Here is a 276373-nt window from a genome sequence, read left to right as displayed (position 1 = left end):
GGCTTTGTCTTGCGTAGAGGTTAATCACCTCTTTGGTCTCCACGTCGGGTGGTCTACCCCCGAGCAGGAGGTGTGAAGGGCCAGCCATTCGTCTTTGTCTGCGACACCCACCAAGGGAGTGGCAGGGCTGTGGCAACTTCCTGGGAGTCAAATGTATAAAAGGATTTTCTCTTGTGGTCTCTGGGCACTTCTGTTCCTTTCCATTGGGAGCTGGGGGATCTCCCCTCAGTTTCTGGGCCTTTGCCTCCCTTTTTCTCCTGGACCAGACGACCTCTCTGTAGCTTGGTTCATGGCTTCTCTATCTTTGGCTTCTTAATCTTTCTCTATCTTTTTCTCCTTTCTTTTATTTTTGGTTTTTCTGTAACATTGGTACCTTTTTTACATACAATATTTACATGTGACTGCAATAGTAATTTACTGGTGTTTGAACCTGGGTCTTCCGGTTCATAGGTGAGTTTGTTAGTGATTGATTGTGAAACAAGCACAGCACATGGTGCCATAACGAAATGTGTCCTCTGCATTTAAACCATCACCCTCAGTGAGTAGTGGGCAGCCATGTCAGGCGCCCGGGGAGCGGCACCTTGGCGGTTTGGAAAATAAAAATTTTCTGTGCCACGGTCTGTGGGCACAAGTTTAGGACATTTATTTAAGATTTCTAAAGCTGACCCCTCAGAATCTAACTCGGCTAATATGATTCTTTAAAAAAATTATTTTGTCATTTTCTCTGCACCTTGTGAACATACATCTATCACCATGCATCTTCCCCAGCCCTTGTAATTGTTCTGTTACCATACCTTGTTCTGTCTGTTATCTTTCAGGATTCGGAGAAAATGAGTTCGGCAGATTACAATCTCGTGTCTATGTGCAAGAGCAGCAATAATTCCAAAATTAAAATAAAGCTTGATTAGCTGAGTCTCCATCATGAGGTGTGTATCTTTTTTAGAGATGTAAATAAATTTAGAATAAATTACTTTAAAGAACTTGTGCACAGTTCATGGAACTTTAATCTCTATATACTACTCTTTGTTAAGTCTGTAGATCATTGAACCAGCACTGTCTTACTAATGTTAATTATGATGAATCCGCTTGAAGAAAACGTATTTAAGAGAACCAAATATACTTTGTCTTAAATTTAAAGCAAGGGATCATTAACACAGTACAAAATGGAGTGTCAATATATCAGATTAAACCTATTTTAACCTAAGTCAATGAAGAGTGTCACGACGGTGATCTGACGGGGGAAGGAAGCGCAGAGTTGGGACATTCTGGGAAAGAGATTTTATTACAAATAATAAATGAACAAGGCGTGATGGCCGAAAAACGGGGAATAAAGGGGAAAAACAGAAACAAACCCGCAGGCATGTGCCGATTGCCAGAACTCTAAACACAAACAGGTTCACAAACGAAAGTCAAGTTCATGACCGAGCCCACAAAACGGTCGGAGCCGCCAAAGGCCAGAACCACGGTGCTTCTTATCCGCCGTCAGAATTGGCTTCAGCTGTAGACAGCACCTGGAGCCAAATACTGACACTGTTAAAAGTCAGTGTAAAGTTCTGCAGTTACGCAGTGAAGATCACCCGAATATGTAATATGTTTTCGTTGTGACATACAGACGTCTTTCTGGTACATCCCATCTCTTTCCCTTGACAAGGTTTGGTTATAGAATGGTTATAGGAGAGAATTGCTGAGAATATTATTTTCCATCAGACCTCATAATGACAATCTGGGAGATTTTAAATGAGAGACATATGGACAATGTAATTAAAAAGATAACATGAATACATTAATTTGAATTTTAACAAGTAGTGATAAGTTACAGTAATGGCTCTAATGTTGATCAGAGTAATGTGATGTTGATTCTAGCTCTGGTCTGTTTTCGATCTTGAACAGCCTTGGTCTTGGTCTCACCTTAGTGTGTCTTGGTCTCGGTCTTAGTAGTTTCAAGTCTCTGCAGTGTCTAAGTCTTGGTTTACATTTACATTTACATTTATGGCATTTATCAGGCGGCCTTGACTACAACACTAGTCATACCTTTGGAGAGGTGGAGAAATTTTTATAGTGTTATTGATATTATTGATCATTTTAAATGCCAGTAGATTTAATTTACATCTAACTTTCTTAAATGTTTCCTGCATATCCCTCCTATAGTGTATATAGTTCATAGTGTAGTATCATAAGGAAAACTTATTGAAATGTGAGCTCTGTCAAAATAAATCCAGCCTCCAAGAGGTGGGTTTAGTAAAGCATCTGTTTTCATTATATGTAGAAACTAGAAACCAAAATTCCAGAGGAAATTTTGATGGGCCTGTCCGGGCGTTTTTCGTAGGAGTGCTGGCATAACCTCCTGAGCTGTGAAATCAGACGGTGTTATTAAAGAATTAAAGAATTATTATATTATTAAAAGAAAAGGCTGTCACGTGGCGTTTAGAACATGTTGAAAAGATAGCATGTTAGCATGTTAATGTTAGCATGCTAACATCAAAAATGCTAACAGGGCGTGACCAAGGTGTGTCACATTAAATTTGGTGTTGTTTGGAGAATTGTTTAAAAATTAGGATGCTAATGCTAGCATGCTAACATCAAAAACAGGGTGTGGCCAAGATGCATCATGTTAAATTTGGTGACATTTGGAGAAAGTCGAAAAATTAGCATGTTAGCTCAAGACGTAAGGACAGGGCGTCCCTAATAAAGTGGCCGAAAGAAATGGGCATCCCCATTAAAGTGGCCTAGGGACAGGGCGTCCCTAATAAAGTGGCGAAGGACCTGGCGTCCTTAATAAAGTGGCCGGAAGACCGGGTATCCCTAATAACGTGTCTGACGGACAAGGGGTCCCTAATAAAGTGTCAGAAGGACCGGGCGTCCCTAATATAGTGGCCGAAGGACAGGGCGTCCCTAATAAAGCGGCTGAAGGACAGGGCGTCCCTAATAAAGTGGCCGAAAGACCGGGCGTCCCTAATAAAGTGCCAGAAGGGCCGGGTGTCCTAATAAAGCGGCAGAAAGACCGGGCGTCCCTAATAAAGCGGCCGAAGGACTGGGCGTCCCTAATAAAGCGGCCGAAGGACAGTATGTCTCTAATAAAGTTGCTGAAGTTGCCCATTGGTGGCACCGACTCATATGTCAGATAGTAGGACAGATTTTCGGGTCGCTAGCTTCAGCGGTTAGCCTCAGGGAGCCAAAAACGTGTTCCCAGCACATAATAATAACGTGTCCAAAGGCCAAGGGGTCCCTAATAAAGTGTCAGAAGGACCGGGCGTCCCTTATAAAGTTGCTGAAGGACAGGGAGTCCCTAATAAAGTGGCCGAAGGACAGGGCGTCCCTAATAAAGCGGCTGAAGGACAGGGCGTCCCTAATAAAGCGGCTGAAGGACAGGGCGTCCCTTATAAAGTTGCTGAAGGACAGGGCGTCCCTAATATAGTGGCCGAAGGACAGGGCGTCCCTAATAAAGTTGCTAAAGTTGCCCGTTGGTGGCACCGACTCGTCCCATATGTCAGATAGTAGGACAGATTTTCGGGTCGCTAGCTTCAGCGGTTAGCCTCAGGGAGCCAAAAACGTGTTCCCAGCACATAATAATAACGTGTCCAAAGGCCAAGGGGTCCCTAATAAAGTGTCAGAAGGACCGGGCGTCCCTTATAAAGTTGCTGAAGGACAGGGCGTCCCTAATAAAGTGGCCGAAGGACAGGGCGTCCCTAATAAAGCGGCTGAAGGACAGGGCGTCCCTAATAAAGCGGCTGAAGGACAGGGCGTCCCTTATAAAGTTGCTGAAGGACAGGGCGTCCCTAATATAGTGGCCGAAGGACAGGGCGTCCCTAATAAAGTTGCTAAAGTTGCCCGTTGGTGGCACCGACTCGTCCCATATGTCAGATAGTAGGACAGATTTTCGGGTCGCTAGCTTCAGCGGTTAGCCTCAGGGAGCCAAAAACGTGTTCCCAGCACATAATAATAACGTGTCCAAAGGCCAAGGGGTCCCTAATAAAGTGTCAGAAGGACCGGGCGTCCCTTATAAAGTTGCTGAAGGACAGGGCGTCCCTAATAAAGTGGCCGAAGGACAGGGCGTCCCTAATAAAGCGGCTGAAGGACAGGGCGTCCCTAATAAAGCGGCTGAAGGACAGGGCGTCCCTTATAAAGTTGCTGAAGGACAGGGCGTCCCTAATATAGTGGCCGAAGGACAGGGCGTCCCTAATAAAGTTGCTAAAGTTGCCCGTTGGTGGCACCGACTCGTCCCATATGTCAGATAGTAGGACAGATTTTCGGGTCGCTAGCTTCAGCGGTTAGCCTCAGGGAGCCAAAAACGTGTTCCCAGCACAATAGTAAATGGTCTGTCATACTGACAGGCCCAAATAATAACAAAATGGAGATACCAATAATAACCATAATTAGAGCTCTGAAGAAAGTAAATACACAAAATGCAGTAAATACATTAAATACAAGATGATGCAACACTCGGTTAAGTACAAAAAACATGCTCAGCATTTAACATTTTGTTGAAGACATTTGAAATCAGACTCTGACTACACAATGTTGCACTTCTGGCTCGTACCATGTTAAGTTCACTTCAGGCAAGTTCCAGACAGCTATTTGACATCACCTATTATTATCCACTTATACTCTACCCTAAACCCTCCCCCTCTCGTCTAAAGGAGGCTCACCCTATCTTCACAATAGCAGTCTATGAAAACTGCGGCGTTACTTTGAATATCACGGACAGCGCATCAAAAAGCAAAAATGTGCTTTGATAAACTGTTGTAATCTATGTAACCTCCTTTTTAATAGATTGGTAATTTGAAGTGTTTCAGCTAGGACACATTTTTAGCCTCTCCTGTAGCTGTTCAGCTCGGTAAGAGGAAGTGGTCTCTGAATCACCCGTTCATGATCTTCCTGCTTTATCTGGAAAGTGGCACAGCACTCGAGCAGCAAATGCATATCCTTCAGGCAGTAAGTATCATTTACTCTCCTTCTCCTGGTTATGCATGTTACACATGTGTTTACGAGCAGAAATAAACTGTATGTAATCTGCCTTGTTTGTGATCACATCTTTTTCTTAATCTAGCTCAGCATGTACTTTGTGGGCCTGTTCATCCTTTTTGGAATGGCTTTGCTGTGTGCCCCAGGTATTACGGTTTAGTGCATATCTGTGTTTTAGCCACTGAGGTACAACTAAGAATTCTGCTTTTGAGTATGCTGATGCACAATGATGCCGCAGATGACATCTTCATCAGCTTTATATCTCCCTTGTATGGCCTGCATGTACCACAAGATTGTAGACAAGTTAATTTAAAACGGAAAGAATCACAAGTTGCGACATAGGAAGTGAATAGTGGCAGGATGACTAGTGTCTAGTCTCCGTAAAAATATGACCGTGTCATAAACCACGTCAGTGTTATTTTGTAGCTGAGGATCCTCACCCCCTGCAAATTATATTTTTATTATTTTAACATAACACCAGAACAACCTGAGTAGTAGAGACCATTTTTACAAATGTGAGGGGTGGTGTGTTTGTGTGTTAGAATCAACCATTTCTTTAACAACTGTGTGTGTGTGTGTGTGTGTGTGTGTGTGTGTGTGTGTATTTTCAGGTGTTGTGGGTCAGTACGGATGGGGCATGTTTTACAACTCTAAAGGCATCTGTGCCATGAAGGGCACAGCAGTGGTCATGACCTGTTCTTATGTACATCCCAGGAACTACAGAATTCTTTCAGTTTTCTGGTTCACTCCCAAACAAAAAGAGAATTGGTTTGATAAAGATGAACCCGAAGACCTGCTCCTCGACTCAGATTATGCAGGGCGTGTGGTGTACATTAAAACGGATTACCTCAAATTGACCATAACAGACGTGAGAGAAAGGGACTCTGGCAAATACTACTGTATGGTGGTTTCTGACAAAGGGAATTTCTCCGACTCCTCTGGACTCGCCCTAAAAGTGACAGGTAAACACATGCAGTGTATTATGAAAAAGCATTCAGAAACACAGGGTTCTTACAGACGTTCTTACCTTTCATATTTTTTCATAAGTTCCTGAAGTGAAAGTTGATCCGTATCCATGGAACCTAGACGTTAAATCAATAAAACTCAACTGCAGCATCTCCTGCAGTTTTAAGACCTTCAAATGGTACAAGAATGGACAATATTTCACACAGACATACATCCCAGACAACCCTGTGATAGAAATACAGAGGAATGAAGACGAAGGTAGTTATGCCTGTGCGGTAGCTGCCCAAGACGGTCTCCTTTCATCTGCACGGTGTGAGTATACATCTATTCAGTCTACAGTGAGTGTTACAGTAAGTATTAAATCTAATGTGTGGAATCAGGCTCTCTTGCAAATCTTATGTTATACAAACACACAAATCTGCCTTATATTTTATTATTAGACTCTTTGCAGTGTTCATAGTTTTATAACCATAAAGTGAAGTCTGTGTCACTGCTGTGTCATGAATGGTCCCACACCTTTTATTTGCTCTTTCTGTGTTTCAGGTGTTTTTACTGAACAATGCTGGGGTGTTACTCATGCTGCTATGAGGGTCTGTGCATTGAAGGGCTCATCCATCGACCTCTCTTGTACTTACACATTTCCCCCGAACCATACATTAAATTCTTCTCTATGGTATATTCAGTGGGATAAATCAGCAAATGTTAAAGACCTGCGCCTGCATGAGGAGTATCTTGGTCGTGTGGATTATCTAGGTACAAAAGTAAGGGAGAGTATTATGAGAATAACGGATGTAAAGGACAGTGACACAAATGAATATCGATTTAGTATTTTAACACATGAAGGAGGAAGCTTTCATTCCAAACCAGGAGTCATTCTTAATGTTACAGGTATGATAAAATCACTTGTAATAACACAATCGAAAGTATGCGAAGATATATGAAGTCCCTTTTTAGTTTAATATTCTGAAAATGATACGTACATTCCTGTTCACTTGACTTTCAGAACTGGAGGTGAAGGTGTCTCCTGATTCTGTAAGGGAGGGACAGAGAGTAACTCTGACCTGCAGCGCCACCTGCACTCTGAGTAACAACCCCACCTACATCTGGTACAAGAACCGACAGCCTGTGTCAGACAAACACACGACCCGAGACAACCGGCTGTACCTGAACTCGTGCAGCAGGGAGGATGAAGGCAGCTACTCCTGTGCTGTAAGAGGACATGAGGGCCGTCCTTCACCTGAAGTCCCTCTCAGATTTGCATGTAAGTTGCAGAAGCTGGACCGCTACCTGAAATGTTTTCTAGAATATTTAATCAAACAGCAAAACAGTGATGTACATATCAAAATGTTCTAATTCTGAGCAGCACATACTTTGCATGTAATTTACACCCCTGTGCTGGTCCTTTCAGATTACCCAAAGAGAACTTTGGTGTTAATCAGTCACTTTATGAAGTCAGTGACTCTAACCTGCACCAGTGATGTCAGCCCACCAGTACACACCTACACCTGGTATAAGCTGAACGGTGCTGAAACATCACAGGTAGGATCAGGACAGAATTACAGCCTCACTAACATCAGCAGTGAGAGCAATGCACAGTATTTCTGTGAAGCAAAGAATGACGTGGGAGCCCGGAATTCCACTGCTGTGTCAATTACAGGAACAAGTAAGAGGACATAATTCTTTCAGATTTAACATTTGTTTAACCTTTGGTCAGTACCAGAAACAGGTTGGTATTTCACAGTGTTCAACAATAATTTGACAATATCGCTGTGTTTACAGATACAAAAACATATACAGCAATTATATATGGATCGATAGGAACCATAACAGTTTTGGCTGCTGTGCTGGTTACTGGTGTTCTCTGGATGCGGTGAGAGCATTTCTAATCTAATTTCTAATTTTGCATTCAGTTAATAATTAGTTTTCTAATTTTTTTTATAGAAAGAGGACATCTTGTGAGCCTAGAGGAACCAATGGTCTGTGGAAGGCAGTGTCCAATGCACAACAGTAACTTACATCTGAACATCATCGCAGACAGCTACACTGGGCTTTCACCTAGACTCAAAACACCACTTTTTTACTTTGGATAACAAAGCATCATCAATCTGTTTTTTTGTCAAATATACATTTTTGAGTCTTTAACAAAACAAAAATCTGTAAGTAATAAATGGAACAGTGAACATAGTCTTTGCTTAGTAGGGTGAACTGGATGTATTTGTGAATGGCTTCCCTGTCTTTGTATTGATTTTCATGAACTTAAAAGTAAATGAAAAAAACAGGTAAATGATACATGATCAGGTAAACTTTGGGTAAGAGATGCAACTTCATTTAAAATGGCCAGACTTGCCAATATTTTGTTTTATGGTTAAAATATATGTTGTTTGCTAGGATGCAGATGTTTATAAGGAGCACACAGATGGAGGAACATGAAATTGCCAGGTAATAAAATGTAGTTATGCAATTGTATTTATTTTAGGTTTTTCTACAGTTTTTTTATTCTACAGCGTTGTTTTGTTTCTGAGTTGCCATTGTGCATGTTCTATATAAATAAATTAACTGTTCAACTGTATGTTCTTGGTGCACTTAATTTTATATGCATGAATGTATCTGTATGTACAGTCCCTGACAAAAGTCTAGTCTCTAATCAATTTTGTAGAAACCCCTGCTATTAAACTGACTTTTAATTAATCAATTGGTGTTAAAAATAGCTTATATGAAAAGCTAAACCCTACCAAATGACGTTTAATGCATTTCAAATAGTTTTACTGACATTTATAATTTAATCAAGACAGAAAAGTCAAATTTTGACAACACAAAATAGAAATTGAACATATTTACTGCAAATCAGCAAATTAAGTAGTGGTACTGTGAGATCCAATTTTAGTATCTTGTATGACTTCCATGAGCTTGAAGGACTGCATCCATGCGGTTTGGCAAAGATTCATACAATTTATTGATGAAGTCATCAGGAATAGCAAAGAAAGCAGTCTTGCATGCCTCCCAGAGTTCACCAATATTCTTTGGTTTCGTCTTCCATGCTTCCTCTTTCATCCTACCCCACACATGCTCAATGATGTTCATGTCTGGTGACTGGGCTGGCCAATCCTGGAGCATCTTGATCTTCTTCGCCTTGAGGAACTTTGATGTGGAGATAGAAGTATGTGATGGCGCACCATCCTGCTGCAGAATTTGGCCTCTTTTATGGTTGGGAATATATGAGGTAGCTAAGATTTCTTGGTATTTCAGACTATTGATGTTGCCTTCCACCCTGCAGATCTCTTGCACACCCCCATACTGGATGTAACTCCAGACCACTCCAGACCAACAACTTCACTGTTTTTTGGGTGAATTTTTGCAAAGACATAAATGTTGTTGCTGTGTCATATGAGCTTCACCTGTGACTAATAAGGGATCAATCAGGTGTCAGAGACTGGAGACGTTTTGGACAAGCTCAGGTCAGGCAGACCCCCACAAGACAACTGCTCGAGAGGTGACTTGTGAACACCTTCTGGTTTTGACTGTCTGCCTGATCTTCAGTACCATTTTGTCTCCCCTCTGAATCTTTGCTTGATTGAAATAGATGAAGTTACATTAATGCACTCCATGCAGCATCTGTTGTTTTGCTTTAACACAGTTTGGAGAAACCTGTGAAAAACAACACCTAGTGCACCAAAACACAATCGAGTGAATAAGGACATGGCAAATCTTTCTATACATTATTATCTACAATTCTTACAATATTTTCAACACAAACCTTGAGTTTCCATATGGTTGGTGTGGTATTGTGTATTTTTGTGTGGTTATAGTTATGGACTGTGTGTGGATGTTTTCATCAGGTGAGGAATCTGTAAAGTCCCTCAATGGGAATTTCCTGTTCTAGGTTGTTCTTTTTACTTCTTGGACCAATAAATGTATTAGTATAATTTGTTACAGTTAAATAATGAGCACGCTATTCTAAAAAAATATTTCTCATTTTAGATTTGTCCAACATCCATCACACTACCTGGTTTGAGAGCAAAGCATTAATCATGCCAGCAGATGGCATGTATGTCTAAATGAATCTGGACATTTCATGTTTTGCCTTGTCTTGTGTTCCTGAGTTCCTGATTGTGTGCACCTGTTGTCACAGGTATAAATGTATCCTTGCTGTGTCCAGCCCTTGTTTGGTCATTCGTCTTTTACCCCATTTCATGTGTGCTTTATTTATTATTAAATCCCTGTGTTCATGAGCTGCGCAGCTGCATCCTTGTCCATGCTCTCGCATTCCTGACACTCCCAACGCATTCAGTTCTACTCTTGTATTTAATTTGTCAGGTTATGTTTATTGCACTGTTAAGTATCATTATCAAAGATGATCAGATGAAATGAAAGTAAAAACGGCATTTACTTTATTTGTGTTTGCTTCTCCAAGATTGAATGGAAGGACTGTGTCCAACAATCACTGGGAAGGGAGTGGTTTGTGAATCAGGGTTTCTGTATATTTCTGTCAGTTCCTCCTGATTTCCTGTACTTTTATTATATATCCAGTCAGTACATCATCTCCATTAAGTTTAATGACTGGTCAACAGTCTGGATTTTTGGAGTGGTGATTCTATCTGTCTCAGGTGTGATGCAACATAAATCTGTTTAATTTTGGTTGACAAATTTTGTATTCTGCATTACAGAATTTTATTAATTGTGAAAATTGAGACTGGGGTCTGTTCATTGTTCTTATTTGAAGAACTTCATTGTTCTTATTTGACTTTCTAGTCCTGAAGGTGTCGTAATGCAGTCTTTACTAAATTGTCTTTCTTCTGTATCTTCACACAAATGATGACTGCTTTTTAAATTTGAATGTATTTCTTAGAAAAAGGTTACAACTGTTGCATTATGTTGTAATCGTTTGGTACTAGGAAAAATTAAGAATAAAGTGTGTTATGTATAAGTGCATGTTCTGTTTGTAAGCTTTTGTGATCCTTTAATAGTTAATTAATCAATATTTCAATCTGAAATCAAATAAAACCATTTTCTGAAAAATGTCACATTTCATTTATTTAAAAAAAGTAACAAGCAGATCCAGTGTTCTCACATTTGGACATACTTAGTTGCAGTATTTGCATAGGTGAAATCACCACAGCAGGGAACATGGCCAGCGTCAAAGCAAAGAAAGGAAAAATATTATTATTAATAATATTGTTAATATTATTATAACTGAAGTCTATATTGTCAGATAACCAGGAGATATAGACATAACACAGATATATCGAGATTATCTGTACACATACACTATATATATACATAGAAGGTAAAAATAAAATAACACAGCCCAAATCAATATACACAGCTAAGACGCCACTACAACAACATGACAGCAAGTCACAGCATGATTGCCAGATGACCAGTTCAGAGCACTAATAAACAGAAAACTCTGATCTCCTGATGGATTTCAGGAGTTGGCAGTACTCATCAGCCTTGGGGAGGAGCAAAGCAGAAAAGAAGCTTGTCCCAATACGTGACCATGACCCGGCATGTAACAGTGAAAGCACTGAATAGTCTGAATAGACACTGAAATGATTAGTTATTAAAAAGCGGTAGTAATGCAGAATTAACTTCCTGGAAATGAGCAGGAAGATGCTCTAAATGCCACAGTTTAGAGCTGAGCTCAATCAAATAGGAATGAGCACAGACAGTTCTGAAACACGGGATTTTTTTTTTTCACACTGCAGACATCAATTAAGATACCATTTTAGACAAACCAGTATTAGTACACTTCATATTGTATAGGGTATCAGTCAAAACAAGATTTTATGGACAATTACGGATGTGGTTTGTGAAGGATGTGCCAACTGTATGTTGAGTCAGATGTTCCACGAATGAGATATTACTTCTTTTTTTTTGGCAGACTTTGGCAGTTGTTTATATAAATTGTCTAATTCAGACTTAAATGACATTACACTGAATTAGAGTTATATGGAAAGCACAGAAGCGAAGAGAAACTCACAAGGCTAGCAGATCAAATCGACTACTGTCTTGATCCGGACCGGCAGAGGTTACTCCGGATCCGGAGTTTCATGTTCGTCTCGTGTAATGTTCCCTGATCGTGTTCACCTGGTGTATATTTATATAATTGTAAAAAGCGATCCTGTTCGTGTCTGTTCGCCATCGGGTCATTGCGTGTTGATGTTCTGTCTCGTGTAGTTTGTATTAAACCCCCGTCGTGTGAAATCGTGCATATACGTCCTCCTTCCACGCCATGTCCAACCCAACCATGACAACTACAGTAAAAGCTAAATCTGAAAAGATAATCTTCACAGTGTCTGTTCCTGTGGGCCACGGCTAGGCTGTTCTAGAGTGGAGTGGTGAAGAACTGCAATCTTGATGATGTTGTAATGCGGCCCTTACGTTCTATTTCATAGCAAGGGAAGTGGTCAGTGAACATAAATATGTTTCCGCTTTTGCGCAACTTCTGTTAGTTAGACTTAAGTGCTGCATTTCACACATTCCACACAACCTTTTAGTCAGTCAGTAAGTCAGCTAAATTTTTTTGTGTTGTTGAAAGTCATTTGCATTTTTTCTAATTCTCAGATTTGCAAAAAATGTGCTTACTTCCAGTGTGGATCACTTTTGTGGTGATGCTTTCAGGTATGATGCAGTTACTTTTTTGTTTGACTCATGAAGATTAGTAGGAGATTAGTTTAGTAGGATGAAGATTAGTAGGAGATTAGTTTATATAGTAAGAATTAAAACAGCTCTAAAACATGAAGGCCCTGTTTTCTTTCAGGCTTAAATTATATTGCTGTGTGTATTATTTTTAACAATTTCACAAGGTATATCTAGAATTTCAAGGTTGTGTTTTAATATAAATAAGCTAGTGTAATGGGAGGTGCATGTAAACAAACTTGTATGAAGGAAGAAGACATATGTAAATATTTAGATATTTGGTGCTTTTAAGTGCATATTGAGACATATTGCTTAATTCTTGGCACACAAGCTAAAGTCTTTTGTGAATCCGAAGCTTCCACTAGAGATGAAAGTTATTGTTCAAGCTATTGTTCATCACATTTCAAATTCATCATATTTCACAAGAAATTAGTACATATATTAATAAATTGATTTTCTGAATAACACAATTACATAACATTTGATATTTTCTAATTATTATTTAAAAGTCTCTAGATAATAAACCATTTACCCTCAGAATCCTGGTTGATTTTGTTGATTCATAAGAAATTGTTTACCACCTTAACCCACTACAATCTTATTTAGTGATGTAGAGTGAGAGAAGTCACTGAAAATATTTTATGCAACAAAAGTCAAAATAACTTCTCACACACTAAAGTGCTTCTAATAAAACAGTGAAAACAATGAGGAGGCTCTGGACATTAGAAATTCATCAGCACAATAAAAATCTGTGTTACTGACGACTTCCTGTTGGTTTCTTGCTCTATGTCCCTTTTCCAGGTGCTCTGGGTCAGTATGATTGGAAACTGGACTACCAGATCTCACCCAGATGTGCTTTAAAGACAAGATCAGCAGTCCTGACCTGTTCCTATAGACATCCCACTGACCAGCAAGTAGTTTCAGTGTTCTGGTACAACCCAACAAAGAAAGATAAATGGTTTAAGAAGGATGAACCTGAAGATCTGGTCCTAGACTCAGAATATGCTGGCCGTGTGATGTACAGTACAAAAGAAAAACAATTAATACTGACTATAACAGACCTGAGAGAAAGGGACTCTGGAAAATATCACTGCATGATCATGTCAGACAAGAGGACTTATACTGACTCAAATGGAGATATTCTACATGTTTCAGGTAATCAGGAAATCACATTTGTACTTGAAATATTTCAGATTTTAATGTCAAATATCAATACATTGTATTTCAGATGTATATATGAAAAGTGACCCTGTAACATGGAATACAGAAGATCAGTCAGCAACACTCACCTGTAACACCATCTGTAGCACTAATAAGCTATTCAACTGGTACAAGAACGGACAATATATGAAACAGTCTGAAGACTCAGTAGAGTTGTCTGGAAAATCTGACGAAGCTTCATATTTCTGTTCTGTGGCATCCTTTGATGATATTCGTTCTACTGCACAGTGTAAGTGTACAATGTGAAACTTCTAGAATTTCCTGCAATTCTTAACTCTAAACTCTAAAATGTACAGAATATTTTCTCACAATATTCATAAAGTGAAATATAATCATTTAAAATTTAATAAGTGCATGTTGATCAAGATTTGTTGGAACTGAATGTTTCAGGTGTTCTTACTGAACGATGCTGGACTACTGTTTATGCTGATATGCGGGTCTGTGCATTGAGGGGCTCGTCGGTGGATCTGTCCTGTACTTATACATATCCCAGTAATTACATCATCCAACCTGGATTCTGGTTCATCGAATGGGACAATAACAATGATTTTGTAAGCCTGTTACAAAATGAACAGTATAAAGATCGTGCAAGTTATTTGGGGAATAAAGAGAAAGAGGCGATTCTGAGAATAACAAATCTGATAGATAGTGACTCCAGACAATATCGCTTCAGACTTTTAACAGAAACGAAAAATTACAACGGTAAACCTGGAGTTCAACTTAATGTAACAGGTGAGACTGCATTGCTGATACACATATAAGAATAACCCCAAGAGCCTTCATTTACTGTATTTAAAAGATTCATTTATTTAAAAACCATTATTTCATGCTAAGGTCTGCAGGTGAAGGTGTCTCCTGGTTCTGTAAGGGAGGGACAGAGAGTAACTCTGACCTGCAGCACCACCTGCACTCTGAGTAACAACCCCACCTACATCTGGTACAAGAACCGACAGCCTGTGTCAGACAAACACACGACCCGAGACAACCGGCTGTACCTGAACTCATGCAGCAGGGAGGATGCAGGCAGCTACTCCTGTGCTGTAAGAGGACATGAGGGCCGTCCTTCACCTGAAGTCCCTCTCAGAGTTGAATGTAAATCCTCATTTATTTACTTATAATATACATAGATTATTACATATAAAATGCTTTACATCTGCTATTTTAATGTAATTTAAATTCATGGTGTTTCTGCATTCATTTGTCAAATGTAATCAGAGCTCCATCTAAGTAAAGGGTATTGACAAATAATAACACAAAATAATTATGATCTTTCATGTCTTTTTTGGGGGGGGAACAACCATAAACAACTCAACATTTGGTTAGTTGGATTTGTTACAATTTCCTCCCCAGCAAATCTATCAATCGTGGTTGTCTACCGTCCTCCTGGATCCCTTGGAGTTCAAACCCCACTTACCACCATTTATTCCCTGAGCAGGGTCCATGGAGGCTGTCCCTGGAACTACTGGTCATAAGTTGCTCCTGACAAGTGTGTCTGCTAATTACCAAAAATGTACATTTTTGCAGGTCCTCCACAAAACACTTTAGTGTTAATCATCTCTTCTCCCGGGACCAGTTCAGCAACCCTTTTATGTACCAGTGATGCCAGCCCACCTGTACACAACTACACCTGGTATAAGCTGCATGGAGCTGAAACATCACAGATAGGATCAGGACAGAATTACAGCATCACTAACATCAGCACTGAGGACAACGCACAGTATTTCTGTGAAGCAAAGAATGACGTGGGAGCACGGAATTCCACTGCTGTATCATTGACAGGACCAGGTAAACTGTCATGAAAATCAACATTATGATACATAAGAATAATGTAAGTGGCATTACTATAGCATTGTTTTATTACTAATCCACTCTGCATAGGTTGTACGTGTTGACTGGTAATTAGTGTGATGATAATTAGCATATAATGTAATGATAATATTACTGAGGTCTTTTTTGAAACATTTTGAAAGCACCTTACTCTCATTCATTCTAAATAAGATTGGGCTAATTTCTGTGCATCTTTGTATACCTAATTTCATACAGATTGCTTGTGTTGTGTAAAAATGTAAAATGTATATTATTAAATGTCTTTGTGTTTATTATTAAGGCATATTAACCAACAATCTTATTTTGTTCTAGGGGAACATTGGAAGAACATTGGTTTATATGTTGGGCTTACAGTTTTGGTAGTTGTGGCAGCGTCTTGTGCTCTTCTATGGATAATGCGGTGAGTAACTAAGAACATTATCTGCATTATATCAGTCAAAACACAACTTAACTTTAATGACATTAAAATTCTCCTTTTTTGTATACCAGCAAGAAAAAAAGGAACAAAGATGGAGATCTACTGAGCCCAAAGAACACAAATATGGTGAGTGTATATGTTTGTTCTGATATTGTGTCTTAAATAAAACCTGTTAATAATTATATATTATTAGAGGGAAGGTGTGCAAGGTTTTGAATACTATATGAAATGATTGTTGCTTCATTTAAAAATATTTCCATATAGTCTTGAAATCTGAATATCAATTATTAGATTTATAAGCTGTTATTGATTCCTTTATTCCAATTAGGATCACTGCATAAACACAGCCATCGACATGACCCCTGAGCCAGTTCAGAAGAATGACACAGCCAATGAAGACATCATTCAGTACTCTAGCATACGAGTCAATGCTTTACCTGAGCCACATATTAATTCTTCTACTCAGGTTCTTTACTCAACTCTGAAAATTTGACCAATTTTTTGTTGCGATCAAGTAAATTTAACTTTTGCTGCACAACACTGTATGTTGGCTACAATACACTATACATGCACTTGGTACTAGAACATAAAGGTGGATCAAGGTGAAACTAATTGCACTAAAATGTACAAACCATTCAGAATTTATTATTGTTCTCTAATATTAATTAAAAATATGCAAAGTAACATGAAATTCAGTGTGGTTTGCTATGGGATTTGTATCGCCTGTACTTGTATCGCCTGTACGGCGATGGGTCAGGAATCCCCTGGAGGTGGCCGTGTCTCTGGAGAACAGGGGGGATGGCGGATCCATACCAGTGAGCCAAGCAGCATGGCTGTGAGTCCAGCAGTGTGAGAGTGTTACGTCCCATTGTGATGTACTGTCTGTGTCAGAGTGAGGCTGTTAAAGATGGCATGTGTCTGTTGAGAAGAAAAGAGGGAGAAGGGGCAAAATACGCCAGACACCTGCCCTGTTTACAGTAGTACTGTGCTTCCTCGTAGCCTGACTGCATTTGTGTCTTTGTGTCAAGACTTCAATTGTACTATTTTTTGCTTCATTAAATAAAATGGATAAAACAATTGTGGCATTTCCCTCCCTTTTTCCTGATTGTTTATGTTCCTGACCTTGACCAAGACGTAACAGACAGGATGCGTGGTGTGTAACAAGGTGTGCCTGTACGTTGTTCCCTGCCACCACCAGGGAGGCGGTCCCGGACCCTCCAGCAACCCACCCGGACCCTCCAGGGTGGTGCCATCTGGGCACGTACAGGCCCTGCCCCTACATGTCCCGGCTGGTGTCCCCAGCCTCTCTCCCTGCACTACGCAGAGAGGCAGTCCCAGACCCTCCAGCGACCGCTTAGCCACCTACAGAGTGGTGCCTTTTGGCGACGTGCAGCCCCTGGCTCAAAAATAAAAAAATTCTAAATTCAAATTTCTATTTGTCACATACATAGTCAGTGAATGATATGCTGTGAAATGCTTTTTGCGACTGATACAGACATCAGTATTGCAAATGTTGAAAGTATACAATGAAGACCAATATGCAAATATTGCAAACATAACCAAATATTACACTTTTACGTCTTTAACATAAAATATGTGTAACAGGTAGGTTGAAGATGTGCAAATGAGTGAAAGACAATGTAGATTAAAAAAAAATTGTGCAGAGATTGTGCAAAGAGAAAAAAGCGCAAAGATTTTGTGCAAAGTGATTTTGTGCAAAGAGTCCAGAGAGATTGAAAGTGAAAGTGCTGGAGTTCTATGTAGTGTTGTTGTTGAGAATGAATGCTTCTGTTTAAGGCTCAGCCCCTTCTGCGTCCGTTGGGATAAGCAGGCCCTCTTCCTGCCCATCCCGGCTGGATCCTCATGCCACCCAGGGGGCTCTGTGGTGTTTCGCCCCTCTAGAGAAGGATCCAGGCCCTTGCCTGACCCACCCTGTTCACTGGCAACCCGAGGATCAAGCACAGTTGCTGTACTGTACTATGCTACCCCAAATAAAACTTTGGCGCAGTCGGGTCAAGGGACTTCGTCCCTGGGGTTCTGTTCCACTGCATGGTAACCATCTGGTGGACTCAAAGAGGGGAAGCGGGGGTAACCTACGGACACAAAACATACACACAGACAAACAAAAGAGAAGGTCATCTGGCTCTGTAACAGGGCTCTTTGGGACCTCCCCTGGAGGTGAGGAGGGGAGAGCAGGATGCAGGACCCTCAAGCCCTCACCCGCCACTGGAGGCTGAGTGTGTCTCTGCAGGTGGTTGGGGGTGAGTGTTGGGTGGAGGCAGCAGTGGGCAGCTCCTTCAGCACACCTGCAGCTGGTGGGGGTGCTGGTGCTGCGCTACCGACCTGCTGGAGAACGCCTGGGTAGAGGGGTGTGAAGTCCAGGATTGAAACTGGAGGGATGAGTTCCCAGTGAGGCAGGCTTGGCAGCGCAGTTGCTGGTTGGCGACTCCCTGTCGCCCTGTTCCACCAGCTTACCCCCACATCACCATCTTCCTCCTTGCTGCTCACCTCTTCACAGACCCGGAAAGGAAGTGCTCGGTGGGTGGCGCACACAATGTGCCATTCACCCACCAATCAGCCATGTCTTCACTGACGCCTTCCAGGTCTGTGATCTCCCAGTCCACTTTGGTGTTGGCAAGGATCCTGCAGAGGTCCACAGTGGTCAGCATGTGCACAGTGGGGTACGCAATCCTTGTGCCGTCATCCCACGCGTCTCCCTAGCTGCTGACCACAGAACGTCCCGACCACACTCACCACGAATGAAGGATCTCTCCTCCTTTGTCTTCCTCTTTTAATAAACATACCAGGGAAACAATAAAGGAACAAACAGAAACGAACAATTGCCAGGAACTGAAAACATACATAAAGTAAATGACAGAGTCCACATCAATGTCGCAGCATTGACCTGCCTGCTGCATTCCAGTTTTATGAGAGTCCCAATCCATTAAGCCCAATTGGTGCCAAGTGCAATACATTAGGACTCCATAATCAGTTGCATGGACACCTGCTGTGACGGCCCTATGGCCCGGGCCATCACAGTTACACTACTATTTCATTTTTAAAATGGTCATTTGAAACTGAAATAAATTGAATTTCCAAAGTAATCTTTCCATCATCATTTTACAATTTGATTATTGTAGCATTGTAATCATTACAATTCCATAACAAAAAATAATAAAAAATATAAAAACTTTTACAGATGTCATGCAAAGTTTGTTTTATGTGGATTTTTTTAAGATTCTGCTTGTTACAGCAATGTTTAGGGGGTGTTTAAATCACTTAAAGTGAAGCTGCACTGAGCAATAATGGACATCAGACATGGTCACACATGCAGAAATGGAGATGTCTTGTTAAGTTCTGCTTTAGCACCACCTACTTCATTCCCACTGTGGTAACCACATACCAAAATGTTTGACAGACATTCCAGTGCCTAGAATGAAGAAGTCATATGACCGTGCAGCAGTCTCAAACACTGAAGCAAGAGATGGTGAAATGACAACGACACTGTTGAAAAACATTTTTTCAGCCCTACTGTCACACATTTGCCCACATTTTGGCACCATATATCATTTGATATGTATTAAAACTCAAATCTTAAAACTCATTTGTAGCACTTTTCATATAGTTTTTCACTCCATCAATTACAGATGCTTTGAGCATTATAATAAAATAAGTATATAATACAAATATTTTAGATAATAAGTAGTTGACAGTGATATAATTTTATCATGTACATCATGTGATATATTACATCACATTTATACTTACGAGTCGAGATTCTGCATGTTACAATATGCGACATGGATAAATTTGTACAGGTTTAGTTTAAATGCAAGCAGCTGTGCGCTGGATTGAGACCTGGTGAGGGGTGAAGAAACCTGGTGTCTTGTTTGAAAAATTCTAATGAAATTGAAGAAGCACTGTGTACATTTTCATAGCGGGGTCTGTAAGAGTTTGAACATCACAAGACCAAAGAAAGCCAACATATAAGACAATGTACTCATTGTACTCACAGATATGTCAATTTATTTCATTCGTATGATGCTCATCTAAACTCACATGTGGCAAGAAACAGGTCCTGACAATATAGCGATCACACTTGAAGGTAGTTAAAATGTAGAAAAGTTGAATTAACCCTAAGCATGGAGAACAGCCAGAAGAACAGAGAATTGTTTGAGGAACCTTTTGGGACCTTTTGGATTAATGATACATGGAAATCTCAAGGTTACATCTCCAGAGATCTTCATGGAAGGGAACTGCTGATTCCCTGAGTTTTCCCAGATACATGAAGTGCCACATTTGACTTTGAACCTTTTCTATTCAGATTTGTTTTTGTATGTTATGATTGCTCATCATGGAGCAGCCCACTGATCAGAAGTTGGGACAGTGGACATAATACACATTTATAATTTGTATTAATGTTTGAACTTGTAACTACATATTTACTCCATTATTTGGGTGAGAAAAAAGATATTTCAATTTCTTGGAAACATTCATATGAAAATGAACAACTCATGTGACCTGCTCTGCCTTTTTCTTATCAGCTCAAAAGTCATTCTTCCTGGGCAGTGAACATTTTTTAAAGTATCGATGAGCACAAACACAAAAAAAAAAACAATCAAAGCTCTGAGCATCTGAGTGCAGATCCGTGGTGCACTTCAACTTCTCATCCTGAATTTCTTTGTCCAGTTTCTATATTTCATATGTTCTCATAATCTGAATGTGGTCCATTCTCACTGCAAGGGTTCCTTACATTCTGAGAGAAACAATCACAGGAGAAGGTTTAAATTATATAACCTTACAAAATTATAAATATAACAATTAAAATGCTCAGTACAACATAACACAGAAATTAATGGATGGGTGGATGGATGTGAGGGCACATGCGGCACAGGAACATTTGGTTATTAACCAAAGAAGTACACATAAATAGGCCCGAGGGCCAGATATGTTGGTCACAATGTTACCCAACACAGAAGTTCAACAAGGACTAAAGACAGAAAGCAGGTTCATATAATGGGGAACAGTTGAGGTTAATCTTAAAACAGACATAAATATGTCACCATCTGGTGGCCCAGAGGCGCAGGATGTGACAGGACAGATGCCTTGGTTATAATGAACGACTTACAAACAGGGTGTCATACTCTGGGGATCTGGTCCTGAGGTTTAATGCTGTGTATGGACCATTTGGGTCATCAATGGCATGCTACAAAAAAAGTGTAAAAAAAAACTATTGACGCTTAGGAATAGGACAGAAATATATATATGGGCTCAACTTCTCACCTGCCTGTCTTCACCTGGGTTATTTTCATATAACCTTGAGGTGCAGTTGTTCATCCTATATTAAATATACACAACAACAATTAACTTCATTAATTAAATATTTGCATAGAAAAATGTATAACACAGATGTAAATTCATCCTAGCCACAGACACAATGATAGTGATGGACAGTAATTTTTTTTAAATGGAGACGAATGGTTGTTGCGGCACTCAAACACAATGTACCTTCTTTTAGGCACCGAGAGTCTAAATCAGGCATGACTAGACATAATTTTGAAATGCAAATTAATTGCAAAAACATTGAATTAATTGAAAAATAACCAATAAAATATAATAATAATAATATCCCAAGGGATATGGATCTAACCTCACAATCTGCAGAATGACCAGAACCAGGATGAAAACAACCACAACAGCTGCAACCACTGCAATAAGGATTAAATGTACAGATGCTGTTTAGAGAGAGAGAGAGAGAGAGAGAGAGAGAGAGAGAGAGAGAGGAAGGGGGGGGGGGGTTGTTTAGTCTTTTGGTTTAATTAATCATAATAATCATAATTAACTTCAGATGTAAAGTCATGCTTTCCACATAGTATAGTCCATGGTTCAGACTAACCCAGCCCAATACAATACATGTTGCTTCCAAGAAAAACACTTGCAGATTTTTGTGACATACCCTGTGTCTATTAAAGACGTTCCCTTTTTTGTGCAACACACATTAAACTGTATAGTACATCCAAGTGAATTTCATATTAATAACCCGAAAACGGAAACACAACAGAACAAACCTCATCGTCTACTGCCACCCAGCGGCCAAGTACGGAATTGCAAGTAAGAGCTGTCTCTGTATTACTATTTACTATGATCTTCATGCAAAAGGTGAGGTTGAAATAAATCATGCCAACCTATGAAAGAATGTTTATTTAATTGCTTTAATGCAGGAGATACCTTTTGTTGTGTGCACCATGGTGCACTGCTTCCACGTTTGAGTCAGAATATTAAGGACAGAGTTTTACTGCATAAAACGCGGAGTGTTTCTCAACGTTGGCAGGTAGAAACGCACCTATTCCTCTGTGGAGACTCCGGCTCAGCGTGGATACATCTCACAAGTTGTTCAGAATCATTTATTTGCAGTAATAATCACTCACTAACGGCGATGGGTTAAATGCTACTATCAATTCACTGTAATTATATATTTTACAGTGATGATGATCATCATTTGGATCTATATATACATTTTTACATACGGGGCGAATGTAAAAAGTAAAAACATGAACATAAACTCTTACACACAATAACGCGATTTCGGGAGCGCGTCTCTACAGCTTCCTTCTGCACAAAGCCGCTCAAATGCAATAAAGAAATGTAAAAACGGCGTTTTTGTCAGAAGAGTGGAGACTGTAGCGGGATACTGAGCAGGTGAGTGACAGCTCATGTCGCGTCACAGCCGCGCAGGTGTAGTTCTGCCTCAAAAAGCAGCTAAAGCTGAATTTAAAGAAAAAGCGGTCGATGTAGGAGACGAAGTAGTCTGACGAGTAATTGTGGAAAGGAAAATGTGTCTGAAGCAAGATTCTGACGCGGTGCTCCTGCGCCACAGACGGAACCAGGCCGGGTTCTAAAGCTGGTGAAGTGCCAATGTAAATTCTAACCAGTTAAGTCAGTATTATAATAAATAAATTATGATTGTGCTTACCTTCTTCATACAGGAGTGGGGTTGTACAAGTGGTTGGAAACTCAGTTATTGTCTCTGCAACGGGTCAAATTGTATAGGTTAATGCCTACAAAACTACAGTCCCTGACAAAAGTCTTGTCACTTATCAATTTGTAGAAACACCTGCTATTAACCTGTGAGCAAATTAAATAGTGGTGCTGTGAGATCCAAATGTAATATCTTCCACAAGCTTGAAGTACTGCATCCATGCGGTTAGTTCATTATCACTGGCTTTTTGAGTCAAAACATGTCTCTAATGACTTCTATGGTCTTCTGTTGACATGAAGCACATCTCAAAGTGCTATTATATTCTTTGTTAGAAGGTTCTTAACAACTGAAAATATAATCAGCTTGATTCTGCTCACCTTCATAAGGTAGTGGGGTTGAGTAAGTGGGTGACATCTGGGTTGTTGTCACTGAAATTGGACAAATTGTACAGGTTAAGAACAGCTGCATGTGACCTTTTTTATTTACAGTTTTGTTAAATGTCTCTCATTCCTTTAAATAGGCTGATATTCTATCTAACACAAAATTTCAGATTTGTTTCTCATTCTCAGCTTATTCTTTTTCAGATTGTATTCACATATGCCAGAAGAAAATAGTGTATCTTGTATTGTGTATTGTGAATGGAACACACTTCACTTGATTTTATGTTGACTCCATCAAAGTACAAAAAATCATTTATTTGCAGTAATAATCACTCACTAACGGCGATGGGTTAAATGCTACTATCAATTCACTGTAATTATATATTTTACAGTGATGATCATCATCATTTGGATCTATATATACATTTTTATATACGGGGTGAATGTAAAAAGTAAAATCATGAACATATTTGCAGTTAGACAACTTGGGGGTTAAGGAAGCGGCCCCGTAATCGGAAGGTTTGCCGGTTCGAATCCCGATCCGCTGAGGTGCCACTGAGCAAAGCACCGCCTCCACACACTGCTCCCTGGGCGCCTGTCATGGCTGCCCCTGCTCACCAATGGTGATGGTTAAATGCAGAGGACACATTTCGTTGTGTCACCGTGTGCAGTGCTGCAGTGACACTCACTTCTCTTTCACTTAATAAACAAGACATGCAGCTAGACATTTTATTGTTGTTGCTGTTACTGGTGAAGTGCCAATTTAAACTCTAACCAGTTAAGTCAGTATTATAATAAATAAATTATGATTGTGCTTACCTTCTTCATACAGGAGTGGGGTTGTATAAGTGGTTGGAAACTCAGTTATTGTCTCTGCAACAGGTCAAATTGACAGTCAAATTTTGGCAAGATAACAGTTTTGTCGCCTATACAGAAATTGAACAAATTTACTGCAAATACAAAAATATGTCAGAAAATTAAATAGTGGTTCTGTGAGATCCAAATGTAATATCTTGTATGGTTTCCATGCTTGAAGGACTGCATCCATGCGGTTTGGCAAGGATTCAAATAATTTATCATCATGAATAGCAAAGAAAGCAGTCTTGCATGACTCCCAGAGTTCATCGATATTCTTTGGTTTCGTCTTCAATGCTTCCTCTTTCATCCTACACCACACATCGGATCCATGCGGGCTCCAATGGATCTCCTGCAATATTTGCGGCGACTGTGGTGTAATTTAACAGAAGATTCATCTGAAAAATCCACCTTCTGCCACTTTTCCAGCGTCCATCCTTTTAGCAGACTGTGGACCTTGGCAAATGCCACACGGTTTTTCAATTGTCTTTAGTTTAGTGCTGGCTTCTGGGCACTGATTCCACCATGGAGGCCATTTCAAGACAGAATCCGACAAACTGTTCTGGTTAACACAGGGACTTCAGGTGACCAGGTCTCGTGGAGCTCTATTGCAGTGGAACATAGATTTTCGAGCCAACAAACGGTCCTCTCGAGCAGTTTTTTTTATCCTCTGTACTTGACGCTGAGACACATTGAAGGTGTCTGCCACATCAGCAGTGGATCTTCAGCCTCTTGATAATCAACACTTTAGTCTCAGGGTGAATCTTAGGCATGTTTGCAGAGGTCTAGTTGCAGTTGATGTGAAGGTCTAGTGTACTGGGCTTCTTTTTATACACACAAGACACCTGATTGATCCGTTATTAGTCACAAGTGAAGCTCATATGACACGGCGACAACACTTATGTCTTTGCAAAAATTGACTCAATGGGTGTTAAAAAGCTCTGAATATTAGAATACTTTTTGACAGTTTCGTTTTGCACTGAAACATTATTATAAAAGCTGTTGGGAACAAATGAATCATTTCTTGTAAAAAATCTTGATTCAAAATATATTTCAGCGGCTTGTCAGGACTATACTACATTTTAAATTGAGTCAGTTTTGTAAAGAAAATAAATGTTTATTTCTAGTAAATTCTTTGGACAGTTCCACATAAATAAATATATATGTACCTGTATACTTTTCTTTGTAGAAGATTAGTTCATTATCACTGGCTTTTTGAGTCAAAACATATCTGTAATGACTTCTATGGTCTTCTGTTGACATGAAGCACATCTTAAAGTGCTATTATATTCTTTGTTAGAAGGTTCTTAACAACTGAAAATTCAATCAGCTTGATTCTGCTCACCTTCATAAGGAAGTGGGGTTGAGTAAGCGGGTGACATCTGAGTTGTTGTCACTGAAATTGTGGGTTAAGAACAGCTGCATGTGACCTTTTTTATTTACAGTTTTGTTAAATGTCTCTCATTTTTTAAATAGGCTGATATTCTATCTAGCACAAAATAGTGTATCTTGTATTGTGTATTGTGAATGGAACACACTTCACTTGATTTTATGTTGACTCCATCAAAGTACAAAAATCAATATAACCCTCATTTGATTTGTATGTCATGATCCTGTAAAAAAAACGCATGAAGACCATGTGGTGTTGGAGAAGAGAATAGAGTGTGTAGAAAAAACTCTTTCTCCCTCCACACAGAGCACTGTATTTAACCACTCCAATTTGATGCTACCTGGCAGAAAGAGGCATGGCACAACAGAGGTTAAAAATGAACAGTTTCTAATTTATTAACACCGGTAAATAATTATTGTAGTTACATGTGAATATTGAATGTAAAAAGGTACCAAGGTTATAGAGAAAGTAAACATGAGAAGAAAGAGTAAAGAGGGAGAAGAGAAAGAGAAGGGAAGATAAAAGTCCCAGAAGCCTTCCGGCTTCTGAGGGAAAACCCCCCTGAGCAAGATAGCTCAGAGCCCCCTTTTCCACAGGTGCGCAGACTTTTATACCCCTGGCCTACAGGAAGTTGTCACTGGCCTACAGGAAGTTGTCACTGGCCTACAGGAAGTTGTCACTGACCAATCAGAACCTGTTGTTTCTGATGTCACGCCCCCGGTGCCTCCCATTTGGTGAAGACAAAGAGGGTGGGCGGTCCTGACGGCTGATACTTCGCACGTTGACGTCGGACAAAAGACATGTAAAAACCGGGGTGTCGAATCTTCACCCACAACCGTCGACACAGGAATGTTACACTTCCCCCTGCAGACATCTGTTAGGCAAGACAAAGCAGGCTCCCGCGATGTCCATTCTTACAGACGGCCGGTTGATCCCCTGGGGCACTCGAGTATTCAGGGTCCATGGGGATCACAATTGGGTCATGATTGTGTATCTGCTTGCTTCCTGGTCAGTCGGGAATTCAAATGTAGCCGATAGTTGTGGTTCTGTGTCCTTTGTGATCCTCAGGCGTCTGAGGTCACCCTTGTAGGGAAACCTGCCTTCTTGACATAGATCAAACACAGCAGCATACATAGAATATTCAACTTGATCCAGGGCTTTTCACACTTGGTTGGGTTCTTTGTCTGGAGTGTGATGAGGTTTGCATACAGATTGTGCATGTAGAAAAACAGTGTTCATCGTACATTAAAACCAAACCAGAAAAACAAATGACAACAATGATCAGATACTGTAATGCAAAAAACATGTAAATATAGTGGGAGGCTTAAAATGATATCAGGGAATTCATAACTCCGCAGATTTGCACTGGCTTATCAAGTCTAATCAACAACAGTGGCCGGAAAAATAAATACAAATAAATAAATAAAAAAGTCCCGCTTGTTGCCATGTGATTGGAGAATTACACCTTTATTAGGGAATTCATAACTCTGCGAATTTGCATCGGCTAACGAAGTTCAATCAACAACAGTGGCCGGAAAAATAAACACAAATAAAATCCCGCTTGTTGCCATGTGATTAGAGAATTACACCTTTATCACTAAAAGCTATTATTTGAAATTATGGCATTGTTGAGGTGTTCAGAGAGAGAAACAGTTTCACATAAATTTAAATTCTGATCCTAAACATGTTGATCATACTGAACATGAATTTAAAATAAAAACAATGAATTTTAACAGTGCAATTTCCAATCCCTGATCAGTTATTATCAAATTGTTCACCGTGGGACATGGTTTATGATGTTCAATGTAATACCAGTAATCTAAAATGTCACAAATCCTGGTTATTACTGGTTACAGTTTGGTTTGTGGGTTCATCTATTGTGCCAGCCATATCTACATGCCACATTGTAAGTGATACAGTAATTAGTCTATGTTCATTTTATACCTTGTCGGAGTGGATCTGGATTTAGAAATGCCTCGGTTTCTACGGTCCCGGGCTTTTAGGATAAATTAAAGCACATAGATTTTTATTTTTTTTTATTTAAATTAAAGCACATAGATTCTATTCCTCCCTATGCAGTAAAATTCAGATAAAAGAGACTTACGGTCACAGATCCACATCCGAGCAAAGGTATCACGTCGGGATCACCATTTGTAAAAAAAACGCATGAAGACCATGTGGTGTTGGAGAAGAGAATAGAGTGTGTAGAAAAAACTCTTTCTCCCTCCACACAAAGCACTGTATTCAACCACTCCAATTTGATGCTACCTGGCAGAAAGAGGCATGGCACAACAGAGGTTAAAAATGAACAGTTTCTAATTTATTAACACCGGTAAATAATTATTGTAGTTACATGTGAATATTGAATGTAAAAAGGTACCAAGGTTATAGAGAAAGTAAACATGAGAAGAAAGAGTAAAGAGGGAGAAGAGAAAGAGAAGGGAAGATAAAAGTCCCAGAAGCCTTCCGGCTTCTGAGGGAAAACCCCCCTGAGCAAGATAGCTCAGAGCCCCCTTTTCCACAGGTGCGCAGACTTTTATACCCCTGGCCTACAGGAAGTTGTCACTGGCCTACAGGAAGTTGTCACTGGCCTACAGGAAGTTGTCACTGACCAATCAGAACCTGTTGTTTCTGATGTCACGCCCCCGGTGCCTCCCATTTGGTGAAGACAAAGAGGGTGGGCGGTCCTGACGGCTGATACTTCGCACGTTGACGTCGGACAAAAGACATGTAAAAACCGGGGTGTCGAATCTTCACCCACAACCGTCGACACAGGAATGTTACACTTCCCCCTGCAGACATCTGTTATGCAAGACAAAGCAGGCTCCCGCAATGTCCATTCTTACAATCCGAACCTGCAGGGGCTACTCTGGGTCCGGGATTCGGGCCGGACTTTCATGTTCGTCCTGTGTTATTATTAGAGGTGGGCATAGATACATTTTCTTAATCTAGATTAATCTCACTGTAATATTGGAATTCATCTAGATTAATCTAGAGTAAACAAAATTAATCTAGACTAATCTAGAGTAAGAAAAATTAATCCAGATCACTCTAGATTCTACATTAATTTACATTAATCTACATTAATCTAGATTAAAATGGCTCATTTGAATTCTGCCGAAGGCATTCAGAATATGTGTGCTACCCAAATAATGACTACAAGTAAGTCTTTGAGAACGGGTTTCTCAAGGCAGGTGGTGCATTAGACCAGGGGCTCATCTCCTGTTTCCAAAATGCATCACAAACTGCTTGAGAAAGCTGTTCTACTATGATAATTGGTGATGAAAATAAATTATGTTCAATAAGATGTACTTGTGTTTACCAACTGTTTATTCAGTTAAAAGGCTGCATCCATGTTAGCACGTCACGTTTGATGTGGTCATTTCACAGTTCGAAGACTCGTTCTCGCCCCCTACAGTGCAATTCGGCTAGGTATACATCCACACTAAAATATCAAGGTGAAAGTCATCATAGTGTAGCGGTTCTTCTTCTGCGTTGTGTAACTTTTTGATTTAGTTTCTTAAACCACAAATGATGAGCTGACACCCAAGAGATTTTCTGTGCAAAGTGTATTCTGTACATAAAGCAAGGTCGCGTCAGAACATCGCGTCACACATCGCGTCTTTCTGCACCTCTCTCTCTCACAACTCATGCCATGTGTCCAAGAGAACTGAACATTAACATAAAGCATTCACAATTTACAATACTGCATTCCTGTACAAAAAGCAAGGTCATGTCAGAACATAGCGTCAGAACATCGCGTCTTTCTGCACCTCTCTCTACAATATACAGTATTAAAAGAACATAAAAAAATATTCACAAAATAACACACATGCAAAATATTCCTAATGTGTACATAAATTAAAATGAAAGAAATAACTTTTTGCACACAAACCCCACGCACCTCTCACAGCTCACGCCATGTGTCCAAGAGACCTGAACCGGGTCTCAAAAACAAAATAAAAGTCTTAAGAAAATAAGAAAATAAAAGACACAAGAAAGAAGAAATATACTTATAAATCTAGTGTAACCATTTAACTCCAGCACAATAGCTTGCGTAGTATAGACCCAGCTCCCAACCCAACTTTGTGAATAGATTAACGGCGATATTTTTTTTATCGCCCGATAAGAGTCTCACGTTAACGCAGCACGTTAAGGCCGATAGCGGACCACCACTAGTTATTATGTTTCCTGATTGTTCTTGCCGGTGTATGATTGTATAAAGCTGCCCTGTTTGTGTCTGTACGATGACGGGTGGTTGTTACTTGATGTCTCCCCTGTCCTGTTCACCAGGTATTAAATCCCTGTCTCATGACGTTGTGCGTATGAGTCCTTCTTCCTTGCCAAGTCCAGCCATCGTTCCAGATCTACTGCCTCGCCATGTCAAACCATCGTGACATTGTAGCAATAACCAGCAATGGCATTCATATGTCAGCTCAGTTTCAGTTGGTTGTGCATAAAATAAAAACTACAGTCAACACAATACTACTCACCTTGTTCAGATGTAATTTCTCTTGCATAAGTGAATGATGGTGGGTAAGATGCTGCTGAAAATTGACACAAAAAAAATCAGCTGTATGACTTTGAACTGACTTATACTGAATAATCTATATACTAACTGAAATATGGCAGCAACTGCATCCCATGATTTTGCTCTAGTAGTTGCAACTTTGGTTAGGATCCAGCAGTTAGGGATAGTGAGGGAAGTGCAGAAAAACATCCAGCAAGTGCTCAGAGCCTCCAAGAATAATACCTTTAAAGCACTGTGTTAAACTGGGTCAATTTTAGAGTAATAATAGTAAAGAACAACGTAACAAAACTTACATTCAACTCTGAGAGGGACTTCAGGTGAAGCACAGGAGTAGCTGCCTGCATCCTCCCTGCTGCACGAGTTCAGGTACAGCCGGTTGTCTCGGGTCGTGTGTTTGTCTGACACAGGCTGTCCGTTCTTGTACCAGATGTAGGTGGGGTTGTTACTCAGAGTGCAGGTGGTGCTGCAGGTCAGAGTTACTCTCTGTCCCTCCCTTACAGAACCAGGAGACACCTCCAGGTTTGGCCTGTCTGATTGAAATAAATAAGATATGAATTTAATAACTGTATAAAACTGTACCTTTATTATAGCTGTGTGAACAATTACCTGTGACAGACACGTTAACTCCGGGAAGGACGGGAGTCCAAGCATTTGTGTTTTTAAATGCAAGGTAATAAATTCCTGAATCCCCTTCCATCAGACCTTTTACTTGGAAAGTACACTCTGGTCCACTCACGAAGGCACGGCTTGTGTAGCGTGGGTCTTGAAACAGATCCACTTGTCCATTGAACCACCTTGATTCTGAAGAACAAGCCTGCCCTTGAATGTGACGGCACTGGAGAAGTATTGTGGATCCCGACAAAGCACAGATCAATGTTTTTGGGTAAGTCACGCCACATTGCTGACCCTGAATATCTAAAAATAAAGATTTTTTAGTTTAGTAATTCTTTTTTATTTGTCTGCAGATATGTATTTGCATTAAACAAGAATTTTAATAAAGTAGCTCCTGTTTGAGGAGAGTACCTGGAAAAGACAAAAGGCCAACAAGGACTGCAAGACAGATTTGTCCTCCAGATAAACTCATGGATGCTTCACTCTGCGATTACAAATATTAAAAACTATTTTAAGATTCAGTCACAAACAGTTGCTTTTGCCTCAGATTGCAGGCTGCCATTGTTCCCTAGAAACCATCCGACTGGGTTCACCTTGGTGGCTTGTTGATTCTTGACCTGTTTGTGAATAATACCATCTGTTCTAAATACTTCTGCATGCAAACACACAGGAAAAAGAAGCCAAAATGTACTTAAACGTTTCAGGGATTTTAGAGGGCAATAGAGGCTGTGACAGGTGCCCTGGATGAAATTATTAAGTAAAAGTATAAATCTAAAAATCCTCTTGAGTAAAAGTAAAAATGACTTGATATAGAATTTACCTAGTTACTTTCAATTACTTGATGTAAAAAATGACTAGTCATCCATTCAATACAACACTAGTTGTTTTATTCAACTTTTAGGCTGTATAATGTACAAGTTACGTTCAGACCACCCCAGAAAACATTTTAAAAGCACAGTTGGCCACAAAAGTACCAAATCCTGAATTGTATGGTTCGACATTACAATAAAAAAGTGAAAATAAAGTATTAAAAACTGAAAATGTTCAACAATACCTTATTACTAAACTTTCTACAGCAAACATAAGCACACTGACTGGTGATATAAAAAATTAATTAATGCACCCTGCCCCACAGAATACTACAGTGTTAGACTGTTGTTTAGTTTGAGCAATGTAATGTATGGAATACACAGGCATAAAGCATATACAGTTCATCTGGAAAGTATTCACAGCACATCACTTTATTCACATTTTGTTATGTTGCAGGCTTATTCCAAAATGGATTAAATTACTTTTTTTTCTCAGAATTCTACACACAACACCCCATAATGACAACATAAATAAAGTTTACTTTAGGTTTTGGAAAATTTATTAAACATGAAAAAACTGAGAAAGCACATGTATGAGATTTGAGAACGGACATAATTTGCAAATACACACACTTGTCTACAGCTGATGTTGATGCCAGATCACAATCCAAGTCAAATGAAGTCAAAAGAATTGTCTGTTGACCTCAGAGACAGGATTGTCTCAATGCACAAATCTGGGGAAGGTTACATAAAAATATCTGCTGCTTTTGAAGATCTCAATGAGCACACTGGCCTCCATCATCTGTAAGTGGACCAAAACCACCAGGACTTCCTAGAGGGTGGTAGTAGCCAACAACCCTGAGCACACAGCCCAGATATTAAAGGATTAGCTTAAGGACCACTCTGAATGTTCTTGAGTGGCCCAGCCAGAGCCCAGACTTGAATCTGGTTTAACGTCTCTGGAGAAGTCTTAAAATGGATGTGCACCGGCGCTTCCCATCCAACCTGATGGAGCTTGAGAGGTGCTGCAAAGAGGAAAGGGCCAAACTGGTCCCTGCTGGTTTTCTACTTGGCTGGGAATTAACCGGCTCTAGGACCCGGAGGAGATTCCTTGTTTCATAGTGAGGCGCTACTGTCCGCGGTCTGAGAAATATTCAGACGGATTTTTTTTTCTTCTGCATTTGAATTTTTTTTCTCAGTAACAAGTTGTATTAAACAACTTAATATGACAAATTACATAAACTATTCAATTAAAGTAATGTGAATAAATGTAATTCTTTACTTTCCACAAATGGCATGTGTATCCCCAGGGGCTGGATTGATCAGGTTCAGGCCTTAATGGAGTAATTTATGAGTAAGACAGTGTTATTCATTGTTTGTGATTTGTGTGTTTGCATCCTCAGTTCTTGTAATCCTGGCACATACCAATGGAATTTTTTGTGTGGAATTGCAGACATTGCACACAAAGATTTAGAAATAAAGAATTAATAATTTACTCAAAAGTCAAATTTCTTAAGGTCTTATACATTTTATAATGCAATATTACACATTTTCATAAATAAAATAGCATTTAACACTTACTTTTCCAAGCAATTGTCTGTCTGTCTAAGTGGCAGGAACTTTCTGATAAGATCAGAGCAGCTTTACTTCTGTGTCTGTTGCGGTTTGATGATGAAATTCTGGTTCCTCTCTGTTTCCTGTTGGTCACAGTGAAAAAATTGGCCTCATTCAATTGGTATAAGTGTTTCACAACCTTATTGATTACTTTTGATTTGAATGATTTCATTCGTCGTTGCAGGGTGTATAATTATGAAACAGCAAATGTATCATTAAAAATTCCTTGGGTAAAATTTCTTGTCCCACTATAATAGTTATACATCACACAGTGAAGTCTCTGGTTACACGTGTAAAGATCAGAGAAACAAGGGGTCAACCTTGGTACACTCAAGATATGGGGTTCGGTAGATCAGGGAATCTTGATCAATGCACAAGTTATGATTAATTCTACCCCCAAATACACAGAAGTAAGTAAACATTTGTGGCAATAATGATATATATTTTGGAAAATTTTACCTGCAGCAAGCTAATGTGAAGGAAATGAAATTCATAGGACATGAAAGTGTCAGTGTTAGCAGGATTGTAGAAAACATGGAACCTTTGGCTGTTATGCTTTGTACGGATGACTTCTGGTGTGTGATGCATGCAACAGAAGGACGTTGGGTAATGTATGTAAGAGGGCTCATGTGGGTAAGAACATATGTTGTGGTTGGCACAATTTGTGTTTTGTCCAACAGGTCAATCTCACATTAGAACTGGAATGGATAAAGCAGGCTGATGTTAAGATTTCAGAATGGCCACCCCAAATCCCCAAATTTCTAAACAATGCTTAAAAGCCAGTTCATTTGAATAACCTGTCAATTCTGCCAAAAAGAGTGATTAAACAACCAGCCAGAATTATGCCAGAATTGTGACTAATTATTTCAAAAGTGTCTGCACAGTCACAGCGGAGCCCATTGACAGCGAACACACCTGAGTTTCCGGCACCTTTTATAAGTGTGCTTGCAGTTCTGGTATTGAACCCTGAATCGCTCTGACAAAGGGAGGCATGTTAGTGCTCAAGTGCTCTTGTATTCTTTTCGAAGTCTTGGTTATGGTCAGAGACAGTAAGCCTCAAGGGTCTTGTGAGTGTGAAATATTCTGTTGCAGTGAGTCCTGTGAAGCAGTTTTACTTCCCTTTGCCGTTTCCTCACTCATGTATGTTGCTTTAGGAACTTCTGCAGCTGCTGTACAGTACAGGCCAAAAGTTTGGACACACCTTCTCATTCAATGTGTTGTCTTTATTTTCAGGACTGTAGCATCTGCCTATGGAGCTAATATTATGACAAAACTATTTGAATGTGAATTGTGTACATTTGAATTATCAAAACTGAATATTATATGGGATTTAAAATAGCTTTGAATTTGAAATTATTTTACTTGAATATTAAACATTTGAAAATTAACACAACTGGTTTTTTTTAAGGCAGAGTTTTATAGACATGTATTTTCAAACAAGGAATGTTTTGTTCTGAATTCTAAGACTGCAGATATCCAGTTTTTTAAAAATACAACTTAAAGTTTTCAAGATGAAGAAAAAATTCGGAATATCAAATTCAATTTTCAAAAATTCAAATGCAGAGATTCAGATCGTACAGAAAGTAGGTCAGAGGTCATCCACAGGGAGGCGTAGATGATCTCCGAAAAGTCGAACGAAGCATTTTGGCCAATTACAGAGCTGCTTTTCTGAGTAGTTTTCTGGCGCGAGCGTGCGGCTCAGGAGGTCACCGTTCTTCTGCCTGATCATGAATCGCCCAGAGGTAAGTGATTTTTAAGCATTTATGGTTTAGATTTATATATTGTGTTAGCGTCCCCAGCATGTGAAAGTTGTCTCAGAGTCAATGCTACAAACACGTAGCATACGAAGCAACGCCAAATCATGTCGGAAGCTGGCACGTTTCAACTGGGAATCGGTAGCGCGCGACGCTGCGGTTATGACTGCCGTAAAATAAGTAGTTTCAATGGTTACCCGCTAAATTGCCTGCTAAATTGTCGTAAATGTGGGGGTAAACTAAATTTTCTTGTATTAAACTAGAATAATTAACATAATTTTTTCAATGCACAGAGACAGTAGTTTTGTTTAAATACAAATCAATCTTTTTTTTTCAAGATTTTTTGTCCAAAGAAAAGTGAGGACGAACTTCGTGTCTGACTGTCGTGAATGATCTGGTGGACGTCTTCAGTTCACGCAGCTGCAGGTGCCCGCCACTTTCTTTTGCATTACAAATGCATTACACGGTGCTATTTGTACATATTACACTCCTTTTGAATGTTCTAAATGTTTCGGTGTGTTTATATTGTGTAACGTTGCAGCCTAAGAGAGACGGCAGGAGGCGAGCCAATGCTAGCAGAGCTAACTAGCAAGCTAAGTCAGCTAATAGCATTACCGTTTAAAATAGGATTTTAAACGGTAATTTGTGCAAATGTAATTTTTTTTAACAGATTACATGGACTTTACATAGGTATATGAACACGGAGGTGTGTAAATTAAATTATTTTACAAATAATGTGGTCTATGATGTTTAATTGAATTTTCACCTTCCATTTCACATTATCATTTAATGTGACTTATTTTCTTATTTCTTAAAGAGTTTTATTTTGTTTTTGAGACCTGGTTCAGGTCTCTTGGACACATGGCGTGAGCTGTGAGAGGTGCATGGGGTTTGTGTGCAAAAAGTTATTTCTTTCATTTTAATTTATGTACACATTAGGAATATTTTGCATGTGTGTTATTTTGTGAATATTTTTTTATGTTATTTTAATACTGTATATTGTAGAGAGTGGTGCAGAAAGACGTGATGTTCTGACGCGACCTTGCTTTATGTACAGAATACACTTTGCACAGAAACGAAATCAAAAAGTTACACAACGCAGAAGAAGAACCGCTACACTATGATGACTTTCACCTTGATATTTTAGTGTGGATGTATACCTAACCGAATTGCACTGTAGGGGGCGAGAACGAGTCTTCGAACTGTGAAATGACCACATCAAACGTGACGTGGTAACATGGATGCAGCTATTTAACTGAATAAACAGTTGGTAAACACAAGTACATTTTATTGAACATAATTTATTTTCATCACCAATTATCATAGTAGAACAGCTTTCTCAAGCAGTTTGTGATGCATTTTGGAAACAGGAGATGAGCCCCTGGTCTAATGCGCTACCTGTCTTGAGAAACCCGCTCTCAAAGACTTACTTTTAGTCTTTATTTGAGTAGCACACATATTCTGAATGCCTTCGGCAGAATTCAAATGAGCCATTTTAATCTAGATTAATCTAGATTAATTTCCTTACTCTAGATTAATCTAGATTAATCTCACTGTAATCTTGGAATTAATCTAGATTAAGAAAATTAATCTATGCCCACCTCTAATCTGAACATGAATGAATATATAGCTAAATGTATGAATTAGCCATTGTGAAATTAAAGGTAATGTATAGTGAATCTTAAAAGATGGCGTGTTGTGACAAAAACACAGACTTCTATTGTCTGACTGGATTTTGTCGGGGCTGGTCCAGTTACGTGTATTTTTCTGCACCCGCCCTTGAATTCCAGGTCACGATTTGATTGTACAATGGCTCGCACGAGCAGTCACCGCCCGCGCTTCTGATTAGATGTCGATTCTGTCTGTCAGCCTCGGCTTGAGTCTGACCGGGGTGACGTTCGGCCTTCAACCCTCCGAAGATCTGGTAGGTTAAGGCAGCTTATGTTAGGCAGGTTCAGGACCGGATTTACAATTTTGCTGGGGTGTTTGTGGCCTCAGGTACACGTTCGGTGGAGAGGAGTTGTGTAAGCTGGGGTGGTTGGCAGTATTCAGCGTTTCAGCATTTCTTACACCCCCTAGACTTAGGAATGTGACAGTACATGTGTGATAGGATGGTTGTGTGTTCAAGAAGCCTATCCACCCAGTCTCTCGCTCTCGACTTCCTTCTTGTACAAATGGAGATGCGTTTTCTCAGCGACCCAACTGTGCTCGTGCACTAATGGTGAACACACACACACACAGTTTCTCACTTATATCTATTTACTGCATTTACGATGACTACTTCCTTGAAATCCTAGATGATATGGAGGTATTGCCTTTTTCATGTCCCAGTTGGACTAAATGAGTGTCTTGTGAGTTCCAGACTGTTTCATTCTTTACTGTCTGTTTCTTTTGAATCCTCTGTAGATTCTGACTCTACATCTTTTTCCTCCTGGTCTGTAGCCTGTGATTCGCTGTCGGCGACGTGGGATTTTCCGTATTTGATGAAGCAGATACCTCTCTGGAAGAGTGTGAATGAGGCCTATAAAGAAATTCCATCAGAAGAGCCAGACCTGGGCTGGGGAGCCCAGAAAAAAAAGATATTGTACATTATGTAAATAAATTGTTCATTCTTCTACATTATTGGACATGAATGAGTTTTATATGGGTGTCAATACATAGATATGTTTATGAGAATAAAACACGTCTGAGCATCTTATGTGGTTTCAGTTTCCCTATTTTAAAAGTTAATACAAATTGTGTTTATAGCCTAATAGAACAGTTGTCTTTTACACTGTAAAATCTAATTAGTTGACCTTCCTTAAAAGTATGCAAACTCGTTGCCTCAAAAAAATTTAGCAAAGTAATCTTAAGATTAGTGAGTTACAAAAGCTTCTTTATTTTAAGTGTGCAGTACTAAATCAAGTAGTACAACTAAATCAAGTAGTACAAAAAAGTTCATGTAACTTAATAGCTATGCTTAGTGTTAACTTATTAAATTATTATTAAATACATACAACTTCACTCATTTTTCAAGTTCACTTAAATTGAATGGCTCCTTGTTGCAGCGGCCCAGGTTTGGGTCCAATCTCTCTCTCTCTCTCTCATTTCTAATCTATTTTAGCAGTTACTATCTAATAATGACCAAAATGGCACAAGAATATACTTTAAAAGAACACTCACTGGGTCTATTCAGGTACATTACAACATTTATTGAAAAAAAAAAAAAACTGCATCAGTGACCGATCTAAGCTGAACAATAAACATTTGATTATTACTTTTGATTCCAACCCTCCAATATACTACTAAATAACATTACAATAAACAACAAAATTACTTTTCCCCATCCTCTTGTCATAATTGAGATCATAAACAAGCCAGTTCAGTTGCATGAAAGCATCAAACTTTCTCTGATAAGAGGAGAACATTAAAAGTATCTGATGGCTCTTTATTAGTCTAACAGCCGATGGCTCTTTACTGTTCTAACCCAGACTGTTCTTCAGATTTAGCAGTTTTGGTGGGAGGTTTTTCTTTCCCAGTCTAAGCATCACGGTCTGAATGAAGTTGAGTGTATTTGCCATGCATTTTGGGTAATCCAAATGCAAAGCATAGGTAAGCCCAAATAACAGACAAACTGCCTGAGGCAAGTTTTTAATATGATCCATCGCGATATGGCAGTGGAGTGCACTTTTCATAACCATTTAATAAAATACTAGTTATTCAGTACAAAATCCTTTGTATGAAACGTCATGTCAGTATTAAAAATGCCACTGTGAGGTAAATTCATATTGCATTTAAGTTACATTATATTGACTGAAGGCACTGGTACTTCTGCGCACATGTGATGCCTCAGAATGCTCAGAATATGCCATACTGTTCAACCAATAAATCATCTTTAAAAGAGTCTATCTCCGCCCCTGTGATGCCGCACAGGAGGATATGAATTCAGACTTTCAGAAAGGATATGACGTCAGACTTTCATATACTGCGCAAAGAAAGGAGTACAACAGATGACACCTGAAATAACAGCTCTTGAGGATGTTCACAGACTGAACATAAAGAACGTTGAATGAGTTTCGTACTGATTTCTGTAATTCTAGTAGTTCTATAGACACAGTTCAGTTCGGTGCTGAATTATTTTTGGATGTGAAGAGAAATGTGTCTGGTTTTTGGTCTGCTGATCATGTTAGCTGTGGCTCCTCAAGGTAAATATTGGTTCCTGCTATATGTGTGTGACAGCAGAATTGCTAATTGTTGATTTGCACATATTAATTCTATGCTTATTTCATAGTAGTGGCATTGTAACCGCAATGATAAATAAATCATAATCATATTGCATGCTTTTTTTGTTGTTTCAGAACATTGCCTCTGCTTTACAGTAAAATCTGGTCATTTTACCTTCAGGTCACGAGTCTGTCTGTCAAGTAAAGCAGGATGCTGTGTGTTACGGAGCTGTTGGAGAGCCTGTGTATCTGCAGCTGCCTGCTGCTCCACAAGAATTAGCGTTTTATAAATCACAGCTGTTGTTTAAACTAAAAAAAGGCAAAAAACAGTCCATCTCGCAACAATGGCAGTTTATAGATGTGAACAGGACCCTGCTTGTCAAGTCTGCAGAGAAGAGTGACTCTGGAACATATAGAACTGAGATCTTCAACAATTCAGGGGTAGAAATGGAGAACCTAAAGATGTACATATTTATCGAAGGTACGCATTTATCCTCACCCCTGTGGCTACTGTAAAATAATCAAGTTTTATGTTGTGTAGCATCAGACATCCACCTGAATCCATTAATTGTTAGCAATGTATTTAACTTATCTCACATCTTCTGATGTTATGTAGATGCATAGCACAATAGAAGTTACTGAAATGGGTCATTGCTACATGACCAGAATAAGTGAGAAGAACAAATAATCAGAGGGTTGGAGAGAAGAAAGACCCAAGGAGAAGAGAGAAGGAGCCACACGGGTCCAGGGGAGGAGGACTAAAACCCCCTGAGCATCTCATCTGTAGATCACTCTACAAGATCAATTTGATTGTCTTTTGACATTAGTGTGGAACCTGAAGACCTGATGATGGCCACCTGACGATACTCCTGGTCTGGGACCTTTTGAGGAATGTTCTGTCTTAACAATGGTTTGGCCACTTGAAGAATTTAAACTCCACTAATCTAAACCAACGAAGAGGCAGCAGAGCCCCAGAAAGCTAGAAATAAAAAAAGCCACAAAATACTTTACATTGAGAAACGAGAAAATGTACAGATGTTCTATTTTGGTTACATTCCCACATGGAGACAATGACCAATAAACCCTGCAGGTCAAAAATGATTGTCCAGTCAGATGAATCGAGTCAGCAGGAGAGAGGAGCAGAGGACGAGGATCAAGAGATTGTGGAGCTACCATTGCATTTATTCTCTATTCAGAGATTCAGTATTTAAAACATCGGGGAGGGTCAGAATTTCTTCATCAGGGAGGGTCCAGTTAGCATGATAACTTTTTTAACCAAAATTCAATATCAGAATGTTGGTAAGGGTATGAATTTGGATCCAAATGTTAACTTAAACCATATTGCCACTTCAGCTCCTGTGTCTTCAGTAAATCTGTCTGTCAGCTGTTTGTCCTCTGGAGAGAGGAAGGTGACCTGTTCCTCCAATGGGGACAGTCATCATTACACTTGGACTATGGATGGGAGCCCACTGTGAGAAGCACCACACAATAACAACACACTCCTACTGAATGGGATGGTAACTGGACTTCTCTCCTGCAATGTGGCAAACAATGTGAGCAGTGGCCAGAGCAAGCATCAAATGACCACGTCAGGGTGAGTTCCGTCTCCATGCTCTTCTCTGTACTTCGTATTGGGCGTTTCTTTCCTCATGTGTCAGGGCTATTCTGGCTCAACCCAACAGTTGGTCCACACTCAACCATCTACAAACTATTGACAAATTTGGTGAAATATTTTCACACAGGCTTGAGATTTTATGTCAGTAAAGCCTGGTTGGACAACCTTTGGCTTGATTGGCCTGGTCACCTGAAAAAAATCATATTTCCACACATGGAAGACTTTGGCCCAAATATAGTATGTGTTTATTTAGCTTGTGTGCCTATTCCATTTTGACCTACAGGCCATATCACTGTCAGAGTTGTAAGATATTGTGGTCTATTTATTGTCCCATACCATAAAATTATGAAGAGGTGATCACTACAGGTCACCAAACATCATGCATTTCCATTCGGGTTCATCCAGTATAGCCAGAGGTTAACAAAAGTATCGGCAAATCTAAATATTTGTTGAGTTTATCTAGAAAGACCCATTGTAATTTTGTAATTTTAAGGGACTACGGCCGTAACTCCAAAGGAAGGACAGTCTCACTTAACTACTCCGGCCACAACGACGGCCTTATCCTCTGGTGATACAATTCTCAAAATACTCAAGTGGATTCAGAGTAAGATGTTCTTTATTGCCTTAATGTGTCATTTGCATAAATTAAATTTTGGGCTTGAAGCAAACAGAATGAGAAAAAAAACTTTTCCACTCATGATAATCCACAGCTCAGAAAGAGTTCTCATCCAAAAGGTCCTCAAGAGATGCAGGACTAATAAATGCATGAAATTATTTTAAAATTATATTTAAAGTCTTATTTTTTCATATTTTACAATTTATACGTTGTTTTCAAAGGTCACGTTTTGATCATGTCTGTCTCTCACAGGGGTTGTCCTGCTTTGCGTGGTCATGTCTGTAGAACTCTGCTGCCAATACAGGAGGAGGAGGAAGGCAGGCGAGAGAGAGATGCTGCACCACTGACTGAGAATTCACTATTTCATGGTCGCCACAAACGTGGTAATATCTCATGGTCATGGTGAAACAGGAAAGCGATTCCTTCAAACTGCTTTTACAACTTAAGAAGCACAGAATGGTGACTAAGTAGCTATTTCACATTGGTGACAGTATGAAGTTAGTCTCAGATGTGAACAGCCGCGTAAAATAAACCAGTTTTCATTCTCCTGATGATTTTATTGGGCACAGCTAGAAGGATCATGCTTCAATCAATCAATCAATATTTATTTATATGCCGCTTTTTACAATGTACACTCTCACAGAGCGCCTAACAAATAGAACAGTGCTCAAGGCCCCAGATGAGCAAGCCAGAGGCAACAGTGGCAACTTCCCTCTAACAGGAACAAAACCTTGAGAAGAAACCAAGACTCAGCAAATGAAACCCATCCTCTTCTGGTCAGTACTGAATTACATGCTATAAATGGAATACATCCAGGAAATAATGGAATATGAAGGTTATTGCAGTCCACTTGTGTATTATGAAGTAGCATCCAGGTAATGTGTTAGCGTCCCAGCAGATGGGGTTAGATGGGCCACCAGAGGGCTAAGCAGGACAGTCTATGGAGGTGGGATATGTCATGTGATCACTCAGAAACCAGCTAACCAACTGGAACCAGGACCAGGATTTAAATAGTGATACCGAACAGTCCTCGAATATTATAAACAAATGCTCTATTTTCAGCACTGGCCCAGCACACTACACTGCAAAGGATGGCTGATGCCACTACAAGGGTCATCAAAGGTCTTCAGGAGTGGCCCCTGTACTCCAAAAGACCTGAGCCTCTGCAGCAGGTACAGCCTGCTCTGCCCTTTTTTATAGAGTGCATTTGTTTTGTGAATCCAATCATGTTTCCAATTAATCAAGTCTAGATCATATGAATGTGTGAACTACTTTATGTGCATCACAAATGGAGAAGCATCTTAACTCCACAAATGTTTCTTAGGTGGAAATAATATTTTAAATATTATTTTGAATATTTTCAAACTATAGGCTAGGCACTTCTTCTAAATGCTACATTAGTGGTGTAGATGCTGAGTTATAATGGAACACTCTGGGCATAATGTCTAAACGTAATGTGACATAATGTAAATAGTTGTAATAAGGTCATTCATGTATTCATGTACAGTCATATCTGCGGCATACATACTACATCCTGCTATTAATAAATGTGTGTGAGTACTGAACGAAAGATGCTGATGTCATGGCTGCTGCTACTTTGCTGGACCACCAGAGAGGAGTGGAGACCATGAAGAAGACATAGACCGGCCAAGATGTATACATGGACAACATGAACTCATTGTTGATTCATGTCACGTAGTTGTAAGCCATTCCTGGATTTGATACTTGTGATGCTGACCTGTTTGACACCAACCTTGACAGCTGCGGGATCGGGGTGCCACCAGTGCAGAGCTTGCTCAGGAATAGCTGGTGGCAGGTGTGGGTGCATCTGTACACACAGTAAAGCAAAGACTTTTGGAGGATAGCCTGGTGTGGCGAATAAGCCACTTCTCTCCAAGAAAAACATCAAGGACAGACTGATATTCTGCAAAAAGTACAGGGATTGGACTGCTGAGGACTGGGGTAAAGTCATTTTGATGAAGCCCCTTTACGATTGTTTGGGGCATCTAGAAAAATGATTGTCCAGAGAAGAAATGGTGAGCGCTATCATCAGTCCTGTCTCGTGCCAACAGTAACGCATCCTGAGACCATTCATGTGTGGGGCTGCTTCTCATCCAAGGGAGAGGACTCACTCACAATTTTTGCCTAAAAACACAGCCATGAATAAAGAAATGGTACCAAAACATCCCCCAACCATCCAAGAACAATTTGGTGAAGAACAATGCCTCTTCCAGCATGATGGAGCACCGTGCCATAAGTCAAAAGTGAGAACTAATTGGCTCAGGGAACAAAACATTGAAATTTGGGGTCCATGGCCAGGAAACTCCGAGGACGTTAATATAATTGAGACATTGTGGTCAATTCAAACTTGTGGACAAACAAAAACCCACAATTTCTGACAAACTCCAAAATATTGACGCTGTGCATAAACTTGATGTACTTGTGAATAAAACCCTTTCAAAATTATAAAATGGTTGTAATACATCAGCGCTCCTTCCACAAGCACTCTACCACGTTCCTGTGTACCGTGGCACATGGATATTCCATCACTGGAATCACAGGACATTTTTTACCACGGGCTCAAGGTGGTGTGATCATCATCATCATCATCATCGCCTGCACATGTCTGCCCCAGTCAGCCCCTGCAATACTTTACCTTACCACATTTCACTGTGTGCACTGGGTGCTGTGCTGTGTCACATGTAACAACTAATCACTTTCACCTTTATGTATGTTCTCACGTTGGGTCCAATTCTGGTGTCACGCCCTCAGCCTGTCTGCCACGTTCAGAGTCACCAGTCTTCGGAATAATGTCACACCCACACCCTTATTCTTCCTCTGACTGCTTCTAATATTCAGATAGCACTTGCACTGGTACCCTGCACCACCACACTATGTAAGAACTCACCTGTGAGCACTGTGATCTAGTCCATCACTAACTGGACTAGTTTATGTTGATTTGTGATTTAGAAAAACTAAATTATTTTAAATAAAGGCGCTCAAAGCACCAGAAAAGGTAGCATCAGAAACATCAGCATCAGTGAGGTATCAGTCACCAACATTTCAACTTAATAAGATCACCAGTAGACATTTAATAAAGAACAAAGACATTTATTTACAGAAAGTTCTGAGGTCTGTGCTCATCATGCATTTCTTCTTATCTTCTTCCTTTAAGCTTGTGGTATCTACTTTTGCCTTTTGGTGTCTTTCCCTTCTTGGAGGTTTTTAAGGAATCCTTGTTGCCTCCACAGTCTGCATCAAATGTCTCAGCATCGTAGCATTGCGACCTCTATGAAGTGGCCCATGACCTCGAATAGGGGGAGGATATTCTTCTCGTCGACCGCTTCCATAGGGAAAGTTGCCTTTGAAACGTTTTGGAGGATGTCTGTCATAGAGAGGAGGACAACATTGCATTTGGTTGCCGGAAGGGTTACTGCAACTCTTGTAGAAAGTGTCAGACCGTTCTCTGTACTTCCTTTCCTGTTCCTGATAGCTCTCCTTCTCAAAGCAAATCCGCTCTCCTCCAAACTGTGGGCCAGGTGCTGGTTTCCTGTGAATGGGTGAGCGGCTGCGGAAACGGTAAGGCTTGGAGTCGCTGTAAAACGGTGCACCGTGTGAAGAACCATTAAATGGCAGCCTGGACCTACAAAAACACATTTCAAATAAAAGTTAATAGAACTTTCAAATGTTATCTTTAAAGGTCTGTTAATAAGACAGCAGTACATCAATTATTTCTGAGTCTGTTGTATTAATGTGTAGAATTCTTTTGGCAATTAGAATCTAAATCCACTCACTCTTCCTTCAACCATCTTTGCTGCCTGTTGATGTTCTTTGACAAAACAGGATGTGTTGCCAATGGTGGGATTAGGTTGGAAATTGAAAGCTGTGCACCAATTTGTACCCCTGAACCAGGTGATGAGGGTCTGGAAGCCTGCTGAGGGGGTGCAGGAGGCAAAGAGGTGGACTGTGTGGTCTGCAGTGGAGCATTATCTGTCGTAGTTTGGGGAGTATTAGCCTTAATTGGTAGGATAGGCTGCTGCAAATGTGGTTGAGATTGTTGAGCTGCAGCCTGGGGATAATTTGCGGCAACAGCCTCTCTGATGACTTTAATGTAGCCAGTCTCTTTTTGGTAATTATTAATAACCTGGGTAAACAAAGCAAACAAAGCAAAATTAAAACTTCTTGCCAAATTGTAAAGGTAGTAATGACAACAGAGATATAAATGTCCCTTACCTGGCGCAGATCTATGTTGGCAACTAGACCATCTGGAAACACATCAGTCTGGTTGCAAGTGGGACACATAAGGTCCTCAGACTCTAACAATGATGTGCGAATACCTACAATAAAAAATTAAATTAATGGAGACTAGGATCAACAACTTAATGAAACAAATCTCATGAAAAACATCTTATTAAAACTCACACTCATCACAGTAGCTGTTTCCACAGCAGGGAGTAACTGCTGCATCATTCATGAAGTCCTTGCAGATGGGACACAGTAGCTCATCAGGTACAGGATCCTTTTCTTCTGAGGAGCAAGACGACTGCTCCTGGGGAAGGAAAGGAGGTTTCTCCTTCTTCTTAATAGCATAGGACTCTCTATGAGGGAAGAACAATATTGGATTAGATTTATAGTTTCCACTTATGACATTTAGCAGACACCCTTATCTAGACTGACAATCAGTAGTTAGAGGGACAGCCCCCCTTGAACAACTCTTAAGTGTCTTGCTCAGGAACACAATGGTAGTGAGTCGGGTTTGAACCTGCGTTACTTACTAGGTCATTACCACCCTGTTAATGCAGCCATCTTTAATACACCTGAGTTATGTAAAACACAGCACAGTTTTCACTTACGCATTAATTATGGGGATGGCATAAACTCCGGTGTTTGTCAGCATGGCTCCCTTCACGCTCGTATCAGCAACTTCCATCATGAAGCTGCGTGGTATCCCGGCGCTTCTTTTAATCCTCTGAGAAGCGTCAAAGTTTTTGTCCTGCAAGACGCAAATAAATGCTTAGTTCTGAGACTGGACTGGTACAACGTATGAATGTTAAAAAGAAAAGTACAGCTCACATACTCCAATTGTAGGACAGTTGCGTATGTAGTGGCCAGTTTCCCCACATCGAAAGCAAATATAGTTTGGTGGGGGTTGTCCAGCAAGCTTGTCCATGTACCTGTTAAAATAGAAAATAATCATGTTAAACCTATTATTCCTATAAATGCAGGTATTAATGAGCTTCCAAGAAAGAACACTTACTGACTGTAGCACTGACTAGATTGAAACATCACAGCTTTAATCTTGTCTTCTTCGGATGCATTTACTTCTGCGAGATTGGAAATCTGTATGAAAAGAAAGTTTTCATGTTCAAATTTATTTATTAAGCACTTTAAAACAACACAGTTCACCAAAATGCTGTATACAGACAAAAGAAAAGACAGTTGTCTCAATTGAAAAAAGCTGGTTTTGACAACTGAGTTGATCTGTGCATCGAATGTCAATTTGCTGTCCAGTCTAACACCAACATTTTTTGCTGCATGTGTCAAGTGTTGCCTTAAAGAACCTAAGTCAATGTTAACTCTATCACTTGCTCCACACAACATGACCTCTGTCATGTTTTTTAAATTTAAATAAAAAATAAAAAAAATCAGTGACACCCATGCTTTAATTTCTGAGATACACTCCAGCAACAAATTTTCATGCACATTTGTTGAAAAAAAAAATACAAAAAACTAACAAAGCCTGATCCTGTAAAGAGCAGCTGGTTGCCTTTAATATATTGAGTTCATCCAGCCGAAGGACTGGAGAGATTTAGTGGGAACCCTATTATCCAGTCACCACCGACGAAAACCAACACCATAAAAATACGACGAGGACGATAGGTGTTCATAAGTAGATTTTCTGTCTGCACTATTGATGTTTCTTCTGATGGATGATTGTCTCACTAACTCACTTTGCCCCTAACTAGTCCCTAACTTTAAAATGACCACTAAACTGATGCTGATTCACGGTACGACCCTGGTTAACCCCTGATTGTTTGACTACTCCTCTGAAGTCTGGAGACACTCTGAACATATTCAGCATTTGTCATAGTAAGAGTAATATTAATAACACGTCATTATGTACAGCAAGATTAAATAAGAGATTGGAGTTTCAATATGAAATACACATTTTAACCTTTTTACACTAGGTGTCTTATAAATGTCTTAAAACATTTATAACATGACTGCTGTACAGTCATATACATTAATCAAGGTAAAAATGAGTGGTTGTTACATACCGCCATTAATGATCCACTTGAAGGTGCAGGACGATCACTACAAGACAAAAATCTTTGCTTGGTAGACTTGACTCCTTTAGCGGGAATACGTCTAATGATGACCGAGGAGTTTTTGGGTATGAGGGCGTCGTCATCTGTGTATTCTAGAACAGGAAAGCAGAAAAGGATTACCATAACCATGCAACCAGAACCACCATAATCTAATGATCTGATACAGTTTATCAGCATTTAAATTATTGTAGTTTTCATGTACACTTTTACTGATAAATGCTTATTTGTTGACATTACAACAAGCTGAGTAATTACATCAAAGAAAATTAACAAGTGTGATTACAGAATGAGTCAAATTCATCATTTATTTAAAAACATGCAGAGCTCTTCACTTTTCTATGTACGTTTTTATGAAATTAACAAGTGCAGTGAGAATAGTGCCCTAAAATACACTTATGACTGGATAACATATATAGATAAAAATGTTTAGAGGGTCAAAATGAATTACGTTTATAACTGTAGGAAGCATGCCGCTGAATGGGCTAAACTCTTTCAGGTATCAGGCCATCTAATGCTAACATGATCAGGGTCTTTAAATAACCTGTCTAGTTATTAATACGTGTTTAATAAAACCACTGTGTGCTTTGTTTTATACATTGTACAACTAACCTTCATTTGTCTCGGCGTTGCTGATCTGTAAATCAGAGCGAGTCGCATTTATATGTTCTTGTCTCATGATCTGCCGCTTCAGATCACTCATCATTATGTGATGAGCATTAAACAGAACCATATTATGGTCGAGTTTGGAAAAAAACTTGTAATGAATAGAGAACATGTTTTAAAATTTTAAAAACGACTCTGTCTTATTTCTCCCGTAATATTAAAACAACTAGTTTTATGTTAAAACTCGATCTGAAGATGAGTGCGCTAGCAGTCCCTATTTAAAGTCTTTTAGGGTGGGCGTGGTTATGTCCTGATTGGCTAAAAACAAAACGGGCGTGGTTTTAAAAAAAGACAAATCGTTAAACAAATCGGTTTCCATGACAACTATCTGGTCAATCAGCAAGAGTTATCTTAAGTCCATTAGAGTCCTCGGGGTTTCATTTTTTTGCGTGTTATTCTGTATAAACACGGCGAGTTCAGCAGAAACAGCTCCGCTCCTCAAACGCCACATATGAGCGCAGATTAAAGCCGTGTGCGTGGCGGGGTCAGCGCAATTACGGAGGGACGCGGCAAGTTCTAGGGCTGCCACCCGTCCTTTAAAATACAGAATCGTCCCGTATTTCAGAATGAAATTGCGCGTCCCGTTTTGAATATTTTTTTAAAGCAGTAAATCATGTAAATCATCCCACATTCACTTTATGAAGACGCCTCCTTTCCTACTTTTGATTGGATGACATCTGACGTCATCGTTAGTTTGATTGGTCGGTTTAACTGTCCGGTGAGGAGGGCGGGTCTTTTAAGTCGAGTCTGCAAAGTTTTGGCAGAGAGGAATATTAAAAAAATGGCACATGCTTCTCCAGGTAAAACCCCGCGTCTTAAAGTTTCAGAGCTTAAACGCAAGCGTCTGCAAATTAGCGCAGAGAGTGGAAGGAAACAAATACTTGGCTGCAGAGTATTGGCGGGAATTCTTTTCATGGTGGCCTGACAGACGTGCGACAACATGCCTCCGGATTAATAGCTAAATAATGTTAAAAATGTGACCCAGTAATGTACTGTTTTCTAAATGAAAGAAAGAACAGTCTGTGAAAATAATAAAAATATATGTATTTAATATTAACTGAGTAAAACCATGTCAACAACTGAAATCACAGTGAAATGAATGGCTAAAATCAAACTTTATCTCAGAATTATATTTGGCCGGGTTTTCACACACTGGGTCACAAATTGTAATTTGTAAAAATTCTGTAAATACAATGTAAGTGGATCACATTCCAATGTAATATTATGATTTTTTGTTAAGGTTAAGTCAGACACATAATTCATTTATTACATGTAACATTACATTTAATACATTAATAAACAACATAATGCCCATGTAAAGAAAATAAACTAGTAAATTGCAACTTTCCATATTTTAAAATTAGAAATAGGCTATATAAAAGCTACAAGGCTAATGTTTGTAGCTAGTTTATGTTTGTGCTGTTTCCATGTTTGGATCGGTGTTAAATTGTAAAAGAAGTTTGAAGGAATTTGACAGCGCCACAGTCCCAAAAGCAACGTCCCAATAGAAAAGAGGCCTTTAAGAGCAGTAAAGAGAACCTAACCGTACACTCAAGAACACAATCAAGAACCCTCGACAGACTTTCACACATTTTTATAGTTCAAAGTGCTACATTCACTATAAACAAAGATAAACCAGTTTTTTGGGCTGCTATGTTCCACAAATAGCTTTCAAACAAGCCATATCTAATATGCAACCTGCATAAAACAAAGGAACTGAAGCATTATCAGCAGAACCAAACATCACTTTCAACCAACATTTAATGTGTATAGATTGTAAAATTTAAATTCTGTTGTCATTCATGTGTCACACAAGGGAGAGAAGGAAGGTTGATATATTGCATGTGCAGGAGACCAGATGGAATGGAAGTAAGGTCATGTGTATTAAAAGATGTTCAAATAGTTTAACCACATGGTGAATGGCAGGAGAACTGCAGGTAGATGTCATGCTCTGGAGGTGAAAAGAGTGTCAGACAAAGTGGTGAGTTTAAAGTTGAAATTGAAGGGGTGCTGATGAATGTTGCTACAGAGGGGACTGTCCCTGTAACTATTGATTGTAAGTTGCTCTGGATAAGGACGTCTCATAAATGCTGTAAATGTAAATGTAAGTGGAGAGGAAAAAACCTAGAGAGGTGCTTGGTGTGAAGTCTGGACCGAGGAAAGAGGACATCTGGTGGTGGACTCAGCAGAGGGACAGAGCTGGTAAAGATGTGCAGCAGGACCTGCACTGTATCTTCATGGGAGAAGGCCTAGTAGGAGATTCATAGATTTGGAAGAGGAAGATGAATGAAACAGGCAAACAGAGATGGTTGATCTGCTGTGGCGACCCCTAACAGGAGCAGCCAAAAAACAGAAGGATGTAAGGCATAACATTAAAAAACATTTTAAAAAAAGAATAAAAAGAAAACACATTGTTAATGTCTTTGAACGCTCAGAAATACCTGTTTAATGAGAGTGTGAGGTGGTGTGTTGGGTTGCCGCTGGGGTTACCACTTTTAATACAAAAAAACAAGGGACGCATACTGCAGCAAGGGCCACATGCCACGAGGGCCAAGACCACAGTGATCACAGGCCCAAAGGCATGCCAGTGGTGGTAAATTGCAACTTAAAATATGTTTTCAGGAAAGTATGAATACTTGGACATTAAACTAAACTGTTTTTTTTTATTGAAATGCTGTCAGTCTTTCTCTTTTACAACTCAACAGACTTCTCTAATGATAATCGTAGCTGAACATTTACATTTACAGCATTTATCAGACGCCCTTATCCAGAGCGACTTACAATCAGTAGTTACAGGGACAGTCTCCCTGGAGCAACTTAGGGTTAAGTGTCTTGCTCAGGGACACAATGGTAGTAAATGGGATTCGAACCCGGGTCTTCTGGTTCATAGGCGAGTGTGTTACCCACTAGGCTACTACCACCCTACTATCACCGACTTTTCGGAGATCATCTACGCCTTCCTGTGGATGACCTCTGATCTACTTTCTGTACGATCTGAATTTCTGCGTTTGAATTTTAGAAAATTGAATTTGATATTCTTGACCCCACCGCATCAGGACTCTTTTGCAGAAACAAAGACCAATGCAAGTAACGTTTATAACTATTTAGATGTGTGTTTAAGCTTGAACCCCTTTTAAGGTGAACCTTGATTCTCTGACGATTCTCATTAGGCTGTGGTTAATTGATGTGAAATACTGCCATTCTCTTTTCATCACTTTCCTTTATCCTGTACGTATATGTTTGTTTAATTTGTTGTATGTTAGCTATAGCCTCATTTATTAAATTCCTTATTTTTTACAATTGTTTGTTCTGTGTGTTGCTCACGATCTGGAGTCACTGAATGTTGATCCTTTAAGCTACATGCTAAATTTCTGCTAGCACTTCAGAGTGGGAAAGCCATCCTTCCTTGACCAGGAAATAACCTTTCCTAGAATTGATAAATAATTATATTATCTGCTCGGTGGACGGACAGATCAAGTAATTTTAACATTAATTCTGCTACAGTTAATCCTAAAATCTAATCTAAATGTTTATTATTAATTATAACCAGTTATAATTAATTATAAATATTTTCACAATAAAGAACATGAATGAGAAGGTGTGTCCAAACTTTTGGCCTGTACTGTATATGTGACACGTTTTGGGTTATAGGTCAGGTTGGGGGTTGAGCTGCTTTGCCGTCCATACGGATATGCAGAAAAAAGAAATTCAAGCTGTAACTCGTTTTAGAAAATAACCATTCTGGGTCCCCCATTTTGGAGAAAAACGTTCTTGTGTGGATGGGGCCTCAGTCTGTATGTATAATTCTGACCTTGTTTGAGTTGTTCGTTTATGTCCATTCCTTCCTGTCACACGTTCCTCACAAACTGTTTGGAAAGTCTTAGAACTTGTATATAAATGATAGGATGTTTCAGACAGTGCATTAAACTGAGTTAGTTAAAAAAAAAAGTTTTTTTAGTTATTATTTTTGGTAAAGATGCCATTTGATTTATACATTGTGTTTATCAGTTTATGTACATTTGTGATGTGATGTATGTGATGCAATCCAGTCAAATGTATCCACCAATCTATCAAACAGTCATCATACAATCACTTATTTAAATATTTAATTCATTTATTCATCAGAATATAATCAATTATTGTTTAGTAATCAGTACAGGGCAGCGGTGGCCTAAAGATTAAGGAAGCAGCCCTGTAATCAGAATTTGCCGGTTCAAATCCCGATCCGCCTACGTGCCACTGACAAAGCACCGTCCCCACACACTGGTCCCCGGGCGCCTGTCATGGCTGCCCACTGCTCACCAAGGGTGATGGTTCAATGCAGAGGACACATTTCATTGTGTCATCGTGTGCTGTGTTTCACGATGACAATCACTTCACTGTGTTACCCACTAGGCTACTACCACGTTTATCAATGAGGTAGTGCATTTAAAATGTCATATTTCATTAATTCATTGTTTATTACAGTGTATTTAAACCCATAGTTTCACAAAACAGTACATTTACATATAGCAGTCCTCAAATCAGAAAACAAACAAGATTAAGTAATTGATTTTAATAGATTTTTATTAAGTAGTTTTCCCATACCACAGTACTTGAACAGGTAATAAAAGTAAAAAATTAAAGATCAGAATGCCGCATTCAATCAACAGTGATTTTAGTCTAGAGTAACCAAAGTCTTTTTTTCCTGTCCTCTGCTGGCACTTTATCAAACCAGTCTCATGCCCAGCTCTCTGATGTTCGGTTTCGTGGGCCGTGAGGGAACTGGATCTCGTGGTCCAGCTGGGGCATATGAAGCAAATGCTGGGCATCCTCATCCAGAGTTTCCATCTTGCCAATAAAGTCATAGTTGATCTGGCATGGATGGCGCAAGCGGTACACCTTGCGCCAGTGTTCGTTAAATTGCTCGTCCTGTTCCGTTTCTGGGTCTAGTAAGTACTGCACAAAGTTGGCAAATGAAGGCTGAAGCCCAGCCTCAAACGCCTCGTGAGCTGTAGCTGGTGGCCTGGTCACATCAGCTGGTGGCCAAGTCCTCATTTGGTTGGCCAAATTTGTTCCGGAAATCAGACATCAGGTGAACTAAAGGATACCGAACAAACAGGAATTTTGTGTATTTTTGCAGCTTGATGCGCATCAAGTGGTGGGAGATGCGTCCATAACGATGCCAGAACTTGTTGAGGGTGAGGTGCAGTGTGGCGTTGTGGATGATGTCCGATGGGACAGGTAAGGTAACCCATTAGACGTGGACACAAGACTCTGGCTAAGAATGATCATGATGTGTTTCCAGTTAGTGCATGCAACCGTGGGCACGTAGCAGTAAATGATGCCATGACGATCATCAACTATTAGGTGGTTCAAGGACTTGTTCTTCATATGGAACCAGGGGGTGGATAGTCGACAGTACCCTGCTCAGGGATTTCCCCGATTTTGGTTTTGTCGTCTCATGGGTTTGTGTGAAGTGTTGTGGTTTACATTTAGAAGGACCCATTTCCTTCATTTTATGATGTGGAGGGACTAAGTGTCTGGCAGAACCAGACTGTGGTAAATTGTGGTCCTTCACCAATGAAGGTCCAGGTCCTGCCCATCTCAGCCCCAAGCTTTCTACAGTCCCAGACAAAAGTCTTGTCGCTTATCTATTTTGTAGGAACACCTGCTATTAAACTGACTTTTAATTAATCAATTGGAATAGCTCATCATTTAATCAAGACAGAAAAGTCAAATTCTGGCAAGACAAAAGTTTTGTCGCCTATACAGAAATGGATTAAATTTACTGCAAATACAAAAATATGTCAGCAAATTAAGTAGTGGTGCTGTGAGATCCAAATTTAATATCTTGTATGACTTCCATGAGCTTGAAGGACTGCATCCATGCGGTTTGGCAAAGATTCATACAATTTATTGATGAAGTCATTAGGAATAGCAAAGAAAGCAGTCTTGCATGCCTCCCAGAGTTCATCAATATTCTTTGGTTTCGTCTTCCATGCTTCCTTTTTCATCCTAACCCACACATGCTCAATGATGTTCATGTCTGGTGACTGGGCTGGCCAATCTTGGAGCATCTTGATCTTCTTCGCCTTGAGGAACTTTGATGTGGAGATGGAAGTATGTGATGGAGCACCATCCTGCTGCAGAATTTGGCCTCTTTTATGGTTGGGAATATAAAATGTTGCTAAGATTTCTTGGTATTTCAGACTATTGATGTTGCCTTCCACCCTGCAGATCTCTCGCACACCCCCATACTGGATGTAACCCCAGACCATGATTTTTCCGCCACCAAACTTCACTGTTTTCTGGATGAATCTCAGATCCATGCGGGCTCCAGTAGGTCTCTTGCAATATTTGCGGAGACTGTGGTGTAATTCAACAGAAGATTCATCTGAAAAATCCACCTTCTGCCACTTTTCCAGAGTCCATCCTTTTAGCAGACTGTGGGCCTTGGCAAAGGCCACACGGTTTTGTCTTTTGACGGTCAATTCTCTTTTGTTTAGTGGTGGCTTCTGGGCACTGATTCGACCATGGAGGCAATTTCGAGACAGAATCCGACAAACTGTTCTGGTTGACACAGGGACTTCAGGTGACCAGGTCTCGTGGAGCTCTGTTGCAGTGGAACATGGGCTGGCCTTGGATTTTCGAGCCAACAAACGGTCCTCTCGAGCAGTTGTCTTGCGGGGTCTGCCTGACCTGGGCTTGTCAAAAACGTCTCCAGTCTCTTCAAATCTTTTTTTTATCCTCTGTACTTGACGCTGAGACACATTGAAGGTGTCTGCCACATCAGCAGTGGATCTGGTCTTCAGCCTCTTGATAATCAACACTTTAGTCTCAGGGTGAATCTTAGGCATGTTTGCAGAGGTCTAGTTGCAGTTGATGTGAAGGTCTAGTGTACTGGGCTTCTTTTTATACACACAAGACACCTGATTGATCCGTTATTAGTCACAAGTGAAGCTCATATGACACGGCGACAACACTTATGTCTTTGCAAAAATTGACTCAATGGGTGTTAAAAAGCTCTGAATATTAGAATACTTTTTGACAGTTTCGTTTTGCACTGAAACATTATTACAAAAGCTGTTGGGAATAAAACGGGCCATTTCTTGTACAAAAATCTTGATTCTAAATATATTTCAGCAGCACTTGAGGTCAATTTGTACAGGACTGTAGATTTAAGTGAATGGTCTGTTTGTGTGTCAGATGGCAAGAAAATGGCAACAGCAGCATACAGGTGGGAACTGGCCACACCCACATCTTCCCAGTAGATGGAATGCAGAACCCAAGAAGAGGCAAATCTGGCACAACCTCAGGAAACCGATGTGCCCTCCAGACAGAAGCCTCTCTGGACTTTATAAATCTCAGGTCAGGTTTTCTACCATGAAGTCACAATGTGGCAACGTCTGCAGGAGCCTGAAATGAGAATTAAAGCAGAGAGTTAGAGGTTTTGCCAGCAGCTTGTGAGTCAGTGTTATTGCACCAGAGTACTTTTTTAATGCATAGCTGTAGGCACAGTATACTGTGTCCAATAATTTATTGGATTTAGTGAGAAAATACACAGCGTTCCAAATTGTTATGCAAATTGTATTTAAGTGTCAAAGATGAAATATTTCGTTTTTCACAATTCTCACAGTTGCGTTGGCTCACTGGAATCAATCTCGGAAACCTGTGATGATTGTTTGCCAGGTGAGCCCAATTAATGGAAACATTACTGAAGAAGGATGCTCCCCATTATCAAGCAGACCATTTTTCAATCAATACGGGAAAGAAAAGAGATCCCTCCATTACTGAAAAGCATGAAATAGCCTCTGACTGACCCCTTTTCTTTCACGGTGCAAAAAGAAGAAGAGTAACATTGAAACTGCAAGCAGCGTTGAACAGGCCCTCGTCCGCTCACTCACCGCAAGATGACTACTAACCATAACTAATCATAACATCAGACCACCTGTCCTGTCTCTCTGCCTCTGAGCCCTTTTCAGTGTGGTGAATACATGAATACAGACTACCTGTTCCATCTGGCGCTGTCAGGGACACAAATAAAAATTTGAGAATAAAAAAATATTTCTTCATGTAAGCACACGCCCATGGGGCAACAGGTGACGGCACGTAAGAACACGATCATTAGAACACGGCTGCCCATAGCAAAAACGTGTGTGCTCATATGTTCAAAGATTCACAAAACGAATCAATTGTGGGGAATATGAAATAAAACCGTGTGTGGTGTTTCTTCAGCAAGACGACGCCGAATATGGCCCAGAATATGGCCTGTGAAATTTGAGGATGTTTGGTTCATGTTTACCGCCCTAAAATATATTTTTTTTATTCACAACTTACATGTAATTTTGTTGCCTTGCCATTTCAAGACTTTTGAGTTATCAAAAAAAGCTTCTCAATTTTAACTTCTTGTCCTCATACTGGCCAAATTTGGAGCACATTCAACAAGCCATCTAGGACCCTTGTTTCGTTTGCCATGGATAGGTAAATTAAACAATCAATATTACTTCCTGTTGTATGGATTTAATTCATGTGCTTGGGCCCTAATAATAATAATCTTTAGGGATAAAATAGGGCCTCGGCAAAGCATATTATGTTGTAGTAGGAATAATAGTAATAAGTAACTTTCCTATGAGGCCACTGTGTAATTAGACCTAATTTGCCTTTACCTGCTAATGCAGAACCATCTCAAGGATGATCTGGGGAAACAGGAGGCACCCAAACTCAACTTTGAACTTTATGACAAAGGCTGTGAAACTTATGTACATGTGCATTTTTTATGTAAAAATTATGTTAAAAAAATCATTTTGGAATAAGGCTGTAACATAGCTGTAACATAACAAAATGTGGAAAAAGTGACGTGCTGTGATTACTTTCTGGATGTACTGTATTTCTCGTAGTGCTTAGGTGTTAAAACATAAGTTATGGATGTTTCCAGAAGAATCCTTCCAGCACCTGACATCACAAAATTGTGTAGTATAATTTAATATTGTAATCAACACACAATCAGCATTTACGGTGCAAGACTTGTTGATGAAAGATTTGTTGGTGGTTAGAAATGCATCGAATACAGAAAATATCCAGCCAGCAGCTGTAATGTGGTCAGAAGCAGTCCACTGATGAAGAAATAGAAACTTTATACGGCAACTGCTTGGTTGTCATCTGTTGCTATAGCAACGTGTGAGTGTCTAAAATTGTACTACGACTACAATATAATTATAGACCGGGCCAAAACAAATTCACAGAAGGTAAGAATTCTCACAGTGAAAACTGTCAGACTCCAGCTTGTTTTTTTCATGATTGTGGAAGGGGGCCTAAGGTCTAAGAGCATGAAGTTTACTTTGTGATGACTCTATAACTGAAGCATTCATTCACTTTTAACACAATGTTTGTACAAGTAGTGGGAGGACCTTGGACCTCTGCCTCTGGGTTTGTGGCTAGAATCATATTCTGAAACATCTTCAGAATATTAAAGCACAGCAGGTCTTTCATGTGACCTGCATGTCTTTCAGTTGTCTTGCGGGGTCTGCCTGACCTGGGCTTGTCAAAAACGTCTCCAGTCTCTTCAAATCTTTTTTTTATCCTCTGCTCTTGACGCTGAGACACATTGAAGGTGTCTGCCACATCAGCAGTGGATCTGGTCTTCAGCCTCTTGATAATCAACACTTTAGTCTCAGGGTGAATCTTAGGCGTGTTTGCAGAGGTCTAGTTGCAGTTGATGTGAAGGTCTAGTGTACTGGGCTTCTTTTTATACACACAAGACACCTGATTGATCCGTTATTAGTAGGGCTGCACGATTTGGGGAAAAAGACATATTGCAATTATGGAGATCAATATTGCGATATGCGATTGCGATATGATAAAGGACACTTGCTTGTATAACAATGAAAAGTCGCATACAAATTACTAATAGTGAAATGTTTAATTTCGAAGTGAAACATACAAACTACTTATAACAACTTGAAATGCCCAGTGCTTTCATACAATATTCTACAAAAATTAAATAATCACAAAAAACTCTTTACATTACTGTCGAACAACAAACCCTGGTAAGGCTAAACAACTGTTTTGATTATATTTGGCCATTATAAAATCCCGTATTATAGTTCTAACGTTTAACCAAAACGTTGTTTGGAGGCTGACTTGAACACAGGGATGCATAGCTTTGCTAGCTTAGCTAAGGTTAAGATGTGTAAACTGAGGTGAATTTCTTTAGGAAACCTTCAAAGTTTGAGAAAAGTTAACTAAACAGCTAAGAACAGTCTAAATAGTTAATCCCTACGTTTAGCCAAAACGTTGTTTGGAGGCTGACTTGAACACAGGAATGCATAGCTTCGCTAGCTTAGCCTAGCTTAGCTAAGGTTAAGACTTATAAAATGAGATTTTCTAATGGCCAAATATATTCAAAACAATTGTCCAGCCTTACCTATGAAATGTAATCCCCGGGATCTGGTTTGGAGCGTACAGCGGTTTGTACAGCCCCAAGCAGCACAAGAGTGAGGTATTTTTATGCACTTCTCTTCATAGCAGAGCCTATCGCAATATGGCCGCGACGTTGACATACGATGCAGCTCATCATGCGGCGTCTACCCATATGTCTATGCGAGTCACGAATCTGAGGCCTCCATTGAACCAAACACGTCACATCCGACTGAAGTGAGACTTCAGCTCGCAAACTTTAAGAGAATGAGAGAATGGATGGGATATGTTGCCGATTCAATCCATGTACTAATCATTCAAATCGCAGCTTTTTGCGTTCATGTAATCGCACAGACTGACATCGCGATTACGATTAGATTAATCGTGTAGCACTAATTATTAGTCACAAGTGAAGCTCATAAGACACAGCGACAACACTTATGTCTTTGCAAAAATTGACTCAATGGGCTTTACAGGGGTCTCCTCAGACCCCTTGTGAGACCATATGCTGGTGTGGTTGGCCCTGGGTTCCTCCTAATGTAAGACAATGCTAGACCTCACGTGGCTGCAGTGTGTCAGCAGTTCCTGCAAGACTAAGGTATTGATGCTATGGACTGACCCACCCGTTCCCCAGACCTGAATCCACGTTGCACCACAGACTGTCCAGGAGTTGGTGGATGATTTAGTCCAGGTCAGGAGACCATTCGCCACCTCATCAGGATCATGCCCGGGCGTTGTAGGGAGGTCATACACACTACTGAGCATCATTTTGACTTGTTTTAAAGACATTAAAGTTGGATCAGCCTGTAGTGTGTTTTCCCACTTTAATTTTGAGTGTGACTCCAAATCCAGACCTCCATGGGTTAATAAATTTGATTGATATTTTTTGGTGATTTGGTTGGTGATTTCAGCAAATTCAACTACGTAATGCATTTAATAAGAATATTTAATTCATTCAAATCTAAGGTGTCTTATTTTTGTGACTCCTATTTTTTGAGCAGTGTAGTTCAGCTTCTGATGAATAAATATGCTGCAGCCCAAATTCTTTGCAACGCCCGTTTTCTGTTGGATCGCATAAATCTCCGAGTAAACGGATCTCCTGTAACACCAGTCAGGTGAGGGTGAAACAGCAGTGACGTCATGGATCCCCTGGACGGCGGACAACCGCGTTAAACGGAGATCTATAACGACTGCATACGTCAATTGCGGAACCATGTAAGGCAGAGAGCACAGCGGCTCTGCGGCGGGCTCACCCTCCGGCTGTGACCGTCGCCGCCGCGTCCGAGTCTCCGGTCTCCTGCTCCAGCGAACCCCCGCCGAGCGCGGAGACGGTGTTGCCAGCATCCATCTTTCAACTGTGGTAACCACGATTCGTTGAAACAATTTACAAACATATAAACAACAGTACAACACAAAAGGTAATTTCGTAAGGTTAAACATTCAATTTGAAAATATCAAAAATAGCACAAAAACGTTTTGCATGAATATACACACAGAGACGAAACAGCAAAACAAACAAACAGAAACGTGTCTCTTCCCAGTTAGGTATATATTGTCTACGTATAATAAGCGGACGTGGCAACAATGTTCAGAACAGTTTTGGACAAACGTCTCGCGAGAATTGAGACGGCACCGCGCGCCTCGCCCCTTACGAAACCGAAGCATCGGTTTTTCTGAAGATCTGCCAGAATGGAGAACCGTTCAGCATGTTTCTGGGGGGGTCGCTAAAGAATAGTGTGTGTGAATGAAGGTCAGAACAAAGAGCCCAGTACTCCAGGCGACTCGTCCACATTCCACGTATGATGGAACCTGCCCAGTCAGGTATATTACAAGAGACTAAACACAGAAGCGCTGTTTATTTATTCCTTATGTTGTTTTTCTGTTAGTTTCATGTGTTATCTTACCATTGTCCATTGAGCCAGGGTCTCTGTCCATGCAGTTCAGAACTGGAGCCCTGTCCTGGTACAACACACCAAGAAGACATGCTGGAATTCTGATTGGGGAAATTCACAGTCTTGCACTCTGGTTCTGCATGAATTTAATATTTCAAGCATGAAATAACTAGGCGACAGAGTTTTACAGATGATGAGAGTGATGTGATTGTCATTGTGAAACTCAACAAAGCATTTAACCACCTGAATCATTGGTAGGCAGCCATGAAAGGTGCCCGGGAGCAGTGCGTAAAAAAAAAGGGGGCGGTACTTTGCTCAGTGGCACCTTGGCAGTTCAGTATTCGAACCCACAACCTTCTAGACTACTCGTCCACTTCCTTACCCTCTAGGCCACCACTGCACCAAATGATGCATCAAACTTGCAGACGGTAAAACTCTCAAATTATACATGATAATTATAAGCAGAGGTACGCGCTCTGCATTGTGCACTTCCACCGTAGTCCTGACGTTGACCTCACAGAACATCAGCGATTTAGCTGAAAGAATAACAGATCATGAACTGTTATAGTTACATACTATAATGAAGACAAGACCTGATTTATACTTTTATTATGAGCAAACGTTTAAAATTGATCATTGATTTAAGATGAACACAATATTTTAATTTTAGTATTTTGGTTTCAGAGAGTGGTTCCATGGAGTCCAAGCAATCTGAAGCCAATCATGATTTCAGATGAGATGATGCAAAAAAGGGTTTTGTACAGGAGGAAAAAGCTTTTATGTCCTTTTACATTTTTTCGACCCTTTGGGAGATGTGGTCATGATCTTGGTCTTTGGTGGTCGTCCTCTCCTTCCTCCACCATGTCCCTGCCGATACGAGACTGGCAGGTTGTTAGGCACAGGTGGGTCACGTCCAGAAGGACAGTCAGGAGAGAGATGCTGCATGGAGTCTGACCAGGAGGGTGATGGTGGGTTGGCACCTGAGGTGAACCCCTGGGGAAGGGTGTAAGGAAGTGAGACACGTAGTGAACATGTGACGGGTGTTTGATGGAAGACACTGTCGGTGTTGGCTGATGGGTTGCTTTTGGGGTCATTATGTGTATCTGAGAGATGCGAAGATGAATCAGGATGGATGTGATTTGACAGTGAAGAAGAACGTTCTGGTGGTGTGAGCACCGCTAGAACGGGTCTGGGTAAAGTGCCTGCCATGGACCTCGAAGGTCCCATATCCATCTCTAGTCGAGCTTGCTGCACTGCGAGCAGGCCAGACAGCACTTCCCGGACATCCTTCAGCGCCTCTAAGCAGGACCGCTGAATGTCCAGGCTGGCCTGCTGAATGTGCAGGGTCTGCGCCAGGAGCCGGTTGTTCTCCCGTTGCCTGTCGAGAATGGCCTGCACGCGTTCTGGTGTCAGCTGTGCCGAGGGAGAGGGAATCGCTTGTTCTGGCTGCAGTGTTTCAGGTGGGGATGGAACAGCTGCTTCTCTGTCTGAGCTATCAGAGTCATCGTCTTCACCCTCCACTGAGCCATGAGAAGTCCCAGGACCTTGGTGAAAAGAAAAAAAAAAAATCTATGTTTTTGCAGCAGTGAATGTGAGGGCTTGACTCAGGATGAACTCTTTTGTGTATCTCTCTCTCTCTCTCATTATATACATACACACATACAGGGAAAATACATATTTCATCCCCTGCTGATTTACAAAGAAATGCTCAGTCCATAATTTCAATGGTACGTTCACGGTATAATCTAATAAAGCAACAGAGAGAACGATAACATAAAAAATAAAAAATAATGCATTAGTTATACATTAATTAGCATTTTCATGATTGAAACATCATAAAAATCCGTCGATGAGGAAGATTTCTGCCTCCCAGTTGTATTTGCTGGCGGTAAGGAGCTTCTGGACTAGTTACCGGCGTAAAACACCAAGTCAGGGCCCGGGTTCAAACTTTAGCACCGCTAAACGGTGACACCCCAACTTCTGATTGTGGTGAAAGGGCCAGTGTATGTATTTTTAACACACTAACCAGGGGCGCTGCTGATCACTCCTGGGCCCGGGACGGACAGCTTCATTTTGGCGGCGATCTTCTCCTCCAGCTCGGTGAGCTCTGCTGAGGCCGAGTCGCCCGTGCCGACAGCAGACGCCCAGGCGGGGGCGAGTTTGCCCTTCAGCTGGTTCTTGAACGCGTGCCACTTCTTCCGCAGCTCTTCCGCATCCCGAGGCCGCGCCCCCGCTGTGGCGTTTAGCTTCGCAGCAATGTTTGTCCAAAAAAACATGCGACTGCCTCTGGGTAGCAGGTAACTCCGCTCGCCAAACAGCACATCCCAGTGGTTCAGCACCTCAGTGTACAGCACCTCCTCCTCTTCTTTGGTGAAACGCCTGCTGTGTGCTTAAGTTTATAGGGAGAAAATGGGAGGAAAGTGAGATCTTTACCCTAAACACACACACGCACACACATACATACACCGATACATAAAAAAGAAACACATGGGAATATCTGATTTGATGCTGCAACATGGACAACATTACTGTAATGTTTCAGCGGTATAGTGGATACAGGAAAGTAAAAACCTCACCAGGATCAGGAGGGCGGGACATTAGGCATAGGGCGGGATCACCAGGGTGGGGGGATTGTATATTTGTGTTATTTAAATAAATAGATTTGGTATAATGCACAAATGTACTGTATGTTAGCTGAACAATTCACACCTACTGGTTTTTAATTCAAATTCAAATTTTATTTGTCACATACACAGTCATACACGGTATGATGTGCAGTGAAATGCTTTCTGCAACTGCTACAGACCACAGTATTGCAAATGTTGCAAGTAAACAGTGAACCAATATGCAAATATTGCAAACATAACCAAGTATTACACTTTTACGTCTTTAACATAAAATATGTGTAACTGGTAGGGTGAAGGTGTGCAAATGAGTTACAGTTTTTTTACAATGTTTAAGAAAGAAGAAAGAGCCATAAAAGAAAGAGCAGTAAGGGCAAAGTGATTATGTGCAAAGTGGTTTTGTGCAAAGTGGTTTTGTGCAAAGTGGTTTGTGCAAAAGAGTCCGGAGTGATTGGAGGTGAAAGTGCTGGAGTTCTATGTACTCTTGATGTTGAGAGCTTGGACAGCCTGCGGGAAGAAGCTCCTCCTCATTCTCTCTGTGTTGGACTTCAGGGAGCGAAAGCGCTTCCCTGATCGCAGCAGAGAGAAGAGTCCATTGTTGGGGTGGGTGAGGTCCTTCACTATCTTCCTGGCCCTGGTGCAGCACCGTTTGCTGTAGATAGATTGAAGGTCAGGGAGCTTGGTACGGATGATTCGTTCGGCTGATCGAACCACCCTCTGTAGGGCTCGCCTGTCCTTCATGGTGCTGTTCCCGAACCAGGTTGAGATGTTTCCCGTCAGGATGCTCTCTATGGTGCAGGAGTAGAAGTTCCTGAGCACCTTGGAGGGCAGTCTGAAGTCTCTCAGGCGTCTGAGGTGGTAGAGACGCTGCCGGGCCTTTTTCACCACGGTGTTGATGTGACAGGACCATGACAGGTCCTACGTGATGTTAACACCGAGGTAACGGAAGCTGTCCACTCTCTCCACTGGGCTCCTGTTGATGACAGGGGTCTGGTAGTTCCTCTCCTGCTTTGTACTGAAGTCCACTATTAGCTCCTTAGTCTTGCTGACGTTCAGGTGGAGATTGTTCCTCTGGCACCAGTTCGCCAGATTTCCAACCTCCTCCAGGTAGGCCGTCTCGTCGTTGTCAGAGATCAGGCCCACCACGACAGTGTCGTCAGCAAACTTGATGATGGTGGTGGAGTTAGTAGTGGCTGTACAGTCATGGGTGTACAGGGAGTACAGCAGGGGGCTCAAAACACAGCCCTGGGGGGCTCCAGTGCTGAGGGTGATGGAGGTTGAGACATGTCCACCCATCCTTACTGCCTGTGGTCTCCCGGTTAGGAAGTTGGAGATCCACTGACAGAGAGATGAGCTGAGTCCCAGGTGCTCCAGCTTGGTGGTGAGTGTGGAAGGGATTATTGTGTTAAATGCTGAACTGTAGTCAATGAAGAGCATTTTAACATAATTTCCCTTCTGAGTGTCCAGGTGGGTGAGTGCAGTATGGAGGAGATGTGATATGGCATCATCTGTGGACCGGTTGGGACGATACGCAAACTGTAGTGGGTAGAGTGTATCTGGTAGTGAAGAAATGATGAAGTCTCTGACCAGCCGTTCAAAGATCTTCATCACTACTGAGGTGAGGGCTACAGGGCGGTAGTCGTTGAGGGAGGCAGGATGGGTTTTCTTGGGGACCGGAACAATGATGGACTCCTTGAAGCATGTGGGGATCACCGACTGAGATAGAGAGAGGTTGAATATCTCTGTAAACACAGGTGCTAGCTGGTCCGCGCAGGCTCTGAGGATTCTCCCCGAGATGCCGTCTGGTCCTGCTGCCTTCCTGGTGTTCACTCTCTTGAAGGCTCTCCTCACATCATGCTCGGTGATGACGAACGCGTTCTCGGTGCTGGCAGTGTCCTCCCGTCTGCAGCTCTTGGAGCCACTAGCCGTAGCATTGCTAGCGCCTTTAGCTGCAGCCTCGAAGCGAGCATAGAACGTATTTAGCTCGTCTGCCAGAGACACGTCCGCGTTCGTCGTACCGGATGTTGGTGCTTTATAGTCCGTTATTGTCCGTAGTCCCCGCCACAGGCTCCTAGAGTCACTCTGTTCGAGCTGTGACTCCAGTTTCTTCCCGTAGCGCTGCTTCGCCTCCTTCACCGCTTTCCTGACGCTGTATGACGCAGCCTCCCCTTAGCTGGTAATATATATAGTTTATAGTATATAGTTTCATATACATTGCTATTTTAAGGCAGATTTAAACCAGCCACTGGGGATGCATATGGTGCATCCCAATCCCCCGGTAAATGGTGAGGGTTGCGTCAGGAAGGGCATCCGGCGGACAGCCAGATCAGTTGATCTGCTGTGGCTATCCCTAACAGGAGCAGCCGAAGGAAGGAGGAGGGGGGGGTTCGTTTGTTTTAGAGTCCGTTTTAAAATGATTTTATAGGGTTTTAAATCACTGAACGGCTCGGCTCCAGCCTATTTGTCAGACCTTCTCCGTTCCTACACTCCACCAGGTACTCTCAGGTCTATAGTCTATAGTCAATAGTCTCAGAGACTATTGTCTGTTCCTCGGTCACATTACAAGCTGAGATGCCACAGGGCGTTTGCAGTGGCCGCCCCACGTCTAGAGAATGACCTACCAAAAAAACCTCACTTTTACACCCTGGCTTTTAACCCTGCATGATGAAGTGCTTATACAGTGTTCTTAGACAGTGTTTTATGTGGCTTCTTATCCAGTCCTTGCTTAACTCTTTTAATGTGCTGTCTTAAATATTCTCTGTTCCATTCAAATTGCTGCATGTTTTATTTTATTCTGTTTTTCTTTTGTTCTTCATTTTTGTCCATGTCTGTTTTGTTCCTGGTAATTTAACATTTATTTTAATGTACAGCATTTTGGTCGGCTCCTTTGTTGTGTTAAAGTGCTTTATAAATAAATATGGTTGTTGGGACAGATTTATTAATTAAACTGACAAACCTGACAAATATCCGTTTCTTACACCATTTGTGAACAAAACAGATAGAAAAGCCATACATGGAAATTCGAATAAAAAGAAGACATTTACCAGAGCCAGCGCCACTGAAGTCCAGCCCAGATCCATCCTTCTTCATCTTTGAGGCAATCTGCTCCTCAAACTGGTTAAGCTCCGGTAGGGTTAAGTCTCTTGGACAACTGGACGACAGGATGGGATCCACTTTGGCCTTCAGCTGTTTTTTAAGGGCATGCCACTTCTTGCGGACATCCTCCCCATCTCTCACTGCCACTCCCGACGTTGAACTGACCTTGGCTGCGATGCCATTCCAAATGGAAGCTCGTCCTCCCCTACGCAGGAGGTAACTGCGCTCCCCGAACAGTTCCTCCCAGTGGTTCAGCACCTCCACGTACAGGATCTCTTCCTCCTCGCGGGTGAAACGCTTGTTGTAGACTGAGTGTGGGGAACAGAAAGAAAAGTCAGCACTCTTCGTAAACTATTAAACGCGTAAATGATCTATCATTTTATTTCATGCCAGTCTGTGTTGAAATGTACTTTTTCCAGATGGTCTCTCAGTTTCTTGGACAGCCGCTGGTAAATGTTTGGTCAGGTCACCTAAAACCAGAAGAGAAACGCAAACTTTATAAATGCACGATACAGTACATTGACTGTAAATGTAGAGGTCCATGTAGAGGTGGTGGAAAATAGTCATATTCCAATGGGAAATTTATTGATCCACTCAAAGACATTCTCTGCAGTCCCACTTTTCTTCTCAAAATAAGGTGCCAGTCAGAAAAAAGACAGAAAAAAGATTTTAAGGACAAAATATAATGAAGAGTGTCTTTTCAGCAAGTGGCTTTTTATTGACTAAACTAATGTTTAAATACGAACCATCAGTCAACTTGCCGCCTTCTTGATTAGATACTGCTCCTCTCATTTTGGAGGCCACTGCCTCTTCCAAGTCGGTGAGGTCGGGTACCGGAGTTTCTCCCCAGTCAGCATTGTTGGTTGCCTCAATAACGGCGAGTTTGGCCACCAGCTGATTCTTCAGAGTGTTCCACTTTTTGCGTACGTCATCGCCTTCCCGGGATGTGAACGTGGCCCCTAACGTGGCTGCGATGTTGTTCCAGACCGAAGCCCGACTGCCCCGGGGCACCGCGTGTCTCCGGTCACCAAACAGTTCATACCAGTGTTTCAGAACTTCCTGGTACAGAGCGCTTTCCTCCTCCCTGGTGAAGCGCTTTTTGTAGGCTAGAGCAAGAGGTTAGAAAAGAGCACGTTGTGATATGGCAAGAAAATCTATCACGATATACTGAAACTGAAGACACCACAGATAATAAACGGTTTAAAATACAAACATCATGGTTAACCATGACTATCACTGCCCTCCTCGGCTCCGTTTTCAGCCAATACCAATAATAGCTATCAGAACTTGGTCCTCGAGTTAAATAAAAGCCCACCCGAACTAAAATCTTTATCTAATCAGATTCGTGCCTAAATAATTGAACATCAAGCAAAAATAAAGAAAAAAAAAAATTACTGACGCGAGAAATGATATGAAAAGTAAACCTTATTAGTCATTTAAAACATAAAATTTATTTTAGTTTAAACATTTCTTTTTTAACTTCTTTGACCACATACATTTTCTCTTTTACTTCCTTTCCCTTTCTTGTTTGCACTGCTTGCTTTCCTCTGGTGTGGGCAGGGCTTCTAGCTATCGGTCAGCAATTTGAGTGACAGCTTTCATAACTTTCACATCACGTTTTTCTTGCAGCACAACATGTTTAATTTTTGCTTAATATTAGAAATGTTTCGTTCAATAATTTTGCTCCATAAATTACATAATAATGCGTAGATCGCGTATTCCAGCATAACACAATACGTCCAGCACTAGCAGATGCAACATATACTTACAATTTATTAATGAGGTGGTAGTAGCCTAGCGGGTAACACACTCACCTATGAACCAGAAGACCCAGGTTCAAATCCCACTTACTACCACTGTGTCCCTGAGCAAGGCACTTAACCCTGAGTTACTCCAGGGGGGGGGACTGTCCCTGTAACTACTGATTGTGAGTCGCTCTGGATCAGGGTGTCTGATAAATACTGTAAATGTAAATGTAATGATGAACAAGGACTATGGACGCTTCTTCATCCCTTCATCCCCCAAACTCACGCTTCTAGCAATGAACAATGTCTGGGGCACAGAGCTGTCACTCAAATACTTTCATATTATGTTTTTATTGCATCACAACATGTTTAATTTTTGCTTCATATTAGAAGAGTTTTGTTCAATAATTCTGGTGCAAATCTAAATGCGTAATCCACACATACATACATTATCTCTCTCACATTCTGTCATGTTCACACTTCTCTCCAGTGCACGATGCACACGCTACTGTCTCGTGTGCATGCTCTAGTTTCTGGGATATTTTATTTAATTTGTGGGAATCAGGGAGCCACTATCACTATCTGCCTGGACCAACAATTACATTTTCTTTTTTTTTGTGGGGATGTTTAGAATTGCTTAACATGTTAAAGATTCTGAGTTGCGTCAATGGTTTTTATGGCCAAAAAATATATTAATCTAAGAAATGCAAATTGAACATTAAAACAGTGAACTGCTTTAAAAAATATTACCTAAAAATCCACAACATTCAAATTAAAACACTTGACGTTAAATGATTAGAGCATGTATTAGACTTGGAAATCTAGAGGTCGATCTGCCTGTATTTATGGACTTCTGTAATAAACACGAGGTCAAATTTGGTCACCCTGACTGTCTAACATTTTATATAGAAATATATTCTCTAAAAGATGAATTTGACAATGTAATGTGATGAGTGTGAGCAAAGACACGAATTAAGGCCCCGCCCCCCGCGTGACCGTGGGCAGGGCGGGTCATCTGCACACCGTTCCCATTCCGATACGGCGCAAAAGTGAGCCGTGAGGGCCGCACCCACTCTGCGCGGCGTGCAGGCGTCTCGGCAGTTGCGCCACCCGTGGAGCTAAGGCACGTTCGAACTGACCGGTCCGCGCGCTGTCCAGGGAGCATTCCTCCTCTTCCTCCCCCGGATCCTGCGCTCCCTGCTCGGCCTTGACGTCCAGCTCCAGCTCCTGCGGCTCCGACTTGCACTCCGGCTCTTCCTGCAAGGAAAACCGCGTTCAAACACCCAAAAGCTCCGCGACCAGACGGAAACGCGTCGTTACTCACTCCGTCCATCGCAGCCTGGAAGGCGCGGGAAGGCGGCGGGCTTTTTCCCGGACACGGGTTGGGGCGTGTTCGCTCTGAAGTACGAACACGCCCCGAGCAGAGGCCGTTCTGCCAAGCGCATTAAAGAAAAGTTACGAAGACGACATTCAAACCGTTTCATTCCGCGTGGTTCTCATTACGTCCTTCTAAAGTAAAAAAAAAAAGTATTCAAACATTCTATTAACAAAGAGAGTGAGAGTCGGGGCTCTCAGGTTTTGAAGTTTGTTTAAACAGATCGCACGGACATATTTTGTTGTTTTAGTAAAACAGAAAAAAACCAAATAACAACAGAAAACACCTAAACAAAAACGCATAAAATATTCTGCAGAGCTCCGCCCCCTCACTCACGTTCTCTTCTGGAACCTTCGTATTCCCGGGAATACCGTAATGACGCTAGTAACACTGGAAAACGCTGCTTCTCGCTTCTCTGCATTCAGAAACCGCTGGAATTTTTTGTACATGTAATTTAAAGGAGTTTTGTTAATGTTTAGTTTTTCTATTTTCTTTTTTTTTTTTAGCTAAAAAAGCGTTGGATTTTTACAATTTAATTGAACAATTTTAATAAACGATTGAAGCGTTACGGTAATTTAGGAGCGAGAAATACAACGTGTGGCGTCTGAGCGTGAACTAGAGTGTGTGTTCTGGATTTACAGAAAAATGACTTTCTTTTTGATCTATAATCTATGTTGGAGACAAGGAACTAGATACTTTGCTTTTTTTGTAGGTGGGTTATTTTTTCTGCCACCCAGAAGATGAAATATATGGGGCAGTGTTGGCCTAGTGGGTAAGGAAGCCAGGCGATGGAAGAAGCCCTGGTGTAGAACCATGGGCACCTGCACTTGGCCTCTGCTGTTTATGATGCAACTCGAGCACACCTTGATTCCTCGGCTCGTTCCGTATTGTTAATGTGTCCAGTCCATGCGGGCCTCATTACACTACACTGTACCTCATCTGACCATTTTTTTAATGTAAGCTTTACTTGCACCCCCATGGCTTTTTACCTAATTTCATACATTCCAACCTGTAATTGAAATGTTTTAAAATCTTATTTCATGTGATAGATCTGCACAAAATAGCCTGTGAAGTTGGTAAATGTAAAATGTTCAGTGGCCACCAACTGCTTTCAGAGTCACATATGTTACATCCCGGTGGCGTCGGGCCATAAGTTTCCACCTTTGTGTGTGTCTAGAGATCTTCGACGTGTATTTGGTTGTGTAGATTAGGTTTCTCTGTGTGATTTTTACCTCCCTCCCTTTGTTAGGCCTCTGTAGTGTGTGTTTAGTTGTGATGAATGTCTTGTTGGTTACTTGTATATCGCTTCGCTTCACTGTAAATAAATGCACTTTTGTACAGTTTGTTAGCTGTCGTGTGTCTCTCTACCCTTTTCCTAAACCCATCCTTGTCACGTTCCTCTACACCGCTAGACGAGGACGTGACGCATAACTGGTGAAATGAAGCCCACCGAGTGAAAGACCCTAGAGGCGTCAACACCACTAAGTAAGAGGCAGCAACCTGTGAAGACCATGGAGCATACCAAACAAGTCAGGTTTGGGTTATGAAAAAAAATAATTTTAACTATTCCTCAGAGTACATCAAATCCATCATCTCAAATGGAAAGAACATGAGACCACAACAAACATGCTGCCCCCAAAAGGGGCAGTGGTGGCCTAGCGGTTAAGGAAGCGGCCCCGTAATCAGAAGGTTGCCGGTTCGAATCCCGATCCACCAAGGTTCCACTGAGGTGCCAGTGAGCAAAGCACCGTCCCCACACACTGCTCCCCGGGCGCCTGTCATGGCTGCCCACTGCTCACTCAGGGTGATGGGTTAAATGCAGAGGACAAATTTCACTGTGTGCTCTGTGTGCTGTGCTGCTGTGTATCTTTCACTTCCCCCTAAAGTGAACAGACTGGGCAAGAGGGCGTTAACCTGAGAAGCAGCCCAGAGACCAAAGGAAACCCTGAACAAGTTCCACGGGAGTATCTGTCCATAGATCACCATTATTTTCCAGCACTGCCTTAACTCTCTTGGGACTGGTGTTCACTAGAGCTTCCCAGTCTGCCACTGGAATCTTCTTCCTCTCCACCATGATCACATTACAGAGCTGGTGGATGTTAGAGACCTTGCGCTCCTCCACCTCATTTTTGAAGATGCCCCACAGATGCTCAGTAGGGTTTAGGTCTGGAGACATGCTTGGTCAGTCCAGCTCCTTCACTCTCAGTTTCTTTAGACGGGGTTATCTTGGAGGCGTGTCTGTAAATTGCCATGTTGGAATGCTGCCCTGCTGCCAGGTTTCTGAGGGGAGGGTGTTGTGCTCTGCTTCAGTATGTCACAGTACATTTTGGACGTCGGGTGGCAGCAGCCCAGTGATCCAGGTTCAAATCCCACTTACTAACAATATGTCCCTGAACGAGATATTTAACCCTGAGTTGCTCTGGGCGGACTGTCCCTGTAACTACCTTAAACATAAGGCGCTCTGGTCTGATTAATGCCGTAAATGTAAATCATGCTCAGCCCTAAAACCATAACACTACAGCTTGACGCCATTTGAAAGTCCTTAGTCTTCAGAAAGGACTTTTGCCGGCTTCCTTGTTGGTAATCTTTAGAAGAGGCTTCCTCTTCACAATGGTCTGAGCCTGACAGACTGAGCAGAGAATGCTGGCAGCACTCATATGTCTATTTTGTGTTTCCAGATTGTATAGTGTACATTTTATACTTTATTGTTCTATAGTTTTTATTCTGTTCTATTGTTTTTTCCTTTTCGCTGCTCTTACCTTTGTTCTATCCAGTTTCTGCCGTGACAATGCAAACTTCCCACTTGTGGGATTAATAAAGGTTTATGTTATCTTATCTTTAAAAAGATGACCTCTGGATATGACTTCTTTGGTGGACTTGTCCTGCTAAACCGCTGTATGAACTTGGCCACCATGCTGCAGCTCAGTTTCAGGCTGTTATAAGTCTTTTTTTCAGATCCTCAGAAAGTTCTGTGCCACGAGGCACCATGTTGAAGTACAGTGACCACTATGAGAGAGTGACAACACCAAGTTTAACACACCTTGCCCCCCTTTCACACCTGACACCTTGTAACACTTATGAGGCACATGGCTTTTTCACTTAGTACTTAGTACTTAGAACCTTGGTACTCACTTTTGTTGCCAGAGGACAGCAAATATACAGTTTACAAAGTGTCACATCCTCAGTGTCCTAAGGAAAGATACAATAAAATATTTACAAAAATGCAAGGTGTGTACTCAATTTGGTGAGATACTAGTACATGCTAACAGTTCTAAAGGGTGGCTTCTCAGCAGATACAGGAGACGTTACAGTAAAATACCAGAAACATGTTAAACATAATAACAATAGCTTCTCTTGTCTGTGTTAAGTCCTGCAATATTCAGTTACAAACATATTCCTCTAGCAGAAATGTGAATATAAAGAATTAAGCGGCTTCTGAACTTACTTCAAAATTTGACCCAGAATAAACCATGATGGCTGCAGATGGTAATCATAATATATCAAAGTGTATAAACCTACCTTTTCACATTCTAATTGATACTTAATTTAAATAAATGAACAGATTAAACAACTGAATGAACATTTAGCTGCCGAATCAGGATTTTTTTTTTCAAATGCAGTCTTTTATTCAGTGCTGAGTGACCAGTGAAAGCTTGTCATTAATAAATAAAATACAAATTAATTACAAAAAAATACACATCTGGTTGATAATGGGAAAAGAGCTATAGATTAAAAAAAATCTTGTTCTTTGTGTTTGCAACATCTCTTTCTGGACTGAGATAATGGTCTATGATAGGAGCACTACAGAACTACACTGACTTGGCACCAATACTAGACTACAGTAAAAAGTTCATTTGTACAAAAATTCATTCTAAAAATACACATTTTTTACATACAGTATTGCTAACCTAAAGAGAAAAAAATCTTGAACACATTTGCCTGACAAACAGTCTGTTCTCTTTTGTCTTTCTGTTAACACCAAGCCAAATGAACACACACGTTTTTGTCTTTGAAGTGATACCCATATGGCTTTGGAAGTGCGCTGAATTTGGGCAGAGTACTACAGGTTCACAACGCCCCCTTGTGGTTCCTTCTTCCTTGTAGTAAGACCAGTGGTCTGGATTGGTGAAAGTTTTAAAACTTCTCTTCGCACAACAGCTGAATGTTGCTGACACCATCGACATGCTATTAACACGGTCCTCGTGGTGTCACCTACAGTAGCAGTGGTGAAAGCAAAACAGAAACGTTTCTGATGTCACACACATAAAAAAACGATGAAAGCATCCACATTTAACCTAGAAAATAAAGGCAACTCCCAGACTTTCCTTCATCATTAGGGGTGGACATGAGAAATCATTGGCATTGTCCATATCCATGCCACAATCTTTATTTAATTTTATTATATAAATACAGTTCCTATTTTCTTCACTGAAGTTGAAAACAGAAGGGTCATGTGAACGTTGAGACCCCTCTAACCCGCATCAGCCACATTCCTACATCCTCTGTCTCTGATCCTTCACGAAGTCCACGATGCAGCGGCGTGGCTCTGACAACTTCCCCCCCCCCCTTGCCTAAAAGCACATCCGCATCAGACGAAGGAAGAGAACCCAGTGACGGGGGTGCGCGTGCCCGAGGCCGGCTGTCCAGCAGGGGTGTATACGCCTCCCACGCTGTGCTGGGTCACGACTGTCTGGTAGTAGTTGTCGCCGTCGCCAGCAGAGCACTCGTCGAAGCCGAACGGCTGCACTCCAGCCTTCACGCCTTTCGGCTGCCTCTTCCAGGAGTTGTAGTAGGTGGGGTCACTCATGTAGTGGTTGACAAAGGAGTGCTTCGGCTGCTCGTCCTCGTAGTCACTGTCCGTCGCCTGAGGGTGAGGAGTTTCAGAGGGGCGGGGGGGTAGACATTATTCAGTAGTGTAGCTTTTTAACACTAAAGCATCATCTTCATTATGTAATAGTACATCATTTAATAAGTAAAAGCACGGTGGTGCTTTGTACCATGTACTATGCAGTACATGGTACTTGCATGTAATTAGAAAAACTGTGATAATAATTAATGGTTGTGAACCATTAACCTACTGTAAATCTGTGCTGACATACTTTAGTTTTTTGGAGTGAAAAAGTCATAATAATACAGAATAATTTTCTCTAAAATAGATGTGCATGGGGCTTGTTTGGTAGTTAACTGCTTGGAATCTTGTAGAGGAGAAACAAATGAGTCTTTTTTGTTGATATGAACATGAACATGGTCTTTAATTGTTTTCATATATATTTTTCAAATAGATTTTTAAAATGGATGGAGCCAATTGCAATGACTGACACCTCTCGCCCTACCTGCTCATTCTTGATCATTTATACCCAGTATGTACCACAAGCAGCACAGGGAGCCAGAGATCTAATCTAGTGTGCAAAATATGTGCCACAATACACACACACAACTGCCCAAACTGTCTGCTGTGATTTGGGTTCCTCAAACAGGCAGTTTCTACCAAAGCAGTTAATAATGCAAACACAAAAATGCTCAATCTGGCAACACTGACTGCAAGATCCCATCTCCTCCTCTTTTTCCCTTTCTTATAATAAAAACTTCATATACGTGATCTCTAACCATTCCTTAACTGCATCTGCTACCCAAGCAAACATGCATATCACTTTAATTAAAGAATTTGAATTGAAGGAACCCATCCAATGTTTTTGAATCTAACGTTCATTAGTAGCTCCAAAACGTGCAGGATTTGAGTTAAATGAATCTGCTCTCTTGGAATATGTTAACTGTTGAAGGTGTCAGTGCAAGCCGCTACCTCTGACTCTGACAGTTCTGCTGGTTTTTCTGTCAGGGTGGTGCTTTCACTGAGTACTGCCCCATTGTAGTTATTACACAGATCTTCATCAGAGTAATGGAGCCCTCCAGGGCTTGGTCTTGGGGGTGACCTGTAGACAAAGTCATACATTTTTTATCTCAAACGTCAATAGCTGTGCTCTACTGACCTCAATGAGTTTCATTTTACAAAAACGGATTCAAGTGTCTTGAGAAACTCTACCCTTTCCACCCCAAAATCCCCCCAATGGTCTGAGAACACAACTCTATGAGTGTTTTTGTCACTTTCTACATTTAAAACAAACAGAAAAAAGAAGCACTTCTTTTTTTATCTATCACATTTTTCACCTGGTTCCATTCTTCTTTAGGAAGGAGCTCTTCACATTTAGATGTCTGCTGTTGAGCTCCAGGGCGGTGAAGCCCCCATTGTCCAGGGTGATGGACTCCTCCACTGTTGAGATGTGTTTTCCTGCAAGAAGCAGGAAATGAGATTGTAAATGTTGATGCTGACGCATTTATTAGATCCTCTGCAAATTCAAACACCAGACGGGAAAAAATAGAGACAAGAGTCCAGCCTCTGTCAGCCATACAAATTCAGACAGGAAGGTGCACGCATTGCGGAAAGTGCACGACGATGACGATTTCAGCCTGCTGCGACTGCACCTGTCGGGCCTACACAGCCTGAAGGAACTGGTATAGGTTGAGTCCAGACATATGAGTTGTGCTTTGTCAGACAACACTGCCCAAAATTAGTAGAAAATTGTTCTATAAATGAAAGTCAATTGAAAACTATGTTAATTGTTAAATGCACACATTGCGGGACGGGGACCCACCTGTGCCACAACTTTTGTACTTCCTGTTCTGTCCATGCAACAGCAGGCCGAAGACAACCAGCAGGATCAGGATAAGGCTACACAGCGCCATCACGACAAGGAACCACAATTCCTCATAGAACGGTGTCTCTGTGAGTGCTGAGGAAACAACAACCGATTTGAAGCAAATCAATGATCGGGACAAATTCTGCAATATAGTAAATGCTATGAAGAATTCACTAACAATTTGGAAAACCAATTCTTCTGTAATGGAAATGCTATTTAATTTAAAATGACGGTCTCTTAAGTGGAGGTGCAGACTCACAATGTGACCAGAAGATGGCAGAAGCGACTAAACAAAATTATGATTCTGTCTGCATGAGCTACAGAGAGCAGTTTGCATCCTAATATATTAACGTGAATCAGCTAATCAGTGTCTTCAGAAGACATTAATTACACACAAGCTGTTTGCTCACCTAGTAGGATACAAACAGAAGAGCTTGAACTCCACTGCTTCCACGTCCCACAAAGCTAAGCTGTGTTTAATTTCATCACCAGCCCAAGTGTGTTTTTTGAAAATATAGTAATAGGAAACAGGGATATGCATATATTAACGGTGCTAGGTACAGTTATTTCATGACTACATTTGGGATATAGAAGTCGTTCTTAATTTCTCAAGGACTTCATGAACTTTTGTGCCAATAGAAATGCTATTTTAGGTGTAAGCTCACACCTCTGCAAATCAGTTTCTGCAGGAGACTGTCAAGGACTGAGGCTGAGGTACATTAAACCAGGGACCATAGGTTTTGAGTGTTAGTAGGGCTGTTCTGGCGCCCCTAATAAAGGTACTCTCTGACTGGAGAACAGTCACCAACCTTCCCTTCACCACTGACTGACCAATCACTAGAGCTTGTTTGTCCAAAGAAACCCTGATTTGATGGTTTGGTAGGATGCTGTGTTTACATTTTGTTTCTTTGCTGATTCTTGGATACCTGACATGATGGCGGATGGTGGGCTGGGGTCTCCGTAGCCTAAGCGGTTGATGGCGATGACACGGAACTCGTAGCTGACGCCTGCCCGCAGCCGTTCCAGGTGGATGGTGTAAGATGTACTGCTGGGGGTCAGGTGCTTAACAAACGTATCCCACAATCCTTCATCTGCACATTGAGAGATGATAGAGGGGGTCATTTGTCAAGCTAAACAAATATATGACACTTCAAAAAACATTAATTTGTTTAACTGTACTTAATAAAAGATAAATATTCATGATGATATTGCATAAATTATTCATATAATTTGAAAAATGTTGACATGAAGAGACATGATAATTATATTTATGATGGCTCACATGCAACATTTATTTATTAATGTAAAAAGTAGTTTGCTAATTGGATAATTACACTTTGTCCAATCGCTGAAGGAAACCAGAGATGTAGAAATAAACACAAAGAAAGAGAGGGGCAACAAAAACACATTCACAGGAACAGGTAGTCTTACCTGAAGGACGAGCCTCGATGACATATCCAGTGATAGGCCCCGCCCCCTCACTACCCTTTGACCAGTGCAGTGTTACGGCTGAGGTGGACTTTGTGATTGACATGCCTACAGGTGTCCCAGGAGCCCCTGCAAGGGAGGGAAGAGGCAGTTAGTGTTAATACTGTAAAATTAAATTCCCCAAAACCATGTTCAGTTCAGCATTTAGCCCCGTTTCACAGCCGCAATCACAGCTAGCAGGTTCAACCAGCCGATGAACAAGAATGAGTATTAATTAGAAATTCTAGCACTGCTGGAAAAGTCATTACCCTTGTGCAGGCTTTATCATGCCCTGGCTAATAGAAATCAACAATTATATCAACAATTACATCACCCTGGCACATTTACAGCCGCCGTATTTTACCTTGCACTGCTATAGTGCTGTGCTAACATTAAAAAAAGGGTCTGGGTATGAACTGCTTCTTTATGTAATATATTTATTATCTTATTACAGATATCTCATAATTTTATAGTTGTCTTGCAGTGAGGTCATTTGCGATATAAAGAAATAAATATAGAAAATTGGCCCCCTTTGTCAACAATATTAAATTAGTAGCTTTCAGCTCCATGGTTGAAGTTTTATTGAGAGTGAACTGAGCTTTTGCCATTTATCACGTATAAGGACAGAACAGCCTTCTTCTCCTCACCCTCCACGGGTCCTGCTGTGACGTTGGCATCCAGCTCGGGGCTGTAGCTGATGGTCCTGGCCTGCACACGGAAGCTGTACACCACACCTCTGCTAAGGTCCCGAACCTTCAGCCAGCGCTGCCAGTTTCCCTGAATCTCCACTGTCACCACCTTGCTCACGCCTGCCAATCACATGACGCCAGAGAGCAAAGGTCGAACCTTAGCTGCCAATCAGTGGCATTGTTCATTTTCACTTCATCACCGGAGAGGGATGGCGACAGGGTGGCAGTCCACTTCCACTCTTTTCTGTCCTCACTCACCATGTACAGGAGCAGTGGGTTGGTAGACGACCTTGTAGCCCTCCACCACACCATTGGGCTGTAAGGGTGCACCCCAAGACACGTTCAGGGCACTGCCTGTCACCTCCGAAAACGCAAGGAAACTGGGCGCGCTGGGAGCTGGACAGAGGAAATATCAAAATCTGTTTTTAAATCCTTGTATGAACACAATTTAAACACAATTAAAATAAAACAGCAGAAACATGTAGCTTTATTTTCAAAAGAAGAACTCCATTGGGTCTTCCAGATGCACTGGACAGATGATGGCACAAAAACAAAACTTAAAAGAAAAACTTTTATCTCTCTTAGCTTTGGGGAAAAGGACTTAAAATTCACTTTATTTTGTCTCTTCCCCGTAGATTTAAATCCTTTGAAACTGCATCTGAAACACTACTGTTCCTATTTCATAAGCAAACACAATGAATAAGGCAGGCGATCTGACAAAGCCGTGGTGAAGGCGGGTGGGTGTGGCCAGACTCACCAGCCTGGAGTGTGCGTCCTTTCCTGGGGACGCTCTGGGGTCCGTCTCCTGCTGCGTTGAACGCGGAGAGCTTGATCAAGTAGCTGGTGTAGGCCGTGAGGTTCTTCAGCCGAACGGACGTGTCCGGAACAAAGAGAACCTTCACCTTCTCCGTCTCGTTTTGCTTGTCCTTCTCCCAGTAGTAGATCTGAGAAGGTAATGATGTGTTATACACATTGTACACCACTGCTCCCCACTGTCATCTCCTGCTGTCGGTGGAAAATGAACCCTGGGAGTAGAAAACAGTGGAAAGTAGAAAACTAGCATGTGGAGGGATTTAATTTGCTGCTCCTATAATAATAATAATAATAAGAAGAAGAAGAATATTGTTCTTAAGGGTCTGATGCGGTAGACTGATTTTCATTCGGGTGCAGGTGGGGTCTCTGTATTCATTCGTAGTGGCTCTGAGCTTTATTTAACGTCAGTGTTGGAAAACAGGTCAGGTAAGGTTTTATCAAGTGTGAGCAGGCTATGCAGGGCCTTGCAACTCCAAACCTGACATGACTGGGCCTCAGGACAAAGAAATTTGAGGAACGCTGACCACGTATTTTGACTCGATTATATCATGGTCAGAATTAAGGCAATTTTTGCTGCAGGAGCTCTATTAAGTGATCTGACCAGATGAATTAACCTTCACCTTCTATGTGTCATTTAGGAAAATCTCTAACAATGCCATAAAAATGCTAACACGCAGACTCACTGTTTTAATCAAGAGATACGCATTCAGCATACTGATGACTGTTCACATGCTCTCACAAGTACACATCCAAAACCAAACCAGACATATTGGAACATATTGTTTTAAACAATAAATTATGTCAGATTAATTTACTACTTTAACTCTAAACACTAAAACTAATGACAAAAGACAGACATGGACAGAGAAATGGACAGATGTGTGTGTGACAGAGAGAGGGTATGAGGGACACTGTAATAAATGTCATTCAGACAAATGTATGGAAGAAGAAGGCTTGATGGGGACATTGGAGACACAGATGTTAGATCAGACGATGCTGAAACATTTGGGGAGGTACCTTGTATCCCTGGATGTTCCCATTTTGCGTCTCTAGGGGTGGAGGCTCCCACAGCACATCCAACTGAGAGGAGGAGACGATGTTTACCTCCACACTCTGAGGAGCAACAGATGGAGCTGGAAAAGCAAACAGCTTGAATAAAATACACATATTCAAAACAGAAGCTTTAACAAAATTACAGACAGACCGCTGTTAAATAGTTCCAATAGAACATCTTCTGGGTTTTTGGATGAAGAAAGGTCTGTGAACAGAGGAAACCATGAACACCTCCAGCAGGTTCATAATGGGTTGAGTTTAATGCTGATAACGTGGTTGTACCAACTTTAACACCGATGCAGGTGCCTCGTGTGCAAAGTGAAATTCAGCAGCATTAAATCACAGCCCATAATTCTGTCTCATCACAGTGCAACGTTGCATAAGCAGAGTGGCCAGCACCATTTGCCCTCTGGTTCAAACTGAATTCCGGTTTCAGTAATTTAATTAGCTCCTGTATGCGCTTTTCATAACGCCCTACATATCAGATGTGCTGCACTTAGTGATCAGTGTCCTCATTACACACACACACACACACACACACACACACACACACACACACACACACACACAGCCTGATGAGACTAAATTAAATGGAGAAATGCTCACCTGCTTCACCTACAAATACTTCCACAGGGGAACTGGGCGGGCTCTCGCCGATCACATTGTAGGCCGCCATGACGATCTCATACCGCTTGTACTTCCCCAATTCTAATAGCAAACAAGTAAGACAGGAACGTTGAGAGACAAGGAGAGGACAAGACATTACATACATACAAGGTCAATGGTTTTCTGTATTTATTTTGAGGCTTCCGTTTCTTGTATTATAAAGTTGATATCATTGGTTATTCATATTTCATATTGATTATAAAACCAGGTCATTTGGGATAAACCTCGTCCTGAAAGGCAGATCTGAAGAGGCTCCTGTTTCTAATATTTATTAAGTCTAAATACACACATACAGTCATGTATCTATGCTCTCTGCTCTTCTTCCAGTCCTGTTCCCTGTCACAGTTTTCTGTACCATGTCTAAGTCGTGTTCCCAGTCAGACCTCTACTCCAAGTCTGAGTGCTATTTCTGGTCAGTGTCTTTGTTCCCAGTCTGTGTCTAACCCAGTTGGAGTCCTCCCCTCAGGTCTGTGTTCGGTTCCATTGTCTGTGTGTGCATCCTGTGACACAGCCGGATTCCCTGTGTCTCATCCCCGAGTCTGTGTGTCTGCCTTCCCCACTCCCTGTTTCTCACTGACCTTTTTCCTAAAGCACTAGCCCTGTTTGTCATATGTCTTGCTTGCATTTGGTTTCCGGTCCCAGTTCCATTTCCCGTTGTTCTGTTCTACATCTGGGCCTACAAAGTGGGGCAGTGGTGGCCCCGTGGCTAAGGACAATGAGCCATAATCCCAAGGTTGCAGGTTTAAATCCCAAACTGCCAAGGTTTCCCTTGGGTCCTTCAGCGAGGTACCATCACCATACACTGCTCCCTCAGGGGATGGGTTAAAAGCAGAGGACACATTTCACCGTGTGCACTGGATGCCGTCCTGTGGTGTGTCACATGTGACAATTAATCGCTTTCACACCTGGATCTCAGTCCTTGTCCGTGTTGTGACAGTAAGCATGGGCTTAAGGATTAAAACATATGAATGTTTGTAGTTAAGCAGGTATAAGTCTTGACTTCTTCCAAAGAAGCTACTTGTATGACCCTATTATGAGGGGGATGTGGGCATATAATATATTTATGTACTCAATACATAATTTATGTATTGAGTACATGTACTCAATACATATGTACTCAATGTACATATGTACTTATGTACTCAAACACGAAACTCATTTTGATGCTTAGTAAAAATACGTCATTAATCTTTAAACAAATAAAAAGTACTACTAATTGAGCAACTCGCTCATCAACTATTGCCTGCTGACTATTCAAGACTGCAGGATAACACTTATATGGATAATAAACACACAAACCCGATCCATTTAAAGTTGTCACCTACACGTATTCATATTTCCACCGCCATCAGCTCATTACCAGCACGGCAGACCTGATTACTGCTAATTACGTCCTGCGCCAATCAGCCACCACTGCTGCATGATTATTACAAAAAGGCCCCAGAGAGAGTGACACTGGGATCTGATACTCTGGACAATGGGATTTGAGGAGGCTGAGTGGGAAGCACTGAAGGTGCATGTGAGATCTTCACCGAGTCTCTGCTGCTACTGCAGACAGCATTTATCTGCCAGAGATGGAAAGATGGAGGGAGGGAAAGGAGGCAGAAGGTCAAAGATTTTTGGTGGAAAGTAAAGGTGGGTGAAGCACACACACACACACACACACACAGAGGAAGTGTTAATTTGCCAGAGAAGTCAAGGAGTTAAAGGGAGGGAGCTGCAGAAAAGAAAGAGGGAACATGACCGCATCTGGGAGTTTAACACCCTCCCCAAACCCCCTCAGGCATGAAAAAGAACTTTGTTAACACTTCAAAGATAACACACACACACATTAAACAGTGGCTGCAATTAAAATAACATTAAATAAAAAACACTTACGCGTGAGCTCAAATTCTGTTAGCGAAGCACTGCTTACTGTCTTGAAAGTGCTCTTGGCTGGAAGACGAGAAAAACACGAAGGATGAGAAGTGAGAAAGATTACACGTGAGAGACACCATTACAAAGAGGGCTGGTGGAGTGCTATCTTATGAAGGAATAATTGGCCAGTATTGTTAAAAAAAAGTCACATTGTTTAAATGTGGAGTGTTTAAAACACTGGCACATTTAACTCATGGCATGTCGCTCTATAAATGGATGTGTGAATGCTGGAGTGAAGGCTGTTTTTTTTCAGCGATTAGTGTCACTTCGATCCACGTTGATGGGAGCCAAAGAGTAAAAAAAAAAAAAAAAGGACAAAAAGTTGTTTAGGAGCCGAGTGGAAATCTGCTAGATGTGTGTAAGACACTGTGATCTTCTGTTCCTGGATCATAAAACCTGTGTGTGCACGTGTGGTCACCTGATTTAGAAACAAGCATGAATCTAAGTGCAGCTGAGTCTGACTCTCCATTTGTGTTATAAAATCTGAGACCGCTGATGAAAATGTTGCCATTTCTTCTCTACAGCTGATGAGCTTAGCGGAAGTTTTACATGCATTTGTGAATATATGTGGATAACTTGATCTGTTTCTCTTTTGTATGTACTTGGACCATATGGAGTTTGTACAACCGGTTCCCTCATCATAATCTGAGAGTGACACTTGGAGATGTGCAGTGTAATCTGACTTCATGATTATTTATTTTTAAAATCTTCAAAAATGTATTTTGGTGTTCAAAGAAAAATCCCAGAATTTGGACCTGTTTTATGCATGTATATACTGTATGTCTGTATACATTTAAAACTGCTGACCTGTGGCCTCAGCCCTGGCTGCAGTCTGATTGGCTGAGGCTTTTGCCTCTGTCTGTGTAGTGTTCTGTTGGAGGTCTTTGTAGTAAATACGATATCCGACCAAAACACCATTAATGGTGGTGTCCTGTGGTGGCTGCAAAACAAAATCAGGAATTTAGTTTAATGAGAATAAAATAGAAATGCACATTCTGAATATCATTTAAATATTTACTTCCTTATCTTAAACATAGAATAAACATAGAATATATAATAGATTTGAACAATTAGACTTGTTTTTCAAGTAAACAATGAGAATAGGGTAGTAGTGGCCTAGCGGGCCAAACCCCACTTACTACCATTGTGTCCCCAAGCAAGACGCTTAACCCTGAGTGTCTCCAGTGGGACTGTCCCTGTAACTACTGATTTTAAGTCATTCTGGATAAGGGCGTCTGGTAAAAGCTGTAAATGTAAACAGAACCTTCATAATACAAACCTTAATAATGCAATAATGCAAACATTTACTTTATTCGGTGTGCAATTTAAAAAGTGAGCAATAATAAACTTTGGCAGCTACTGCTATTATGCTACGTTATGCATTATTCTTTGATGTTATGCATTATTCTTTGAATTCTTCTGATAACTCAAGGTCCTTCTTTTACTCATATGTTTCATTCATTATAACTTTGGGGACAGCGTGGGAACAATGAATAAATATGGCCAACTCATGCCTAAAAACATGCCTACTTATTGTAAATACCTTCACTCACTCACTCACTCACTCACTCACTCCACTCGTTGTTCCATTCCATCAGGGCCATGGGACATTGGGCTCAGGGTGTCACACACAGACCCTACTTTCACACACCCATAGCTATGGACAATTCACTTAGCAAGTATGCTTTTTTGGATGGCATGAGGAAACATGCAAGGAGCATGCAAACTCCACATACACCAGGTATAAGCCAGGATTCAAACTCACAACCTTGGTGGCATGAGGTCATGTCGCTTACTGATGCACCACTGTGCAACCATTATTGGAAATGAGAAGATAAAAAAAAACACGAGGGTTCTTTGTTAAAGTTAAAGTCAGAGGTACCTGCCACTGGATCAGCACGGATGTGGTGGTGGATGGCTTAACAGTGAGAATGACTGGAGCTTCATCAGGAACTACACAAACGAGAAAAGACAATAAATATAATTTTTTAGTATAGTGTAAAAAAAAAATCTAATTATAATATTTTAATTTTGTTAGAAGAACCCTTAGGGTCACTATTTTATAAAAATGATGTGTCTCACCATCCTGTAACGTGGTGACCGCCTCAGTCTCTTTGCTGTATGCACTGTCGCCAACATCATTCGTGGCCATCATTCTCATCTTGTATGATGTGTAGGGCTTCAGTCTGAGGACACACACACACACACACACACACACACACACACAATTTTGTGTGATTTGTTTCTATATTTATGAACACATTTTCTTCACATTGATATATAAAAACACTTGCACATTCGGCAATTAATTAAAGCGAAAAGTACATGTGCACGCTCACACATGCACAGACCACATACAGAGAGCAGGCTCAGGGCAGAGTCGAACTTTCTCAGTACCTTTTTTATTTTTATTGTTTTTATTTAATAATTTTTTGCGAGACTTTGATGAAAGCATGGAAGGGGTAACAGCGGGGAGTTTTGGGTGTCAGAGGAATTCCACTGCACATCAAAGCTGGTCATTGGAGAGATGGTGACAGGAAGTGCCTCTGTGTGTTCATATGAGATGATGGGGGACAAAGTGCTTGTATGTACCTATAGCCATAGGCAACAACACTTCTGTGGGCAGAGATGTTTTCAGAAAGATACACAAGCATGCCGGTTCTCAGCAATTAAGAAAAAGGGGAATGGGGAAAAAAAAAAGAAAATCCAGCATTAAGATGTTTTTAGCCTCACACCTTTATTTGAACCTCCACCTACACAAAAAAAAACACTAAAAAGAGACAACATAATATTTGAAAAAAATTCAAACAAACCCCTAAGCCCTTGTGAGGCTCAAACTCCCTCAACAGGAATAATTACAGCGATTCATTTTTGAATATTAACATTGGATTTTAATAATCCCAACAATCATAACAACCTTAAAACTGGAATCATGAAAATACTTATAAAAATAGACAAAAAGTAAAACTCATGTCACGTCATGTCACGTTGGAGCAAAAATTTACATTTACATTTACAGCATTTATAAGACGTCCTTATCCAATCAGTAGTTACAGGGACAATCCCCCCCTGGAGACTCGCTCAGGGACACAATGGTAGTAAGTGGAATTTAAACTTTGGTCTTCTGGTTCATAGGCGAGTGAGTTACCCACTAGGCTACTACCACCCAGGCGCAGAAACTGAATATTGTGGAACCAAGGATTTACTATAAAAGGCAACAAAACAGGCACGACGGACGGTCTGCCGCCATCTCTTTCCTTTTAATACGACCCTGATCATGGACGTCTAATCAGCAGCAGCTGTCCATGATAAGAGCCCTGGTCTCACGCTGAGCGGTGCTGACTGGGAGACCAGCAGCTCAGCAGAGTTTAACATTTTTTTCATTAAATCCTGGGTTGGGCTTTGAAGAAACTGACTACATTATAAAATAATGTAGTCAGGATACATTCTGTTGAAATTCAAGTGTAAAAACGTCTATACATTACTTCACTTTAAAAAAGGAGAAAAAAAGGGGGGGCAATGGTGGCTTAGTGGTTAAAGAAGCGGCCCCGTAATCAGAAGGTTACCGGTCTGCCAAGGTGCCACTGAGGTGCCACCGAGCAAAGAACCGTCCCCACACACTGTTCCCCAGTTGCCTGTCATGGCTGCCCACTGCTCACCAAGGGTGCCTCTGTAAATGATCACATAACCTTCATGCAGGTGGGCTTTATGACTGATTAAATGTGACTGTCACTGCCAAAATACCCAACAAGTATTTTGCTCTAGGGCTGAATGATAAAAAAAAAAATCAAATTTATTCGTGTTTATGCACTTACTATGTATGTTCTAAAAATCTAAATATGGACTGCGCTATAACTAGAATACCACTAGTTGAGAGCAAGTGGTATGTTGGCCATAGCACATTGTTAAGTCACATGCTCAGCGGCTGCACATAGATACAGCAAAATCAAAGAACTATAATTCTATTATGTTTCTCAGTAAGGATTTTTCCCTTTATTGCTTGGATAGCCAGAAATAAATGGACACATTTGAGGTTGTGCTCCACCATGAGGTATCAGCTCTGGTCTCTCACAATGTGGCACTCCCTGTCATGAATGATTGCTTACATTTGGTATGAATACCAATTTTCTTGTATAATTAATGGCAGTTTGAGGTATTTTAATGCAAATTGAAAAAAAATGTCCTTTGCTTAATCCATCATCAGACATGTCACATTGGCCATAATTCTGGCACATTACAGTAAGAATAGCTCAGGTCTCCCCGTGTGTGTGAATGTGTGTGTACATGTTTGGTCATACCTGTTCACCTCCCAGGCAGTAGCACTGTGGTTAATGGAGGCAGTGTGTGTGATCCACTCTCCATCAGGCAATTGTCTTGTCTGCAGCGTGAAGTAACGAACGGGGGAGGAACCATCGCCTCCTGGCAACCAACTGAGCTGCAGCTTTCTTGACCCTACTTCCTTCTGAGGAACCAATAGCCTACGAGGAGGCTGAGGACGCTCTGTCAGAGAGAGTTAGACAGGAGGATTTACATTTTATAACGCAAACACAAATCAACTAACTTTGCTCTGTACTCACATTGTATTCACATTCTGAAAACCTAGTGAAATGTCAGTCAGAGACCAACTAGAGTTCCATTACAAAGTCTTGGGATTTATCGAGGATGCATCTGGTGGTGACTTGTGTGGTCTCAAATATCCCAGAATGTATTTCATACAAGAAGTGGGTGTGACATATCATTTATAATATAATTAAATCCTTAAACACTGCCTGTCCAAAAAAGCCCACCTGGATTTAACAAAACAAATAGGTATCCCTTTGGATACCTACAGCATGGATGATTAAGTTTCAGATATTTAACCCTAACTGATGCAGTGAACATCCCGCAGTTGTAAAAAAGATGTTAATAAAATTAATAACCGTGATTAAGACATTCATTTTGACAGCCCTAGAATAAAGTAAAAAAGTAATAAATGGGTGGAAACTGACACAGATAAAACTATAAAACTATAAAAATATTTGGGCTTCAACAGCAAGGAGGTCAAAAGCAGAACGAATACACCCTCCTGTTTGGAAATCCCAAATTCACAAGAACGCGAGTCTAAAATGCATAGCGAGAACCCCTCCTGTGAGAAACCCTAAAATTACGGTCACAAAAAATAAACCGAGCATTTGGGAATGGTCATGCACAGCAGCCATTGGTAACATTTCTGTCGCTGTTCCTCAGCAATAAAGGCAGCACACGGCCCCACAGGACCCACAGAGCTCACAAGACTTGCTGTAGTTCTCTAGTTGTCCACACCAGGAGGCTGCTACTTTAAAGCCGCAAGCTCAGGTCCTGCAGAGTCCCCGATAGGCTGCAGCTTGCAGCTCCTTTTGTTCGCAGCACATTTCTCTGCTGGAAATGTCCGGTCCTGCTCAAGGCACCGGGACCCTCACGGCGAACACCGCAGAGTTACTGTCTGTTTTGCCCTCAGTTTGTTGAATAAACTTCATGCTTTAAAATCCCAGAAATAGAAAACATGGCAGAAGTGTCTGGCCCTTTTTCCACCAGGAGGGAATGTTTTCCTGGCTGGAAAGTTGTGCCGAGCCGAGATCTTTGGTTTGTTTCTGGGGTTTTATCAGTTCGAATTTTTGTAAATTAACGTTCATTTAAGATGATGTACAGCCTTTTCCATAACCCCTGGTACTTCTGCGGCCACATTTCACCCTTCCTAAGGCCACATGGGTAGGTCATCCTGAAGTTCCCGATGCCTTATATATCATACAATGATCAGGTTTACTTTTTTTAACACAAAAAAGTAGACAGAATCGAGCTTGGAGGAATATAGTTTTGTTATAATGCTGAACATCAACCATCACTTTAGATGGTGGTAGCTCTTTATAACTTGCAGACCTTTCTCATTCGCAGTGGGGGTCAGGTCTGGCTGTCCATATACAACTCAAGGGCAGCAGCCCCTTGTCCAAACTGTCACTTCTTGCTGCAAGTGATATTCTACAATGGCACAGCAGGAGATTCTCTAAAAGTCAACAGGTCAGGCCGCTAGTGCCCGGGGCGCTGCCAGTGTCCAGTCCCGTCACAGCTCCTGGTAACACAGTGACTGTCCAAGGCCTTCATTCTGCTCCTCAGGCACCAGCACAGCCCTGGCTGCCCCTTCACAGCACGCCTGGGCATTTCAGATGTCTCCTTATGTCTTTGTTAGATTAAAAAACCATCCAATTGGAGTAAATGTCATGCTTGTCTGCATGTAATGCAGAATTATGCCTAGAAGAACTCACAATTAGAGGCAATAAAGACATAAGAATGGACTATGCAATAACAGGAAATGTCTTAACAGAAAAGATGTAGCGGAAGGTTAAAAACCTACATGGTGATATTTAGCTGACCTTAAACGTGTGAAAATGTGTGACACTGTGTGTGTGATATATATTGTGGACATGCATGTGGGGAAGACAGAGAGAAAGGGCAGAAGAAGGAGGTTGCTCTTCTTAATAGTTTAATCTATGTCTATTATCAATCTTACCTCTCTTTTATTCCTGGCCTTCACAATCTGCCCTTCTGTCTTTCAGCGATGTTATATCACACGGTTAATTGTTAAATTGTGACACTGTCTGCCCCACAGCGCTCAACTCAAACCCAGTGTGCTCTACATGATAGAGACACAACTGACTGACCTTTCATTGTAATGCCAGAGAGAGAGAGAGAAAGAGATGGAGCAATTTCAACATGCCAAACGTTCACATTGACCTTTCACTTTGAATCTGACAACAGGAGAGAAGTGACATGATTTTTTTTTAAGAAAGAAAAAAGGTCATGGAGAGGGGCAGGAGCAAAAGAGAACATTGGAATAAGGAGAGTGAAGGATAGAGGAGGATAAAAATGAGGTGAAATTATGGTTTGAGACGAGTGTGGTGGAAAGAATGATAAGAGAGGGCAAAAGTGAACTTCATAAGCCTGTGGTATCTGCAATTGTCCATTCAATTACTCTGCGCATGACGCCCCTTTATTCTCCACGCGCCGTAAGGAGACAGAGAGAAGAAACAGAATATAAAAGAGAAGCTATGAGAGAGAGACAGAGACTCCTTATTCCTCTCATAAAGACCACAGATAGAGAGATGAGCCGATTAAACTGAGAATCTGAAGCTGTTTTTCTAACAGTCACACAGGGACATTGTGTGTGTGCGTGTACTTTTAAATGCACATTCTGTATTCTTATATCTTATATCTCAGTGAGGTCCAGAAAAAAAGACGCATGTGCTGATCCTCACAAAGAAAACTTTAATTAAAAAAAAAAAAGAAACAACAGGATTTGCCTTTAATGAATGAGATGAAGTTTAAGGGTAGGGTTTAGAAAAGTAAGACGTGACATAAGGTACCTGAAGATGTGTGTTTGTGTCTGGATGCGCATCTGTCTGGGTATCTTACCTCTCTTCTCAGTTGTTATGACGACCGCCTCTTCAGCCTGGCCCCACCCCTGCTGTGTTCTGGACACGATGCGGAACACGTATGCCGACTCTGGGCTCAGGCCGGTCACTGTAAATTGACGTGCATTTGAGCCGACTTCAACGGTGGTGAACTTGTTCGGGTCTCCAGTGTCCAGACGATATGCTATTTGGTAGCCTGTGAGAAATGCGAGATAAAACCAATAATTTGTGAAGATAGCAACCCAATTAATGCATTACATATAAGCTGCTTTCGGAGTGAGCAGTCACCTTGGGAGATCACCCGAGACCTTGTTTCATGTGTTACTGTCTGAATGTAAAGTGGTGTGTATTGTCCGACTGCAAGCTTATTTAAATGTGGCATTCAGGAATGTCATGTGAGTAAGTGTATAGAATTTGTGTTTACATGGCTTTTTTAAAATGGTGGGGTGCAGGGGTTTAGACCCTTTTATTTATATTGTGCTTTATACAGTATACATTGGCACAAAGCACCTCAGATTAGAACCATACTTAAGGCCCCTAGTGAGCAAGTTAGTGGCCTGAAAAGGGAGAAACCTTGAGAGGAAGCAAGGCTCCGAAAGGGGAACCCATCCTCCTCCGGCCAGCACTGGATTCACCTGGTTTGTTCATGTCAGGTTACAGATGTAGTGCAGTGTGAGCTGTATCCAGGGAATGCACCCTGCCCTGAAGCATCAGTAAATGTGTAATATAAAGTTCTGTAGGCCTGCTGGGCATACTCACTGTTTTATAGTTGTCAGCTGTATAATGCAGTACTGCTGACTAGAATGATCTGTAGACTCATATTCTGAGATAGTTGTACTACATTGTGCAGAATCTCATGGACTCAATGGAGCACATGTTAGTAGATGGCAATGTGTTGAAGTGGTCACATGATTTTCTGGGATGCTGGTGAGCTCAGTGTTTGGGACCAAGGCGCTTGTAAAAGCCTTTAATCCTTAATCCTCACTGAGCGCTACATGCTGGCTCAGGCGTGGTCCTGTCGGTGCAGATTAGGATGACGCGCCCTTGCATGTGCTTGTGTGTACTGGCATAAATGGAGCTAATAAAGCTCGCTCTTTCTCACTGTCTTGTCGTGCATGTCCCCCCCGCTCATATCATTCTTTCATTAAGTGTACACCCCTCCCCAAAGTTTTTCCCGCCAGGGTCCCCAGATAATGGATTAGAATTTCTGTCCTGGACCTTTCAGTTGTACTGACTGGAGAACTGTTGTCACTGGCTTGTCATTTGAAAAAAAGATATTATTACATATTACGGGCCCTATTTTCAAAATTCTATGATATATGTAGCACATGGGGCTTGTTCTCTAATGTCAAGTCAACTGCATCTTTATGAAAAAAAAAAACAAGAAATTACTGCTTTGTAATTATCAGCGTCTTGAGGAGTGTCTTTTTGTTTGTCGTGTGATTATACCCAGACAACAAACTATAATATGTCCCAAAATGGAACAAAACAGTTTAATGGGCAATCACCACGAGTAGCTTAATCCTCTATCAAAATAATCATCGTTTAAGAACTCAGAAGGAAAACTAGTCAATCTGACATTCCTGAAGATGTGTTCCAGTGTGTTTTATAACTGTCTGTTAAAAGTGTGTACATCCCAGTACAACCCAGTAAAGTTCATCTTGTTGATTGGTTGCCTCCTGTCACTCCAGACTGCGCACTTGAGTACAAAAAAGCTGGCCTGCGTATGCCATTTCTCCTGTGTATGGAATCCACTGAAAATAACCGAAATGGAAGTTAAGTAAGGTTTACTCTGTCTTTTGTTCTCTCCCTAAGACACAGGCCACTTCCATCTAGAACTTTTATCGCCACGGTGCCCCGACCCGTGTGCTGCTGCTGTTGTTGTTGTTTCTTCATTGGCTGGTTTCCACGGCGAGGGCATTAAGGCATGTAATTGGCCGGACCGACCGACGCCCTTTTCACTTGCAGTTTCATTACGGCAGCCGATCACCTCAGCAACCGCTGATCCCTGACTGAGCCGGGGACAGGCCACCGGTCATTCACGAGAAGCCAGAGAGATTCAGACAAACGGGCGGCAAACTGTGGAGGTCAACCTCAGAAAACAGAAAAAGAGTCTGTCGTCTCCACTGCATGCCAGAAAACCCTAAACGCCAGATCTGACCCCAGTTTCCTATCGTGGCCCAACTGCATCATTTTGGCTTCTGATTGGACCGTGCGCATCAATAAAATTGCATGACTCAAATCATGTAAATGAAGGTTTCAAGCTTGATTCCAGAAGGCTTCTCCTGCCACCAGGCCCCTTCATCAATACGATCAGTGCAGCGTTGTGTCGAGTGTGTGTGGCTGCTCCATAACACTGTGTTTAAATGAAAAGTCTGTCTTATCATTCTGGTGTCACAATGAGAGGTGAACTGAGCATATTACCACAGCACAGTAATGACCCAATTATAACAGCAGGGACACAGCAAGAGAGGGAGAGAGAGGGAGGGGACCAGAGAAGAGAGACAGAGATGGACAGAGTGATAGGGGTTTGAAAGAAGGAGGAATCCAGTAGCAATACTCCGTTATCCTATAAAGCCAACGATAGACATTAACACTCAAAGTCCATTACAAAAGGACAATAAAAGCATTGGAGTTAAAGGGAAATGTATTTCCAAGCCAATCTGCTGGTGCTAATGTGCCTGATGTGCACACACACACACATACACACACACATTAAATGCACATTGCAGAAGAAATGGTGTCATTGCTAATGCTGCTGCTCAACACATTCTCATATGAAACAGTCATTAAAGTGCAACATTAGGAGAACAAAAAGTGGCTTGTACATTAAATCAGACACCAGGTAAAGTTCTATTTTATTTTTCAAGGTAACTGGAAACTGAACACCCTGCAACTGATGCACTCGCTGACCATATGTGAACACACTGTTGTGTTCATATCATTACTTCTCATAATCATATCATAACCAGGGCTATTGTTGGTCCTGCAGTGATTCGCCTCACAGCGCCAGACGTCTCCAGTAAACCAGATGACTCTGAGTAAACTGGTGAATGTTGTGTTCTCTGGCCAGATATCTGTAAATATTTCAGCGTTTGTGCAGGGACGGCCCTGATTAAAGTGAATGAGAACAGATAGATCAGTGTAATGTAGGCTGATCTGATTAGCCAATAGGCCCGGCGGCCGTTACAAAGGCTGCTCATGTTAATAACCAACATTAAATGCCAGTTCTCTGAGACGCTTCTGCTGAATTTTAGAGCAGATGCCTCCTCTGATCTTCTGTGCTCTGGGTGCAGTTCTAAAAACAGAGGATGCTATTTTCAAACTGTCACTAAGTGCAGAGCTACGTGTTAAGCGTGCAGATTGTTCGATAGGTAAGGTGACCTGAGAATTCTAATAAATAAAACTGCTTGGAAGAAGTGCCTTAACATGTGGTGCTACGCTTAGCAGCAGCTAAAAATGATGCCTCTAAATTCTTATTTTTTTTCATTAAAGGTCCCCTATTATGAACATTTTACTTTGTGATATTATTTAACATTAATACGATTTCCACTAGCCTGTCTATATTCCTGCAGTGGCTAGAAATGGTGATATGTATAAATTGTGTTTTGGTCATTCTAATTTGCCATTCAGAGCAGATGGTCTGATGTGGAATTTGTCCCTTTATGTCGTCATAAGGGGAAAGGTTTCCTCCCATTTCTCAAGCTTTTTCCGGCAGAGAGACCCCTCCCCTTACAAGTAAGTCCACCAACCATCAAGGCTTCCAAAACCTGCGAAGCATCACAGTTGCTTGGTGATCAGATGTAAAAATGAGCACAAATTAATTTTTTTAGTTCCATCAAACAAGACTCTGAAGATCCAGTGGGCTAATAAATAATTTTTCTGAAAAACGACAAAACAACTTCCTGGCCAAATCTCACTGTGTGACTGGATCAAACTGTAATTCTGCACCACGGCTGACTTCAGATACAGGGGACCTTTAAATGTAATAATATACAATATTTATTGTAAACCCGGTTCCCTCAAACTACAACAATATTTGCCTCGATATCATGTTATGCAGTGGTCTCTGTGACTGTAAATAAGAATGAATCTGTTTATGGCACTGACTCCAGAACAAATGGAAATGAAAAATCAGAGGGAGAGAGGCTGGGGTATAATACAGAATTGGTGGCTTCGGATGTAGTCGAGTGAATATCTTTCAATCTGTCACCTCATTCTGTATAATCTCACAATGTAATCTCAAATCTGTGCTGTGGGTGTGTTTCAGGCTGAAGTTGTTTAGTCACGGCCCGCACTCATTTTGATAAACAGAAAAACCCACCAGAACACTCTGGTCGCTAATGCAGACCAGACTAATCCACTCACCGGGCCATCAGACGTGAGCAGCGGTTTACAGATTTATCATTGCGGCAGCAGTGACAGACTACATCCGAAGCCACCAATTCTGTATTATACCCCAGCCTCTCTCCCTCTGTCTGCCATCCAATCCTCCTTTCCGTTTTTTTCTCTCTCTTTTATTCTTGCCTCTCTTCCTCTCATCTGCTCTTCACTTCTCTTCCTGTCGGTTCATCACTCTGTTCACAGTTCCTACTTGACGATGTGACTGAGCCCTACAGCGCCGAGCTTCACTGCTAGAATTTTCCTTTCTGCAACAGACTGAGTGAAGAAAGAAATCTAGTCCATACAGGAGATGAGAGGACAGGAGTGTTCGCAGGGTGTATTGAGCTGAAAAAAAGTTTTTGACATCATACCATGCACATCCACCAACCAGTCATAACATTATGACCACCGGCCTAATATTGAACATGTTCCCCCTTCTGTTCCCTTTAGGCATGGACTCCATTAGACTTCTGGTACCAAGCAAATGGTCACCAAATGGTCCTGATCAAAGTTGCTCAAATCCTTTTCACTCGCCCATTTTTTGCTTCCAACACATCAACTTGAAAACCAAAATGTTCACTAGTTGCCTAATGGACCATTTCACCTGTCAGTGGACATAATGCTATGCTAATCAGAGTCCATGCAATGCTGCTGAAAGTACCAGACAAAATGGACAGGAAGACAGATGCACACACACTTACCCAGAATAATGCCATTAGGTTCTGTGGGTGGCTGCCACACCACCCTCACAGAGTTCAGATGCACTTCAGGAAACACCAACCTAACCGGAGCTCCCGGGACTGAGAGGGAGAGAGAAGGGGAGAAGAAAATAGTGGTCAATCCATTGACTGCAGTCTGAAAGTCAATCAGCCAAACCAGTAAATAAATACGGTGCCTATTGACATTGAACATCCTGCAAAGTGCAGTGGGGTTTATAGGTCAGCTCTACATCGAAAATCTATGCTCAATAAAAAAGTACACTAAAACAGGAGTACTTTGGAGTACTCCGGATACGTGTGCCAGGCCGGGGCTTTTGTGGTGTCAATGTTGTCTGCTTGAAATGCCTAATTGTGTTCACCTTATGAAAATTGAAGTGATTGTCATTGTGAAACACAGCAGAGCACACAGTGAAGGAACGAAATGTGTCCTCTGCTTTTAACCATCAGCCTTGGTGAGCAGTGGGCAGCCATGACAGGCGTCCAGGGAGCAGTGTGATGGGACGGTGCTTTGCTCAGTGGCACATTCTGAGGCCGCTTCCTTACCCACTAGGCCTCCACTGCCCCACCGCTGCATTTACACAAGTAGTCCTTTTGTATCTAGTCCTTGCCGGGTCATTGTTTGTGTCTGTATGTTGTTTTGCTTGCCTTTTGTTCCAAGTAAAATCCCCTGTTTCCGTGAAGTCATGCGTATGCGTCCTGTGTTCCTTCCTGCCATGCCGACAAGGATTTGACTGGACAAAAGTCCTTCATTAAAGATCTCCTTCAGTCTAGGACTAGGCCAAATCCTATATGCTTTGTTATTGCCACTGCACTGAAATCATGCATGTATCAGCCATGAGAATATCAGCCATAAATGATGGAGCCAGCTCTGTTAAGTGCCTCTGATCCCATCTGATAATTTAGTGTAACCTGTACTTAACAGTAGCCACACCTCCACTCTGACCACTGAGCGGAATTGAAATATCACACAATATCTCTTACACTGCACAGCCTGGACTGATTTGTATATTGATCCACAACCCCCCCCCCCCCCCCCCCCTCTCTCTTTGACACACACACAAGACTGTATTTAAGTGAGAACTTGATACTACCAATAATGCAGTCACCATAAAACCCCTCCAGATGGTCCAAAATGTGGCAGCCCGCCTCATCTTCAATCAGCCGAAACACACCCATGTCCCACCTCTTCTCACCTCTCTCCACTGGCTCCCGGTAGCTGCTCGCATTGAGTTTAAATCCTTGATGCTCGCCTATAGGGCTGTAAATTGAAGTGCACCCTCTTATATCAACACACTATTAGTTAGCTACACTCCTGCACGCCCTCTCAGATCTGCAAACAAAATGAGACTGAAAATTCCCTCTTCACGGGGTCTCCAATCCCAATCGACTCTATTCTACTTTGTTGTCCCTGGCTGGTGGAATAACTTGCCCTGCTCCATTCGAATAGCCGAGACTACCACCACCTTTAAGAAGCAGTTGAAAATCCACTTGTTTAAAAAGTATTTCAAATGAGTCTAACACACGCACACTCACTCACTCACAAAAAAAAATGTCTAGAACTTAACAATTCCCTAGAATGTTCTATTCTTGACATGTTAGGCCTTATCAGGGCTCTTAGTTTTGTAATTCAAAATCTATGAAAACTGAATGAGAATTGCTGGTGTCTTCATCTTGTAAGTTGCTTTGGATAAAAGCGTCTGCCAAGTAAAGTAAAGTAAAGTAAAGTAAAGTAAAGTAAAGTAAAGTAATGCTGATCTGGTATTTGAATGTTAGAGCTTTATCTGAGCATGTGTTCGTGTCTGTACTGCAACTCTAAAAGACGGGCATCGCTTGTCTGAGGACATCACTCCTCTGTTTCCCAGTCCTGTCCCCTCCTTGCATGACTGCTGTGTGCTTTACAGTAGCCACCTGTCAGACAGACGCATCATTAAGCACTATGGGACAGACAGATGTTCTGCCAGCTTTTCCTTCTTTAGCAAAACGAAGGAGAAATAACCCATCATCCCTTTCGCAAGGGGTGTGCACGAGCCGGAGGAAAGGCGGCGGGTTTGTTATAATTACACACCTCAGGGATGCATTTTTCAGAACAACAGGGAACAAAGAACGACTGAAAGACTTCAGAGAAAGAAAGCGATCTGCTATCACTGTAGCCACTGGAGATGGAAAAAAATCACCAGACTTTGCATCCAAGTGCAATTTCACCCATCCCATTTCCTTCCAAAGAGGAGAAACTGAATGAAGGGCCGGCTCGAGGGAACACACAGAGGCACTGCCTGTCGCTCAGTGACATCAGCAAAATATTCTCATAAATCATGGGTACCTACAATGACACAGGATCTCAACCCATTCATTACAGCAGACACCGCAAATAATGACAGCCTGTTTGTTTTCATTGTATTTTAGAGCAATTTCATTTTTGGAATTAATTTCACTTCCTACTGACTGTAATTGTTATTCTTGGATAATTTCAGTGTTGGCAGGTTCTGCTTCGTAATAAGCATTTCGTAATTACTGCAATTTGAGACTAAAGGAGGGAGAAAGGCAGGAATACATATGAGAAGCAATACAACTGAAGACACAATTGCCAGGAATAAAAATGAAAAAACGTGTCTGTCATAAATCACCTTCACAATTACAATTTCACCTGTAAACCATTATACCAATAATTACAAATCACAATTATTTCAAATTACCATATAATTTATACAGTACATTTTCAGATTCTGTATAATGCATACATGTTCCAATAAGATATAATTACTTGTAGTTTGAAATTACTATGAAATTACTAAGGAAGAAATCTCAAAAACACAAAATAATAATTATTAATAATTCTTAAAAAGTGAAAGTGGCAAAAATTGTATTGTTGGGTTGTCTCTCTAGACGCTCTAGTCTATATTGTTTTGCTGCTCAGAGAACAGTAAGAATACAGAACTTTTTGTCGCTTTCACATACATTTATTGTCATTGTTTAAAGACAACAAGGAAATTCTGTAATAAATGTTTTAGGTAAAACTATATTCTATCAGCGTTTGACATAAGTGTTTTTTGTTGCATCTTAGATAACATTGCTTTTCACTGCTTTGTACTGGTGTCTAAGACTTATGCAAAATACTGTAAATCATTAAATTAAGGTTACTGTAATTCAACCCTTTTTATGTGCACTTGCAAATGCATTATTCTAATACATGATTTTATGGTTTTTATGACTTGCTATAACAGGTGTTGAATCATAATGATTAGTGAAAACATACAATAATGAAAATGAAGAGGTCAGTGAATTCATTTTTATTGAGGTGAATTTGAGTGCATTGATTTATCATACAAATATCTTTGTGTGCATGAGTGTGCATGTGTGTTCGTCTGAGAGTGTGTTCATAACTGTATGTGTGAGAATATTATAAAGTGAATGTGTGTGTGCAGACTAGTGAATCAAGACACCCTGGGGCACCAGATGGGAAACAAGGCCCGTCGAACAACTGGGACCATCTACAAAAGAATAGAACACACACAACTTGCCACCCCTAGATAACTGAGAGTGTGTATGGATGTGAGTTTAACACTAGGTTTGACTCTCAACACACAAACACGCATACCGTCATCTTTGGTTCTCTCCAATGTAGGGGGGAAGCTCGGCTGCCCGTCTCCAATGCGAGTGAAGGCCAGAACCTGCAGCTCATACAGTATGAACTTACTAAGGCCCTGTAGGAGAACGGACTGGGTCAGGTTCCCTCGCACCACCTGCACTTGTGGAACCTGTTCAGAACCTTTTTCTTTAAATAGAACCTGCAATTACACACACACACACACACACACACACACACACACACACACAAACCTGTATTAAACCAGATCGTCCTTATACACCATAATAACACCTGTATGTACAATCATTTATACAACCACCACTCACCAAGACACTTGTGTGTATGTGTGAATCAGTTATCTGAATGCTTTTGCTTTAACAAAGTACATCACACAAACACTCAAATGCATTTGGAGGGGTGGGAACCTTATGGGCACAAGCGACATTTTAGGTGAAAATGAAAAAGAGTCAATAAACAAAAGCTAACCGAACACATAAAGAGTTGGTGCCAAAAGTTTTATATATGTAGAAATATGTAATAAACACAGTTATACGTATTTTAAGAAATGAAATATGTACTGTATGTCACACTCCTCGACATTCACACACACACACACACACGCACACACACATTTGGTCAGCAGTCGGTCAGAGTCCAACACTGTAATATTACAGAATACTACATTATTCGCACCATTCACAACCAGCTCCTACAGCTGCTATGTGCACACACATACACACACACACACACACACACACTGACACACACAAATTTTCAGACTCCTTTCACCCGTTGTGAAATACATCTGAACTCTGTCTGAATGATTATGCATTACAGAATGAGTAATTGCATTACTTGTAATTATTCTACAGACCAGTGGAGTTTTGATCGATTCCACACAGGAACAGAGGTCTGAAAATCTCAGCGCTGCACTGACCGCATTGAACTGTTCCCCCATTTTATCACATTCAGGCTTCCTCAGGTGAACCCAGGTGAACAATTCTCACAAACATGCACACACACACACACACACACACACACACACACACACCTTGTATCCCAGAATATGTCCGTTCTTCTGCTCCTCAGGCACACTGACCCAAGTGACCAGGATGCGGGTGGAGCTCACCGCCTCTGCGCTAACATTTTCTGGAGCGCCAGAAGGTACTGAAACAGAGAAAAACACTGAACCGTCAGACACACTGATTTGTTTAGACTCAGATGATTCTCTGAAGAGGGCTGCTCTCACACACCAGCTTGTTAACATGAAGTGTTTTCTGTATGTGGTTAGAGCTCTTTTGTAAGACGAGGTCACTGATGATCAGAGACTTGCTTCATAATCAGATAAAATTGGTGTCCTCTCTTCTCACTTTCAACTGGTTCTAATCAGTCTGCCGCTTTGGCTGCCTTCCAGCGCCTGTGCTGCTTTACGTCTCCCTCTGTCACATGCTGTCATACTCTTCTATCTGTCTGATACACTCAACTAAGCCAGTGATCTTTCTGCCTCATACATTCATCCATATCATGTTCCACCGATCTGTTGCTATCATTTATGCCAGTCTCTCATCAGTCTATTACAGTAACTGCCCCCACCTGGAATAAAATGACTGGTTCATTACAACAGACATTAATATGTTCTTTAATCTGTTGTGTAATCTATTATTACATGTGTACCATCTCAATTCGTAAATGTCAGGACATACTAAGGACATCACTGAACATCATTAAATTGAGTGAAGAAGTGTCCAATGCATTATAAAACCTGGAAGGATGTGGTTGGAAAACAATATTGGATGGCGGCGACCATACATATCGCAATCAATTCATGGAAAAGTAGACAGGTGTAATACACAGCCCTGTGGTAAAAGTAAAAGCATTTCTTAATGCACTACACAATGAGAGGGCTGCATCTAATCAACTGTTAGTGAGGCTTAAAATGCTTCAATCTGCTAGTAAGTACAAAGATTGAGTTTAGATTCTCCCTGTTCCAGGGTAATGGGTGCATCAAGGTTAAAACGGAAGTGCATGAAGCGATGCTCCCATCAGGCAAATTCCCGAATGTACAAGCCTGTCTAGGCAGTGTTATGATCTATGTGTGTTTTAGTTTATCAGTTTTGGGTTCAGCAGCAGCCTGACTGCCTGTATATACAGAATGAAAATGATTTATTATCAATGGATCAGGCTGTAATGTAAAGGTTGGGATGTGCTGGGATGTCCTTTACCCAATGGTTCAACTCTTCCATCTTCTAGACAAATTCTTGGTGAAAAATTCACTAAACACGCTCTGAAATTAATGTTGTTATTTAACATAACAATGTCACGGCAAATGCATGATGCAAATGTATGCAGTGTTCTATCTGTCTGTCTAAAATAGAGTCTAAGCAAGTGCTCAATAACTTTATTTTTTATATCCATGGTTAAGGTTCTAACACTTGGTTATGGTTACATCTACCAAAGTCAGTGTTCCGTCTAGGTCATTACTGTTCCTGTCTGGTCAGAGTTCTAACAGATAGGCTCAGTGTGTTCTCAGGCTGCATCAGTACCAGTAGCTGTGGAAGACATCCACATGTCTCTATCGCTTTCTTTCTCTCACCAGACTCTCTCGTCCTGCCCTTGATGCTGTCGCTCCATGGTCCAGGTCCAATAGCGTTATATGCCTGAACCCTTAGCTGGTACTCGGTCCATGCCTGCACCCCCTCCACAGTCGTCTCACGGGCCAGGCGATCGCTGACCATGTGAAACTGCAGCTGCCCGCGGCCGTCGGTCCTTTCCACAAGCACCCGGTAACCCACCGTCTCTGGGATACCATTATATTGGGCTTCTGGCAATGGCTGGTAATGAAAATCACAATAGACATGCATATATATTTACATCACAAATAAAGTCTTTCAGGAATAACTAAGGAAGTGTATGATGTAGAGGCTGGGACCTTTACTGTAGAAACACTCCTCTTTTCAGAACCATAGACAGACTTTTCTAAGCAGTAGCCTCAAGGATATATCTTTGTGGTGCCCAGTGTAAAAAGATGAAGGTTGTACGCCTTTTCACTTCCTCTCAAAGGGTGGTTTGAGGGCATCAGAAACCAAACCCACACCAATACGCCTTGTCAGATAAAAGTATTGACAGACTGAACAAATTTTGTTAAAAGGAGGACATGTGTACACCATGTGTAGTTGACAACTTATAGACCAAAGCAACAGGAAAGTTGTGATCTTCAGAAAAAAAAAGGAAAATCAATAAACAAACCAAAGAAATAGTTATTTACTGGCAACCTAGGTTACTACAGATGATCAATTCATTTAGAATCAAATTCAATCAGCACTACATGAACATTGCTTCTTTTCCATGCACCCCAGCCAATTAGACCTCAGAATGCAGAAATGTACAAATCCTGATGAAAAAAAAATCCAATTATGCAAATCTAAACATGTGTTTAGACAAAATATTCTGTATTCTGCATTTGCAGTGTAAATCAGCGCTCTTGTTTGTGTATATTCATCGGTATTCTTACCACCCATCGTAGTAACAGGCTGCTCTCAGAGGCTGTGCGAACGCTGAGGCTTCTGGGAGCGACATCTGGAGCAGCTTGAAGAGTCTGGATGACCCGAGATGCCACGCTCACCGGTCCAGAGCCTACAACGTTCACCTGCCTTATCCTGAACCTGCGCACACATACACACAGGTAAACCCAAACACGCGCACAGACAACGAATCACAAACTGAAGCCACAATTCCAAAGCAGGATTACAATTGCTCAAAATCAGCCAATCAGCATTTCGACTGTGCAGTTTGAAGGACGGATCTTAACACACTGAGAATCAACAACAAGCACAGCGATACACACACAGTCTCACTCAAACATAACATACACAGAAATAATCAAAGATTAATTAGTAGTAGAGAGGAGGAGATGGACAGTTTTCATTAATAAATGAGAACTAATAAATTCTAGATTAATACATTAAATAACATTCATGGATTAAATACATAATAATAATAAAAAAATGAAATACCTGCATGGTTCTGCTTTCTATCTCACCTGACACCTAAAGAAAAGTATACTGATAGTGTACTAGTGTATATGGGTGTGTGTTTGGGTTTTGAATTCTGAAGATGAGAAAGATGCTCCTCTGTTTATAAACTACCTTTAAGAACAGTTCTTAAAATCAGTGGAATATCCAAGTTAAAAGATGTGAAACAGACACACACACACACACACACACACACTAAAACACACAATCGTTTTACTGACTACAGAGAACAAAAATTCAGAAGACGTTCGGCAAAGATGGGGGGAATTGGGGATGGAGATGGGAGTGTAGTCTGGGCTGCGTAAAGAACATGTCATTCAGCAAAAAAAAAAAAAATCCACTGCTATTCAGTCCTTCTGAGTGAGATGGAAATTTGTGTGTGTGCAGTCGTGGCCAAAGGTTTTGAGAATGACTCAAATACTGGTTTTCACAAAGTTTGCTGCTTCCGTTTTTATTATGGCAATTTGCATATACTCAAGAATGGTATGAAGAGTGAGCAGATGAATTGCCACATCCCTCTTTGCCATGAAAATGAACATAATCCACAAAAAAGCATTTCCACTGCATTTCAGCTCTGCCACAAAAGGACCTGCTGAGATCATTTTGGTGATCCTCTTGTTAACAAAAGTGAGAATGTTGACCAGCACAAGGCTGGAGATCATTCTGTCATGCTGATTGAGTTAGAACGAGACTGGATGCTTTAAAAGGAGGGTGATGCCATAAGGCCAAAGTGATAACTATGGCTTGAGGAACAAAATATTGACATTTTGGGTCCATGGCCAGGAAACTCCCTCGACCTTAAATCCAATAGTGAACTTGTGTTCAATCCTCAAGTGGCGGGTGGACAAACAAAAACCCACAAATTCTGACAAACTCCAAGCACTGATTATGAAGGAATGGGTTAACATCAGTCAGGATTTGGCCCAGAATTTGACTGACAGCATGTCAATTGCAGAAGTCTTGAAAAAAGGGGCCAACACTGCCAAAACTTGATGCATTTGTCAATAAAACACTTTACAAGCATTTTATAAATGTCAATTATTCCTCAGTACACCACATAAACAACTGACAAAACTTTGTGAAAAACAGTATTTGTGTCGTTTTCAAAACTGTTGGCCACAACTGTATGTATGTGTGTGTGTGTGTGTGTGTGTGTGTGTGTGTGAGAGTGTCTGTGAAAAATACAGACAGACAAGTATGGAACTGACAGACAGTCAATTCCAGTTGAGCCTCCATTTTTCTGTTTGGGAGAACAAAAGAGGTTGTAGGGGTCAAACGCGAAACATGGAGCAGGCAAGTACCCTACAGGACCCTTCATATGTGACAGCTCTAAACTCCTGACATTTTCTCAGTTCTGCAGGTTTTTTAGCTGAAGTCGGTGGGAGACAGAAATGGATGAAATAGAGGGACAGGCAGATAAATAAGTGGAGACAGTGTGAGTTCCTCACCTGTACTGTGTAAAAGGAACAAGGTCAGGGATCTCCAGTGTGTCCGTGTGTGGATTGTTCATCCTCTCATAAAGAACCTTCCAGGCCTCCTCCTCTCCTATGCTGCACACCTGTGGAGGACACGCAGCCCGGAGACATGAACGAGACCCATCCAATCAAGAACAAGCCACAAACTAAGATCTGGTCCACATAAGCTGGGTTTCCATCACCTTCAACAGCCCAACAATGCTTGACGGAGAAGCAGAGAAAGGATAAAAAATAGTTTCCTTATTGTAACAAGACTTCCAGTAGTTTAGAGTAAAAACATAACTTTCTGGTGTATCCCAAACATTGAATCAAGCTGAGTAACGTTACGTATGTGTGGATAGAGATAAGTTTTTGGAGTAATTGAGGAGTAAGTGATGAGTAAGATGAGATTCACACACTCACACACCTGGCCCTCCACAATCCACTTGGAAATGGTTGTTTTTCCATCACTGCCAGGACGGAACTTTAGTGTGGCTGAACGTGGGCTGATGTTGGAGATGACCAGATTAGATGGAGCTCCGGGGAGTTCTGAATCAGAGAGAGAAAGAATAAACAAACACCTGTATAATAAATATTCAAATTAAGAGATTATGACCTTTAATAACTGTATTACTGAATTTATAGTCGCACTTATACACAAAAAACAAAAACACACCAGCACACAAACTAATCTCCTAATAGCAGAACAATTCCAAGTTTATGGAGGAGTTCATTCTGGCTGCTACTCTTCCTAAATCAGGAACACACACACACACACACACACACACACACACACACACACAGACATCACAAGATTGTGTGTAAACCTGGCGGGAGTCCTGAAGAGATGGTTGCTGCAGTTACAGCTCCAATGCCGGCGTCAGTGATGGCCGCCACCTCCAGAGAGTAGGTGGTGATGGAGGTGAGGCCTGTCAATTTATAATCCAGACTGGAGTTGGCCAATGTACGAGACTCACGAGTATCGTTCTGGCCAAGCACCACCCACGACAACATGTATCCTACAGGAAGAGAGAATAACACACAACTCTCACACAATGTAAATATGACGCAATGTAAATATGACGCATATTTGACAGCAGATCTATATGAGACATGGTATTGCATTTAATCCCACGATATGGGCTGGAATATGATAAATCCATGGTATAACATTTTTATACATACATACAAAGTTTAGAGACATTTTATAATAATTATAAATCGTTGTTTTCCATGACAAAAAAATATTAATTTAGATAACATATAACGAAGTAGATAGAAAAATAAGTTAATTAAATTCATTTTAAACAATAACAGTTTTTTTCTTTTTGGTGGACCTTGGAGATTCAAAAATAATAAGTCTAACTAGATAAAAGTGAATTTCATATTGCAGGAATACAGGAAGCATCTTTTCAATTTACTATTTTTATGTTTTCGCACTGTTTCTTTGAGTTCATTAAAACTTTTTCTTTTCAAACCTTCTCACCTTGATGTAGCATGACAGAATGCAAGAGGTACAGATGACAAAAATTGCATAAGTGTCAAAGACCAGGGAAACTGTGTGTACTGTGGTGTGGATCACGATCTCTGCGACTTCAATGCACCGTGCCTGACAACTGCGAGCCTCCACCCTTCAGGGTCGCCACCATTTCCGGCTTTGAGCCCCGCCTTCCGGCTCTCCAGTTCCAGCCAGGCTGACTGTGGTCAACCCCTATACCCACACTCCTCAGCAGGCCAGCAACTGACAGTCTGTTCTGCTGGAATCCCCCATGAGATGGCTGCCTCCCAGCTGGAGCTCCTCCCTCATACCCTTGTCCTGCATTAATGCTGTTTCTTTTCAGTATGTTTCCTCACTCTGTTTATGTTCATTTATTAAGGCCACTTTTTCTTTTCAAATATTTGAGCATTTGCGCCTCTCCCTTCTCACCCGGTCGTGGCATGACAGCCTGTGATGTTTTCTACGGCCGATCAGCTTGCACACTGCAATTTTATTTATGATAATTGCTACTAATGTGTAATCGACCACGGTATTACCAGCCTGACTGTAATTAAAACCGTTTTGCTTCAGCTTCACATCCGGATGTTTAAAATAATGAGTCACTACTACGTCCTTCAGTGCAGAGGAGGAAGTGATTACAACATGGCATCGTGCATGTAACGTTCTTCCAGCACAGCAGATACATTCTCTATACATGCATGTATCAAGGTGGTAGTAGCCTAGTGTGTAATTCACTCACCCAGGTTCAAATCCCACTTACACACATTTTGCCCCTGAGTGTCTCCAGGGGGGACTGTCCCTGTAACTACTCGCTCTGGAGATGGGCGTCTGGTAAATGATGTAAATGTAAATGTAAGGTGTGTGTGTCTGTGTGCTGTTACCTGTGATGATACCATTCCTGTCAATGGGTTCTTGCCAGCTGACACGCAGTGATGTGTCCAGGATCTCAGTGAAGCTTAAATGACCTACAGGACCTGGTTCTATACAACACAGAATGACAGAAATATCAATATTGAAGAATCATATCATATCTTACATGTACAAATATGTTACAAATATAATTAGATTATGGTGTATGTCAAATGACCGGCTCATTACCTACAAGAATCTTTCTTTTCATATATGAGTTGTGGATTCAACCATAAAAATCTCCAGCAAAACTGCTTACAGAAGCACTATATACTGTCCTTGTTTGAGACTAAAAAGAGCGATATTCCGCATTTAGCATCAGCCTTATACCCAAGTGGTCTGTATCTGAGAGAAATAAATAAATGAATCAGGAACATCAGTTTTCCATTTTCCCCCATGCCATCAAGTGCAAACTTCAACACCAACAGGAAACCCACTATGACTGTACCTCAGCAGGAGTACAAAAATCACCAAGTGGATTAAAGAGTTAAGTCTTAATAAAGAATTATTCACTGACTTTTACTGCTATAGTGTGATCCTTCTGATACAACTCTCAGCTGCAAACCTAAACTTCCAAGGTAAGGCTTAAAGCTTGAGATTGGCCACAGAGTCTGCCCACCCGTATCTGCACTACAAGCTACTTTGGCCAATCACTCAGGTCGTTCATTTTCAGCTTTGGCTCATATTCAACCAGAGCTCATTTCTCAGACACACACACGCACACACACACACACACACACACACACACACACACACACACACACTGCTGTCAACTGATGAAAATTATACTGTGTCTTTCTGCAAGGTTACATAGACAATGTGGAATCAATAGTGTCCTGCTGCTCGTTGACTAATACTGGCCATCATGCAGCGGTAATTGCGGTCTGGTAACGATTGGCTCTCGCTGTGCCTGTGGCCTATTGTGTACATATAATGAACAGCTTTGTAACATATGGACTATGAAGCATGTTAATCAATGCCACCCTTAAAACCCTTCAAAAAAGACACACAGATAAGTGAAACATGACATGTTAAGAAAGAACAGCCGCTTCTGTGCCATGAGGATGAAATGTCAGACTGATGACTGATGCGGTTTTGTGTGCTGATAGCCCCATTAATTCCAGAAGAAATCAGGCTGCTGAAAATATCAAAGGTTGTTTAGAGAAAATGGATTCCATTCGGTGCTCAGAGTATACATCTGCAGACAGAGTTGAGTGTGTATCTGTGAGATCATGAGTGTATGTAAATTTTTTGACGGTCTGAACGTGTGTTATATCTGTGCAAGTGTTCATCCTGACAAATTTCAATTTAGCTTTATATAATTATAGTTGTTTTTGGAAACTTGTCTTAATCTTAGTTTTAGTCTAGTCTTTGCATCAAGCTGTAATTTTAGTCTTAGTCACGTCCAGACTCATTTTAGTCTGGTCAAGTTTTAGTCAACGAGAACAGATGACATTTTAGTCTCTTTTTTTTTTAAGGCAATTCTATTTAACCCAGTCAATATAGTAAAAGTAACTAGTAGAACAGACAAAAACAGCATTTTTTTAGTCAAACCCATTTCATAATTAAAACAAGGTTATCTTTTGAAACTGCGTAAAAAGATCGCTTTATCATTTACTCCCAACCATCTGCTAAACCATCACAAGTATCTTACAATCTAATTAATGCCATGATTGTGTATTGTGGAAGTGATATCATCTCTGTGATGGGACATACAGGAAACAGAAACTGTAATATAGTAATGTGATTTAACTAGAGGAAATAATGTCTAATCTTCTTTTCGTAAATGAAAATGAAGACACATTTTAGTATATTAGTTATTGTGTTAACCATTTTAGTCAAATTTTTATTAATCAATAACATACATGATATATTCCATTATAGTTATCACATTACTAGCACGTTTAATCTCGTCTTCATCACGTCAAAAAGGTTTGTTGACAAGGATTTTTCGTCATAAATTTTCTTGATGAAAACAACACTATATACAACATATGTATAGATCAAAACACTCAGCCCTGAGGTATCCTGGGTAAACATAATTAATTGGCATTTCATTATATGCAGAAATAACAATTAACTTCAGTTTGATTAACCTTTGATACAAAAAAAGAAAAATCTTTCAAACGTGTGTAACTCACTGTCTGCGTGTGTCTGCACCAGCTCAGGGTTGCTGGCTGGTCCATCTCCCGGTGTGGTAAAGCAGAGCACAGCTGTCTGGTACCACGTGAATTTCTTCAGACCACTCATGTAACCATGGTGACGTGCTCCGTGGAATTCTGGTGCTATGGTCACTACGGTTACATCCTCCGGTGAGTGTTCAGGCCAGGCCTGGAGCTGAAGAGCAGAAATTATGGAACAAAGCCAAGTCTTCATAATCCACCAAAGAGACAAGATGACAGGATGATAGATGTCTGTATAGTAGATCTTGGCCTTTCAGAACTGTAGTAATTGTCGTGGTTCTCCAGCCCTTCCTGTAACCTTTAATGGTTTTACAGATTAGCTATTGGCCTAATATGATTAATTTGCATAGATTTCATTAAATCGTTCAAATAATATTTAGCTAATGAATGAAATTTTGAACATAACTAAAAACTGGGAAATAAACAATTTCTACTGTTCCAGAGTGAAACCGTTACAATTAAAACTTTTCAAATATAACTGACAAATAAAAAATAACTGGGGGAGAAGGCCAGAAGTGATTTACTTGCTCACAACACTTGTATCTAACTCTGTGCCAGCAGATCCGCCAGTCCTCCAGGTTTAGTCTGTTATAACAGTTGGAACTATTGTGTCTATTAGTCTTCCTTATGTTCACTGTGTAGACTACGTATATTAGTATGCAGTAAATGCAAAGTAGGTTGGGTGTGCAGGGAGTTGTAGAATAAGTATAGTGTGTCCCTGGCACCATGGACTTACAGTAGGAGGGCATGTCTATGTTATGATTGGTTTGTGGGTGTTTGTGAAGCCAGACACCAGGCCTGATGTGAGACATGACATGCTACCCACTCGCATACACAAAACCCACGCGCACACTGGACCTGGCTGTCAATAAAATGCATGCATCGTCATGGATATCATGCCAACGTCAACCAATGGAGCAGCATGGTCCGTGGGAGCTTGCACGCCAGCAACTTTATTGAAATGAAGGTGTGCCGGCTGGTGGCGCGTGTTTGTAAATTCGCTGGCGTGTGTCCATATAAAGGGAAATGACTGCAGTCTCTCGCCTTGACTCACAATTCAACATGCGCCACAGGAGGGGTGAGAACGCAGGCGCGTCGGAGCGAAAGAGAGGGAGGTAGAGAGGACGTGAAAACCGACAGAGGGAGGGCGTGAGGGTGAGAGCAGGAAAGATGGAAATAGAGATGGGGCGAGAAATACACCAAGAGGGAGGAAGGAAGAGGGATAAAGAAAGAAGGAGTGTCAAACAAAAAGAGACCAGCAAACACGTTCCTGAAACAAAATGAGACGAGGCAGGTGGAGATACAGCATGGAATGGGGGGGTGGAGGTTGTAAGGGAGGGCTGTTTGCTCCCCCACCAGTCTCCTGCCAAGGTCTCCCCACACCGGACAACACTGCAGTCTGCATGCTTATTCATTTTGAGACTGACATGATGAATGTGGACACAGATTAAATCCTATGAAGACACGCTCAGAGGGAAATACAAGAAAGGTGGAATTTTTTTCGAAATTTCAGTGGAGAGTGATCTGTGTTTGCTGTTGTTCATTTCACCCAGTTGTCCAGACACAGATTCTGAGTCCAAGTATACTCCAGATATTTTACTGCATTAATAAAATGAGATTAATATTGTAATCTTCTAATGTCTCTGTGACATTACCTTGTACCCTTGATTGATACCATTGATGAACTGCTGCGGTGGTGGGTTCCACGTGAACTTGATTGTGGTGGAGTTGAGTGCTATGGCTTCTACGTCCTGGGGCGGTGCTGTGGGCACTGCAGCGAAAACAGGAAGTGAACTCATCATTGCATAGCAGTGCATGGCTTACCACCTATTAGCTCAGCTGTTTTGGACATACATTTAAATATAATACTCTGCAATACTGTTGCACAAAAAATGCTATTGACTGAAAATGCTTACAAAGTTTATTTTCAACAAAATGCAATAAATCAAAAGAAGATAAATCTAAATGAACCTCCCCAATGCTACACTGTTGCCTGCAGACACTAATTATTGTACCAATCTCCAGACCTCTGAGGAACAAGCTGCCTTTTGCTAAACGAAAAAAAATAGATTCATCAGTACAGAGAAGCTGCTGCTGCTTAGGCAACTGTTTTAAAATACTCAGCGACTGTGCTGTTCTGACCTCGAGGGGAAGTTCATTCCACCACCGAGGGGCCAAGACAAAAAAAAGTCTAGACAAGTGTCTTCCTTGTACCTTCAGCGGTGGAGGGACGAGCAGTACTGGAGGGTTTGTGAGTGCGAGGTGCAGTATGAGGTATAATAAGGGCTCTGAGGTAGGATTGTGAAACCCCATGTTTGGTTTTGTAGGCCAATCTGAATCTTATGTGTGCAGCTACTGGGAGCCAGTGGAGGGAGCGTAGCAGAGGGGAGGTGTGGCAGAATTTGGGAAGGTTCAAGATCAGTCGTGCTGCTGCATTTTGTATTAGTTGTAGAGGTCGGACAGTACATAGAGGTAGACCAGCTATAAGGGAGTTACAGTAATCCAGTCGTGAGATTAATAAGGACTGAACCAGTATCTGGGAGGCCTGTGTTGATAGATAAAAACACATCTGCCTGATATTGTAGAGAAAGAATCTACATGAGCAAGAAAAATTGGTGATGTGAGTTGTAGAAGGAGAGGTCTGAGAGTTGTTCAGGTAGATAACAAGACCCTGAAGAAGTGAAGAATATGTTGAAATGAATATTAGTTTCTTTTTGGTGAGATTGAGTTTTAGATGATGGACTGCCATGCAAGATGAAATGCCAGTTTGACATGCAGATTTTTTTTTTACAAGCGGAGGAAATTATCTCACAAGTGATGTAGAGGGAGAAAAGGAGAGGACCGACTACTGAGCCCTGAGGGACACCAGTGATGAGTCTGCGTGAAGCAAATGTGGATCCTTTCCAAGTCACTTGGTGAGACTGCTCATCAAGGTAGGAAGCAAACCATTTCAATGGTGAGCCCCGAATTCCTAGTCTCTTCATAAGACCACTGGAGAGGAATAGGGGAGACTTTGCCTCTCTTGGGCTGTAATGCTGAAAAACACCTGTGCATTTGACCTAATGAAACCTCTCAGCTGAATAATATAATAAATCAGAAGTGGAATATCAATAATGCAACAGCACTCAGCTCCCCAGCAAATTGTTACATCAGTGCAGTAACTCAGTCCAACCTGTTAACATACATTCCAGATACACAGGAACTCAATTACTATTTTTTTTATAGCCACGCTGCATGCATCTCAAAAAACTGAGTGCAAAACCTTTCTTTTACACACACAGACCTCTATCTCTAATAATAACTCTCCCAGTGTCCAAGGCACATTAAACAGGTTATTGAGAGCTTGCGGTCCGTGGCTCACATCATTTTGGCCTCAGCACTGTATTGCATATGTTAAAAGCTAAAAACTGCACTTTGGCTATCACCACCTCCCAGTGAGATGGGCTGGCCGAGTGTGAGTGCCACTGCGTGTGATAATATTTCCATAAAAACGCTACGGCAACCGTGCCTAACAGGCTTATTTGCCTGCTTTAAGGCCAGGCCTGACCAGCTGAGCACAGAACGCAGAGTAGATAAGGCAGCAAGAGGTTTGTGGCTCCAACTGCACTGTCTGAATGTCCTGAAAGGTCAGTGGGCAGCTAAAAAATTATTCAATGAGTTCTGCTAGCTTTAAATTACACACTCTTTCTCTGACAGCTATGTACACTGAGATGTCAAAAATGATGTCACTGACAAAAAATATGCATCATACATTATAATTGGGACATGATATGAAGGAAAATTAAAGCTGAATTACACAATACTGTGGATTTCGATGATATAAAAAATAATATAATATAAACAATGCAAATATGTTCTGTAGAATACATGGTATGGTACACATGTATGTAGTCAACAATGTAATCAGATTCTCGCAGTGCATCAAGACCTTGGCTTGCAAATTCAGCACTACTTAAATGACTATGAATAACACACGATGTGTCTATAGCAGTTATGGTACTACACACAAGCTAATGACCTGTGTTAAAATAGCTTTATACCTCTGTCTGATGGTGGTACACCAGCCCTGCCCCGCCCTGGCCTGGGATAAGAACATTCTACTGTGGAGACTCAGTGGTGCTGAGACACTTTTCAAGCTTTTAATGAGGCCAAATTTATAGCAACAATTTATTGGCAGGCCTGCCCTGGATGTTTAGTAGGTCTTGAAGGACACTCTTCATAAACACAACCATCCATTACCAAAGGTAAAACAATTTCAATATTGATATAGACCCTTTTCATACATTGACATATACATTTGGAGTTTGGTGGCAGTATTGTAGGAGCTCATTAATATAGAAAGTAATAAATAAGCAGTCTGCCAGTCTTTTAATAACATCCTGTGTACTTCCCTCCCTGTCAGACGCGGAGAAGATGAGCACCATCCTCACGCGTCTGATTGGGTCAGCATGAGGCTAGGACGCAGCCCTATGGCAGCAGGGAGAGACGGACAGAATGAGTTTTCTGAACTTCCTGGAGAGACTGAGGCCGGAGATTGATCGGCCTGAGCCAGAGCCAGAGCCTCAACAGGTCCTCCGGTAGCCGGTGAGGAGGACTGGCCAGGAATGGGCCTGGGTCTGTCTCCAGAGGGCCGGTGTGCCATAGAGCCCCCAGGTAGGCATGAGGACCCAGCTGGGACAGTCAGGAAGAGGGTATGCTTGTCCCAACGGATGCAGAAAGGGCTAGTCGGATGGGCTGGCAAAGCTCCCACCTTGGCATCTGGGACGTACAGCGAGAGGGGCTGTATGTGCCCAGAAGGCATTATCCAGGTATTCCAGAAGGCACCAGACAGGGGAGCCAGCCCAAGGGTCCGGGGCCGCCATGCGGGACCACGTCGAGGAGCCAGCCCCCCGACTGCTGGGTCTCCGAGGATGTAGCCCTTGGAGGGGTGGGGGGGGTGGGGGGTGGGGGGGTGGGGTGGGGGGGGGGGGGGCTCTGTCAGGATTGACTGCACCTGGACGCATCACATGTGCCCAATCCGGACAGCGGGTAAAAGTCTGTGACTCCGCCCCTTCTGCAGCGGCCACATTTTCGTGGATTCGGTCATGAACTTGACTTTTGTTTATGAACCTATTTGTCTTTTGAGTTTTGGCAATAGGCACACGCCTGCAGGCCGCGTTTATTTATTATTTGTAATAAAATCCCTTTCCCAGAATGTCCCGACTCTGCGCTTCCCTCCCGACGTGACACCCTATCCCTCTAATCCCTACTCACCCAGTCCTTTTTTTTTAATCATCATTATTTCTGTCAGCCAGAAACTCAGGTAGATTATCAGCACTTTTCTGATATTCATCTACATTTGAAACAATCTCTTACACATCACGGCAGAAATGTCATTGTATTTGTTCCTTTATTATGAATCAGTATACTGTGTATCATGTGCATGCTCAACAGACCCAAATGCAAGGCCAGAGGTCTCATTTATAAAAGATGTGTATGCCTCTTCCTATGCATATGTTGCTATCTATAAAAACAAACGGCAGAATGTGTGCATATTTACACAAACTCTGACCCATGCGTGCGAACATTTGGTGGGGAAAATGCGATTGCGGGTGAAGAGTGCGAGCAAAAACCTGAGTGCCATTAGTACATTTAGAATAATTCCTTGTGCTGGTGAGTAATACGCGTATATTTAATGGCACTTTTTCAGTCACATATTTATATTTATATTATGAATATAAGTAAAACATATTGAAATTAAATCAACACTTTTAATATATGCACACCAGCTGTTGGAATTAAAATGGATTTACGCTCACATGATCCTGACAAACATGGTTCCACGATGGCTTGGTTCAACACATGGAACACAGCAGTGTAGGGAGCAGACTGCAGGCTAGCTGGCTTCTTGGTAAGGTTATAAGAACATTGCGTAATTTCTAACTATTCATTGTTCATTTTATTTTTATAAATCCCAGGTGACAGCACTGGCTCCCCGGATCATTTTCCCACCCCCAGAGCGCAGAGGAAAATTGTTTAATGATGTTGCTCATGCTCGTGGTGCACCGTTGCAGAGCATGCGATCGGCCTGCTGAAATACAGATGCCGATGTTTAGACGCATGTTTAGGCGGATCAGGTGGCCACTTGTTCTTTGCATACATAATTGTCATCTTTTCATCGCACGTACACTTTTAGTATGAGTTCTACACAACGTGCTACACATGAGAACTGTAAAAAAGACCATGTGGTGTGGGGTGAGAACAGAGTAGAGTGTGTAGAAAAACTCTTTCTCCTTCCACACAAAGCACTGTATTCAACCACTCCAATTTGTTACCTGGCAGAAAGAGGCATGGCACAATAGAAGTTAAAAATGTACAGTTTCTAATTTATTAAATAATTATTGTAGTTACATGTGAATATTGAATGTAAAAAGGTACCAAGGTTACAGAGAAAATAAAAATGAGAAGAAAGAGTAAAGAGGGAGAAGAGAAAGGAAAAGCCATGAGAAAAAATGGGAGAAGAGAAAGACTCAGAAACCTTCCGGCTTCCGATGGAAAAGCCCTTGAGCAAGAGAGCTCAGAGCCCCTTTTCCACATGTGAACAGACCTTTATACCCCTGGCCTACAGGAAGTTGTCACTGGCCTACAGGAAGTTGTCACTGGCCTACAGGAAGTTGTCACTGACCAATTAGAACCTGTTGTTTCTGATGTCACGCCCCCGGTGCCTCCCATTTGGGGAAGACAAAGAGGGTGGGCGGTCCTGACGACTGACACTTCACACGTTACCGTCAGACCAAAGGCATGTAAAACAGGGGTGCCGAATCTTCACCCACAACCGTCGACGACAAATGGCATATAAAACAGGGGTGCCGAATCTTCACCCCTGCAGACATCTGTTGATGTCCATTCTTACAGGACCCTGAATAGGTTTTAAGGCACACTGATGCAATATAGTGCTGTGCTTTAAACTGGTATTTTCATTAATGGCCATCAGTAAATGAAGTAATTCAAGTCTAGTCACCCCAGCCATTGGATGTTAGTAGTTTCTTAAGCCGATTCACCAGTGGAAATGAATTTGAGCAGCTGAAGTGTAATATTCATATCATGGAGAAAAAGTAACGCACAATAAGCAGAAAGATGACTGCTCTTTGCTCCGTTGGCTGGGAGTCTGTAAATTTGTTTCCTCTCTAAAATCATCATTTAACGAGCCAATCAGAGCAGCAGTAAAAAACACTAATGGCCTTTATGGTTTCCATGGAAGCAGTTTGATGTTTTTACGACTCAGTGAGGGGAGAGTGCTGGTCAGGCTGCAGTGAATCACGGTGAGAGATGGACCCGGTGGACCGGTGACCCTACTGCCTACTGGATCCATAAACACTGCGCTTTGTCAACATAATGAGAGTCTCATGAAAGCAAGATGGCTGACTTTTCCACATTTTTCTCCTTCTCCTTTGGTCTCCTCATGTTTTCTTTGTGTGTTGTGATGGAAAATATACCATTCCATTTAGCTTCTGTTCAAATAATAAAGCTTAACGGGTCAAAGGCAATCCATGCTGAGCCACCTGTCCTCCTGTGTTTTTGTGTCCAGGGATGTTTAGAATATCCATATGGGAATATAACATTACTCATCTGATACATGCATAATACCATGTCAGATATATTGCATTACGAAGAATCTGCCAATTCCAGCCATATTGCTCTGATATTGTGTTGACTATCATGTAGCATGATCTGGGTATTATGAGGAGAGCTGCTGACAATAATGGTAAAAAATGTAAAATAAATGATGGACTGCACTGATTATGACACTATCATTATACGTATCAGTATGGTGACGTAACTATCATTATGGAATCATGTATGACTGTGTTCCCAAGAAATCAGCAGAATGACTCATGACTTAATATCTACTGGTATAAATGCTCAGTGTGAGATTTAATGGAGGTGTGTGAGTGTTTTGGCACATGAGGTAAAAACCTGCCATGAAATGCTTCACACTGCTCATATTTCACACAAACACTTCACAGCAGAGCAGAGAATGATGACTGCAAATCGCTGAGACAGAAGCCACAGGGGTCTGAAAAGTGCCTTAACTTTATCACTCCCACATAATAAATAAATACAAATACAAATGTTGAGCAAACTTCTTGTCCGTCACCAGAGTCAATAGCAGCACAGCGTGAACTGCAGTTTTGGTGGGGGGATAACTGCTTGCATGGGCGTTAGCAGGCTGTGACACACAGAGCCGCAGTGTGCACCTCTCCCACACAGCCCCCTTTATTTGTCATAAATAAGTATTTTATTCTGAGTTGTGTGTGGAAGCCATTGCACTATGTGCACGGGGAGAATGACAGGGGAGCTAGTGGCCTAGTGGGTAACGCCTTCAACATCTACCAGAAAACCATAAAGTGACAGGTTCGAACCCCCACTTACTACCATTTGTGTCCCTGAGTGTCTCCAAAGGGACTGTCCCTGTAACTACTGCTCTCTTCAGCCTTGGTTGAGCCATCTCATTTACTAGTTCATCAAACCTGTCTGAACCTGGAATTTTTATGTTTCTGTACAGAGACATCTGTAAATGGATATGCATTAAAAAGCAATACAGCATTTTGGTGAATCTGCTCCATAGTCATTTGTTTTCATTCATCAGTAGCCTAAAATGAGAAACACCCCAGACTTTATAAAACAATAATTTTACTTCTGTTCACGCTGGATGAAATGTGCACCAACATGAGGAGAAAATGCACACACGCAAAATAGGGACCCAGAATTGAGCTGTGTGGAAAAAAAAGAAATAATTTCAACCCAAAAGATTAATTTGCTATCAGAATCAGTAAACAGTGACAGGTGCCATTAAATATTATTTTCTTCCTGTCCAACCACTACTGAGTACCTGTGTGAGCATGTTTCTGGGCATCTGTGAGTGTGTGAGTTTCTCACCTCCCTGCAGTGTGTACTCCGTCACCGATTGGCTATACGCCCCAAGGCCAGCAGCGGTGTACGCCGCCACCTGAATCTCGTACTGAGTCCAGACGATCAGCTCTGATATGAGGCAGTAATTCAGCTCCGCACTGGTGATGTTCTTCAGCTGGAATTCTCCTGGGAGTCCAGCCAGGCGATATCTGCAACACACACACACACAGTATTAGTATTACAAACATAAATATGCACACACTAACAAACATATATCGACAAACACACACAGACTGTCAGAGGAATCTCCATAAAGGTAACCACATAGTCAATCTGGATGCTGCCTGCAGTGCAGAGAGCAGCAGCTCATGTATTAGAGGCAGGGGATAAATTGGGCTGGGGCTGCTCAGTGGACACTCAGACATGCACATCTTCAATCAGTGCCAGACTGAAGAAATCCTGCTTTTGTGGAGCGCCCCGCCAGAAGGACCCAGTATGCAGCAACTGGCTGCCCAGAGTAACGAAAGATGACGGACAAGATTAGGCTGATTGCTGAAACTATGTCACCGGAGTTGGACAGAGTACACTGAAAAAGTAGCGATGGCTGAATACTATGGAGACAATTCACGTATAAACGTCAGACCATACGCAGAATATATTTCTTAATACGGCAACAAATGTAACAAGATTCACAAATATAATTTATGACTTACAAATAAGTGTAACACCATTCACCTATTTTCTCAACTAAAAAAATATTACGTTATGCACAAATGTCAGTGCAGTTAAATTTATTTACAAACCAATAAACCTGCATTTCCGAACTGCCGTTTGTACATATTTTTGTGGATTTCTTAAACAAATATGTTTTTTTTCAGAAGTTTAAAGCCAATCACATCAACTGATGTAATGTTGCGCTACTTGGAAAGAATTGCTATGAGTGTCTTTCACCAGACCTTTTTATATCGCATGTGTTCACGTCTGTATGTGCAGGGTGACCGGAATTTAATGTGACCCGACACAAGTTAACCAGCAGGTGAATGTGCAGCAGGAATCTCCCACATCAGCGCAGCCTGACAAGTCGAACTTCCCGAATGCTGCTGCAGTTTAGACCGTGTCTCGAATCTGTATACTGAATGACTTTTGTCATTTGTTTAGTTGAACGTAGTTGTATGTCTGAAAATTAGTCAGAATTATTAGTCAGGAAAATGATCATCCTGGTCCAGTTGTTACGGATCAGCTTGTGACCTGCATGTGCGCGAGTCTGTGTTTCCTGCAGATGTTGATGACAGATACGAAGCATTTATTATTGCTGTTTCTGAAACAACGTTCCTGGCTGGGGTTAAATAAATGAATAAATAAAAAAACAAAACAAATACGATTCCACTCTGGATTCAGGACACAACATAAAATGCAGCAGCACTCGGGAAGCTGCGACGTATTCAAGTTTTGAAATCTATGTGAAACTTTTGTAATACTGCAGTGAGTAGTGAATTTGTCAATCACTTTTATCAGCATCAACATGAACACAATGTCAGCATGCATATTATATATTATTGAATGTCATTATCATTCGTGCATTTAAGTGGTCACGTTATGTTCACAAATGTCAGTCAGGTTTATGACTGATTGAAGGTGACGTCTTGGCAAATACACTACAGCACACAGCTGGGATACCGACATCAACATTAATAAAATATCATCATGAACATTAGCATTTTTTTAACCGACTGACATGACATAAAATAAATCAATTGGATGTTTATACAAGTTATATTCATCAGAATACCCTTGATCTCCTACCTGAGGACGTAACCCCGGAGAACCCCATTGAGTTGAGGCTCAGGTGGAGGCTGCCACTGAACCATGATGCTCTGGTTGGTGCGTCCACTGGCCACAATGTTTTTTGGTGGGGCGCTGGGGGCCTCCTCACGGAGCATTAGTCTGAGGGAACAAAAAAAAAAAAAACACATTTTAATAATGGCCAAAATGAACATGGCTGTCATATCTCATGTTCACCAAAAGACCGCAGTTCAAAATAATTCTGTATTTGTCCCAGTGTTTTTTTTAAAGACATTTTGTATTTAGTCATGTAAGTGCTTCATATAGTCCAGTATAAGATGAATAAGACACTGACTGCTATTTATAGTTAAAAAAATTTACATTTACGCCCTTTTCCAGAGCGACTTACAATGAGTACTTACAGGGACACTTAAGGTTAAGTGTCTTGCTCAGGGACACATTGGTAGTAAGCGGGATTTGAACCTGGGTCTTCTGGTTTATAGGCAAGTGTGTTACCCACTAGGCTAATACCACCCAACCCCAAAACAACGGTCCACACCATCCACTAACTAAGCATTATCCACAAATCCATACATTTCCAGTTCTTTCCACAACCATGCAGTTAGGATATATAAGGTTACATCAGAGAAACATTTTTCCTAAAGTTATTCTATTCTAGAACAGCATGTGGTTGAAGAATATTTAAGAATTTGTAACAATAGGTTCAACCTCAGTTCTAGTCACCAGGAGAAAAATAAGGTGAAAAGCTGTGAATGTCAGCAGAGTTCTGGAACATAAACAAAGGAAAACTTTTGCTGTGGAAAGGAGCAAGGAGAAAAGGAGAAATTGGGGTTGAAAATATGTCTATTTTCAACTAAATTATAATGAATGAAATGAAATGAAAAAAGAAAGAATTAAAAGAAAGAAAGAAAGAAAAAATGACATGCAGTGGGTTTGGAAAGTATTGAGCTCCCCTTACATTTTTCACTCTTTGTTATATTGCAGCCAAAATTTTTTTTTCCTCATTAATGTACACACAGCACCCCATATTGGCAGAAATACACAGAATTGTTGACATTTTAGCAAATTGATTAACAAAGAAATATCACATGATCTTAAGTATTCAGACCCTTTGCTGTGACACTCATATGAGGAAAAACATAAGTAAAATAAAAGAGTAAAAGATTTAAGGGGGTCTGAATACTTTCCACACCCACTGTAAATGTCAGGCACCTATATATGTAGATCCTTGTTCATTCAGCATGATGATATGATGATACTTAATACACAGACATCTGACCTTTTAAAGTATAATATGGTTTCATAAATTTGAATAAATTTGATTCTAGTGACTTGGAAGGCCATAACTTAAATACTTCATCAATTTACATGGCACCTTTATAAAAAAAATCTGACACATAAAATGCAGAGGGTTCTCAGATTTCTGGACTGGCTATAAATCAGACTGTTGTAGCACATTATCACGAGCACGGTCTGGATGTTATCAGAACGTTACAGTGTAAGCATTCTCAAAGAGCGTTCCAGAACAATGAGTGCGCATTTCCTCTCAGAGTCACTTAGTGCATGAACCAGCTGGGGTGGTTTGTACCATCTGGCCCGATAATGATGCTTTTCAAGGTCAATGCCCCTGCTTCCCAAACAGAAAACCTGTGAGTGTGCTAGTGCCATTGCTATTTCACACCGACTCCAACAGAACACATGGCAGATTAAGAAGACTACCTCAGAAGAAACTCTGGCTTGTAATACCTGGCAAAGGGCACCATGAGTGAAAACTCGTGTTAGGAGTGATGAACTCGTGTTCATCATCACACAGGTTTATAAAGGGGTGTAAATGTCAAGCCGAGTGCTTCCTATTCATTTCTATATTTAAATATGTGAGACTCCGAGTCAGATACGTGAAGACCTGAAGTGTAGTGTTGCGGTACTTTTTCTCTTGATAATGGCTCCTATCTGATAGAAGGTGCTAATTGGCAAATGCAAGTGATGCCCCTCAAATATATTTGTTGGCATTTTCAACCTTTGCTCAGTCATGAGGTTAAACCTGTAAACCTGTAAGGGATCACTGGTGTACATTCCCTTCCAAGTATTTATTCCATGTTCATACATTATTAATAACTGAGTAATGGTGATGGTCACATGAGTGTACTCAAGCAAATGGGTACACAACCATGTAAACTGTGTTATTCGCCCACAAACGCATACACAAGTTATAAACTGAGCGTTTGCACTCAAGGACATTATATATAGTCGCCCTCTGACATATCAGACGGGAGCAGAGTTGAAAAAGTAAACTAAGCTTGTGAGTATATTGTGTGTGTGCATCGTGTGTTAGAGTGTCAACAATCTCTAACAGACATATTGTACCCAGTCTCCAGGCTAGCTCAGTGCTTGGTGACAAAACTCGACAAAGTAATCAGAGTCGAACACATCAGTGCGTTGACTGGATGGGGTTTGTAGCATAAAGGAATGAATCCACCTAGTGTGCTGGCTGAAATGCCACACAATACAATATTCACACAATACTGTTTAAAACACTTTATAAAGTAGAGACTTTTACAGTTTTCCATGGTCTGATCTCCTGCATGTGCCCCCAGTGCACTGAGGATTTGGGATTGTAGTCATGACATTACATTCCGGCATAACCCCATGTGCACAGATGTGCCGTTTCTACTCAGAAACCACACCAACAAAAGCACCAACATTTTGAAGACAAATGCATAACAACTGTGTTTACGAGAGAAGCAGAATGTCGGGCAGAAAGGTCAGAGGCACTTACATGGAGACCTAGAAAGAATCCTACACACAAGGCCTGAACATTCACAAATCTGGGTTTTATCAGAAGGAAAAACTATACCTTGAAAGAGGAAGGAAAATGAGGAGGAAAGAACATTCAAACATTAGACAAAAGCACATTATTTTTGTCCTGCAGAAGACATGGCGCTTCTGTATTTCAGACAGTGGGAAGAATAGTCCAGAAGTGTCTGCAGACTGGAAGACAATATGTTTTCTTTTTTTTTCTTATGCCAGTTCACTGACAGCATCCATGTTGCTCTAAAAGAACATGCCACGCAAAATCAATACCTAAAGATGTGATTTCCTCCATGAAGATAATTAGGAGGATTTGTGTGGCCATTTTCTGGGGCCTGTGGTGCTGAAAATGAGCTGCTGGATTGGTGATTTGTGCTTCCAGCGATTTCGAACTTGGTCATGAACAGTGCAGACGTGAGAAGATGGGGAGATTAGGAGTGAAGTGATCAGTGGGAAATTGTTCCATATGTTCAGACATTTCAGGCTGAGAGTGTTGACAGAATTATTGCTCCTAAGTGTTAAAGTTTTGTGGGCTTTGCCTCAAATTATTCTTTCAATTGGAAAAAAAAATCCATGTCATGGAGAAGCTTCCCTGTGACAGTCTAGACCTCAGTTTAATTGGTTCAAATTGGAAACTGCTCACTGATGGCCCCTTGAGCTGCTCCTCAAAGGCAAATAGGGCAAAATTGGTAGGCCTGGGAAAGTTTGGAGGAACAAACCTAATTATACCCAATGAAAGCTTTCAAAAGAAAAAGTGATAACTTAGGCCCACAACCACTTTCTCTTCAAGAGTACAACTATGGGTCTATCTATCTATCACCACATTAACTCAGTAACAAAAAAATAATGGTGAGTATCTGCTGAAGTGCAAACCATGCTAGCTATTTTAATTAACCTCTCAAAACTCACATCACATAAAATTGTAATTTGCAGAAAGAATTGCCCCTGGTGACTTGGTAGCATAACATGGTACACATACAGTTATGTTTAAGATTGATGATATCGACATTGTATAAAATGTTATTATGGCACATGGTCCAAGAGCACTGTAGAATATAAAGTGATACCGTGCTGTTGTATGCGTGTTTGAAATGGAACAGCCTTGTTGCACGTCAGTGTGTTTCGTGGTGGCCATCCCATAGCCCGGGTAAATAGCGAGGGTTGTGTCAGGAAGGGCATCTGCTGCTGCTAGTTAAAAAGTCAATCTGTCCAATCGCTTGGTGCCTTCTCTGTCCTTTACTGTCACCAGAAGCACACGTGTACTCAAGACAAGTCTGCCTGTATCATATAAAACACCATTAATCTGTCTTTGCAACAAATGGTTTATTGGCACAAACTATGCATGCACAAATAATGTCCTGAATAATATCCAGACATATTTATCAATGTGCCAAAATTAGACAAAAATCCAATAAAACTTTTGTGACCAGGACTCTCACATCTGCCCTGCCCTGGGTGAGTCCCCACGCTGTACGCAGTGTCCCGGGATGAGCTCCCGCAGCCGTGGCCCTGAGTAGGACTAGGCGGTTATGGAAAGTGAGAGAGTGAGACGATGAAAGGACTCTCACATTCAGAAGCGTGGCAGCTGCCAGTGTCTGAGGGCGAGGTCTCTTTCTGAGTCCGGTGTGGAAACATCGCAGCCGTGACCCTCCGTGGCGGCTGTCACCTCTCCCTCCCTCACCTGCCACTCAGCTTGGCCGGAAGTCTCTTCTTGTAGCTGTCACCATTGTCACTACCTGCCACTTCTACACATCCAGGAACTCTACCAGGAACCCACCACTTCATAAACTGTGTGTGTAAATTGTGGGATCAGAAATTATTCAGACATGGCTCACAACAACTCCCCTAAATATTTCACACTGTGTAAGGATCTTGAAGAAGTTTCCAGAAGGACAAGCTCATTTGAAAATGCAGAGGCGGTTTCTCAAGATAAAATGTGAAATTTATGTAGATGTGATTCCCTTGAAACGTTAATCTCTGGCTGTAAGGAGATGCTAATTAGCCATGGGGAGGGGAAGGTTATCATTGGGTCTGTTCATCAGGAGCAGGCATAAGCGAGGGCAGCCCCACCGAGGACCTCAGCCCCTGGACTCTAATGGCCAGAGAGAATTCAACTAAGTATTAAAATACTCACTCACACACATGCACAATAGTAGTGACATATTATTTAACATTATATATATTAGTTTTGTATTTAATGCAGTCCCTTTGCCCGCATGAAAATGTGCTGGAAGAGACTGAATAAAATGTATTTCCAAAAATAGCAGTGAATCTATGCTGCGTGCTGCCTACTTTTTTTTGATAAAGCTCATGCATTAGATTACATTACACTTACAGTGTGTGTTCTTACATTACACTTCAAAAACCACTCAGTACGTATCTCCAATGTTTTCTTGTAATATATTTTTAAAGACCAGTGCATCATTTTTATTGAATTTTTTTTTTTTGAACTTCTGGGCTGTAATGCACATTCATACAAATTGCACACATAACCATGCCCAAACAGACTACTGAAAGTGAAGTAATTGTCATTGTGATACACAGCACACGGTGACACAACAAAATGTGTCCTCTGCTTTTAACCATCACCCTTGGTGAGCAGTGGGCAACCATGACAGGTGCCCGGGGAGCAGTGTGTGGGGACGGTGCTTTGCTCAGTGGCACCTCAGTGGCACCTTGGTGGATCGGGATTCGAACCGGCAACCTTATGATTATGCGGCCGCATCCTTAACCGCTAGGCCACCATGTCAGTCTCCATCTGATTCCATCTACGGAAAGTATTCAGACCCCCGTAAAATCACTCTTTGTTATATTATATATATATATTGGCTGCAAAATAAAAAAAGAGAAACAAATTTAAGGGGTTCTGAATACTTTCCGTACCCACTGTATGTGCCTATTTAATGAGATTTCAGTCATATAGAGCTGTCTGATGCTACCGTATCTGATTTAAATAGAACACTTTCCGAAATACAGGACACACAGTGGTCACACTTTGGTGTCAAAGGCAGCCAGGACCACACAAGTCCATCAGTCACAGCTGGTCTGTCAGGACAACACTACATGCCGGACAGTGAAATAAAGCACAGCAGCACATTCTCCATCTGTCTCATTATATTTGGACATGTGGAGATGTGTTTTTTATCCCCTTCTTTTAATTCCGGAAGACTGGAATGTTGAAAATATATGCAAAAAATCAGACAAGAAGCATGCTGTTAAAAGACAGAAAGACACTCACAGAGATAAATATAAAAACACACTAATGAACACAATCACAACTGTACTCTGTACATACTATCGTATACAATAACCCTTTTTTCCCCATCTACATCTCAGACAAAATCACACACACACGCACACACACATTTGCGTGAACCTTCGCATTCACATTGTCACTGGGTTGATGGTATGTGGTCTATAAAGTATACATGCTCTATGCAACAGGGACAGCCTACATATTGAACAATAAAGACAAGTAATTGTAGAGCTAAATAGATAAATAACTAGAAAAACTGTGTAATAAACAAACTATCCTATCTCTATACCATATAAAAAATAAAATGTAGACATAAAATGTATAAATGCTAACCAAGAAAGGACACACATACACACTTTCACTTTCAACAGGCATCTTACAGACTTTCCCCCCAGACGTACATGCTCAGGGAATAGAGGAAGTGAAATGAAAAGTTTTTAATTTTTTATGTCATTTTTAAATATTTTATTTTGGTGATTAAGCCAACTGCATTAATTGGTGCTAAGGAGGACTTAGCCAGCACAACGCTCAAAATATAATTAGCATTCACTTCATCAATATTGGATTTATTATTTCTTACAAACTCAAACCCCTGTTTCCCTCTTAATCCTCCCATCCACACTCTGCTCAAATATCTAAGTAATATAAAATATTGTATCAAATATCTAGGAAGTGGTGGTCTAGCGAGTAAGGAAGTGAACCCGTAATCAAAAAGTTGTGGGTTCAAATCCTGAGTCGCCAAGGTGCCACTGAGGTGCCACTGGTCAAAGCACCGTCCCCACACACACTGCTCCCCGGGCGCCTGTCATGGCTGCCCACTGCTCACTAAGGGGGATGGTTAAAAGCAAAGGACACATTTCACTGTGTGCACTGTGGTGCGTCACATGTGACAACTAATCACTTTCCCTTTACTTTTTATCTATGTAATTTATTTAATTAGTTTCCTTCAATATTCAACCTGCCAGTGCATATGAACATGAGTCATGAAAGTGCACGTACACATATGCACCTTTAAAACAAACCTTTACTTTACTTTAATTTACCTTAAGACAATCCTCTTAACATCACAATTTATATTGCATTTGGGAAGCTTTACTGTGGTTTTATTGATTTAATTTAAATAAATAAAACCATTTAATAAACCAAACATTTAATGACTAAATTAATTTTATTTAGTTTATTTAACACTTATGCACCTTGTATCTCTATCTGCAGATAAATTGCCACAAAAGCTGGTTAATTGATTGATTGATTTCATAATAACATCTTACAGTCATATTACTGTATGAGCATGTATGTTAATGCAGCACACTAGTCCCGGGACTGAACCTGTCCAATGACAACTGCTTTTTTCTTTTACAAAATTATTTATAATATCAAACTGAGTGAATCAATATATTCAGCTGCATGTGCATTTACATGCGATTTATAAGAATTCTGTGGCATTTCATCTGCTCACTCAAGGATTTGCAAATAGCATCTGTCTTAAGTGGCATAAAGGTTTATAAATACATTTTATTCAATTAATCTAAGACAGATATTCCCCTTAGACAGACAAACTAAACATACAATGACAAGAAATATTAGTTGGATGAATAAACTGGTCTTCTTGTGATATTAATGTGTAATATTGTAAACTTTTTGGGTCTCTGTAACCTTGTACTTCAGACGAACTCACACAGGCACATAGAGACCTGAAGGGAAAATCCTGGAGAGGTTAAAGGTCAGTTAGATCTCTTTGACTCTGGTATTTCCAGACCAGGTTTTTTTTCCCTTAAGCTTAGGTTCACACTCAAATTCTCTACAACAGTCTCTGTGAATCAAAACGTTGTTCCCCGTTTTCAGTAGCCGTCTGCATCAATGATTGCAGGCTTTGGCAGCAGGTTCTGGAACGCTCCGTGTGCGTATGAAGAGTGTTGTGGAACGTTGTCGATGGGAGCAGAGAGATTTCAAGTTTCCTGCCTCTGGTACTGGATCTCGTCAGGATTACAGGGCTGTGAGCCAGTTCAAATGCCTATATGTCAATTTGGCAAACAGGAGCCGGACGATCTGGCCAGGTATGTCAGGTGGTCTGGATCCAGCACACACACCCACACGTCCAACCGTCCACCCACTACAAACACCAACAAGTCTCTCACACACACATACATTTCTGAGTCGGATGACAGAGGTTGCCTTAGACTTTTAGTAAATTTAGTAAGACTTTTAACAGCATGTCCTTTTCTTTAAGCGTTAAGAACATGTATTTAAAAGGACAAGTGGTGAAAAACAGGAACTGAGACACTTCACACACCCATAATGTAGAGAATGAATGTTTTTACCTACATGCTGTAATCCCTCAGCAGTACCATGGCCAGCTCCTCCTTTATAGTTGGTGACCTCAATTTATTTATCAATGGTATTAATAGTGTTGATTGAATAGTGGCCTATCGTGAGATCTTTACAATGCAGTGCTGTCAAAGGGTTTAACTATAAACCTGTCCAAATGATGAGACATTTTCAAATAAATTGCAGACTTTACACTTATTAGTCACGCAACATTATTTGCATACAGCTAATGCAGATGCACTTTCAGTTTCAACTGAAAGTCTGAGGTCTGAACTGGTTTTGTGATGGTGTAGGCAGTTCACTTATGCAGGGTTTGAAATGTCACAGCTCCCAATTGTGTATTTAAGTATGACTGTATATATGTGGTAGATATCAGAGCAGAGGTGGAACAATGAACACACAACAGGGTGAAGCACATTAAAAGTGAAATGTTCCCAGCTTTAGCAGGCAGTGTAAAAGAGAAGGAGCCTTCAAATTATTTTCATTGTTGAAGTCTTCTACACTGAAGGATGCGTGAGTGTGTATGTGCTGTGTGGTTATTTATGTTTGTAAATGTGAGCTAACACACTTGAAACAAGACTTATGGGTCATATATGCAGACAGATTATTCAGAATTCACAGGTTGAAATTACAATTAACTGTTCGAGTCATGACATTGATAATGAGTGTAGGTGGACAAATGTGTGGTAGTAGCCTAGTGGGTAACACTGAACACTCGCAGAAGATCCAGGTTCCAACCCCACTTACTACCATTTTGTCCCTAAGCAAGACACTTAAAGCTGAGGGTCTACTGATAGTAAATTGTTCTGGATTAAAGTGTCTGATAAATTGAAGCCTTTTGTGTGTAATTGCGTACCTGTTGGTTTCTGCACTGTACTGGCCGTGGCCAACTTGGTTGATTGCACACACTCTGAACTGGTAGGTGCGCGCTGGAGTCAAACCACTGACCAGGATCTCGGACAGCGCTGGACTCACCTCCGGCAGGTAGACTTTCCATGGGGAATCTGACAGAAACACAAGGCGAGGTTTTTTACATTATTTACAGTTATTGCACACTAAACAGAAATAACAGAAAAACTAATTTCAACTTCTACACCACACACACACCTGAAAAGTTACCCCCGTATCTGGTGTGTAATTGAATGCGAATGGTTTCGCATTTCAGGTGTTTCTGCTGTAACCTAAAGTATTCCACTTTGTGTTTGAGTGTGAAGTGGATCGAAGAGATACTCCAATGGAGCTCAAGACTTTACAAGAGGAGGTTGGGAGGCAGAGAGGAGGGGAGGAAGACAGAATGAGTGTCAGAAAGAGAGAGCGAAAGAGGGGGGAGACGTGCTAAGGGTCTCTAACAGGTGAGGCCCTCAGGATACCAAGACAAACTTTTCCAAAAGCACTTAGCAATCAAGTAAAGGAGCTACATAGAAACACACACTAACAACGACCAAGTGCAACCTCCACACCTATCCTAAAGTACAGTACAGTTCACCGGGGAGCCAGCCTGAGGGTCCATGGCCGCCTTGCAGGACCACGCCAGAGAGCCAGTCTGAGGGTCCGGGGCCGTGTTGCGGAACGGTTATGGCAACCGCCACGCGCCTGCGGGTTTTGTTCTATTCTCCCCTTTATTCCCCGTTTTCGGCCATTGCGCCTTCTTTATTTATTACTTGTAATAAAATCCCTTTGCCAGAATGTCCCGACTGTGCGCTTCCTTCCCCCGTCAGCTTGCCGGCATGGCAGTACATAACTCAACATGTGTTCATTCATAGTTTTGATGCCTTCAGTGAGAATCTACCAATGTAAATGGTCATGAAAATAAAGAAAACACATTGAATGAGAAGGTGTGTCCAAACCTTTGGTCTGAACTGTACATCAATCATTACGACTATCCAGCTTATATTGTGTAGGCCCCCTTTGGCTGCCATGGACTCCACTCTAAAAGGATGCTGTGGTATTTGTTTCCAACTGTAAGGTGGTTCCATCATGATTGGACCTGTTTTTCCAGCACCATCCCACACTGAGATCTGGAAGGCAACTCAACACCACAATTTCTTTGTGTTCCTCAAATCATTTTTGAACCACTCATGCAGTGTGATGCATTATCCTGCTAAAAGCGGCCAATGTGTGTCTTCATGGAACAGTGTCTTCATGGAACACAGGTTTAGGTAGGTGTTACATGTCATCACATGCAGGACCAGCACACTACCTCCCATGGTACATCCTGGTGCTGCGTCTTCCTCAGCTGTCCACATGATGTACTAGGACACCTTCATCTGTTGTTGTATGGTACAGTTCTGATGCTCATGTTCCCACTGTAGGAACCTTTTATTATAATTCTTTTTCGTTCATTTGATCTTTTGTAAAAATATAGTCTATTTTGTAGAGGGTACCACACTCACACACGTCCAGACAACCGAGTGAGGTGGCACCTCTTCGGGAACGCCACATATCCGCAGCGGACGGAGGTGAACAGAGCTGGCCACTGGCCATGCCGTAGCTGGGAAGCTGTGTTCTGGCTCTCATCGCCAGTGTTACTGTGTGTTGAGTCATCAGCAGATGAACATGCGCCCCGGTGTTAACACTTCACAAGAGTTTCATCAGTTAACACACTAGAAGGGTGAGAGTGCAGAAGTCAGCATGCATCACTGATCAAAGCAGAAAGAGAGCGAAATAGAAGGATGGAGATGGGGAAAGTATGTTTTTTGGGGGAAAGAACATTTTACTGAAAAAGTCAACTAAAAGTAAAAGTAAGAAAGAAGTTAAAATGGCAGTGAGCTGCAGGTCACAGTCCAGGCAGCTAGCAATATTCTTGGATTTATGCGCCCAAGTCAAGTGCTATTATCACTACATGAATGAAAGAAATAAAAGAAATGAAAATGAAAGTAAATTAAACAATGTATAAAATATTTTGATGATGATGATGAGAACTCTTTATTGCTGTTGTTGCAATACACCATGTCACTAGCAAAAAGACCATAAATTTACACAAACATCACATTATAGGGGGTAGATAGGTCAGGAAGACAGGAGATTTAGGAAGAATGGAGAAAAACAGAATTACTTGGGGAGAGAGGAGGGGAATAAAAAAGCCCCCCCAGACTGTACTACAGGGGGGAATAAATTGTAGGAACTGAAAATTCACTGACATTCTAAATTAGAACTCATTATGACATTGTCCCAACATTTGCTGATACACTCAACTAGTCTCAAGAAGGCAAGTTTTATTGTTTTCTAAGATTTTCTAATTATCACTTAATCGTTTAAAAGTGACAAGACTTTTAACAAGAACTAGTGGAACCCAGCATTGCATTGATGACTAATTGCTGCTGGTAATTGTTTATGTAGATATTCATTTACAACATTATCAATTTGATGTTATTTTGTTTCACTGATGTTTTGTTCAGATACAATGCAGAGAGATCGAGAGGATTCTTGGGCTGTGTTTGTATAGTGCTCATATGTAAGTGTGTTAGATAACATCTGTGTGTGTGTGTGTGTGTGTGTGTTTAGTTAAACTGACTTTGTGAAGGTCTTGTGTCTGTGTGTGACCAGACTGTGTGTGTTAAGTTTGGTCTTCACTGACAGAAAAAAGTATTTCCTCTTTCAACAGCAGCCCACACCATGTTAATAGTTTGAAGGTTTTTTCCTGTTATTTCTGATTGATAATAGACTGGTCAAAATGTAAGAATATGAATAACAGTTACTTTATATTAAATGTGCATTGTTCTAAAAAAAGACTATCAATTACACTGTGGCCAAATTAGCATGGTAATTATGCTCATTATGCTGCATCTAGAAAACAACTAGAGTGAAAAGCACTTTCACCAGAGGAGGCACAAAGTGAGCATCAACTGAAGAGACATTCAACAACATCTAGTCAAAAGAAGGGATGGATATGTATTAGCCTATTTAGCCATAAACTGTCCAGCACTGAAGGTGCGAAGCCCTATTATGTTTGCAATTATTATTATTATCATTATTATTGTTGTTATTACTGTCCTTCTTGCAGACTTTGGCATTTTCCTGGGGCTTCCTATGCACAAAAATCTTATTTTTTGCCCCACACATCACAATTCACGCAAAGCTTGTACTCAGACAGGTTTTGATCTGGACATGGCCATGGATGCTCAACAGCGCCACCCAATGCGTAACCCCTTCTGGTGCACACACACTTTCAGGTATCCTCATTCAATTGATTATGCATGTACAATCTCATTAAGATAAATTTATAATACACTCACACCAAGTAGCTCCGCCCAACAGGAAGTGAGATAATCTGGATAGGTTCATTTTCTCCTACAATGGAATTTGAAACAAGGATCCTTGACCTTTGTCCGATTCACTCCAAATTGATCTTGAATATAGAACTTCAACATGCCAAATTGTGACATACTTTGACATACTTTGTATCCTGTGGGAATACAATTTAACCTACATACCCTAAATTTGGTCAGCATGTTTGTCATACAATCTGAATCATATTGCCAATTCACAGCCATTGCTAAAATTCATTACAAAATGGATTTTATTTTATATGTGTTTTTTCACGTCCCAGCTAACATCCAATAAACACAAAAATGACTCTGCAACAACACGTGGTTTTATTCTGTATTCCCTGCAATGGATTCATGGTGTGAAACTTGTGCAAAAATTTCAGCTGGCAGCAACCGTGTTATAATGATCATGTTCAGCCATCGGCTGTCACATTGTGGGACCGCGCTTACAGGGAGGAATATTTTTTTATTTCGAAAGTAGGGGTCACATCCCTACGGCGATGTATTAGGGCTACCATAGATAAAAGGGAAAAAAAATCTTATTTTGTGCCATATAATGCAGAATTATTATTTGGAAACCATACAATTTCTGGACTTTTTTTACACATTCTCACAGTTGAGGAAAAAAAACATATCTCTACATTCTTTATAAATGGGACAACCTACACTTCCAAGTATTTTTCAAATACTTATTTTTATCTCTGCTGCCCAATGCTGAGGTGTTAAATTCATCTGTTACTGAGCCGCGCTTCTATGGCAGCGCCAGGATGTTAATAAAGGCGCCACCGTGTCAACAAAGGGGCCAGGTATTTCTCCTTACCAGTTTTACCTGCCACTGCTGACAGTGGACACATTGAAAAAGGGGAGCGAAGGACATGGGATCGAAGAGCTGAGTGAGTTGGCCTGAGCAAGGATTCCACGTTGGCACTGATTAAATGGAACGGGAATGACCTGTGACCTCTCATGAAGTGTTTATATTGAAGTTTTGATGCCGTGAACAGTTGTCTCGCCCATGATGTTATTCCATGTCTAAAGTTTTATTTACATATTTTTATCTTGCATGTTATATTGGTGGAGAGGCATTAAATCCACCTGTCTGAAAGTTGAGTCATGGCAACTGGACAAATTCACCTGGATGACTGAGAATCTTCACAGACATTAAATCCACCTGTTGTGTTCTATGTACCTATGAGGACAGGAGGACAAATTACTCACTGTGTACTATGTATATGGATGACAATGAAACAGGAGCATCATGGCAGAGAGAGAGTGCCCTCCCGCAAAAACAAAAATATGAAATGCATTACAGATGAATGTATTCTTGTTTAGTAAAAGTGCAAAATAATAATGTTGCTTGACAGTGTTGATGTGTGGTGGTTAATTCACCTGTTACCAAGTCAGGCTGCTCTGATCTGAATGAGGCTACTGCAGGGGTCTGTGTGTGTGTGTCTGTGTGTGTGAGGCTTGTAAAAACCACTCCAGGCTAAAAGGGGCGGGGTTTAGCTTACTCGCTGAGTGTGCTGCAGAGAGAGAGAGAGGGGGGGTCTCTCTCACAGGAGCAGAGGAATCACAGGATGGCTAATAGTTTCAATACAGAATTTGGTAAAAATCTTTCTGCACACATTCATTTCACAATAACATCAAAGGGCATTGCACCATGTTTGCGAGGGCCCGTTAATCACCGCTTGTGATATGTATTTGTATCTGTCTGTTAGTCCTGGGTTGGATTCTGTCTGATACTCACTGTTTTCTGAAAGCTCTACAATGTAGTACAGCAGAGGGCTGTTGCCATCAAACGGACGAACCCAGGAAAGATGAACCGTGCGGCTGTCCGTCTCATTCAGACTGGCCTGTAGGTTACGGGGGGAGTGAGGGAGCTCACTGAAAAAGAAAGAAAAAAAGAATCAGAGGAAGATCACGACCATGTCTTCAACCACTGAACTCATCCTAATAATAAACATGTAACATTAATCTACTCATCTTCAGCAGAAAGAGCTAATCTCATCGCTAATAGAGCCCTAGCACTCATCCTGACAGCAGTGCCACCATCACCACACACACCAGGTGACTGAGCGGAGCATGAATCAGCAGGTTCCTGCTGTAGGGAGGCCTGGAACATTGTGTTTCCTGAAGGTCTAACACTAAACACGTGCAGAAAACAAAACGTGTTCAAGACTGTACATGCCTCTCCCTCTGTCACACACACAATCCTGACACCTCTCTTTCCCCCCTATTTGCCAGACAAATTTCACACATTTTAAGCACATACATATGTTAAACTGGGCTCTCTAATCTCTTTTGTCACTTTCTCTTCGTCCATCCTTCCATCCAGGGAGGATTCCACCTATCTTGTCCTCATTTCTTTTCTCCATCTCACCGCTCCGTGAGCTCGCTGTGAGATACTGGGTGCATACAGATGCCTGGTGGGCTCACATCTGGAGCTTGTGGGCAAAACTCTGCCTCCTCCGGTGTGAAACATGTGGCTGCGTTGGTGGGAGGGCCGTCATTACATCATTGAGCGGCTGCGCTCTTCGCTGTGAGCGCCGTGTGCTTCTCTTAATTATGAGCTCATTAGGCTTTCGGTGATTGTGATCCTGCCCAGTTTTCTCCACCAATGCGCTCATACGCCTACACACACTCTCCTACTCGCGCTCTGCTGTGCTTTATTATGCTTGTCGTGGCCTCTGCCAGCTGTTTCACATCTGGTACCATGGACAGCACCAGATCCCAGACCCATCTAGGGCAGTAGAAGGAGGGTAAAGCGTCAATGACAATGGAGCCTCATATGTTTCTCTTGCTTTTCTCGAGTAGATTAGGGATGACAACAGTCCTCTGGCCCCTTCAACACCGTACAAAAGGATGATTTTTTACCAATATATCAATGGTTCGGTCTACTGGTAAAAAATGATGCCATTAAAAACTTACTTATTATGAACATTTCAGACTCAAACTTTATATAAAATTTTAAATGATATTTCACCTCAAACATTTTGTGTGTTCTGGGTTTCAAAGTGACTTTTTAAAAAAATGTATTTGTTCACCCAGCTCATTCTTTTCTATGATCTAAACAAGCAGCTTTATTAACAAAAAAGATGAAAAGATTGTAAGAGATTGAAGTATGAAAGAGTAAAAACATTTAATTAAAATAATAATTATTTCACAGCCTCAGTCTGACAATCTACTGGAGGTCTATATTACAATTCATTTAAGGCAAATTAATGAAGCAAGTAATTCTTTATAAGCTCCAGTTCTTGTTTTCAATTTTAAAATCTGCAGCTCTGATCCCACATTCAGTACAGCGATTGTTCAGAGTTCAGAGCCAATCAGAGTAAATTTGAACCGTGCTTGCATTAGATTCAGCCAGTTAGCGCTGTTACCTGGTGCTAAAATGGCACAATCTCATGCACCGAGCTACAGCAGCAGTAATCAGTGCACTAGGTGGATCGGAGCTGTGTATGTTGATGAGCCATGGGTTGTATGGTACTGATTCTACCCTATATTATTACACATGTCCACTGAATTATTTTTGTTCCAATGAATGCATTATTTTTCTGTAGCCCATTTACTTTACACCTCTGATTCTATACTTCACACTGTTGTAATTTGTACTCTACTCTACTGCAAATATTTCACACTTTTTGTTGCAATTGTTGGAGCTGGAGAGGTGAATTTAGACAAAGGAGAGAAAAGGTTTTTTTGCAGACCTCTAAAATGCTGTGTGATGCTTTGAAAGTCAGGTGGAACCGTGGCTAATTGTGCATTAGATGCTGTTTCACGTCTGTTGACCAAAGAACAAATAGGGTAAAACCGTCTAATGTGGACCCAACTCAAAAGCCAAATACCCTCCCTGAGATTCATTAGCTTCCATTAGTGCTCAGCCATGAACGGCTGTGTTTGACAAGGGAGCGTACCGGTCTTTTTGTCACCATTACAAAAGGTTAAAGGCGGCATCATTATTCAAAGCTGTCCAAGACTCACACTTAGTCCCTGTTTGTTCAAGAATCTCATTAGGGGTGAAAAAGTTGACAGAAGAACATGTACAGACATAGAGAAAAGATTCAGCCCTGAATTAATTAAATCTTAATGTTACAAAAGTGATTTTAGGGAGACACGGGTTCAAGCAAAGTGCAGCATGCAACACTGTATTCAAGTGCAATTCATAAAAGCACATCACACAAATTTATTTGGTAGTAGGAGAGAGAGAGAAAAAGAGAAAGAGATAGACAGATAGACAGACTAACAAGAGTGGCTTTGCTCTTTACAGCAATGGCAAATGCTAGAATATCAGAAGATAAGGTTTATTAGTTTAAAAGTTGATTCCACAAAAAAAAAAAAAATATCAAGTATTAAATCAAGGATTCACAACAGTATTTTTAGATACATTAGATAGTCAGATATATTCAATTTCAGGTCTGTTTAGGTTCTGTCTGCACTATTTATGAACTGAGTCCATTGTGTCCTTGTAACTGGCAAAAACTGACAAGTCACTGACAAAAACATGCATCAAGCAAAATCCCCAAATTTGCCACACCATGGCTAATTCACTTCAGCAACTGGCATATGAGCAGCAACATTACTAAAACATCAGCCTGAATATTTGTTTTTATTAATTTGACCTTCACATTTGCGATTGAGTGCACAGAAACAATCTAGCGTTCGTCTGTAATGCAATAGATGTATTTGTTGTTTACTCACATGACTTCCAGGCGTGCGGATCTAGAGTCGTTGCCAGCTTGTGAGATCACTGTGCAGGTGTAGTCCCCAATGTCACCTGACCATGTCTGGCTGATGTGCAGGGCCCCATTTTTCACAGAAACTCGCCCCACTGAGCTCTGGATCACCTGCTTTGGTCCCTTTCTCCACACAAAGCTGAGGAGAGTAATGTTATGAAGTTATGCTTGTCTTATTTCAATATCCTCACAAAAGATTTTTCCTCTGTTTTATTGATTCATTTTGTGTATTATCTCACCTGACATTTACTCTGGGGTCAAAGGTTGCACCACATTCCATCACCGCTGTAGTCCCCTTAATGACCCGCTGGTCTTCTGGCACTCGGGAAATAAAGGTGCGACCTGGATGAAGGAGGGATTATCATCATTCTGATTGAACAGTACAGGGAATGTAATTGAGTTGAATTTAAAAGCAGCAACACAACAGACAACATACAGACACACGCGCACAAACCCACACAAACACACAGAAGCTTTTCACTAATTGAAAGGGCCACAAGAACAGGCTTTGCACAAGGGAGAATGTTGGATTCGGTTCTTTCAATTAAAACAGAATAGAGTGAAGCTGTGAACACCATTATTCACACTCACACACACAAACACTACCACACACACACACACACACATTAGTCTCATTAGAGCTGAAAGCTGCATGGGTTTGAAAGAGAATTTTCTAGAAGTCAGATGACATGGTTCTCTGGACACCTCCAGACTGAAGCCGCTGGCTGTTGCTGTGTTCTAACTGACCTCAAGCACTCACATTCCAAAGAATGTTATAATGATCACAGGCTCTGTGTTCTACTCTGTGTTCTGCAGTGTTCTATAGGTTCTGCATTCTGTGATGGATGCCACTGACTGCTGCACAACCCTTAATGAGATGGTGATTAGTTGAGATTAGGGGTGGTGTGAGACGTTGGCCTTACTCCACACAGTGAGCATTGCCGTGGCGTTGACTGCTCCCTCTGTATTAGAGGCGTAGCAGGTGTAGCTGCCCGAGTCTTCGGGGGTAATGGGTTGAACCTGAAGACCTCCGGACTCCAGCAGGGTGAAACGGGGGATCTGAATCGAGCCGCTGGCCAAAACCTGGGAACCTAAACACACAGTGAAGCTAGTGAAAATGAAGTCGCTGGGTGATACGGAATTTTTAGATATTAGTGATAGAAATCATATATTTTTATAAAACATATTTAAAACACTATTCCTGTCAAACATAATGATGAGGACTTAAATGAGAGGTGAGGCTAAGGCAAATTTTGGTTTAAATTGATTGTTAAACTATTGCTTAATCAGAAAGGACATCTACTGTCTTGTGTAATGTACTGTAGAACATTATGAAACTGTATTTCAAACAAAAAAAAAATACTCAAAGGTTTTGATCAGTTCTGGAAAGCAAGGTCCATACAGCATGGGTAAATTAATGAAACTCAGTATAGTAGAGTGGTGCCGGTAAGTCTGTACCTCTCTTCCACACAATAGCAGGTTTTGGAGCGCCAGACGTTTCGCAGGTGAAGACAGTCGACATTCCATCAGTTACAGTGATGTCAGTGGGGGCCTTCGTGAAAGAGGGAGCCACGCCTTAAAGTAAAGTAGCAGTAAAATACCATTAAAATAAAACAAAATACCAAAAATGTCCTGAGTAGATAGAGATTTGTCACATGTACAGTGGAGGGAGAGAATGTGACTCACTGGTGACGATAAGGTTGGTGTACAGCTGTGACTCTCCGGCGGCATTCCGAGCAAAGCACTGGAATATTCCGGCATCTTCCAGCTGCACTCGCCGCACCTGTAGGTTCATGCCTGTTAACCTATAGCGCGTGTTGTTCAGGGTCGCCAAGGGAACTGCATCTTTGTACCAGTCAAGCTGAGGCGCAGGCACCCCTGAAGTGACACGGGTGGAGAAAGACAAACGAGAATAAAACATTCCCAGAACTGAAAATGGACTGCCTACAACTCTGTAAGGTCATGAAGGGTCACGACCCCTGCACATATAGACAATATTCAACTGATTCCAAGACACGCATCTGCACCCTGATACAAGCATAATTTCATCGATTCTTTTCCTTTGTACAATAGCTCTCTCTCACACACATACACACAAACTCTCTACTTTATGCAAATCAGCCATGATGAATTCTTAGCTTAGTTAACAATTCAGTCAACAGAGCTTCAGAGAACGTTCATCATTGTTATTAATGGGAAACTAATTTAATTAACTCCCGTCTTCCAACTTCTAATGACCAATTCCACCTCTAATGAGAGTAAAAGGGACAGGGGAAGAGACGAGAAGAGATTTACACAGTAAGAAGCGCGGTCGGTAGCAGGAGAAATGAGCGCCGCTGCAGTAACAGTAATCGACCGCAGCGTTTTAAAAGGTCAGAACCCCACACGGGCCTTTTAAGCTGGCAGTGACGCTCTGTGGGCTGCAGCCACTGACTCCTTATATAAGAAGAGCAAACGTGCAGATCTGCCACTTGCTGCCGGACCCTGGTGTAATTAGATTGTGGCGCCTCACAGCTCCATCAGAATAAATTGCACAACACGGCGTCCACACAAATGCGGCGGCCGCATAGATCTTAACTAGAAAACAAACCCTGGGCCAATTAACGCTGGATCGTTCTCTGAATTCAAATCAGAATGAGTTTTATCTCCGGGAATGCCGGTGGATGAATGGTGAAAGCAGCTGTGGAGAGGACGTGGATGTGTGAAGATGTGAGGCTTTGCATCTCTACAGAGAAGAATTGGGAAAAAAGGGGATTATATCTGAGGGCAAAAACACACAATAGTGGCCTGACAGTTGGTGTCTCTAGGATGACTGTCCCTGTAACTACTGATTGTAAGTTGCTCCGGAGAAGGGCGTTTGATAAATGCTTAAATGTAAAATGCTGTCTAAAGTCATGAAAAAAGGACGCTTGTCCTGTATACAGTATGCAGGGTCACCCTGTATTTGGACCAATACATTAATTGGGATGTGGTGAGACTATAAAGTAAAAAGTGTACAGTGATGATGAATCTGCTTTTCGTGACGGGCTGCTCCCTGCTCAGTGCTAGGGTTTGTTTATCTATGTGACAATGCAACACACAGGCTATTTCAGGCTGAGGATGAAGGACGTCAAAACAGCAGAAACTGTTTTTTAAGACCATGCAGGGAAGCAACGATACTGGGGAAAATTAGATTTGCTTGGATGAAAACTTGGAGACTCTTATGACAAATGACAGGTTCAGGTCGGTTTTGGGTCGGACCCAGTTACTCGTGTCTGTCCAGCATTTAGCTGCAGGGTCCCCTAGCCTCATTTAGGACTGGTGGGCAGCAGTGAGTGACTGGGACGGGCATCCATCACTGCACACACTCACCATGAGAAGATACAGCTGCACATACAGGAGAAGACTACTGACTCTCACAGAAACTTACTGTCTCACTTTTCCTGCTTTTGGAGACAGACAGAGAAAGGAGTGTGTGTGTGTGTGTGTGTGTGTGTTTGTGAGTGTATTCGCAGTCATACCTTTAGCCTGACAGCGGATCTCAGCCGTCTTGTCCACCTCCATCATCAGTTTATCCCTGGCTTCCGAGACAAATTGTGGAACCTCTGTAGAAACACATCCCATAAGACCCCCCCACACACACATACACAATTTAAAACTCCAGAGGTGTGCACACCAAAAACAGACAACCACACACACACACACACACACACACACACACACACACAGCACAAAAAATACACTCACACTGACCATCCACACAAGGTGATAAATTCACTAGCACCTCTCCTTCATTTCTTCTCCCTCAAACACTAGTGACTAACAGGGACAACATATCATCTGGTCGCTATGACACTGATTACAGGCCAGGGACGGGAGGTAGGCAGAGGAAGAGAGAGACGAGGAGAGAGGGATGAAGAGGAACAAGATGAAAGAGTGCAGGAGACACTGAGAGAATGAACAAAAAAAAAAAAGACAAAAGGGAAAGTTTTTTTCCGCCTACAATTGAGGTGAAAAGTTTTTCTTTTTTCTAATTTTTTTAACATTATTTTTTCCACACTAACTTTCTTTCATTGAGATGCAGATGATCACATCTGCGTACAGCGGTAACTACGGTAACTACCTGCTTGACTTCTCCGCCTATCTGACTCCTGTGACACCTCCCTTTGTTCCCGCTCTCCTTCTACCCCCGTTTTCTTTTCATCTTCCTGCTGAAAGGCTCACCGAGCCCTCAGAACCGCAGCCGCAGAATTTAATCACGGCCACGTATATTCATTAGCCGCCTCGTGCATATGCATGAGTCCTGCCTCGGCTTCTTCCTGTCCCCTGCCCAATCACCTGTCAGATTAACCCGTTCGACGAATACGTGCCGGCAAACGTGGAAGTGAGGCCATAAATATTCACGTCGGCTCGGAGCGCTGCTCTCGCTTTTAAATGGGATCAAAGTGGGTCAACCGCCAGAGAGAGAGCAGTTGGAAAGTTGGCGACGGGACAGCGGTGTGTTGACAGGGGTGCTGAGGGGGTCCCTGAGCCTATATCTGTGTTTAGGGTCTGAATCGGGGGGCCTAGTGAACAGTGAAAGTGGTTTAAGTGAATCAGCATGGACTGACTCCGTTGTACTAGTCTTTGTGTGTGTGTGTGTGTGTCCAAGTCACTTTTTTTTTGCTCTAAAGTAGACTAATAAAAGTGTGTGTGTGTGTGTGTGTGTATAACCCAATCACATGACTCAACTGAAGTAATTTAACTGAAGTAACAGGTAAATTTATTTATTCTGTTTTCTGATGGTGGATCTAACTAATTAGTTTGAAAGTCCATTCAGACAATATCAGTTCAAATGGTTTGTGTAAAGGAGCACCCACCATCATGACAATTTGGATCAAAGTCAGTTAATTTAAGTCAATAATGTTTTATTGCATTTACATACATTTACATTTAAGGCATTTGGCAGACGCCCTTATCCAGAGCGACTTACAACGTGCTTTCAAGTTACCATCGATGAAGTTACCATCGATGAAGTTCACTAGGACCCCAACTATGAATACAATCTTTTATTCACTCTGTTGTAGATTCTGTACACAAGTTCGACAATAAGAAGTTTACAAGTTAATCTAAATATTCTTTAAAGAGGAAGGTCTTGAGCTGCCATTTGAAAGTGGTCAGTGACTGAGCTGTTCTGACCTTGAGGGGAAGTTCATTCCACCACAGAGGGGCCAAGACGGAGAAGAGTTTTGATGAATGTTTTCCTTTTACCTTCAGAGATGGAGGGACCAGGCGAGCAGTACTGGAGGCTCGGAGTATACGAGGTGCAGTGCGAGGTGTAATAAGGGCTGTGAGGTAGGATGGTGCTACTCCATGTTTGGCTTTGTAGGCCAGCATCAGTATTTTGAACCTGATGCGTGCAGCTACTGGGAGCCAGTGGAGGGAAGGTAGCAGAGGGGGGGGTGTGGGAGAATTTGGGAAGGTTGAAGATTAGTCGTGCTGCTGCATTTTGTATTAGTTGTAGAGGTTGGATGGTACATAGTGGTAGACCAGCTAGAAGGGAGTTACAGTAGTCCAGTCGTGAGATTACTAAGGACTGAACCAGTAGTTGGGTGGCCTGGGTTGACAGATAAGGGCGGATTCGTCTGATATTGTAGAGAAGGAATCTACATGAGCGGGAAAGACTGCTGATGTGAGTCGAGAAGGAGAGTTGGTTGTCTATTGTTTTGCCAAGGTTGCAGGCTGTTGTAGGAGAGAGCTGTGAAATGTCCAGCGAAGGTGAAGAATCTGCTGGAATGAATATTAGTTCAGTTTTGGTGGGATTGAGTTGGAGGTGGTGGGCTGCCATCCAAGATGAGATGTTGGTTAGACATGCAGACATTTTGGAAGCAGCATGTACATCAGAAGGAGGAAAAGAGAAGATGAGTTGTGTGTCGTTGGCATAGCAGTTGTAGGATAATCCATGTGAGGAAATGACCTCACCAAGTGATCTCGTGTAGAGGGAGAAAAGGAGAGGACCTCGCACTGAGCCTTGAGGGACACCAGTGGAGAGTCTATGTGAGGTAGAGGTGGATCCTTTCCAAGTCACGTGGTAAGATTGCTCATCAAGGTAGGAAGCAAACCACTGCCATGCTGAGCCCTGAATTACAAGTATATTTTATATTTTACTGTGTACACACTAATTCTTGCACCAGGAATTACAATTTCTGGCCAGTAGGCACAGAACGTCTGCCCTAAATAATTTATTATGAACACACACATTCTCCTTCTTACAAGAAAATATACACACTCTCACAGCCACACGCAGGCCTGCAATCATACACACACCTAAAACGGAGAGGTGGGCTCTGGCCTCGACGGTCCTCAGTGTGCTGTTTCGCAGCGATGCTTCACACACGTACAGTCCAGCGCTGACGTTGCTGGGGTGGGTAATGGTCAACCGGCGCCCGAACACACCCACCCCTGAACTGAGGACGACCCCTCCTCGTTTCCACAGCAACACCAACCGCTCGATGGGCCTGTAGAGAAGAAGAGACGGTCACAAACTTTACCAAACACATCTCCTGCCCTGAGCAAAGACTAAAACACTCGCACAGTACAGCCACTCATATGAAGGCTTGGTCTTGTTTACAGCATTTACAGCGTTATACTATACAGAAAGAGCACAACAAAACAAGAAGGAGTGTTCGTCGTTAGTGAATACAGTGAAATGTTCCTTAAGTTGAAAAGAGAGTTGTTCTTTGTAGGAAGCCTCACGACTCACAAATCTCACCCTTTGAGGCTACCCAACATACACACAAAAATAAAAAAATCAAAATCAAAAGACAATCCATCCTGAGTTGAACAAACAGTACTCTTTAGACAGTACTCTTTAGACAGACTTTTGAGTTTGAGTTTCACCAGGGTTTTCAGAGGAGTCCTATTTTGTACTTTGCACCATGACGTTCCATGTACAGAACTGGGTCCAGGTGTGGGGTAAATTTGTATTGAGCAAATAAAACACACAATGTTGACAAATTTTGGCAATCTAAGGCTAATTTTTAAACCGTACTTTACATTTACATTTGTGGTATTTATCAGACGCCCTTATCCAGAGTGACTTACAATCAGTAGTTACAGGGACAGTCCCCCCCTGGAGCAATTTAGGGTTAAGTGTCTTGCTCAGGGACACAATGGTAGTAGGTGGGATTTTAACCTGGGTCTTCTTGGTTCATAGGCGAGTGCGTTACCCACTAGGTTACTACCACCCCCCCCAAAAAAAAGAGCTTTGTGCTTTCTGCCAAGTTTCTGGTGAAATGATGTTTATTTTCTCAGCTCCACAAAACGACCATTCATTTTGTGCGTGCTTAGCTCTGGTAGGTGTGGTGTTTTTTTAAATGAACATAATTTTATTGTTTAAACTATTCATTCTAAGATTTGTATACCTTATACAGTTTACTGTTATAATTAATTAAAAAGTAATCTCATGTAATATCTAGTTGATTGCACCGCATTGCAATAATTAAAGCCTTTTCAAACCTGTAGCGTTTAAAACACCATGGATCCGGTTTTCGCAATGCAGCACACAAGCGCAAAGGCTGAGTGCTCCATCTCCTAAGGTGGGAACATGTAAAATACATTATAGCCTTGACATGTCTTGGGGTTGAAGGAGGCCATGTCGGGGCACTGATTTATTACAAAAAAAGAAACGTAAACAGGCACATGGACCAGAAAAAAGGACAACGAAACAGGAACATAAACCCAACATCCCCTCCCTTTTATCCCAGTGGCAGCTGTGCGTGATCAGGGCCCTAATGTGTAATCAAAAATGTGAAAAAGGTGCATTATCAGAAAATAAATTATTTTTTTGATTATCCTCTTCCCTCTCCTCCAAAAAGAAGGGCAACAATCAAACTTCATGCGCCTGAATAGAAGGCCCTGATGGCTCTCAGCTGATTCCTATAGAGCAGGAGTCGTGGCTGCTTTGTTTCAAGCTCTGTCACATATTTTTTGTACAAAACAGGGTGTCGCTGCATTTATTGAAGAACTTTAGTCGCCTGGGAGGTCCTGGTGAGAGAAGCTCTGGATTTTGAAAGGTTCATTTAGTGAAGACCAATGCAGCAGTTCATTTAATGCGATCGAGAAGGGACAATTCAACAGGACTTTACTGAGGTCCAGATCCAGAAGCTGGCAGAGATGGTCCATGATCTGCAGTGAAAGGTGTAGCCTTTACCCTCTTCCTCGGTCAGGATTAAACAGGACCACTTCTGCCACTTGCTTTGTTTTTCTGTGGCATCTGTCTTCTAGCAATTATGTATTCCATTATATTAATATTAATACAGACAAACAATTAACACATAATTTCTTCATGACATGAGCAAGTGCTATGCACTGACAAAGTTATGCTGTCACCCAGTGTCACTGATGCAGTCACTCCTTTTATACTTATATTATAATTATATTATTTACATATCTATTGATAGATAATTACATGCAGACTTGTTTATTAAGACACATAGATATTTAGCAGGCTACTAACTAATTACTAAGCCTCTTATTAATGGCCATAAAAGAACAATAGTTCTTTTATGTTTAAATTATAGTTCTTTTATAGTTTAAATTATAATTCATGGATTGACAAATGTTTTAAGCACTTGTCACAACCAGGGTGCAGTGATGGAGGATGAACGCCAAAGGGTGAGAAAGAAAAGGAATATATTTATTGACAATGTCAAAACCACTGTTCTGATTGTGGAGGCCCAGGCCCTGACCTGCAGTCTCCCCTCCGGGGACCGTGGGTCACTGGGGAGGACAGGTAAGTCACATGCACAGCACCACACCCCAGAATTCGTGTAGGTGGATGACTCTGTAGCGTTCCGGATCAGGCGGGTATTTATACCATTAGCCTCATTCAATAACACATGATACCGGTTAACCTGAGGAGGGCACAGGAAAATGGGCGGAGACATGTATCACGACACGTGTGGGGGGCCAAGCTGGCTTTGATTTGATGGCACTTATTTATTTTCACCTTTATTTATAATAGACCCTGTGTCTTTTTTTTTTAGCTAATATCTCAGTATATGTCTATGAGATTGGACTTTTAATGGTTAATTAATGATTGCTTTTAGGTCTGAATTATAGTGGAAACTTACATTATTTTGCATGCCCTTTTTACACTATTTAGATAAAGGATCCATTTGGTTGTCTACTAAATGTAGGTTGGAGATGGTAAAAATCAGAGAAATGTTCCTGAGACATCGACAGCATGAGTGATGTTGCAAAATTGTGCACCATTGCGCACTGGGTTCACAATCAGCTGGGGTGGTTTTACGGAAAGCTGTACATTCTATACATATTTATTGCTATTTGTTTTGTGTTCTTCTTCTGAAGAACCCAGACAGAGCAGACCCCTCACCCTCTCCACAACATGCATGATGACAGATGCCACTCAGGGTAGATTTAACACTCCTTTATGTCAGTGCGAAGTGACCCTTGTTTCTTTGGTTCTTCAAAAACTTTAGAACTAAAGCATAAAATCGGACCTGAGAGAATTTGCAGAAAATGTGCTGTGTGTGTGTGTGTGTGTGTGTGTGTGTGTGTGTGTGTGAGTGTGTGTGAGAACAGCTACTAAGACTGATTGAACCACAAGCTTGAACCCACTGACATGAGAAGTGAATAACATTGATTATCTTGTTACAATGACACCTGTCACAGGGTGGATATTTTAGGGAGCAAGTGGACAGTCGGTTTTTGAAGTTCATGTGTTAGAAATAGGAAAATTGGCCAAGAGTAACATTCTGAGACACTTTGACAAGGACAAAATTGAGATGCTGGAGAAGTGGGTCTGAGCATCTCCAAAATGACAGTTCATTTGATCTGATAACTAAAGTGGTCCAAGGAAATCAAGCAGACATGATGGGTTGGTGCATTGGGAGTGAAGGCTGACCCATTGGATACAAAGCCACAGAACAGCCACTGTAGCACAAATAGGTGAAAACCTTAATGCTGGTTGGCAGAAAGAAGGTAGAACACACAGAGCATCCCAGCTTGCTACAAATGGGGTCCATGAGGGACCCTGTCCACCACCAAGGACCGCTACAATGGTACAATGCAAGAAAATTTATAAACGGAACTATGGAACAATAGAAAAAAGGGCCTTGTCTGATGAATCACATTAGATCATGATGATGGGCGGCTTTGTGTTTGTTGTTCAGCTGGAGAAGACATGGTTTCTATGGTATTGTCACAGGGGGAATTCGATGACGTACTTGCAGACATACTTTGGGCGTGGGGATAAGCCGTCGTACCGGTAGAGGACGCTGGGCGAGCGGGGCAGGAGGACCGGAGGCGCCTGGCCGGCGAGGAATGAGGAAGCAATGGACGCGCTGCAACGCAGCGGGGAGTCAGTTCGGGATCTTTGGGAAGGACCGGGGCAGAGGAGAACCGGAAGACGGCGGGTTTCAGGATGGTCCGGGATCTTGGACTGGACGGGAGTAGGTCTTGGGCGGCAGGACGGTAGGGGAGCTTGGAATCCCGTCTTAACCGATGGGTCAGGTAGGTTCAAGGTCAGGGGCAGGTAGAGGTTGTAGTCAGGAAGTTCCGGTCGGGGTTCCTTTCGTGGTTTCCAGGGGGTCAGGCAATTCTCGAAGTCGTGGGCAGGCGAAGGTCGTATTTCAGGAAGGTACAATTATCTTGGGTCGGGGGTGAGAGAGCTAGCGTCTCTGGCGAGTAAACTCATACAAAGAGCGGGCGTGTCTCCTTGGGGTTACCTCACTTTTATACTTGCCACCGCCCGCTTCCATTTCCTCTTCCGGGTCGTCGTCTCCCAGGCTGGTGAGGCGCCCTCTAGCGGGCTGGAGGCGCGTTGGCCATGACAGGTATCTATGTGTTATAAATTTTAAGAGGGAGATATACTCCACACCAACAACACGTGACAGGAATGGGAAGACAATGGCCGGCGATTCCTGTTCTATTTAAACAGCACCAACCTGTTTAAATCCTGGCTCTGTCATTGAGTTCAACACCTCTGTCGACTTGATTCAACATCTTAGCAAGCCTAATCCTTCTCTACCCATTTCCAACGTATCCTCTGCTTGTCTGATTCCTGTTCATAGATTAAAAGCATGATACTCACTTGGTGCCATTCTGAAGTTGGGTTCACTCGTATTGCAAACATTTCAGTTTTGTTTGCATTGCCATACTTATATTGCCACATATACAGTGTCCGGATGAGCAAAGCAAAGGGTCTGAATACTTTTTCAATAAATTTGCCAAAGCCTCGAGTAAACTATTTTCATGTTCTCATTATGGGTTGTTTTATGCAGAATTCTGAGGAAAACAAATGAATCCATGTTGGAATAAGGCTGTAACAAAATAAAATGTGGAAAAAGTGATGCACTGTGAATACTTTAAAGATGCACTGTAAATACACACACACACACACACACACACACACACACACACAGTGGCACCAATAAAGTGGCACGATAAATCAGTGCAATGAAGAGCTTAATTGGACGGTTGAGCTTGTTGAGCCTTGATTGTCAAAAATCTAATCCATCTGCTTTTACCTGCAGTCACGTAAAAAAAATACATTCTACATTAAGCTATTAAACACAAGTGAGTGGTCCTAACACCTCTACAAAGCATCACATCCGCTTCACCTAACATCATAAACTTCATGGTTCGGCAGGCTCTTAACCCAGACGTGCTTCATTAATGGAATTAATGCACACTCCATTGAAACATGTGCGTGTTTGAGAGATTCCACTTTATTTCCCCTGACAAAAGCCCAAACTGTGTGGGTCTGTGTCCGCCTGACTGATAAAGTGACCACCACACTGAAAGAGTTTTTCCTGCCTTAGACTTGCGAAGTTGGAGGCATCATTAGGAACTGATGGAGCCTGCATTGTTTGGATGCTGAGAAACTGTTGGCATGCGGATGGCGTGGTGCCGAATTGGCCTTGCTTGGCGCACAATGACGAAGGATTCATGTCGAAGGATTCAGCCTTGACTTAAGAACCCATCAAGGTCGGAGAAGTCAGACAACTGAAATCCATTTCCATGTGTATTTCAGTTCACAAAGAAGGGAAGCAGACGAAACCCATCTGCAGACCATGACTGCTGCCAGAGTCCGACAAAGCGTCTCAAACAAAGGCCCTGTGTGTGATATGAGTGGGTCTTTACATCTCTCAATGCATTCAACCACTGCACTAATAAAGCAGATAAACCAGGCAGCTGAAGGGCTACACACTTCAAACACACACACTCTTACACATAAAACAGGCCACATTAATGTTGAAAGGAGCTTTTCAAATTCACAACCTAAGAGGTGAGAAGCCATGTTACTAACACCCAAACCAATCTAATTGTCACCAAACCCATTTAATAGAGAAGGATAATGATGTTACTATTATGCTAAGAGGATAACTAAACAAGATGATCGGCACTATTAACTTTTCAGCCCTGGGCCCTTTTTTTGAATGGACACCCAAAATTAGACAGAGAAAATCTCTGCAACTGCATGGTCTATTAGTGTCATTTTTTTATTCAAGGGCTCCAGAGTGTAAGACTCAGCATATATGTCAACTGGGTCAGAGTAAATTAAGATGATGATGGAACACTGAAGAAAATAAAAAAAAGAATAAACCTGCATCAAACATATTGCTATAAAAGAGAACAGGGAGCAATTCGCAACACGTAGAGAACTTCCCACCCTATCCATTTGGGCAAGTTGGTGATGTTTTGGACATTGATATTTCCCAGGAACCAAATTATATATATAAATTATATATATAAACTTAAAACTTGTGACTACAATTATTTATTCCAACTTATTACAGTTGTCTTGGGACCATTTTGAAAATATGACATCATATGTATATTCCCCATCTATATTTATATGTGTTTTCCATTCAAGAAATTGGCTGAACAAGAAAAATATTAATTGATTTGAAATTGAAAAATTAAAATTATAACTTATATAAAAAAAAATATATACAATTCCAACAGTGAGGCACAGTGGCACCTGGCAGTATATGGGTGTTTTCACCCTATGGATGCCAAAACTATTGTCTGCCTCAACTTCTTCTGCACACATGAGATGCTCTTCATCAGACAAAGATTCAAAAGGACTAACTGTCGTCCTGCACTTGAATATCTTGCACCTCCTCAGTCATAAAACTCGCCTTTTTGCCATCATAGTTCAGTCTTCTTTCAGAATACACAGCGTTTTACCTGTAATTCTGGACAAGTACACGCAGGCATATTCGGTGATCGAATAACTTCATATACACATAACTTCATCAACACCAGTCTTGGTGCTCGGCAGGGGTGCGGTTTTTAGACTCTGTATGGGGGTGCCCATATGAAATTATGTTTTGTTTAGGTAGTTTTGAGTTTTGTGTGCGTTTAGTCGAGATTCTACATGTTAAGACGGGATGCGATAAGCATGAATCATGTCATCAATCAGCTCATTGGTTTGAAGAAGGGGTGTTGGAGTTGAAATTCAACACGTAAAGGAAAAACAGACATGGAATGGCTGCCATAGAAACAGAACGGCAACTTCTTGAACCAGTTTCTTATTTTTTTGTAAAAGTAGTAGTTTGAAGGACATAAACACATTTTACTCACAAACACAAGGAAAAATAGAGATGGCATGTAGGCCATAACACAAAAACAAGACAAGCACACACCAATGGTGACTGAAATGATGAATGATAGGACAAGGACATGACACAGAGAAGACACGTTTACACAAATTCAAAAAGATTCAAACAATCAGTTAATCAGGGGAGCAGACAGAGCAAAACTCATTGGACTGGAGCACCGGGAAAGGTCACAGTCGTAGCACCAGTAACGAGATACCAGCATCAACTGGTAACATTTTCTAGATGTCTACAAAGCATTCCCCTAATGTCTTTGCAATGTCCTTTGCTTGATTACAATTGACAAATTTCTATGACCGTTGGTTGAATGTGCATCGACCCCATTTCAGCCCAGAATGGGACATTCCAATCCTTCCTGCAACAGGCAACCGTACCTGGCATTAGCAACACACTCCAGGGTGACCTCAGCAGCTCCAGCCACCACAGACGTGTTCTTCGGGGCGATCACTATCACCGGGGCAACCAAATCAGAAGTGGGGCTGGGTTCTGAGAAAGAGAGACACTGTTAGTTGTTTCCAAGATAATACAAAGTTTATCTCTACTGTCTCTACTGTCTCTACTTCCGTTACCTCATCCCTCTTTCTCTGAATTTCGAACATATATTTTTACCAAATCTGGAATTAAAATGCTGAGATAAAAGAGCATGAAGAGAGAGAGAGACGGCCACGAAGTGAGGCTGAAAGAGGAAGGGGAAGAGTTGTTCATGTCTCAAGGAATCAATGAGAACCAAGAGCAAATGAACACCGAGATGAAATGAGCTTTTGCTGATGTGAATACTGAGATGGAGCAGGAACACGCACTCATGCTTTTGATGTCTTCTTTGATCACACAGAGGAACACACACACACACACACACCTACATAGATGCATTAAAAGTATGTGGCTTTGCAACGAGTGCTGCTCAGAGCCAACTTTTTCATCTTTAAAAAAAAACAGGGAGCGGAGGGTCCTCCGCCTGAGTCTGTATGGGACGGTGCGTGGGGACAGGTTTTTATTTAAGACACGTATCATGGATGAAAACCACACGACCGCGGGTAATTATCTGGACCGTGACGCGTCACACAGGCGGCCTTCCTCCTGACGACAGAACTAATTGAGTCCTGCTGTCGCGTCTGTGCAACACGGGGCTTTCACCGGAAAAACTTCTGTCACATTTAAAGAACGGCCATCACAATTTCTGTCTTTTACATTCCTCCCAGTAAGCCTGATATAACTGTTATTTTTCCTCAATAGTGTCATTAACATGCCACAGCATTAAAACCACCTATCGTATTACTGCCAGCAATTAGTAATTTGTGACAGATGTAATAAAGTACCGGATCATATCTTGAGGGGATACACATACAGTTGTCCGAGGGATTATCCTACAGAGTCCTGTCCTGCTCATTGCCAATTTGTGGCCAAAACAGCTCTTGGTGTTTGCAGCAGATTCTGCAAAATGTGAAGTGGTAAAGTAGGTTACTACCAAGGTGTTAGTAGCCTAGTGGGCAACAGGTTCAAATCCCACTTACTACTATTGTGTCCCTGAGCAAGACACCTAACCCTAAATTGCTCCAGGGGGGACTGTCCCTGTAACTACTGATTGTAAGTCGCTCTGGATAAGGGCGTCTGGTAAATTCAGTAAATGTAAATGTAAGTGGGACCTCCATGACATTATGTTCCAGCCCTCAAGCCAATCCTGAACAATTCTGGCATTCTTGCAGTGGAAGGAGGCCACGGTCGTCAGGGAATGATGTTGACATGCAGGAGGGAACGGATCATCCTCATGAATGCCACCCAACAAGATCCATTCGTCTAGCATCACAATTTGCTCCTTGACAAAGTCACTCAATGTTAGAACATAGTTTCAATGGTATGAACTAACTGTTCACTTACCACTATATCTACTCTTTACCAGATACCCTTAAAGTGGTCAGTAATCAGTAGGTACAGGCACTGTCCCCCTGGAGACAAGGGTTAAGTGTCTTGCTCGGGGACACAACGGCAGTAAGTGTGCTACTACCACTCAGTATGTGTAATTATGGCTAAAGTTAACTATATGCCTAAATGTATCTAACATAAACATTGTATTCACATTTATATTAATTTAAATCTTAAGAGGCCTGTTTTCAAAGAGCTGTGATGAGTGAGGGGCTTGCACACTAGTGTAATGTCAAAGGTGCCCTCAGGATTTACAGAAATAAATAGCTAAAAAGGGAAATGCTTGCTTGTTATCTGCATCTTGCCCTACCTGGGTGTGCAATTATTTCTGTCACACTGAACATGAATGATGAGTTTCAAATGTGATCAGTCCATGGCATTGACTGACAGCTCTCACACGTTCTATTAGGGTGGTAGTAACCTAGTGAACTCGCCTATGAACCAGAATCCCACTTACTACCATTGTGTCCCTGAGCAAGACACTTAACCCTAAGTTGCTCCAGAGGGGACTGTCCCTGTAACTACTGATTGTAAGTCGCTCTGGAAAAGGGCGTCTGATAAATGCTGTAAATGTAAATGTACTATTAGCTGATTCTGCACAATTTAACGTCGAAATCAGTGTTGCCAAATACATAACTGTTTATTATATTACTCTTTATATTCTTAAATGAGAATAATGTTCCTCAAATACAAAACTGTCCAATCAGGCAACACGGAGCGGATGATTCTGTCTCCTCTGTCTCCAGTTTCTGTCTTTGTAATAAGACTTGTTCATGTTGCCATGTCTTGTATATGCATCCTCTACCAAACCAAACATGCAGGTTTTCTGTGCTTTTATTAATGAATTCTGATGACTAGTGAATCCAACATGTCTGAACACATCCAATGCTTTCAAAATACACCCCTAAATATAATAAATATTAAAAGTAATAGAACCATTGGGGACCATTCAATGCATAATTGCAATATCTTGCAGCCTTAAATAAAAACAGATAGCAGAAGTAATCACAGGCCTGAGTCCTGTCACTGTGCGATGGGAGAGGACTGGGGGAAGGAAGAAGTGTAATCGGCTGGATTATATAATCTTAATCCGGTGTGGGTCTGAGTGCCGAAGCAGATTACAGCGTGTTCACATATTAAATCTGTCTGCAGTCAGCTTGCCTGCGCAAAGCCGCTCTGATAAAAAAAAAAAACGGAACGGAACGGAACGCAAAAGGCACACATGCGATAAAACACAAACACACACGCACAGCCAAGCAACGTTTAGGTGAGTATTAGCCCTGGGTTGCAAACTAATTTCAGCAGACGTGGAAAAAGAATAAAAGGGAGAATCTGCTGGAAGTGTCTGAGTAGGACCTCGCTAGCTGTCTGGCCTTTCAATTTGCACTCTGCTCGCACACACACACACTTTGAATGCTAAGTCTTGCACAGCTGGGTTGCGTCAATAACCCGAACCAGGCATTTCTGTGTTTCATTTCGGTGTGCACATCAAAAAACAGCCAATTTCCAGCACAGATGTATCCTCCCCCCTTAGGTATCGCCGTGCTGCGCGTAAGCCCTGCGAAACTTGCAATCCTGGGTAAGGAGGTGTTGGCTATTTGGAGACTTTTCAGTGACACTCTGAAACGTTGGGCGGTGTGAATTCTGCACTGAGGTCATGTCAGGTTCTTCTGCATCATCCCCACTGACAGCCCAGCGTGGCTCTGCATTCTCACTACAATACCCACCACCTGAGCCACCAAACGAACAATGACAGTGACGCAGTGTGGGTGGACCAGCCCACCGTCCCCTGATTATTGCGACTCAACTTTCTTCAGTATAACTTTAGCATACAGTGTTGACAACTCGCTGAATGTCAGAACTGATTCACACTCATTTTTGCACTTTCAGTGACAGCTATGATGGGTGATGAGTACACTCACATACATGTATTGTATATTAACACATGCAAGCACACGCATGCATGCACACACACACACACACACACACACACACACCAAATATAGATACGTGCAAGTATAGATTGTGCATGTGTATAACACACAGGATTTTAGAAATAACATAGCGCAGCGCAAAACAGATTTTTTTTCTTTGATTATAGCAGTAGGGGGTGCCAGAGAGAGAAGAAATGCTACTAAGCGGCTAGCAAAATATTTAAAAAATGTTGTGTGCCTGTATGTGTGAATAAGATTGTGTGTGTGTGTGTGTGTACATGCGTGCATCTTCATCTTACCAGACAAGCCGCGATTCTTCTTGCTTACTGTCCAGCAGAAAGAGAAAAGAGAGAAGCACTCAGTAAATAAGCGAGGGTGCGTTAGAAAACGGAACCTAAGAGTTGAAACAGCCTTCTCTCAGCTATCGACTGTTAATTCAGATTCAGAAATGGCCGATGACGCGCGTGCTTTCTTTAGCACAAACGCAGCATTACTCACAGGGACAAGCAAGGGAGAGCAGAGATACAGACAGACAACTCATGTCAGGAAAGATTAAGCAAAGCAAGAAGAGCTCCAGAGGGAAACACACACACACACACACACACACACACACACTCACACCTATTTTTGTAAGGACCTCAACCACAAAAAAAAAAAAAAATACAACCTGTTTATTTCTCAAAATGTATACAAAAAAACAGACAAAATTCTAAAATTTTTTTAAGATAAGGCAAAGCCTAACCCAGAAAATACCACCAAGATAATCTTTTGGATCTTTTTTAGGTTTGGTAAATAAAAATCTTCCTTGGTGGGATCAGCAAAATGCTATTTAGTTTGATGATAAAAATTCATGTTTGTGAAAAAAAAAATCTAATCATAATCACTTCTAATCATCATCTTTTTCTGCTACCTGCCGCCCATTACCATTCCCCATGTTAGCCACTCTAACAAAAGAAAAGAGGAATTAAGCCTAAAGTGGAGACAAGGCATCAGTGTGTTCCCAAAATGCAGCACATCCTGGACAATTTATTCCTTCACCTCTCAAGGAACAGACTAGATCTGCCACTCTTCCCGAGCTGGAGGCTCATTCAGATTTTAATTCCTATATACTGATTTATTAGCAGAGGAGACAGGGCAAACACACACTTCATCTGATGATGCATCACACACACACATCATAACCGAAAATTTCTCTCACTAATTTGCTCTGTGCCTCAACATAAATCCTTAGGCACATTCCAGCCATGAACTTGGAAGAATTGGCAAAAAACCACAGACCAAAGACAAAGAATTTCCCATTCTTAATCAGAAAAAATGTGTGTAAAAGACATTAACTTGATAGTACTGAAACGTTAAGTTAAATCTCCCCCAAACCCCAAAATCCTTTGGCCATTTGATTTGAAATTTCTATATGGTTTATTTTCCAAGTAAGGAACAATAGAATGTCTACAAAATAAGGATGTTTAGAAGATGCACACACTCCGTGACTTAATGGTCATTTTTCTGCTTCGTCTGATCTTCTCTTTCACTGAGCCCCTCTGTCTGATGTTGGATGATGTGTTAAACTCAGCTGGAGGAGTGGAGTGTGAGGTCTCCTTGTTTCTGTCGGCTGCAGAGCAGAGATAAAGGTTCACTTGAGCCATCAGCTGGCAGGAGGTACAGAGGTCAAGACCAAGTGCAAAGCATGCACATGCACACACACACACACACACACACACACACACACACACACACACACACACAAAAGAGACAAATAAATGCCTTGAACCCAGAGCCTTAAAGGTTCCCTGACATAGGAATTCCACTTAGTGAGATTATTTAATATTAATACATGTTCACCCAGCCTGTCTATGATCCTGCAGTGGACCAGAAATGGTGATATGCATAAAGTGTGCTTTGGTCATTATGCTTCACCGTTCAGAGATCGGCAGCTCAGTCGGGCGGATCTGTAATTTATGAGAATTTCCCATCCCTCCTTTAAAAAAGTAACTCCACCAACCATCATGGTTTGAAATCGTGCAAATCATTGCAGTTACTCTGTGATTAGATGTAAAAATGAGCACAAATGTTTCGTGTTTAAGTTCCGTCAATTAATGTCATGGGACCTTTAAAATATCTATGATATCAGAGTATATCACCCTTTTTTATCATCCTACACTCCAACACACACAAGCATACATACGTGTGTGACCCCCTCAAATCTTCTATTAATCAATTTTATACTAAATATGTAAAACAATATTAAAGGTTAACATTATGGAAGACACTCAAACAAAAAGGTAAGTATGTACTTTTAAAAGTATTTATATAGGCAGATCCTGAGCAAATGTATTATATCAGTAAACACCACACCAACAGTTTATCACGCTCAGTTTATCATTGTGTGAGATCGGGACCCTTTCTCTGAGACAAGTGTAATCCACTGTAATGCTGAACTGCTCTATAAAGAAGGGAAGATTATCCGCCAGATTAACTGATATATGTGTGTGGATTAGCATAATTGCAACACGGACAGCTCATGGACCGCTTCGGCAAACAGGGGGAGCATCTGTTCCAACCTTTGGTATTCAGTGGGGATCTGTTTGATCTAATGCGGATTAAGAATTTAGACCGGTCACTCAGAATTTAGGCCGGTGGGGAGGATTGATCCAAGGGGTGTGTGACCTTTAAATTTCCATTACCAATTTCCAAATGTTGGTGTGAGCTGAGTGCGGTCGGAGGATCTCCACTGAATCCATTTCCAAGTGTCACTCACGTCTACTTCTCAAATTGCCTCGATGAAATAAAAATCCTGAATGCAAGCCAATTTTCTCAAACTGAAGTGTAATAAACCTGAAATCATTATCAGTGGCCCCAAGATCCCTCACTATACTACTACAGTCTTTATCCCAATGTTAATAAAAGTGTGTTCTCTCCAAATCTGCTTTTCATGACAAATCCTTCGAGCAACAGGTCAAGCTGCTTTTCCAGTCATCTTTGTCCATTCGTCTGTTATTGCCCTGTGTAAACCCATATTCCAGATTTTATTACCTCCAGATTAGATTACTGTAATAGTGCCTTCCATGCCCGGCCTTCATAGCCATCAACAAACAGCATTTGGCAGTCTGTCTCCTCACTCTGTCTCAAACCAAAGGGCCAAAAATCTCAAAAAGCCTCCATAGCTTCCTCCATAATCTCCCTCCATCTTATCTTTATGAGCTCCTACACAGGAAGTCCCCCAGGCACTGCCAAATACTGCACCTAGTGAGACAGGGTCTTCCTTACATCCCTCTAGAATTCCTTCAGATAGAGGGAGAGCCAGGACGAGAGGATGGCCCTGATCAACACTTCAGACAGAGCATAGGTATAGAGAGCAGGTTAGATGCATCACACACATGACCACACAAGCTACTAGACTGTGTGTTAAGAGTGTGTGCAGATATTCAGATTCACATACCTAATGCTATGATAACATGCCACCTACAAAAACAATGAAATCTCTCAATAAAATAAGTATAATATTTTAATATGAATACATTTCATGAGTATGATTTACATATGATGATGCACAATATATTGTGAGATATGATGTTCATGATACGATCATGATCTCTCTACACACAAACTGCAGAACACTAACAAATATATCCACACCTCAATTAATACACATATGCTGGTCACCACTGCATTAATAAAATAAATATTGCCAATACGTTGCCTGGTTTTGTGCCACCCCGGCAGGTAACACAGCAGGGCTAATTGGAAGTCGTGTGGAGCATCCAGCCCTCTGGCTGTACGGTTATTTACACTTTGTTCGCTACTGAATGGGGTCATGGCCCCAGTTCACGGTTTTGTAAAGGTATGCTGGAGGAAAAAATGTTCTGCCTGATGTCAATGTAGTCAAGCGCTGGGTCCTTGGGCCAGTTTGACTCATTAGTGAGCTATTAACCCCTTCACTGACAGCTCAGTGTAGGGGGAATTTGAGTCGGAGCACCTCGTCGGTAAACAACGTGGAAAAAAGGCGAGGAATGCGAAGGCAGCCTTGAGTTAAGAGGAGCATGAGTACCTTCCATGTCCAGATAGAGGCTAAGCTGAGTGGCTTTTGAACTGTGATCCCTCTGATCCATGATGGCACAGATATGAACTGTGATTATGATCTTAATAATGTAACATCTGTGGGTGGATATATGTATGTATGAATGTTAATATATTTTTTGCTTGGTATGTTTCAACACACTGATGTATTCAAATGAGAAAAGATTGAAACAGGATGCCTCATATACTCGCTTTCCTGACCAACTAAAGCCCCTGAAAGGAATTCTGACCATTTTTGATTTAGAGTGTCACAACAGCAGGCCCACATGAAGGAAATTGTCAAGATACAGGAAAATAATGAAATGCACACCACATGTGTGTGTGTGTGTGTGTGTGTGTGTGTGTGTGTGTATTCATTTGTGGTAAGAGACACAATCCCTGAGTCCCATTTTAATTCTACCTTCTCTTCCTGATGTCTCCTAAGCCCTTGTAAGATCCAGTTAAAATATTCATTAAACATTCAAATAGAATGTTCACAACACACACATCTGTCACACACACACACACGCACACACACACACACATCTGTCACAATGAAGGAAATCTCACACACATACACAGACACACAGCACAAATGGCAGGGGAAACCTGGGTGGACTGACCATACGTTTTATTCCACCACCACAGGAATGTATATAGGTCTCGGTCAAAGACAGCGCAATTGACAAGACAGACACACACACTGACACACACATCCACCCACACATAAGACAGCTTGTTTCAGGATCATTAGTGAGTAAAGACACTTACACACTCACGCTATCTAGAAATTCGATCACTGAGTTTTTTTCTTTATCCTTGCTGTGTAATAGAATTTAAATTACATATGTATACTGCAGCCTCACACACACACACACACACACACACAGCTCAGATTCTAAATGAGATGACATTCGGAAGGCAACTGTCACGACTACGGACTTACGGGGGAAGGAAGCGCAGAGGTCTGACATACTGGGAAGGGGGTTTTATTATACAATAAACAAAGAAATACAAATAAACAATGGCGCGATGGCCAAAAACAGTTTAACATAAATCAAGAACTGAAACAAACCCGTAGGCGTGTGGCGATTGCCAGAACTCAAAGCACATAAAACTAAACAAGGTCAAGTTCGTGCAGAGAGTTCACGAAAATGCCAGCGACCCCGAACGGGCAGAAACTTCCGGCATTTATGGGGCATCAGGATTGGCTTCCGGTGTGGAGCCCAGCTGCAGGCAATCCTGACAGAGCCCCTCCTCCAAGGGCTACGTCCTCGGAGCCCCAACAGTACCATCAGTGGAGGCGGCGGGGCGGACGGCGGCAACCACAGGGCTCCTGCCCTGCTGTATCCTCCCCTTGGTGGACCCGGTCCCTCGGGCTGGCTCCCCGCGTGGTCAGGCGTGGTGGCCCCGGTCCCTCGTGGCTGGCTCCCCGTCGTGTCAGGCGTGGCGGGCCCGGTCCCTCGGGCTGGCTCCCCGGCGTGGTCAGGCGTGGCGGGCCCGGTCCCTCGGGCTGCTCCCCGGCCGTGGTCAGGCGTGGCGGCCCCGGTCCCTCGGGCTGGCTCCCCGGTCGTGGTCAGGCGTGGCGGCCCCGGTCCCTCGGGCTGGCCCCCCGGCGTGGTCAGGCGTGGCGGGCCCCGGTCCCTCGGGCTGTCCCCCCGGCGTGGTCAGGCGTGGCGGCCCCGGTCCCTCGGGCTGGCCCCCCGGCGTGGTCAGGCGTGGCGGCCCCGGTCCCTCGGGCTGGCCCCCCGGCGTGGTCAGGCGTGGCGGCCCCGGTCCCTCGGGCTGGCTCCCCGGCGTGGTCCCGCGTGGCGGCCCCCGGACCCTCGGCCTGGCTCCCCGGCGTGGTCCCCATGGCGGCCCCGGACTCTCGTACCTGCACACAATAATCAGGGCCGATCCATCTGGGTATGTGTGGGCCCTGTCTCCACACATCCCCTCTGACACTTCTTGTGTCACCCCCTGCACCGCGCAGGGAGATTGTCCCAGAGCCTCTGGCGACTGTTCCAGGCACCCCAGGCTGGTGCCTTCTGGGACTATGCAGCCCCTCTCGCTGCACGGCCCTGGTGCCAAGGGGGGGGCATTGCCAGACCATCCGGCTAGCCCCTTCTGCGTCCGTTGGGACAAGCAGGCCCTCTTCCTGCCTGTCCCAGCTGGGTCCTCATGCCTACCCGGGGGCTCTATGGCGCTCCACCCTTCTGGAGGTAGACGCAGGCCCATGCCTGGCCTGCCCTCCTCACTGGCTACCGGAGGACCCAGCTCCATCGCTTCCCCACCTCCCCTCCCCTCAGGAGGAGTCCCCAACCCGAACTGCACCCCCCCAAAAAATTCTTTGGGGGAGCACCCCCCCCCCGGCTGGACTTAGGGGTACCTTGGGGCTTGTCCACCTCGCCTTGGACCAGCACATTCGGGTCAGGAACCTCCTCCCTGGGGTTCGGCTCCGCGGCTGGGTCGCCATCTGGTGGACACAAAGAGGGGAAGTGGGGGCGACATACGGACACATATGCCACGCACACACACACAGACAGAGACAGACAGAAGAGAGGGTTGTCTAGTTCCCTCTCTGAGCACTCCGGGACCTCCTCAGGGGGCACAGCCAGGATCTCGGGAGGCGCAACCTTCTCGTCGCCCGCCAGTGCTTGGTCTTCTTGCCCCGGATCCTGACTGGCGCTGGATGTGGTGGAGGGGCAGAGTTCGATCCCTGGCTCAGGCTCTGGCCGATCAAACTCCGCCCTCAGTCTCTGCTGGAAGTCCCGAAAACTGCGGTCTGTCTCTCCCTGCTGCCAGAGGGCTGCGCTCCAGCCCCATGCTGACCCAAGCAGACACGAGAGGATGGTGGTGGTCTTATCAGTGTCTGCTGCCCCACTGAAGGGTCCCGGGACAATTGGGCTGTCCCACACGGGGCTGGGCACGGCGCTGGAGATGGTGGTAGGTGTGTGGTGTGGAGGGGGGTGGACGTCTTCTCCAGCAGGTGTGGGCGCTGGTGCTGCGCTGCCATTTCGCTGGGGAACGTCCGGGCAGAGGGAAGGCGGGTCGGCGACTGGAGCAGGAATGGAGGATTCCCTGCGAGGCAGTCCCGGCAGCGCAGTTGCTGGCTGGCGACCTCCCGTCGCCCTGTTCCACCAGCTTTCCTCACACTGCTGGGAGGGACGTGGGTCTCCACGGACCTCGTGACGATCCTGGATGGGCGCGATGGGCGGAGCCATCCCGGCACCGACTGCCCAAACGGCGTCATCCTGGTCGTCGTCCGTGTCCACCTCGTACCCCCGGAAGTCACATGGGTCATCACGGACGCCGCGATGATCTCGGACGCGCACGCTGGGCGGAGCCATCCCGGCAACGACCGCCCACCGAAAATCCACGTCATCATCGCTTTCGTCATCCGTGTCCTCCCACCGGTGACTCCAAGGGTCGTCCACCCTGCGGACATCCTGGACCCATGGCGCGATAAGCTCCCATGGGCAGTACTCTGGCCATTCGGGCTGGAGGCTGCCCACCTCCTCGCTGGAGGAACGCCGCCGTTGTTGCCGCTTCTCACCCCCCTGGAAGTGACGTGGGTCCCACGGACCTTGCGACGATCGCAGACTGGCGCGATGGGCGGAGCCCAACTCTCGTCTCCCGTGCTCTCGTCGTCGTCCGTGTCGTCCCAGTCCACGGGGAGCCTTGCCAGCAGAGCGCAGAGTTCTTGGCTCGACATGGCGAAGATCGTGGGGGTCGCATCTTCTGCGCTCGCTGCCCACGTCACTTCCTCGCTGCTGCCGACGCCAACGTCCTCGCTCCGCCCACTCACCCGCCGACGTTGTCGCTTCCGGGTTTCGCGGAGTTTCCCGGGGGTGACGTCATCACGCGGCGCCGCGTACCACGGCTTCTCGGGGAGAAAACGCTCGACCAGAACAGGCGGCGCGTCTCTCCCCTGGCGTCCGCGTTCGCCGCGCCGGGCTGCGTCTTTCGCGGCGTTTCTTCTCCTCTGCTTCCACCTCTGCGCTTTTGGGGGGGGTCGCTGGCATTCTGTCACGACTACGGACTTACGGGGGAAGGAAGCGCAGAGGTCTGACATGCTGGGAAGGGGGTTTTATTATAACAAACAATAACGAAATACAAAGAAACAATGGCGCGGTGGCCGAAAACAGTTTAACGTAAATAATGAACTGAAACTAACCCGTAGGCGTGTGGCGATTGCCAGAACTCAAAACACATAAAACTAAATCAGGTCAAGTTCGTGCAGAGAGTTCACGAAAATGCCAGCGACCCCGAACGGGCAGAAACTTCCGGCATTTATGGGGCATCAGGATTGGCTTCCGGTGTGGAGCCCAGCTGCAGGCAATCCTGACAGCAACTGACAAGACTGACAGTTCTGAACTTCTGTCCTCCACTACAGGCAGTCAAATTTAAGACATTAAATAGACAAGAGCCTTAAAGTGATTTTTTTTTTCTTATTTCAGGTTCTTTTTTTCCTTTTGGTGTTGGGTATTCTCATATCTGTCCATACTCATTTGAAACGGTAATTAAAAAGGAAATTATTTCCATGAAGTGACACACACACACAAACTCCAATGCCAGCTCTCTGTTCTGCAGGCCTCTTGGATAATTGGCAGGTTCGAAAAAAGAAATCAAGTCTGTCAAAAAGAAAAAGTTATTTTTTCTCTACTCAATTTTTTTGAGCTAGCGCCCTTTTGCTAGAAAAAAATTGAAAGGAAGAAGAAACACAATATTGCTGTTTTCATGATCCACTAATAGAAATCTAGTTTAATGGATCTACAAACATGAGTACAAATTCCTGACATCACCCCTTTCTACAGCACAAATTCTGGGAAAGTTTTTTTTTAATTGAAAATAGAATATATACAGAATATATTGTCTCCGCACCACGTGGCCAGAAGCGAGGTGAGCCACCTGGCCACGTGGTGCAGAGACAACAATCTCTCTCTGAATGTGGAGAAGACGAAAGAGATTGTTGTTGACTTCAGGTGAGGAAATACTCAGCATGCTCCTCTGACCATCAATGGTGCATCTGTGGAGAGACTGAGCAGCACCAAGTTCCTGGGTGTGCACATCACTGAGGATCTCTCCTGGACAAATAACACCACTGCACTGGCCAAGCAAGCACAGCAGCGTCTCTACGTCCTCCACAAACTAAGTAGAGCAAGAGCACCAGCCCCCATCATGTACACATTCTACTGAGGAACCATCGAGAGCATCCTGTCTAGCTGCATCACTGTGTGGTTTGGAGCCTGCAATGCGTCCTGCCAAAAAACTCTCCAACGCATAGTCAGAGCAGCTGAGAGAATCATCGGTGTCCCTCTCCCCTCCCTCCCAGACATCTACAGCACATGCCTCACCAAAAAAGCCCTCTGCATAGCAGCTGATCCCACCCATCCAATACAAACTTTCTTCAGCCTGCTGCCATCAGGGAGGAGACTGTGGAGTCTCCAGGCCAAGACCAGCAGACTGAAGGACAGCTTCACCCATCAGGCTGTCAGGGAACTCAACTCTCTCCCCGCTCTGCCCCCACTCCCCTCACTCCCCTCTTCTGCTCCACAAACTTTCTGAACTCTAACACACACACACACACACACACACACAAACTGACCGTGCACCAGTCACTCTGTGCAGCATTGGTCTGCCAACTACCTCACTTTGCCACTTTGTCACTTTTATACTTACTAGCTCTGTTGCACTACATGGTTTGCACTCCCCACCATGTGCCCTTATTTGTATATTGTGTTAAAATTGTATTTATACCTTTGTATTTAATGTTACTGTTTTAGATTTAATGTTACTTGTAAGCACCATGGGTCTGAGAGTAACGAAATTTCAATTCTCTGCATGTCCTGTACATGTGGCAGAATTGACAATAAAGCTGACTTTGACTTTGACTATAGTTCTGAGGTAGCTACTTACCTGAAATGCTCAGGTACACTGACGGGCTGGTTTTGTTCTCCCCGTTTCGTTCGTTCACAGCCTGAACTGAGTAGCGGCCCGCGTCTGCTGCCGACGTGGCCAAGACAACCAGCTGGTTATCCATTGTTATTGCTCTGAAAATGAAGAAATTAAAATTGCATTACATAAAAATGTCACTGTAAGATGTTTTATGAGAAGTTATTTCAGATTTGTATTATTAATAGCAGCAGTAGTTGGAAACAGTCTAATAGTATCTTACAGCTTCAGAAACTTTAAAGAAATGAAACTTCACTTACTAACTTCCTAACCCCCCTCCTCCTCCTCTCTTTCTCTGTAAATGGGTTTTGGCATCAACCCCCTCAATTTCTCATTCCACAACTCAGCACACAGATCAATACACTCAAGCATTTCAGACACCCTCAACATTTCACACCGCATAGAATTACTGACCAGACACACACACACACACACACACACACACACACACAGTTTTCTTTTATAGACAGTTTGACAAAAATTGTACCCTCACACACACACACACATCTCCACTCATAAATATTGATAGAGATTTACTGTGTGGAGCAACTTCAGGAAAAAAAGAAAAGCTGAAACTGAGTATTTGTGAACTGACTGAAAGTGATGACTCAGTTTAAGACGAAATAAAAATTTCATATCGCAATTTCTTTACAGCAAAAATAACCGTAAGACTGCAGGTTCAAATCTCAAAATAAAACCTGTACAGTTACTACTGCGATGACTGTTACCACAGTGATGAGCCCCAGTGAGGTTAAGAGTAAAGCTTGACACCTAGTGTGTATGTAACTTACAGAAGTAATAAAACACCGGAGCACAAACAGGACCATGTTCACAGAAATTGAACAGAACTATCTGATTTAAAATGAATTGTGGAACTACACTTAACAAAACGATAAACCAAGTGTGTGCAAGTTTTTAAAGACCAAGAGTTCCACAATCCACAAACCAGAAAAAGCTGAGTGGACTCTAAAATCGTGGTAACAGGCCCACATGCTTGGTGGTTCTTCTGTTCATGGCTACTGGGTGGTGCCTCGGTACATTATTAATTAGAAACCAAACATCTGAAGCCACTTTAGTCAACTGTTCTGTGGTAACCACCAAATGACAACACAGCAAGAAATTTTTTGATCATGTTAGAATAATGTGTTTAATTTGGATTCAATGCCAAATTCCATTATATCAACTTAATAAAATCATTTTTTCCTTAAAAAAAACCAAGCTGAATAAGAGCTTAAGTATGCATGGCCTGAATTCTGCGGGATATTGTTGTTAATCATTATGAGAAAGTGAACAGTGCATGACTTAACAGTGCACGACTTTCTTGTGATTTGACATTTCCAATGTCCAAATATGAAACTATTAACCTGCTAACAAGCTTTGTTATAGTTGCCATACGGCGCTAACTTGTTTTCAATGACTGTGCTGTTTTATTCCAGACTGGTCTGAATGTTGTCAGCCTTGCTGCATGGCTGCTGGCCCCCCATCAGCCGTTATCAAGATGTTTTGCTTGCAATTACATTTCCCAACAGTGACAAACAATGTTGAGGCTTGGAGAAAGGCTCTGTCGCTGCCTGGCTGTCACCAGTGAAGACTGGTCAGACAGATGAGATGCTCCTCGGCGGGGCTCGAGATTTTCTGTGGTAAGCAGGTGCAGAATATAGAAATCAGTTGTTGGTAAAAGCAGAGGCACAAGGCCCCCACGGAGAAATGTTTCTGCTGAATCTCTTACAGCCGTTGAGCGACTGTCATTGGTTGGTTTCATTTTTGGTGACTGAGGGCACTGTTTTTCAATTGGCACTAAGTTTGGGCATTGTTCACTAGTGTAAGGTCAAACACACGTCTGCAGAATTTACATAATTAAAATGAATTAAACAAGAAAGACAAAGCCCAATGATTGATGGGTAGTCCAGAATAAGGAAGTAGCGAGCATGAGTGCTGTCAATAATTAGGCTCCTCCCATTGTATATGCTGTTCATAAAAAAACTGAATGAAATATCACGTTTTGGGTAACAGAAATAATTACAACGCAACAGAAAGTAGTAGTTTCTTAATGAAACTACATGTAATGTCATAGTGCCACTGGAGATTTAATTCTAAGAAGACAAGTGAAAACAATGAAGCAATGATGTTCATCTAACATCTATATATTTCTGAAATTTACTGGCTTACAGCATTTAATAATACAAGTCACTTGCCAAGTCACAAGACAGTAACGCGGTGTCATGCCCATGTCAGGTGAAGCAAGCAGGTTTTAATTTAAAAAATTGTGTGATGGCAGAGTGAAGGTTAGTAACGAAAAAACTTAATGGGCCAAACCTAATAGGCGGCCCATGTGGGTGATCAGGATCAGCACACATGCGAATAGGTGCAACCTGGAAAGCATTAATAAATATGAACTTGTATGACCAACCATGTGCTTGGAAATCATAAGTACAATATTTCTGATTGCATGAAGGCAAACTTATGAACAGTCACCACATGCTTATGGAATCATTGTGTACCACATTCTGTTCCTCAAACCATATCTTGGTACTGAAAAAGGTGGAGCATTGTGGTTTTTGTGGTTGAATCATGAAGGATTTGCAACTGAATTACCAACAATGAGACACAGAAGTAATGTGACAGTAATGTGATTGTGGCTGTCATTGTTTCGAGAGGACCATTAACATGGTAACTGTTAACAGGGTAACTCTGTTATGAGACTTCAGTGAGAGCATCAGTGAGGCAGCTGGAATGCCTGTCTCAGGCGTGAGAAACACACTCCACACACACAGAGCTGTATGGTAAATGCCACGTGTGCCAGATATCTGGCATGTATCTGACATCAAAATGCTTTGCTTCGCTGAAGAACATGAAAAAAAAACAAATCAGCAAATAAAGGAATGACATATTTCATAAACACGTCAAAATTCATACATGTCACAGGTCCCACAGGCAGAGCTGCTCTGACATACTACAGACACTGAGGCTGACAGGATCCAGCTGCGTCTACATGACAAGGAAGTGTTCTACCTTTAATAAAGATCACGGGTCTAAATGGCTTTTCGTGCACTCATGATGTCACTCTTTATATGAAAGGTGGCACTTACTCCTTGGCAGAACACTGACACTCTCACTGTAAGTCACAGCTATGTCTTTATAAGAAAACCTGTGTGAAATGGCACTCGCCCAGACAGTAATGATATAACAGCATGGCTCTGATGTGAGAATCACAGAAATATGGTGCTGGTACATTTTCTATGTGTCCTTTTTGTGACTTAGATGTGGTCCTTCTTACAGGAAAACTCTAAGCTCTGAAAAGTTGGGACGTTCTGCTGGTACTTAACAGTGAAAATGCCAACAGATTTGCCTCAGTCTTGTTACCCACTAACCAGAGTCAGAAATATAGTAGGCATGCAGCTTCATGACATTTTTTCATTTAAATTTTATTCCAGAACTTTGGAATACATTAACCATAGCAGTCAGAGAGAAATAATCAATTCCTTGTTTTAAAAATCTTTTTCTTACTTGTTTTACTTTAGATTTTTATATTGCCTGTTATTTCTGCCATTTTTTATTATTCTTTTTTATCATATATTTATATTAGCGTAATGATTCTTGATATCGGTGAGCTGCATTTCATGGCTGAAAGACGGGTGCTGTAGAAATAAAGCTGCTTCTTCATCAAATATTTACAATACACACATTATTTATTATACATTACGCTAAATACTTATTAATCAATTATTCTACGTCCTCACAAAGACGTAAAAGCATGTGTGTGCATGTGTGAAGTAAGAATGAAAACACATAGTTTACGATGAGTAACACATCCCCACTAATTACAGTAAACATGATTAAACATAATTAAGCGCATGTCTCATTACTGTCTGTGTGTGTGAGAGAGAGTTTTCAGACTACCCTGAACTTATCCAGACATTTCCCACTGGGGCTTATTGAAAGAATGCAAATATCCGAATCGGACGGACTAGACACTGGCTGGACTTCCCCACGCCAGCTCTCTACTACAGAGGCTGTGTAATGTCTGACTGAGCTCATGTCTGAATGCAGCAGGCAAATTCACAGCGCGTGAGTGGGCGTGTTGATGATGTTATGTGCCTGGCGTGAAACCAGCGGAATACAAACAACCAAGGCTAAAGGAGACGACTCATTTAAACCAAGAAGATGCCAGTGAATTAAGATGGTGAGATGCTGTAAAAAAAAAATCCTGCATCATATCCTGCCACCTGCATGCTCTGTCAACCTAAATCATGGAATTTCCTGTAGGTGTAAACATGTCTTAAATGAACAGTCCCCTTTTGTGTGTCATAATGAGCAAACAATATCATCATGAAACCCTAAAATACTCATGCATTGTTCAATCACGTTTAAAACATACATAAATACATTTATGTCATATGACTTCACGAAAGATAAGAATGTGGAACTGGGTGAATATCAGCATATAATCAGCACCGCCCAGGCGTTCCTCCAACTTGACTCGGCTCCTCTCAACCCCTCGACTCAAAGTTAAAATGATCTTCTTCTCCCTTTCTAAGATGAGCATCTGCAAGGATGGGTGTACCAGCATCAGCTGTTAATTATTAAGTGATTAAGTGATTAATTAAGTGAAGTGATTGTCATTTTGATACACGGCAGCACAGCACACGGTGCACACAGTGATTAACCCTTCACCCTTGGTGAGCAGTGTGCAGCCATGACAGGCGCCCGGGGAGCAGTGTGTGGGGACGGTGCTTTGCTCAGTGGCACCTCAGTGACGCCTTGGCAGATCGGGATTCGAACCGGCAACCTTCTGATTACGGGGCAACTTCCTTAACCGCTAGGCCACCACTGCCTCTCAGGAGAGAGTGTGAATACAGTCCCCCACTACCAGAAATTATGCAGTTGAGATTCCCACTTTTGGGGAATTCGCAGGGGCCAGCACAGCCGGAGTGCAATGGATGAGCTTGGCCCTGGGTGAACAGCCTTCTCGATCACGGTTCTACACTCGCAAAAATAAAGGCGAAATTGCAGTTATGGTACTTCGCTACATTCAATCTTTCTATCTGCACCGTACTTTTCATGTGACAATTTATTGGTAATCCAGTGCATCCAAAAAGTGCTCACAGTCCACATTTTGTTGTAACAGCCGTCTACACAAAATACATCATAATGATTAAATTAAAAAAAAGACAAAACTTATTCATTTTATAATAAAAAAAGAAAATATGTAAACAGGATCTGAATTTCCTCGAAGAAGAAGCCACGACTCGGGTGGAGGGGTGAAGGAAGTGCAGGAGCGAGGCATTGTGGCAAAAAAAGATTTTTAAAAACAACAAATGAAAACAGCATGATGGCCAAAAAAAAACTCAAACTAACCCGTAGGCCTGTGACAAGATGTCAAAAACATAAACAGAAACCAAAGTCCATGATCGAATTAATGAAGCCGCATCATCCTGCTGCTGGTCTCTGTATTTAACATGAATCGCCGCTACTCAATAAGCCAGAGGTGGGAGCGATTAGGACCTGATGATCAGCCGCCACTCCCGGTGGTCCCACAGGGCCCCGGCACTACAGCCATTGAAAGTGAAAGTGAAGTGATTGTCATTGTGATACACAGCCGCACAGCACACGGTGCACACAGTGAAATGTGTCCTCTGCATTTAGCGCCCGGGGAGCAGTGTGTGGGGACGGTGCTTTGCTCAGTGGCACACTCGAACCGGCAACCTTCTGATTACGGGGCAACTTCCTTAACCACTAGGCCACCACTGCTTCTCAGGGGAGAGTGCGAACATAGTCCCCCACTACCAGAAATTATGCAGTTGAGATTCCCACATTTGGGGAATTCGCAGGGGCCAGCACAGCCAGAGTGCAATGGATGAGCTTGGCGGGTTGGCAACCTTCCGATTACAGGGCCACTTTCTTAACTGCTAGGTCACCACTGCCCCGCTAGGCCACAACTGCCCTGCTAGACCACCACTGCTGGTCCTGCCTGGCTCTGGAAGACCCGCATCCTCCGATTGCTCTCTGCATGGCAGCGACTCCGGCCCCTCAGGCAACCTGTACACCGAAATCCGTCTCTGCAGCTGGTGAGGAGGGTGGGCCAGGGTCCACCTCCAGTCCCCAGAGTGGCAAAGGGGGATCAAGTCGAGATGGGCAGGAAGAGGGCCTGCTCCTCCCAACGGTGTAATTTTCATTTTTTATATACTGTGAAATGCATCATTACAGGGATTTGAAGGCATTGGCTGGCCAGTGCAAAGCCTAGGATCACTGATTGACCTGCAGCATCCAGAGGAAAGCCATGAGAGACAACAAGGCAACTGTACACAGAAGCCGAATTGGAACCTAAATCCAGGCCACCACATTGTGACAAGCCCTGCTGCCCAGAAAAGCATGAAGAGCCGAACACCAACAGACACGGTCAGGAAGAAAATTTGTAAAGGATGTCTTCATGCCTGGACTGAAATGGAATTTCTGTGTCTGACGTGTCTAGGAGGTATGACACCTCTGCTGAAGAAACAGAATAATCTGTCATCTCTTCCTCCATCAGACCACCCTCTCGCTTTCTCTTCATGCTGTTGTTATAATCTGAGTGTCCGGCCTGCTGCACGTTCCTCATCTCAGTGAAGAACCTTCAGCTTGGGACGAAATAATGAATTCTGCTGAGGGCCATTTGGAGTGACGAGGTTCCAGTAGCACACATATTTTTTATTGTATTCTGAGAATCCGTAGCACAGGCATTTGAAGTGTAGCGTTTTATTATTAATAATATTATCATGATTATTATTACAATTTATTCAGGACAAAACAATCCAGACCAAAAAAAACAATACCAAATAGGACAGTGTGCACAAGCATGCACACACATGCACAGGAAAAGCAATTACATAACCATTGCCATTAAATCATGGACATTTCATCTAAATCAAAGACACATAAATCACTAACACACAACACAGTACATATTTATATTTTTCATCCGTACTTTACTTTATTACTATATTTACTTTACATACATACCTTATTTTCATTTCTTCACTGCGTCTCCACTTTACCAGCTGCCAGTCTGACGCAGCTGATGCTGCATGTCGCTTCCCCTCCCCCACATCTCTTTCTGATAATTGAATTGGCTCTTTGGTCTCCAAATGTACCGGAAAATAAGAGATTGACCCCAAGGTATGACCCTGCCAATCACCTTATCAATCTGTACAATTCATTTCATTTCTCTCTCTCTCTCAACAGTACCACTTTGCTCCTTTTTCTCGTGTCTGCAGCCTCAGATGTTCTTTTTTTCTCTTCTTATTATTCCTTTCTTTACTTTTACCCCTTTTCATTCCTTCCTTCTGCTTCCTTCTCCCTGCAGCTTTTGTAAGAGTCTTAACAGCTTTCTGAGTTCAAAGGGAAATTTCTCCAAACCGACAGATTAAAACTGCCCTTCCAGAAGTTTCTCAATGGTACTCAATTATACAAACACGATATGCACGATCACACACACACACACACACACACTCACACACATACACATACATGTATTTATTGATCAGACATTTAATCCAACTTTCTTACAAGGAAGAAGTAATCTCTACAGCCAACCAAACCAAATCTGTGTGCCATGGCAACTATGTGACTGACTGGCTTCTAAGGGTGGTTAGGGAAAAAAGTATTAAAACATTATACTACTGTAATGTTTTGTAATGCAGAATTAATATTTATGTCTTATACCAAAATGTCTCTGTAAATTTCAATTAATCTGGAAGTTCCAGTTTGAAACATTCTGTCTGATTCTGGTCTGGACTTAAGTGTTATTAGGTGTCTAAAGAGAGGCCGGGCGTGTCTCTGCATATCTATTTACATATTTAACACCTAGCCTTTCCTTTGTGGGTGTGTGTGCGTGTGAACTCTCAGTAGATGGTAGGTGTCTGTGCATGCATAGTGAAGACATGAATAGAAATCTGAAGGGGTGATAATAGACAGGAGACAAACCTGATAACTGTGTGTGCGCTTGTGTGTGTGTGTGTGTGTGTGTATAGTCACTCACACTCGGTTGCTGGGGATGATCTTGTGTCCGTCTCTGTACCATGTGACCTGGGGACGTGGAAAGCTAGGAATGAAAGGCGGGGCTAAAACTGCTGCCCGGCCCTGTCCAATGGTCTTCCTCTGTTCCAGGTCAACAAAACTGCCCATAACTGAGAGAGAGAGAAAAAGAAATTCAATATATGAAAGAATGGTGCAGGAGGTTAAAGAAGATGGGAAAGCAAAAGGAGGGAAACGAAGAAGGGAAGAGAATGAATGGTTTAAACTCTGTGTGTTTGAGTGTGTTTGATGACAGAGATAAAGTGGAGAAGTGTGTGTGCGAGATTGCAGGGTTGTATGATTTATTTAATCATGTGTTGACAGTGTTGACTCATGTCTTGCTGACGTTCGTAAAGCTGCTATAACAGCTATAACACTCTTGTGCGATGCACTTCAATCGAGTGCAGCGTGTTTTCCCTGAATAGAGCAGAAGAACAGTGAAGTTCTGTTTCTTAAGCCTTCACAATTTGAAGCCTGATTTTGATGTCATCAATGGTTGCTGTTCAAAAACCCAGATTGAAGACAAACCAACGATTCACTGGTGATGGCCAATTTGGAGTTGTGAACACGGTCAAAGACTGCTTGAAGACTGCAGCCAGCGAGGTCCATTCAATGAAATTGCAGGACACGAAAATGCCAGAGACATTCTGCAATTCTTATTTATTCTTTTATTTTCATGTTTTAGAAACCCAAAAGTCCTGTTGGGGTGAAAGGTCACATAGTGTTTGACCCGTCATTGCCCCTCAGCAAAGCAGTACAAAGCCATAATACTTGATTACAAGCCAGAACATTATGTCATTTGAAGTGTGTTGCATTTAGTCTGAATTTAGCCTTAACAATTACTGCTGTCATTCAGGATGAGGACGATTTTTCACACTTTTACCAACCAGGATCTGGAGGACATGTCACATGTCTGTGAGTGACATTTGTGTTTGTGTACATATTTGTGTGTTTTGGGAACATTTTGTATAAGTGTGTGTGTTTGTATCCACTAAGTGCTTTCTCAGCCCATCTAGTCTAAATCAGCACCCTGCCGATGTGTGAAAACATTCAAGCGTGTCACCTGTGTGCTCCATCAGACATTTGAGAACAACACACAGACACACAGAAATATACACACAGACGGATCCCATCACTTACAGGCCACTTGCACGTCTGCCCTCCTCTGTATGAGAGCACCCATCCTGTTCCTGACCACACACTGATAGACCCCCGCGTCAGCTGGCTTCAGAGAGGCGATGGAGAGCCTGCAGTGACAGATGGAAGGGAAGGGATGGAGGAAGTCAGGGAAGGGCGTGAGTAAAGGTGGGTGGAGAGAGAGGTGACAGGGACAAAAATAAAGAGATATGAGACCCAATAACCTACTCACAACATGTAAAAACAACATGTCTGCAGCACAACCGGAGGTGAAAAAAGTATAAAAAAAAAAAAATTATTAAGTAAAAATATCTTTACTTTGCTTAAATTATCCTCAAGTAAAAGTAAAAAGATATACAAATTTAATTGAGTAAAAGTAAAAAATTACTTTCAATTTCATGATGTAAAAAATGACTTGTCATAAATCCAAAGACTGTATAATGTACAAACTGTTCAGGCCACCCCATAAAACATTTTAAGCACAGTTGGCCACAAAAGTACCAAATTCTGAATTATATTTGTTCAAAAATGACATTTTTTACAAACTGTGCAAACATAAATATATCAGATGTCTTCGTCACGTGATGCCGTTCACATGCACCAGGAACACGGAGATGAGTGACGTGAGCATATTTAATCAGCCGCCCACCTGTCGTCGGTTCTCTGTCATTTTCTGGCTTGCCAACTAACAACCTACCACCACACGGCTTCTTTCATCTAAAACCAAGCAAGACCAATCCTTACCTTGTCATCTTTAACGGTCCTGTGTTTTTCCTGATCTTGATTACACGAATGCCAACAACTACGGTTGTTTCAGCTCTGGCTGACTCGCGCTCGCAGAGCAAACCGGCAGAGACTGACTCACGTTTATTTTGACAAACGGGTTTCTTGTCTCCTCCAACATGCGCTCTTCCTTTCTGTTTCCTCGCCATGTGTGGGACTGACAGAATGACAGAGCCAAACAGTAACCCAGCGGATTTTGCTGCTTTATGTGACCAGGTGTCCCGCTAGGCCATGGTCATTAGATGTTTGTTGCAGGCGTCTACATGAATTGGCTTTAACGGCCAGGAGGCCTACTCTTGCTCTCATTTTTGAGTTACAGCCCAGCCGGTACCCCTCCTCCCATAGCCTGATCGCCCTGCTCATGTCACTTCTGAGTGGACAAGCGGCTGAGTGGGTGGCGGCTTGCCTTTCATTACCTGGGGCTGCGCCTCTCACATACCAGGCCTTCTTAGATGAATTAAAGACCTGGTAGGTGAGAGGCGCAGCCCCATGTAATGAAAGGCCACCCATTCACCCATGGTTGGGCTCCTGGTCAGTCAGCCACCTTGCAGCAAGGTTCCGGACGCTGGCCGCCAAGTCCCAAATGGACCCCCACATCCTCTGGGACCCTCTTCTATGAAGCTCTTGCTCTTCAGATCTGCAGTGAGATGGTGAGCCGGGAGATACTGGCCACCTTCAATGTCCTGGTTCAACTTGCGCTGCGGATCGACCGCCATCTGCTGGTGCATCTGGTGGTGCAGTCACACCACCACGGCTCCTTGTCCTCCCAGGACACCACCTTCACCACCTCGACCCATCATCACATGCCCTGACAGTTTGGGGGAACCCATGCAACTGGGCCGGCCTGCCCTCACAGCCACTGAGAGGGAACAAGGATACCAGGAAGGTTTGTGTGCGTACTGCGCGACTCATCACTGCACCATCTACCTGGTTCAGGGTGGTCAGATCAGCTGGGACCACGGCCACTCTATCCACACTCTCTCCAGCTCTTCTGGTTCTTCCTGCTGTCCTGAAATGTGGGACACAGAAGTGCAAAACCACAGCCTTTGTGGGACTCACAATCCCATCAGTCCACCTGCTGGTCCACTCCAACAGCTTCCAGTACCTCATCGTCCCTGGACCCACATCATCTTCCCACAGCGGAGAGCATGAACACCATCCTCACCTTTGTGACTCAATTCTCCAAAGCGGTTCACCTGGTCATCCTTCCAGGACTCCCATCTTCGGTCAACACTGCTAACCTGCTCCTTCAGCACGTCATCGTTATGGGTTCCCCCTGGACAGGGATCCCAATTCACCTCATTCTGTCGTCTCCTCCACACCACCTGCAGCCTCTCCTTGGGTCATCATCCCCAGACCAACGGCCAGACAGAGAGGACCAACCAGCAGCTGGTGTTCCTGTAGTGCTTCGTCGCTGACCACCAACAGACATGGCCCCGGTACCTGATGTGGGCAGAGCTCTCCAACAACCTACAGATTTCTTCAGCCAATGGCCACCGCCCATTTGAGGTATGCTACGGATACCAACTAGCCATCTTTACCCACCAGGTACCGGCAGGAGGGGTCCCCGCCGCATGACTGCTAATCTGGAATAGACGGAACCCATGCTCTGCCATCCAATATGACAGACGACATCCCGGGCGACCACGCTTCCAGGTGAGTAACAGGGTATGGCTCTCCACACATGACCCCCTGGTTCATCTGTCCCTTCCGGATCATCAGCCGCATCAATCCGGTGACTTATAGTCTGCAACTGCCTTCTACTATCTGGGTGCATTCCATCTTCCATGTCAGCAGTTTGAAACCTTCCTCACCTCACCTCTGCATCCTCCAGCTCTTAACCCTGCTCTACCGTGCATCATCGAGGGGGGCCCGGCATTCACTGTGGAACACATACTGGATTAATTGGAGACCACCTGTGGAAAAAACAGTTCATTGGACCTGATATGGAAAGGCAAGCACCTGTCTATATAAAGTCCCACAGTAGACAGTTCATGTCAGAGCACAAGCAAAGCATGAAGTCAAAGAAACTGTCCAACCCCCGATACAGGATTGTCTTAAGACACTAATGCTGCTTTGAAGGTCCCAATGAGCAGTGCGGCCTCCATCATTCAAAGGAAGAACTTCAAAATCTCCAAGACTGTTCCTAAAGCTGGCCACCTAAACTGAGCTATCAGGAAAGAAGGATCATGGAGGTGACCAAGAATGCAATGGTCACTCTGTTAGAGCTCCAGAGGTCCTTTGGAAAGACCACTTTGCAGTAATCCAACAGTCAGGTCTGTATGGTAGAGTGACCAGATGGAAACCACTCCTTAGTAAAAGGCACATGACAGCCTGCCTGGAGTTTCCCTAAGGCCACCTGAAGGATTCTCAGATGATGAGAAACAAAATTCTCTGGTCTTTGGTGTGAATGCAAGGTGTCATGTTTGGAGGAAACCAGGCAGCATTCATCACCAGAACAATACCATCCCTACAGAGAAGCATGGTGGTGCTATGGGGATCATGCTATGGGGATCATGCTATGGGGATGTTTTTCAGCTGTAGAAACTGGGAGACTAGTCAGGATAGAGGGTGAGATGACTGCAGCAATGTATAGAGACATCCTGTGTAAAAACCTGCTCCAGAGCACTCTTGAAATCAGACTGGGGCAATCTTTCATTAATCTTTCAGCAGGACAACGACCCTAAGCACACAGCCAAGATATCAAAGGAGTGTCTTGAGTTGCCCAGCCAGAGCCCAGAGTTGAGTTCGATTGAACATCGTTGGAGAGATCTTAAAATGGTTGTGCACCAACGCATGCCATCCAACCTGACTGAGCTTGAGAGATGCTGCAATGCTCCAAACTGGCCAAGGATAGGTGTGCCAAGCTGTTGCATCATAGTGAAAAAGACTTGAGTCTGTAATTGCTGCCAAAGGGGCATTTAAAAATGCATTCAATACATTTTGGAATAAGTCTATAACATAATAAAATGTGGAAACTGAATACTTTCGAGGATGCACTGTATTGGCTATTTTACTTACAACCACATGCTCATCAGGCTGCCGGCTGTAAAAGTTTAGGCTACAGACACTCAGCATTGAAAAACTGATGCTAATTATCTGGGTTACATCTCTAACAGCAGTCAAGTTGTTGTTTGTGTCAAACAAAGATGACTTACTCTGTGCTTAAAAGTGATGCTAGGAGCATCATTGTTGGGGTCAACAACATTATGACCCCAACAACAGGCAGAAGTAGCAGAATAACACAAATAATTCCAGGATACCTTTTCATTGGTTGATTTGTTGCATTATGCTTTATTTCATGGTGAGGAGCTGCGGTCCACCTTCTGAGAAATATGTCAAGTGGACCTGCGCAATTTCCTTTCAGTTCAGGTGGATTTTCTTTTCTTCTGGATACGATTTTTTACTCAGGGGGGAATGAATCACCATTCATTAACACGCGTGTGTGTGTGTGCGCGCACTCACTATACGTATGTTCCTGCTGCGACTGTGTGTAAAAAAAAAAAAACAACAACAAACAGAAGGACAATGTAAATAGACACATTCATAACTGGCCACACAAACACAATTTAGTTACACTGCCATGCCCTTCACCAGATCACAGAGTAACAGAGGAACGCCAACTGATTGTGCTGGCAATGCCAAGCTGTGTGTGTGTGTGAGAGTGTGTATGTGTGTGTATCATTAAACTGCCATTAGTTCCAAGCTGTGAGTGATTTAGAAACACACACCAAAGCCAAATGTTTCCGTCCAACCAGTGAAACTCCCCTGAAGCCACTACCCACTTGGTATCTTTAAAAGAAAATCATAGTTCACTGTGAAAACACACACACAAGCACACACACACACACACACACACACACACACACACTATAAAGTCAGAGGAACCCCTGGTCAAATGGTCAAACCATTTTTACTGTTGCAGACCTCAATCTGATGAAACATGGTGAAAACAAGAGCAACGTTTCATGTGCAGAATTTTGGGCAGATTGTGGTCTGTGTGTGTGTGTGTGTGTGTGTGTGTGTGTTTCAACTAGGTGTGTGTTGTCTTCAGGTGTGTGATTATTGGGTATACAGAAGTAATGATTTTATCCTGTGTTAAAAATGTCTAAGACTTGTCTTTACACTCACTCTACGCCGAGGTGTTTGTGATAAATATAAAATGATTCATTTTGGGTAAAAAGTTGTAACATGCTGGACCTGCGGGTTGTCCTAGTAGTGTGTGTGTGTGTGTGTGTGTGTTTGTACCTGTACTCAGGTGTGAACGGGGTGATTTCAGTGTCATTTCTGATCCATCTGAACTCCAGAGGCCAGCTTCCCTCCGCCAGACACGTCAACACCAGCCGGTTGCCCTCCAGGTGAACCTGCACCCCACCCGGCTCCGTCTTAAAATAAGGGGCCACATCACCTATGGAGAAATACACACACAGTTTAATTATCCCCTCTAAAGCTCTTTTCATGTCTGTTCTCTGTCTGATGCAGATGCCACCCACCAGACGGACAGACGACTCAGTGGTGCAGAGCTCCACCCATCGTTCCCACAGTATCATTAATTATTAAACCCAAAACACGGCCCCATGAATCAATGTTAATTACTGCACTTCATTAATCCACTGATGCTCTCCTCTGTAAAGCTGCGGTCATCCGCAGTCTCTCACACACACACACACACACACACCTGGCCATGGGGCCTTCTGTTCCTGGCGAGCATTCACAGAGCAGTAAGACATGAGCATTTATTTACACAGAGGGCGTGCAAGTTGTGGGTGTGTGTTGTGTATGTCATCTCTGCTGAAACTGCTTACCACTAACACAAACCATACAGAGTCCCATTCATTGTACACACTCCCATTTGTTATTTGTCAGTAATCCCTTATTACGACCACTGCAGCAGATGTGGTCATGAACTGAATCATTGTTATGTCCACTCAAAGCCAAAGTGTCATCTCACCATATACAAGTACACAGCGAGATGAGATTGCAAAACTTCGGGGAGTCACGGTTCGAAAAAAAAATTGTGCAAATGTAAATTTGCAAAAAAAAACATGACAAAGTATCAGCAATTTGATAATATTGTCATGGCACAGAAAAGAGGAGGTAGAAGCAAGCATGGATAACTACAAACTTTTTTTAAACTGGACAAACCAACACAAATGGGGCTCTACTTTGGAACAGGGGACTTGGAGATGGGGACAGGAAAGATCATAATTTATACTACCATTACATATACTATAATACACACGTGGAGGCCCAGTAGGCACACCGCCTCCAACTAAGACACCAAGTTAATAAGAGCATAAACACATCGCCCTTGACTCAAACGGTTCAGGGTTCAATACTGGAATACTGATGCAGGCAAGCTTTAATAGGGAGGATGTCTGGTGCAGGGAATCATGGGGGCGTGAGGAACCATAGTCAGGTTTGCCCGGTCCACCGTGACAAATATATCACTTTATGGGTATATTTAGTGACTCTAGTATATGTAGTATACAATATGATATGATAATGATATTAGTAATAGAAATATAACATATGATAGTAACATAAGAATAACACTGATGACCCACTGTAAAGAAAAGAACAAATCTGAGGAGGGAAGGAGGGAGGGGGCTTCACCTTGTGCTACACTTATATGTGTGATGTACTGAACGGAAGGGGTCCATAATGAAGACGTAGGTGTGTGAGAGCTGTCAATCATCACCATTAGCTCCTCCGATTATAAGCATCATCTAAGTTTCTCCTCTCCAAGAAGAAGATAACTGATTGCTGTTTTATCAGTATATTTCTATCTCACAGAGTTGTGAAAAAATCTAACTGAGTAAAAAATTGAGTGAATTTGAACTCTCCCTCACCTCTGTGTGACCTCTGCCTCTGACCTGAGAAGTCACAGCTGGCAACAGATTAAGAGATAAGATCCCACCGTCTGTCTACAGCCATCCTCATATTCACCACCTACTACATTTCATTATTTTATGAATCCCCAAGACTCAAACAAAAAAAAACACTAAACTGAGGATCCTGTTAGCTCATAAGAATGCATAAGCAAAAATAGACTATGGTGAAAGATTTCATTTGGAGCTGAGTAAAAGCCAATCTTTATTAAATCTTTCTGTGTAAACTGCAGAGTTGAGCACAGATTGGTGTTTCAGATTATGACTGCAAACGAGGCTTCATGCCTATAATGTAATGCAGAGCTGCTGCACAAATGTGTTCAGCACTAATTTAAAAGTGCGTAATTAGATTTTGCCATTTCAGGAAGAGGACAGAGCGGAGCCCCCCACATCACACACACAAACACACACACAAACACACTCACAGCCCCACACACATCCTCACACTCAGCACACACGTACACATCTTTATAGACTGACTATTTAATAGTGGTGAAACATCTGCTCCAGACTGTCCTTAACAGATGGTTCCTACCCGACCACGCCCTCCTCCACCAGATCTCACCTGTTTTCAGGAGGACCTGCCATCCACTCTGCTGTGGACTTGCCATCCGCTCTGCCATTTGCCTGCTGTGTGCTTGTTCATTGCTAAATTTACTGGTAATCAGCAGTAACACACGTGCCTCCTTACAGAACTGGTCAGTATGTTTCTATGCACATAGTCCAGCTACAGCTATAGCTGAATTAGGCCATTTAATTGAACTACGGTCCTCAGCCCAGGATACATGAACCAATCGGGAAGTGATTTATTGATGAATGCTGATCTGACAGGTGGACCATTTCAGCTGGTCCACTGGTCCAGTGGTGAACTGGAGAAGTTTACAGTTTCAGAGGATGTATAAAGAAGAATGGTTGTTTTTACATAAAGCTAGAAAGGGTTGCAAAGTAATTTGAAAGACAACCAGACAAAAAAAACTAAACACATTAAAAACACATTAAAAGCAGAGGACACATTTTGTTGTGTGCACTGTGTGCTGCAGTGTATCACAATGACAATCACTTCACTTTCACTTTTCACTCACTTGAGTGCGGATAAGTGTCAGATGGCTGCAGAGACAAATGGAAATCTGTGGCAAATTTTCACAGATAATACATTTTAACAACACACACACACACACACACACACACAGACACACAGACACAAGCACCTGTCTCTAAAATGGTAAGGAATTTTAATAACAAAGGATATGGCAGAATGATCGATGTGCTGACAACAGACACCACATCCTTTCCATGGTTACCATAACAACACAAGGTCCCTTAAACACACCCAGAGGCCACTGCTTAAAAACCAAAAAGCCAACAAAACATAATAGCTGAACAACTGCGGAGAAATGTCACTCCTCAACATCATTCCATACATCTCATACATTTCAAAGGCACAGATTCAAAACACGAAGGGTGGAATTCAGAATTGAGAATTAGTAAGAAACTCCAGTCTTTATCCTTTTGACTTTAATTAAAGAATATTATTAGTATACACAAGGACTAAAATGGAAACATTATGAAATGTCAAAAACTGTCAGGCTTGAAGTCAATTAGTTTTTTTTTGGTGAAACACTTTAACTACAAAACCATAAAGGAAACTCATGCAGCACTTCAAAGGAGACACGTAGCGCGAGAGAATGGGAGACAAGGGAACACTGAAGGGTGGACAGAGAAGAGGCTAACAAGACACTCAGACAGAAATAAGCGGCAAGAACCAGAACTCTGTCGCCAGTGTTAGGGTGGTGGTCTGTGACTCACAGAGACAGGGCGTGGACATAAGCCACAGGGCTATCACGATACGTGACCTGAGATCAATATCTTGATTCAATGGCCCTGAAGACAAAATACCCTTAGAGGTGCAGCCATTACCTTACCAATGTACCTCAGCAATATCCAGTATTAGCACAGTATCCATCCAGTATGACGGCTTCTGAAATAAGCATGCAAGATGCGTAGAGGCTATTTGGCTCTCCAATAGAAAGAGCTTCGGAGGAGAACTCCAAGTCCCGTCCAGCCTGACTTCTGTTGCCATTCTGTGTGAATGTCTGGTTTGGTTGTGCCCATGGTCCAGAGGTGACTGTAACAGATACAGCAGTTGTGAAGTCCTCTGATGCCTCCGTGTACAAACCTTTCTGCCAATAGTGGAGTTTGGGGACAGGAAGAATGTGCAGCCTGCAGCCTTGTCCAGGGGGTTTAGATTGATTTTCTACTCTCTATTTTCCTTTTTCTTACTACAACTGGCTTGTAGAGAACGTTTGATTTGTCTATTTACTCGGATTAAGGAAGAAAAACTGGGATGATGAGACATTATTCATGGGAAAACCAGAATAAGGGCGTAATAGACATTCACACACTTTAAAAGATGGGGTAATGGCAGAACAGGACAAAACAAGGTGTGACACACTGTAATGTGTAACGTTCTAACTGTAATATAAGATGATGTGCTCACTCACTGGCCTCTGGAGCGCTGCAAATCTTACTGCTGCATTAACCTGAATTAGAACTGAGCTTTACACACACACACACACACACACACACACACACACACACCTGAAAATGTGGACTCAACAGGTTTTACACACAGCCAGGGAGAAATAAAAGAAGAACATTCAGTCCTAAAGGTAGAGCAGGACATTATGATACATCCACATTAGCACACACACATACACTGTCAGGATTGCCTGCAGCTGGGATCCACACCTGACTCCAATCCTGACGCCCCATAAATGCCGGAAGTTTCCGCCCCTTCTGGGTCTCCGGCATTTTCGTGAACCCAGACATGAACTTGACTTCAGTGAGTGAATGTCTTTATGTTTTTGAGTTCTGGCAATCGCCACACGCCTACGGGTTAGTTTATGTTCTTTATTTAAGTTAAATTGTTTTCGGCCACCGCGCCATTGTTTATTTGTATTTCTTTATTGTTTGTTATAATAAAAACCCTTCCCAGCATGTCAGACCTCTGCGCTTCCTTCCCTCGTAAGTCCGTAGTCGTGACATACACACACAAACACTGGGGGTACAATGATTAATAGGCAAAGAGTAAAAGAACATTTTATTCGTATTAACACACAGACACACACACAACTGATCTGGTGCAGTGGAGTAAATCTGAATGATCAAAATCACTGACTGGTGAACTGTGGTTGCCATGGGACTCCAATTCTCAGAGGAATGAGGGTGGAGAGGTGGGCAAGTTTTGGGAATCATGGGTAATCATGTGTGAGAGGCAGCCTGATCAGTGACATTTATATGAACAGACACACACACACACGCACAAATTTGACAGAAATTATTTCTGTTTGGGGAAACAGGATGTCAGTCATGCATCAAGTGTCAGTGTAGCTCCATTGTAGTTATGATGAGTCGAAGTGTGACTCCATTGTGTGTATGTGTGTGTGTGTGTGAACATAAATGAATGTGGAATGTGCTTGCTTTTGAACTTGTGTGTGTGTGTGTGTGTGTGTGTGTGTGTGTGTGTGTGAATCGTTAGCTGATTTGTGAGTGTCTGGTGCAATAATGTTTCTGTCTCCTTTGTGGGTGAAGGCATTAGGGGAGCCGAGCCAATAGATGCTTCACATTTGGTCCTCAATAAGACACAAACACACACACACACACACACACACACACACACAGTGGCACACACATATATACTCCCACCCTTCATAAGTGATGATATTTTTGGAGATTTTCTCCACAACAAAATCCATCACAGTGAAGGCGACGCTTCCAGACTCATCAGTGCGAAGAATAAAACAGGACAGCTGCTGCACACACTTCCTTTAATTAGACCTCTGATCGTGTTTATGGATTGAGTGATGCTGATCAATAATATGCAAATCTGACTGATACTCTAATTAGCTGATCATTACCTAACCCACCAATCATAAAACACAACCACGTTCATACATGGGCAAAGACACACACACACACACACACACACACGTGGCTAGCAGGTAAGGGAACAGACCCTGTGCTGCAGTGTTTCAAAAACACTTCACTTTCACTAAAAGATTTATTCTATCCATTGCATTCCAAGCATTCAGCTGATGCTGAATCTAGCACTTGCTTATAGACACAGCTGTAACGGGTGGGGTTTAGACCCTCAGCCCTTCTGGTCATCTGATTCACATTTTGAGAACCAACCTACTTCGTGCAACAGCAGAATCAACTGCCATATTATGCTACTAAAATATGTCACCAAGTGCATCTAACGTACCCTTAAGCAGTCTGGAACATTTTTTTTTCTGAAACACAGCAGGGAGCAGAAACAGTTGTATTTCTAGCAACATTTGTTGGGTCTAATCTTCTATACTATAAATGACCAGAGAGGTAAGTGATTGGCCTAACACTATCCACGGTACCCACTACTTTTACAACAAATCAAAAACATGAAAATGGAGAGGAACTATGCCAAGAACTGTGAAACACTTGTGCGTAATTAGGTTTTGGTCATTCCTATTATATTTTGTGCAATTCTCTGGAGAATTAAACCAAACACACTTTTACTTGTCCTCATACTCATTTATTGTAAAGTACTCAAATGATGTGTAATATCAATGTTTATATTTACATTTATGGGATTTATCAGAAGCCCTTATCCAGAGCAATTTACAATCAGTAGTTACAATCAGTACTCAGGGTTAAGGGTCTTTCTCAGGGACACAACGGTAGTAAGTGCGGTTTGAGTCTTCTGGTTCATAGTCGTGTGTGTTACCCACTAGGCTACTACCCATTCTGATGAATAAAATAAATTGTATTTATTTCAATGTGTTTAAAAACTGAAGGTTTTTCAGACGTTTGAAATGTGGTTACTTATTCAAAGCAAATTATTATCATAACCCAGACATTCAAGGTTCAGTTTATTTATGTCAGGATCTTAAGTTTATATATATTGAAAAGTGCATCAGGCTTAATTAAATTATTCAAAGAATGCACCACATTTTACTGTTAGTACTGGATATCGCATAAACATTATTTTATTGAAGTGTTGAACAGTTTTGACACCCATTATACATTGAAATATTTGGTGAAATAGTTTTGTCTGAATGCTTATAGAGTTAATAGAATTTTATTGTGGAAGTTCCTTTTGACAATTGAGACTAGTTTTCTGTGTCCCGTGCATTACATGGGGTAACTTGTGTTATCAAAATGTCCTGTGCGTCACGTAAAGAATTGTCCTGATGGTATTTGTAAAATTTATATTACAAACGTGTAAGTACCTCTAAGCCCCTACCCATGTTTTAATTAAATCTTTATTTGTCTCTATCATTCAATTTTTAAAAAAATGGAATTTGAATTACTACAAATGTTGTTTATCTTCTCTTTGTTGGGACATTTGGTCCTCACTAAATTATAAATACCAAACACACACACACACACACACACACACACACACCCAACTCCCCAGGGGGTTGGAAAGACCTTTATGTTCATCTGCAGACTGAGCTACAACCTGAGGCTACAATTTAATCTTAATCTCTTCTCTTTTCCTTTCTTCTCTCATGACTTTCAAATTTATTTCCTTTATCCTTTTCCTTCATTCATTCTGTCTTCTCTAAATTCCTTAAGCAAAACCCCTTTCTTTGTTTCACTTCTTGTTAAAGAAGGACTGTTTTTGAGATAGAACCAAGAAAGCTTGTGTTGAGTCTTATGCAAGTTACATTCATGAAAGTCAAAGACAATCTCTCAAGATCCGTCCACGCCTCTCCTCTCTTCTCCATCTCTCTCTCCTTCAGTAAAGGTCAGGTCACCCTGATCTCGGATAGTCTTTGGGAAGTCTTCTGCTCAGGTTACAAAGCAACTGTCAGATAATCAAATCTTCACAAGGACTGGCCGTCAAAACCACTAAATCTAACCTTACTCACACACAAATACTTGGACACACACACACACACTCGGAACAGTGACTGCTGAGTAGAAAGGTTGTCTGAATGATTTAAGAACATTTCCACAGGACGGCGTCACATGACGTCGACAGTACAGACGCCCATCATGTCTCAGTCCTCTCTCATCCACGAAAAGTAAAAAAAACAGTGAAAGTTTGGCCCTCCCCACATTCTCGGCTTCGCCGGGTGTCGTACTCAGAACGCTCTTCGCAGGAGTTACTGTGGCGGCAACCTGGGGACAGGCGGGTGTTTGATGTGATGGACAGGCCGTCGACTTGTCATTCATTATTAACAGCAGCGCAAGATCAAACGCAGACGAACATGTGAAACTATCCTCAGCAGAGTCGTGGGATGCAGATCAAGCAAAAAAGTGAATTCTGGCCAAAGAGACGTGAAAAAACGGACACACCCGACCGCTAATGGACATACAGAAAAGCTGAAGTTTTTCAGGCCGAATCGAGTTTCTCCGTTTACTTTTACTCCCCCCCCACTCCAGAAAAGCAGCAGCAGCAGAAATCTCTGGGCCGATTTGTTCCTGATGAACACCTTGATCTCATCAGGATGATCTCTTTTTCTGTGTTTCATTCTGTCTGACGATGTGAACAGAGCATTATTAGAACCCCCCCCCCCCACCCTGCACTATTCATGTCACAGCGCAGGCAGACACAACAGAACACACATTGAAAATAACACAATTCCCCGCTGGAAGGTTTCATTGTTCAGACTCATCACTGCTTTTTCTCCCGTTGTTAACCATCTCAGGGTCCATCTGGGCGGACACTTCAATGTACACGAAGGGATTGGTTTTTTGTCATCATGCAACACAGCGTCGCCCTTAGTGGCACCTGTGGAGCAGGGTGTGGGGACGGTACTTTGCTCAAGGAGACCTCAGTGGCACCTTGGCAGTTTGGGGCTTAAACCCGCAACCCTTTGCTTACGAGTCCACTTCACGGCATAGAATGAAAATCTAATTTCCTCCTGAAAACATATTTAAGTGTTCCAAGAAATATTAAGGACTTACATCTTACAAGTGGTATTAACTGCTCGCGAGGCAAATTCCAGATAAACAGTGGTTATGCATGAAGACAAATCCCTTTTCATGTAACAGCTTACGTGAACATTGCCACATTTATGTGTGTGTGGTTGTTGTTAGAACACAGAATTTCAGGCAGAACACCACAAGGTGATCTGCAAGATCAATTTAGCTTTACTGATGAGTGCCGACTATTCACTTTGGAAGGAAGGTGTGTTGTCAGACACACCTTCTACCTTCTTGTTCACTCTTACTACGAGGAGGAAAATGTTAAACTCTTGCTAACAGGTTCAGTGTAGATCTTTTAGCCAAACCTATAAAACACACACACACACACACATTGCCCTAATGGGACTGCAGTGAAATGCCCCGTCATCCTTCCTGATCAGCTGATCACTGGAGCAAAGAGGAGGAGCAATTATCTATAGAACAGTCTGCAGAGATTACAGCAGTGTGTGTCTGTGAATGGCTCATTTAGTGTGTGTGTGTGTTTATGTGAGAATGTGTGTACGTTTTGTATAGTTTGCTTTGTCTCCCATGGGCAGCATTGTTTACTACATGAGTGTGTATCTGGGAGGTTGTGCGTATTATTTGATTTCCAAAACACAAACTGGAAAAACGGGAGAATAACATGAACAAGTTTATGCTGGTGTGTGTGTGTGTGTGTGTGTCTGTTTGAGGTGGAACAGTCACTCGAACAGCAGGTAGTAATGCAGTCAGGCTGAAAGTGATCATACTGCAGTCAGAAACACACGACCATTTACTGCCATTACAGCAGCGCGCTGCCATCCCATAATTACAGCAAGCCACTACAGTCACTACACATCCCCTACAGACACAGAGAGACAAAATGGTCAGATGAGGGAACAGGAAAGCTGAAACAGACGAGAGAGAAAATCAAGGGCCGAGTGAAGATAAGGAAGAAGAGGATAGGATGAGGAAGAGGAGGAAAATGCCAGTATTTTCAGAGCTTCTGCAGCTGCGGTGGCTGCAGTAGACGGGCAGCATTCCTCCTCTAGAAACCTCTGTTCCCTGTTGTACGGCTAATTAAAAGAAAATCTGTCTAAAACTGAAAACTGGATAATTCTAGCGCTTTTTAATCAACTTCATGATGATTATGGTGTTACACACCAATCCCAAAATATGAGCCATTCTGGTGCACAGATCCATTTACTGGTGCCACATGTTCACATTGCATGGTTTTGAGGTCCAAAATCCGAAATAAGTCCAAAAATAATTTTCTACGTCAGTCATTAAAAAATAAAAAAATTCTGGTCACCTCATTTGCCATGTCCAATATATGTCAGGATCTGGTCCAAAAGGAGTTACTCCGAATCCTGGGTTTGGACCAGAGTTTCATGTTGGTCCTGTGTTAAAGCTGCCAAAAGACCGACCGAAGTGGACTGCGGACAAGATGCCAGTCCCCTGTGGATGGGCCGCGCTTTGCCCGGCACAGGACGGCCACCACTCGTCCATAACTGTTTTGGGTGGCACACCGGTAGTCGTGCCTAGGGGGGAGGATACTGTCAGGATTCGCTCCAGAAGGGGCTATTCCAGATCCAGGAATTGGTGCTACAATGATTCCTGATTGTTTCCCCTGTCGCGTGCTATATTGAAATAAATCCCGCCTTGAGACGTCGTGCAAATGTGTCCTCCTTTTTTGCCAAGTGCGACCACCTTGACACAATCACATCTAACGTTGCTCTGGAGACCAGTCATGTAGTGAGTGACCACTCTTCACTGGACACCAATTAAAATAAACCCTTAAAAGCCCCAATACAAGTGTGTAGTTCCATGTTCCAATGACTTGTGCAATCTGAACTCGACAAACTGTTTACTGGCTCGGCAATAATCCCTCTAATCATCACCTGTCTGAATAGAAAGGCCATGCAACACAAAGTGGGTGTCAGATGCAATCGGGCAGGACAGACACACTGTTCTGCTGGGTTGTGCAAAAACAGAAATGTGAGTCCTCCGTTTTATAAGTGTGGCTGTTTGGAGACCCTTGACCAAGAGTAATAACTGTGTAACAGACGCTATATAAATGTGTAACTACCTCCACATAAGCACATTTTTGGGAATTTTGATAATTTTTCATGGTTTGTTAGGCATGTTTCCTAATTACAATGTTTGTGAGGACAGACAAACAAATTGCACATGCACAAATACACACTGAAAAAAAAAAAAAAAAAAATTTTCCATTATGGCATGAAGAAAGAAAATATGGTCCTGAATGACAGAGACCTGAGGACCACACATCTGTTGGACCAATTATACGGACGCGGACACGATCACTTCCTGCACGAAAGGCCGCTACCCCCAAGACAACAGCAGGGTTGGTGTAATCACAACCAGAACATAATATTATATGCAGTCATTATTACACGCATGGAGCGAGAATCAGACTGAGGAAACCATGTTGTCTCTACACCGACAGGCTGTCTGTAATAAAACAGACACTCCTTCCGTTGGCCATCTGCAAACCACACACATAATTTGGGGCAGCAAAGATTAAAACTATCACTTGGCAGATGGAGCCAGAAGCAGCTGGTGCTTCTGTTAAAATCTAATATTTTACAGTGTGGGAGGGTGATAGCAATTTCACTGTGTGTGTGTCAGAAGAGCAGACAAATGTCCAATTTAGTTATAATTGTGGCCACTTTTATTAACCATGACAATATTCTAGATGTTATAAAAACAACATGCAGTTTACAGGGCCACTTTTCTGTATTCAGAATGTTCTGAATGGAAAACTTGTGGCACTAATTGGGCGCAAAGTTTTCAGTTAGTATAAGGTCAGAGGTGTCCTCAAAAGTCGATTTAAAATATAGAAGAATATAGAAGCAATAGCTTGTGTGAGAGCCGTCAATCATCTGGCTCATCACTAAACCTAAAAAAAAAAAAACAGAATTAAAGCTGTTTTGAGTCAAGAAAAGTATTACATATCAGCAAAAATAGTACTTAGTTTCTATTCTTCAAAATACTAAATGTGTGTTCGACTTGACAACAGTTTTGGCCAGTAAGAGTGCAGGACAGTGGATGATGGAAAGAGGCAGGGACATAGCATCCACATTAACCAGAGTGGTAGTAGCTTAGTGGGTAACACACTCGCCTATGAAGCCAGAAGACAAAAAGTCCCATGTTCAAAACTCACTCACTACCACGACCCTGAGTCTCTCCAGGGGGACTGTCCCTGTAACTACTGATTGTAAGCCGCTCTCCATATGCAATATTGATAAATCTTATAAATGCCAAAAAATCTACATTTATATATCTAAAGCCATTTTATTAACTCTTCTTCTAGTTTTCTAGAGAGTATTGCAAACTAAACTAACAGATTAGTAACAAGGTTTGGCCTCTTTTTTTCTTCTATAGGTTCATAGATTCAAATCCCTCAATCCCATCAACTAAGACACTTAACCATGAGGCTTAGTCTGTCCTTAGTGAAAGGGTGGTAGTGGCCTAGTGGGTTAGACACTCGCCTATGAACCAGAAGACCCAGGTTCAAATCCCACTTACTACCATTGTGTCCCTGAGCAAGACACTTATTCCTAAATTGCTCCAGGGGGGGACTGTCCCTGTAACTACTGGTTGTATGTCGCTCTGGATAAGGGCGTCTGATAAATGCTGTAAATGTAATGCATGTAAATGAAAGGAAGTTGCTCTGGATGAGAATGTCTGCTACATAATTCAATCTCCAGGAGTTTCTGTGTAACATGCAGACAAAAGACGGAGAGCTGATGCAAGAACAAAAGAACAGACAAAAAGATATATAACTTCTAGCCTGTTCCTTGTTCCTGCGGGACGGAGCCACTCTTTGAGGTGACTCTATTTCGGGTTAATTAAACACCCCATCCTCAGCACTATTTAAATCAATGACATCAGCTGCTGCTACCCTGACCCCAGCCTCTCCTGTGTTAACGAGATCTAATTATCCAACCAATGCCATCCCAGCATGAGTTTAACGAGCCTTAATGAATCCCCAATACAATACAAGCCTGTCATAAAGAACACTAATTAGCTGGCCAATGCTCTTCTCAGCACTGTGAGGGAGCATTAATTAGCCCATCCACCAATAATAACCCTGCATACACGTAATGAGCTCTAATTAACACTGGAGACAAGGACATGCTGCTGGAGCGGGACGGACTCCCGAAACAATTAAAGAGTTTCTTTGTCTTCCTGCAGCCTTATAAATAAATAAACTTTGTCTGTGTGTTGATGAGCCATTGAGTGTAGCGTTTCCACACCTACTGCGATCTGAAATACACCCCGAACATCACAGGGGCGCCACAATATGCAATTCCTCACAGAGGTGTGCATTTAGAGTGTGAACTCGTTTATGTATCCGATTTGTTCATCAAGGTGTATGAATGTTTTGAGGAGTGTGTGTGTGTGTGTGTCATGTCCAGCTATCTCTCTCATTGCAGTTCCCCCTCACATCTCCCCTCCGTCTTTTCCCTTAATATTTCAGAGGGCTGTTTGCAGGGCCTCACCCTTGCATGGCCTCGTGGGAAATCGAGTGAGCCTCAGAGGTCGGACGCACAGCATGTGATTGAGAGGCGAACGTTTAAGACCAATATGAATAATGTGGAAACAGTTGTCTGTCTGTGTGCGTGTGTGAAATAACTTGCCATGAATTATTCACAAGACGCACACAAACAAACCCCTAAACAACACACACACACTTCTTGTTCTTTTATCATAGTTAATCTCTATACCCTGAGCCCATACATTAGATGCAGCACTTGGGGCTTGTACACTAATGTCAATTCAAGTATTACTTTACCAGATGTGCAGTAATAAAGACATAAAAACAAGACAGGACTGCTTGCTAATTACCCGTGGGTTGCAGAGGAGGATCCATCCAGCGGTGTCATTAGTTCTATCAGCCAGTTGGTTTTAGATAGTTTGTTTAGAGCCCATAGCAATGATTGACAGCTCTCAGACAGCCTATCAACATTTTACAGCATTTATCAGACACCCTTATCCAGAGCACCTTGCAATCAGTAATTACAGGGACAGTCTCCCTGTAACTCAGGGTTAAGTGTCTCAGGGTTAAGTGTCTTGCTCAGAGACACAATGGTATAGTAAGTGGGGTCTTCTGGTTCATAGGCAAGTGTGTTACCTAATACCTTTACCCACAAGGTAACACATATAAAGCAGACGAGCAGTGTTGATAGATTGTTTTAGCCCACAGTTGGCCAGAAATGTGCCAAAAGCTCCTCAATATCTATTGTAAAGAAGATTTTTTTCCCTCCAATCTGGCAACTCTGAGAAAAAACTCCTGCCTTCTCCCTTCCTCCTTCATTTCTGTAATAACACAGCCTCACACTGCTGTTAATGAACAAACATGAACAAGCTCCGTGGTAGTCATTTCAGGAGCACATGCGCCATTAATCCAAACATGTAGATCGATTAGCAATCAGCACTTTTATTCGCCATTCCCAACACTACACAGCCGCAAGTCCGTGGGAACTAACCTGTATGCAGTGAGACTAGATTAAGGAGCACAAGACTGTGAAGTTTATTAAAGGCCATGCAGAAATAAAGTCAAATTCCCGGCAGATTGGCTCTGTTTACTCTGATTGGTTCATGAGTTCCCAGAATTCCAGGTGTGTAGATTCCAGTTTCACCACACTCACTCTCACATGACGTTCACATTAATAATGAAAATGTGAAGGAATTTGATGATGAAAATGATGAAGAGTTCTCCATACTGAGATGAAATGGCTGGACAGAGTTTTCTCTTTTAAATTGAGCATTTCATCATATACTCTCTCTTTCCCAACTCTGCATTTTTTAAGGCGAAACCATTTCCTCAATCAGATGATTTCTGATTTTCATATTTATGAGCTCCAGCAGGCCCCACACACAGGGTGCGCACACACTCAGAAGCACACTTGCATTGCACAGACTCACACACACCCGCCTAGCTCCATGTAGTCCCAGCAACCTTATGAATATAGTTAGAAATTTCACCATAATGGTTAACATGACTTTCGTGTGTGTGTGTAAAAAAAGTACATGGGTACATTTATGTTTACAAAATTCAATCATATTCACATTTATAATTCAATTCCATTATATATCAATAATATGTTTTATATGTGTCCAGTGTAAATACAGTGCATCCGGAAAACATTCCACATTAGAGCCTTTTTTAAAAAATAATGATTACATTTATGTTCAGGGACATATCATACTGAACATGCTCATGCTCAGACGTGGCAGAGGTCGGCGCCTTGCTATTCGCCCGCTCATCGTTGTGGTTTTGTCCATGTGTTGCTGCTAGTCTTGTTCTGACAACGGCTCACACCACATTACATTTACATTACAACAAGGGGCAGCGGTGGCCTAGCGGTTAAGGAAGCGTCCCCATAATCAGAAGGTTGCCAGTTCGAATGCCGATCTGCCAAGGTGCCACTGAGGTGCCACTGATCAAAGTACCGTCCCCACACGCTGCTCCCTGGGCGCCTGTCATGGCTGCCCACTGCTCACTCAGGGTGATGGTTAAATGCAGAGGACAAATTTCACTGTGTGTACCGTGTGCTGTACTGCTGTGTATCACAATGACAATCACTTCACTTTCACTTCAGATTTAGGGCATTTATCAGACACCCTTATCCAGAGTAACAGAGCCTCATCAACTCCTGATGTCATGTCTACAAATGCACCCTCGGCACCCTCCATGACTTTGGCACACCTATTTTTGGGTAATTTCTCACGTTCCTCTTTGCGAAACCTCTCAAACCTCATCGGTTTAAATAGAGATTGTTAGAGCTCTCCAGAGATGTTCTATCGTGTTCAAGTCTGTGCTCTGGCTGGATTGCTCAAGGACAGTCATAGAGTTGTCCTGAAGCAACTCTTTTTTTTTTTTTCTCTCTTGGCCGTGTGCTTAGGGTCAATGTCCTGTTGGAACATGAACCTTCATCCCATTCCCTTGTCCAGGTTATCCTCAAGGATGTATTTTGCTGTAATCATCTTTCCTTTGACCCTGACCAATCTCCCGTCTCCTGAGACACAGCACAATGCTGCCACCACCATGCTTCGCTGTAGAGATGCTATTGGCCAGGTGATTAGCGGCGCCTGGTTTCCTCCAGACATTTGTTTCGTTGTGCTGTGCTGTGTATCACAACAACAAAATCAATCATTTCATTCACTGATGACGGAGACCTCTGTATTTATTGCCGTGAATAATTTGTTTGTGTGTATGTGTGCGTGTGTGTGTCTTTTCAGAGTAAGAGATACAATGACATCCTATGACGCAGAACCAATTGGATGTGATCAGGTTGAATCTGACCATTCAGACAAGGAAACACTTTTTACACACTCAACCACAAAAAAAAAATTCTTAACATGTTAAGAATACACGTTATGGTTACAAGAACAGATCTGACAATTCATCGCAATGATTGACACACACAGACACACACAGGTTTAATTAAATTAGGTTGAATCAAAATGTTCATGTCAGAAAGTCAGTCTCACACAAATAAACACACACAAGACTGACAGGCAATAACATTGCCACCCTGTGGGATCCTGTCTCTACCATGCTGACAGGCAGACTCCAGACAGACCAACATCTGGGGGCTTTCAGCACCTCCCCAGGTCTTTCCTGACCTCTCTTTCTACCCCCATCCAGTGCTCTCTGCTTGTGTGAGAGGAGGAGGAGGAAGAGGAAAGAGAAGAAAGGAGGAGAAGGAGAAGGAGGAGGAGGAGGAAAGGAGAGGAGCAGGAGAGAAAGGAAGAGGAGGAGTAGGAGGAGAAGGAGGAGGAAAGGAGAAGAGCAGTAGAGAAAGGAATAGGAGGAGAAGGAGAAGGAAGAGAACAGGAGAAGGAGGAGGAGAGGAGAGAAGAGGAGGTGAGGTGTACTGCAGGTCTACTGTACAGTAACGCTACCAGCTGGAATCAGCTATTCTTCTGCCAATAAATTTTAATGGCTCATAACAGTGAGAGGCTTAAAGCAAATGCTGCAGGTCCAACAGCAGGAGACAACCTCATTTACTTGGATGTGGACAAAAATTCACCAACAGTCCTTTAAAACTGTTTTGAGGGGGTACACTGTACAGCGGGTCTCGCTTCTCCATAACAAAAATGTAACAACCCTTGACCTTTAACCTTTCTACTCACTCCATTTCACTCTCTCTGCTCTTGTTTCATTAGTTCCTCTCGCTCTTACTTCCTCTGCCCTGGGTACAGAGGGGCCTACGGGTGCAACGGTACTCAGTAAAATATTGAAGAGCTTGGTCCTTATGGGCCGCTGCATTTCGGTTTTGCAATTCGATTTGAAATGGTCCAAATATGTCCAGTGATTGGACATTAACTTGCAGGATTAACAGTAGCCTGTTAAACTGTAAGCACCAACGGTGAAAGCCATTGCATAGCCACAGCTGATCAGACTCCCTATATTCACTCAGTGGTTTTGTAGATTTGTCATGTTTGATCTTTTGACCTTTCATCCACCTTTCCTTGCTTCCTCCTAGGCTCCTCCTTTCTTATCAGTCTTTAAAACCAAACAGCGGTGCCTTGGTGTGGCCTTATTGCAAGTAGGGCAATTTAAATTCTGCAAACTATGCATTGTGAATAAAGGCATTTCAGTTTATAGAGTTTATGAACAGAAACCATTCTAACTATTAGGCAGAAATAACAGCAGCCAGCTGGAATAACTGTGATTAAACGGTTATGAAATAATTCTGACTTTTAGGTGGCGTGAAAAAAACTGTACAACCTACTTTCTTTGGGAACGATGAATTAGATCTCCAATCGGAATCAAACAAGCGAGTGAATCTGCGCTGTCGTGTCTGTAAAAAATAAAAAAGGTTCCCTGTCTGCCCGACACGTTGACAAACTCAGAGAAGATGCTGGCTGGCTGCGGGGACTGAACCAGATGCTCTCTGCGCCTGTGTTGGGAAGTTGAGCCCCGTCACCAGTTCGCTGCGCCGGGAACGTTGCAGTTCCTCACCAGCCAATCAGGTCGGCCGGTGACGGCTGGTCTCCCTGGTGTGCTGCCTCGTTTTTTTATGATCACGCATGTGGCTTTATTGCTTTTTCCTAGCTTAGGTGAGCTGTGTGAGTCACTGCTGACTTTGTTCCTCATACTTTTCTCCCCGCTGATTATTCCTGTTGTCCTCCTAGACGCCGCTTTCCCTTTCTCCGTGTGACAGTTGGGTTTAACAAGTTTAACTCAAAGGAAACACACTCCAGCACTCAGTTGTTAGACCATAACACACACACACACTTACACACAGAGAAACATAATGGGTGTCCCAGCCGTTCAGAAACGTTATTTAGTCTTATGCATGACGAGAGAGAAAAACAATTTTAATTGGCCAATGTGGACGAGCAGTAGTTTAACGCAAACGTGGAGATTCATAAACTACAAAGAAAATGTGTGTGTGCATGTGCTCAGCCTTTTTGTTCTATGGGAAATACGCTTTAGTGAAGCTTTTGTAAAAACACCAACACACACATACAGACACACGTACACACAAACACAGGCCGAACAGACAACCAGACACACACTCACACACACAGTACACTGACTCATACCTATTGTGTCTCGGGGCTCTTAAGCATTTAAGAGCAAGAGTCATTGTCACCTTGTTGTCATGGAGATGCAGCGCTTCTATACCTGTCTGTCGTTATGGATACAACCGCTTCATAGCACACCTGTCTTTCCCCAGGGTGTCATTAAACACACAGTCACGTATGTATGTTTGTGAGGGGTGTGTGTCTGCATGTGTGTGTGTGTGAGAGAGAAAAAGTGACAAGAAAGAATAAGGCATTAGAGACACTAAGAGCTAAAATAATCACTGACACACACAAGAACACACACTTGTTTTTTATACCAAGGTGAGCTGATTTACCCCACATTTTTCACAGCAGAAAGAAAATCCACCCTTGCAATCCACGCAGTCTTAAGGGATTTGACTTGTTTCGGGGAATTTGAACAGAATTCTACATTCAAATCCACGAAACAACACCCACACACACATCACACTCCTCCTGCAAAGTGCAAACACATCACATCAGTATTTCATTGTATTTCATTGCACTCAACATGTTCCACATCCAATCAATCTCCATTCTTCTTGGTCACTCACACTGACACTGTCATTGATTTCTCTGATCTTGGATGGTCCGAATATCAATAAAAAAGTGCATCACCATGAACACTGATACCATCCAGAATTGATATACTGTGTGTCATTTGGCCTAATTAATCATTTTCTTACATGATTAGCAAAACAGACAGCCCCCTTTTATTATTCAGTTATTAATGCTGCAACTATATGGATTAAATACACTACATAAAGGTCTGGACTCCCCCAATGAGTCCTCAAAATGTTAACAAAAATGGAGAATTATTCTATTTGCCCATAACTATGAATAAGTATAAAAAAATTGATTCAAGGAAAAGCACAACCACTTGTTCCATGTGGATTGTAGAATGTATCACATTTCACTTTCTTTTATGCTTATTCTTGTATACACTTAATCTGTACACAAGTTTTATTGATCTAGTATATATTAAATTGACTGTTATTATTTAGAGCAATAAAACTTGTGTACAGATTAAGAAAAAGCATAAAAGAAAGTGAAACAAATAAAAGAGAGATGGATGAATAAGTGTACAGAACGAGAAGTGGGGATGATGAGAGAACATGAGAAATAAAGTGAAGGGACAGAGAAGGACAGACGTAGCCGATATAGACACCACTGTAATCTTTAATGAGAGATACACCATGAATATTTTACTATTGCCTGAGAGGGAGAGAGAGAAGGAGAGAGAGAGAGAGAGAAGGAGAGAGAGAGAGAGAGAGAGAGAGAGAGAGGATAGAGAGAAGAAGACTATTTCTCTCTTTCTCCCTCTTACTCTCCCTGCTTTCAACAGAATATTACAGAGGTCCAACAGCTACATGGGATCACACACACACACACACACACACACACACACAGTGGGAGACAATATGCAAGGTAATCCATCCTCAACACAAACCTGTTTTCTACACTTTAGAAAGTATTATAGACACACAACTACCAGAAGGACATATGTAGACAAATAAACAAAGAATTCACAGCATGTGTGTGTGTATTTGTAACAGCAATAGACAGTCTAATGCTGTCTACTGCTGTTATCCTGTGCATCAGTGTGACTCCTTCAGATATAGAGCATTTCCATGTGTGTGTACTTGAGAGGTCTCTGACAGTGTAATACTGTTCGGAACTGCAGGCTACACTCAGTCAACATGACTACACAGTGTGCTACAAATAACCAGGATAAACCCAGAACTGGTGCCCACACACTGCCACATGCCAGATAACCACACATTACCACACCCGACTGGACTGCAACTACACACACTACACAACTCACAAACCCAGACCAGATATCCAGTCACTGCGTGTGTGTGTGTGTGTGTGGTTGACTGAATGACAGACTGGCTCATTGGACTGAAAGGCTGCAGATTGCACTTTTTATTTATTCATTTATTTTCTTCCTTTTCCAGCCTTCTGCTGATGTGTAATTCACACTCTGCACTGAAAAGACAGACCCTCTCTCTCTCTCTCTCTCTCTCTCTCTCTCTCACTCACTCACGCACATTTCAGATATCACCATTCTCTTTAATAACCTGAAGAATTAAAAACTACAGCCTGAATTCTGTGTGTATGTTTCAAATCATAGGTAAGTGTATCGATCCCTGTTTACATGATATTAGGTTGGAAGAAGAGGTTTCTATGGTGACAGCATTAATAAATAATGATCAGGTGAGATATCTCAGCACATGACCTCATATTCACCCCCCACCCTCGTTCTTTCTTCTCTCCTCTATCACTTCTCTAACTTCATCACCTGTCGTTCTCTCTGTCCATCACACTGCGTAGTGAATAATGGACGACACACAGCATTTCCCCCGCTCTCTGACCGCCACAGTCCCGATGCTGCCAAACAGAGGTGTAGACATGTGGCTGGGTGGGTGGGATGGAGGCTTTAATGTTTTCAAAGACATGAGTGGACTTTACCAAAAAAGTCCGCCAATCTCTGATGGCAACACCACTGGCCCTCCTGACATTAAGTAGCATCTCTAGTATTGCCTGTCAATGAGCTAAATGTAAATGTGTGTGTGTGTGTGTGTGTGTGTGTGTGTGTTTTGTGTGTCACCTGTACTCCATTGTGTATTCAGATAACTCTGTCCAGCTCTCTGGTTAGAAACACACGCATTTGTCAAGCAGCTTATAACTTTTTAGATTAACATACAAAATGCAACCTTTTACATTTAATAATGAACATTCAATAACAAGCAGAAGACCAGCAAAATGTCCCCACTTATACAGAATTCAATTATGTATTTTTGTACACATTTAATTGCCACTAACAAACATTTATACGCATATACACATATTGGTTGTTAATGCTTCCAAACACCACTTGATAGCACAGGAAGGAGGAAGGTGTGTGTATGTAAATGTGCGAGTGTGTGCAGCAGAGCTGGGGCAATAAAGTCATCGACTGCGTCCACGCAAAATATGCGCCCTGATGCATTGGATCCAAAACAAACATGGCGGCGCTGGTGAGTAGTAGCAACGCGAGTTTCAACAGTGCAAGAAATGCAATCGTTCCTACAAGATGTGGGTGTACTTCAATGTAGGCTTGATACCGATACTAAGGATGGTACTTTGAACTCCATACTATTTTCTAAAAAAAAAAACGAATAAATGAATGAATAAATTAAACAAATGTATTTTAATGTTTTTGAACCAATCAAAAAGCGCTCCCTGCTTCTTGTGTTGCAGAAGTGAAAACGGTATGCGTGGTGTGAAATTACACAACAGTGTAAGCACCCCTCGACCCTCTCTTTCCTGAGTTTGTCCCGAGCTGCTTAGCATCTGAAATGGTGGCTTCCATTTTTTTGGTTTGTTTTAATAAAAGCAATAAAACACTTTCTGTATTCTTTCAATTGAGACAACTGAGTAGGATTAAATTATTTGTTTTGCACTTATTTAACTCTTTTTTTTTTTATTTAATTTTGTAATTTTTAGTTTAATGTTTAGTTTGAATGTTTTTTCATTCAAACCTGTAAATGATACAATAGTAGTCAATTAATGTGGAAATAATTGCGAATCGAATTGAATCAACCTAACCGAATCGGTAGATTAACCAATGAATCGTAATCACTATGACTGTGATCACTAGGTTAATCCTTTTGCCCAGCCCTGGTGTGCAGTGTTTTTTTAAGATGCATTCAATAAACACATTTGTGAAGAGTTTGTGTGCTTTACATTCTATTCTTCTTCACATTCTCTCTTTATCAAAACCCTGCAGACAGTCCTTTGCCTTTCTCCATCTCATTCTGTTTTATCACAGCCACTTCTTCCTCCCTCCTGCTTAACATTCTGCTTTCTCCATCACACTGGTGGCCCACTCTGACTGGTGGGTTGGTTGTAGTTAAATGGCCCAGGGTGAAAAATTACTCAATTACCACTAAAAGCCAGCAAACACAGAGAGCGGGAGAGAGAAAGCACAAACTCGTCCCAGTTCCCTCTTTTTTTCCTCACAGACCCTATCACTTTCTCAACCCTCCCCCTTCTCTGCCCACCTATTAAATGGTTTCTCCATTTCAGTGGCTGTGCTTCTGCACATGTAGTTCTTCTCTTTCTGTTCTATTATTTTCAGTAGAAGTGTTAACATGCACTTCATGTCAAAATGTCAGTTTGATTGATTTCCGACCCCCCTTTCCCACCTTCCTGTGACCCTCAAACAAACCGTTTTTCTGCTCATCTGGGAAAATCTAAATGAAATGAAATGCTTCGAGAGGCTGGTCATGAAACATATGAATACCCTGCTGCCCCCCACCCTGGATGCCATTGTCACGGATGCCATTGTCACCACCCTGCATCTGACCCTCACCCACCTGGACAATAAGGACACATACGCACGAATGCTGTTCATAGACTTTTTTTCAGCATTCAACATCATTCCTCAGCACCTGGTCAAGAGGCTGAGCCTGCTGGGCCTGAACACCTCCCTCTGCAACTGGATCTTGGACTTCCTGACTGAGAGAGACCCCAGTCTGTCCGGATCAGGACCAGCATTTCCAGCACCACCACACTGAGCACTGGAGCTCCACAGGGCTGTGTGCTCAGTCCAATGCTGTTCACCCTGCTGACCCACGACTGTGCAGCAATGCACAGGTCCAACCACATCATCAAGTTCGCCGATGACAACACTATGGTGGGTCTCATCAGCAAAAATGATGAGTCAGTGTACAGAGAGGAGGTGCAATGACTGACGGACTGGTGTATGGTCATCAATCTCTTTCTGAACCTGGACAAAAACAAAAGAGATGAATGTTGACTTCACAAGGTCCCACTCTTCACTGAACATTGACGGTTCTTGTGTGGAGACTGTCAAGAACACAAAGAAAGCCGAGCAGTGTCTCTACTTCTTGCGGAGGCTGAAGAAAGCCCTTCTCCCAACACCCATCCTCACCACCTTCTATAGAGGGACCATTGAGAGCATTCTGACCAGCTGCATCACTGTCTGGTTTGGTAACTGCACCATATCAGTCCACAAGATAGTGAGGACAGCTGAGAAGATCTTCGCTCCCCTTCGCTCCATAACGGACATTTACAACACACACTGCATCAGGAAATCCACCAGCATTGTGAAGGATTCTACACAACCTTTACATGCACTCTTCACCCTCCTACCATCCAGAAAAGGTACCGAAGTATTCGGGCCCTCACTGCCAAACTCTGCAGCAGCTTCATCCCACAGGCCATCAAACACCTAAACACTCAGGGACTTTCAACTCTGGACTGACACACTCACTGACACACACACACACACACACACGCACACACACACACTTGCAATACCTCTGTTATATTGTAATATTATCTATCTGTAATATTATCTATTAATGCACTGTTCCATTTTGCACAGCAATATTTGCACTATTTTACTTCACACATTCATTATTCATTTCACCAGTTTAATGCCGTCTGTCTTATTGTTGGCTGCATGTTTTTGTTAAATATTATTCTTGCACTGCCTGTGTCTCGTTTGTACTTTCTGTAGTCCAGTTTGTCTGTATCAAACACGTGCACTTTATGTCAGAATGTAACTTTGTCTAAATGTAGCACCAGGTTCTGGAGAAACATTATTTCACTATGTGCATGTAGATGAAAGGACATAAAAGCTCAACTTCAACTAAAACCGCTTTCAGACCAAACATGCTGCATGCGCTGCAGGGCTCAGCATACCAAGTATGCGTGTTTTTCTAAACTCCCGATAAGACGATAATGTCGTGTTGCAGTGGTAGACAGAACTCTCGCCCACTTGGATTCTATAGGTCGCGTGAAAATACGTTACGCCATGCAGCGGTCAAAGTTCAAAGTTTAACAAATGACCGTGCCACGTTGCATGCAACTCCGACCCGTTGCGGCAATGTTCTCAGATCAGGCAGCCACACTCACTACTGGCACTACTTTTTAGCAAGAATTTTGAAAATCCCAGAAAATGCCCTAAGCAACGTCATTTTGATCTGATCGAGTATGTTCTGCACTGCATGGATTCAATGTCGTCCACGTCTGCATCGCGATGCATCGATTATATGATTAATTTCAACACTTCTAATGCTGATGCAAACCAATATTAAAGAAACCCCCTAAACAAACCTCTAGACAGTGAATTTTGTTGTTTTTTTTTAAAGAAGAAACAACACACATCCTTCAACGTAAAAAGTGAAACTCTATACCAAATGAGTCTAATTCTTTGTGTGAAATGTTTTGGAATTGATAGCTCATTTCCCAAGTTATGGTGCCATTGTTCCAAAAAGCTGGATGTTGGCATAGTTCCCTCGCTAACACGTCCTTCTTCACACCTCTGTGTGCGGTTTTTCACCCTCCACGCACAAGGAACAGAATGGGCTCTGTTTTAAAATACAATGTGTATTACATTTGGGGGTTTATGACTAAACCCTCCAGTTTTATTTAGAAATACACATTGTTACAAACATATCTACTAACAGCCAATGTTTTGTACCAGAAAACCCATTTTTTTTAAAAGCAAGACCAATTGTTTGTGTTCAGAGGCATCAATACAAGTTGGTTTCTATGAAGGTGCTGTAGCTAAAAAATGCAACAGACACAACAAATGGATTTCTGTTTTAAAATAAATATAATTTACGAACAAACTTTACAGTGATCTTTTCAGAAACACAAAGATTGTACGTTGTTAAAAATAAACCCAACTTAAACTGTTTTAAGAGACAAACACGTTTTTACTGCAACTGTCAATGTGAGAATTCGGGGACGCACTTGCAGACATGCTTGGAGTGGGGGGACAAGTCGTCACACGGGGAGAGGGCACTGGGAGAGCTGGGGAGGATGACCGGAGGCGCTTGGCCGGTGAGAGGGAGGCAGAAGGTGAGTGGGAATGGGAGTGGAGCAGTGGACGCGCCGCAGCACGGCGGGGGAGGGGGACTCCGTGTGGAGTAGGGAGGGGATGAGGCTGGGGTGGACCTGGGCTGAGGAGAGCAGGAAGACGGCTGGTTTGAGGATGGTCCGGGAGTGTGGGTCGGATGGGGGGGCATCTTGGGTGGCAGGAAGGTGGGGCAGCATACAAACTCAAGGTCAAGGGCAGGCAAAGGTCATGGTCGAAAAGCAGGATCAAAGGTACTACAAAGAAGTTTAGCATCTCTGAGAATAAAATCCCCCCCCCCCCCCCACCCCCCCTGTTTGAAATATCCAACATATCCACTTACAAGCATGTCCTGTTTTCTCCTGTTCGTTGTACAGAAAAGTTTTACTTTTCTCTTATAGAGATAACCTGTACAGTATTTAAGCTTACATGTATATTTTTATTTTATGTTTGCACTATGGGAGGGTCTGTCTGAGACATTATTTTAATACACGACATACTGTGTATACGGTTGTACTGACAATAAATCAATCTTAAATCTATTAGAATTAGTTTTTTTTTATCTAGGTCTATACAAATATGTAAATACTTTATATTATGCTACATTATAAAATACAAACAATTCTCCAAAGTGTCTCCATCTAGTATGATGTTGCACCTGACATTTGGTAAATCACCGTTGATGAAATGTTCATCTTAAGAGTGACTAATATGATCTGACAGTGAAATGTGGAATCTTCATCTGAGTATAATGGAACCAAACTCTCAGGTTGTGTTGGTGATTCCACATATACAGAATTATTAATGAATCTAATTGCTATGGTGGCATGGTAGTTTTTGTATGGAATTTCAAGTGTAGAAGCGTTTTCGCTTCTATGTTTTCATTTTGCTTGTTGTAAAACCCTTCCAAGTTAACCCCTTAATTTCTTCAAGCCAATGAAAAATGATAAATATCATAATGTTTAGTCAATGAAGCCTTCTAAGGGTAGATTGGTCACAATAAGTGTCACAATCATCTGGCATGGCGAGGCAGGTGAACGGAGATGACGAGGCGAGGCGAGACGAGGAAGAAGGACGCATTCGCATGATGTCACGAAACTGGGGTTTAATGGGTGAAGAACAGGACAGGGGAGATATCCGATAACATGGTGAACACGTAACATAACAAAGACCTGTCCGCGAACAATTAAACAGGTGAAAACGATTAGGGAACATTACACATGACACATGGATCCCAGACTGGAGCATCCCCTTTCGGAACGGATCATGACCATAAGCAACACTTGCAAAATTACTTGGCTCTCCGGCTAGCACCATTTTGACCGCCACTGCAGTTAAACACACAGCAAACGAGGATATTACCAGTACCTCAACGACTGACAGCTCTCACACACATATATCGATAAACAAGAAAGAACTGTCAGGCACTACTTATATCTTGAAGATGAGAAACGTACTACCATTTTTTGTTGGTGTGTAATTATTTCTGTCCACCACAACACAGTCCTTAATGATTAAGTCTGATGACTGACAGGTCTCATGCACGTTACTTTTTCATTCTGGGTCATTTAAACTTATGTCTGTCAATGCTTGGCATGTGTAAACAAGTCATGATTCTTTCTTTTTTTATTTATATATGTACATTTTCGAAACATTAACTGGAACAAACAATACCATACCTCTATTGTAAATATACCACAGTTTGCCCATCAATATTTATTAGCATCTGTCATAAATATGAGAGGGTTTCTGTTTCTGTATTTATTTCATATCCTAATCCCTCGTTTTTTTTTTTTATTACATAATAATGTGGATTAAGAATCTTCAGTTTGACATTCCTGCCAAAATGACCAGATAGGTATGTCTGCATTTACGCATCCGTTGATTTGGTGATGAAGCAGACCGCAGACAGGCCATTTATAAAAATAGTTTAAACACCAGTCCCACCCATTTGTTACAATGCACTGTTGTGATAACAATTCATGATACACTTTCAATAGGGCAAGTGTCAGATCACTGCTTCACATCTAAATGTGCTAATGCATTCTCTGACCCCACCTGCTAGGCAGAACAGCAACAGAAAAGTAACTTCTTCACATGTATTTATTTATTTTAACTTCAAAATGTATCTGACATTATTTATACCTGACATGCCTGTACAGAGCCTGTCAATCTCCTGCATTACTATTCCCATTCCATTCGGTTTAATCAATCTGACAATTCCGATTTGTTCAGTAGTGCATTTGTCAGCAACACTGAGACACACACACGCACACAAGTTCTTGTGCACTGACCCACCAGTCATGTTTGGCATTTAAACATAACTCACATTTCCTGAAACGAGCATAACTAATCGGATCATTATTCATTCACAGCAGCAGCCCCGTACTGACACACACAATCAATACATTACTTTCATTAAACACAGCCAAGTTAATGATGTGTAACCCCCCCCCCCCCCCACACACACACACACACACACACACACTGAAGAACAGCTTATTTATTGTGTGTGTGTGTGTGTGTGTGTGTGTGTGTGTTCCTGCCTGGTCTCAAATGATTACGTTTCGTCAACACAAAAGAGACTCATAATTATTGTTTAACCACAATATTTGTAGAAGACATTGGCAAACTTCATTTACAAACTAAATCTCTTTTTCACTGATTTCATCAACTGATCAACTTGTATGTTTAAGGACAATACACACAGCGTAAAAACACATTCCCTCCAATGCACAAAGCATCGCATGCACAAACTATTCCTTTTTGTACGTGCCACAATACACTCCTCTCCTCTGATGATCGATAAAAATGCTTTAGTGCACTCAATGTTAAAGACATTTTGGGTTTTGTACATGAAAACACTGTAAGTATCCCTTACAAATATTGTGCCGTGTAGTGTAGTGTAGTTATGTATTTTATCTCCAATGTAGCACGATCCAATATGTATCTAGATATGTTGGGTGCAATACAATTCAAGGACGGTACATGTTAATATCGAACCATTTGGCTCCACTTACTGTATGGTCTACTGTTATTACCTTGGCTTGGCTGAAAGAAGTCACGGACGTCCGTGATCACATGTTTTCTTCTCACTAGTCTCACTAAGCAGGTGTTGAGATTTTTCATGCTGCTGCTGTGCTTTTTTGCTCTTTTCACACTGCAACGTTCCATTCATCTTCAGACTTGACAGAGCATTATAAATTGCGTCTGCCTGTCGGACATGTTAGTCTTCCCCTTGCAAGCAGAGCGCTGACTTAACCTTACAATGACGATTCTCCTGATAGTTTCCTGGAGAGGGTGAGAGCTGTAGACACTGAGCAGACCAGCAGCCTAATAGGCACATTAAAACGATGCATTACTTTGTTACAGTTCATGGTTCATTTAGATCCTTCCAGGCATCTGTGTGCACTTTCTGATTCATATCAGTTACTTTTTACACCCCTGTTAAGCGTTTAATAAAATTGGATGTTTATGTTATTAGCAAAAGTCAGCAGCACTTTACAACCGTTGCGCCGCCTTTGGGAGCTTCCATGGGTCTGTGGGTGGCGGTAGTGTTCAAATTCTCATGGTACCATGATCTCATGGGGTATGGGGATACAACGCAATGTACATTACGCACCAGCTACGAATGATATTTCCTACATACATTAAAAAGCTCAGTGTTGTTGCTTTGTTTGGTGCAAGTATGTTAAGAAATGGTTCCGGGCTCCATGGTCTGTCTTTTTTTTTTTTAAACTTGATTACATCTTTGTTTAAATGTTACAAAATTCTAAACTCCTAAACTATTCTCAGCTGCAGCTCCAACAGATCTCAGTTCAACGTCGAAGCACCTCTGTCAGAATGCAGTGCTGATTCGGCAAGTGCAAATCACAAAAGCGCATCCAGGAAAACACGAACCAGCTTGAACCCTTTATTACTTCCGCTTCCTTTTACAATAAAAGATGGCGGGGAATTAAGTCCTGATCCTGTGCTTTTACCACATACATGATGCAGATTTGAATCCTTTTTAAAAGAATATAAATGCATAATGCATACACATCATACGGTATTAAAAAACAGTAGGTGCACAGGAAGTGGGCCAGAAAACCTGACCGCTGTTCGGGACAGAGAAACGCCCCTCAGGCTGTGTGCGCACCGGGGCAACACTCAAGTGCACAACAGCCAAACACTCAGTTAATGTATGCAGATTTATGCTAATTTCACTCGTGTTAATGAACTCGACACACTTCAGCAATGATGGAGAGTGTGCCAACAATACACACACTGGCATTTGAAAAGAAAAGAAAAAACTAAATTCCCATGCACCGACACACACACGAAACGCAGAAATGCACACACCCACTCAGGCACATGCACACTAGGCAGCGGTTCTCAGACGCCGCATCACAACCCACCCCACACACAGCCAGGGGGGAAAAGAGAAACTTCCTCGAGTGATGAAGAAATAAAGAAATGTTCAGTCAGCTGTCTGGGCCGCACAAAGGGCAAAGCGGCGTGATTTTTGACAGGTACAAAGTACAGGCACCACTTCAAACAAGCGAACAGTTTTAACATTTCAGTTTTAAAGTTTTAAAGCACGAGGGACCACCAAGGTTAGATGGAATGTTGCCTGAGAGACCCCAGAAAATGTGAGGCGCTCTGGGATAGGCGGCTAATCTATTGGCCAGGTGGTGTGTGAGGGACACATGTGCTCAGGGCTGCCACACCCATTGGCTTAGACATTGGGCTAAAGTTGCACACTGGGATCAGGTCCGGATCACTCCTCTCCCTATAATGGGACTACACATATCTGGTGAATTAATCTTTACTTAAGGCATTTATATGCCAATAAATTTGTGTTTGTTTGTTTGAGGAGTTGAGAGTAAGGGGGCACGGGCTGTATCACCATACTGCATGTTCAGGAAATAAAACACACAAAATGTAAAGAAGAAAAGGCTGTTTTTAAGCGATGCAATGGGCAAAAAAATTATAGTAAAGAAATAAACAAACAAAATGAGCCAGAAAAAGAGACAAAAACAAACAAAACCCACATGAACTTCACCTTTCCAGTCATTAAAGCAAACTTAGTCCTCACTAGCAACGGACAGTCTGAAATGTGTTAGAATTAAATTAAGACATTCACCATAATGCTCCAGTTTCCGAACAATAGTCACCCAAAGAATTAAAAGTATTATTTCCCAGAGTTCTCACTCACACACACTTTTTAAAAATCAATCTCAGAAGCGGTTGACCTGAAGACAACCCATTTTCATCATGGGTCTGGGAAACTAGATTGGTGCCCCAAGCAGCACGACATAATAACATGCAGTAAACTAGTTCCAAACTCACACACAAACAAACGCACACACAATTCAAAAGGACAGCCTCACCTGAAATGGGAGGAAAGACAAAAAGAAAGAGAATAGAAAAACTGTTCAAATTCACCACCTCACCACATATACAAACACACCTTTTTTTCCTGTCTCAAATACACGCTCGTGATTAAAATGCACACTCAAGGGTTTCTGTGAGCTTACACCCAGAGTCCCAGCCGATACTACCCCGATAAGGAAAAGTGGTGATGATCGAGTGAGAATGATACCGAATTTATACAGATTTACAACGTCACATGCGCTACGGGCTGGTTAATAACCAGTACATGCAACTGAGCTGATGTATGAGTGATTGTATGAATGAATTATGTATGAGACTTTATCACAGAGGCAGATCGTCTGCGTCCTTTCAAACAACGTTTGGTGCCAACAGTCCTGTCATCTATTTAAGTAAACACACACGTATAAGTCTTGTTCATGACCACTAGTCAAAATAACTTGTTACTACAGACAAATATTGAAAAGCAGTCAGTAAGAATTAAAAACCAGCTTAGCACTCTCTGGGCCCATGGTGTAGGTTAAATATAATAAGAAGTGACCTTTCTCCTGTCAATCAGACATGCTCACTTCTCCACTGCTTAGGGCGGAGCCCTTCTGCAGCACACTCATAGGGACACAGAGTGGTGCATTATGGGTAGAGAGAGAGAAGAGGACGTGATGTTGGCACTTTCACACCCTTCAGCTCTGTGGAACAATCAAAGGCAGGACTGGAGCAGTATGTGTGAGACAGTGAGAGAGGGAGAGAGAGACAGATGCACCACCTCCAACTGTCACTCATGAACCTCTACGCTCAGGCCTGAGAGCTCTCACTGCAAACCACGCAGGGAAACACACACACACACACACACACTGTCTCTGGCATACACAATTTCCCGCAAATCCTGATGTCACACAGAGCTGAGCGGCGGTGTGTGACACATTCCAACATGCTTACGTTCACCTGCAGACACACCATACGTATCCCCTTGAATGTCTGACCCCATGGGCAGAAAGAGTCACTACCTGGCATCTCAATCAGGAAGAGATGAGCTGTATACTAAACAAACACAGTGGCACATACAAACACACACACACATACAAACACACTGATTGTTATTGTGAAGCACAGCAAGCACAGCACACGGTGACGCAACGAAATGTGTCCTCTGCTTTTAACCATCACCCTTGGTGAGCAGTGGGCAGCCATGACAGGCACCCGGGGAGCAGTGTGTGGGGACGGTGCTTTGCTGAGTGACACCTCAGTGGTGGTCCGGCAACCTTCCGATTACGGGCCTGCTTCCTTACCCGCTAGGCCACCACTGCCCTCTTACTTTACTTATGAACAGCTTTCTTCTACTGATATGAAATCATCTGTCACTGTGCAAAACACACACATATACACACAATTAACAGAGGCACAGGGTGACGCCTTAGATCCAGGACAGATGGTGTGAGGGCGTGGCCTGAGCCCTACCAGGTACTGGACCACGAGGTCACATAACCTGCCAGAATGATGGGTTAAGTGATGATGTCATAAAAAGGGGACAGACCCCAAGAGGCCCATTAGTGAGAATCTCAGGCCATCTGCTCAATAGCACAAGTACACACATAAAATGCACCCAATATATACACAGACACATGCACACACAAAACAAATACACACACACAGAGTAGAAGATGTTAAATCTCCACAGAGTAAGAGGACCTCAAAATTATTTTAAAAGAGATGTTTTGGTTTCCCCTGGTGTCTTTGACTCCAGGGAAACAATCTGTCACCGGTTTTACCTGATTAGTGCTTGCATGCACACACACACACACACACACACACACACACACATAATCAAAGTCTCAGCACAGAACCCCCCCAAAACATAAAAAAAAATATTAAATTATTATATTAATAAAAAAAATCAATTTCACTTATTTTACATTTTATGGCATTTTTTGTCCATACACGCAATACAGGTATAACATACACTCACAAGTGTGTACGCACATCATGGTCAAATACACCACACTAACTAGAACATAATTATAGTAATTTTACTTAAACAAGAGTGGATTTATAAAAAGCAGCGCTGCTTGTCCTTATGCCCATCCTCATTTCTCCATCCTGCTCACATCACTCACATCCCCTGAAAATGACACATAATTACATTTTAGCAGTCACTTGAAGAACACACAGTGTTCTAACATCCCCCCACCACCACCATCCCTTTCAGCATCTCCAAGGTGAGGGAAGGATGACAGTTGGATGCCTTATATTTGCATTATGTGTATGCAAAAACAATGGATACGAAGCACCGATATTCTGAACATTATCCATTAATCAAGGTCAAGACAAGGAAGAATAAATAACCTTTCAGCGGGAGGAAAGAAACTTTACAGGAAAGCACCAAAAGAGAGAAAAGCAAACAAAGAGAAAGCCAAGACTTTGTCCTTGCAAAACAGTTAGTGTGTGTGTGCGCAAAAGAAAGAGAGAGAAACAGAGCAGTAGACTGAGGCCCAGAGAAAAGAAAAATTGACGAGCTAATTCTCACATTACTGCCATGGCAAGGAAACCTGTCAGATCTCATTTTCACATTTTAAAAAGGCTGCTGACGGCCTGTTCCTCATCTCCGACTCTTAACACCTTTTCTCTGCTCGCGCGTTTGTTTTTACATCTTTGCGAGGACCTGTGTTAATAACAGTGTAACAGTGTTTTCCACACATCCACTTTATTTGGGCAAGTCGCCCAGTTATGTTAGCTGCTGCCAAAGTATTTGTGTTGGCCCATTTTAAGCATTTTTAATTGCAAATTAATCTCTCCTCATTGTACCACTCCTATACTCATTCGTTGTAACAACACAAACTTGAAAAGGTTATGAAACCTGTGTTTGTTGCAGAAAGATAGGACCCAAGCACAGTTCCAATCGCTTTATTTAAACTGGACTAGGGCAGCAACTATTGAATATTTTTTAAATCGAGTATTCTGATGATATTTTTTCATCGATTAATCGATTAATCGGATAACTCATACTTTTGGGTTATTGGCTCCAGAACTAAGCTAATTTAATGGCTCTTTCTGTGAAACATTCATGATGTACATGAAAAAAACTATGAAACATAGGTTAGCCTATTTGTCCTAATTTGTTTGTTTTTTTTTTAATCTGAGAATAAAGAGAAAAAAGTATAAAGGTACAAAATAGTAAAAAGAAAATATCAATAAACAATTCAAGTATTACTAATAATCCAACTTAAACAATACAGTTCATTTTCCAGTTGTATCCAGATGAGGTGGGTAGGTACAATGTTTGTCTTTGAGCAATGTTATGTGCAAAATAGAGAGAGAGAGAATTTGTCTTAGTGCATGTGTGTGCACTTAGTCCGCACTGCGTAGCTCCGCGGGCATGATATGGTAATAGATGGACTTTGGTGACTAATTAAACGAAGCCTTGAGGCAAAGAATTTTCCTCAAATATATTGTGTAATCGAATCATTCGAGCTATTCGAATTATCGTTTCAGCCCTTAACTGGACAAATGCATCAGGGCTCTATTGTGGGACAAGGGGGAGTGGAAACGGGAAAAGGAATGGCACCACTCACTCAGGGAACACATGCACGACACTCCACCTGGACAACAAAGGAATAATGGTGGATCAATCTGGAGCAACACTTGGTCCTCGTATGGGTAAGATTGTTTGTGGAGTTTGCATGCTCTCCCCATGTTGGGCCGTGCAAGAGTTTGTGAGTTTAGAATTTTTAAAATCCAACAAATACTAAATACTGGACATGACTAAGAGTAAGATGATTCATAATATTATTATGATTATTATTTGATTAGTAATAACGAATGCCTGTTAATGCCCAAATATTTGACAGTTTACTTAAAAATAAAATAGTTCACAGTATGAAGAATGTCAGTAATGTGGAATTAATTATGGGATGAGCCTGGTTAAAATACAGTGGACACATTTTGTTCTGTCTAGTGTTGTGTGCTGTGTGTATCCCAAATGATCATTTGCACAAATTTTTTAATAATACTTCGCTTGAAAAAAAAAGATTCAAACAGTGAGCTTCTATATCTACGTGTGTCACTTGAAATGGTTTGATTTCGGTCTTGTTTTATTCAGTGGATAGAACAGCTTGTTTTGATATCTCTAAAAGTCTGGGATTTGACTCTGTGCCCTTTTGTTCAGTCCAGTCTAATCTCTGAAGGCCAAGACACAAGCCCAGATCACGCAGTAAGAATGACAAGGCAGAAAAAAATCCAGTATTTCTACAGGGAGCCGCTCATCCCCGTCTATAGTGGGACGGAGCTTTTTTACAACGAAGAACTGGGTAAATTGAATTTTGTCTTTCGTTCAGGACTAAATGCATTTTGCATCTCATTTCTCTACCACAGCCAAGTACACGTCAGGGCTGTATCATACCTTTTCTGTGAGAAACACTAAACCTTTAAACTGAGGCTGTAACAGGAGGCAAAACCGTCTGGCTCCAAAACTTCCAGGTCATTTCTAATCCCAGACACAATTTAAAGTGTCATGTCAAAATTGGCTCATGTCCCTAATGTTTACACCCCAAAATGTAATAATAGTAGCGGTAATGATAAATATATTACATTAAATTGATCCCCATGCTCCCCATGATCAAACCCACATTGAGATCTGACTGAATTTGCAAATGTCTCACAGAAAAAATGCCCTTAATCTCATCTTTTCATGAACAAACCAGTTCAGAGGCCCAAATGGGGCTGAGTCAAAAACACACTATAAAAGGGTTAAGATGACATTTTGGTCCACAGAGAAAATCAGTCATAATGACACAAAGCCCAGTTATAAAGTACAATTATACAATATGTTATAGAAATTGTATAGAAATACAGTACAGGACAAAGGTTTGGACACACCTTCTCATTCAATGTGTTTTCTTTATTTTCATGACCTTACTACCTCTTGAAGTTCATTGAGAGAATGCCAAGAGTGTGCAAAGCAGTAATCAGAGCAAAGGGCGGCTATTTTGAAGAAACTAGAATATAAAACGTTTTCATTTATTTCACCTTTTTTTGTTCATTCATAGTTTTGATGCCTTCAGTGAGAATCTACCTATGTAAAAGGTCATGAAAATAAAGAAAACACATTGAATGAGAAGGTGTGTCCAAACCTTTGGCCTGTACTGTATGTATTGATAAATGTGAACTTATAACAGAGAAGTTCTGCACAAATGCACACATATGAATGTGGACACACATACACACAGTATATAATTAAAGATGACAATGGCTAAAAGCAAAGACGGAGGGTGGGTGGGGATTCTGTCACACTCACAGAGCAGCCACCCCTCCACATGTGATCCCTGACTGTGTGTGTCCATGGGTGACACATACCCTCTCAACTAACATACACACCTCCCTCTCTACCCCCCTTGTTTCCTCTCTCCTTATCTAGAGTGAAAAATAAATGATCTGGTGGCAGAAATCTGTTGCCAACAGCATTTTCCTGGAAGGGAAACTCTGAAAGGAGACAGAATGGTGCTCCGCTTGGAAGAGCATCTCCCTCCTCTGCACTATGACTCAACACACACACAAACACACATCACATTCAGACATTTGTACTGAATTGTACTGAACTGTGCACATACACACATTGAAAGACTTTGAACAATATCTATTAGTTCTGAATGGACTGAATGAAACTGGATGAAGGTAAAGTGTGGAGAACTAGGAAAGGTCACATGACACCGGCAGCTCTGTAGACAGTGTCCTTTAATGGCTGTAGCCCCTAAACATGGTTAAATGAGACAGCCTGGCTTTGGATTATTTCCTATTTGCATGATCATCTTTCAGCAGTCAACACTGAATCTTGGGCTACGTTAAGGATATTTCTGGACTGAAACCGAGGAAGACTTTGAATCAGAACAGGCTTGTTAAGTCACTGTGATGAATCTTCAAACTATTGTTAAGTGCAGAGCTATGCACAAAGCACAGGGCTTGTTTGGAACTAAAGACAATGTTGGCTACAGGATTTGTTGCTGGTGTGTTAGTAGTTCTGTCACCCAGATCAATTATATATATATATTTTAAACATTTTTATAAACAATTTAAAATGGGAAAAGCCTATTGATTGACAGGTCTCATGCACACTACTACCTCCTTCAGGATGATTTAAATCCAAAGCATGCCAGATTTAAAATGTATTAGAGTAACTGGGATACGGTTTTTTTAACTCTTCGAGGTAAAATTCAGAATATATTCAGAATAAATTCAGAACCACACACACCCCTTCTTGTCTATAACTACAAATTCCCTCTTTAATAGCAAAATCTAACAAATACAATGATACTTCATCATACTGATGGGTTAAAATACTGATCACTGATTTCCCTGATCTTTGAAAAAGACATCTGAAATTGAAAGTTTTGAAATAGAGAGCGATGGGACGAAAGAAAAGCACCTCTTCTAATCTCCCTGGTTTGGTCTCTAATAGCTTAGCTGTGTAATTGTAGTTATTTTTGAGACACTTGCTCTGTCAGAGAAATGCGCGTCCATCCAGAATGTTCTCCCCACAGACCTCTACCCAGGGTCTAAAAGTGAGAAAAGCACAGTGCAATTTACAACTTTCTTTTTCAGCAGATGAAAGCTTTCAAAGGTCCAAAGTGCAAAGATAAAGACAACAAATGACTTTTATGCATAAAAGTTTGAACATGTAAAACATACATATATGGTGACAAGGAAGGATATCTTCCATATAAAGCCCACACCTGTTGGACTAAAAGTGCAAAAAGCTTGCTCACGTAGTAATAGCACACCAGTTGCCTCTCTAAATCCTCTTTAAATCTCAAAATTCCACCATATTGGCCAAAATATATATCACAAACATCCTCCATTACAACCACTGAACATCCAGGGTATGAGGAGAGCTACAGGTACCTAAACTGGACTGGACTCACAATACAAATGCTCTCTATAAAAAAGGGCAGAGCAGGCTGTACCTGCTGCGGAGGCTCAGGTCTTTTGGAGTACAGGGGCCACTCCTGAAGACTTTCTATGACTCTGTAGTGGCATCAGCAATCTTTTACGGTGTGGTCTGCTGGGGCAACAGAATGTCTTCAGGGGACAGGAAGAGACTGAACAGGCTGACCCGGAGGGTCAGCTCTGTTCTAGGATGCCCTCTGGACCCAGTGGAGGTGGTGAGTGACAGGAGAATGGTGGCTAAGCTATCATCCCCGTTGGACAACATCTCCCACCCCATGCAGGAGACCCTGACAGCACTGAGCAGCTCCTTCAGTGGCAGGCTACTGCACCCATGATGTGGGAAGGAGAGGTTCAGAAAGTCTTTTCTTCCAACCGCTGTCAGACTCTATAACAAAGACCTCACAGTTGACCACACACACACAGACAAACAAACACACACTTCAAATACATCACAGTAATTACCAACTGTACAGGTGTACATATTGTACATTTGTAGATATATACATATATATAATTATTTTTTGCTGCTATTACCTCTGTTTCTATCCACTTTCTGCCGTGACATATGCAATTTCCCACTTGTGAGACTAATAAAGGTTGATCTTATCTTATCTTATAAATGTTTTTCTCACAATGCTTCAGGTGTTATCTTATATTTGCTGTTTAAAAATATATATTTCTCAATTTATCAAGCATTTTCCTAGGTGTTGGAATACATACATTTGTACTATACATGGTATGGGATGATTCCACAAGTGGGATAAAAAGCAAATGTACCTCAGTCAGAGAAGGTTTTTCATACTAAGGTTGGGAAAATTTATTAACATTTTCTTGAACTTGCTTTCTTCACATACACGTTTTAACATCACATAATGTTTTGTCATATAGCTCTTGAATCTTGTTTTAACCATTAACCATTTTGATAAACATTACAAACATTTGGTCAGCAGTCTGTACATGTACATTTATTCTAAGCACTATGACCTGTACATTAAAAAAATGTATCATAATGTATAATTTGGAGTATGGTAACAGTATATTTTATTTTTCTTAAAATTGATGTAAATGCTCACTGATATTTACTCTGGGAAACATCTATAATAATTAAATATACTACTATTATACTCTAATACTGCATTTTATTTAATCAGTGATCAGATCTTGAGTACTAATGACAGGGAAAAAGGCATAAAATGATTTAATGAAATTGATACTGAGGAGCCCTGATCAGTCAAGATAGCAATATTTAAGACTGGATCAGGGCATTCCTAATATATATATATAAATCACATGAGTCACATACATTTATAAATGTTAAATGTGCCTTTTCCTCTTTGCTTCAGAGAGTTTTCACACTGTTCATCTGAAAGTCTGAGACTTCTCCTACTCTGACAATGTGTGAAAAGTCCTAAAGTCCAACCTGGCCAAGTAAGATGAATGTGTGTGTGTGTGTGTGTGTGTGTGTGTGTGTGTGTGTGTGTGTGTGTGTGTGAAATAGAAAGAGAGAATGTAGAGGAATGGGGCTGACAGTTATATTGCAAAAAATTATCGTTTGAACATTCACTTTCACTCTGTCAGCTCTGAATACTGGCGTGTTGCATATATATATAAATAAATAAAAAATGTTGATTAATACCAAGGCATTAAAATGCAATTTTATTAACCCGGTCCACTGACTACAGTAATATTCTCTTAACTAAATAGCACATTTGGCACAGAAATATGACTAAAAAAAATTTTTCATGCAACTTTACAATTAGACCGATGTCTGCACAAATAGTAAATTATTACTGAGGAACTCATTTGTATAATGTGATCATTGGAATGCAGTTCATTCTCAGCACATCTGTTTTAATCACAGGCCTGTATAAAAAAATACCAAATTCAAGAGATTCATTTTCTATGTGCTAACTGAAAGCTATGAAAAAAGACAACAGACATTTGTTTACCATTTAATTCCATATGTTACACTAAAAGTTGAGAGTGAGGTAATTAACCTGTTTTACCACAGATTTCCTGCTTGTAGGCAAACTGACATACATTTGGTCGGCCAAGTAGTCTGTGCGATTCCAATGAAGATTCAAAATCACACGTTGCACATGGGACTTGTGATTATGTTATCTTTAGCTTCTAGATGATAGCTGATCATTAGTCCTGCACCAAACCAAGCTATGGTTGTGGGATGAGCTGGGGTGTCTCCATCATTTTTGGAAAGCCATGTTACAGGCTATCAGTCTACTTCAGTGTCCACTGTATTGATGAAAGGCCCCCATGCCAATCTGTTGTAGCTTCACATAATTAATATTGCATTATGTGGCATTTACTGAAGGTCTTTTCCACAGCAACTTCAATCACTATTTACACAGTCCAACCTGCAGCAACTCAGGTTTAAGTGGAGTTTGAACCAGTCCGTGAACTTCTGGACTTGTTAACCATTAGACTATTGAAACAAAACACATTTCCATCACACACTGTACAAACAGGTTTTTCATAACCATGTGAATGGCACATGGAATCCGTTTTTATCAGTTACAACTTCAGTATGTGGTATAAAATACAGATCATATAGAGATCAGACTTTTTCCAAAGACACCTCGACTTTGAAGGGAAATCGTAATTCATGCGACTTTTACGTCACTCTTGAACGCATTTTGTTGAATTCTGCACAGGCGGGAAGTCACCACATCTCTGTGTTGGTGTGTGGAAAGCTGATAATAGAAATAAAACCCTGAGTGGGACCCTGAGTGCTATGAGTTTTATTACCAAAACAAATGTTTCATGGCCCATGCTCCTGTAGTTGGGTAGTTTCTGTTGTATAATTAATATTTTCTCAAATTATGATTTGCCCTGATTTACTAACTAAGCCGGACAATGATTCCATGATTGATGTGTTAAAAGTACATTTACATTTAGTTTCCAGAGTGACTTACAGTCAGTAGTTAAAGAATGGTAGTAAGTGGGGTTTGATCCAGTGACTTTGTGATCTTCTGGTTCATAGGAAAGTGTGTCACCCACTTGGGGGCAGAGGTGGCCTAGCGGATTAGGAAGCGGCTCCTCTAATCAGAAGGTTGCCGATTCGAATCCCAAACCACCAAGTTGCCAGGAAACCACTGGTAAGGAGAGGCAACAAGCAGAAGAGAAACACAAGGAATGAACATTAAATCTGTGCTTTGGTCTGATGAGTCCAAATTGTGGCCTTTGTGAGATGCAGAATAGGTGAACGGATGGATTCCACATGCCTGGTTCCCACTGTGAAGCATGGAGGAGGAGGTGTGGGGGTGTTTTACAGGTGACACTATTGGGGATTTATTCCAAATTGAAGGCACACTGAACCAGCATGGATACCACAGCGTCCTACAGCGACATGCCATCCCATCCGGCTTTTGCGTTTAGTTGGACAATCATTTATTTTTCAACAGGACAATGACCCCAAACACACCTCCAGGCTGTGTAAGTGCTATTTGACCAAGAAGGAGAGTGATGGAGTGCTGCGGCAGATGACCTGACCTCCACAGTCACCGGACCTGAACCCAATCGAGATGGTTTGGGGTGAGCTGGACCGCAGAGTGAAGGCAAAGGGGCCAACAAGTGCTAAACACCTCTGGGAACTCCTTCAAGACTGTTGGAAAACCATTTCAGGTGACGACCTCTTGAAGCTTATCGAGAGCATGCCAAGAGTGTTCAAAGCAGTAATCAGAGCAAAGGGTGGATAGTTTGAGAAAAAGTTAAAAGTTCATTTTTAATTTTAAACCACAAAGTAAATAAAATAACTAGACTAGAGTGAAATTTGATTGTCATGGCCGGGGGTCCTAGGGCACACGTGTCGGCATTGTGAGAGGATGGCAGCAGGAAGACAGTTGCTGGTAGGATGCAGGCATTGGTGCTGGAGCAGGGGACCACCAGGGGCTGGGGAGTGGGAGTGGCAGTGCTGGGAGGGGAACATGGTGGGAGAGAGGAAACGGGTTACCGTGGTGTACGCGTGCTGTGAGGCGGTGGGCTGTAGAGGAGTCAGACGGCGTGGGTCTGTGGCCAAACAAACGGGATCCTCAGAGGGCAGGACGAGTAGTTGGGCGCGAAGCGAATCAGTCAACAACATCCATGACAAACAAGAGACAATCAAGCGAAATCCAGAAGAACGTGTAAGGATGAAATAGCCGCATACTGCTCTAGACATTCAAGCAAGAGGAACTACAAGGAGAAAAGTCAATAGAGAATTATCACTATCATGCTTTGCCACAACTAATATGATATCAATAATGTCCATTTTATGTGGCTCACTGATCGAAAGTAAAAAAAAATCTCTACAGTCAAAATAAAACTCTTAAAGTGCTCATTCTGATGCAGCTTCCTAAGCCCCTTACTTGATGAGACAGATTTAAGGGGATTGAGGGTCCAATCACCTGGCATCCAAGTCCGAATTACACAAGATTTGGCTTCTTCCTCCTCTTTTCTGCTTCCGTCATTCTCTTTGGCTCTTTGTCTTTCTTTTTTTCTCGTCTCTCTTTGTGACTGTGCCCAAAACAAAGCCGCAAGATATTCAGTTCACTAATTTCTCCAGAGCTGCTGTATCTATCCCACAGTCTCCCACAGTCTCTCGCATCCACATATCACCGTGAACTGACTCATCTGAATCCGGGCGCTATTCACACACATAATCCCTTAATTGCTTTAATTTACATGAAAGCTAATTTTTGGAAACTCTGCAGAAACAGAAGCCATGGCTAATCCTGCGTTTAATGTCAAGAGGGTTTCAGCATTGCAGTGACACACACACACACACACACACACACACGACCATACTTCTATCTCTCTTTCCCTCTCTCTCTCAAACACACATTCAGTGACTTTAAGACAAGATAAATACCAAGTTAAATTTCCACAAACATATATACTTATTCTTTGTAACACACTCACACACACACACTCCACAATACTACTTATCCCCCTAAGGAGCAGAGATTACATGAAAAAAAAGCAGCTCAGGCTGCTCTCAACCTCCATGTACTGTGATGTGATTTAAAGCTTTTATTTCAATTCTACAGGGAAAGAAAGGTCCATCTCCTCTTAAGTAAGTCTGTGTCCTGTTTAATGCTAAGCAAACAGCTTAGTATCTCTCTCTCATACGCACACACACGCTTAAACGAGTGGAGAGGAGAAGTCCTGACTGAGATTCGATTATATCTGATGATATGATATGGAGTGTAATGAATTCACAGCGGTTCCTTCGCTGTGTTGCTGCGTGAGTGAAGATCCAGCAGAACCAGTTGAAGGAGGCCAGTTTGTGGTCTGAATTTTCTGACCCGCGACTGCACAGACGTGCAAATAAGAGGCGTTGTGCATATTTAATTATCACGTAATTAAACGAAGATGATAAACTCCCGTCTTATTCATTTGAAAGTGCGAAAAACGTCTTTAATGGGAAACTAAACTCATTAGCTCAGTCACATAAATGGACACTCGAAGTCTGAGAGGTGTAAGCGATTACACATAGGGTGAAAAGGGGTAGGAAATTGGAAGCTGGTTTTAATTTAAGTCACAACAGTAGTGCGTGTGTGTGTGTGAAATAAAGAGAGTGAGAGGGCGAGAGACTATGTGTTTCTGAATCCTTCTGTTATTAAATTCCTCTTCTCTGCTTCCTCTCCTCCGTTCCGGTGTTTTGCATTGACCCTAATCCTCTTTGCTCCCAGACTCCTTTTGAGTGGGAGTGGTTTATTGCACCGCAGTTTCCCAGGCATCCCTGTGGGCACAAACTTAACTCGCATAACCTGGCAAAAACTAGTTTACTACAGAGAAAACACTCATCCATCTGCATCTGCTGAAAAATAGTCATAGAGCAGGATCCAAGAAAGAAAAGAAACACAGCACAGCACACAGTGCACACAACAATTTTAACCATCACCCTTGGTTAGTAGTGGGCAGCCATGAAAGACGGCCGGGGACGGTACTTTGCTCAGTGGAACCTCAGTGGCACCAAGGCAGGAATTCCGGCAACCTTTTGATTACGGATCCTCTTTCTTACCCGCTAGGCCACCACCGCCCTAGACATCTAGTGTATGTGTGTATACAGTACAGGCCAAAAGTTTGGACACACTTTCTCATTATATGTGTTTTCTTTATTTTCATGACCATTTACATTGGTAGATTCTCACTGAAGGCATCAAAACTATGAATGAACACATGTGGAGTTATGTTGGGTAAATTGGGCCAACCACAGCGGATTCTAGTCTGGATTTCAGAGAAAGGTAAAAAGTCAAGGTAAAGGAGCAGACCCGAGGAGAGGACAGGGTAGAGGTGTAAGAATGCAAGGTGGTGGCATTCCAAGGGCTGAAAGTCAGTGATGGAATCCGTGCAACTATCGCAGATAATGTATTCAATCACGGCTGGTGCAGCCCAATCTGAAGCGGTCCACAATTATACGTATCTTTCAAAAAGACTAGAGAAAAGTACTGCATTTTACATGGATTGTTTCTATATCATATCAATATGATCATACAGTAACGCACAACTGTATTTTTCTGTCTCTCCAGGAGGATGCAACGTCTTCCTCCCTCAGACTAGAATTGTGAAGGACCATGGGATGTTTCACAATATCAATAGCATCTGCTTCACAACTAATACTCAGACATTGTCCAAGCACAGAGTACGAATGAAGTAGTTCTGCACTGTTCACTTTGAAAGGAACTCTCAAGGAGTCAAGGAGTTCCAGCAACAGCATGTCCAAGTAATATAGTGTAAATGCAATGTCTAGTTCTACAGTAATGAAGATCATTCAAAAAGGCAAGGAGTCACTTGAAGAGTCCAGCACCTGGTTACAGAGCAGGATCAGGAGGGAGAGAAGGACATGAGGACCTTTGTCATAACCTGGGACAATGTGGCTTTCCATTACTCTCAAGCAATCACAACATGGTTTGAAGGCAACCCAAGACCGGTCTGTCTCTTCCTTCCACCCTATTCACCATTCCTCAAAGGTTTATGACCATCAGCCAGGGACAGCTGTCAGTCCTTGATGCTATGGATGCTGGCTGTAGGAACATTGCCATTGTAGACTGCCATGGGTGGATCCGTCATACCAAGCACTTTTATTCCAGGTGTATCGCTTTGGATGACAACAGATGCGATGGTGAAGATTAGATCATTTTGTGGGGGGTTTGAGGGTTTTTTTTTTTTTTTGTGTGTACACTCAGTATATTTTGTATGTTTGCTCTTTGTATGTTTCATTTATATTTTTGTTCACTGAAAGCAATACAGTAAAATGTGTATACAGTAAAGGAAAATTACTGATTTGCTGTTTTCTGGAATGATTTAGAATGAACATTAGATGTCTACATACAGACAGGAACTACAGTGTAAAAATGGTGGACTGCGTGTTTTGCAATAATTTCATTTTGAGTCAATTCCCAGTGTTTTGGTAAAGTTAGTGAGTGTAGAGAAAGGTGTATTGTATTTTGAAATGGAGTGCTAGTATAAATTTAACAAAATGTTTTTTGAGTTGTGTTTTTGTATGTATATGTTAATATATCTGAAGTATTGTTAGGCACTTGTTAGCAACTGAAAAAAAAACTGTAATAACATAGAACTGGGTTCTTCAACTCTGGACCTGCATGTGTGAGAAGATATGTTGGTTTTTCAGATTACTGGAAATGGGCATTATAAACAATGGCCCTGCCTATACAAAAGTCCCACTGTGTATGGGGTGTGCACAGTGGTAACTTAACCATGAACTTCAGCAAAGTAACTTACTTCATATGCATTTGGTGTCTGATTAGATGGTATCCTTGAAATCCATCTTGGTAAGGATCCTTGACTTGGTTTAACAAAACACAAGGACTAACGCAACTAAAGTCTAAAATCTTGCCATTCTATTGAACAGGACAGAGTGCGGCTACACAGCTACAATGGAGGGCAGCTGGATCTACACTGGTTTTGCCATGGGGAGAAAAGCAGAACTGGAGCATGGTTCTGCGCACTGCCGAGCTCATGACTTTCACGAACCTAAAAATTTGCTGCCGCTTTAAATGCAAAACTTCACATTTTGTTTCCAGCACATTCCTCAGATGAAAAAAATGGTCGTTCAAATGTTTTTAACATGGAAATTAAATAACAAGGCTTTACAAAGCAGCAGGTTCTGATGCTGTGATCTGATTCGTTGACCCTCATGCAACATGTACACTAGTCGGTAAAAATAATAATCCACGTGAAAGCCGATTAACACGATGTCTGCCACACCTCTTTACCTGTGATAAAACCACTGGAGGCCCCTGCCTCATGTGTCTTATTGATTTATTAGTCTTGCATGAGTGTCTCTGCTCCTATAGATCCAAGTACCGAGGAACTCATCCATGGTAATTTGTGTCTGAAGCACCTAAAACATTGTGTGTGTGTGTGTGTGTGTGTGTGTGGCAGTGGTGCAGAAACAGATTGGTTACCAAGATTGGTTTCCGTATGGTGCAATAAATTTTTGGCGTATATTAGTCACTCAAACCTGTAACACTGCAGTGTGTTGTATGCGTGTGTGTATAAATCACTCAGACTTTACACACTGCGCCTCAATTAATCTCAAGAGCAGTTTACCTGCAAACACTCACCAGACCAACCGTGGCTGTAACTCTCCCTCGCTCGGCCTCTCTGTGATAAGGCCCGCACTCATTCTTTTCTCCAGTAAACACAGCTTTATGGAGGACACACACACACACGCACACATGCACACAAAAGGAGCACACGGACAAACGTATACAGGGACGCAGCACACTCCCCGGTACAGCGATACGGACGCCTCATTTATCTCAATGGACTCAGATAACACCCTCTTCTGTACTCCGTTCCACACCTTCCGCCCTCCGTCTCTTCTCCCAGTAAACGGGCGGAGGGAAATGAAGACAGAAGAGACCACTCACTCTCCGTTCTCATCCATCCTGCTTTTTATTATACACCACTACGCTCGCTCGCTGATGGCAATACATCAGGACAACTGCTGCAGATGTACTGTATTAAAACCAGGGAGATTTCTCTGTCCGTCTCTCCCGTCACAGACTCACACACACAGAAGCTCTACTCTTCCCAGCAAATGGCAGGGTCTCCACAGGGTGGTGCCTGCATTAACGTCACGACATGAGCCACACTGCTTTATAAAGCACACACTCACAGACCACATTGCTTTTCAGAAAGCCTATACAGTTACACAGAAACACATTTATCCACACACACAGCCACTTTAAAAAGAGACGCCTGTGACTGTGATCTTTTCCATGTGCTCATTTTCTCCACCCATACACCCCCCAGCTCCCACTCACACTCTTGCCAACGTTCCTTGGACTCAAAACAAGGAAAATTCCCTTTTTTCCAAAAAGCTGCTCCCATTAAACCGAGTCTGTGTGCCTCCAGACTGATACTCTTAAAAAAATGTGTGCGCGCATGTACATGTGCATTTTTTTTGTATTTCTTTATTGTGCATATAGAGGATATATATGTGTGTGTGTGTGTGTGTGTGTGTGTGGTGTGTGTGTGTGTGTGTGTGTGTGTGTGTGTGTGTGTGTGTGTGCGCGTGTGTGTGTGTAGGGAACATAGCTATTGTTGAAAGTGTGCAAAACCCATTCTAAAGAACTCAGCCATACGGACCAAAGCTGGCACCGAATTTATAGGCCACTCAACCCTGTCTCTCTCTCTCTCTCTCTCTCTCTCTCTCTCTCTCTTACACACACACAAAACACCCCCCATAAACTATACAGACCAAACACACATTCAGACATACTAAGGCACCAACCCTGATCTGCAGGCCACTTGAATTGTTAAAGGCCATTCAGCATCTACAAGCACAAAACTATTCACATCAACACATGACAGACATGCAAACATACATACTGCTGTATAACACAGTTTACATAAAAAAATACCGCAAAGAAGAGTAGAATTCACTCGCAGTCGACATGCATTTTTGTACATTTGGACAAAACTATTTTAAACCATTCCAATTTGAGTTCCATCAAGGTCACAGTGATCTTGACCTCCATCATATAATCAGTTCACCTCCTTGTTTAATAAAAAAAAAAAAAAAAAAATTATCCACAATGTGCACGATTTCTTTTGACAAATCCCAATCAGAATACAATCAGAAAAACATTTAAAAAACAATACATTTCCTCAAGTCAACGTGGGCGCCTCTTTCAGTAAAGAAGACAAGTACACCCGTTCCTCAACATGTTCCTATAGTGACAGCATATTGTGTCATTTACAGTGAAGTCTATGCTGAAACACAGGCCAATTCCGCCCACAACACAGTGTCTTTTTAACGGTTTTGTTGGGTTTAAGGTTTCACGTTGGTCCCGATCTCTTGGCCAGAGGCAGAAGGTTTCACCAAACACATTTCTTCATGCACCAGTGAATGACTGCTCTATTTCAGACCTCCGCCTCAGGCTAGACCTCTTGTGTGCTTCTCTGCTGCTGAAAGAAGCCCCCTAATCCCGCATGTGTGTGCGTGTGTACGTGGAAGTGCACTGGTAATGTGAACCATTCACACACAGAAAGACCACAGACACACACGTGTGAAGTGGATGGATAAACAGAAATGAGTCCAATACGCTGCCCGGTTCTCCGGGTGTGTCTGCAGGCCTGAAAATGACTTGACTAAGATATGTATAACCCCTTTTTTCAAGCAATACGCACATAAACAAGCATATAACAAGCTTATAAATGGCAAAGGAATCCCAGCAGGGACATACCTATGCATGACTTCTTTTATACACTTCAATTTCTGATGCATTATATCACCCAAACAGAAAATGCTGAGGAGTATTCAACTTCACTACCAAATATGCAGTGTGTGAACACACACACATTAAAATGGCCATATATACTCGAGAAACCTATGGATTTTTAAATCCCTTTAAAACTTTGAGATTGGAAGTGTTTGTGTTGTGCTTAACTACAATCCTATTAGATTAGTCACTGAAAGTCTGTTGGTAGGCTATAACTCTACCGCTGCATTAGAAAAGATTACAAACTTCGGGAATATTGCAAAAAGACAACTTTCTCAAACTTAAAATAAGCTCATTTTTTTAGAAGACCAAAGTAAAAAGGCCTGGCCTGTCCCAACAGCATAAAATTAGCTGTTAGTATTTGGCAACCAGACCTCTGGCTTTCACCAGGGCCTTGCTTTTAAGAATGCTGTCCACCAAAGACCTATAATATAATTATATGTCTCACATTTTACAATTTGAACATCAACCAAAACAACCCTTTTCTACTGGGAGGGAACCTAAAAATAAGGTTTCTTAACATATGAAATATTAAATACAATCGAAGTTCCACTACCAAACTTTGAGAAGGTAAATAAATCATGCCCATTAACTTTATCACTCTCTGCATTCGAGCTTTTTGGTTCTTCATTACCATTAGTATTATTTTATGCAGTTGTGTTGTCTCTTTCATACATGTTTTCCCTTATTTCTAAGCTCCAACTTCCCACTCAGAAGCAAAGGTGAACACCATATGCATTGGTTGTAACCCTCATTCCAATCCCAGAGGAAAACAAGATCGGTGGAACCTTTGTTAGTAATTTTTGCTATTTATATGCAGTACTGAAAAGAACAGGCAACCAACGTATGAGGATGTGATCTCAACCCTATAAAAACCCTCATTTATAACCGCACCAGGAAGACAGTGACAGGTGATTCCCAGTCTATTTAATCAGTGCTGACCTGACAGTCCCTGCTCAGTCATTGAGTTCAACTCCTCAGAAGTTCATCTCTCTGATTCAAGTAAGACCCAAATGAGTCCTTTGTTTGTTTCTTCCCTGTTTCTCTGTATGAACACCAGTGCCAGTAGGTACTGCACATTAGACTGATTCCTGTTCATAGATCAACGCTGCGATTCTCAAATACTGATGTGCTCCATTCCTCAATTGGGTTCCATCATATCACATGCATTGTTGTGTTGGCGTTGCAAGCCAATTAGGTAAAGAGAGACCACACAAAGTTGATCTTAGTGCTGAGAATTATAAGATTCTACTATACATGTTCATACTAGGACCAGTTGAAATAGAATGGAAGCTATGAATGAAAAAACAGTCGTTCAAACACTTCCATAGTTATTCACCTTAACCACTGATGAACCACCTTTGAATAACAGTCAAACCTCTGAATATTTCTTAACTGAAACTAGACAGCAAACTTTCACCAAAAAAAACATAAGCAACGCGCCCCCCACACGCTGCTCGCCAGGTGCCTGTCATGGCTGCCCACTGCTCACCAATGGTGATGGTTGAAAGCAGAGGACACATTTTGTTGTGTCACAGTGTGCTGTGCTGCAGTGTTTTAAAATGACAATCACTTCACTTTCACTTTCGACACACTCGCAGTGTAGCATGACTGGGAAAAATTTATCTCCACCAGCATCAAGATTCACCCTTAACACAACGTCCCCACAGGGCCACATTCCATCTGATTCGCATCTCCACTCACACAGAATTACCCAAAACATCCCTTACCCATCGACATGGAAAAGGTCTACAGAAGTCAAAGGAAGTCTGGCAGACTTGCATTAATATCTCATTTAGGAAACTAATGGTTTTGCAATAGCACTCTGAAAACTCGAATAAAAACGTGGTAAAGTGGAAAAACGTAACATAGAAAAGTGTAGTATCGCGGTCTACAAGACATTTTTGGGAATGTGGTGTCATTCTGCTCCTTGGAGGGCTGAGTCTATGTGCACCAAGTGTGATTAAAGACACAGGTGACAAGACGGGAGAAGTAAATGCCCCCCCCTCGCTCTTTTATCTGTTTATCCTCAGCGCTTTGTTTTGTTCCTGGGACGATAGCAAAGATAGCAATGCAGACATAGAGAGTGAGAGAGAGAGAGAGAGAGAATGACTACGGGGCCAGGAACTCAGGCGTAAAGGGGGCGAGACAAAAACACATTCCCATGGAGATGCACCAGACACAACACACACACGCACGCATACACACAGGGTATACACACATATCTACAGTACAACGAACAGAGAAGGCTCCAGGTGGCATGAAGTGAGGCATAAAAAGAACTGAACCATCTCAAATAAAAGCCAACCCACTACTGGGCTACTGGGGGGCGTTTGTGTAACAGTGTGTGTATGTTATAATTGACTGGACAAGCATTGTTAGCAAAAATATATAATTAAACAAACAAAAAAACGATGCTCGCATCATATTACATTAACATGCCAGACTTGGGTTCAGTGAGCCTCTCATTCAGGTGAAAACCAATTCTAAACTGTGGGTGGTGCACACTTTTAATTCTAAAATCAACTTCCTAACTTGCTCTGAGAACTACAGTATTATGGTTAATTTATATTAGTTTATATCATTCAGATATTTAACCCTTTTGATAAATGTTGGTTTCACTGATCTTGGCTTTTGCTCATTATAAAAGGATCTGCTTTCTATACCATCTTGCATCATAGTGTTGTTGTCAAACCATTTGTGAACAATTAAAATGAACATGTAAAAATTTCAGCCGTAATGACGCAAAAACACAGCACTGAATAAGTGCTAAAAAAACTGAGTTAGGGCATTTGTGGAATTTTGATGAAACATGACAGAAACAATGAAAATCCTTGAAATAAAACAGATTACGTGACTTTCCTTTATCAGGTTGTCCATTTATTCACCCTCTCATTCTCTGGTCATGGCCAGATATTCAATTATTTTCTCTATATAAAACACATATAAAAGAGTTCTTTCTCTTAAACTGTCAGTGGTAATGCATGAAAATATTTCTTCAAGAGAGGTAAAAGCAAGCGAGACGGGGAGTGTGCATGTTTTTTTGCTAGAAGAAAGGCAGAGAAATGCTGAGGTATTTTTAAAAATCTGGTTTGGTATTTGGTAGATGGTATGGTTTGCAACAAACTTATATTTCAAGTTATTCTCAGCAGTAACATTTAATGAAAAGAAAAAATAAAAACTTAAAGGTCAAGCAAAAAAATTTAGGAATTTTGTGGAACAATGCAGCCCTATATAAACCCTATAAGAGCACCATTTCGTATAGCAGCTTATTTTCCATTTCTCATAAACATTGTACTGGAACTTTCCAAACCTCACTAGATTTTCACATGGCACCATCCTAAATTTCACATTTCAATCAATAACATATTTATGTGTGGGAATAATTCAACACGAATATATGATGAAGACATTGAGAAATTTATTACAAAGAATAAACTACAAATAAACTACCAATTCACATACTAATATTCGAGGGTCAAGGTTGAGCTGGAGCCTATCCCAACATGCAATAAACAAAAAGTTTAATTCACTGCTCATTTATTAAATGTTCCAAAAACCAGTGACTGTGAAACAACTGGGTCTTCCTCACCCAATTTAAAGCACAAGGATCCAGGGGGCGTACACTCCAGAGCCCAGAAGAAGCCCTGCCTTCGCTCATCCCTGCTTTAATCCATTAAGACCTGAGGTGGCACACTGATCTGGGGTCAGCACTCAGCTCTCGGTGGGGGCGTGGAGACGGGGCTTTAACGCACTGCCAGTCCGGGCAAAGTGAGCATTGCGGCTTAGACACGCATTTCTCTCCTCTGCACTCCCTTGTTCTTTCCCCTCACTCCCTCTCCCTCTTTATCTTCCTCCATCCTCAGCCACGGCTAAAGCCCAAATCCTTCCTGAGCTTCTTAAACGTACCCCGTCCTACCCCAATTCCCCCAATCAACCCATCCTAATTTCATAGAGACCGAGAGACAGAGCCAGGGAGAGCGAGGCCGGTTTTATCCTCTGACGGGCTTGGGCTTCATAAATTTTTGTGCGGCATCAGTCCCTCTCTCGCTCTAATTCGAATTTTAAATAGTTATTTTTATAGGCCAATATAAACTTTTGACTACTTTTTGAGACAAAATGAAATGCTGTGGCTTTATGCTATAGGCTCAATAGAGGAATTCTTATGCGCCCTCAAGGTCAGTTTGAGGGAATTTCTGTCCCATTAGATGTACAGGGACGTTGCGGTTAGAGTGATTCAATTTACACATTGTGAAACACAGCAGCACAGCACATGGTGCAGGCAGCATTTAATCACCCTTGGTGAGCAGTGGGCAGCCATGACAGGCGCCCGGGGAGCAGTGTGTGGGGACGGTGCTTTGCTCAGCGGCACCTCAGTGGCACCTTGGTGGATCGGGATTTGAACCGGCAACCTTCTGATTACCACTGCCCCTTAAAGAAGAAGACATGTCTGTCCGTGACTGGCAAGGAGACTTAACTATATTACGGTGTGAAAGTCAAAATCCCAACTTGTGCTGATGTTACGAAGCAAGTGCACAGCATGAAACACCCCCTGAAGAGTAAAAGCGTCTGAGCTACAAAGACGAACAAGCGGGAGAAATAAACAAACGAGCACAATTACAATTAAAGCTTCTGTACACAGAGCACTTAGCAAATTACCTCCCAGAGTAAACCTAAACTGCTGCTGCCATTTACCAAGTCGCGGTTCAGACACACACACACCAACTATGAAAGCAAGCTCGACGAATAGACAAACACAAACAAACAAAAGAGCAGACGAAAACAAACACAACAACACTGGCTTGTTTCTCTTTAACTCTGACCTTGGATCAGATGCAGCACATGGACAGACTGGAGTAAGCAGTGGTCAATTAAGCAAAAACCCATCAGCTGAGCAGAAACATAACAGAATTTCCAAAAACTCGGAAGCCCTGCGAACTCAGGCTGGTCCCAAGGTATTCCATTTGTTGCCGAAAACCCCACCACCGGGCAGACTTGTAAACCGGACACAAGGAACAAACCAGCTCACCGTTCCCATGTGGTTTCTCCTTTACTTAATCATCCTGAACCAGCCTTCAACCACGTAAGGTAAATATTTTCGGCTAAATAAAATGAATTACCATACAGATAACTTAAGTTTTGTTAGAAATAAAAAAAAAAAACATACACAGAATGGAGAAGAAATGACTTACATTTGGTCAAAACCAATTATTTATATCAGTTATGTCGGTTCATCCATTGTTTTATTAATTGTCTCTGTCTCTCGGCCTGTCTGCCCTGTCTGTCCTCCCATCATCTTCATCACCGGCACCCGTCTGCCCCAATCAGCCCCTGCTCTACCCTGCACCGCCACGCCTTTATAAAGAATTGTTTGCCGTTTCTTGTGTGTACCATTGCTGGAAACGTAACTAGTTTGGGGCCTCGACCTGCTTTTTATTTGCTCAGGTGTCTTCAGACTACCAGCACTCACTAGAAGACTGACTGGTCTCTCTTGTGTGAAGTGCAGATGCAATCCCAACACTGCTTGACCGACCAAATTGCCATGCTGCATCAGCAAGTATGCAGTGCCTCACCTCCGAGCCCCGAATGCAAGAGGCGAGGTGGAGGCCCTTCCGTACTTTGTGGTGCAATGGATTCCGGCAGGATATGAGGTGAAAGCATGTGGAAAGTGGTAGTAGCATAGTGGGTTCAAACTCCATTGTGTCCCTGAGCACAAACGCAAATGTAACTGAGAGCAAGTGGGGCTTCAAGGAAACATTAATAAAACTCATAAATATGCTGACACTGTGTCTGTTCCACGGACTGGGCGGGGTGTCTGTTTCGGGAACTTACTACCCGTTACTATCACTCCTTCTGAACCTACCAATAATATAATAATAAAGTGAAGTGATTGTCACATGTGATACACAGCAGCACAGCACACGGTGCACACAGTGAAATTTGTCCTCTGCATTTAACCCATCACCCTGAGTGAGCAGTGGGCAGCCATGACCGGCGCCCGGGGAGCAGTGTGTGGGGACGGTGCTTTGCTCAGTGGCACCTCAGTGGTACCTTGGCGGATCGGGATTCGAACCGGCAACCTTCTGATTACGGGGTCGCTTCCTTAACCGTTAGGCCACCACTGCCCCTGCCACTACCACCAGCACCCCCAACATAAGAATAGGATTATTAAATGTTAGATCCCTTACACCTAAAATGCTCATTGTCAATGAAATGATTACAGATCAGGGGTTCGATGTACTGTGCCTGACCGAAACTTGGTTAAAACAAAATGAATTTGTAGCATTGAACGAGTCTAGTCCTCCTGGATACAGCTATGTACAGCTACAGCTAGGTGGCGTCGCAGTAATTCATAAGGATAACCTCGGTATTACTCATAAACCCGGACAAGGATTTAACTCTTTTGAGATTCTACATACTACTCATGTAGTCTCACAAAATAAAAATCCTAAATTCATTCCATTGATTATTATTTATAGACCCCCTGGACCTTATTCTGAGTTTCTTAGTGAATTTACAGATTTTGTCTCCAACTTAGTTGTATCTGTGGATAAAGCCCTAATTGTCGGCGACTTTAACATCCACTGTGATAAATTAGAAGACTCACTAAGAACCGCATTCCTGTCTTTATTATACTCAGTTGGAGTTAACCAACATGTAACAGGAACTACTCACGAAGGAGGTCATCTTGTGTTGACCTTCGGTTTAAATATAGAAGATATAGTTACTCTTCCGCAATCTGAAATGGTCTCAGATCATTTCCTCATCGCTTTTAAAATATGTCTCAGACACAACATACTCAATCCCCCTCGTTATAGAGACAAACGGACAATTACATCAAGTACGGCACAGAGGTTTATTAATACCTTACCAGATTTATCAACGCTGATAAACTCACCGTCAGACCCCGCTGAACTGGACCAAGCGACCAAATGTCTAGAATTAACACTGCGTAGTACGTTAGATATAGTCGCTCCCCTCAAAAGGAAGATAGTAAGAGATAAAAACTTAATTCCTTGGTATAATGATCACACGCGCTCGCTTAAGAAGACCGCCCGGAAATTAGAACACAAATGGCGTCAAAGTAAATTAAACATATTCCGAATAGCTTGGAAGGAGAGCCTACTTAACTATAAGAAGGCTCTTAGCGCGGCTCGATCAACGTATCTGTCCTTGTTAATAGACAAAAACAAAAATAATCCCGGATTCCTGTTTAAAACTATAGCCAAACTAACCAGGAATAAGACAGAAATGGATGCGACCACTCAATATAATCATAGTAGCGATGATTTTATGAATTTCTTTAATACGAAAATTGTCGCAAATAGAGAGAAGATTAAAAGCACAACAAATAGCTCCGCCAATATTTCCATGGAAAATAATCTTCTAATAGACCACCGATTAGAACGATTCAACCCTATTAAAGAGCATGAATTAATCAAATTAAACTCATCATCAAATCAATGTACTTGCGCTTTGGATCCGATTCCAACAAGGCTCCTTAAGCAAATAGCACCCAATGTTATAAATTCTATTCTCAAAATTGTTAACTCGTCGCTTAGCACCGGCCACATACCAAGTTCGTTCAAGGTAGCAGTCATTAGACCCCTGATTAAAAAGCCGGATCTTGATCGCAGTCAGCTTTCAAATTATAGACCGACATCCAACCTTCCGTTCATATCAAAAATCTTAGAAAAAGTTGTAGCCCAGCAGCTGAGCACATACCTAGACTGTAACAATATCCACGAAGTATATCAATCAGGATTTAGACCTCATCATAGCACTGAGACAGCGCTGGTTAAAGTGGTTAATGACCTGCTGTTGGCCTCTGATCAGGGGCGCATCTCGCTGCTTGTCCTGCTTGATCTGAGTGCAGCGTTTGACACTATTGATCACGCTATTCTCCTTGCCAGGTTAGAGAATGTTATCGGGATTAAGGGAACAGCCCTTGAATGGTTCAGATCATATTTGACCAACCGATATCAGTTTGTGGACATCAATGGTGTTTCATCTTCAGTCAAGTCAAGTCAAGTCAACTTTATTGTCAATTCTGCCACATGTACAGGACATGCAGAGAATTGAAATTACGTTACTCTCTGACCCATAAGAATAACATTAAATACAAAAACAGTAACAGTAACGAATACAGAGTATAAATACAATTTAAAAAGAAAGGCACAATATACAATTTTAAAAACACCATGTACAAATAAGGGCACATGGTGGAGAGTGCAACATCAGGAGAGTGCAAAAACCAATAGTGCAACAGAGTTTTTAGTTTAAAGTGACGAAGTGAAAGTGAGGTAGATGGCAGACCAGAGCTGCACAGAGTGACTGGTGCATGGTCAGTTTGTGTGATTTAGAGTTCAAAAAGTTTGTGGAGCAGAAGAGGGGAGTGAGGGGAGTGGGGGCAGAGCCGGGAGGGAGTTGAGTTTCCTGACTGCCTGATGGGTGAAGCTGTCCTTCAGTCTGCTGGTCCTGGCCTGGAGACTCCGCAGTCTCCTCCCTGATGGCAGCAGGCTGAAGAAGGTTTGCATTGGGTGGGTGGGATCAGCTGCTATGCAGAGGGCTTTTTTGGTGAGGCGTGTGCTGTAGATGTCTGGGAGGGAGGGGAGAGGGACACCGATGATTCTCTCAGCTGCTCTTACTATGCGTTGGAGAGTTTTTTGACAGGACGCATTGCAGGCTCCAAACCACACAGTGATGCAGCTGGACAGGATGCTCTCGATGGTTCCTCGGTAGAATGTGTGCATGATGGGGGCTGGTTCACATAGTAAAGTAGAGTTTGGTGTTCCACAAGGTTCTGTCCTAGGTCCGTTACTTTTTTCTCTATACATGTTACCTTTAGGCGACGTCATCCGCAAACACGGTATTAGCTTTCATTGCTACGCTGACGACACACAGCTGTATCTGTCAGCAATGCCAGACCAGAGGCAGCAGCTGAACAAAATAGAGAATTGTCTGAAGGACATTAGAATGTGGATGCTCACCAACTTTCTCCTGTTAAACCCTGACAAGACAGAAGCGCTTGTAATCGGGCCTCAAGCAGCCAGGCATAAACTGGCTGACTACACAATAACCCTGGATAGCCTTTCTATCTCACCGAGTATTGAAGTGAAGGATCTAGGTGTCATCATTGATGCAGGTCTCTCATTCAGTTCGCACGTAGATAATCTCACTAGAATAGCATTCTTTCACCTTAGAAATATTGCGAAAATAAGAAATATCATTTCAATGCATGATGCAGAAAAGTTGGTCCATGCATTTATTACATCAAGGTTAGATTACTGCAATGCATTATTGCCTGGATGCTCTAGTAGGTGCATGAGTAAACTCCAGCTAGTACAGAATGCTGCAGCCAGAGTTCTAACCAGAACCAAGAAATTTGACCACATCACCCCAGTCTTACAATCACTGCACTGGTTACCCATTAAATTTAGGATTGACTACAAAATCCTACTTTTAACCTATAAAGCTCTAAATGGTCTCGCCCCACAGTACCTGAGTGAACTTTTGGTTCCTTACGAACCGCCACGCCCCCTTCGATCAATGGGTGCGGGGTCACTACTGGTACCAAAGGTGCAGAAGGTCACAGCTGGGAGCAGATCCTTCTCCTATAGAGCTCCGCAGTTGTGGAACAGCTTGCCTGTCAGTGTCCGGGATTCAGAAACAGTCTCAGTGTTTAAATCCAATCTCAAAACCTATCTGTTTTCTCTGGCTTTTTGCTAAAGTCCCAGACCCTCATTTCACTTGATTTTGACGCAGTGTCAATTATAAAGTCCAGTTTATCACAGACAAAGTTAAATTCACCAGTTAGGCTGTCCTAGTTAGGGTTCTGGGCCACTGTAGCACCAATATACCATTATAACCACATATTTCAGTATCGGTCGTACAGTGCAACCGTCTACCGCTGCTTCTGTTTGTTTTTCTCCGAGACACGGAATCAAGCACCCAGACTACTGGCAGACCCCAGTGATCAGACCAGCAAATAAATCCTGGTTCCTGACAACTGCTTTACAAGGACAAAACATGAAATAAACCAGAGGGTCACCACAGCCACCACCACCATTACAACTACAGCTTCAGGGATCTTCAAATGGACCAGTAACATCATTACGGACACGTAATCTAGACCATGACACTGAATACATCCTGGACTTCTCCAACCCTACAACCGTAGGACTTATCATTATATCATATCCAACCCTGCACTGACACCATTTGCAGGCTCACTCTACCCTGGAAGGGGGTCCCTCTCTGTATCACTCCTTCCCAAGGTTTCTTCCTTTCTTTTTTTCTCTCTCCTAGAGTTTTTTTTTGTGTGGAGTTTTTCCTTGTGTGCAGAAGGGTCAGGTGTGGGGGGTGTCAACTGTAGGGCCTGTCAAAGCCCATTGAGACATACTGTATGTGATTTTGGGCTATATAAGAAATAAATGTTGTTGTTGTTTTTGTTCAAGGCCAGAGACCCCGCCTGTCCCTCAGCCCATAACCTTGCCTGTCCCGCTGTGACTCTGATCCAGTTGGTTCCTCTGATGGTGACTAATTTGGTACCTCTGTCTGTCTATCTGTCCCTCTGCCTAGGGCCCTTCTGTCTGCTGCCCTGCCTGGACAGTATCTGGTGATAGAACCTCCCTTCCCTACCTTGTTTCCCTACAAAGCGGAGTTCTCTGATCTTCTAGTGCCTGGTCTGAGCTCTTCCACTCTGGAGGCACAAGTTGAGGGCCTGGAGAGTTGATCCAATGTGGTTCAGCACAGGGGGGTAGTGCTCTATGGAATAACGGCTCCAGAATTCTCTGTCCCATTTCTCACCTGAACAAATGGGAGGTGAGTTTCAGAGAACCTGTGAACCTTTTGGAGGCCTCAACCCTCATTTATTAATATATCCTTTTTTTTTGGAAACACTTTTTGTCTTGGGTTCTCTGTCCCCAGCACATGTGAGGACCTGGGATCTTGCTTCTTGCTAAACCTCACCAGTTTAACCACAGGCAGTTCATTCCAGATTTCACAAAAAAACAATCTGTTTTGGAGATATAAGATGGAGGAACTGTGGTTGTACTCCCATTCACCCTCAGAATCTCCACTTCTTACCCAACAAAGGGACTAGCTGCTTCAATGGGGCAAACATGGCCTGTATTTGACATTTTTCTACCCTTTGTTTCACCCGGCTTAGTGGAACCAAACTACGGTTGATGTTCTGGTGAAGCTAGAACAACTTAAGATTGTGTAGATGACAGTGGACTTTAGAAGACACCCCACTATTCACAAAATCCAAAATGTCAACTGTGGAGACTGTCAAGTTCACATTCTCCAAGACCTGAAGCGGAAGACTAACTCCATCCTCACAAAAAAAAAACAAAAGCCCACCAGAGGCTTTACTTTCTGCAGTAACTGAGGACGTATGGCCTGCCATGGGAGCTGCAAAGCCAGTTCTGCACCACAGTCATCCGATCTGTCCTGTGCTCATCCATCACAGTCAGGTTCAGAGCACAACACAGGAAAGGAACAGACTGCACTGAACAGCATGGATGAAGATTTTTAAAACTACTTTTTCAAAATCCAGGAAATAAAGAGGAAAAATCCTCACGCCCGGAAAACTGACAGGTGCCACAGAATCCAGTACACCAAACGTAGCCAACACAGGATGTACGTGCTCTAGTTATCCAGGTTATGTAATAGGAAACATGATCCATCAGACCAGGGCGCCTTCTTCTGAGATGTACTGTGTGCTCTGACACAGTTCGATCAGAACCATCATGTACTCTTTCCACAATTTGAGCTACTACAGTGCTTCTATTGGATGGGTAGTGTCTGCACTACCCATACGCACCAATAGGTCTTGACCACCCATGACCAATTTTTCCTTGTCCGAATCATTGCAGAAAAAGAACATCCCTCAACAAATGCTATGACCTCAGCTTACAGTCATCACAATTTATAGTCATCACAAAAGTCACTCGAATCCTTTCGATGCCTCAGTTCTTCTGCTTCCAACAATTAATATATGCTACACACTGCCAGATGTTGCTACAACAAGATCATCAATGTCATTAGTTTTTTTCCCTTCAATCTTAATATATGCTACAGTCATTATTTGTGTATATTACAATGATTACATTACAATATTTAAAAAAAGGTTTGACAAAAATTGTTCAGCTTTATACAGTCAGAAATGCAGTCAGTTTGAGCTGAATGATTGAAGGTTTATCTTTTTGAATAAAATTATGAAAGCAAACATATTCAATTGATATTTTCCGATCATCCTCTAGTCCATACCCCATAATCATCCTCATCTGTAAACCTGTCATCTGTTGCACCATGTTTGACAGCGCAAGGTGAGCCTGACTACACTGCACAGTATGATGCTGCATCATAAACTGTTCCTTCATTGGTATGGTTTCATCATTCAGAATTTTCCCGCATGTACACAGTTTTTGCATTTGATTCCTATGAATAATTTTGATGCATGAGGCTCCTGGTCTATATGCGGCAGTGTCCTAGTTGGAACTTTTGATATACAGTCTGGACTAGAGAATCCAGAACAACCAGCAACAATTAATTCGATATTTGAAATATTTTTTATTTCTGGCGTATTAAAATGTATTATAATGTATTAATAACAACTCAGCCTTTTTCCAGATGTGCAAGCATTCAAGCATGTGCCTCTGTGTGTAAAAACTATAAAAACTTTAGAATCTATTAATTCATCCAGCCCTCTATTCCCTGCTTGGTTCCTTAATTCATCAATCCATCTAGTCATCATATACATATTCATGTAGCAGAGAGGAAGACAAATAGTCTGTCACCCAGTGTCCCTCAGTGTGTGTGTATGTGTGTGTGTGTGTAAAGGTGTGCAAATTAAAATGGGAAATGTAAACAGATTTAAACTAATCAGTGTAAACACGTTAAAATAACTTTAAATGTTGAAATAAACAGATTTATTGCACAAAATCACACAATCGCACACACACACAGTAGCACACCTTCCGAGAACATAACAATGTTTTATTCATGAGCAGGAGGTGAACATGATGAAAGTCCATTGAGCGCAATTACCAGAACACATATTTACAGAGTAGCATGTGTAAATACTTAGCCTCCTTTATTTATCCGTGAAACCCCCTCTGTTCAGAAACAAATCACTTTAACAAGGTCCGGAAAACATGAGCCTTTACGCAAACAGGCTAATGACCAGGCCCACACCACCCATGTGACTTGACGAGACCGGGAGAATGCATTTACACTCAGCTACCGCACAGCCACAGTGATCCCGGTGATCTTTCCCACCGTGGCTGAACACTCAAATCAAAGCAATATCACCGCACTAATCAGAAAACAATGAGCGCACACGCACAGACACACACACACACAGCCTGATTTTAACTAGGGGTGTCTGGAGGCTTTAAAAGGCAGGCAACACGTCTCCCAGCAACGGGCCACAACCCAAATTGATCTTCATCTTATTCGATGAAATGTTAAATAGATGAAGCGGTGTTGTGGCTGGGTGCGTGCACTTTGACATGTGTAGCTTATACATTAGCACAATCGAGCATTTATGATTTCATATATTTCAGCCTTCCAATAGTTAGTATACAATCTGAAAGCATGCTTGTCAAATGATCACTTATTTGGGATATTTTTTATATAGATTCGGCCTTAGCAATAGTAAGTGTTTTTTATATTATAATAAAACACATAATTTTTTTACACTGTCTTGGCTGTGCATGAAAGTTCAACATGAATTAAAGTTCAGACAATATTTGACCTTTAATATCAGCCAAACATATTGATTATGTATGACTGGGACATTTATTATTGATATATATTTATAATATCTATTCAACAGAAAACCTTGATACGTTGTGGTATCTAACGTAGAATCGCATTAATTTCATTAACTGCGAATCAGTTTTGCTGTTTACCTCCTACTTGTGAGTACAGGCTTTGGGTGGATTAAACCAGGGTTATAAAGATGCGGTGGGTACATAGGCAACTGAGCTCTTTCTGATGACTGACCGGGAGGCACTTTTATGGGTGAGTGAAGACAGTAAAACATCTTTTACACCAGTCTGGAGACAACCCTGAACGAGGTGAGCCACAGACAGAGCTCACCGTTTTACAAGAGAACAGGCCAATAATGGGAGAACAGAACATTTATGAATGATTAAACAGAACATTTTTTAGAACTGAATCACAAAACACTGACACAAAGATGGTAATTCAATAATTTACTGCTGGAACAACATGACTCACATCAGCCTTTTCAAAACTGTGGTACAGCTTTGTTTCTTTAGTTACAGATATGGTCACAGAATAATTAGACAAAATAAACATTATGTTCTACATGTTCTGATCCCTAATAAAACAAATTCCACTATCGTGATGTGCAAAGTCTCTGTGTTCACTCAAATGTGTTCAGATTTCAAATCATGATGTACAATCATGTTATTCATGTTAAGCAGTATGAAATAAGGTTTCCCCAACGTTATTTGTTTAAAATGTGATAAAAAAAGTTGGTACTGGTATCCAATCAGCCAATCGCAATCAAGCTTGCGAACCAACCACAAACTCTACCCAAGTTACACCAGTGTGGCCACCATATATGCACCGTGTATCTGGTAGTTAATGCTAGCACACATACTTTCAAAACAGAATGCTGGGACATTTTGATCAGTGCCTGTCGTGAGCTAATTAGAAGGCATCTTTGAGGCTTTTGGCTCTTGATCCAATGAGATGCCAGTGAAAGGGGTCAAAATGCCTCTTTCCCAGGGCTAAGAGTTCAGCATTTCTGGAGCAGAAAGGTTATTTAAGGCAAAGTGTCAAATGTCTTTGACGTTCAGAAGAACTTCACCCGATACGTAGAGTGCTGTTTTCAAAGCGCTCCAACAGATGCCGTGTGGGGGGCTTGTTTGCTAATGTTTGCTGGAGTCTGTCCTGGCAAACTTGAAAGTTTGGTACCTTCGGAAGTGTTTAATCATCTTTCTCATACTGGTCTTACAGTAATTCTGAAGATAAGCCAATTTTGCTTGAATTAAGTCCAATTCTTTGAATGCGTCCTACTTCCTCACCATGTCTGGCTCCCGTGACACTGTGGTAACTGACCACATTGCACTGCAATAGGTTTTAACATCACCAAAGAAGAATCAATTGTTTTTTGTGGGTTCTCAGACTCCAGAAGTTTCAGTACCGAAAAAGAAACTTAAATGTAGTACCAGATTTATTGCTTTATCACACATCCCTCCAACCACTATTTGTTTGGGTACTGTCCATCCGAAGACAAACTGCTTCCCTCTCACAGCCAATCACGCATTCCGATGGTGGATGACTAACCGTAAAGACACAGTCGTCTCAAAGCACCACCCTAAATACTGTGCCTTCATTATTACTTTAATCAGGGGAAGGAGAAATCTAGTGTCCATCAGGGAAAGACCATTTTCACATCAGGGTCCATCACTTGAGGAAAAGACATGAGCTGTTAGATCTTTACACTTGAGTAAAAGTAAAAAGTAAAAATGAGTAAAAAGACAAATCGATGTGAGGCAATATCTTTCCAAATAGTTGTAACATGGTGGAACTGCCTAATAAGCATGTGTAATAATCTACTTATTATTGGGCTCATAAAATATTACATTCAAAATCACCAAATCTGGCAACACAGAGCACAAGATCCTTTCTGTCCTCTTTGCTCTGTTTTCAGTCAACATCATAAACGTCACCAATCTTGGAATCATGTGCACTTAACCATAGGTCCAGTAAAAAGTAAATTAAAGAAGACATCCCAGAAAAATGCAGTTCACCCACTATCTACTTTCTGAACAAATCCATTTAGCTGCGAGCTGAGAGTATTTTTAAAGACCGGAGGACTATCGTGTTTAAATTTATTTGCCATTCCTCCAGCTTTCTGAATGTGATGTTGACATTTTATCTCGAACGTAAAACTCTACTCCATTCTATCTTGGCAAAGGAAAAGTAGCTCCTCCAAAAGGGACATGATTCCATTCGGTTTGAGATCTATACACGACTATGATGGGCACCAAACATTCCTGGCTCGTGGCAGCACTGTTTGTGAGTGGACGCAAGTCGCTCATCGCCCATAGCAACACCTATACAGATCTGGGCGGAAAGCCATCTGCCTGTCTGGTCTCCCCAGTGACAAAGGAGAGAGCTTCCAGTGAAGAGAACGTTGCCGGCCAAGAACATTTCCCGGACTCAGGCAGGTGAACCCCATCTGGTTGAGGTTTTGTCATCTTTTTTTTTTCCACACCTGTAACTGCATATTGTTATTTCTGCAATCTGCATACTTGGCTCACACTGTAGCACTCGTTCATTAAAGTCAAAAACTGATTTATTATGTAAGTTTATTTTTTAAAAAGAATGTATTGTGCTGAGTGACAGTTTTGATAGTGCTTCTGTGTGCAGTTTTCACTAGCAATCCCCTCAGCACATACCACCACCGCTGCTGCTGCTATGTGCATATACTGTACTATGCTGTTCACTAAAATATTTCAGAGTTTAAAATATAACAGAACTACCAGTTACTGTTACTATTATTACTATCATTACTAGAACAAAATATTCATTTATATACATTTTGATGTTTATTTTAGTTTTTTTTTTTAATCATTTATTCATTGCTGAGCAATTGATATTTTCTGTAAAATGACAGAATACACATAAATGTAGAATTGTAAAAGGTTTATGTTGATCAAAGGCAAATTCATTCTTTTTATGGACCATCAACATGACCAATGTCAAGCTGGTCTGTTTTTCAATTCACATCAAAGAAACTGCTGCGCTAAATATGTAAATTCAATATCAGAATACAACAACAAATTTGGAAATTCTGAATCTTTCATATGGGCGATTATCTGGAAAATGAAACCAAAACCTAAAAAATGATTTGCTTGTCCTAGTATTTAAGATGCGTACTCAGATAACAACAACATAATTTTATTTCAATATATTTACAAACCTGAAGGATTTGCAGACTTTTGAAGCACAGTTACCTCTCATGATGTAAAATTTTTACTAACTTCAATGAAATCATTGAACCCAGAGATTCAAAGTTCAGTTTATATATGTTACAATGAATAGTGCATCAGACTTAATTAAAATATTCACACAATGCACCACATTTTAACTCTTAGTTCTGGCTATCGTATGTTAAACTTAACAGCACTTGTGTAGATGTGTGACATTGTTGTCCTGTGCATCACATTATCTTGGTCATTATACTTGCCTATATTGGTATTGTATAAGTGTTGCACAGTTTTGACACCCATTATACATTGAAATAGTTTTGTCTGAGTGCTTCACAGAATTTTATTGTAAAAGTTTGTGAGACTAGTTTTCTGTGTCCCGTGCATCACATGACAAGGTTTCCAACTGCTTGTGTTACTACCCAGTAGTAACGCAGGACAAGTACTACATGCATGTCTCACTTGTTCATATTTCTGACCACTAGTTAAGGGGATAAAGTAGCTTGTGTTATCAAAATGTCATGCATCACATAGAGAATTGCCGTATGTATGGCAACCTGGAAGGTTGACTACCCTGTGGAAGTGGGTTTCTGAGTGCTCTTCTCCGAGCGTGGGATGACTCTTCCCTGTGTTCTCCACTCAGGGAAACAGGTGTTTCAGGGAATTGAGGGAGAGAGTCAGAGTTTTATATTACGCCAACAACGGCTGTTCTACAGCGAGTGCGCCATATGGCTGCAATCCACGCAGGGGTGTGGGGAAAAAAAAGAGAGCAAGAGAGAGCGGGAGAGAAATAAAGAAAAGAAAAATTATCCCTGTGTGTTGGTTAATAAATAATTCTCTTTGTGTCAGACAAAGAGAAAAAGGGTTTGCAAATATCATTATTTTCTATTTCATTTTCTCTTTCTCTGCTTTTTCTCTACGCTGACTTGCTCTGCCCACGTGGGAAAGCTGTTAACACAAAAACAAATCAGGAAATTCTCCTTTTGAAACAGATTCTCGTGGGAGCAGCCATGTGCAGAATTCCAGATGAATTCCCATAATCCTCGCAGACGTGTGTAATGCCATTGAAGTCGCGCTCTGTGATTGTAACCTTGGGTAAAATACAGACCGGGCATGTTTTTTTGGAGAGAGGAACTCTTTGCTAGGTAGCCTCGGGACGAGACACATATGGCAGCTCGTAATGCAGCCTTTGAGTTCTGCAGATCTGGCAGAAAAGAAGTGACCTGCGAGGTGTCTGGCAGCACCCATCTAAAATTATTTCAAACTGACAGGATCCTGTAGAAACAGTGGCCTGCCGGGGTAACACTGTTAGTTCAGTGCTGGGCTGAATGATATCATGATATCATCCCTAAATGTATATCATGACAAGAGTGTTCATCCCAAAATAATATAGAATTGATATTGATAGTCCCAGATATAGGACAGTTGTAGGGTGGGAATACACAACTACAAGGAGAAAAGTCTCTGACTGTTCACATTATTCCAAGAGAGAACCTAGATGTTGCTCTGTTCAGTGCAACTTCAAAAATACAAAAGTGTACAGGATGGTTGAATATCGACCCTCTGGCAATTGCAAACAACAGCTGTGTGTGTGCGTGTCTGTGTGTGTGTGTGTGTGTGTGTGTGTGTCTGTGTGTGTGCGAGCTTTGGGCGACATCTGTGTCTTGTGTTATAACCATGTGGAAAATCTCAGGTGAACACATGTGAGTTTTTACTCTCTAGTGATAATCAGCCCCTCTATCAAAGTGGATTCAAGCACACACACACATACACACACACACACACACAGGCACACAAATGATGGGGAATGATGAAAGACCCTTTGGAATAGAACAGAAGCATCAGATAATAAAATCCTCAAGATGGTTCCACTCCCCAAACCAGACCTATTATCAGCTTGGCAAAGCCTCCAAATAACTAATTTAAGAGGAGGCAGGAATGAGTGTGTGTTTGTGCATGCACACACACATTTTCAGCCTCTCTCTCACACACACACACACACACACACACACACACACACACACACACACACACGCCATTACCACTGCCACTCCTAAAGAACTGGCACTGCATCACAGAACCCAAACAGAACCTTCACACCACCAGACTCGCTCACTCTGCGTCTCACACACACACAATCACAGACATCACATGTTTATTTTCGACTATTCCGCATTATTAAACTGATAATAGCATTCACAGAAATACATGATACAGTGAAAGTGGGAAATGGAGAAGAGGTCAGGGATCAATGTTAAGAGCATCTTGATCAGTCTAGATTTCAACTCATCAATGGGGGCATTGAGCTCCGAGAGAGAGAGGGAATGAGAGAGAGATTGAAATCCTTGACTGTCCCTGGGGAAGGACACATAATCATTGAAGGAGCCTCCTGCATCAAGCAATCAGAATTTGTGTGTGTTTATGTGGGTGGGTGTGTGTGTGTGTGTGTGTGAGAGAGAGAGAAAGTGTGTGTATGAGCGTGTGATGTAGGGCTTTGATGTCAATTTGATTAGTTTAAGAAAAGTCTCTTTTTCGATTTTGCTTTGGATAAACGACTAATGAACGTGGCTGCAGAAAAATGATTTTACAGCATTTTCCCGCAGCACCAGAAATTGGTATCTGGCCAAAAACAAACTAACCTGTTCCCTCGCACAGACATAGCCTTCAAAAAGCTGCACTTCCACACACGCTCGCACAGAGCTTAGACGCTTCCACGGTATGTTTTTAACTCCTTAAAGGGGTCAAACGTAATCAGACTGACCCACTTCTTTGCACACATGCCCCTCTTTTCCAGAGTTATCTCGGAGATTAGGGCTTCAGGAAAGGAGCCATGGGGGACTGGGCTGCAAAGGGAGGCCTAATTGCCTCAAGTGTTGCCGTCTCAGCTGGAACACAGAGCCAAATTCACAATCACTTCAAATCAAATAAACTCGGCGCAACGCGAACAGCGCTGCAATCCCCCTCCCCTTAATCTTCACGCTGCTTTTTTAACTTCTATTGCTCTCCCCTCTCCTGACCTTCTCTCTCCGACCCTTTCTTTAAGAAGGCTTTGAGCCTGGCTGGACCCCCACAATAAATCTCCTCCTGTGTGGGTCACTGGGTCAACATTTCCGTTTCCATTCGTATCGGAGGCCCTACTGTCAAATGTGGATGGAAGTCCGCCTATCAGCAGGCCTCAGTCTCCTGTCTGTTCTCACCCTTTCTTCACCATATTTACCAGTGCAAGATGAACAGGGCTTTTCAAGGATGTCAAGGACAAGTCTGTGGACCTACACAAGGCTGGAATGGCCTAAAAGACCATCGCCAAGCAATCGGGTGATCGGGTGAGCAATTGGAAGAACCATGAAATAACTGCCAATCTCCCTCAGTCTGCAGATCCACGCCAGCTCTCAACTTGCGGAGTTTCAATGATGATGAGGATGGTGTGGAACCAGCCCATAGCAACTCTGGTGGAACTTGTAAGTCGGTAACACACCATGCTATGAAGGACTGAAGTCCTGCAGCCCACAAGGTCCCCCTGCTCAAGAAAGCGTATGTACAGAACCGTTTGAATCATCAAAATGATTCCAAGGAGGACTGGTGAAAGTGTTGTGCTAAACTGAGATAGTAAATGTACTCACAGCCTTTGTTATGAAGCTTAAAATTGAGCTCATGTGCCTCCTGTTTCCCCTGATCATCCTTGAGATGTTTCTGCAGGGTGGTAGTAGCCTAGTGGGTAACACACTTGTTCAAATCCCACTTACTACCTTTGTGTCCCTGAGCAAGACACTTAACTCTAAAGTTGCTCCAGGGGGGGGACAGTCCCTGTAACTACTGACTGTAAGTTGCTCTGGATCAGGGCGTCTGGTAAATGCTGTAAATGTAATTAACTGGAGTCCAGTTGTGGAAAAAAACAGTTGATTGGACCTGATTTGGAAAGGCACACGCCGTCTATATAAGGTCCCATAGTTGACACTTCATGTCAGAGCACAAACCAAGCATGAATTCAAATTAATTGTCTGTAGACCTACAAGACAGGACAGGGGGTAGACACAAATCTGCGGAAGGAGACAGAAAAATTTGTGCGGAAGGTTCCAATGAGCTGGCCGACCACCTACACTGAATAATCAGGGGTGAAGAACCTTAGTCAGGGAGGTGACCAAGAACCCCATGGTCACTCTGGCAGAACTTCAGAGGTCCTATCCACCAATCAGGCCTGTATGGTAGAGTGGCCAGAAGGAATCCACTCCTTAGTAAAGGTACATGGCAGCCTGCCTGGAATTGTGTATAATTTGTCCCACTACGGGACAATGCAATGTTAACGTGTGGTCAGCGATGGCAAAGAGGCTGTCAGTGCCGAATCTGGACCACTTGCCCGATCGGATCTGCGCATGCGCACGCATACACAAAAGGTTAGGCCTGTCTTGCTGCAGCTCCGATGTCCTCAGAAAATAACGGAAGTTTAGAGCGGAACAACACCCAAACTATTTTTTATGAATCGGAAGAACAACTCTTTTTGTAAGAACATATGTGACGACCACTTACAGTCAATATCTCGTACCAGAAACAGAGAAAAGAAGCAAACTGGCGCGAGCCAGTCATGCCAGCAAACCGGCTGTTTTATTATCATGGTTCCGGTTCATTATGGGCACCACTTTTTTTTTTTTTTTGGATTCCAGGTCTCTCCAGTGTTTATTTATTTGATACGTTTTGAGGTCAAACATGAAGCACTTTTATTTTACAAAAGGAAGAATGTTGTGAAATAGTTCTTTACATGAAAATGGTTTACGAAATCAAAGAGTAAATGCCCAGGCACTTTTTTGAGATTCAATGTGATTCGTCATACATTGCAGGTCATCTTTCCCCCACCCAGTCCATAATCAGACAGTTTTTAGGTGAATAAATATGTTTATAATGGAAAACAGAAGAAAATTCAGGAATTTGTGGAAAAGGTAATGCGCTGTGAGCAGTTTCCAGATGCACTCTATTTTTTTCCTGACTGTATATGTGAGATAATATTTGTTTGAATGTATCTGGGATTTTCAAAAATCCACATGGGTATTAGATAAATAGATAGACAGATTTGCCCTTTGCTTGTGATGCTTTGGATGACTGGACTAAAATTTGGCCTCAAGAGATGAAGCAGAAGAGAGGAGGAAGCAAATGGATTTTGACTAAATAAAAGCCCTGCAGGGAGCGCATAGTTAACAATTTGGTGGCTGTGTGGTTCCCACCACAAGACCAGATTTTTGAGCTGGTAGCTGCACTGAAGAGTTGTTTATTTGACAGAAGGAGATTGATCAGAGACTCTCAGTTTGGGTACCTTCCCACCTCCTGCACAGGAGACCTCGTAGCAGCATTGTATACTGTCCAAATCACCATGTGAAACCTAGACGGGGTGGTAGAAGCCTAGTGGGTAACACACTTGCCTATGGACCAGAAGACCCGGGTTCAAATCCCACTTACTACCATTGTGTCCTGAGCAAGACACTTAACCCTAAATTGCTCCAGGGGGGGACTGTCCCTGTAACTACTGATTGTAAGTCGCTCTGGATAAGGGCGTCTGGTAAATGCTGTAAATGTAAATGTAGATGCAGATGCGCTCCTGCATTAGATATTTGACCTGGGTCAGATTCAAGGTCAAAGATCTGCTGCTTTTTCCAGCCTTCGGTTACCTCCGTTCCCAGTCAGGCCTATGCTGGAGAACAAAAACTGTTGAATGAGCTGCAGATGTGATAAACCTATTATCTGGAGGGTGCTACTGGTTGTGTTCACCAGAATCGCCTTTCATGATCACCAGGGGGTGACGAGAAAAAAAGAAACTGAAAGTATCTACACCATGCAATACCACCGTATTAATTATTAAATGTAAAGCAAGATGTCCTGTCAGCACCTTATGGACGTCATGAGTCACGAGGGAGATCAAGTACCGCCTACTTCTAATGTGAACGGGCAGGAGTGTGTTTCAGAAAACCCCCAACATCACACACTCGGTGGGGTCCGGTTCAGACAAGCCTGTGGCAGAAGTGCAGTAATCCCTAATCCTCGGTTTAATGGCGTGTCTAAGACTACATGCTTTCTTTCTAGTGCTTCACCCACTCTCTCGCCCAAGCACGCACACACACACACACACACATGTTAAACATGTGTAATAAGACCCTACACCTGCCCCTACACCTGCCCCTACACCCAAATATAAATTGGAATGAAATCCGAATGTTCTGCAGAAAGCAGCTCCTCAATTTACCAAGAGTCGCACGTTCAAAATCATTTTTTAAATAATTAATGACATAGACGCAAACACACACTGTGTGAGGTATTCTGATGACACAAGGTGCCCCGTGGTAAATTGCATGGTTCCTACAGTAATGTCTGAGTTCGAGTGTGTGTGTGTGTATGTGTGTTACAGTTTATTTTTCACATAGTCATGATGTTGACTTATCCTGGCTTAATGAATGCGCCGATGTCATTAATATGTGCGGTGGGCTTGTTAATATGCACAATCAATGCTTAATTGGCATTTGTGGAAAACAAATCATTTCTTCTTTTTTTTCTGAAAATGAATTTTCTGTCTCATTATAAATGAATTAATTGTACCGATTCTTAATCATCTTTGACTGCTGGAGAGTGGAGGTGTTTTTGGAGGAGCAGCTGAACATCCAGCCAGAAACCAATGTGCTGAAGACGCACTAAAATACCGAGGTGTGTGTGTGTGTGTGTGTGTGTGTGTGTGTGCGCGCACAGTCAGCATGACATGGAAAATGTAATTACACTCACCTGATTCACATTTGCTAAGACCACTACTGTTTGTGTGTGCCTGTGTGTGTGTGAGAGAGAGAGATTGCTATGAAAGAGCTTTCTGTTGCGATGTGTGTGTGTAAGTTTTGCGGGAGAGTGTTGCAGTACGTGTGTGTGTGTGTGTGTGTGTGTGTGTGTGTGTGTATGTGCTGTAATCAGGCATTTTACAGCCCCTTCCATCATTTCCTGTCATTAGAACTGGACGATGCTCCTGTTTTAAATTGTGTTTTTGCGGTGCAACTCCACACAATTGTTTTGACTCAATTCATGTCACAATTTCCTCCAGTTCAGTGACATTTTGATGATTTAATGTAATATGTGTACATTTGGTTCAGCCTGGGGATTTTTTTTTTTTTGATAGCCTCAAGAAGAACCATCGATCGAGTCATTTTATGTGGAGCTCTGCCAAGAGAGAGATCATCCCTACACACACACACACACACACACACACAGTTCTAGTGCAGTTGAATGCATTGTAGGATAGAAAAGATGGATGTTTTATAAGTGTGGAGTGAGAAAGAGCGGCCAATTCTAGTGCTTTGCTACCTAATGCAGTATATTATGCTTATTTGAAACATACTTATTCAGAGAATGAACACTCTCTCTCCCTCACACAAAGTTGTAGGTGCTTTAAAAAATCATGACAAAAGGCAAATACACTGTGTACCTGCTGGATCTGCCTGGATGTACTTTTAACTCCGGTACCACCAAATCATCCGCATTGCGCACACACACACACACAAACACACAAAACTGTCTACATAAGACAGCAGCAACTAGTTATACAGCCTGTCCCGAGTTGCGAAATTAAAATTAATTCTCAAAATGTGATTGAAACAACAGGAACCAGCGAGCTACCAGAATGCTGAACCATACAAAAAGACAAAAGACAGAGGATGGGGGTGGGGGGTGTACACAGAGACATGTGCAGTGTGGCATTTTAAATTAAAAAACGAGAAACCTTCAACTTTCATCCTGTCAGCAAATAAGCGCTGCAGCCTGACAAAAAGAGTAGTTTTGCAGGAACAAATCTGTTCAGATGTATTATTGATAAACTACAGTACAACTCTCACCGGAGTCAAAGGCATGATGAATGAAGTGTGTGTGTGTGTGTGTGTGTGTGTGTGTGTGTGCTCCTCCTGCACATGTCTCAAATGTTTGTGGTTCTGCTCCCAAATGTCCTACACACACCAGCCCCACATGGGTCTACACACACACCACTGCAGAAGACACAGACACACGCAAACTGCATGGTGCACTGACACACATACGTGCACAGACTCTCACACACCACAGGGGTGTGTTCAAGGTCTGCTTAAGTGTGTGTGTGTGTGTCCGTTTGTTGGTGTATCTTGATACCTTTTCATCAGACTCGTACCAGATATGTGTGTGAACATCTGACAGAATACCTGTTTGAATGTGCGCATTTGTATCCATTACCCCATACACACCACAACACGGCAACACACGACACACACACACACACGCATACTTCACACACCACAACGCTGCATTACACATACGCCCCCTGCTACTTTAACTTGCTGCATTCAATCACATTGCTTTTCCACCAATTACCAGTAGAACTCAGTGGCAATTGGCGGAAAAGTGGCTCAATTAAATTCAGACCCTTTATTCTGAGCAGACAACACACAAAAAAATCACACACACACAGGGATCAATCAGTTAATGGAGTGAGTGTAAATCAGCTACTGAAGAAAGAAGAAAGCAGAGGAGAAGTAGAGGCGGCGCCTTTTTCCCACTCCTTGTCATGTCTACAACGCAGGGCAACAGCCGTCTGCTGTGAATCCTGCTGTCAGCTGTAATCCAAGACGTGGCGATGGAGGCAGGGCAGGGCAAGGCAGGGCAGCTGTTCCCACCCACCCTTACACCCTTTACAGACCCCCGGACCCCTGATTTCGCCAGCCAGCCATCCTCAAAACCTGCTCGCCCAGCTACACGTGGTCGGTGGCGATGGAATGGCGTGGACCGCAATATAATGATCCCAAACTGTCCTTTACCAACGGACTTCAAAAGCCTGAAACTATTCATGGAACACATTTATAGAATTACCATTAGAATTACCAGTTTAACCTTGGGTTTAATATGCTAACAATTTGGTGCCAGTACAAGGTGTGCCAAGAACTCTCCAAAACACAGCCAATCTGTGCCATCTTAAATTTTGTGTGGACTCGACAAAGGCCATTGCATCTACAAGACAAAAGAACAAAGGATACAATGTGAGGGTACAGTCAGAGCCTCTTTTGAAACTCGCCCATGATCGTTGAATTCATTAGCTAAACCATCAAATATAAATTAAAGTATGAAATACACACTCTTAGAAGGCACTTTGTGGTTTACAGCACTTGACTGGAACTGTCACAATACACTATAAAAAGTTTGGGATCACTCAGAAATGTCTTTCTATTCCATGAAAACAAATAAAAAGAATTGAATTTGAAATTTTAAAAAAGTATATAATGTAATTGAAGCCACATTTACCCAACTAGTCTGAATAAGGCCAGTTTTATTGCTTCTTTATTGACTAATTATAAGTGATAAAGTTCCATTTACAGCCACTTCCAGCTACTTTAGGTCAACAATGTCTGGACAAGAGTTTGATCAATTTAACGTTCTTAAATCCCTGAATGGCAGTGTAGGTCATCGTAGGTACACCGAACCCTCAAATCCCCATAACAGAGTTCTTTACTGACACTTAGTTTACGGATCCTATTACCTGATCTTCTGTGTGAGTGATGAAGAGAGAATAAAGGATAAAAGATAAGAGTCCCAATGGAAAGATGAATCTGCTTTTAAAAAATAGCTGGCTTTGTGCAGATAATCATTCAAGCCATTTTGAAGAATGGTAAAAGATACACACTCACAGAATGAGTGGTTTGGAGATATGTTTGCTGGTGGAACCTACTGGCAACTGGATAATGGATGGAATTTGACTGTGTTCCACGGGCAGCCAGTTTTCATGCCAGGCCACAAGGATGTTGGTTCTGTCAATGCCCTTGTGCACTTTCTAAACTATATTGATGTAAATCTTCGTCAGATGGATTTTCTACAGGGCTTTGGTCAAGATGTTCCGAATGGACGTCGAAAAAGAGACCAGTCAATCCCCATTTCCAAAGAGAATCCTGTTATTCCTCCTATAGACCTGTTGTTTGGTGGACAGGATATTAGAATCCAACAGACAGGACATGTTATTTATAAGAAAATATTTCACAAAGTACTTGGATCTTTGAAATATTGTCTTTCCAAAGGATTCAGTGAATTACATCCCCCCTCCATTATTCAGAAACTCATTACTTCAGCGTCTCATAATTCACACCGTCATTACAGCCGGCTTTGTTAGGGGGTCGACTTTTCAAAGCGTTCCCCAGCTCATCCTCTGTGAATGAAGAGGGGAGCGGCGGAAATGCCGGCTCCGCTCAACGCGGTGAACTGAAGGTGGGGGTGGTGCGGGTGCTCAGTTAAGGTGACGCCTTGACATTTATTGAAGTATTAAGACAGCACTTGCCAGATGTTGTTGGGACATGGAGCAGAACCAGAGCAACCGCTATTATAATAAAGCAGACTTAATCACTTTAGTTCGGATGTGCTGTTCCTCACACAGTTTATCACAGTTTAGGCCTTTTTAAGACGGGAACTCCAAAGTTGTAGATTCCAGTTTCTTTGACTGTAATTTATTGTTAACCTCTTACATTCTTCTTTCTCTTTTCTTTTTTATAGCTACAGTAACATGGCAATATTAAAGCTATCCAACCCCCACCCACAGGTAAAGCAATGGCCCACCCACTATTCCAAAGCCTGCACCTGGCCTGAAAAAGACCACAGGAAAGAGGGATGAGGTGGGGAGGGCAACCGGATGAAAAAGAGCAAAGCTGGGAATGAGGCAGGGGACGAAACTGAGGAAAGATGAAAGAAGGAACGCGTCACGGCCACCCTGAAGAGAATTGCCTCCGCTCCATCTCAATCCTTGTGGCTTGCACAAGTTGCTTCAAGCAGCACCGCTGCTAATCTGACCTCAAAAACAAGACAGGGAGAAGGGATGAGTGTAGGAGAGGGGGATGACTGAGGAGGAAAGATGGTGTGAATGAGACTAACAAAGCAGCCAACGGGGAAACAATGGCAGAGCCTGAAGCATCAACAAGTGTAGAGATACGAGGAAGAAATGGTAGCGGGGGGAATGGAGAAGAAATAGGAACGAAGATGAAATATTGCAGAAGAGCGATAGAGTTTATCCATTTTAATTTGCAGTGTGAAATATGTAAATGGCCCTCTGTCTTTGGAGTCATTTAATCTCGCCTCTGCTGCGAGAGCGTGACACTCATCTCTCCACGCCAATGAGCCTCTTTCAATAGTCCAAAGGAAAAGAAATGAAAGAAAGAAAGAGGAAAGGGAACGAATGGATGGAGTAAGAGATGTTGGTGGGCAGAGAGAGCGAGAACAAGAGAGGAAATGCTAAAAAGAAGAAGTCAGAACGACAGACTGAGGGAAGGAGTTCAGCTGAGCGTAAGTGATGGCCGCCCTCGGCTGGGCGAATTAGCCGCCACCCGTTACCTGAGGGCGCATCTTAGCCCTCGTTGCTGAGCGCAGCATAAATCAAAGTACGGCTCGGCACCTCGCGGCATCATCATCCTCATCTTCCCACAAGCGAACCTCACACAGGCTTTGTTCCTTTTAATTTAACCAACAACAAGCCCCGTGTGGCCGGTTGACTCCAGCTACGCTCGGGGGCAGCTCCGGACTTGGCCTTTTGCGGCCGTCTGTCTCGGTGAAACTGAGCGGTTGGGAGGTATAACAGCAGCGTTGACATTTTCTACCTTAAAGGAACTGACTGTAGTGGTTTAGCTGCAAACAACTAGACGTGTAGCACCTGACCACCTCCAGTACAACACATGGCAGGCACTGTGGGTACGTTGGAGGAGTCGATCCGACCGCTCAAGAACTCTGAGCGGTCTGAACGGCCTCATGTTTGGAATCCAGAGATATGTGAAGCAAGCCTAAATAAAACCCTTCCTCATATCCTGCGTCACACTGTTACGCTGCCACAGTAATTCCAGGTCTCGGCTTTCCAACATGGACCAGCGTGTGAGGGAGCTGAGCTGTGCACGGGAGCCGGGAAACGTAACAGATCCCGTCCAGGCTCCGAGTCTCGTCTATCGTGTGCTCATCATGTTACAAGGAGCAGCAGACATTTACACACACACACACACACACACACACACACACACACGCACCTCTTTCCAAAACACAACTTCAGCTGTTACCAATGTAAAACCAATATTTTTTTTAAATTCTCAAAATCAAGACTTCCAATCATCCATCTAAACCTGTTGATTCTGCAGTTCAGCAAAATGCTAGCATTAAAACATGCAACTAAAAAATAAAAAACAGGATAAACGTAAAAGTACACAGTCATAAAAAAACAGAAACTGGCTAATTATACTGAAATAGTTTCATTAATTCACAATGTGCGATAAGACTACATTGTATTATTCTCTAAAACTTTATTTGAATATATTTCTGACATACTGACTACCTTAACACCAATACAAACACGTTTTACTTAAACCTCTGCGAGTGATGATTTACTGTGAACTCACTGGACCCAACGAAATGAACCAAGGGGGAACGAACCTGAGTTTGACTCAAACGGACTAAAGCCTGTAGGTGTGAAGCGCCCTAACTTACAATACAATACTCACAAAGTGCTGCTACAGGATGAAATATGTTCTCACCACACCATAGACATATAAACACTAGATGTCGCATTCAGCCTCTCAGCATGCGTCAATACCGCCGTCACATTTAGACGGGGTTCCAAGCCCATTCGTCCACGCATTCTCTGACGGTACGAGCGAAAATGACGGACCTTTGCGCCACGTACGGCTGTAATAACAAGCGAACAAAGAATGTATAACATTTCATGAGTAACATTTTATTTTATCATCTTGTACGTTACGAAATTCTGTGTACGAGAAATAACGTTATTCATGGTGCAGACCAGAGCATCGGTCTTCCCACCCCAGAGCTGCTGCTCTCACACCCCTATATATTGAAGTTCTTGACATCTATACTAAATGCCTCTGTACATGGACCTGTCCTGTCTACAATTATTTTTTTTCTAAATAAGCAGGTAAATTCATGTTCATCTTTCATACTAAATGTAAAAAACAGGTATTTTCCTTTTCTGAAAATGCATTGTGTTCAGTTTACTGTCTATAGATTTCTATAAATGCCTGTTGCTTTGGATAAAAAAAAAACATAGATCTATGTCACCAAACAAGTGATTTAGGGATAACTGAATTGATAACACTACCCTCATTTCGGAGACACTTTTATCCAAAGCAGCTTAGGAACTAGGACAAACACTCAACCCTCAAAACAATGAATATTTTATTCTCTGATAAATCCCTGATAAAGACGCAAAGTGGAATATGTTCCAGCATCAATTCCAACCTATATAAAATCATGGTGTAATAACGTGATAAATCACCACATGCTCTTGTGTCGTGTACATCAGCCGATATAGAGGCGTGGTCGGTGGTTTGGGAGCTTGGTAGTGGAAATCGTCACAGTTGCACACAGAGCAGGGCTTGGCTGAAGTTTCTACTGCAGTGCGGGGCAGGGAGGACCAGGCTGGAGACTTTTTTTTTCCGCTGTAAAATGTATAAGAGTTTGGCAGCAGGAGAATCTGGTACAGGGATCTTTGCACTGATACGCCACTAAGCCAGAAGTTACACCGGGTGGTGGTAAAGTGGTAAACGTAATGCCTTGCTGCCTGATAAGGGGATGGCGTACACGAACATGGTTTTCTGGTCAGTAAAATGTGGTATAAATGTATTTATTTGTGTTTCGGTGTAACAGATGACCGATTAGCATTAAGATGACCTTTTTTGCCGGCTGTGAAACTTCGCCCCCTCCCCAACTTGGGGCCCACCAGTGGAAAAGCGCTATTCTGAACCCCAGGTCATGGGTCTGAGAACGGAGTTAAGCTGTCGGTGATGGAGCGTGTGGATGGGGGGAGGGGCGGTCGGGGGCAGGACAATAACATCATAACAAAAGGCAGCCAACGGCTCCGAGATGGGAAATAGATTTCCAGACACACACACACACACACACACAAGCGCAAACCGACACAATAGCGCTTATTCACCCACAAATGCGCGCGCACACACAATACTGCCTTCAAGAACGTACACACACACACACACACACACACACACAAGAAAGGAACAGAAAAGAATCTTGCCAATAAAAACTTTTCAGACTGTTTCAGTCAAACAGAATGCCTGAGCGAGGGAACGGAGAACGGAAGAATGAAAGGGGGCGTCGCATGAGGGCGTGGTCACAGCTCTCAGGTAAACCACAAATCCTCATAGCTCATCCTCCAACGCAAAATCAGACAGACGTGCACAAACAAAAGGTCGGGAGGAATTTTTGCGCGCTCATACACACACACACACACACACACTTTTTCTGTGTGGCTCTGTAACATGTTATAAAAAAAATGTATAACTACCTTCGTATTACTGGAATTGTAAGACTAAACTGTCTTCTGCGAGCTAAACTACAGGACCAAAATGTCCCCGTATGACATCTTGTCCTAAGATAAACATGCACGACGTTCACACACGCACACACACCCGTAGACGCACAGAAGTACACACTTGAATACACACACGTAGCCCGCCCGGCTTCATGCGCACACCTCAATTTTCTGCTCTCACTGATGCATGAGAGTGAAATCCAGAAAGAGAGAGACAGAGGGAGGGAGGGAGGGAGGGAGGGAGGGGAGAGAGAAGTGCTTTTTAAAACAGTGCCAACACATCCATTTAAAATAATGCGCTTTATACACAACATAAACAAACCTCTCATCCAATTTACACCCAACACGTCCGGTCTGCACAGACACACCTCGGCCACGGAGCTCTGCGGGATAATACCCATGATGCCCGCGCACGACTGGTGCTGCCATTACTGCGGGGTAATGAATGACACAAACAACAAAGAACAATAGCGGGACCTGAGCAAATGTGCAGCGGGGCGGCAGCGATCGCCGTGCCGACGTGGAGCTGAGATGATGAATGCAGCGATGACCTCTCTCACACTCTCTTCTATCCCTCCCTCCCTCGCCACGCTCACCGTGGCGCTAATGATTAGCCATATGCGTCAGCATCACACACACACACACACACACACACACACGCGCGTCGTAAGTGTGACTGACGGGATGATGGCTTAAAAGCTGTAATTCTGCCTCTGGTGACGGTTGGAAAAACGGGGCTCATCACGTCCCTGCCGGAACGACTGACCCATCCAGTGAATAGAGACCAAGCAGCCGCCTGCTTTCTTCCTCTCACTCTTTCATCGTCCTTTACCTGCATTCCTTTCCTGCATGTCATCCCTCCCTCGTCCCTTCCCCTCCCATCATAATCCGGCCGCGCCGCTCGCCTCGGACTCGAACTCGCGGTTCGGAGGCACTAATCAGACTGACTGGCACTAATTTCCCAGTTGACTTCTGCGCCATCACTCGATTATCAATTAAGGCAATCCATCTCGGGCCGGAGACCGCTCGCCCGATTCCATTTAATAGATGCGACTGAGCGTTGGCGTTATTGCACTCGGACCCCGCTGCCTGTTAACCTCACTGTCCGGAAGGGCCCCAGAGCAGAGACCCAAATCAAAGAGCTAATGTGCAGCAGTCACCTCCATTTACACTGAGGGGTGCAGGGGGCCGGGACCCGAGCGCATTAAACCAGCGGCCCTGTCCGACCCGCTTTCATCCGCAGCGTAAAACTCCCGTCAGTGTGGGACGCCACGCACGCACCGGCCCTTTACAAACTGGGAGGGGATTAACACATAAAAGTTTAAGATAAGAGGTGAAGGGTGACGCTGATTCTAATTCGCTGGCTTCAATTTGGTTGTTTGGCGTCAGAGCGGAGATCGATACCCGGCCAAGCTCGAGTCAGATCGGGTTTGGGTCCCCGCCAGGCTGCGAGAGACCTTGACATTAAACCCGGGGGGGGAAGCTGAGTCTGCATATGGAGAGACAGTGAGAGGGAGAGAAAGAAAGAAAGAAAGAAAGAAAGGCCACTGACTTCAACTCAGTGGGTCGTCCAACTATCTAATGTCCAAACTTGTCTGTAAGCTGCATTTCTGCAGAAAAACTGTGTGGGGAGAGTGTGGAACGTGACAGTCGGCAGAAGTGATGGTGAGACTGAGTGACGGGTGACTTTTATATTGCTGGAATCATGAATGGGATGTCAGGAATTAGGCCGCAAAGACCACCCCCCCAACATATTGGCGGGACTGACTGGATTTAGAAATGCTGCGAGTATAAAGCAGAGAGACCGGCTCCAGATGCCTTTTTTATTTCAAATCTGCACACAGAGAGCCGAACTTCACAGGAAAAAAAAACCTTGCCTTCTCACACAAACATCGAGATTCGGGATGTGATTAAATGGCCATAAATCCTCTAATCTCATTGGCACGTTAAAATCGGAGGCTCTGGACGAAGCGCGTGGGTCAGACGAGGGGCGGCGGGGCCCTGTTTAATGCGGTCAGTCAGCAACAGGTCCCCGCGCCCCCGCAACCGCACTAATCCGATTTAACACAAGGCCCTCGCACCCAGCGCAGACATAACATTAAACAGGGCCTGGGTGCGGGGGAGCCACACACACACACACACACACACGCACACATCCCTCAGACTGACATTCAAAGAGGGTGAGGAGACTCTGACCTGAGAAAATGTGTGTTGAGAGCATCTGACCTTTACATCTTTTGTTGCACCACTCACTTTGTCTCTCACTTTCACACACAGACACACACACACACACACACACACACACACAGCACAAAAATGCATGTACACCCAGTGGATCAATACACCCAAGTGTAGCCTAATCGTTATGCACACGTATATAGATTCACTGCGCCCCGTGGTTAATTATGGCGCGCATTAATTAATACAGAGCTAAGATAATTACTGACGCATGGTCCGAAGCAGGAGCCGCTCACCTTGCGCGCGCAACACGTGGCCGCTCCACAGCAGCGCGAGCGCCCACATCCACCCGCGCGGCGCGCGCGCAATCCCGTCCGCCCCTGCGCGCAAGCGCTCCCCGCGGCGGGCCATGTCGCGTCGGTCCCTCGGCCACTTGGGTGACGGACCCCGGAGGGGGTGGGGGGGGCAGGAAGCCGCCTGGTGCCGCGCGCAGCCCGTCCCGTTCTTCCAGCGGGTTTTATCGACCCACCATCCCCGCGCGCCGGTGCCCGCTTCGTCCACTTCTTATACCGCCTGTACAGGTCCGGCGGCCGAGCTGCTGTAGTTTGTTTGGCAATGACCGGTCAGCGACAACAGGTCCCACCCACCGTCGACCCGCTCCCGGCCGGACTTTATTCAGCGACAAAAAGCCGGGAAATCGCCTCTCTTTTGCTTCAGTTTGAAATCGGGAAGAAGAAAAAAACTCAGTTCAAAACCTGCGAAAAAATTACATCCCTCCGGCAGCAAAGGTTCACCGAAATCCACAAATCCAGGCGTTTAAAACGGCAGTTCCTTCTCCCGCAGCTTTTGTCGCTCCAAATGTAACAAGTTGTTGGGTTTTTTTTGTTGTTTTGTGGGGGTGCGGATGGAGAGAGAGAGATGTTTGGGGCGCAGCGGCTGAACACCTGCCGCCCCGAAGCAGGAGGTTATTTAGGAAGAGAAGCTCTTCTTCACCCCGCCGCACCGGCTCGGAGAAAGCGATCCGTGTGCGAGTGTGTGTGTGTGTGTGTGTGTGTGTGTGTGTGTGTGTTGAAAGGGATGTCGGGGGGGGGGTGAAGTTCCATTCACTCCGCTTCTTCTCCACGCCCCGCCCTCCTCTGCTGCGATTGGTCCGCGGGTTTCAGGGAGCGCCGATTCGTATTTTCGTCCGGAGCACGTGGAAACGGGGCAGGAAAAAAGCGGCTCGATGCGCCCCCACGCCGGGGAGCGGGAAAGCTGGAGAACGTGCTTAAATGTCGTGTTTTCTGAAAATGACGCGTCACAGAAGAACCTAGATAATCCAAACGTCGTTTCACCGTCCCCAAGACCCCTTTGTTCCTTGGGTCCTTTAATGTGATCTGCAGGTATCAGAATCTTGATAAGACACCTATAAAATGCATGTTTAGCATAGCATTTCCCTAAATGTTGTGTTTCATTCATTATTTTTGTTTGCTTTAGTCCTTCCGCTCATCTGTGTGCACCAAAGGGCACTAAATATATAAGGTGTGCTTGATAGATTTTAATTGGACATTGTACCTGAAGGGGTGTGCATTATTCACCAGGAGTGGTTTCTGTGATGATAACTATAGCTGGATTCACCAGTTACTTCTATAGCTGTGCAAGATGCAATTGTGATGGGCTTGCCCATGACTGGAAGTTTTGTTTTTACCTTGATTATGTGCAACCATCTTGATACGGTGCATCCACAAAGTATTCATAATCATTTTTTTCCTCAGAATGTTACACACAACACCCCATAATTACAACATGAAAAAGTTTTCTTGAGGTTTTGGCAACTTTATAAATAAAAAAACCCTGAGAAATCACATGTATATAAATAGTCACAACATTTACTCAACACTTTGTTGATGTACCTTTGGCAGCAATTACAGCCATAAGCTTGTCATGCCTATCCCTGGCCAGTTTGGCCCATTCCCCTTTTTACAGCAACTCTCAAGCTCCATCAGGTTAGATGGGACGTGTTGGTGCACAGACATTTTAAGATCTCTCCAGAGATGTTCAATCGGATTCAAGTCTGGGCTCTGGCTGGGCCACAAGGACATTCAGAGTGGTCCTGAAGAAATTCCTTTGATATCTTGGCTGTGTGCTTAGGGTCGTTTTCCTGCTGAAAGATGAACCATTGCCCCAGTCTGATTTCAAGAGTGCTCTGGAGCAGGTTTTCAGGATGTCTCTGTACATTGCTGCAGTCATGTTTCCTTCTATCCTGACTAGTCTCCCAGTTCCTGCAGCTGAAAAAATCCCCACAGCATGATGCTGCAACCACCATGCTTCACTGTAGAGATGGTATTGGCCTGGTGATGAGTAGTGCCTGGTTTCCTCCAAATGTGACTTCTAGCATTCACCCAAAGAGTTCAGGCTTTGTCTCAACAGACCAGAAAATTTTTATTCTCATGGCTTGAGAGTCCTTCAGATGCCCTTTGGCAAACTCCAAGTGGGCTGCCTTTTACTAAGGAGTTGCTTCCATCTGGCTTCCAACAGACAGGCCTGATTGGTGGATTGCTGCGTAGATGGTTGTCCTTCTAGAAGGTTCTCCTCTGTCCACAGTGGACTTCTGGAGCTCTGACAGAGTGACCATCGGGTTCTTTTTTGATCATCAGTTTAGGTGGCTGCCAGCTCTCGGAAGACTCCTGGTTGTTCTTCCACTTACGAATGATTGAGGCCACTGTGATCATTGGGACCTTTAGACAATACTGTCTCAGAGGTCTACAGACAATTTGTATGACTTCTTGCTTGGTTTGTGGGACCTTATATAGACATTTGTGCACCTTTCCAACAAGACATTAACTAGTCTGTTCCAATATACAGTGCAATAAAATATCCATTGTTTTCTTCATTTCATCATCATTTTCTCAGCCACATCAGTCTCCACAAGGGTGGAGATGACTCAGGTCTGTACATGTGATCTGTTTTGTTAGTTATAGATGCGTTACTACACACAAATCAGTGTACGGTCAGCATGCCTCAGGGATGGAGAGTTGCCTATGGGTGTGTTCCATACCTGTACATTGCCACCTGCATCCTGCTCCCTGGTTAGGGAATGGAAGATTAAGGAACCTTCCTTTGGAGCTCTGAACAGCCTATCACCAGCACAGACATACCAACTCAATGTGAGTGCATTTCGCTGAAAAATGTAATACACATGCGGTACTGCTGAGGATATTTTCAAATTCAAAAGAAAAAATATCTGCTTGAACCTTCAGAGGCTTAATGCATAACTTTTTGAAAAGCTTTGGCCACCTTGGCTCAAGACTCAAGTTGGCTATTTAACAATATTGTGCACAAGTTTATTTCCCAGGAGTCGTGTGTGGTATATTGGATAATTAACTGGACCATAACAAATATTACACTTGAACCGCGTCCTGGATAGTGTGATGACTTTAATAGGTTATCTCAGCTCAAAGCTGCAGTCTACGACTGAGCTGTAAAATTAGACCTTGATTAGACCAGGCTGGAAGGATGAACACTTTGGCATATTTCAAATTAAACCACATCAATCTGCATTAATATTAAACCATGGTGTGTGGGTGACTTTGTCTTTCTTGACTACATTACATTATACTTGCCTGATTACTTTCTCCATGTAATTACCCTTATCCACTGGTCCAGGCCTGGCCCTAACAAAGTTGGGGCCCTAGGCAAGACTTTAGGTCTTTTTTACAGCGTTACCTTTAAAAACGTACCATGAACCTGCTGATTATTGGCCCAGTTGACTTGCCATTTTGGAGTGTACAGGTTTGAACCTTCACTGGTCCTGACCATAGTATGCTTTTTATAACATATTTGTGATAGGTGTCATGTTACGACCATCAGACCAACTCCTCTACAATGGTCTACAACTTCTCAACCTTGGAAATTACCATCTAACCAAGCCTGATGAAGACACATTGGAGAGAATGCAGCATCGTCCGGGCTCCAAGCGAGCGGACCGCGGCAACACCAAGACCACACGGCCGCCCGGAAGTTCAGCGAAAGCGGTGCGTGAGGAGGCGGGAGCGTAGCAAGCGAGCTAGGCTAAAAGCTAACCACAGCCGAACCATGGTTCCATTGCTGCTCCTCTGCAATGTGCGCTCTTTGGATAATAAACTGGACTGCCTAAGATGGCTTGCTGGTCAGTGTTGGGGACTCAGTCTTTGTGTTTAAATCTAAACTGAAAACGCATCTGTTTTCTCTGGCCTTCTGTTAAAGTCCCCTGCACAGTGTCAATTATTAAGTCCACTTTATCACACAGTTAAGCACAGACAGTGTTTAATTCACCTTAGTTAGGCTGTCCTAGTTAGGGTACCGGGCCACTGTTGCACCAATATTCCACTATAACCACATATTTCAGTATCAGTCGTACAATGCCACCGTCTGCCGCTGCTTCTGTTTGTTCTCTCCGAAATACTGAATCAAGCGCACAGACTACTTGCAGACTCCAGTGAAGAGACCAGCAGATTAATCCTGGCAACTGCTAAACTACAATTTAGCATGAAACGACCACAACCACGACCACCATAACAACTAAAGCTTCAGGGATCTTCAAGTGGACCAGCAGCATCATAATGGACATGTAATGTACACCATGACGATGGACTGGACTTTGGACTTCTCCACCTCTAGAACTATAGGACTTTTTTTATTGGACAAATCATCACAAACCCTACCCTGACACAATTTGCAGGCTCACTCTACCCTGGAAGGGCGTGCCTCTCTGTATCACTCCTTCCCAAGGTTTCTTACTTTCCCAAGTTTTTCCTTGCGCGCAGAAGGGTAAAGTGTGGGGGGTGTCAACTGTAGGGCCTGTCAAAGCCCATTGAGACATACTGTATGTGGTTTTGGGCTATATAAGAAATAAATGTTGTTGTTGCTTCTTGCCTCCCGGGAAGAGATAAAACATTGCTGTGTATTTTATTTTAATCGAAACTTGGCTGCACAATGGCATCGCCGACCTGCTTCCGTGCCGACAGAGACTCCTGCTCATCAAGTGAGACGTGCAGTGGTGGCCTGTGTGTCTACATCTATTACAGCTGGTGCAGGCATGCTCTGTGCACTGTTCGGAGCTCATAGAGGTTTTAGCAGTCAGATGTTCTACATCCCGAGAGAGTGCACTGCAATGATCATCATGGCATGGTATACATCCTGCCTAGTGCTAGCAATAATACTAAAGCTAGTGGTGCACTCTACAACATCATCAGTAACCTGCAGACAGTCTACCCGGACGCCTTCATTGCGGGAGACTTCAACAATGCAAACCTCAAATCAGTACTGACAAAAATCCACCAGAACATTAACTTTGCAACACAAGGGGACCACATGTTAGAACTTGTTTACACAAACATCCAGCGTGCATACAAGGCTACACCTCTCCCCCACCCAGACAATCAGACCACATCTCCATACTTCTCACCCCAGCTTACAGACCCACCATCAAGCAGTTCAGACCAGCTATCAGAGAGGTAAGAACGTGGCCCCATGGGGCCATCTCTGCTCTCCAGGACTGTTTTGACTGCACAGACTGGGATATGTTTAGAGATGTAGCCACCTATGACCACTCTGTGGACTTGGAGGAGTACACAACCTCAGTCACCAGCTTCATCAGCAAGTGTGTTGAGGATGTCACTGTCTCCAAGTCCATCATCACCCAACCAAACCGCAAACCCTGGTTCTCTGCTAAGCTGCGCAACCTGGTGAAAACAAAGGACTCCACCTTCCTGTCCAAAGACAAGAAGCTTATTCTACAGCCAGAGCCAACCTGTCACGGGCCATTAAGGAGGCAAAGCGAGCTTAAGCAGAGAAAAAAATCAAAGTACATACGGCACATGTGGCAGGGCTTCCAGACAGGCTACAGGCCAACACATCAGGCCTGCCAGAACGAGCTGCATGATTTGAGGCAGAGATCAGGGAGCCACCAAGGAAAATTACTCCCTCTCCCAACAGTCTTTCCACGGCAGACATCGGGATGACCCTCCGCAGAGTAAACTCACGGAAAGCAGCCGGACCAGTCAACATTCCTGGTCAGGTCCTACGGGTGTGTGCTGACCAGCTTGCAGACATCTTCACAGATATCTACCTGCCCATAGCACTCACACCCATCATTTTGAAGTGCTTTGAGTGGCTGGATCTGAGGCACATGAAGACCCAACTCCCACAGAATATGGACCCATTTCAGTTCACCTACCGGCCAAACCGCTCCACAGACGATGCAATCTCGTCAACCCTTTTCCCACCTGGACAAGAAAGACACTTACACCAGAATGCTGTTTATTGACTTCAGTTCAGCATTCAATACTGTCATCCCTCAGAAGCTGGTCAGGAAATTGGACCTGCTGGGAATACGCTCTCCACTCTGCAACTGGATCTTGGACTTCCTAACAGACAGGCCATTGTCTGTGTCTATAGGAAATAACATCTCCAAGGTCCTCAGACTGAGCACAGGTTCCTCACAGGGGTGCTGTCATGATCCCCTGCGCGACTGGTCTCCTCGACCACACGGTAGCTTTCGTAGGCCATCGAAACCGGCCGCACAAATTCTTTGGTACTCCCCGCCTCCGGAATCGGCAGGGGGAACATGGACCGCGTGACAGATCTTCTCGACCCCACGGTAGCTTTCGTCGGCCGGCGAGAGTCTGTCACGCTTGGGGAAACTTTAAAAAAATGGAATGGATCTTGGCAGCGAACTGCCGATTACCGGAGCTGCATCGCTGGAATCCGGACGAGACAGTGGCGTCGGGAGACATCCATACATGGAACCTTGGACATCACCAGACATGGAACTGTGGGGCAGACGTCCTCCCGACGAACCACGGCTCCCTGGATCTCAGCGGGGCGTCATCGGCTGCATCCAAATATGGTCAGGTCATTCTGTCACGTTGGGCTGGACATGGCAAGGAAGGAGGACGCATACACACGACGTCACAGGACAGGGGCTTAATACAGAATAAACAGGACAGGGGAACATCACCAAATAATGACCTGACGGCGAACAGACACGAACAGGATCATTTTATACAATGAAACACAGGTGATAACAATCAGGGAACATTACACGAACATGAAGCTCCGGTCCGAACTCCAGACCCGGAGTAACCCCTGCCGGACCGGATCATGACAGGCTTGTTTCTTCACCACATGAAATCCTATAATCCTATGTCACTCAAAAGTGTTCCTGAAAACTTGTGTCTTAGTATGTCATAGTAACGTCCACATTATAGCCAGTAGAAGACTGCCCAGAACATTACACTGGTTTCCTACAGTGCATCCTGCTGCCATCGCTTCCCCAAGAAAACACCCTTGACAGGTGCTATTGTAATGAGATCTCTTAATGTCAGGGAACTTAATGCAACTTGCACCTACTAGGGTAGGTATATAGTTTGCAGTGGCCCAGAAGTTCCATTGCTTTGCCCAAGTATATTTTACATTTACAGCATTTAGCAGACGTCCTTATCCACAGCGATTTACAATCAGTAGTTACAGGGACTGTTTTCCGGGATCAACTCTTGCATTTTGTGGTCATGTGGTTCATCAGGGGGTCTGTTACACACTAGGCTACTACCACACTAGAAGGAGGGCAGGAAATATCCCTTGTTCTGAGGTGTGAAAATTCTCAGAAAATTCTATATAATATTGCACCTATGCACTAGTGTAGGTCAGCTAACATTTCATTAATTTAATTGCTGATAACTGGATGACCATGATACTTAGATCAATTGCCAGTGCCTAAATTATGCCTATTGGCTCTGCATACTGTAGTAAAGCCAAATAAATAAAGTCAACATAAGCCAAATTTTCACAGCACTGCAGATTTTTGCCCCCAGCCTGTTTAAAAAAGGTTTAGCTGCAGAACCTATTCCTGCGAAAATAATTAACATGGTATTGGGTTTCACTTTCTCGCTTCTGGTGTTTTAACTGTAAAAAAAACAGACAAATAAACAAACTCTACCTCGGAGAAATCTGGATTGCGTCCCGTTACTGCAGGCGAGACTCTGACTCGATTGCTCAACGGCAATTTCCCCTCTGATAATTGGAAGCCACCCTCGGCCGCTCATTACTCGACATCCATTAAGTATGTAATTGGAACAACTAATTCTAAAACCAATTTGGTTCGCCGTTATAGCGGAACCGACACGAGCGCACATTTCATTTAAGACTCATCTTGTGTAGGCTAATGCTGGATGCAGTGACAGGAATCTCTGCCTTTACCTGACTCTCTCTCAGACATAGCGTGGTACCTGTGGTTAACGTGAAACCCCTAGAGATGGTGATTCCGTTTTGCATTCTGTCATTATTCCACGCATTACCAATTTGAGTGAAAAACAAATACTTGTTTGTCTGACTTTTTGTTCTCAAAAATCATTATTGTTAATTTTCAAAATAATGAGGCTATTGAATTCTTGGAGTTATAAGGTGTCATAAATGTGCTTGAATTTGCTTTTTTTGGTGAAGCAGGTGAAATGAAATTGATTCTCACTATTATGATGCCTATTAATGGAAGCATATTACATGCAGAAAATGAACAATTGGTGCTTGAAGCTGGTGTGTTAAAAGTACATAACACAGGCAAGATAAGAATCTGAATGAAAAAATTGCTAGATGACCGGGTCATAGCATTTCTGTAAGCATGAAGTTGTGTGGTGTTGCCAGTGATTCACAGCAGCACAGCACACGGTGCACACAGTGAAATTTGTCTTCTGCATTTAACCCATCACCCTGAGTGAGCAGTGGGCAGCCATGACAGGCGCCCGGGGAGCAGTGTGTGGGGACGGTGCTTTGCTCTGTGGCACCTCAGTGGTACCTTGGCAGATCGGGATTCGAACCAGCAACCTTCTGTTTACGGGGCTGCTTCCTTAACCACTAGGCCACCGCATTTCATGTTAAATGATTTGAGGAACATGAAGATGTTTACTTGGTTTCCTAAATCCCCACATCTCAATCTGATCAGGACCTGCAGACCATGCTGGAAATACAAGGCTGATTCATGAATGTACCTTCACACAAATTAAGCCTGATTAAGACTGATCTTGACAGTCACCAACCAAATTCCCCAATGAAAAACTAAAAGCAATATGTGTGATCATGGTCAAGGATGCTGGTCAGACACATTGTGGACTGTGAGCAGATGCCTAGCATGCTTAACATGGAGAAAGAGAAAATGGAGAGAGATTTCAGACAGGGTTAAACACAGACAATGACTAGAAAACTGACTTGACACACCAAGTCTGCGAAAAACAGAGGAGGTGCAGGGATAATTTTTGTGGAACGAGGATTGGGCATGGCCTGCATTCTGTGATAGTGATTGGGGCCCAATGCCCATACGCAACAAAAATATATTTCTCAATATATTATGTGACAGCATATTTAATGTGTGATTATATTGATCACATATATTGTGATTTGTACATAGTAATATATGTTGATTCTATAATAATATATTTTATATGTAAGCAAAATATGCACTATTCACAATAAGTTAGGGATATTGTGAGAGATTTAGTGGATGTGATACATACGTTGTTTCTTTCACTTCAGACATTTTTTAGGATAGGGAGGCAACTGTATTGGGGTGATAGACACACCTCATTTTCTGTTTTCCATGTAACGGTGTCATGGTATTGTCAGTCATTCCAAGTTCAGCATTCAAACAGCCATGAATACACGACGTCACATAACGGACAAGCAGCATTACCTGGCCATGGCACGCCTTTGGGTCGGTGGTAGGCAGTCAGGTGTTGCTCGTGAACTTGGTGTGTCTCAAAGTGTCATCAGCAGACCTGCATCAAGACACAAAACTACTGACAGAGTTCATGACAGACCCAGGAGTGGAGCCCCACCTGTTTACGAGATGCGAGGGGTACTAGGGTTTCCAGACAAGCCATTCGCAACCAACTCCACCGCTTTGGCTTGAATGCCAGACGATCGTTCAGGTGACTTTACTGACAACGCCGTGAAGGTTGCAGTGGGTACAAGACCATGTGACCTGGACAGTGCAGCAGGGGTCTACCGTTGGGTGTCGGGTCACCTTGCACAGAAATGATGGTCGTCAGCTTTGCTGGAGAAGGCGAGGTGAGCGATACGCTGAAGTCAACATGGTCCCCAGGGTTTGCTTTGGTGGAAGAGGAGCAACAGTCTGGTCAGGCATCACCAGTCAGCGCAAAACAGATTTAGTTATTGTACATGGCTCAGTCACTCATCATAGAACCCATTATGCTCCCCAATTCCACCAGCACACCCCTAACTTTCTATTCATGGATGATAATGCTCCACCACATTGTGGAAGAATTGTCACAGCTCAACTTCAGGAAGTTGGAGTGCCTCATATGGTATGGCCATCAATGTCCCCTGACCTGAACCCCATATTGCACATCTGGGTCCAGTTGAAGCAGAGACTGAATGATCGTACAATGCATTGTCTCAGAACAACATCATGAGACTAGTGAGGAGCATGAGACCCCTCTGCTACGTTCCCTCCACTGGCTCCCAGTAGCTGCACACATCAGATTCAAAATACTGATGCTGGCCTACAAAGCCAAACATGGAGTAGCACCATCTGACCTCACAGCCCTTATTACAATTTACTTTACTTTACTTTACTTTACTTTATTTAGTAGACGCTTTTATCCAAAGCGACTTACAAGAGGAAGACACCAGCAATTCTCGTTCGACTTCTATAGAATATTGAGTTTACAAACTAAGAGCCCTGATAAGGCTCAACTTGTCAGCGAAGAGCATGCTCAGAGATTGTTAGGTGCTAGATGAAGAAAAATTATAATGTATTTACACATTTTTGTATTGTTTGTGCATGTGCGTGTGTAAGTGTAATATTTTTTGAATAGGAGGGTTTTCACCTGCTTCTTAAAAGTGGTGATAGTCTCGGCTAGACGTGTGGAGGAGGGCAGGTTGTTCCACCAACCAGGGACAACAACGGAGAACAGAGATGATTGGAATCGGAGACCCCGTGAAGAAGGAATTTTTAGTCTCCTTTCGTTTGCAGATCTGAGAGAGCGTGCAGGAGTGTAGCTAGGTAGTATTGTGTTGATGTAGGAGGGTGCAGTTCCATTTACAGCCCTGTAGGCAGCATCAAGGATTTGAACTCAATGCGAGCAGCTACCGGGAGCCAGTGGAGGGAGGTAAGAAGAGGTGTGACATGGGTGTATTTTGGCTGATTGAAGATGAGACGGGCTGCCATATTTTGTGTCATCTGGAGGGGTGTTATGGTGAGAGGAGAGAGTTACAATAGTTGAGTTTGGAGATGACCATTGCCTGGACGAGGAGCTGCGTAGCCTGTTGCGAGAGAAAAGGCCGAATCTTGCGAATGTTGTAGAGAGTGAACCTGCAGGATCTGGAGATCGCAGCAACGTAATGGTTCAAACTCAGTTTGTCATCTATCCATCTATCCAAACTCACCAAATTCGCACTGCACCTCGTATACTCCGAGCCTGCATCCTGTCCTGTTACAAAAAACTGATTCAGTTTGTTTTTCACTCAGTTTGTAAAAAAAAAAAAAAGATTCTCAGATACTACACAAAATGTATTATCAATTTTGATATCAATTAGCACTGGTATTAATACTTAAATTCCAGTTTTGCATCTGCCAGATCATGGCAGATTTTAAACAGACATTGCATCGGGCAGCCCAATTTTGTGAGTGTATGTGTGTGTACTTTTTTGTGTTATTTAATTATTTATTTTTAAAAGGTCCTGTGTTTGTTTTTCCTCACCCTGTAGTACTGAAAATATCCATCCTTGGTATCGATATCAAGGTTGAAATTTCAGTATTGTGACAAGCCTTGTTTGACGTTAAGTTGTCTCCTTCATTGCACCCACAGGTCACCTATAAATATCTTCAGCCTATATTACCTTCCACTGTATACGTGACTAAACCTTGTAATTCCTACAGCAGATCTAGTAAAAAAAATGGCAAGGTAATGTGTTCCCAGTCTACCCAATGAAAACGTATTCTTTCCCCCGAAGGCTGAAATGGGATCTACAGCATGTCCTTGTCTGGACTCCAGTGTAGGACTGTTGAGTAATTAGAGAAAGCCAATAGGTGAGCCTATGAATGGCCAGTAAATCACACTGGTGCAAAAAAAAAAAAAAAACTTAAAAAAAACTTTAGTTCATGTGGGAGCTGTGAACATGCTGGCGTCCAGCTCTTGCAGAAGTATTCGGTGTTGTGTTTCCACAAACCAGGGGGCTGCGCTGAGGCTCATCCGAGGAGAGGAAACCGTAACGAAGCGTATTACCAGACGTACACACACAGACACGCAGACACCTGACATAGCCGAACTGAGCCCCCAGCTGGGCGTCTGATGAATGTCTCCTCGGGATCCACTGCCTTTGTTCTTCTCCCACCACAGTTTCTGTTCACCTGCAGGCTGCAGGATGACAGGTGACTGAACAAATCTCAAACCGGACATCAAATAGATGCTCACAACTGGCGTAGCGGGCCCACAGCCGCAGCGACAGGGCTTCGAGGTGGGCGTTATACACCCCCAGGACCAGAGCAGAGACTGTGATTCAGCAGGAACGTGCAGACAGAGTCGGAGCGATTGGAGCGAGAGATGGTGCCCGGAGCCGTACTCTCTGGGAAAAGAGGGATAAAGGAAACTTAATCTTCTGGTTCCACCTGTTCATTAAAGAAAGGAGTGTATCCCTCCATCTCCCTGAGGTAACAAAAAAGAGGGGGGTGCTGGGAACAGGGTGGGCTCGCCGGCTCCTGCAGGTGAAGGTCTCCAGAGAAAAACCCGTACTGAACTGCTGCCTTTTCGTTTTATACAAAGGTGAGGCAGATAAAGTGAATATACATGTTTCAAGTAGAAACGAATTTGATTTGTTTAAGGACATAAGCAAGGGGGTGAATGAACAGAGGAAGCGAGAGGGAGAGAAAGGAAGAACAGAGAATTGGTGAAGCGTGTGTGTTTTTGGGTGTACTGTAGATGTGTGTGTGTGCGCGTGTGTGATTTGTAATGAGGACCAACAGTCGTCCTTACATCGAAGCAGTTCATTTTTCCAGCATTGTGACCCAAACACCTTCGGACAATCACTCAGGTGACCTCCCTGACATCAGATCTCCGGAAATCCGATCTGTTTTTGTTTTCTTTAGTTTTTCTTAGCTGCATGGATGGAATCTCACAGCAGTGTGTTAGAGAAGCTGCAGACACGCCCCAAGAACAAAGAGAAGAAAGAGAAAAGAAAGACTGACAGAAAGGAAGAAAAGGAAAGAGAGAGATATGGAGGTGTTGCTGTGTTGGATGAATGAGGCTTAAAAAAGTGAAGCTGTGCCTGGAGGCACACACACACACACACACACACACACACACATCCATTTTATCTCCAATATGCTGTGCTGTTTTTGGCCTCCTAATGGATAAATCTGCTCCTCTCTGTGACTGATGGGGCCAATTCGTCACTGATGTTTGTATTTATATACAAAACACACACACACACTCAGTCCATTTTCACACACAGTGACAAGGCATTTTGCTCTAACCAGGACAAGCTCTTAGCTGCACACACACACACACACACACACACACATACGGGTTCTGCTTTCTGTTCCTCAAATACACACCCTCCCCATCTTCACACAGACACATATCACCTTAAAACAACATGCTCTTAAAATTTTTTAATGAAGTGATTGTCATTGTGAAACACTGCAGCACAGCACACGGTGACACAACGAAATGTGTCCTCTGCTTTTAACCATCACCCTTGGTGAGCAGTGGGCAGCCATGAAAGGGGCCCGGGGACCCGGCCACCACTACCTCAGTAATTCAGTAGTTTGCTAAATAAAGGAATTTTCAATGTGTGTCTGTGTCTGTGTGTGCACCTCTAGGCAGACAGTATAGTTCATTTTTGAGTTTCAAATTCTATAAATAGACACTACACACAAACTCTGTGTATGATTACTCACCTCAGTCAATATGCACATGTGCACAGACACACACTCTGCACAGGACACTGCACTTCACATTGTTCTACTCAACAGAGACATGGAACCATACGCAAGAGGGAGACTGCGTGTCAGATGCCGAGTGTATGACAAGGTGCCCACCTAGCTCAGCTGCACTGTCAGAGAGAGATCAGCTTGGAGTGTATATGTGTGTGTGAGACAGAGAGAGAGAGGATTTGACAAGCTTATTGTGTTTGTGCGAGTGGGTAGAAAGAGGCTAAAGGTGTATCTGTGTAGGGGGAGTGAGAAAGAGTGAGGGTAGGTGTGCGGGTGTGAGATACAGAGATAGAAAAAGTGATACATTGTGTGTGATATGGGTGTGTGTGTGTGTGTGTGTGTGTGTGTGTGTGTGTGTGTTACTCCCTAAGGTACAATAAATCCCACTCTGAGTCACTCTTATCTTGTAAGCTGGTGGTCTAACACTTTCCACAGTCTCCAGGGATTGTGTGTGTGAGACGTATTTTTCCTATAAACTGACATCCCGGTGCTGCTGCTTATTTTGGACTAACAGTAACCAACAGTACTGCCAGGGGGCGCTATAAGGGGAAATTTATGACAAGTCAAGGGGGGCTTTTAAGTGGGATCTAGGTAAAGGTGAATGTAATCTTTTTCTTAAGGAGCCTGTGACAATAACTAACTCTAAATAAAACCAACATGCAATACAATATTTATGTGTGTGTGTGTTCATTCTCTGTTTAATACAATTCTTACATCACTTCACTTACTTACAAAGCATCTTAAAAGTGGATGTTTTGCACTTACACCTTAGTGAACAACAAATATCACCTTTATGCAAACACAACATTTTATTACAAAGGGGAGATTTAAGGGGTCTGCACAAGGAGAAAGACAAAATTTGATTTAATCTAAAAGAGACAAATGACATTTCAGTTTGGAGTAGGGATTATATCAGAATCAGAAAACTTTATTTATCCCAAAAGGAAATTGCTTTAATTGCTTTTGAAAAGTCTTATTTCACCCATGTCACAGAGTTATTTCCATTGGTCCTCACAAAGACACAGATCTGTGTGTGTGTGTGTGTGTGTGTGTGTGTGTGTGTTTGTCCGTCGAGTGGGCTCTCTGCACTCAGGCTACAACAACAACTAATATGTCAAAGTGACATTTGGACATAAGACTGGAGGTTAAGTGCTGTTTCGGAACATGGTTCTCAATTCATCTGCTCTCTTCCTCTCTTCTCATATCCTTTCCAAAAGAGTGCTGAAATCCAGAAACACTGACATTCCTCAACCTTGACCCACCCCACCTAACCAAACCACAGCCTGGAGGCTCTGCCTACTCAGACTAATGACGACTTATAAATCTCCCACTGTGGACCATATAAAATGATAACTGACTAATGAATATGAACCCTGCACTGATACCCAGTGCACACCACATCTTATCATCCTTACATGGCCCAGAAAGCGAACAAAAGGAAAAGGGCCCTTTCTTCAGTTCTCTTTCTGGTCCACTGAGGTCCACTCTAAGGGGACCTCAGTACATAACTTCACAATATAGTTCCTCTGGAGCTGTGGGCCCACACCATGTGATCTGTCCACACAAGGCAAAGAGGTCAAAAACAATCAAAGCGAGCCAGGAAGGCTTTGTGATTATAAAGCACAGGTTAAGTGAACTGTGATGTGAACATTTGGAAAAAAAAACCCCTGAAATTTCCTCACCAGTGTTTCTTCCTGGAAGAGAGTGTTTGGGATTTTGGGACATGTATCAGACATGATATGTGAAAATGAATGTGAAACTGAAAGTGAAGTGATTTTCACTGTGAAATACATCATAGCACACAACAAAATGTGTCTTCTGCTTTTAACTCTCACCCTTGGTGAGCAGTGAGCAGCAATGACAGGCGCCCAGGGAGCAGTGTGGCAGTTTGGGGATTCGAACCGGCAACCTTCTTATAATTGGTCCGTTTCCTTCTCCGCTAGGATAACCTCTGCCAAGTATCTCCTTCAGCTCGCTGTCTTAGTCTTAATTACCCTGCAGATATTTAGTATTACCCAAACACAGGGCAATTTTCAGCGCGCTGCTCAAGAATCTTATTAAG

The 276373-nt window shown here is 42.3% G+C and overlaps 4 protein-coding genes, 1 non-coding gene and 2 pseudogenes across 10 annotated transcripts; 1 reads left to right on the top strand and 6 right to left on the bottom strand.

Moving 5' to 3' along the window:
* Nucleotides 1-4651: 4651 nt before the first annotated feature.
* Nucleotides 4652-17111, top strand: LOC114787173 (titin-like). The gene is made up of 20 exons (XM_028975029.1): nt 4652-4932; nt 5048-5108; nt 5574-5924; nt 6010-6240; nt 6472-6816; nt 6932-7189; nt 7337-7591; nt 7708-7798; nt 7870-7935; nt 9735-9764; nt 10058-10065; nt 12493-12549; nt 13369-13722; nt 13796-14017; nt 14179-14520; nt 14623-14880; nt 15313-15573; nt 15928-16015; nt 16105-16159; nt 16362-17111. Exons 1-20 carry the CDS (start codon nt 4867-4869, stop codon nt 16524-16526), a joined length of 3564 nt encoding a protein of 1187 aa, XP_028830862.1. The 5' UTR covers nt 4652-4866; the 3' UTR covers nt 16527-17111.
* Nucleotides 17112-20042: 2931 nt separating this feature from the next.
* Nucleotides 20043-33253, bottom strand: LOC114786761 (uncharacterized). Of its 3 annotated transcripts, none has more exons than XM_028974185.1 (12): nt 33171-33253; nt 31192-31264; nt 30775-31083; nt 30462-30698; nt 30131-30184; nt 24212-24265; nt 23390-23440; nt 23007-23060; nt 21684-21768; nt 21317-21371; nt 21162-21239; nt 20043-20789 (listed from the first exon to the last, which is right to left on the bottom strand). In XM_028974185.1, the coding sequence occupies exons 2-12, from the start codon at nt 31250-31252 to the stop codon at nt 20733-20735; spliced, it is 1095 nt and encodes a 364-aa protein (XP_028830018.1). In that variant the 5' UTR covers nt 31253-31264; nt 33171-33253; the 3' UTR covers nt 20043-20732. The 3 variants fall into 3 exon arrangements, with proteins under 3 accessions (XP_028830018.1, XP_028830020.1, XP_028830019.1); XM_028974187.1 differs by having other exon boundaries at nt 21684-21741; XM_028974186.1 differs by having other exon boundaries at nt 30131-30181.
* A 19685-nt stretch (nt 33254-52938) lies between these two features.
* On the bottom strand, nt 52939-54118 carry LOC114786762 (carbohydrate sulfotransferase 12-like; annotated as a pseudogene).
* A 7146-nt stretch (nt 54119-61264) lies between these two features.
* On the bottom strand, nt 61265-69865 carry LOC114786362 (uncharacterized). Its single transcript, XM_028973417.1, has 8 exons — nt 69849-69865; nt 69462-69569; nt 69277-69394; nt 67139-67498; nt 66803-66862; nt 66341-66700; nt 62699-63061; nt 61265-62216 (listed from the first exon to the last, which is right to left on the bottom strand). Exons 2-8 carry the CDS (start codon nt 69468-69470, stop codon nt 61450-61452), a joined length of 2037 nt encoding a protein of 678 aa, XP_028829250.1. The 5' UTR covers nt 69471-69569; nt 69849-69865; the 3' UTR covers nt 61265-61449.
* A 3256-nt stretch (nt 69866-73121) lies between these two features.
* Nucleotides 73122-261389, bottom strand: sdk1b (sidekick cell adhesion molecule 1b). Of its 4 annotated transcripts, none has more exons than XM_028973286.1 (46): nt 260642-261389; nt 178756-178915; nt 173728-173834; nt 172553-172700; nt 164500-164633; nt 154845-154871; nt 151066-151177; nt 143370-143560; nt 140585-140668; nt 138771-138962; nt 138543-138659; nt 138008-138175; nt 137324-137426; nt 137050-137223; nt 134099-134235; nt 128943-129090; nt 119695-119835; nt 117919-118100; nt 110655-110770; nt 108958-109153; nt 106789-106887; nt 105237-105428; nt 104837-104958; nt 104404-104513; nt 102436-102586; nt 101518-101755; nt 99976-100091; nt 98934-99123; nt 95321-95419; nt 90238-90432; nt 87111-87312; nt 84895-84998; nt 84695-84765; nt 83620-83752; nt 82774-82830; nt 80836-80937; nt 80194-80309; nt 79121-79307; nt 78622-78759; nt 78322-78483; nt 77639-77764; nt 77134-77298; nt 76163-76300; nt 75678-75798; nt 75313-75442; nt 73122-74376 (listed from the first exon to the last, which is right to left on the bottom strand). In XM_028973286.1, the coding sequence occupies exons 1-46, from the start codon at nt 260754-260756 to the stop codon at nt 74101-74103; spliced, it is 6492 nt and encodes a 2163-aa protein (XP_028829119.1). In that variant the 5' UTR covers nt 260757-261389; the 3' UTR covers nt 73122-74100. The 4 variants fall into 4 exon arrangements, with proteins under 4 accessions (XP_028829119.1, XP_028829121.1, XP_028829120.1 ...); XM_028973288.1 differs by lacking the exon at nt 260642-261389 and adding an exon at nt 223843-223962; XM_028973287.1 differs by lacking the exon at nt 154845-154871.
* Nucleotides 169374-169534, bottom strand: LOC114787254 (U1 spliceosomal RNA). The gene has a single exon (XR_003749383.1). It is a non-coding gene; the product is annotated as a U1 spliceosomal RNA (small nuclear RNA).
* Nucleotides 170291-170470, bottom strand: LOC114787256 (uncharacterized; annotated as a pseudogene).
* Nucleotides 261390-276373: the final 14984 nt, after the last annotated feature.

The sequence above is a fragment of the Denticeps clupeoides genome, chromosome 3 (assembly GCF_900700375.1).
Source record: "Denticeps clupeoides chromosome 3, fDenClu1.1, whole genome shotgun sequence".
Lineage (NCBI taxonomy): Eukaryota > Metazoa > Chordata > Actinopteri > Clupeiformes > Denticipitidae > Denticeps > Denticeps clupeoides.
Note: the sequence above shows the minus strand (reverse complement) of the source record. Positions and strands in the feature narration are given on the sequence as shown.

Coding starts and splice junctions, on each gene's coding strand:
- sdk1b (XM_028973286.1), bottom strand. CDS start 260,756: ATGGCCCGCCGCGGGGAGCGCTTGCGCGCAGGGGCGGACGGGATTGCG. Junction 87,313..90,237: donor CATAACAACTGAGAAGAGAG/GTAAGATACCCA, acceptor TCTCTCTGACAG/AGCGTCCTCAGCCTCCTCGT. Junction 80,310..80,835: donor AGTATTTGTAGGTGAAGCAG/GTGAGCATTTCT, acceptor TTGCTTTTCCAG/CTCCATCTGTTGCTCCTCAG.
- LOC114786761 (XM_028974185.1), bottom strand. CDS start 31,252: ATGAGTTTATCTGGAGGACAAATCTGTCTTGCAGTCCTTGTTGGCCTT. Junction 23,061..23,389: donor AACCCCACTACCTTATGAAG/GTGAGCAGAATC, acceptor GACCCGTTGCAG/AGACAATAACTGAGTTTCCA. Junction 20,790..21,161: donor CAGAGTATGACACCCTGTTT/GTAAGTCGTTCA, acceptor TGTTTCTCTCAG/AATGTAAGGAACCCTTGCAG.
- LOC114786362 (XM_028973417.1), bottom strand. Junction 66,863..67,138: donor AGGCGGCAAGTTGACTGATG/GTTCGTATTTAA, acceptor TTCTGGTTTTAG/GTGACCTGACCAAACATTTA. Junction 62,217..62,698: donor AGTGATCAGCAGCGCCCCTG/GTTAGTGTGTTA, acceptor CTTTTCACCAAG/GTCCTGGGACTTCTCATGGC.
- LOC114787173 (XM_028975029.1), top strand. CDS start 4,867: ATGATCTTCCTGCTTTATCTGGAAAGTGGCACAGCACTCGAGCAGCAA. Junction 5,925..6,009: donor ACTCGCCCTAAAAGTGACAG/GTAAACACATGC, acceptor TTTTTTCATAAG/TTCCTGAAGTGAAAGTTGAT. Junction 7,799..7,869: donor ACTGGTGTTCTCTGGATGCG/GTGAGAGCATTT, acceptor TTTTTTTTATAG/AAAGAGGACATCTTGTGAGC.